At 31.3% G+C, this 241111-nt stretch overlaps 2 protein-coding genes across 3 annotated transcripts; both read left to right on the forward strand.

Annotated features, from left to right (window-relative positions):
- The first annotated feature begins 53077 nt into the window (after positions 1-53077).
- Positions 53078-174436, forward strand: LOC145321792 (putative receptor-type tyrosine-protein phosphatase mosPTP-1). Of its 2 annotated transcripts, XM_080163411.1 has the most exons (41): positions 53078-53287; positions 59071-59138; positions 80676-80803; positions 81405-81514; positions 85994-86073; positions 99135-99264; positions 99481-99610; positions 102245-102317; positions 102889-102995; positions 104574-104654; positions 104951-105065; positions 108169-108266; positions 110277-110370; positions 111789-111905; positions 112303-112369; positions 120562-120694; positions 123644-123823; positions 124013-124122; positions 124428-124602; positions 127202-127270; positions 130424-130478; positions 131477-131526; positions 132065-132137; positions 135109-135206; positions 135758-135910; positions 136327-136478; positions 147319-147423; positions 149827-149926; positions 152982-153074; positions 153388-153494; positions 154024-154088; positions 157407-157492; positions 158242-158338; positions 159715-159788; positions 163625-163720; positions 164106-164170; positions 167250-167385; positions 168026-168145; positions 171253-171300; positions 171712-171816; positions 172510-174436. In XM_080163411.1, exons 2-41 carry the CDS (start codon positions 59081-59083, stop codon positions 172510-172512), a joined length of 3936 nt encoding a protein of 1311 aa, XP_080019537.1. In that variant the 5' UTR covers positions 53078-53287; positions 59071-59080; the 3' UTR covers positions 172513-174436. The 2 variants fall into 2 exon arrangements, with proteins under 2 accessions (XP_080019537.1, XP_080019538.1); XM_080163412.1 differs by lacking the exons at positions 53078-53287; positions 59071-59138; positions 80676-80803; positions 81405-81514 and adding an exon at positions 81937-81978.
- Positions 174437-196695: 22259 nt separating this feature from the next.
- On the forward strand, positions 196696-201009 carry LOC145321793 (uncharacterized). The gene is made up of 7 exons (XM_080163413.1): positions 196696-196824; positions 197206-197309; positions 197623-197742; positions 198207-198322; positions 198674-198867; positions 198997-199795; positions 200186-201009. Exons 1-7 carry the CDS (start codon positions 196755-196757, stop codon positions 200268-200270), a joined length of 1488 nt encoding a protein of 495 aa, XP_080019539.1. The 5' UTR covers positions 196696-196754; the 3' UTR covers positions 200271-201009.
- The last annotated feature ends 40102 nt before the right edge of the window (positions 201010-241111 follow it).

The raw sequence follows: 241111 nt of genomic DNA on the forward strand, positions 1-241111 counted from the left end.
AACTTTATTTAGTTCTAGAAGCAATTGTAAAGATATCCCGAGACTATTGTGTACAGTGTCTTCAGGATAGCCCAAAGTTTTACTAGCCAAATATTCAAACTCAGGTGGTCCATCTTCAGACATACGCTTCGCATAATCCTTAATGTTTTCACCTTCATTCTGCAAAGGTAGGGGTAAAATTGGTAACCTATTATCATAAATAACATGGTGTACAGGGTCATCGAAGTTTAGCCCAGGGGGTAGGGTTTTAGCCTGTAATTCTGGTGTCACTATTTGCGCTAAGACTGCCGAATATGAGCCAGTTGAGGTGCCGGCTGCGTCTGACAAGATAATCTTAGGTGCGGATAGGTTAACTAATTTGCTAAAAATTGGTCCTGAAGCTAAAGCTTTCTTAATGTCTTCGAATGCTTGTCTTTGTTCTGGAGTTGGGACAAAAGTTTTACCTATTCTAGTAGAAGTAAGTGAAGTTAGAATATGTGTAGGAGCCATAATATCAAATCTTAAATGTTTATGCATACTTTGTAGTACTCCCATAAAAGATCTCATTATAGTAATATCAGTAGGCATGGGAATATTTAGAAGTTTTTGTACTCGCCTTTGATCTACACAGCAATAATTATGTGAAATGAAGAACCCAAAGAAATTTACCCTACTTTTAAAAAGTTGTGATTTCTTTAAACTAATCTTTCCTTTATGCGTGTGTATTCTCCCCATAACTTTCTTCAAAATCTTAAAATGTATATTCAATGATTCTGATCTAGTTTTAGCTAGTTCAGTTGAGACAATGAAATCATCGTAAATGTGTTGGACTTCTGGGATAGGTGAGTATACCATCTTAGCTAAATCACCATCCATTACAACATTACCATTATCATCATAAACCAATTCCCAGTGTAATATCTTTTCCATAAAGCGTGATAGACTTTCAGGTGAAGTCTTAATGCCGGTTGGTAAGGATGCATGTCTAAAAGCTCCTAAGGGGGTTGCAAACAATGTTAGGTCTCTGCAAGAAGGTTCTAGCGTTATACTATGAAAGGCGTTAGCCATATCACTACTACTATGCACAAATTTGTCCCTTAGTGACTGAATCAAATTTTCTGCTGTGGGTAGCAGTGCAGGTTCAGATTGCAGACAAGGATTCAATTGTTGAAAATTTACAATTAAACGAGGACAGCTCCCCTGATCCGACTTTGGAATCAGATAAGCTGGGCTTGCATAGTTGTTATAGGAATCCCCATCCAAATTAGCTCTTTCAATGGTGCCGTTCTTTAACAAAAACTCTAAGATAGATTGCATTTGCATTTTCTCTACAGGTGATAAATAATATAATTTCTTATGCTGGGGTAAAGTTTGACCAGGTTTTAGTCTAATTGTATAATTGCCTAGATATTTACTCATGTTACCTCTATCAGTAGAATGTGTAGATATGATCTCAGGGTAAGATTTTAGGAATATGTCTTCTATATAATGTCTTACCTCTGGTGGATAGTCTGACAGCACCACAAGATCCTCTGGTTTAACAAACTGATCCTTAGGCACACTGTAGCCAGTAGGTTCTGTTACGTAGTCCATGAGGTTATCAGATTCAGCTATATGTTTTAAGCCAAGTTCAATAACGTCATCACTATTTTCAAAAAGTTTATTCTTTTCAGGATCTGGTGTAGTTAGAATTTCATCAATATTAGATCGGTAATCAGATAAGGCTACTCCTGGTACTGGAGTGTCATTGTTTATAGCTGTAGGATTCGGTATATATCCATCAGCTAAAGGGAAAGATCGTTCTACCAGATTGATGGCGCTGTATTTTGGTAGCTATAAGAGTTGGACTGCATTGTTTGTGGTATCTAGTGAGATCTGATTGATGGCTGGAGCCGTATCTTTTTCTGCGTGTCGCTCCAGGGCTTGTACAATCTCATCTAGCTCAGTTGTCACAGATACATTGTGTAGGAATGATTGCGTAAAATCAAAGTCTGTGGTGATCTCCTTGACTACAAATTGGTTGCTTGGTTCCAAGTATCCGGTGATAACAGTGTTAGTGATTGCATGTTCAGTGACATTTGTTATCATTGCTCTTCCACTAAGTTGTCCTCGGTTGTTGACAGTCAGTTGCGTTTGGCCAGGTTGAATTTTGATTCCTCCATTTCTATCATTAGCAATGTGGTCATCGCTGAGAATGACTTTTGTTCCAGGCGCTAAGTTGAAGAAATGGTTGATGTTCATTTCTATAGTCTGAGTTTCATTTGGCTCAATTTTGTCTATTGTCCCTGTGCAGAGTTGTAACTCATAATCAGAACAGAACAGGCTATCTAGTACTCTCCCAGGATGGAACATAGAGTATAGATATGGTGCTGGCGGGTGATTATCCGCAACGAAAGTCAACCCTAATTGGAGATCTCTAATGCCATTCATTCCAATGATCATAGGTGTGACATTCTTGTGTTCCTCAGGTACAATCATAAATGGTACTGGTCTATAGATGCCTGAGAATTGTGTGAGACGAATCATGAGAGTTATCTCTCCAGCTACTGGGATTTTGTGTCCAGAATAGCTGACAAGAACCATGTCACTCTTTTCCAGATGGTTCTTAACCTCATTTTGTTGTACTCCAAATAACATACCAAAATAGCTGGTTGACATGATATTTCTGTCTGCTGCTGAGTCAAACAAAGCTGTCATGTATACATCGTAGTTTCCATTTGACATACAGCCGGAACAGTTCAGGTACATTTTCCTATTGTCATCCATGATAGCTGCAGAACTATCTACCGCTAAAATCTTGGGGTCGTTTGGATCCATTCGAACGGTGATAGCGTTAACTCTACCTGTTCTGCCACGCTCCTTGGATTGTCCATTGGCTTTGGCCTCAACCCATTCTTCATATGCCTGTCTAAACACACCACCAGGTCTTACTTTACCACTATGGTACAGTTCCATCATTGCTGGTCGTCCAGGGCATAGGTGTTGCGCGTGGTATAGGTCTTTGCCATACTTCTTGTGACAGCTTGGGCAGTATCCAGATGTTAGTGCTGTTTGATATTGTCGTCCTTGGTCATCGCACAGTAGTCTGCATCCATCGGATATTTTGTGGGAATTTTGACCACATGCACCGCAGTAGCGCTTATTGGATGTACCATAGGAGATATGATAATCTTGTTTGGTGTTCTTTTGTGGTTGTCTATCTCTATTATCCCTGTTTTCTCTGTTGTAGGTTTTAGGATAGGCTGGTTTAGCAGTAACTTCTCTAACTGTTGGCCTTTTATAATAGCTTGACGTAGCGGCAACTTTAGCAGGTTGTTTGTCTCTGTTCATTCTTGTATCCCTGTCATGTGAGTAGTTGGTGTTGTTCGTCTTTTTATGAAGCGATAAGTCTCCATTGTAACTGGCTGATACACCATTCTGCTGTAGGTCCAGATCTAGGTCTTCAGTTCTAGGATACATGGAAGCGGTCAACTCATGATATGTAGGGGATCTTCCAAGATCATGTGTGAGATTGTGATGGTTTTCAGATGCTATATTGCGGCTATTTGTTGGTAAGCTACGTTTGAGTGCCTCCACTGCAGTTATGTTGAATACATTCTGTCTTTCCTTCTTGTCTGTATAATGAACAGCGGCTCTGCTGGCAAGATTCTGAATTGTGCTGACAAGCTTAGGGAATGACATGGCTTTGGTTCCCTTAAAGGCTATCAGCTTAGCTTGAGCTTCCTGTGGGCTGATGAGTATATCATACTGTAGCAGTAAGCTATTGTAGACACTTTCAATAGATAGTCCAAGATTGAAACTCTGCTGGATAGTCGTATATGCTTCCCCAGTTGTGGTTCTAAGCATGAAGGTTTCAAATTCCGATCTTGAGAGGTTACATAACTCCTGAGCAGTGTTCATCTCTGATAGGTAATCAGTAATGTAGGGTGGTTTGCCGTCTCCTTTGAAGCAATGCTTGAGAGGGAAGGTTCCATTGGCTAACTTAAGCTTTTGATCGTTGCTTAGGGTGCTCTTACTTGCATAGCTGCTTGGTGGTTTAATTCCAGTTTGGTTGGTGAAGTTACTGAAGTGTCGTTGAGTGCGTTTGTCATTCTCCACTTGTACAATACGCTGGGCTTCTAACTCAACTTCACGTCTTTGTTCCTCTTTGTATTCCCTCATACTCTGTGTGTAGTTGGTACAGAAGTTCCTCATCATTTCTGAGTCCACACGTAGGTTGGGGTTACAAAGTCTTATTGTATCCAGGAATTGTGGGAACAGGAAATTTCCCAGAGGATCGGCTAGTGTTGCTCTAACATATCGATCTCTGATCAGTGCGTCTGGTGAGTCCTCTCGCATGGGTATGGATCTTACAGATTCCCTGTCTGGTTCTGGCGTCTTGGTTCTCTCACCATTCTGTTCTGGTTCCTCCTGGTTGGGCATTGGTTCCTCTCTTCGTGTATCATCTCCTGCAGAAGCTGCATCAGCTGACGGAGTTCTTCTTCCAGGCGTCGTCGAGCGTCCTCGACGTGGAGTGTTCGCCTTCTCAGCGTTGTCATCTTTCTTACTTTTATTAAATAATGGCATTACAGCTAGCTTAAAGCTTTTAAGCTTTCTATGAGTTCTTTAAAGAAGCTTATGAGATGTTGTACTATTTTAGGATTTAAATAGCAGAGGTACAAAAAGAAACCGACTAATGCGCTTAACGTTAAAACAATCAGGAATTGTTTACAATAACAAATTTTTTTTTAAAATTGTTAAATATAGATGAGTATGTATTGTCTACTTCACCTACAGTTGTTTCTACGTCGTGAATGCTTGCGTGTGAGCTTGGAATCTTATTCTGGAGTGTGCGCTAATGCACTCTTAACCTTAATTAAGCTCAACTGTAGAAACACCTTTACTTAGATTTATTCTATATTTGCTTACAAAGCTAATGTGGGTTAGTTGTCTATACAAATTAGCTATAAGGTTAGATAGAATGTTAAAGTTTGCAGCGAAGTTAATTTGGGTATGCTAATATACTATCACAAATTAACTGTTATTTGCTTAGGCGTCGACTTTTCCTAGCAAATGTTATTGTTGAGAAAAACAGCAATTTATAATCCTTGTTGAATTCTTACTTCACTCCAAGGATATGTGGCTTACAATCTGCTTATTCCTGTAAGGCTTTATGAATATAACTTACTAAGGTTCACTCCCAAAGGATCGTCTATATTCTAATAGTATTGCAACTGTTTTGCCTGAATATCAAAGATCTCGCACCCAATACTTATAGTTGTATTAGGGTATGCCTACCAATCCTACTAAGTATTATTCGCGAATTATTACGGGGCTTCACTTGTGATTTCAATCCTTATAACTATATTATTGAGACTCAATTTAGATTATCCTATATATATGAATATAATCAGTTTGTTTTCAAGGTTATTATAGACCGGATGTGCTCTACTTAATTAGTGAGAACACAATATTCTATGTGTCTTACTGAAGTGTGATATCCTACGCAAGGTGATCAATCTATACGCTGGAAGTTGTCAATCAAACTCTTTAAAGTAGACTACAAAGTTGGTGTTATTGCTTGGTCAAATATTATTGAAAATCAAATTTAGCTGAATTAGTGCACTTTTTTTTTCTAAAAAGGTAACAATTTTAGATTATAAAGACTATGAACTATATGTACACACTTTATCTTACTTGGTTATAGATTTTATACTAATAATCCTAAGTAAAATTAAATTTTCTCAATGGTATAAAAAGAAAATATTCTTTCTTTGTTTTAATCCGGATGTGTATAAAGACAGTAGAGTACTTCCAATATTACTTGCTACTTCTTTTAGAGACGTCCCAAGACTCCCAAGATAGGCTGCTGCAACCTTTTGCTGCGTTTGGTTACTAGAACTTTGTCTCTTATAAGTGTGTTTTTTAAATTACATATAGGGCTTAGGTTGTTGACTATACTTTTAAATCACTAATATTCACTATCACTAATGATTGATGGTTTATAACTCTTCTCAAGTTGTCTGTTGAATTCTGGCGGCACATGAAATAGAAATTTTAGCATTAGCAAAGCAAGTAAAAATTTAGTTTTCATGTCCTACTTATTGTTGAGTGAACTGTTTATTGTATTTATGTTTATGTTTGTAAGGAACATACAAACAAAAGAAAATTTTCTAAGTTAAGATTGAATTAAAAACTTTCTAAGTCAAAATAAAATAGAATCACTCTAAGTCCAAAGTTGGAAAATTTTGACTAAGTCCAAAAAGTTTCTAATGAAATTATTCTAAGTACAAAATCAATAAATTTTTGGCTTAGAAAAAAAATCAAAAATTATCTTAAGTACAAAAAGTTAGCAAAGTTTGACTAAGTCAAAAAAAAATTTTTTTTTTTTTGAAATTATACCAAGTACAAAATTAGTGAATTTTGACTAAGTCCAAAAATCTTTCAATGAAATCATGCTAAGTACAAAAAAAAATTGTGGAATTTTCTTGAGACAAAAGAAATAGAATTACTCTAAGTCCAGACGTGGAATATTTTGTCCGAGATGAAATTTCCTAACAGTTCATTCACAACGCTACTTTAGAGATTGCCTATAAGTCAAAAGAAATAGAATCACTCTAAGTCCACTATTGGAATATTTTGACTAAATGCAAATCTCGCTAAGTTAAGGATTTTTAAAATTATAAAGTATTAGAGTGTTAGAATTATCCTTCACCAAAAGAAATAGAATCTCTCTAAGTCCATGATTGGAATATTTTGGCTAAGACAAAAATACTCTAAGACAAAATTTTCTTTTAAGTGTGGAAAATGAAATTTGTTAATCTAGTTGAAAAAATCGTGATTATTACAAGTCCGAATTTTGGTAAATTTCCAACCAAGTTCACAATTTCATAGAAATTATTATAAGTCCAGAAATTCGAGATTCTCTCTGTAACAAAAGAAATAGAAACGGTGCTAAGTCCAAAAGTGGAATATTTTGCTCAGAGTCTCAGGAAGTCTCTGGAGTTATTTCTCTGATTGCATACAGCAATTTGTCTACACTTATATCATTCCAACCGATCGATGTTGAGAATATCTTTGAGACTTTGAAATATTTTGTTTAACTCAAAATTTTTGGAGGCTATGGTTATTTTGATACATCCGCGTATAAATCAGAATTGTATTAAGAATATAAGTCCTAGGCATGTATAAGTAAGTGCAAATCTCAGAAAATCGGTTCTAACGGCACCAAAGTATTAGTACAGTTTAACTTGAGTATAAATGCTACAAGTTTGTAATAATCTTTTGGCCCTTTACTACGACTCAAGAGTACTAACTGCTTTCGGCATATTGTTTCAGAAACATGGCTCTAAAGACAATATGTATCCCAACTAACAGCGTTTCCCGTGTTCTATAGGATTTGCTCCTAAGTTTTCATTTAATAAGGCAGTTCAAAATGGTCCTTTACAAATAGTATTTTGATAGCTTATAAATGAAAAGTTACTCCATGCTTGATTCTTAATAAGTTCTGGTTTAAGTATCAAAGATTCAAGTATTTCAACACTTAAAGAATTTCCGAATAAGTAAAAATCATACTAAGTCCGAAGATTTATATATATACTCCGCCACCTAGCACAACTCCTAAATTTCAAAATTCTGACTAAGTCCAGAAATCAAAATTTTGCACATAGCTCAATCATAGATTGTTCCAACCCAAGTGTTTTACTAAAGAGAGGCGGACATGGAGGTGCCGGTGTGCTGGTATTCTCTAGGGCCTCTAGAGTGTCAACCAGTGCGAGTGTCCTTATAGGGCGGCGACCAATGGCCACAAATATGCTAGCATTCTCTAGGGCCTCTAGAGTGTCAGCTAGTGCAACTGCTCGTACACGAGGCTCTCAATTGCATTTGTGTCGTGCCTTTCAGTCCCTATCTCTTCAAACGCCTCATAGTCCTAACCTTGCTCTCAAATAGTATCACAGGTTTTGGTAAATCCGATTTTGCCATAGCTACAATTATTCGATTTTGGTAAAAATACCTGCCTTAGGCGGTTCGGGTACGGTAAGGAAAAAAAGAAAAAAATTTATGAAGTAAAATTTTTCTAAGATACAACCGGTAAGTTGCACCATTGTGTGTGCGAATGGGGCGTTTGTCCATATTTAGGTATGGAGACCGCTCTTCTATGAGTACTACTAAAACCTAATTTTAATGCAATACACATAGACATTCTCATCGTCGGTTCGCTTATTTAGAATGCTTAACCCTCTATTCCCACAAGTATAATACGAATTTGGTTGAGCTGGTGGAAGCTCAACAAAAGACCCACGCGAAGTATTATGTTGCTTTAACCTAAGAATAAATGGTTGGTTTTGATATTCGATCAGAATCATATAAGTATATTAAGTATTAAGGAAGGAAAATGTTTTTATAAAGTGTATTTATATCACAAGTGCATAAGTTAAGTATGAAAATATTTACAGGATAAGTGTTAAAATTATAAGTAGAGTAGGACAGAAATGTGCCCTAAGTCCCAAGCAGTGAATTGTGCTAAGTGTTAGAGTTCTAACATAAGGCCTGAGCTCAATTCATGCTAAGTACTAAGGGGCCTAAATTTAAACTACAATGCATGCCAAACTACTAAGTCATTACCTTTTAAAGCCAGAAAGAGAAGTTGATGGTAGGAGAGTTAGTAAATAACTGAATAAATTCAAGAGGTACATGCTATAACATTAGCTCTGGACCAGGATTTTAGTGTTTGTCTGTGCAATTAAATATCTGTGTGTTAATATGTGACGTAAATCAGGCATAGTTGTAGGCATACATATATGTACTGGTTGTTTATATGATTACATTAACTATAAACATAATATCTTTAATAAACATATACTATTAGCAAATCACATACAGATTACCATGAATAGGCTTTCGTTACCCATATATGGTGTCATATAGGTAGAAACAGGCCTATGAATGCATAAATTGATACAAATAATGCCTTGGGCCTAGCTAAAGTAATTGTGTCTTGCCCCTGAGTGCTACTAGTTAATTGCAGGGCGCGTGTCAATCAAAGGTTCATAATATGATCTATATAGTGTTGATTTTATATCAAGCATAGATAGATAGTTGTGGATGCGAAGCATTTCTGTAAAAGTCTCATATGTACGTTCAAAGAATTTGAAAATTGAGGATCGCATCTCCAATAATTAAGTCGGTTTTAAGGTACTAAAACGCAACAAAAAAAAAGAAGAAAATGGCCAGTATGAACAAAAATAGTAAGATCTTTAATTTGACACCTTACTTTTAAAATTCTGTTGAGTAATTATTGAAAAAATCTATTTTTTTAACCTCGGTTTAATAAAAACTTTAGACCTAAATATTTTCTCAAACAGACATAAAAAACATGGGTTCATACATACCTTTAGAATCAGAAAAATATTACGAATCTATTCTAAGCAAAATCGAAGAAGTTTTATAAAACTATAATAAAAAAAAATAAGTTTATTTTAAGAATCATAATTTTCGGCTTTAAAGGGTTAGCTTGAACCAAACCTGAACCAAACCTAAACAAAAGACAATGCAATGTAGCAGATATTTTTTAAACACAAGAAACAATAATGTATTTTTAACTGCATTGTTTTGAAGTTTATAAACAGACTGATGCATATTTGTTCATAATTTTTCATTCTTTACATGTTCTTTAATATCACTATATATTTATTGTAGTATCTATTGTATATATTGTATGAACGTTCTCCTTTTTTTCTGGCAATTCTATAGGTTAATTTTATAGATTAAGCTTCCCGATTCGTCAATTTTTGCGATTTGTGATTGGCTAGTTTAGTAGTTACAATTCTTAAAATAACTTTTTTCTTTTTTCTTTTTTTTATTACAATTTTTTAAAACTTTTTCAATTTTGCTTACAATGGATTCATATTATTTTTCTCATTCTAATGGTATATATGAACCCATATTTTTTATGTCTGTATGAGAAAATATTTAGGTTTAATGTTTTGATTAAACCGAGGTTAAAAAAATAGATTTTTTCAACAATTACTCAACAGAATTTTAAAAGTAAGGTGTCAAATTAAAGATCTTACTATTTTTGTTTATACTGGCTATTTTCTTCTTTTATTTTGTTGCGTTTTAGTACCTTAAAACCGACTTAATTATTTTTTTTAAAAACTTAAATTACTTCAAAAATAAGAGGTCTACAAAAAAACCGATTGCATATCTGAATTCTATGAAAAATTTTACATCTAATACTTACTGAAAGGACCGGCTAGCTATCTTAAATAAAAAGCAAAAAAGTTGATACACCTTCTTTTAAAAATAGATTCTCTATTCTCTTAATCATTAAATAATTCATCATGGCTGTCTGAATTATTAAAAAAACATAACCGGTTTCTTGCAATGTAATTAAAAAAGTTCACTAAGTAAATATTAATATTCAAATCATTGTCCTTACTTTTTATTTTAAATGTTGTCATCCTTGTTTATTAATATTGTTTAATTATTCTGTAAATTACTTTTATCCCAATGGGAATTAATGTGCATAGTGCCAGGGAGGGAGAGGATAATAGCAGCTAAAATTTATCAACATCAAAATCTATCGCAAAAGCTACCATGTTCACAATTTTACCGAGAAGTATTTGGCGGAAGATTTATTTATCATCCATTGTCCTATACCTGTATCCCTGAGATAATATAAAACTGTATGAATACATTAGGACAATAGTTCTGATGCATATAGCTTTTAAAGGTAGGTTGTCCGCTTTTTAAGGTTGACTATCTGCAGATTTAATTGGCGGTTAAGTTTTACTTATCTCATTAAAACTATATCATCATATTTTTTGAAGATTTTTCAGCCGATAAAAAAAGTACAATCAGCTGTTTAGCTGCTAAGTCATATTAGCGGTTGATTTATTTAGTTTCTTATTAAAAACTCATTTACCTAATAAATTTGGTAATATAGATATCAACTTGTTTAAGCCGTTAAAACTTTTTATAAAAGCTGCAAAGCCGCTAGATTATATCGGCGGTTGACAATTTTTTATTCTCATTAAAAACACATCTCGAATACTATTACATACTATTATATATTTGGTATTAATGATATTAACTTGGCACTGTTCTATGTATATGTAGAATGAAAACAATTACCCCATAAAAAAAAATATTGTAATCTTGGAAACTGATAATTAATATAAAAATAAACTAAATGAAACTATTAGAATTATTTATGATATAACAGTTTAATTTTTCGGTTTAATGCAACTATGGAGGAGCTATGAATGTATTTGATTTAGTAGTTAGGATGAAGGAAAATATCCTAAAACTATTCCAATAAATAAAATAGCCTAAAACCATTCAAAAAATTAGAATAAAAAATTAAATAGCTTAATCCATTCCTCGAATTAAAAAAATAGCCTAAAACCATCCAGGAATGAGAAGATCCCCTAAAATAGAAAACTCAATCGGTACAGAGGTCATAAAGATCTTAACAAACAAACAAAAAATTATTTTATATAATTGTGTAAAAACTTTCTTTGCCTTCAAAGAGAAAACTATTGTAATTGCTTAATCTTCCGAGAATATACACAGACTGACCAAGTATAGTTCTACCAAATATTATTTTGAGTAGGAAAAAGTTAGTGGTCAGTCAGTCCGAAGGTTTTTCATCTGTAATATAATGTATAATTGTATTTTTCTGTCTGTTTGTACAGAATAGATACCGTTTTCAACTGTGGACTTTTGTAATTAATTTCATAGCGAACCCTATTGAGGCTAGGGGAGGAGACATTAGTGTAAAATAAAGAAGACAAACATGAACACAATTAATCTATTAGAATAAGGTTAATCAATAAATGTTTATTTTTTATTTTTTAAAGGCTTAACGGATATATTCTAATTTCATAGTTACTGCGCTACTTAAAAGAAGATGTAGCTAATTTGTTTTTTAAACATTTTAAAAACTGACTAACAGCATATATAGACAATGAAAACCTAATTTGGCAATGCTATTGATTTCTTTCTTTAATTTGCTACTGTAGATCAAGACATATAAAACTTCTTTTCATTTGGATAACATTGATTTTAAAATATTGGACTATGAATTATTTTTAGTAGCGCAACTGATATACAATTCAAAATGTTCACCTGTCCGCCATTATGCCCATCTTTCTTTTCTGTAAAGAGAGAAAGATATTTTCTCGCGAGCTAAAACTGGATTTTGTCATTATTTCTTAAAGATAAATTATCTGTTAAGTTTTAAAACTTCTTTTAACTATAAGACTTTTTTTGATTCTATATGAATTTTAGTAGATCACCTGCTTCAACCTTAGATTAGAGATAGAAAGGGGGGGGGGGATTCGATTTATTTCACAACACCGATACCAAGTCATTTTCGAGATCTTTAGCTTTAGTCTTGTAACCTTTCTACTTTATGTAGGATACACAGATGCAAATAGTTGTGTAAAAGTTTGTGAAGCTAATATTCTTCCTGTCTTGAATTTTTTACAACTTTTAAACATAATTTACTTGTTACATACAGACATAAGAAAACTTTATTCCCCAGGTAACTAGGCTTACAACAATCGGTGGCGGTTTCCATAGTATCGTAATTGGACCAAAAACAAATTTTTAAACCTTTGATCCTTATTATTGATTAGGTTAGGTTAAGTAAGGTTAGAAGTGTGCCAAAGGGATAGTATTTAAAATAGAGAGAGTAGAAGAAGTGAAAATTCTGTTTTGTAAAAAAAATTAATTGTAGGGGGGTAGAGTTAAGGTTTTGGGGTCAAGAAACAAGTTTAGATGAAAGCACCGACAATCTTACAAAATTTTATCGTGATCAGCATTCTTAAAATTTAATTAATTTGATACTGAATTAACCAATCACTCGTATATACGAGGTTATTAAGAGTTAATAGAAGATTTGACTGTGCCCAATGTGACAGCATGCCTAGTTGCCTAGATATTTGCGAAGCAGCATTGTAAAATCAACTTTACACGTCTTTAACAAACTTAGTTGTATCTTACTTTCATAGATTATGTAGTGTAGAATAGAATTCAAGCATTTATGTAAACATGCATAGTAAAATAAACTTTACACGTCTTTAACAAACTTTAGAGTATCTTATTTCCATAGAATATGTGATATAGAATAGCATTCAAGTATATAGGCGAAGCAACATAGTAAAGTAAACTTAATTTTACACGTTTTTAACGTTGTTTTTGTAGTATCTCATTTCCAGAGAATATCTAGTATAGAATAGCATTCAAGTATTTGTGTGACGCAACATAGTAAAATCAACTTTACACGTCTTTAACAAATTTTAGAATATCTTATTTCCAGAGAATATCTAGTAAAGAATAGCATTCAAGCATTTTTGTGAAGCAACATAGTAAAGTAAACTTAATTCTACAAGTTTTTAACGTTGTTTTTGTAGTATCTTATTTTTCATAGAATATATTTATAGACTAGCATTCAAGTATGTAGGCAAAGCAACATAGAAAAATCAACTTTACGCGTCTTTAACAAATTATATTATAGAATTTTTAGTATAGACTAGCATTTAGGTACTATATATGTGAAGCAACATATAGTAAAATCAACTGTACTCGTCTTTAACAAACTTTATAATATCTTATTTACATAGAATAAGTTGTACAGACAAGCATTCAAGTATATAGGCAAAGCAACATATTAAAATCAACTTCATAAGGTTTAACAAATTTTAGAATATCTTATTTCCAGAGAATATCTAGTATAGAATAGCATTCAAGTATTTATGTAAAGCAACATGGATAAATCAACTTTACACCTTTTTAACAAACTTTCCAGTATCGTATTTACATAGAATATGTTGTATAGAATAGCATTCTAGTATTTATGTGAATCAAACATGGAATAATCAAGTACTATTTATGTGTAGCGACATTCTAAAATCAACTTTACACGTCTTTAACAAACTTTAGATTATCTTATTTCCATAGAATATGTGATATAGATTAGCATTCAAGTATTTATGTGAAGCAACATAGTAAAATCAACTTTACACGTCTTTAACAAACTTTAGAGTATCTTATTATCCCATAGAATATCTAGTATAGACTAGCATTCAAGTATATAGGCGAAGCAACATAGTAAAATAAACTTTACACCTCTTTAGCATACTTGTAGTTTCTTATTTACATAGAATGTGTAGTATAGACTAGCATTCAAGTATATATGATAAATAACATAGTAACCTAATAAAATAATTAGTATATATTAGCAATTCAGTACAAATGATTGTAACAGTATTTTTTTTTTAATGATGGTCATAAATACATTATTTCTATAATAATCCATATATTATTACTAGGATGTTTTCCAGTTTTTACTCTTTACCCAATCCCCTCCCTTCTTATTGGATGAACGAACTGACCAATAAATGATGTCCCTATACGCAAGCAAAATTGACGACAGATTTCCCCTTGTCAATATATCCACGTATATCCTATATCAATTTCTATAATGTCTCAATAGTGAAAGATTTTCATGTAGAAAGGCCCCGTAGGCTCCCACAGAAATATTGCCAAAAGAAATTTGTTTTTATTTTTGTAAGAATTTATTTATTATTTATTAGTATGTTTAATCTTGATATTGAACTTGGATAAAATTTAGACCATAAGTAGCGGAAATGTGTCAAGATAACAACAAATTTAAGAGAAACGAACAATAAAATTTTATTAAGATAGAAAATGTACGAATTTTAAGCAGTCCCCGCCTATACAGTTACAATGAATGTACTTTTTTGAGTGTATAGTCTTAAATCTTTAAAAATTTGAATTTTTTTTTTCTAAAACACGTACTGCAGTATTATTTGATACAAGAGCATGGAAATACGGACATATACTAGATATAGAGTAGCTGTGCTATGTAATAAAATATTGGAATGGGATGACATATTAAGAATTATTTATCATAATACAGTGATGTATTATTTAATACAACAGTATGGACATACAGACATATACTAGGTATGGAGTAGCTCTGCTATGTAATAAAATATTGGAATGTGATGACATATTAAGAATTATTTATTAGAATACAGTGATGTATTATTTAATACAAAGGGAGCGGCAAATTAACAACCACCAATTTTTTTAAAGGTTGCACTTTTGACAATAATATAATATAACAAAAAGAAGTTAAAATATTTATTATGAAAAAAATACATGTAAAGGAATAAGAATTTAGTAGATTAGAATAATTTTTAAAAAAGACACTTTTTTGATATTTCTGTTTAAATAATAATATTTAAATCATTTGTTAAAGCTCAGAACTTTGTACAGACGCACACACGAACTTACTTTGATTTTCGAGTTGTTGCACTTCTTTATTTCCATTATTTTCTGATAAAATTTTAGTTATTTTAGAATTACTGTCAAATTATACCCGTATTAAATTTGTGTACGTTGTTAATTTGCCTGAGTCCTGCATATTTGTGGGGATTATCTTTTATTCATTAAATTCCTTGGCATATATCCCTCAAAGGGGTTTTCTCTACCACCTACAAGTTATCATGTTATGTATAACAACAAAATTATTAAACAAGAACAAACATCTTTCCGTTAGCGCAAAAATGTTAAGCTTTGACACAATTCATTCTATATGATCTTAGCATGATGTTTCCTATTATAGATAAGGAGCGAAGAAACTCTATGATCGTAGCCAAAATGACAATGTTCAATTTTATTCCTTCTTTACAAAAAAATATTAATATTATTTTATCCTGCAGTATAATTTTAGATTTTTGCTTTTTTGGATGTTGCCATCTTTGTTTTCAAAGCAATTTATGTCCAAGCAAGAAGGTGCAGTAATTTAAGCTCAAATACCTCGACTGACTGTCGTACGGTCGTATGGACGTAACATAGAGTTGATGCGCTCCTTACAACTTAATACATAGAATATGAATACAGTGCTTTTAGCATCTCAGAAACGTTCATATTTCAATAAATAATTTTTATACGATTAATACACACAAAATTTAAGGCTTGAAGCATCTCTGATATTGATTGATTTTTAATTAAATGAACTCATTACAAAACATATGCTATAAATTACTCTCAATTGGATTTTTTTAAATTTGCGTTTCTTATGGACATTAATGTTCTTGTTAAAAAAGGAATTTTATATTCCCAGATTAAGTCTATAAATACGTATAAAAACAGCTAAGAACATGTTTTTCCCACAAAAATTAAAAGGGAACGCAATGTTCCACAGTAGCGGGATTTATAGAAATATATATGAAATATTGAAACACTCTACCATCTCTTTGATTGAAAGACTTTTGTTTTTGTTAAACCTTGATTTACTTGATCATACTTCTATGGTCATTCATATAACAAAACAGCAATAAGAACTATCTTTAACATCTTTAGCTACTATAGCTACAACTAGCGGACGCTATTCTTATGTAGAAGTAATAGAATGTCTGTATGTTTGTCTTTTTTTTGTGTACTGTGGATCTCGCTTCACAAGAAAGCTTCTCATAGGTTTACGAAAGGTTTATAATTATTTTTTTGGGAGGACAACAATATACACCGCCTGCAGAAATACTTAAAGCCTAAGTTGCGTGAATTTTTATGATAAAAAACGGACATACATAACTGTTAAAAAGCTGTGCTGCTAACAACATCATATCACAAGCTAAATGCATATTGGCCATAAAGAGTTCTAAAACGGTGATAAACATCCATTCAATGTGTGTTCATAAAGATTATTTATCTCAAATTCTTGCAAGAATAAGGATGACAACATCAATAAAAAATACAGCTTAACAAATCGGACGGTCAAACATTCAACCAAAAACAAATTGAGTAATAAGGCATGAGTAATCAAGAAATGTTGAGAAATTTAATGAAAAAAGCTCATATCTTCATGTTAAAATGAATGTACGGACTTTCTGGTAATGATTATAGAGTTGCTATGCTTTCTAATTCTACCTTTACAGTTTATTAATGAATTAAAATGCAAAGTATAAAATTTCAAGAATAATTCCGGCATGCCTAAATTAAATGTAAAAGATATCTTTTATAGACGAACGGAAATACCCTAAATTTAGAAAATCTTCGCTTTAAAACATTATATTTTAAGTTCTTAATTATGTTTGTTTTTCTCATACTTCGTAAAAATAGTGTAAACGTGTGTCTGCGCTAGTTATCCAAATTATAGTTTTAAAAGTTTCTACTGCTGTTATGTCAGATGGAGGAGGATTTAGGAATCCACTATACAGGTTCTTATTAATTATATGCTTATTTTTAATTCTCGAATGATGCTGTCTGAACTTCTGAAGTTAGTAACTCTCGGTTGCTTTTTATATCTCTTGAAATATTTTTATTTTTTTTATTTTCGGATTGACAATTAATATCCACTTTTTTATAGATCTTGTTTTCATATATTTTAGCCCAAACATTCATGATTAAAAATTTTACACTTTTAAAAGTTAAATAATTGGGATGCTGTTAGTATTGGTGCAAAAAATGGGACGAAAATTCAAATTGATTTGACGGGGCTGTCTTTTTACGTCACAAGTAAAGGGAAAGAAAATGGAAGGGGGGAAGAAACCCCCTAGAAAAGAGATGGGGTTTTCCCTTCACTTGTGACGTAAAAAGACAGCCCCGTTAAATCAATTTTAAATTCGTCCCCATTTTTTGCACCAATACTTACAGCATCATAATTGGGCGGTTCCTTCATTTCGCATATGATTCCAAAACAACTTTTATAAAAATGCTTTGTTTAGGTTAAGTTAGATTAATTAAAGGCTAGAAGAGCGCCCTGATAGTGCGACGCAGGGATAGAACTCCTCAGAGTTAAAGCTCCACCCCCTAAATATATGTTTCATCAAAAAATTCACAAAGATAGATTTAAGTGAAAGCACCAAAATGTGTATTTGTATCTGTCTCCAATTGTGAATCAATGACTCATTCTCATTAAGAACAGAGATAAGAAATAACAAGAACGTTTAAATCAACATTTGCCAGGGGGTATCAGAAGTAATGGTGTAAATAAAGGGGAAATCCCGCACGCCCTTGATTTAAAGATAGCATTGCGTCATTATAATGAGTTATTTCCTTTTCAAAATAATGGGAATTCTTTTTTTCTACATGGGCTATGTCAATGGTTATAGAATATACGTAGATATTATGACAGATGAAATATTGTCGTCAATTTTGGTTGCTAACATGGACATAACTTTTTGGTCAGTTCGTTCATCCAGTAGGAGGGGAAGGGGTAAATGGGATTGGATCGGCAGTGCTACAAGTTTCTCTTTATTGGAGTATATGATAATCTAGTGTAAGGGCCATGCAATAACAAATCCACTGCTATATCCCTATCTCTGGTCTTCAGTATGGAGACAATCAAGTCTAGATAAATGGAATTAATGACCCAAACGTAAATTTTAGTAAAGCTTATCTAAACATAGTATTGTTGGGTTTCAGAGACATTTAAAGTAAGAAATCACATATTTATTAGAACAAATGTTCAAAATAAAATTGTGACAAAGCCCAAATTGTGTCAAAAATGATCCATGTGATGTAATAAAAATAAGGGATTATCCATCTCTTTTTTGGGGGTTTCTTTCCCACTTCTCCGTTCTTCTTCCTCATTTTATTACGTCACATGGTACATTTTTGACACAATTTTAATACAATTTGGGCTTTATCTAAAATTGTAAAATGATGTACAAACGGACGAACGGATATTTTAGTGGCCTTTTTGATTAGCTATGCTATTAACATGGTTAATTATTTCTTTAGGTAGCATGGAAAACACAGTCTTACAGTATTTTAATGAAAGAAGAGCATTAAGGTGTAATACAGTATATAGTAAGTAATATTTAGTAATGTTTAAACTATATATGCAAATTTTTGAACTGATAATGCCAAAAGAATTTGATTTACACATTATCTATAGATATTCTTTTCTGCAAGGATCGAAAAGAAATGTGGGGTTTGGGGTCATTTGCCACTTGAGTTAGCTGTCACATATTGGTATTATTCTGACTCTAGCACCATCATTGTGATTCTCTATTTTATTGTCGCATTAATAATAGAAGGGATATAGGTTTAGGTAAATAAACGAAGCAAAGCTTTCCTAAGAATAAAACTTGTCTGTGTACAATTTTTCTTTTTATAGATGCTGTGAGTATTGGTGCAAAAAATATGACGTAACAAAAAAAATTAGCCAATGAGAGGCCGTTATTGACCAATGGCGGCAATGGTAGTGGACTCTCATTGGCTATTTTTTTTTTGTTACGTCATATTTTTTGCACCAATACTCACAGCATCCTTTTTATATCTCTGGTGCTTCCCCTCAAAGTGCCGATTGATCGCTAAAAGTATTGTTGTTCTCCTTTACATAACAATTCATATATTTGAAAAACTTTTTGCTCCATTTTTCCCTGTAACCATGAAATGAAAATAGATTTTGGCTTTCTAGATTCTTCAATAAGTAAATCGTCCATAAACATTCGTTATTTATATGCATTATGTGTATGTTATTAATTAAATTATATGTTATACATACAGATTTTTCTTCATAAAATCATTCTTAGTATTGTGGTAAGTAGCCTGCAGATAGGAAAATGAAAAATAAGATTGATTCTTGTTTTTTTATTATAATTAAAGCATATATTAGTACCAGCGGCTTTGTCCCTAGAGGTTTAACGATGCACTTTAAAGTGTCATAACGGTCAGAGATATCCATAATCTAATTTTATATTTTAATCAAAAACATACCAAAAGTATTAAGTATGCCTAAATTAAGAGAAGGTTCAAAAGCATCTATTCTAATAATATAAATTAGATTAAAGTTAAAATTTATCAAACTTTTCCTAATTTTGATTATAATTGATCCCCAATCTATATCTAAATTAAATTAATTACTAGCACTGCGATCTATAAATCAGCTTCTTTTTGTAAAAATTTTTTATTTCAAGTCTATTAAGCAACTTTAATAAAAATTCACTAATAACATGTAACTCGTTTATTCTATGAAAAAGTTGCCATTACATAATTGGATGCAAAACTGTTTAATGTCTATTTTGAAATGATTTGAAGTATAAACCTCTTTGTTTCATAAAGTCTCCTATAATGTGTTCTAGACTCCCAACTTTGTAACCCTTCTTCTTTCAAATTAGGCCATAGAACTAGTTTAATAGACAATCTAGCAGGTAAATATTTTTCCAGAACAAAATTAAAACGTGTAGCAGCTCTGATGAAAATGTTTCAAGATTGGCATTGATTGCAAATTTTATGAAAATTAAATAAATAATTAAAATTATCATTAAAGAATCCCTTCCCCATTAAAAAATAAAAAATAAAATGAAAGTAAGAGATTTTTTCCGTTTTTTTTAAAAAACTTTAGGTCAGAATGGGTATTAAGTACGGGGTAGCCCCGCAGAGTTAGGGCACAGCAGGTATAGGCACCGCGGAAGTATGACCCCCGCAGGTTATTTAAAATCATGGTAACTTTCAGTACAATTAAAACCGTTCTTATGATTTTGTTTGTATTCTATATCTACTATTCTAAGTAACTATATTTTGAGATCAAGCAGTATAGATAGGGGAAACTTATGTACATAGATTAGATAGAGGTAAGTGGGTAAATTTTATGTATATTCTATATTTATTATTCTATGTAACTATATTCTGATATCAAGTAGTATAGATAGGGGAAACTTATGTAAATAGATTAGATAGAGGTGGGTGGGTAAATTTTATGTATATTCTATATCTATTATTCTATGTAACTATTTTCTGAGATCAAGTAGTATAGATAGGGGAAACTTATGTACATAGATTAGATAGAGGTAAGTGGGTAAATTTTATGTATATTCTATATTTATTATTCTATGTAACTATATTCTGATATCAAGTAGTATAGATAGGGGAAACTTATGTACATAGATTAGATAGAGGTGGGTGGGTAAATTTTATGTATATTCTATATCTATTATTCTATGTAACTATTTTCTGAGATCAAGTAGTATAGATAGGGGAAACTTATGTACATAGATTAGATAGAGGTGGGTGGGTAAATTCTATGTATATTCTATATTTATTATTCTATGTAACTATATTCTGAGATCAAGTAGTATAGATTGGGGAAACTTGTGTACATAGATTAGATAGAGGTGGGTGGGTAAATTTTATGTATATTCTATATCTATTATTCTATGTAACTATATTCTGAGATCAAGTAGTATAGATAGGGGAAACTTGTGTACATAGATTAGATAGAGGTGGGTGGGTAAATTTTATGTATATTCTATATTTATTATTCTATGTAACTATATTCTGAGATCAAGTAGGATAGATAGGGGAAACTTATGTACATAGATTAGATAGAGGTGGGTGGGTAAATGGCTAAACTTTAAAATCATAATTGACCTAACTTTTGACTTTATGTATAATGTCAAAGGACATAGTCATATGTCAATGGAAGAAATTATTGAAGGTATACAAACAAAAACATATAAATTAGCAAACAGAAAACATCTAATTTATTTTTACGTTTTTGGATTACCAATAAGGTAATAAAATCAATTAAGTCTTATTCTAACAATCATAATTTTAAAATGTGTGTTCAGAACTTCAGACTTTTAACAATATTGAAATAAATTGAAATATTATTAATTTTTTAATCAAACTCCTACTCACTTCTTGCTAAAACCATGACATATTGAACAGGAACAAGAAAAAACAAGGAGAAGGAAACTTTATGAAAAAAAATCCACGATTGAACAGGACATATGATTTCAAAAACAACAAAATGCTGGAATATTTTTATGTATTGGGAATTGGAAATGTGTAGCTACAATTTTATTTTGAAATCTCATTTTTTAGCTTTAATTTCTTGTCCTTTATAGTCCTAAAGCAAGGTAGAAGGGAAAAAATATCTGTTTATCTCTTTCCTAGAATCTCAATATCCGTTTTACTTATTGATTTCTTCTTTTCAGTGAAGCTGCATAAAAAAACCACACAGTTTTTAAAGATTATTTCAGGAAAAAATAAACCACCATTCTCTAAAATAAAATTTTAATTTATATAGGAAAACACTACGTCTTTTAGGTTACAAAATATAATGGTATAATTATTGTAATCGAATATTAGACTCCATGTTTTTATGATCCCTTTGTGATAAACTTTTCATATATCCAATATCATTGATAAAAACTTGTTCAGTTGGGGGATTACAAATATATCTATTCTCTTTAAAATCTATATAAAAAAAACAAATGTAACTTTCTGAAGAAAGCATTCTACTATTTTTGATTATTTCTCTTTTCTCAGTTTTGATCTGGATAATTATATCCTGTAACATAAAGTAGTAAGGTTTTTTGTCTGAAGCTGAAGACCTCAAAACTACTAATCCGTATTTGTTGTTCTTTTTCGGGAAGCTATAAAGATGTCTTGGGGTGAATTTAGGCTATTTCCATAGCCTAAACCGCTCCCCCTTGGGCTATGGAAGAAGCAACTAGAAGATGATTAAACTAGCATGTATGAAATACGCAATACTTTAAAAATTAACCTTTTCATAATTGCTAAATATGTCATATAAATCCTATATTATTACTAAATCACTGATTTTTGCATAAAAATTTCTATGCTGCGCTACTTATTGTCATAATTGTTCTTGTTTCTCTATCTTTGGCACTGTTGATGAAATTTTGAAGAACAAAATACACAAAAATATTAACACAAGAAACCTTATCTAAAAGGAAACTCTCACACACTAGCAATTAAAAAAATACATTTAAATAAAGAAAAAGATTATTTACAAAGATTAATTGTTAAATCCAAATATTTTAAAGTAATTAATCATCTTTGAGTCGCATTTTACCGCTGACTGCAATTATTTAGAAAAGTCTAAGCAAATCAGATGCTTAAAAAAATATTTGCCACCAGCCAACTGGGACAAGCCACAAACGCTATATTGCAGCTGGATGGGAAAAATTCAACTGACCCCAAAAATGTGTAATGTCCGGACAAGCACGAATAAAAAATATTTAAGGAAAATTTTTTAATAAAACACCTCAATACATGAAAGTAAAGTTTTCAACAAAAAAAAGATCCAAATAAAAATAACTACAAGACCGTCCCTTTCACACAAAGAAATATTTGATTATTATGGGAATAAGAAATTTTATATGGCTTGTTCAACAACTATGTAATACAGACAATGGGGGGGAGATAGATAGATAAAATGAGATAGGAATAAGCAGGATACTGTTAAAAGGACATACTTATATATTTAGGACTTGATTATAGTTATGCTTCGCTCATAATATTGTCAAAAAAAGTTAAAAAACCAACATGACTTAAATGGACGCACGGACATTCTGATAACGATTATAGAGTTACTACGATTTCTAAATCATACCTAACTTTTAAAGGGATCTTCGTGCAAAGTTTAAAATCCATTTTGGATTGACGGACCGACCCTAGTTATAGAAAAGATTCGATTTTAAAAATCTACAAAATCAGAATAATAAAAGAGTTGAATGTATTATAAACTTAAAATAAAAAAATCTTATACATATTAAATTACAAAATTCCTTTTCAAATAAAGTTAGAACAAGTATGAAAGGAAAAACAAGGATGACATCACCCATTAAAGGAAAACTAAACCAATCAGAAGATTGACAATCGATCGTAAACAATTAAAAACTGCTTTAAATGCTTCAGATAGGCGTGCTTACTTTTTACAACATCATGACTAATCACCCAAGTCATCGCCATTTCAAAAGTCAAATAAAAATACTTTGATTTATACGAATCTAAAGACTCGACTTGCAGACATTGCGTTACGTACAAACGAACACACAATAATTGTAGAAAACCCTCGCTAAATCTAAAATAAAATGTTAAATAAAAAGTTTTTTTCAGCCCCCCTGGACTTATAATGGCCCATTCCCGGGGTTTAGAACTGTAACTCATAAACTTCCCTTTCCTCACAACCTTATATTTTACATTTTACCCTTTGTAGTTCAAGATACTTTTTCCATTATTTTTTATACATCCTATTATATGAAATAGTTTTTTTTTTGTCTTTTGAGCCCTGTTAGTGAGGCCCACATCCCTTATTTTTAAATTAAATTGAAATAATGCTCAAGGTGTTTTTTTACCTATCCCAAACCCATATGGGTCCTTTACCTGCAGTGCCCTAACACTGCGGGGATACTCAGAACCCAACGAAACCTAAAAAAAACTGACCTAAAGTAAGAAAAAAAGGGGGGAGGTTATCAGCGCTCAACACAAGAAAATTTATGTTAAAGCACCTTTATACTTCTATTTTAGTTAATTTTAACATTGATCAGTAGAATTTACTTTTTTTTAAATTGAACTATAAAGGGTTAAGAACCTTTCTGAAGATGAACTGAAATTAGTTTCCGAATGTGAACACATTTTCCTAGGTGTTTCCCAATCCTATCTCAATATTTGCTACTAGCTAAAAAACCTTCAAACTTCAAAAAAAAATCAAAATTTGAATGTATTAACGATTTATACATTATACATTCAAAGTTTTAATTTTTCAAATTTTTTTTTTTTTTTGGAAGTTTGAAGGTTTTTTAGCTAGTAGCAAATATTGAGATAGGATTGGGAAACACCTAGGAAAATGTGTTCACATTCGGAAACTAATTTCAGTTCACCTTTCTGAATCCTTACTCATATTGTAGTTCATATTGTTCAAGGGTTTAAGAAAAAGAAAAATATTCTTTAAAAAATATATAAAGTAATAATTTCTAGTTTTCTAGACTCAACAAAACTTATTTTTTAGTAGCTTAGCATTTTTAGGGAAAACAGGACATAAAATAAATACTTTTGTTTTAAACTACTGAACCAGAATCAGAATAAACCTATCTCTACATATATCCCTGTAATAAGTATGTAATAATACTTGGTTAGAATATGTTTCAAATCTAAATAAACCTATCTCTATATCCCTGTAATAAGCATGTATAATACTTGGTTAGAATATGTTTCAAATCTGAATAAACATATCTCTATATCCCTGTAATGAGCATGTATAATACTTGGTTAGAATATGTTTCAAATCTGAATAAACCTATCTCTATATCCCTGTAATGAGCATGTATAATACTTGGTTAGAATATGTTTCAAATCTAAATAAACCTATCTCTATATCCCTGTAATAAGTATGTATAATACTTGGTTAGAATATGTTTTATATCAGATTAAACCTATCTCTATAATCCTGTAATGAGCATGTATAATACTTGGTTAGAATATGTTTCAAATCTAAATAAACCTATCTCTATATCCCTGTAATGAGCATGTATAATACTTGGTTAGAATATGTTTCAAATCTGAATAAACATATCTCTATATCCCTGTAATGAGCATGTATAATACTTGGTTAGAATATGTTTCAAATCTAAATAAACCTATCTCTATATCCCTGTAATGAGCATGTATAATACTTGGTTAGAATATGTTTCAAATCTGAATAAACCTATCTCTATATTCCTGTAATGAGCATGTATAATACTTGGTTAGAATATGTTTCAAATCTGAATAAACATATCTCTATATCCCTGTAATGAGCATGTATAATACTTGGTTAGAATATGTTTCAAATCTGAATAAACCTATCTCTATATCCCTGTAATGAGCATGTATAATACTTGGTTAGAATATGTTTCAAATCTAAATAAACCTATCTCTATATCCCTGTAATGAGCATGTATAATACTTGGTTAGAATATGTTTCAAATCTGAATAAACCTATCTCTATATTCCTGTAATGAGCATGTATAATACTTGGTTAGAATATGTTTCAAATCTGAATAAACATATCTCTATATCCCTGTAATGAGCATGTATAATACTTGGTTAGAATATGTTTCAAATCTGAATAAACCTATCTCTATATCCCTGTAATGAGCATGTATAATACTTGGTTAGAATATGTTTCAAATCTAAATAAACCTATCTCTATATCCCTGTAATAAGCATGTATAATACTTGGTTAGAATATGTTTCAAATCTAAATAAACCTATCTCTATATCCCTGTAATGAGCATGTATAATACTTGGTTAGAATATGTTTCAAATCAGAATAAACTTACCAGTATATCCCTGTAATGAGCATGTATAATACTTGGTTAGAATATGTTTCAAATCAGAATAAACCTATCTCTATATGCCTGTAATGAGCATGTATAATACTTGGTTAGAATATGTTTTATATCAGATTAAACCTATCTCTATAATCCTGTAATGAGCATGTATAATACTTGGTTAGAATATGTTTCAAATCTAAATAAACCTATCTCTATATCCCTGTAATGAGCATGTATAATACTTGGTTAGAATATGTTTCAAATCAGAATAAACCTATCTCTATATGCCTGTAATGAGCATGTATAATACTTGGTTAGAATATGTTTTATATCAGATTAAACCTATCTCTATAATCCTGTAATGAGCATGTATAATACTTGGTTAGAATATGTTTCAAATCTAAATAAACCTATCTCTATATCCCTGTAATGAGCATGTATAATACTTGGTTAGAATATGTTTCAAATCAGAATAAACTTACCAGTATATCCCTGTAATGAGCATGTATAATACTTGGTTAGAATATGGTTCAAATCTAAATAAACTTATCTCTGTACCCCTGTAATGAGCATGTATAATACTTGGTTAGAATATGTTTCGAATCAGAATAAACCTATCTCATTATTCCTGTAATGAGCATGTATAATACTTGGCTAGAATATATTTCAAATCTGAATAAACCTATCTTTATATTCCTGTAATGAGTATGTATAATACTTGGTTAGAATATGTTTCAAATCAGAATAAACCTATCTCTATATTCCTGTAATGAGTATGTATAATACTTGGTTAGAATATGTTTCAAATCAGAATAAACCTATCTCTATATTCCTGTAATGAGTATGTATAATACTTGGTTAGAATATGTTTCAAATCAGAATAAACGTACAGGCAAATATAAAAAATGTATGTTATGTGTATCGCACCAATAACAAGCTAACAAGAAAAAGAAAAAAGAACAACAATCAAACAAATCAGCCTGATATAAATTTCTTTTTAACTATTGGCTTTGCCTTTGCCCTTATGGGCAATGCATTTGAATGTAAAGGAAGGGTAAAGAAAACAGCAAAAAAACATCACTATAGCTATATGAAGCTTCCATATAATGGACAACAAACTCGGTTTAGTGATTAATGAGATCTTTATGGACAGAGAAAAAAACTTTTCTACATTATAAAAACACAAGAATTACCAACTCTTATATATATCCTTTTCACCGTGGTTGTAAAACCCTACTCCACACAGTTTTATGGAAAATCGATCCACCAAAAGGAAGGGAGAACTAAAAACACTTTAACCAACTTTTTAGTACTTTTATATTTGAACTTTAGTATCGTAGCTTCTCGTTGAGTAGAGCATGTATGCATGTACATCCGTTCGTTGTAACTGTTACACAGACAAAAAACACACATTTAAAGACTCTCGCACCAAGCTTTGTTCATATTGAAACAATTGTCGTTTAAGCCATGTATTTACTGTATTACACTGTAATGTTATTTTCTTCCAAAGATATCGATGTTGCTGTGCTACTTAAAAACTATGGATAAAATTGAACTCATTTTGTATGGTTTTTTGGATGTATAAAATAATAGTATAAGGTTGAAAATATTTTTAGTTTCAGTTTTGTTAGACCCGATGACCAAAGGCCCGGACTAACAATACAGATAATTAATTTTATGATTTTAGTTTTGATATTTGTGGAAAATTGTCTGTAATACTATGCAATACATGATTTTTCAGTTTGCTTAGAAACTTGTTCTAATCCAGCGGATATTGATTGATTTTGTAACAATACTAAAAAAAAATGGATCATGGAAAGAAAACAAAGTCATTCCTAAATTAGGACAGAAGTCACCTTCCTATAGCAAATTCTTACAAAACATAGCAAATTCTTGCAAAACATAGCAAATTCTTACAAAACATAGCAAATTCTTAGAAAACTTAGCTTTTCTGTCCTTCACATAGCAAATTCTTGCAAAACATAGCAAAATCTTACAAAACATAGCAAATTCTTAGAAAACTTAGCTTTTCTGTCCTTCACATAGCAAATTCTTGCAAAACATAGCAAATTCTTGCAAAACATAGCAAATTCTTGCAAAACATAGCAAATTCTTGCAAAACATAGCAAATTCTTGCAAAACATAGCAAATTCTTGGAAAACTTAGCTTTTTTGTCCTTCACATAGCAAATTCTTGCAAAACATAGCAAATTCTTGGAAAACTTAGCTTTTCTGTCCTTCACATAGCTAATTCTTGCAAAACATAGCAAATTCTTACAAAACATAGCAAATTCTTGCAAATCATAGCAAATTCTTACAAAACATAGCAAATTCTTGCAAAACATAGCAAATTCTTGGAAAACTTAGCTTTTTTGTCCTTCACATAGCAAAACATAGCAAATTCTTGCAAAACATAGCAAATTCTTGCAAAACATAGCAAATTCTTGGAAAACTTAGCTTTTTTGTCCTTCACATAGCAAATTCTTGCAAAACATAGCAAATTCTTGGAAAACTTAGCTTTTCTGTCCTTCACATAGCTAATTCTTGCAAAACATAGCAAATTCTTACAAAACATAGCAAATTCTTGCAAATCATAGCAAATTCTTACAAAACATAGCAAATTCTTGCAAAACATAGCAAATTCTTGCAAAACATAGCAAATTCTTGGAAAACTTAGCTTTTTTGTCCTTCACATAGCAAATTCTTGCAAAACATAGCAAATTCTTGGAAAACTTAGCTTTTCTGTCCTTCACATAGCTAATTCTTGCAAAACATAGCAAATTCTTACAAAACATAGCAAATTCTTGCAAAACATAGCAAATTCTTACAAAACATAGCAAATTCTTACAAAACAAAGCAAATTCTTAGAAAACTTAGCTTTTCTGTCCTTCACATAGCAAATTCTTGCAAAACATAGCAAATTCTTGCAAAACATAGCAAATTCTTGCAAAACATAGCAAATTCTTGCAAAACATAGCAAATTCTTGCAAAACATAGCAAATTCTTGCAAAACATAGCAAATTCTTGCAAAACATAGCAAATTCTTGCAAAACATAGCAAATTCTTGCAAAACATAGCAAATTCTTGGAAAACTTAGCTTTTTTGTCCTTCACATAGCAAATTCTTGCAAAACATAGCAAATTCTTGCAAAACATAGCAAATTCTTACAAAACATAGCAAACTCTTGGAAAACTTAGCTTTTCTGTCCTTCACATAGCTAATTCTTGCAAAACATAGCAAATTCTTACAAAACATAGCAAATTCTTGCAAAACATTGCAAATTCTTACAAAACATAGCAAATTCTTGCAAAACATAGCAAATTCTTGCAAAACATAGCAAATTCTTACAAAACATAGCAAATTCTTACAAAACTTAGCTTTTCTGTCCTTCACATAGCAAATTCTTGCAAAACATAGCAAATTCTTGCAAAAAATAGCAAATTCTTGCAAAACATAGCAAATTCTTGCAAAACATAGCAAATTCTTGCAAAACATAGCAAATTCTTGCAAAACATAGCAAATTCTTGCAAAACATAGCAAATTCTTACAAAACATAGCAAATTCTTAGAAAACTTAGCTTTTCTGTCCTTCACATAGCAAATTCTTGCAAAACATAGCAAATTCTTGCAAAAAATAGCAAATTCTTGCAAAACATAGCAAATTCTTGCAAAACATAGCAAATTCTTGCAAAACATAGCAAATTCTTACAAAACATAGCAAATTCTTGCAAAACATTGCAAATTCTTACAAAACATAGCAAATTCTTGGAAAACTTAGCTTTTCTGTCCTTCACATAGCTAATTCTTGCAAAACATAGCAAATTCTTACAAAAAATAGCAAATTCTTGCAAAACATAGCAAATTCTTGCAAAACATAGCAAATTCTTACAAAACATAGCAAACTCTTGGAAAACTTAGCTTTTCTGTCCTTCACATAGCTAATTCTTGCAAAACATAGCAAATTCTTACAAAACATAGCAAATTCTTGCAAAACATTGCAAATTCTTACAAAACATAGCAAATTCTTGCAAAACATAGCAAATTCTTGCAAAACATAGCAAATTCTTACAAAACATAGCAAATTCTTACAAAACTTAGCTTTTCTGTCCTTCACATAGCAAATTCTTGCAAAACATAGCAAATTCTTGCAAAAAATAGCAAATTCTTGCAAAACATAGCAAATTCTTGCAAAACATAGCAAATTCTTGCAAAACATAGCAAATTCTTGCAAAACATAGCAAATTCTTGCAAAACATAGCAAATTCTTGCAAAACATAGCAAATTCTTGGAAAACTTAGCTTTTTTGTCCTTCACATAGCAAATTCTTGCAAAACATAGCAAATTCTTGGAAAACTTAGCTTTTCTGTCCTTCACATAGCTAATTCTTGCAAAACATAGCAAATTCTTACAAAACATAGCAAATTCTTGCAAAACATAGCAAATTCTTACAAAACATAGCAAATTCTTGCAAAACATAGCAAATTCTTACAAAACATAGCAAATTCTTGCAAAACATAGCAAATTCTTGCAAAACATGGCAAATTCTTAGAAAACTTAGCTTTTCTGTCCTTCACATAGCTAATTCTTGCAAAACATAGCAAATTCTCACAAAACATAGCAAATTCTTGCAAAACATTGCAAATTCTTACAAAACATAGCAAATTCTTGCAAAACATAGCAAATTCTTGCAAAACATAGCAAATTCTTGCAAAACATAGCAAAATCTTACAAAAAATAGCAAATTCTTGCAAAACATAGCAAAGTCTTACAAAACATAGCAAATTCTTGCAAAACATAGCAAATTCTTACAAAACATAGCAATTTCTTGCAAAACATAGCAAAATCTTACAAAACATAGCAAATTCTTGCAAAACATAGCAAAGTCTTACAAAACATAGCAAATTCTTGCAAAACATAGCAAATTCTTGCAAAACATAGCAAATTCTTACAAAACATAGCAAATTCTTGCAAAACATAGCAAATTCTTGCAAAACATAGCAAATTCTTGGAAAACTTAGCTTTTCTGTCCTTCACATAGCTAATTCTTGCAAAACATAGCAAATTCTTGCAAAACATAGCAAATTCTTGCAAAACATAGCAAATTCTTACAAAACATAGCAAATTCTTGCAAAAAATTGCAAATTCTTGCAAAACATAGCAAATTCTTGCAAAACATAGCAAATTCTTGGAAAACTTAGCTTTTCTGTCCTTCACATAGCTTATTCTTGCAAAACATAGCAAATTCTTACCAAACATAGCAAATTCTTGCAAAACATAGCAAATTCTTACAAAACATAGCAAATTCTTACTAAACATACCAAATTCTTGCAATAGGGGTTCCAAACTCAAAAACAAATTTTCAGTGCGATCCGACCACCGGTTCTTGAGATACGGTGACCTGGTGTCCTTGGTACCGACTGTAAGACTTGGGAAATGGTTCGAATCCTTAGTAAATTTGGCTAAGTACAAAAATATTTTGACACTTAGTCAAATTTTTGAAGAAAAAATACCCAGGTGACACCAAGCGTACCTACTGAGAGGACACCAGGTCGAAAATATTCTAAGTGTAAAAAAATTTTTGGACTTAGCCAAATTTACTAAGGATTCGAACCATTTCCCAAATCTTACTGTCGGTACCAAGGACACCAGGTCACCATATCTCAAGAACCGGTGGTCGGATCGCGCTGAAAATTCGTTTTTGAGTTTGGGACCCTCCTTGTATAAATTCGCTATGTTTTGCAAGAATTTGCTATATTTTGTAAGAATTTGCTATGTTTTGTAAGAATTTGCTATGTTTTGCAAAAATTTGCTATTTTTTGTAAGAATTTGCTATGTTTTGCAAGAATTAGCTATGTGAAGGACAGAAAAGCTAAGTTTTCCAAGAATTTGCTATGTTTTGTAAGAATTTGCTATGTTTTGCAAGAATTTGCTATGTTTTGCAAGAATTTGCTATGTTTTGCAAGAATTTGCTATGTTTTGCAAGAATTTGCTATGTTTTGTAAGAATTTGCTATCTTTTGCAAGAATTTGCTATGTTTTGTAAGAATTTGCTATGTTTTGCAAGAATTTGCTATGTTTTGTAAGAATTTGCTATGTTTTGCAAGAATTAGCTATGTGAAGGACAGAAAAGCTAAGTTTTCCAAGAATTTGCTATGTTTTGCAAGAATTTGCTATGTGAAGGACAAAAAAGCTAAGTTTTCCAAGAATTAGCTATGTTTTGCAAGAATTAGCTATGTTTTGCAAGAATTTGCTATGTTTTGCAAGAATTTGCTATGTTTTGCAAGAATTTGCTATGTTTTGCAAGAATTTGCTATGTTTTGCAAGAATTTGCTATGTTTTGCAAGAATTTGCTATGTGAAGGACAGAAAAGCTAAGTTTTCTAAGAATTTGCTATGTTTTGTAAGAATTTGCTATGTTTTGCAAGAATTTGCTATTTTTTGTAAGAATTTGCTATGTTTTGCAAGAATTAGCTATGTGAAGGACAGAAAAGCTAAGTTTTCCAAGAATTTGCTATGTTTTGTAAGAATTTGCTATGTTTTGCAAGAATTTGCTATGTTTTGCAAGAATTTGCTATGTTTTGCAAGAATTTGCAATGTTTTGCAAGAATTTGCTATGTTTTGTGAGAATTTGCTATGTTTTGCAAGAATTAGCTATGTGAAGGACAGAAAAGCTAAGTTTTCTAAGAATTTGCCATGTTTTGCAAGAATTTGCTATGTTTTGCAAGAATTTGCTATGTTTTGTAAGAATTTGCTATGTTTTGCAAGAATTTGCTATGTTTTGTAAGAATTTGCTATGTTTTGCAAGAATTTGCTATGTTTTGTAAGAATTTGCTATGTTTTGCAAGAATTAGCTATGTGAAGGACAGAAAAGCTAAGTTTTCCAAGAATTTGCTATGTTTTGCAAGAATTTGCTATGTGAAGGACAAAAAAGCTAAGTTTTCCAAGAATTTGCTATGTTTTGCAAGAATTTGCTATGTTTTGCAAGAATTTGCTATGTTTTGTAAGAATTTGCTATGTTTTGCAAGAATTTGCTATGTTTTGTAAGAATTTGCTATGTTTTGCAAGAATTAGCTATGTGAAGGACAGAAAAGCTAAGTTTTCCAAGAATTTGCTATGTTTTGCAAGAATTTGCTATGTGAAGGACAAAAAAGCTAAGTTTTCCAAGAATTTGCTATGTTTTGCAAGAATTTGCTATGTTTTGCAAGAATTTGCTATGTTTTGCAAGAATTTGCTATGTTTTGCAAGAATTTGCTATGTTTTGCAAGAATTTGCTATGTTTTGCAAGAATTTGCTATGTGAAGGACAGAAAAGCTAAGTTTTCTAAGAATTTGCTATGTTTTGTAAGATTTTGCTATGTTTTGCAAGAATTAGCTATGTGAAGGACAGAAAAGCTAAGTTTTCCAAGAATTTGCTATGTTTTGCAAGAATTTGCTATGTGAAGGACAAAAAAGCTAAGTTTTCCAAGAATTTGCTATGTTTTGCAAGAATTTGCTATGTTTTGCAAGAATTTGCTATGTTTTGCAAGAATTTGCTATGTTTTGCAAGAATTTGCTATGTTTTGCAAGAATTTGCTATGTTTTGCAAGAATTTGCTATGTTTTGCAAGAATTTGCTATGTTTTGCAAGAATTTGCTATGTTTTGCAAGAATTTGCTATGTTTTGCAAGAATTTGCTATGTTTTGCAAGAATTTGCTATGTTTTACAAGAATTTGCTATGTTTTGCAAGAATTTGCTATGTTTTGCAAGAATTTGCTATGTTTTGCAAGAATTTGCTATGTGAAGGACAGAAAAGCTAAGTTTTCTAAGAATTTGCTATGTTTTGTAAGAATTTGCTATGTTTTGCAAGAATTTGCTATTTTTTTAAAGAATTTGCTATGTTTTGCAAGAATTAGCTATGTGAAGGACAGAAAAGCTAAGTTTTCCAAGAATTTGCTATGTTTTGTAAGAATTTGCTATGTTTTGCAAGAATTTGCTATGTTTTGCAAGAATTTGCTATGTTTTGCAAGAATTTGCTATGTTTTGTAAGAATTTGCTATGTTTTGCAAGAATTTGCTATGTTTTGCAAGAATTAGCTATGTGAAGGACAGAAAAGCTAAGTTTTCCAAGAATTTGCTATGTTTTGCAAGAATTTGCTATGTTTTGTAAGAATTTGCTATGTTTTGCAAGAATTTGCTATGTTTTGTAAGAATTTTCTATGTTTTGCAAGAATTAGCTATGTGAAGGACAGAAAAGCTAAGTTTTCCAAGAATTTGCTATGTTTTGCAAGAATTTGCTATGTTTTGTAAGAATTTGCTATGTTTTGCAAGAATTAGCTATGTGAAGGACAGAAAAGCTAAGTTTTCCAAGAATTTGCTATGTTTTGTAAGAATTTGCAAAGTTTTGCAAGAATTTGCTATGTTTTGTAAGAATTTGCTATGTTTTGCAAGAATTTGCTATGTTTTGCAAGAATTTGCTATGTTTTGCAAGAATTTGCTATTTTTTGCAAGAATTTGCTATGTTTTGCAAGAATTTGCTATGTGAAGGACAGAAAAGCTAAGTTTTCTAAGAATTTGCTATGTTTTGTAAGAATTTGCTATGTTTTGCAAGAATTTGCTATGTTTTGCAAGAATTTGCTATGTGAAGGACAGAAAAGCTAAGTTTTCTAAGAATTTGCTATGTTTTGTAAGAATTTGCTATGTTTTGCAAGAATTTGCTATGTTTTGTAAGATTTTGCTATGTTTTGCTAGAATTTGCTATGTTTTGCAAGAATTTGCTATGTTTTGCAAGAATTTGCTATGTTTTGCAAGAATTTGCTATGTTTTGTAAGAATTTGCAATGTTTTGCAAGAATTTGCTATGTTTTGTGAGAATTTGCTATGTTTTGCAAGAATTAGCTATGTGAAGGACAGAAAAGCTAAGTTTTCTAAGAATTTGCCATGTTTTGCAAGAATTTGCTATGTTTTGCAAGAATTTGCTATGTTTTGTAAGAATTTGCTTTGTTTTGCAAGAATTTGCTATGTTTTGTAAGAATTTGCTATGTTTTGCAAGAATTTGCTATGTTTTGTAAGAATTTGCTATGTTTTGCAAGAATTAGCTATGTGAAGGACAGAAAAGCTAAGTTTTCCAAGAATTTGCTATGTTTTGCAAGAATTTGCTATGTGAAGGACAAAAAAGCTAAGTTTTCCGAGAATTTGCTATGTTTTGCAAGAATTTGCTATGTTTTGCAAGAATTTGCTATGTTTTGCAAGAATTTGCTATGTTTTGCAAAAATTTTGCTATGTTTTGCAAGAATTTGCTATGTTTTGCAAGAATTTGCTATGTTTTGCAAGAATTTGCTATTTTTTGCAAGAATTTGCTATGTTTTGCAAGAATTTGCTATGTTTTGCAAGAATTTGCTATGTTTTGCAAGAATTTGCTATTTTTTGTAAGAATTTGCTATGTTTTGCAAGAATTAGCTATGTGAAGGACAGAAAAGCTAAGTTTTCCAAGAATTTGCTATGTTTTGTAAGAATTTGCAATGTTTTGCAAGAATTTGCTATGTTTTGTAAGAATTTGCTATGTTTTGCAAGAATTTGCTATGTTTTGCAAGAATTTGCTATTTTTTGCAAGAATTTGCTATTTTTTGCAAGAATTTGCTATGTTTTGCAAGAATTTGCTATGTGAAGGACAGAAAAGCTAAGTTTTCTAAGAATTTGCTATGTTTTGTAAGAATTTGCTATGTTTTGCAAGAATTTGCTATGTTTTGTAAGAATTTGCTATGTTTTGCAAGAATTTGCTATTTTTTGTAAGAATTTGCTATGTTTTGCAAGAATTAGCTATGTGAAGGACAGAAAAGCTAAGTTTTCCAAGAATTTGCTATGTTTTGTAAGAATTTGCAATGTTTTGCAAGAATTTGCTGTGTTTTGTAAGAATTTGCTATGTTTTGCAAGAATTAGCTATGTGAAGGACAGAAAAGCTAAGTTTTCCAAGAATTTGCTATGTTTTGTAAGAATTTGCTATGTTTTGCAAGAATTTGCTGTGTTTTGTAAGAATTTGCTATGTTTTGCAAGAATTAGCTATGTGAAGGACAGAAAAGCTAAGTTTTCCAAGAATTTGCTATGTTTTGTAAGAATTTGCTATGTTTTGCAAGAATTTGCTATGTTTTGTAAGAATTTGCTATGTTTTGCAAGAATTTGCTATGTTTTGTAAGAATTTGCAATGTTTTGCAAGAATTTGCTATGTTTTGTAAGAATTTGCTATGTTTTGCAAGAATTAGCTATGTGAAGGACAGAAAAGCTAAGTTTTCCAAGAATTTGCTATGTTTTGCAAGAATTTGCTATGTTTTGCAAGAATTTGCTATGTTTTGCAAGAATTTGCTATGTTTTGCAAGAATTTGCAATGTTTTGCAAGAATTTGCTATGTTTTGTAAGAATTTGCTATGTTTTGCAAGAATTAGCTATGTGAAGGACAGAAAAGCTAAGTTTTCCAAGAATTTGCTATGTTTTGCAAGAATTTGCTATGTTTTGCAAGATGAAGGACATAAGCAGCCTTCCTATTGTAAGAATTTGTCAGACAAAGGACATAAGTCACCTCCCTTAAGTTAGATTTTGTTAGATGAAGGACATAAGTAGCCTTCCTTAGATCAATTTCCAGTGACTTCTGTCCTAATTAGGAATGACTTTGTTTTCTTTCCATGATCCAAAAAAATTACTTTTTTCCTCTTCTCAAAACTTTTAAACTTAAAGCACTAAAATAAAAAATTAATTTCTACCTTAAATGTAAATTACCAATGAAAGTTTAGTTTCTTGCAGTTTGAAGCGTATTTCAAATGTATTTGCTATTCTTGACAAATAGCTCACATAACATAAGAATAATTTCGAAGCTGATTCTTTTAAATTCTAAGGGAAAACCTACAAAAAGCATTTATAAAATTCTTAATTTGAAGTTTAAACATCTAAAATTGAGAGATTTGAATGGAATAAAATAGGATTCTTTATAAACACAATATGCTATTTTTGCGGCTTCATTTTTAATAAGGACAATTAATTTCCATAAGTTTAGATAATTTTAAAAGTTAAAAACAATATATTGTTGAGTTGTAATATCAGTTTGTAAAAATTAATATGTTTAATCCCTGCCTATCCCTAATAGTTTTTTTTAAGATGAGAGACAAACCAATATATAACTTTCCTGAAAGGGGGAAATCGATCAGAACTTTTGTTAAATTTTTTTCTAAATATACCTAAAGAAACTATTTCTTTCGAACTAATGTTAACAACCAAATCTTATCAGATGTGTCTTGAAGATAAGTCTCAATTTGCCTATCCCTATGTCCCTTGATTTCTGACTCAATAAATATTCTTTTTTTCAATAGCAACTTAAAATATGATCACTGCTATACAATAAACTAAAATAAAAGACGTTCATTCGTTCACGTTCGCGAAAAGCATGATAGCAAATAATAAATAGGATAATGAGATAATGGTTGTAAAGTGTTCTTTGTTAGAACAATCGACATTTTGTCGACGCATAATTTAGATTGTTTATGTCGACTATAAAGCATTAAATAACAGAATAGCTGAATAATTTCGACTATTCATTATTAAATTTATTTCGACTATCTAGAATTAAATAAAAGTTGTTATCACTGACATATTTTGCCTGTGAATTTATCAATCGTCATTTGTATTGTATGACGTCATTTTGTATAGGCACTACAAAGATCTTCTTATCCTGTTCATCCAAGACTGTAGTTTTAAATTTTCTTTTTGAAAATCTCTGTGATAATTCGACCCAACTACAAATGTTTTTTTTTTTAAACAAGTCTTTTTGTGCGTATGACTAAACTCCTAATAAACTGTATTATATTCCATTTCTAAATATGCTTTATAGGGTCGTAAATTTTATTTTGAGTGGGGAAAACGGGTAGCCAATCACAAAGATGAATAGATAGATAGAAAAGGATTGGTAATCATTTGAGAGTGAATGCTAATTGATAGATAGATAAAAGAATACTGATATTTTTCTTTTTCTCCTCATAATATTTAAAATTTTACCCTGGTTATCTGAAAATTTTGTGAAACAATTTGTAGACACAAAAACAGTAATTTATAGTATTTGTTTTCCTACTACAGTTGGGTATTTGATTTGGTTTATGTGCTTCTGTGAGGATAGTCTAGTATTCTCGGGGATAACCTTAATTATGTTGAACAAAATAACCCTCTCTGTAGATTAAAGTGATGAATGAAAGCTATGAACTCTGCCAATCAATCAAGTTTTAATAATGTGCCTAAGTATATCAAGCCAACGAATGATAGTACAAGTGTATAGAACTTTGGGCTCAATATTAGCTGAGTATCCACGAATTCCCCAATAGTAGCTGAGTATCCACGCATATTTCCCAAGAGTAGTTGAATATCCACAATAGTTTTCTATTGGTATGTTCATAATATCTTTTAATAATGCTGATTCCCATGGCAATAAAGCACATCAATGCAAGCATTTTTTTCTATGTAATAACAAAATATAGATTGAAAGAACTAATATTGTATAAACTATTTTTCTAAAAGAGCTGTAAACAAAATATTATATCAAACTCACAATAAAACCATAATCCCCTTAAATTCACCACTTTACTAAACAACACCTAGAAATATACAAACATTGCAGGTATACAAGGATAGACAAACAAAGAAAAGCTTTATATTTTATTTCCCTTGTTTGAGCCTACAAATGAGAGATATCATGCAGGGGTGTCCAAGCTTTTTTATTTGGGGGGAGAGGTAAAATTTTTTAAAGAGGGGGTAATTTGTATTTAGGGGGGGGGGGGTAAAATGGCGTGCGAATCGCGCCACAAATTTTTTTTACCCCCCCCAAAAAAAAAAAAATTTACCCCAGGGGTAAAATTTGTTTGGGGGAGGGGGTAATTACCCCCCCTAAAATCTGTTAGCAGGGGTAATTTTTTTACCCCCCCCCCCCCTAAAATTTACTCCCAGGGTAAAATTTTTTTGGGGGGGTAATTCAATAATGTAACAAGGTACCTATCCAATAATGAAATACTATCAAATATTTAGCATTAAATCACCCCTTTACACCCCCCCCCCCTTGGATGTCCTTGATATCGTATATGTAAAACTTTGGGTACCAGTGTAATAAATTTGATACTTTTATCAAATTTTGAATGTTTGGTTTATTAACTACCGGTGTCCAAACGTTTCAACCAATAATTATAATCAACATGAGGGGTAATTTTGTTTATTATAATTCGTTTATGTCTTACCCCATAAAATAAACGAGTCCAATGTCAACTCCCTTTCTGCTATTTGTAGAGTAGAAAGGCTTATAAAAAGACTAAATCCACCCCTCTCTAGAGCCTAGATGTAATCCAAGAAAGCTCAATACAAGAGAATTTCTACTACACTTAACATGCGGACAGTGATGTGATAATAGCCGATAAAAAAGATAAACCTTCCCTAGCTGTTTTTTAGAAAAATCTAATACCATAAATAAATTTGGATTTTTTTTGTAAATGTTCTATAAATGCATAAAAAAACAAACAGTCAACAAGCTGAATCAATTACAAGACTTTCATAGTAGCAACGCTACTAAAATTAGATCCGAGTGATTATATGGAACGATTAATTGTTTCTGTCTATCAAGTCCTGAATGAGTTTCGGTGGATAGATAGATAAATTAGCAGTGTCTTTGAATCAAGAAATATACAAGGATATTAAGTGTCTGTCTTTGAAGAACGGATAATATATAAAACGGACACATCCAAAGATTTTAATTCGATATGTGTGCATGACGGTTTGATTAATCTAATGTTTGTATGTAAATGTACATAGTATTGGTATACTAGAGTTGGCTCGATATAATTATCTCCCTATTGGCTAGTTTTCTATATGCATATCTATTTCTCAATAAATCTATTTTCCTCACCCGGCATTACTATCTAAAAGAAAGTAAATATTTAATAATTTAAATGATTTTAAAAAAAATTTTTAAATTATATTTTTTTCTTTACATTACCATCACCAAAGGGTTAATGATGATGATTACAATTTTAGTTTAATATTTGAACACACAAAGTGTCGCCACAATCGAATTCTTTTAAAATAGAGTTTTCTTAAATTTATTATATTATAAATCTAAATTTTCTTTTTTATAATTAGAAATTAAATACATTGATATAAGGTAAATAGCAACATGAAATTAAAAAAAGGAATTTATTTTTAATAAAGTAAAATAATGGGTCTTATCGTTCTGGGCAATGAGAGTTTATTATGGATTATTGGAGCACTATGAGTTTTAAACAAATATTCCTTGGAAAACTTGAGCTCGTTTATAGACATTTATTTCCTATATAGATCTGACATGGATCTTGAAGCAATTAAGCAGGCCGTTTTGTACATGTTAAAAATTGGAAGATTTCATTAAATAAAAGTTATCGCAAATATACTTAGTAAATAAGATAAAGATACCCCCTTGCATTTATTAAAAGCAATGGTATTTTTGCAATTGCTTTGTTCTTCTGTCTGTTAGTAACAGTTTTTCACTGCCCGCGGATGCTGCTGAACAAAATCAAGACAGCTGCCTGTGTATCTTTGTTTTTCTGTCAGCCGCCATGTTTGTCGAGTATGGTGGCGGCTGCGACATGTAGATAAAGACAGCAAGCTATTAATGCAACTGAGAGAGGTGACATTGGGCTGTTTATTACACTAGTTTCCTTATTAGTTGACTTAACAGCCTTGGGGACTTTTAATGAACTTTGATTGGTTGGTTTATTTAGATGAGTGTCCAAACGTTTTAACCACTTGTTGTAATCTACAGAAGGTAATTTTGTGTTTCTTTATTGGGGATGTACATTAATTTATCAGCCATTGTCTTATCCCTTTAGATCCCTGTATTAATGCGGGTGACGAGCCCCGAATTTTTCTTCATCTATTTTTGTTCTGAGACAGGTATTCATTTATTATCCTGGGAAGATAAAATACACAAATTGAGTGCCAATATTTCCAGGGATCTGGAGGGATAAGACAATGGGCGATAAATTTAATAATCATCTCCAATGTTTTCTAAATTTTCTCTTTTTCTGAAATAAATTAATGATTGAAAAGTTTGGACAATCAAATACAATAAAGTACACAAAGTTTTTGAGCAAACGAGTAAGGAAAAGTAGTTGTTAAACTTTGAGTAATGTGTAATTTCCTCTCCTTCCCTGAAATATTGTGGGACACTCACAATCATTTCGCTCGCATACAAACACACACACACACACACAAACACACACACATACACACTTGTCCACAAATGAGATGGGGAGAGGGGTCGACTTTAGTTGCTTATTGTGGAATACCAAATCAGAAAATAGCTTAGAACCTAATCCGAGTTCTTCCTATAATAGAAAGTAGTAAAGTTTTTTTAGTCTGTCTTTAAGATCTCAGAAAATGTTGTTTCGAATTAGTTAAATTTTTAAAACTGTTTTGGAGTGGTTTTATGCTATTTTCTTGACCTCTTCGCCCTTTCCAAGGGGCTAGGGGTGAAGCAACTAGTATATAAGAAAGTAATAACAGACAGTCAAATTTCAACTAATATTAGCAGGGATCATAGGGGATAAGACAATAAAAGATAAATTGTAGTACAGATACACCCCTAATAGCAATTATCAAAATTACCCCTAATGTAGATTAAAACTATTTAGGACGCTGCTAGTTTATACAACCTAATCAGGATTTAATAAAAGTCCCCAAAGTTTAAAGCCAATCAATAATAAAACTTTTAGGACCAATATAACATCTTATCTCTCTCTAACAATATTTACAATTCAATTGATAAAATTCATCTACCATTGTCAACTCCCTCTCTAAATTAAGATAAACCCTAATGTAAATATAACCCTTGTTGAAAGTTTAAAACAATAAGACCTACTAAACTTCAAATGTTTATTCTACAAAACTTTCAAAATTAATAAATACTAAATTTCTTCTCAAGAAATGAAAACAGAATCAGGACGTATAAAAAAAATCTGTTGAATTATAGTTAGAAAAATCTAAATTATAGGTTTTTTTTAATTCTGAATTAAGACTAAAATATTTTCTCGTGAAAATGTAGCTATACAAACATGCAAATACTAGTCATAAGTCTTAATAAGAAAATATATGTTAATAAGTAGTCCAGCAATAAGAATCAAATTTTAAAATTTCAGTATATGACTAAAAAATAAAACAGATAGACGTACGGACGTGCTTTAGACGTAGAGTAGCTAAGCTGTTGGTATAGCGTCATAACTAAAACGATAAAAATGATACCTACTGATACTATGTCAGATGCGCGACATTAATTGTTAGAGATGTCGGAATTTCTTGGCCCAAAACAGGCGCAACTTATCATGCACAGTTAGTACATCCAGACAAAGGTCGTGCATTCAAAAAGTTGGTTGTCTTGTTGGTGTTACTAAAAATAATTTCCCAGTTGTTTGGATAGAAAAGGAGAGATATGGCTCCCCTTAGTTATCCTTGGTTGATTGAACTAAAGTTAAATGTCATTCATTGACTGCAGCATCGCCCGTATGAGGTAATATGCCTTTTTCAATTTTCAGAGGTATCCGTTGAATCGACCTTCTCTGTATAGAAAAGATTTGCTTTTAAAAACTAGGGAATATTTTATTTAATTTAGTTAAAAGGACCCAAAGCATTGAACAATGTTGTAAAAGTGTTATGGCCTATATTAGTTTTTCCTTATGACAGAACCAGAATATTTGATAGTGAATATATGCAGGGATCTAAAGGAATAAGACAATGGCCGACAAACTTATGTACATCCCGAATGATAATACACAAAAATTTTCCCTTCTGCAAATTTAAATTAGTGTTTAAAACGTTTGGACACTCAACTTAATGAAGCAACCAATTAAAATTCATTAAAAGTTCCCAAAGTTGTTATGCAAACGAATTAGAAAACGTTATTATTAAAGTTTGGGGACTAGTGTAATAAACAGCCCAATATCCCCTCCCTCCCTGGAATACATGTCTACATGTAAAGAATGTATGTCAATTTGTATGAAAGTAAATTTCATTTTCACCATCTTAAAAACTGTACAAAAAAATTCACTATATTTTTGGGGCATTTAATGAAATTAGTTTGAGCTTTTGTGTACTTACAGAAGTGCTGATACTGTTTAACTACGTTCTAACCGTTCGTCTGAGTCACATACTAAATATGGGATTTTCTTTACAAGCTTTTATAAAAGAATATCTTTTTTAGTGCAAATTCCTCTGCTTTATTTTTTTCTCGCTCTTATTTCCAAGCTTTAAATACTTTAATCCTTTTCTAAATATGTAAAGTCTATTTTCTATACTCATATCTAGCCCCATTTTTAAAGCATTATTATGTACGTTTTCTGCATGCTGCGCTTTATCTCTTGGCTGTAAGTTTGTCCTTGTTATATGACAAGATAAAGAAATGTTCCGAACATTAAAATATCCAGAATTCTGCCCAAGAAACAAAAAAGAAGCCAATATTTTTACTCCTTTCATAATTCTTACGACTAAAGGATGAATTTCAAAATTATCTGATTTTTATAACTTCCCTTTCATTATTTTCTTCTTTTTTGGGTGGGGGAGGGGGGAATTGTCTAATCATACTTAGACTCATCTTTGAAGACCATGCTCTCTTGGTTTTATAATCAAAATAACATAACATTTATTAAAATCCACAAAGAAAGATTGTGTAAAATTACAGATTAAAATCAGCTTTTTAGCCCCGAGATTGTACATTTTTATATTCGTAGATAACTGGATATGCGATACATGATTTTTCATTATCGCTCGGAACCGCTTCTAATCCAGAGGATTCTGATCAGTTTCGAAGCCATACGAGAAAAGAATATTTTGTTTATGTAAATAATGTACACAAGTATTTCTTTATTTTGTTGAAGATTCCAGCAGAGGTGGATTCTTAAAAAAGTCAGATCACAAAAATTGTCTTTGTAAAAAATCATCCAAGATCATATAAAAATATCTACAAAAATTAAATAAAATCTTATGTTAATAACCCTTCTATCATTTTAGAACACTTTTATTTAAATTTGTAGATAAATTTGTACAAAATAAAATATTGTGACCTAGCTACCATAGCCGATTCAGCGATGCTTGATTTTTTAAGAACCCATCTCAGGTATCCAGGCCAGCAAGATTATTTAGTTTACCTCCAGGCAAATATATCCTTTTTACCTCTGGAAGTCAGGTACAGTTCAGAATTACAGGGATATATCATCTGTAATAATATTTTCCCCAAAGTTTTTATATAATATTATCAAATATTGTTTCATATTTTGTTGATAAAGCGATAGCCTGATATCTAGTTGCCGAATGTGTACGCAGTTTCCTGAGTGTTTCCTCATCCTAGCTCAATATTTACTACTAGCTAAAAAAGCTTCAAACTTCAAAAAAAAAAAATCAAAATTTAAAAAATTCAAATTTATAATGTATATTGTATAAATCGTTTACACATTCAAATTTTGATTTTTTTAAGGGAAGTTTGAAGATTTGTAGCTAGTAGTAAATATTGAGCGAGGATGAGGAAACACCCAGGAAACTGCGTACACATTCGGCAACTAGATATCAGGCTATCGATAAAGCATGATACTTTAGGATAAATTGAAGAAAAATGTACTATTTGTTGTTAATGATTTTTCACCATTAATAATGTAAGGCAAAGAAGATTTTCTTGAAATGAAAAAATGCTCTAGAATTTCGCCTTCTCAAAACCTGAAGCAATTCCTGATTCTACCACCTAGAATATCAGACAACCAACCCTGATCTTAATTATGAATTGAGATGTGTTACGTCTGTGTAAGGGTCAAGACATTACGCAACAATATTAAACAGTAAATCCTATTTTGTTGTGACTATTGTTGAAATTGGTATAACCCTACTTCTGCTTTAGGTGTCTTCCTGAAATATGGTCATCCTTGTTTATCTTTCAAGCAGTGGACAAAAAATTATAGATTTCTTTTTATACATTTATACAGAGTATCTCTGGGTTTTATACATTTACATTATTTCTATAAGCGAAGCTACTTTACAATTCTTATGACTGGCTAGTCGTAAATATTGTACGAATTAACGATTATAACTGCGTGTTTACCATATGTCAGTCATAACTCGCGACCGTGGCTCGTCATCGGGAAGGTAATAGGTGATATGACGTTAACAATGGTTCCTAATGCAGCTATGTCAGATTCGCGACATAAATAGTTAGAGTAGGGGGAATGCCTTGGCTCAAAAGAGGCACAACTAATTACCATACACGGCTAGAACTTCTCAGACAAAAGTCGTGCACAGGGGCGTCCAAGCTTTTTCTTTTGGGGGGGTAACATTTTTTTAAGGGGGGTTTAATTCGTTTTTTTTTTGGGGGGGGGGGTGAAATTGATTGGAAAGGGGTTAGATCTCCACCCCCCCCCCCCATGAACCTTCTTAGTTCTTAGCACGCCCTTGTTTGTTGCCAGTGTAGATATATGTCCATTATAAATTGTTTTTGCTGGATTTTCTTCCATGTTAGGCTTTTTCTAGGAGGAATGCCTTGGCTCAAAACAGGCACAACTAATTACCATACACGGCTAGAACTTCTCAGACAAAGGTCGTGCACAGGGGCGTCCAAGCTTTTTCTTTTGGGGGGGTAACATTTTTTAAGGGGGGTTTAATTCGTTTTTTTTTTGGGGGGGGGTAAAATTGATTGGAAAGGGGTTAGATCTTCACCCTCCCCCCCCCCCCCCATGAACCTTCTTAGTTCTTAGCACGCCCTTGTTTGTTGCCAGTGTAGGTATATGTCCATTATAAATTGTTTTTGCTGGATTTTCTTCCATGTTAGGCTTTTTCTACAGTCAATAAAAAAATTAGATAAAACACAAACATGATGAAAATATGTAAAACAGGGCTTACAGATTTTTTTTTCAACTTGAGACTATTAATGAACCATAGAAATATGAAGATATTAATTAAAGACCTATTAATTGAACACCGACTACCCCCCCCCCCCCCCTATTAATCTATCTAGGGACATATCTCTGCGTAATATTAACGCTATAGTAAAACATTAATAAAATTCCTTAAAAATGATTAATACATTGGTATAATATAAAAAAAAGAGTGCCTAATTTTTGTATGATTCTATCTAATAATGTTATTAGATTGGCGTTAACATCTTTACAAATGTCTATAATATACCAAACAGCGTAGATAACTTTTATAAATTGAAATACATATACATATAAACCCTTAAATTTTTTTCTCTGTAATGCTTTTGGTACAACGATTTTTTACAAATGCAGGATGTCCTCCTTGATAAACTATGGGAGGCGAAAAAAAAACAATATTCTTTCCAGGATAATTTACTGAAAAGCAAAAAAAAGTAACTTAAACGAAAATAGCATTTAACATAACATAAATTTAGCTATAATAACATAGACGTATAGTTTCTCATTTACATTAGACCACAAATGCATTGGATGAAAATAAGTTTTTTTCAACGATTAAAATAAAGGGAGGGAGTTGTCTCTGAAATCAATAAGATTAAATATTATTAAGTAAAAGCCCCTAAAATTGCATGCAAAGATATATTTCACTGTAGTGATATCTAAAACTTGAATTCTAAGGATGTAAACTAAAATTAAATACAATATCAACAGAAAAAAAAATTTTAAACATTGTAAAAAAAAGTTCTCAATTCTTTTATATACTTACCAAAACTAACTATTGCATTAAAAATGTAAAAATAACTCTACTATAATGTAATTTAATATTGTTCTAAGAGACTATGGTTGTAGGACGTATGGACAAACCCTAGATTTATAGAAGCTGCACTTCATCCAAAATATACCTTTTTTTTCTAACCTTTAAGAAGAACATCTTTTGGCATTTTTTGACACAATTTTTGTATAACACAAAAAGAATAAAACAAGTGAATAGATTGTGTTTGGATAGCGAGGGGGTACATTCACTTCTGCACGAGAATCGCATATTATCAAATTATTAGGACTGAATATTGCCTCAGAACAGAGAAAATGAATGCTTTAAAGTTGAAAATAATTGTTAATTTGGAATAATACTGACTGAAGGGAGATATTTCAGGGCATCAATTTATACATTACATGTTTTGTACACACAGTTTTTTTTCTCGAGTTTTGCAAACATTTTATAAGGTTTATTTATTTAAATATGAAAAAAGTCTTAAACCCAATTATTATTTGAACTTTTAGAAGCTTAAGTAGTTTATTGGTTGATTGTCCCTACGTACGTATATAAAGTAGGTCTAATCTAATTATAAATGTTTACAAGCATCATGATGATAACATAATAACTAAAAAGTTTTATGAGGTATTTATTTTGTTTGTTTGCGTTTTAGGTTGAATAATGACATTTTGTTTGTTTGTTTATCATAGCTTCTAATAAATATATTTACAATGCATCGGTTTTGTTACGTATGTCAAACTATATTTTTGGATTTTTAATATGAATGAATAATCTAGGCATGCTGTCTATAATACTAAGTAAAGAGCAATGTATGTCTATCCGATTGTTTGTCTATCTGTCCGATACATCTCGCTGAATAATGGTCTATTTGAGCTATGCTTTTGAGGGAAAAAACCTGTTTACCATACCATTGTTTTAGGTTATGTTACTAAGGGGGTGGGAGGGGGGCTGAAAAAATTCCTCCCTTCCAGAAACATGATCAATGGGCTTCGACTTAGAAATTGTGTTATAGAATCAATCCGCAAATCAAATCAAATCTAAAAATAAAAGAAATAAATTAACGAAAAGTCATAGTTTTTCAATATCGTGAGAGTTATATGGAATAACATCTTATTTTGACAGTTAACAACTTATCCCCTCACTCTCCAATTCCATTACTATCCTGCATCTAACATCCTTCTGAGAGCTGTAATCTTTCTAGGTTATCATGAACCTTACATAACCTAAACTTTAAACGTAAAAAGAGTACAAACAGAAGGGGTTGGGGGTTATGAGGGTCTACTAGCATTTTGTAAGAATTTTTCAGGGCTAGTTGATTGCATTTTATGTTAACATAAATCTTTTCAGATTAGAATATTTCACACCCTACCTCAAATATTTTTAATAACGCAGCTACTCTATGATATTCTACATATACTTTATAAACAGTGTATGAATGTCGAAAATTAGAATAATTTATTACTGTAAGGCTTTGAAAACTCTTATATCCGCTGAATTAGAACCGGTCCTGAAAAACCATATATCGTATCGTATTATATACAATCTTCCATGAACATTAATATAAAAATCGAAGAATTGATACCAGTTTTGTTGGCCCGGGTCTTGTGTCCCTCGGGGCCCACATATTTTTTTTATTTTACTATCCACGGAGAGCTGTCTTTAATAAATAAAGATTCTCAACTTTAAATATTTCTGTTATTACGGCAACTCAATAGAATATTATGAGATATTTGCCTTTTCTATTTTCAATAAAATTTCATATTAAATCGTATATGCTCCGCAATGAAGATTGTTATCTTCCTTGTTTGTAATATGAGCAGAAATAAAATTAGTGTTTTCAATATTTTCTCTTTTATCAAACAACTTAAACATTTAAACAAAATTTTAGGCAATTGTGAAAACCAGTAACTTTATGGGATAAATTATTAGACGACAAATTAATGTATTTTTCCAATGATGATGATCAAAATCACCCCTCTTGTAGATTATTGTACTTATTGGTTAGTAAGTTTGGACACTGCTAGTTTTAAACAATCAATCAAGATTCAATAAAAGTACCCAAAGTTTTGAGCCAGCTAATAAGAGAGCGTAATTACGGTCCAATGTACACTTCCTCCTTTCTAAAATAAAAGCATTAAAAGTTTCTATCGATGGAAAAATTATAATATTTTTAAAAAATCAAATATTTAGATTCTACATTTTTTTTATTTAAAACTGAATTTTTTTTTAAATCCACCAAAAAAAGTTTTAAATTGAGTAAAAAATGAACGAAAGAATTATCGCAATTCCTATCTTTTCAAGATAATTTTAACCAATTCATTTTTTGTTGTTTCATTTTTGAAAAGGGACTTTTTAGGGACAATTTTCGACCTATTTTAGACAATCAAATTAATAAAAAAAAGTACTTTTATACCCTTGATTTGTTCATCAAAATCTCTTTAACGGCAAGCCTGATGCGTGTTAGATTTCTATTAAAGTTTTGTATTGGCCCTTGGAAGGTTTTTGGCTATTTTGCGAAATTGGAAGGAGTAGATAGATAGACGGAGAAAACAATATAGATAGATTGTGAGAGAGAGAGGGAGAGGGAAGTAAAAAATCAAACAAGTAAAATTACGTGGTTGGAAGTAAAAAAGAAAACTTATATACTACCCTCGCTACTAAAAATACCTAAGTTGACAAATTTTGTAAAGGGGTGAAAAACACAGCGGTGAATATAATGTGAAAAATATGTAAAGTATTAAAATAAAGGTGTGTTATCATTTCTGCATAATTATTCACTTTGCAACTTGATATCATCGTCAAAATCATAAATATATGCATCGCAGGTCATTCAGATTAAAAACTAAACAGAATCTGCTATAATTTAAGTGCTATTTGCATCGCCCCTATCTTCTAGGGGAGGTCAGGACAAAAACATAAAACCACCACAAGACATTTAAAGTTTCATAGAAAAATATAAAAAAAACGCAATACTTTATATAACACGATGGCATTTGATCATTTCCTTGCTGTAAAGGGAAATATTTCTATTCTGATTTTTGCGATTATGTTAAACTAGTTTTTAGGCGGATGTGAAAACACAGCAGAAATATTAAAATGAATATTTCACGATTAGTTTGGAATTTCAGTCGTAAATATTTAGCTCTACGTGTTAAGTGTTCCCGAGAGACGGCTAATTTTGTAAACAGCACAGGTTCTCAGATTTATGCCATTATTATAGTTGAATAGCTTATGTTAGGTTAGGTTAATAGGTTGCAAATAGTTTTTCCATATGAGCTAACAGCAAGTTTTAAATGGAAGATACGAAATTGAAATGTGAAATTGAAGAAAATACACAAAAAAACACTTTTTTTGCGTTTGTTAGGAAAGCATATTTTATTTTGTTGTGTTTCGCCTCTAGTGTCTAGGGGATGCAGGATAGGTCAGGAAAATAGCCTAAAAACAGTCAACGGCATTTTAAAGCCTCACTGAAAAGTACAACTTATTACGGAGATCTTTAGCTTCAGACAAAAAAAACCTACTACATTTTATATTAGAAGAGAGCCGTAAAATTTCAGAATTTGAACACATTATGCTCTATTAATTATGTTGTGCTATTGTTTAATTTGACGTTTTTATAGCAGCGCAAAGTTCAAAGTATTTAAAAATAGGAATGAATATTCAAAAAAATAAAATAAGCATAATTGCGTTCAAATTTTTGTTGTTTTTATTTTACAACTGTCGTGTTAAGCTAAATTATTGAAGATTTCTGCCAGCCCTTCCATCTTTTTTCGTGTCTTACCGCCTGAAGCAAGATGTCTTACTTAACAACCACTAGAATTTTAAAGATATTATTCTGCCACGGTTTTAAGCTGGAAAAAAATTGGTGAATAAATAATAAGAAAATATCTTATTTTAAAAAGTTTCTTATTGGTGGAACACATTAACATAGATTTTAAATTAACTTGTAGATATTTATCTCTTTCTTTAAATTTGTTATTATAAATAACCAGGCCAGGGCGTTTCTTTCCACGACTAAGCTATTGCGACAAATATCATACCCCCCCCCCCCCCACCCCTTTACTAAATCGTTTTTATCACCTCTGTTCTTTTGTGAAACCAAAACTATAAGAAGGAACAGAAAAGAAAATTTTTAAAGACAAGAATGATTATGTCTGAATTAGCGCCGCAATTAAATACATTTATCAGGATAAAAACTCTTGTAATCAGTAATATTTAAAATATTATCATCTTTTATAATCAGAACTAGTATACAATACGCAAACTATTTACTTAGTGACAGACAGACGTACAAACTACACAAAGACCATTCTTTTATAGTAGCTTTGATACTAGAATATACCATTAAACAATACTTTTTTAGACCATTTTGACATCTATATTCAGATAAAACATGTTTAGACTTTTTATGCATGCCTATATTTTAAGTAGCGAAGCTACTCTATATTTACAAATGTAAGTTTGCCAGCAGTGTTCTACATTTGACATACCAAAATATTAAAAATAACCAGACATCCCTTTTTTGACTTTTTGACATTATAAATGATAATAGAAAGATGATTAAAAAGGTCATGAAAAGTAAAACATATACATATATACGTGTGTGTTAGGAAACAGGGGATTTTCATTTACAGAAGCGAAGCTTCTCTTCTGTCTCTCTGTATGTATGTATGTTCATTAAGAACTTGACCGTTTGTTTTACAAATTTAATAAAAGTTTAGGCTTAATTCAGACCAAGTTTTAAGTAATTAGTTGATGGGGGAGGGGGGTAGTTAGGTTCCACCAAACTAAGAGAATTGACCCCGAGAAAAAAAAACTCGCAAATATTCTCCTTAAGAGGCCAGGAGTTATTATTACTTGAAATACAAGCAAATGTTTAGGCAGAAATGACTTAAATACGTTTAAAGCACTGTTGCTTAAAGGTTACGCTACTATCCATGAGTAATTTTCCTTATTTTGGCTCTGAAGTATCCAAGAGGTTTTGGAGTCGGAGAAGGAGGGTATCTCCCAGAGAATTACAAGGTGTCCCATGCATTCCGCCAATCATTCAATAAATGATAAATGTTTCTTTAAACTAGAGGACTCTATAACACAATAATTGGAGATGTTAATTATGAATGTAAATCTAAAGGGAAATGGACAGTTTTTATATTCGTAAACAAATCGCTGAACCATTGGCGTCCAAGTCTTTTAGCGGATGTAATGTTTTACCGAATTACGGAGGGTTGGTTCTAAGGAAATAATTTTGACTCATCCCTTGGATAATTTTACATCAGAAAAAGTAATTGGGGAGTGTTACGTGGGGTATAGTATGAGGGGGGGGGGGGTGTTGTGACACATCATTTCCTTATTTCCCTTTTAATCCGGGGGATTTGCCCCTCCATACATTCCCTTTTATCATCCATTGGAAAATACACATACTTCGATGTCAGGTAAGAATATTGCAAAATAAGTAGTTGGATGTATGTGTGACTGTTTAAGTGTGGCGTGTGATCTCCAAAACGGCAGCAGCCACTGGATTTGGATATTTACCCCCTCCCTCCCAAAAAATCCATTAATGCCCAACAAATAGAATAGTATTTTCCCTAAAAAAAAATAATTTTGCATTTAACTTTTGTGCCAGTCAGTATTAATCATTTTGGACAGTATGAATTGATTTTCTGCTTTTTTATTATACATTATTATGCTTGTATTGTTAAAAACATGATAGTTTTTTATGAAATTGGATGCAAAATATCTTTTCTTGAGATGTTCTATCCCTCCCTGTACCATTGATGCTTAAATCTTCCTTCTTTCTTTCTTCTTCATTGCGAGGAGAATAAAGTATTAGACTCGGAGTAAAATTGTACCTTACTACGCTCTCTCACCCTCTCTCTCTCTCTCTCTATCTCTCTCTCTCTCCCTCTCCCTCTCCCTATCCCTCTCTCTCTTTCATATTCTATCCTTAGTGTAGTATTTCCCCCCCTCCCCCATCCTTCTTTTGATTATAATAGTATACGTAATGGTTAACCCCATTCACCCCCAACCTCCCTCCCTATTAGGCCTAGGTATATTGTCCCTTTTTCCCCCTCTTCTCAGAATCATTATGAATCGGGGGGGGGGGGGGGACAGAGTGGGGGTGATAAAGGAGTATGGGAGAAAGCGGTCTCTTTCTCTCTTCACTCTCTTTCATTCTCTTTCAAAACATTAGTTAAACCAAAACCTCTGGAGTAAGAGGCCAATTTTTATCCCCAGAGGATCTTCATAAAAATTTCGCATGGTTAAAAATAAAGTGAAACAAAAAGTGATTTATTAAAACAAAACAACATATAAAATATAAAAATACATAGTTATACTAAGACTTGAATATGAAATAAATAAAATATGTAGATAAAGTTATAAAACATATGTATAAATAGTTAAATATATTCCTTTGGAAAGGAAATAAGAATAAAAGATGAAAGAGTAGTGAAGAATTTGTCTTAATTTAGTAGCAGACATTAGTCTAGTTTAAGACATAATCCAGTATTATAAAGGAAGAGTCAATTTTTTTTTTTTAGAAGGTTTTTAGAGGTGTAATCAATTAAGTGTTCACCTATCTAATTTTTTTGTTAACCCATGAGTAAGATAGCCCAACCTCCCAACCATTTGGTATACAAAAGTAATTATAGTTTTACCTATTAGAGTTAGTGCCTATAAGTTTACAGACATATTAAGACTAAATACAATGTTAAAAAGGATCTTGAATGGTTTATTTAATGTGAACCTCGTTAAAGTGTCTTTCTATGACGTCAGAAAAAATTTACAATTAACCAATGAGAGACCGCTATATATTTTACCATTGGTCAATTACAGTGAATACTAGCTTCTCATTGGTTAATTGTTAATTTTTTCTGACGTCATAGTTCGACACTTTTACGAGGTTCATTTAATGTACTTTTGAAAAAACTTAATCTTAAGGATATTAGGTTTGAAAGTAAGGTATTCATATCTTCCTAATCAGTGAACCCATGAGACTAACTTGTAAAGTTATATCTATGTGAAGATAGATTTACCTCTTCAATTAAAGGTATATAAGACATAAAGACATTTTAAAACAAAATCTAACATTATAATAAAGAATCAATCTTTGAATTCTTTTCTAAAACTACATTTTTAGGAATGTTGAGTATCACTATAGGTTAAAGTTAAAGTATGCCTATCTGTTTAATTACACATCTATCAGGAAGTTAGCCCAACCTATTTAAGTACTTCTATATGAAGATAGATTTACCTAAACAATTAAAGCTGTTAGGCATTAATCTTCAGATAATATAGGACATTTTCTAGCATGAACTGCTAAAAGAAACTAAAGTTGTTGGTTTATGTATTTTTTTTACAAATCCCTATGTTAGGGACAATTTGCATTTGGTTTGGACGCTTACAAGATTAGGTATAACTATCCACATGTTAAGTTAACCTTTGAGACTATGTTGCTTAGGTATTGCGATTTAGCTTTTCATGTAAACCTTTATATATGAATCATTTTTCCGTCTTTTACTTTTACTTAGACAAGAACAAATATGATTATTGTAGGCTTGTAGCATTTCAATAACAAACAAAAAGTAGATAAAGTAGTAAAAACGAAAGATCTTTAGATGGCCTATTTAATTTTAAGCAGTTATGTTTAAAATGATTTGATACACATCAATAAACAAGTAGTTTTTGACGGTAGGATAGACGATCATCCCTAATTAAAGAGAAGGTGTTAATCCAAAAATTATTATAAAAGACAAAAAAATAATTCTTAAAATATTGGAAAGACTGAATAGAAAAATATTCTATTATTCTTTGTTTAAGAATAATTTATTTTATTTTATGCTGGTACCAAATAAGAAATAAAATTATTTAAGCGAAGCTTTTAAAAATGTTTTCTCAAATAAGTCTGTTCGAATTCAAAATAATTTTTAAATCTTATATGCCACTTTTTTTAATATAATATTATGATACAAACTTTCTGAAATAACTTATGAAAGTTAGACATAGGTATTTTTTTAAACTAGTATGTAAAATTAGCTTAGTATTATAATGAAAGTATTTTAAGTTGAAAATAGTTTTTATTTGTCCATAATCTTCCAAACCAATTAGAGTGGTCTATTAGAAAACCTTTACCTTCAATACGAAGCCCCTGTAATTTAGGGTCTAACCCACTAAATGAACGTACAGACAGACTCTTATTAAAGAACAGATTTGCATTCAAATTTTATTTTAAAAATCTAAAATAAAAATGGTGTTGAAAAATATTTGCTTGACTCAATGAAAATTTTAACTTTTTTTGCTAAGGGTCATTTTTCCTTGTTAGCAATTCAGGGGTATATATTCTTTGTTTTATAATTTAAGAGAATTAGAATTATTGGGATCACTTTTTTGGAGAGTTAACCTATCCCCTCCTATTTATTAGTCCAAAAATCTGTCGCGCTCTCCTATTCCTGAAAGCTTCGTATGGGTTCGTGGCAATTGAAATCCCCGCCTTGTTTCTTAAATTCTATACGAAAACAGCAAATACATTACAAAATATTCAAATTTTAGACAGAGAGAAGTTATTTATGCTGTCATATTAAAGACAGAATTTGCGGATATTGAAATTAATAATTAAAAGATTTAAGCCAGCCATGAAGAAAAATTGTCTATAATATGGTGCTATACATAATTTTTCATTATGCGTGAGAACCTGTTCTAATACAGCGGATATCAATTGGTTTTGATACTATACTGGAAAAGCTATTTTTATTTTATTTTTGTGAATATCAACTCCATGTTAAAATTATTACAATACAAACTTTAAAATATTAACAAAAGTTAAACATAGAAAAAGTTTAAATACAAAATGTGTTTATATTTTTGTGGTAAAAATATTATTTTTCTGGTTTTGAGTGGACTACAGGCAGTTTTACTGTGATTTATTTCGTGATGATAGAATTGCTTTTACGAAAGCCCGATCATTAAATTATTTAAATAAACAACATTTAAAAAAATAATAATAATATTGTAGCATAAGTGAGGAAAAACACGTTATTTTGTCTTAATAATGATTATTTTGAAGAATTTTTTTTTACTTCTATTGAAACTTCCCATATAATTTGTAGAATTAAAAACAAACGCTGTCTCATATCATTTTTAGAATAGCGTTACATGTCAACATAAAACAAGAGGACATTAACATTAATATTTATACGTATTCTATATGCAAATACTAGAGGCTATGCCCCTATCAATTAGGGGTTCTGTGTTAGAAGGTGCAGGAAGTTATTTGAAAAATAGCCTAAAACATTCCCTGGATCTATGCATGCAAAGCTTCCTGAAAATGAATAAATCAAACGATTCAGAGTCCAATTTTATTTAAGGATTGGACCAAGGCCATTGGAGCTAATTTTCCTTTCTTTATATTACTCTTAATGAGTCCTGCCTGCCTGGTAATGAGTTTATCAAAATTAAGGGTTTATTTTTTCGCTAGCCACACTTTTAGTAGCGCAGCTACTCTAAAACCTCGGGTTTGTCCGTCAGTTCATTACTACACATCGCCACAAAATTTAATAGTGCTTTAATTTTCTCGTTAATTCTTTAAAAATAAAATTTCTCTTACAAATAATGTCATATTTTGTGATTTATTGTCAATGATTTTTGTTCTTAAATCCCCTGTCAAGCTTTTGTTAACTTCCAATGCTGCGTTATAAATGGGCACAATATCAGTGATCTTAAGGGATAAGATAATGGCCGATAAATTGATGTACATCCTTAACAATAATACACAAAATTACCCCTTCTAAAGATAGAAATTATTGCTTGAAACTTTGAACACTCAGCGTAATGAGCCAACCAACCAAAATTCACTCAAGTCCCCAAAGTTATAAAGCCAACGAACAAGAAAACAAAACGTTATTAAAAAACTTTTGGCGCTAGTGTAAAAAAACAGCCCATTGTCACCTTTCTCTCTTACACAGTTGCCATTTTTTTCTTTTAAATACGTTTAGCTTGTTATTGTTGCGCTACTTAGAAACAAATTGTCCTCGTTTTTTGCCTCTAATTTTGATGAATGGGTTACTGGACCTACTATTAATATACAAACAAGAGAATCACATTTGATTTATTGTTAATATGTATAATTAATTATTATACATAAAAAATATATCAAAACTCTGCAGCTGCAGCCTTAGCCACAGACAAAATCATCTGCAAGGCTTTCTTAGCCTCTCATTACGCCTTAGTCGTAGCCGTGTAACTGCAAGAAATAATAGGACACTCAAGCCTCAACAACCAAATTTTAAATTAAGTTGAATGCGCGGCTGAAGATCTCTGCAAAAATATATAAATTTAGTTACCCATACAGGACATTTCAGGTAAATTATAAAGTTGCTAAGCTTATATTGTCATTGAAATAGAAAATATGAATAATTATATCTAAAAACAATCATCTATGATTTATTTTTCTCATATGTTATTAAAGATAGATGAATTAATGTTGCTAAAAATATTTTACATACCAATATACACCTACTAGATACCTAAAGTTTTTTAATTTATGAGCTTCGCTACTTTTAGATGTTGTCATCCATGTATAAGATAAATATCTAAATATATATAGGAAGCTTAATTAAGAGACCTGGAATTAGAAAGAAATGCACCTAAACAAACACAGAAGTAGATCAAATTAAAGAAGGATATACAAATAACATTAATAAATTATACAGTGTGTCCTAATAATTATTTTAATTACATCAACCTTTCTTTATTTAAAACTTTGTTAGTAAAACATATTGAACAGTATCTTAGAATAATTTTAAGTATTAATTTAAGAATTTAAAAATCCGCAAAACAGAAGAGAAAAAATTTACAAGGAAGATTTTAACATTTCAATTGGAGATTTTAATTAGGACACCCTGTACATTTCTATGAATAGGAATAACAGCTTCCTTACTCATTAATTAAAAAACAAGGATGATAACATTAGGTAGTCAGGAACTCATGTTGATGTTAAGGACAAATCATCCTCAATTTTTGTCGTTTATATTTGTTTTATATTTACGACAAAATTAGGTCCAACATCCATTACCATTGCAGCATTAAACATACATCTTAACATACAACGCAATTTTAATAATGATATTTCCACTGTAGTGATTTATCTGTTCGTTGTCGGGGTTCCAATCTAGCTCGACATAGATTATTAGTGTAATGCCTATGCTGAAAACAACGAAACTCTTTACCATGACAATTTAGGACTTGTACATGTAAATGTAAATTTGAGAGTCATTTTAAAATATTACTGCAATTTTTATATAATTGATCCAAAGCTGAAGCCAAATAAGTTGTGTTTTTGCAAAAATAAAAACTTTTTTCATTCATATACACTTTACAGAGACTATTTACTATTTATGATAATAAATTATTAAAACAAGCTAATGGTTGTATTTTAATGTGTATTTCTTTTTACACATCAAGCACAATTATATCCATTTTGAAATTTGAATGAAAATAGAACATTAAACTATTATACTTGTATTATTGTTCATATCCCTCGGGGCCAACTAAACTGGGTTAAATCTTATAATTTTTCTATTAAAAATACACGAAAAGCTGTCTTTAATACGATCCGATATAATTTTTTTTACAGTTTATATACGAATGATATATTCATTAAAAGTTTTACATTTATTGACTGAAATAAAAAGGTCAATTGCCTAAAAAGAATAATTAAGGTTTGCCAAAAAGGATCATTTAAAATAAACTGTAAAAGTTTTTTGCTTAATGAGTTTTTTAATGATATTTTTCTATATTTATAAATGTACTAAACATAAGTACAAAATTAAGAAAAAGGTCGATTAAATTTTATGTATCAAATGACTATAAAATCTAACATCTTAAAGGAGTAAGGTATCTATTTCTGTAGCTAAAGATCTAGAAAGTTTGGTCTTAATGGGTTGTACTTTTGGGAATCTTTATAAATATTTTGGGGTGGTTTTAGGCCATTTTCTTAACTTTTCTGTTCTCCCCTAGATGCAAGTGAAAAACCAACTGGTATTATGTAAAGGAGTTTGATATTTTTTCTGTCTGTTAGGATTTAGGTGAGACCACAGGACTAATCTGACTCTCCTTTTTTGTGAAGTTTTTGTTAGGTTTTGGTAAGGATTTGTCTAGTTTTGGGAAGGATACCTCCATCTTCCCAAGAAAAATCTGCCTAGGATAAAAATCTATCTCTTCCCCTAACCCTAAAGTGCCACTAGAGGCCACTCATGCATAGCCCTCAGTTTAAATGAAATTGACTAAAATATGACGCCAACAGGATTAAAAATGCGACTGTGGATAACCAGCCTTATTCTTCTACTCTTCTCAAGTAATATTATTGCAGGTAAGAATTTTTTTTTTGATTTATTATTTTGATTTTAATAGTAGCTCAAATATTACTAAAATCTAGCTAAAATGCAGTAGGTATTATGAATGGATTTTTTAAAATTGGATATTACACGTGAACCTTGTAGCTTGATTAAATCACGATTTTCCCATACACCCCCTTTACCTCATTTTCTCCCCTCTTACTGGGTAAACAAACTGACCAATAAATGATGTCCATGTTAGCAACCTAAATTGACGACAATTTTTCACCTGTCGTAACATCCACGTATTGTATTGAGAAACTTTTTTTGAGTTCATTTTAAGTAGTAAGGAAATTAATTTAGTAGAGTTCGCCGTTCGACTATTTACCGAATATACCGTTTTTCTATGATTTATTATGTTACAGTTTAATGTGGCTTGTCGTAGCTTCACTTCATATGGACGTAATCATTCTTGTTTTTTTACGCTTTCTTGAAAATAAACATTTAAAGTAAATTACTTGAAAACATATTAGAATAATGAATTTAATGGCGTGTTTGTATAATTTAGTCTCAATGGGAGGAATTTTAATCACCGCATGAAACTAAATTTTATTTACATTCTAAATAACTTAAGGGCTTGCGCTCGAGGGGGGGGGGGGCGATGGGTGCAGAGTGTTTTAACCCCCTGTAGCGTGCCTTCTCTTTATTATCACACCCCACACATAGTATTTTAGATATCTGTGCACGCGCTTAACCAAAATCTTTAGTTTCCTTAACTTAATTATCGTATCTGGTGGATTAGAACCGGTACTCCTCAGCCATACTGAAAAATCATGTATAGCATCGTATTTTTCACAAATATTAAAATAAAAATCATAACTAAATACCAGTTTTGTCATACCGGTATTTCGGCCCCTTGGGACTATCAAAACTTGTTTTAATCTTGTTAATTTCATTTAAATATCCGCGGAAATCTGTCTATAAAATGATGTGTTAAATAAATATTACAGATAATCGAAGTACATACAGTCTCAGGCAATAATGTCTTACAGTTTATAAATAAAGATACATCTTGAATTTTAATAAAGTAATTGGAAAAAAAGAATTGCCCCAGTTATAGAATATATAAACCCTAATACAGTTAGGGAGTTGAATCCATTTTTATAGAAGCAGAAATATAATCTATGATTATGGTTTGGACCCTCTAAAACTGTAATCTACCTTTCCACTTTCCCCTCTCTTGGTGAAGATATCTTCAACGCCGATATGATTTTTGAAATTTAAGATTCCACTTTCCCCTCTCTTGGTGAAGATATCTTCACCAAGAGAGGGGAATGTGGAAGGGTAGATTACAGTTTTAGAGGGTCCAAACCATAATCATAGATTATATTTCTGCTTCTATAAAAATGGATTCAACTCCCTAACTGTAATATGTAATAAGAATTGCGTTTTCTTTTCTTTTGTCTACATCAGTTAGGGAGTTGAATCCATTTTTATAGAAGCAAAAATATAATCTATGATTATGGTTTGGACCCTCTAAAACTGTAATCTACCCTTCCACTTTCCCCTCTCTTGGTAAAGATATCTTCAACGCCGATACGATTTTTGAAATATAAGATTCCACTTTTGTCTCTCTTGTTGAAGATATCTTCACCAAGAGAGGCAAAAGTGGAATCTTATATTTCAAAAATCGTATCGGCGTTGAAGATATCTTCACCAAGAGAGGAGAAAGTGGAATCTTACATTTCAAAAATCGTATCGGCGTTGAAGATATCTTCACCAAGAGAAGGGAAAGTAGAATCTTACATTTCAAAAATCGTATCGGCGTTGAAGATATCTTCACCAAGAGAGGGGAAAGTGGAAAGGTAGATTACAGTTTTAGAGGGTCCAAACCATAATCATAGATTATATTACTGCTTCTATAAAAATGGATTCAACTCCCTAACTGTACATAAAATAAATAAAATACTGGTGAAGAATCTTGGAATTATAAAAACACAACACATACTCATAATATTATTAGATAAACATAAACATATATATAGTGTTTCATCGTTTCCCCATAAATAAGGTGGCATACCTGCAAAATGTTTTTTTTTTGTTAAAGACACAATAGCAAAAAATCCGTGAGCGTATGTTGAATTGTGTAAATAAAAAGCGGCATTTTGTGCTATATTATTGATATTTGGGATTTTATTAGATTTTGATAATTTTGTCAACAAGGATATTATATCTAAAGAAAGCGGAGCACACAAACAAATGGTGGACAAAAGAAATTAAAGAGTAGAATATTACTTATCAAAATAATATTTTTAAGATTTTCAGCTTCTTATATCTAATAGCAGCCAAATTAAATTTTGTGTCCATAGATACTTCACACCCCCTACTGCACCAGATTTAGGTTTGGAATTGAAATACTTTGTTCCTTAGAGTAATACCGACAAACCAACGGAACGAATTGGTGATGTAAATCTTCACACATTAAAGCCGCCGTCTATCTGTAATAATTTTATCCTTTCCTACCTTTAGTATAACGGACTAACTGACAGACGGACAGACAAGTGTGTTATAGAATAGCTTTGCTACAAAAAATACTTTCACGGAATTTATTAAACACCTCTAAACAGATGAACAACAACAACATAATCTCTTTGTCTGCTATTCTCTTTACAATATTCAGGGATATTAAGGGATAGGACAATGCATGATTAATCAATGTACCCCACCCAATTATGATAAACAATATTACCCCATTTGAAATTTGGACACTGACACTTATGTCATGTAAAACCAAATAAATATTGAATCCTACCCCCAAAAGTAAACGAACGGCAAAACGTTTATGAATTTCTTTTTCATCTATAGTCAATTGAACCATACCTCCCTGACATATGTATATATGTATTGTTTTGTAGTAAGGAGTAATGCTACTCTATAACTTTCTTCTTCCGTCTGTTTGCTATTTATTTCATACTATAAGAATGAATGTATTTTAATGATTTATTTTACAACTTTAAGATTTATAGAATATATTCTTACATCTTATAACAAGAAATGTTTTTGTGATAATTTCAAAAGTCTTACTTTTTTTTGGTGATTATATCAAATATGTAGGATATATTACTAGTAGACTTATTCATACAAGATTTTTGGGGGGCTTTTAATGGATTTTGATAGATTGGTTCATTTAGTTGAGTGTCCAAACGTTTCAATAACTAATTGTAATCTACAGAAGAAATAATTTTGTGTTACATCATTGGGAATGTACATCAATTTATCGGTTATTGTCTTATCCCTGTAGATCCCTGTATTTTTGCCTGTATTGAATTGCAAATAAATACAGCACGCCGCGTATAAATTAGCAATGAGCATTACTAACCTATATCTTAAAATTATGAAATTTTAAACCTAACCCATATCAACTCAAATATACAAAAGGGCTTTTTTTATCTAACGAAAAAGGCTTATTTGGTGGTTTATTGGCAGTACCTGCCAAAAAACACAAACATCATTGCTGCATAATTCTTCACCAGTTCATGCTATGCTCATCCTTGTTGTTAAAAAAGACTTTTAAGATTAATATTTTATGTAAAATTTAATAATATTTTTGAGTAAATTATGTATAACATAGTAAATTTGATATGACTAAATTAAGAAGAGAAATGTTGAAGTATTTGATGAAATTTCCCAAACTTTATAAATGCACCCCCCCCCCCGGGCCCCCCCTCATTACAAATTACATAAAGTATTCCTGTTGTTTAAATCCACGATTTTATAACAAAGTGCAATGCATATACGAGATGTGGGTTCGAGTGTTGTCTCAAACCGCGTCATTACCGAGAACGTTAAGAAGATTTATATTGCCGCCATAAAAAATGCGTACAAAACATTATTCATTTGGGGGATTGTTTTGGCAAAAAAAACAGGATTAAAAATGATTAATATGTACATGTAGACAATATAATATTAATAGTCTTCAGTGTGCCGTGTAATCTTTCAAAATTATTCAGGTTATTTGAGGGGTTTAAAAAAGGCCAATTTGATTTTAATGGGATAGTACAAATATGTAATATGATGTTACCTATAGCTTTAAGGCATAACTCACATGTATATGAAGTAAAGATATAGGGGTAGGTAAATTTATGTGAAAATACAAATATTAAATATTCATTTGATATTACTTGTAATGTACATATTTAACCATTTAATTCTATTGAAATAATCATATTCAAAAAGTGTCTAAAATAAAAATAATGACAGCAAATACCTATACTTAATACACTTACACTGGTACCCAAAGTTTTATAATTAAATTTTCTTAGTCGTTGGCTTAAAAACTTTGGGTACACTTTATTAAATTTTCTATTATTTGGTTCTATACTAGTATTGCTCAAACTTTTCAACAAACTTATAATCTATGGCTTTTAATGAACTTAATCATCTTTTCTGAGATTATTTGTTGATACACTTTTCTCTGACTTTTATATTTGACAAATGGTATTCAGTTTCCTTAACATAATTCTACATCAAGCAACATTAATCAAACAACATCAAAATATTCTACTTTTCATAATAATTTTACCATCGAAGCTTCTATATAATTAGGATAAATGTCTGTACGTCCACAGTCTAAATTCGCCTTGCAATAACTCCTTATCATAATTCTTACACCAAGTAACATTAATCAAACAACATCAAAATATTCTACTTTTCATAATAATTTTAGAAGCATTGCTTCTCTATAGCAAGGGTATATGTCCATACGTCCAAATTCTCCTTGCCAAACTTCCTTATCATAATTTTTACACCAAGTAATATTAATCAAATAACATCAAAATATTCTACTGATCATAATAATTTTAGTATCGAACCTTCGTTATAAGTAGATATATGATGTATGTACGTCCACAGTTAAATTTTTCCTTTTCTTAACATATTTCAACATACATTAATCAAACAAAATCAAAATAATTCTAGTTTTCATAATAATTTTAGTTGCGTAGCTTCACTGTAAGTTGAATATATTTCTGTACGTCCACAGGACATATTCTCTTCCTGTTTTCATTAATTGTAAGGGTGTGGATACTATAAATTCTAAAGCAAAGAGAAATTTACATAGCTGCCCATCTGACTAAAGTGAGCAAAATTATTATTCTTAACTCTTCTTAAGTGATTTGTTATACAGCACTGAATCACATTTACACATAAATGTAATAATATTTTACATAAATCAGAGGGATAACTATTCTTTTAGAAAATTAGCAAATTTAAATTCGCTTTATTGAGAAAACAAAATTTTCTTATTTGTAGCTTTAGATTTCGAAAGCTGATGAACTGATTATTTTTTTTTTAGTGAATCTTCACATAGGTCCCAGGATGATTTTTAATTAAAAATTATACGTAGGCTGGTTCAAGGCTATTTTACTGTCCTCCTTACCTTAGATGCCATGATTTTTTTAATTTCGCTTTCTAATTTCGCTATTGCCAAAATTTTACATTACTACTGAAAACCTATATCCACCATGAAACCCTTTTAATTAGAATCATAATGTTAAGTATGCTTGAATCAAAGTGCATTATCTTTCCTATTATAGTTTTATTTATGGAATACTTTTCCATGTCAAAGAAAATGAACTGAATCATATATAAACCTTCTACTTAAATCTCAGGATGCAAGTTCTTAAACTATTATATTTTATAATATCACTAATAGATTTAGCTTATTGTAGGTTAGGAGTAGGTGCTACACAAATTTAATATAACAACATTAGAATCAGCTTTAACTCAATTACTTACAAGAACAATATGTCCATGAGTAGCTCAGCACTAACAAGCTAACAACATTATAACTAGCTATTACGTGTTGTTTAGAGTATATGATGTAAATTTTAACACACTAATGATATGAAAAAATGAAATCTTAAAGCAATAATATGACAAGTAATTAAATCACTTAAAATTATATCCTATAATTTTAACAGATCATTCATTTTAATTTTCAAAAAAATAAGAAGAATAGGTTATTTTTTGACGGACTGACTGACTTACATATCCTATTTATAATGTAGCAACGCTTAATTTTAAGGTGTATAATATTTCATTATACATAATTTTACCATGAAATTATGAATTTTAAAACATTTGATAATGAATTATCAGCGTAACTTATGGAGATAATTGACCTTGTTAAATCTGAATCATTAAATGTAAACATTTAAAACTTAAAAATATGCACAAGTACTCTAAATTTGTATGTCCGTTCGTCATTTGTCGGCGTTAACAAAAGATAAACTTTTCGATAATTTACATATTGAAGAATGCTTCACCTCTGCGGGGCCTATACCAGAGTGCCCAAACCCTGCGGGGCTACCATGTGCCTAATACAAACTAACCTAATCTGACCTAAGGGGGGGAAGTATCAGTGTTCAAGAGGATTCTTTGTGTAATATCTACAAAAAAAGGTATTGAAAAAAAAAGATTGTTATTACTGCGCTATATAGGGACATTTTTCTTTGATTTTTCTTATATCAGGACAGACTGTAACTTAAACAATTCTAATTAGATTAACAAAACAATAACAACTAAACTTTTTTTATTAAGTTAGGAAAATAGGAACAATTTTCTTTACTTTAAAAATGAACCCATATACAAGCCTACAAAGACAGAATCCTGTATTTTTTATTTCTATATTTCATTACAAACCTTCATTAAAAATTTAGTTTGTACATATTTACAAAATGCTTTTACTCTTTTTTCTTTATAGGAACATTAAAAACTTCAGCTTAAAATTTAAATCGCCTAAAATGTAGATGAATTTTACCAAACAATTTAATATCTTTTCGATTAAATTTGGTAGATCAATTGTTTAGAATTGAAGTATGTTAACTATTTAGATATAGATACTGTTATGTATTGTTATGTTACAAAGTTTCGTTTTCTTGTTATTACTGCGCTACTTATAGACTTAATTATCCTTGTTCAATGGTTTTTGGAACTTAGAAATAATTCCACCACCCTCCTACCTGCAACTGTTATATAATGATTGTTTGAGTTTTGTAGAGTTTTTCTTGGTCCATCTATTAATCTAATTATTGCTGAAATAAACTTTCAGTGGTGTTTGATCACTTCTACAATAAAACAAGTTGAATAAAATAGCTAAAAGCATAAAAATGATTTAATAAAACAAAAGAATGGTTTAGAATAGCCAAACATCAAAGTTATATTTTAGCTTTTTTTATAAGACTTAAAAATGTTGACTTTTGGAATATTAATCGAGAAAATTTGATATTCTGATACTTTCATTTTATTATAATTAGGATTTAAATCAGTGCAGTGGCGTGCACAGGCATTTGAAAGCTTTAACGGAGTGAAAAAAAAGGGAATGGTGGTGGCCCTTGTCCATTTCGTAATTTATGGGAGGGTTGACAGCTACCGGGTTTTTATTAAAATGCGGATTTTGCAATATTTAGTATACCGATTTTGGCGGCAATTTGTGATATTTTGGCAGAAAAGATTGCGCACTAAAAACTTACTTATTGGCAAAATAAGTTTGACAAAACAAGCCAATTTCTTTTCTTCTTCTTTCTTTCTTTCTTTGGTTAGGGAAACGAATGAAAACCTGCGTATTGTTGATTTTAAAATCAAAATATTTTTAAATTGAGATCTTTAGTTTATTTCCATTTAAATCAATAGAAAAATAGAACCTTATTAAAACATCTTTTCATGAGTCTATTTCATTGGACTAAAATAAACCATTAACTTTTTTTTAACTTTTTCTACAGGTGAACAACTAATTATATTTATATGCTTAAAGTTCACTTTTTAATTATGAATTATTTTTGTAATTATATTTTTCTTTAATAGTAATTCATCTTTTTATCCAATCATTCTAATTTCTATGTTTTTCCCTCAATTTCTATTTTTCTCTTTTCTCACTTTTCTCCATTTACTATGCTGTATTATATTTGTATTTATCTATCTTTCACTCCCTCTCTTTCTCTACTTCTCTCTTTTTGATGTTAAGCCAAAACTTAATTGTTTTTATCGGATGGGGTTACTTGGATTATGCAGTGTTCAAACGAACCAACAAATATCCTTAAAATAGATAGAATTCAGAAAAATATTTCCATTAAGTAGCACAGCTGCTGTTCATGAAGAATGTATGTATAGATTTGCATAAACGTCTGACGCTTGGGTTTTGTTTATTACAATCTCAACGTCAAATGTATCTTTACTCTCTAAGTAGTTTCTCTCTATCCCCGTATTTTATATTTAAAATCTAATATTCATCATGGTTTGCTATGGTGATTATTTCTTAATTTTATTACTTTATTGTATAGCTGTTATTTGGCATTATTTAATAATGTAAAAACAACCCTGAAAGGGATCTACAAGTATGGTATACAAGAAAGTAAAAATACTTCCCATAAGAACTAAATATTCAGTCTTTAAAATGTATAAAAATTTACTGGTTTTTTTATTTACATAGTTTCAATGACTTGATTACATTTTAGTATCAACTAGCGACTTCGCCCCAAGACGGGTTGATTATACACTTAACAAAAAAACACTTAAACTTTAGCCCCAGCACCAGAAAAATAGCTTACAACCATCATAGGACCAATGTTTTTAATTCCCAGAAAAGCATAGCATGCTTGGTTAAGTGGGTGCCGAGATTTTAAGCTTAAGTCGGAAAGACAGACGGACCGACATCATTCTACTTTGTACTATACCTTAGATTCCTGATAATATAGTTTTGTTTCCAAGAAAAATGTTGAAAAGTAAGGCGAATGATAAATGTTTATTTGGAACATGTTCACAATAGTACTTCAAAGAGGTATATTTCATCGGAGGAGAATTATTTTCCCTCCAGCTTTCTCACAAATCAAAAATAATTGTTATTGTAGTAATACAGTTTTTTAAGATGCCATTGAGAATTTAATACCGTTGCCATAAAAAAACCTTATAAAGTAGGTATGTAAGTAGTTTAGCTTATAAAACAAAAATAATATAAATTTTATGCTAAAATTCCTGCTTTAGATTGATTTTTTTGCTTACCCTTATGTAAATGAATTTACTAGTAGATCCACGATTTTTAACTTATTCGGTTAGAAAAACCAGACTATATATAATGATATATGCCAAATCAAAAGGAAGATTGGAAAACCATTGTGCGTGTTCTACGTTCTAATGAGCACTAAAAGCAATGATGATCATGATATAATATAAAATGATCCAGAAATCTAAATTCCTTATATGTATAGCTTCCTAAAACATGTAGCAATAAAGCAATATCATTATTTAGATAATTATTTTAAATTAGTATGGTTTGTTCCTGTTCTGAATGATAGCAGAATCCATGGTATCCCTAATGTGTACATAATACATTGCTTTCTATAATATGCTTAATTGACATTAATATAATATAAAAAAAAGCACCATAAAAGATTAACACTGTTTGTATACCTTATAATTAATTTTTAGTACCGAAGTTGCCCAAAATAGTCAAGTTTCGTATAAAGTATAAAGTAGTAAGATTTTTTGTTTTTACTTTAAAATCTTACTAACTACTGAACCGTTTCAGTTTCCATGTTAGTAAAGCTTCATAAAGGTCCTAGTGTGGTTTTAGGCTTTTTCCTTTTACATCTCTTCCCATTGATATTAGTGGCGCAGCCTCTAATTTATGTAAAATATAATTAGCTTTTTTATTGTAGCCCTGCACCACCTTAGGACATTGCTATACATGTTGATTTTTTAATAAAAAAACTATTGCTTGTACTTTCCTTATTAATTTAGTTTTTTTTCATGAAATTTCTCCCTGTTAAGCTTTGTGCTGTTATTATATCAATAAAAGACTAGAATTATATATCATTATTATAACTTCTCAGAGAACCTCTTAAAGTATTGTTTGATATATTCAAATAAATCAGCTTTTAAAATCGAATCTCGAAATCAAGTCAATTATGACCACCTATATTAAAAGTTATATTGTCGACAGAATTTGGTTGCCAAGAAGTTCAACTGGGACTCCCTTCCCCAATTATGTAAAATTGAATATTGAATTATTTTTTTCATTGATTATATATGTATGTTAGGCAAAAAAAATGGGGTAAAGAAAAGTGTGTATCGATTTATAAAGTAAATATACATAAATGATCGTAACTCACATTCTTAAATATCCAATAAATTATTAATTTAGCAAAAAATATATTATGAAATATATGTTTTTACGCAACTTTTCCACACTTCTGATTGGAAACATTTTGTTAACATATAATTCAGGGGTATAAAGGGATACGACAATGGACGATTAATTGTTGTACAATGTACATCCCTAGTGATGTTACACTAAATTCTGTAGATTGAAATTAGTAGTTGAAACGTTTGAACACTCAACTTAAAAAATCAACCAATCAAAATTTAAAAGTCCCCAAAGTTGTTAGGCCAACGAATAAGAAAACGTTTTTATAAAAAATTGGGGACTAGTGTAATAAACAGCCCATTGTCCCCTCTCTCTCTCTTCTTATAATTGCAATAATTTATTCATTTATGTTGATATATTAATAACAAAACTAAAGTATAACCGGGTGTATTAAAAAAAGTAAATTTTAATGGGCAAATCCGCCTACCCTTTTTTCTACCTGTCATATTCCATTAATTTCCTTTTAAGTAGCGAAGCTACTAATACTATATCATTGGTCTTATAGACGTCCTTTAAACTGCCTACTCAATTTGAATTCAAATGTGAGGTTTTATCAAATTTTGACTGTTTTTATTTCAAAAGAGGGGGAGAGTTATGACCCCCATATGACCCCCATTTGTTTCTATGGTAGTGTCAACTTATCTTTACTAACCCCTACTACCCGCCTATCATTAAATCAGAATCAAATAATGATGTAAAACTAAACTTTTACTTTTAACTAGGGTTGGGCCGGATATCCGGTGTGGCCGGATATCCTGCCGGATATCCGGCTCTATAATTTTGTATATTTTACACCAAAAATCTCTGCTTTTTAAAATCTTAAATGGCTATAATTTTCTTATTATTGAAGCTAGAAGAACATTTTTTCTGAATAAGTTTAACTTTATGTAAATTTATATAAGATTTCTGAAGAAATTTTTTTTTTACTACTTTAATATCTGGTAATTTGGCCGGTTATCCAGTAATTTGGCCGGATAACCGGATATTTGCCGGATATCCGGCGTTGGCCGGATATCCGGCATTTGAAATCAGCCGGATATCCGGTATCCGGTATCCGGCCAAAAAAGTATCCGGCCCAACCCTACTTTTAACAGTTATAAATCCATCTCAACCATAACGTTTGAATTAGTAGCTACTGCTGCTTCATAACGAAATATATTTCAAAAAAAATCTTAATTATTAATTGCATATCTTGTAGAAGTGAATCAAACAACATTATCTTGGTCGTTTTAATTTCAACTTTAATTGCTGAACAACTTTAGGTACTTGATCTTTCATACATATAAGTCTATGTTTTGAAGTGAAAACATATAAGGCATGATAGAATTATAAAGTTATTCAAATTTATGTTTCTACAGAAATACATAAGTATATTTCAAAAGTATTTTGTTTGACTTATTACTTCTCAAAAGAATTGTGGTTAAAATATTAAAGTAAAACAAAACAGAGGGGGAGGGGTTAAATAACTGTTTCTCTTCATTTCAAAGACCTTGTGCTGGCTCTCAATTGGGTCATCTAAAATCAACCATTGGTGTCGATAATATTAACACTGCCAAGAAGCAGAAAACAATTTGCTCGCAGACGAAAAAGGTTATTGGAAAAGGAGGGAGGTAGTTATCTGTATATACATGTATACTGTACTATACTGTAGTTATCTGTATATACATCTATAATTGTAATAAAACAATCATGGACAAATTACTAAATAAAAGAGCAACTTAAAAGTTTAAAATAGTTAGGACAACTCTTTCGATCAAGAAAATTACTTTATGTGTAAAAAAATCAAATCATATGTAGAATCTACCAAAAAAATTGTTCATTTGTAGAAATACCAAAATTTTTAAGATATGAATAATTCATATATTTAATTGTATCTCTCTGTTACAAATGTGAAAAGGTTAAATAGAAAAATATTTAAATATTCCTGTAGTGTAGTTGATCTATAATAAAGGTATGTTAGAGTGTCTGTCACTAATTCTACAATTTTTGTGCAGTTTTTAAATGCATGATTGCTACAGATATACTGTTTAATTTAGTTTAAAGATAAAGAATTTGAAAACATTGTAAACCAAGTATGGAAACTTTTTTTTGAGAAATCAAATTATGAAAGATAAAAAATAGTTTAACAAATTTTATATATTGATAAATTGTAAATCGATTATAACCTAAATGTTTTGCAATTAAAGTTAAATAATTTATATTTATTTCTAGAAATATTTTGTAACAATTAATTCTAAATAAAAAGTTAGCTTTCTTTCTTAAATATCTATCATTTTTCATTGCTGCAAAAACTGTTTTTATTTTTGACAAAACCCTTTAATTTGTGGTTTAAAATAGCATGTCTACTCTATAACTTGTTATAACGTTCGTTGACTTTAACTGCCTATATTTAAAATAAACACAGGCATAAACTTTCAAAATTGTCTTTTATGTCTTCTATGAGGTATGAATAGAAAGTGTTCATGGCTGAAATAAAATCGACATGCCAATTTTATATCGAAAGGAAAAAGGCCAATTTAATGTAAAGTGGTATCATATATTACCTTTAGATAGATGGCCTGCAAATAGAGTGATTAAACTAGAGTATCATTGTTTGTCATATGCCCTCTCTCTTTACCTAAAGGCCTTGCAGAGGAAATTGCCCAATTTAATGTAAATTGGTTTATACATTTCCTGTAGATAAATCAGTATTTGTCATATGTCCTGCTTCTTGTTCTAAGAGCATAACTAATTAAATAACTTCTTGTAGACATAATTTTCCTGTTATTGTAGTAACTAGCCTCTATTAAACTATACCTAGCTATTGATTTATTGTAACCGTCTATTAGCTGGACATATGCTCTATGCCATGCCAACTAGAAAAAAAAATTAGGTAAGATAAATGCACAAGATTCTTCAGGAACGAAATAAATGGGGTGTATGTAATATGTATACATACTCCCCCCCCCCCCCCTAACCATAAGTTACAAAGGTTTATGGTCATTAGACCCAGTCCTAATTGTATAATCATCGACAAGCTTATGAAACAAATGATTAATTAAAAGAAGAAAAAAACTTTGACCACCCTAAAATAAAAATACTTGCCATACCTTTGGTAGGTTGATGGATTAAGTGTCAATACAGAATACTTTTTTTTATTCAACCACATCTCTTCTAAGACAGAATGTTTTAGCACATATAGGTATGTATCTTAAGATCTCTGAATGTCATATTCGAACATTTACTACTGCAGAAAGTCAAATTTTGACATGTATTGACAGTAAAACAACCAAATTTGACAATCTCTCGTAATCTCTTTTTATCTTGTCAAATTTTTTTTATAAACAAGGAAGCTCCATCCTTTTTTTAATGTGACCGCCAGCCATTTGGACGGCTTGACGTTCTTGTATTTAGAGTAGCTGCACTTCTAAATCTTAAGCCACTTCTGTTAAAAAGTAAATTAAACCTAAAAATGAATGATAAAGTAGCTTTAAACACTTCTATTAAAACAGGATAAGCCATACTTAGCATAATATTAAGAACCATTTTTATAGCGAAGCTACTATAATACTCTCTTGTCTGTACGTACAAACGGAATATATGGCTTTTAGAGGGCTTTAAATTGTTTGTGACCAAAGGTATCTACTCTATAAATCTCTTACTCTGTGGGCCTTTCTGTATTTTTTAAATCTTATATCAATAATTCTGAGTTTCTCTACATAAGGTTGTAGTCATCCTTGTTTATTTAAATTTTGAACTATGTCACGTATCATTCATAATCACCTTCTATTCATCTTTGTAAAGCAGGTTCTTATATTCATATTATTTATAAGACACTGGAATGCTAATTTAAGTAGCTTAGCTTTTTTTTAAAGTAAATCTTTTATATAATTTACGTTTTTTCATCCACTTTTAACAGCATCTATAGCATCTAGTGCACCTTTGATTTCCTTTTTGGGATTATATAAGTCATTATAAAGGTATAGTATGTCCATTCTTAACTTTTTGGGTGCTATAGGATGAAGAGGTATAACATTTAATGTGCAGATTCCTCCATTTGTCCTTGTTGTTCTAGTACTAAACTACAGGTATCTAAAGGGATAAGTCAATGGCCGATAAATCGATGTACATCAACAATGATAATACACAAAATTCGACTTCTGTAGATTACAATTAGTGGATAAAACCTTTGGACACTCACCTTAATGAACCAACCAAACTAAATTCAATCATAATTCACAATAAGTATTAAGTAAGCCAACGAATAAGCAAACGCTATTATAAAAGTTTGGGGACCAGTGCAATATACAGCCTAATATCCTATTCTTCCTTGACTAAACTATCAAATAAATTTGCCAACATGTATACCCCTTTATCTATGTTTAATTATGACTCTATTTAAAACAAGATAAAGATCAGTTTTGAATAAATTTTAAAAGACTGTAATTCATTTGTCTCGTATTCATTCGAATCCGGTGGATAGGAACCGGTTCTCATCCATACGAAAAAACTATGTCTAGCATCGTATTATATCCAGTTTTCTACGAATATAGAAATGTACAATCATAAGATTAAAACTAGTTTTAATCTTATAATTGTACATTCTATATCCGCGGAAAGCCGTTTATAATACGATACGAGAAATAACTATTCTAACTTTAACAAGTATAATAAATCCACAAGAAGCGATGTACTAACATGTTAAAATACGGGGGGGGGATATTCTCTAGAAATTATGGATGGAGGGGACATTGTACTGTAAATCACACTGGAACCCAAAGTGTTTATATCCACATTATCTAATTCGTTGGCTCAAAAACCTTTGATTGGTTGGTCCAAAACTGATCAACCAATGTTTTTTTTTATAAGAATGGGTAATTGTCTTTATCGTCATTCGGGATTCGTATCAAATTAAAGACCATTTTCTTATACCTTTAGCCTAGATCCCTGCTAGAAATAGGTATAAAAAAGCTGAAAAATCATTTATAGAGTAGTTTCGCTAATTAGACCTATTTTAACATTAAAACAATGTCTCTGTGTGCAAAATGAATTAAAAATATCCTCCCATTCCGTTTTTAAACTTTCGGACTTCAAACAGGTTTGATAACATTCAAAAGAGCGAAATCCTCATACATCAAACTACATGAAATATTAGTATTACAAGGGCTTCAAAGTCTTTCTGATCCATTAACTTCTATGCTTTTATTATTAAATCAATAAAGGGTTTTCAGTACGTTAATATATCATTTTTTATCTCTTTAGAATATATGAGTTAAAGTGGAACATTACAATAGGTTTAACATAAGGATAAAAACGTATTCACAACATGTTTTTTGTAGAGTCGATTCGGTACTTAAAACATTTCATGATGAAAAGTGACATTTGTAAGAGCGAAGCTACACTGTAACTTACTTTTGACATTTAGTTCGTCAATTATATAATTCTTTATATACCCATTTTGTCTTTTTTACTATTTATCACGCGCCTGACATAACAAAAATTTAACGCTTCTTGTTGAACGCGAAACCAAAACATTTTCAAATATAGCGTTGGATTTAAGACATTATTGCAAAAAATACTTAAGACCAAAACAAATAATCCCATCTTTAAAAAATTGTAATTGTAAAACAATTAAACATTTTGTATATTCAACAAACTTACATATTATGTGAATTACAGAGTAGTTTTGCTAGCTGGAAGAATTTGACAGACATGATAATGAACTTAAATACACTTCACAAAACTTAAAAATAAACTTGAAGCATTTTTCTTGCCACTTGCTCAAGCATTTTTATGTCTACTTAAATAAATTAAATTCAAAGATGTCAAGAATAAATTCAGCTTTTTTATTATTGAGATATATAAATAAAATATGCTATAGAAACCTAGGTATACCTATGAAAAACATATGCTTATACCTATTCACGAAAAATATGTATCGTTTAACTTTAAAATTTTAAAATATTGTAAAAAATGTACTTTACCAACTTTTTTGGTGCTTTTTCAACCAAAAATGTTAAAAAAAGGGATCAATACTTTTTTTATTAAGTTTTGTATTGGTGGCAGGTGTTGAAGTAATAAAAATGTCCAGCCAGCCCAACAAATAACACAGCCTAAAGATAAGGGGCAAATTCACAAATATGATAAAACCAACATAAATCAACATGGATGATAGCGTCCATCGGTAGCGAAGAAGTTTTTATTTAAAATAACAAAAACATGTCAAGCAAGCCCAACAAATTACACAGCCTAGAGATAAGGGGCAGATTCATAAAATAGGATAATACCAACATAAACCAACATGGATGATTACGTTCAATGCAATAGTAGAAAAGACCTATGTTAAAGTAATGAAATGCCCAGCAAATAACACAGCCTTAAGATAAGGGGCAGATTCCTAAAGAATATAAAATTAAAAAAGGATATTTTGTTAAATATGAGTAAATCTTAATGCAGCAGTAAATAATGATTAAGCCAAAACATACAACATTATAGAAGAAGAGATAATTCACTAAAAAAAGGATAATGAAGCTTTTTGAATGAATAAGTCAAATACAAGTTTGTACATTGAACAAAAGTAGAAAATAATTTAGAATTCTTATATATTATTTCAAAAGGAGATAAATGAGAGGAAAAAAAGCTTATCGAGTAGCTAAAACACTAAATTACTTAACTTTTAAATATCTAAGCTTTTACTTAAAGAGAAAACGTAGCTTAAATTTTTAACCAAAAACTTTATTCATGAATTCGGCCTGTATATAAGTCGAGCACAGAGACTAACATAAAAGTCGAGATAAGATTTTAAGATAAAAATTTACTTTTTTTATGTTAAACTTTTCACAGTTAATTTAGTTTTTATGAAAAAATGTGGGGGCTATTGTTTACATTTCTTTGTTTTAAAGTAGCATAGCAATTTTATGATTAAGGCCTGTCCGTCTGTAGCTTACCAAACAATACATATTTAATTATTATTAGCAGCGAAGCTAAGTTTAACTTGGGTATTTCTGTCCCACTGACAAACTTATCATCGGAAACTTTATAAATATTTTCCGTAGTCTTAGCGCATTTATAATTCACGTCGTTTCAGGGATGACAACGCTATGAATTTTGAATTTGCCGCTAAAATTGACCAATCATGTGTCTCCTTTGTCAATTAAGACGTCCAATAAAACGCTAGTATTTTGACAGGAGAACTGTTATTAAATTATTTTAGCAACAAATTCTACTTTTTATAGATACGATTATCCTGGTTTAATTAAAGTACATGTAAGTTTTCAACATATTATTAAACTTTCATTGAAAATATTTCTTTTTATGTATCAGAAAAATTCGTCTTAAATTAGATTTTTCTTCAAATCTTTGAAAGTTAAAAAGTAATTAACTTTAGATTGTGTGTTATCATTTTATCACAATTTAAATTACAGCATATAAAAGCTTAAATCTTGATGTGATAACTTTATAAAATAATTCTAGGAACAATTTGCTGACTTGTAGCTACTCTATAAGTTGTAAATGTCGACAGTACGTCTGTCACAAATGAAAATACTAAACATTATAGACATTCTTTGAATTAGAGTTGCACTATATTTCATGTAAATATTTAAATAAAGATTTTTGTCATTTATCGTTTAAGCTGAATTTACTGAACATTGACCTATATTTTCAATCATGTAGGGAGGGGACATTAGATTGTAAATTATACTGGTCCCCAAGTTCTCTCTTTCTTATGCTTAAGAACTTTGGGGACTTTTATTTAATCTTTATTGTTTGGTTCATGCTAGCAGAAGCCAAACCTTGTTAATCATTATTGGGGTTGAACATCAAGTTACATTCAATGTCTTAGCCCTTAAAATACTTGAACCCTGATTTAGTTTGTTGCTGCGATACTTTTGTACAATATTATCCCTGTTTATCTGTGAGATAACCTGCTAAGATTAAAGAAAAGAGTTTTTGTTAGGAAATCAATTAGTCGAGAAGCAACGAATATATTTATGTATAAAATCAGAGTGAACATGTTAAACAAAATAGCTTTGAGCTGACATACAATACAATAGTTTGTGTCTACTAAAACATATTTGATGTATATTTAATTCGAATGTATGCCAATTGATATTTCTTTATTCTTTAAGAATCGTATTAAAACAATTCTATGTCGATTAAACAACAGCAACTCTATTCAACAGAGCTAGAGCAAGAAAGAAAGAGAGAGAGATAAAAAAAAGTTTTTCTTATAATTTAATTTGTCTCATTTTTAGCTCTTCAAAGGAAAAAAATAGAAAAATGAGATAGATAAAATAATCAACAAAGTATAAACAAGGGTAAATTATAGAAGTAAATAGAACAATTAAATCCATATGAAGCTGAGCATTACTATGAATAAAAATAATGGACCAAAAACTTAATTTACAGTAAATGTGTCAAAAAATGAATAATTCGTGACTTTAAAAAACAGAATAACGTCCCGTAAAATGCTTTGATTGAACGCATGTAATAAAGTTATTATATGTATAACTTACATACCTAATTATATAGTAACTACGCTTCTAAAAAGAACATTATACAAGTACTATAATGCTCAAATATTATCTTTTAAATGGCTATAAAATTGATTATTGTTTAAAATCATTCAAAGAAAAGACAAGATGAATAAAATATAAAAAAAAACTTGAAACATTTGAAAATAAAAGTCCCCCTAATATTAACATTTACTTACAAATGTCATATATAACACAATAGGAACTTGTAAGGCATAACCGAAAATCGACAAAGACTAAATTGTTTTAAAAATGATCCATATGACGTCATAAAAATTAGGGAGATGAGAAGCGAAGTGGGAAAGAAAACCCATAAAAAAGAGATGGATAATTTTTGTTTTGAAATAGAAAATAAGAAAAAAAAAATTTTTATAAAAGGTTCAGAACACTTTATATGGAAGATAACATGAAAAACAAAAAAACGTCCACCTTTTAATTTTGTTTCTAGAATAAGATAATTTTCAAATCTTAACTTTTTTAGAATTTTAAGATTCTATATTGTAAATGTTTAATTTTATTTTGTCAAAATTTGCCACATACATAATTAAAAAAAGATTTTATTGTTATCCTCAATTCTTCAGTATTGTACTTAATGTTGAGTTAAGATTTTTATATAAGTAGCATCTCTATAATTGTCTTATTTTCATCTTTCTAATTCTGCTGGTTAATGACAACACTATTTAACTAAAATATCATGTTCAGTGATTTATTTACATGCTAGCGGAGCTATTTATTCGAAAGAGTAAGGAAAGTAGAAAAATAGCCTGAAACAAAACTTAGATATAAGAATTATATAGCCTAAAACCATCCAGGTACCTATAAGAAGCTTCCATAAAATGAAATCGAAATCTTAAGCTACAAACAAAAAACCTTACTACTATATGTAATAGGACATATTTTAGTATGTTACTTTTGTTCAAAAATATTTATGGGCTGATGTTGCCACGCTACTTGTTTACATAACTGTCCTTGGTTTATCAATATTTCTTATTCCCTTTCTTTTACTTTGGATTGTCTCGTTTTTGTTTTCTAGAGACACAATTCAATAGAAATCTGTTTTTTACACAATTCAAAATTTAACATTGTTAAATTTTTTATCAAGCAAAAAAAGGGAAAATAAACAAGAATGGTATTGTCCAAAGAAAAAGACGTTTAATCCACTGCAAATTAAAAAAAAAAACATGGATGACAACATCCTTAAGTAGCGATGCATAAAAAAACATGAAAAAATAGACAACGTGATTTATAAAGTAGATGTTTAGTTGTTATTACAAAGAAAAAGAAAGAAAAAACTCATGATTCATTTATAACTAAGGTTTATGTCTGAAGCATGTCTGACAGACAGCCGGATAAATCAATTTATAGACTAGATGCGCACATTTCATAGAAATATCTTCACTGTAAATTTCAGCTGTCTATCTTCAATAGCAGCCGAGCAAATCACATCTACCCCATAGTGTAATAGACTTACAGACAGACAAAATTAATTGTAGAGTAGCTTCGCTACTAAAAACCTTTTACATTAAAGATAATTCTATTTAGTTAAATCTTTGCTTTAAATAAGAGCTCTAATCTATATGATGCGACAAAACACTTTTTATTACATTAACTTAAAAGTGTTTTATTTGATTGTAATACTTTTTACAATGTTTTTACTTAAAATTTACTCTTTTTACAAATATCTAGCTCTGTAACTGTTTATTTTTACATTTTCTAGGCTAACATTGTCAATCTAAATATACAAAAAATAACTATATGATATGCAAAGATTTTTATAAATATGTATATCCGTCTATCCAACCCTCACTCATTCCATTGTCTTATCTACGCTGTCTATATACGTCGTACAGTCTCCAAATAAACATATTAAAGTACACATATAACAAGGATGACAACATCCATAAAAGCGAAGCACTGAAACGGTAGGACAAACGGACATTAACACTTGTATAGTGTCAGAACTGAATAATCAGAATATAAATGTATAAGAGTCGATGCAAAATTGTAAGTAAATTTGTTGAAAAACTGCTTGATACAGAATGATGTTTATGGACATACTTACATTTTTAGGACTTAATTATAGAGTTGCTTCGCTTATAATATTGTACTTTGTTGTCCCAGGAATCAGTATACAAAAAATCATATCAATCGGATAATTAGATCATATAAAAATTTGTTGTTAAAAAAGTAAAAAAATCAAAATGGACGTACGGACATTTTGGTAATGATTATAGAGTTGCTACGCTTTCTAAATCGTATTTAACTACTGCAGGAATCACCATGCAAAGTTTGAAATCGATAGGACAATTCTAACATGCCTAAATTAACGAAAAAAGCTATCCGTGACGGACGGACGTACGGAGTGACGGACGGACGCACGGACGGACGCACGGACGGACGGACGGACGGACCGACCCTAATTATAGAAAAGCTTCGCTTTTAAAAAGTAGAAGAAATACTCTATGATTGACAATTAATGGTTAAATTTTCGATGTATTACATTTACAGATTTTTAGCTAATATGTTATGCATATTGATTTTCTGGTCTTTGGAAAACTTTTTATAGAAGTTTATTCGTTATTCAAAAAAATCTCCAAACTACTTTTTGTAAAATCCACGAAATTCGAATTCTAAACAATTAGTCATCTTTATACATAGTAACATATATAGGTGAGTTAGGTTAGGTTACATGGCTGGGGGGGGGGGGGGGGGCTGAGCTATAGTATTTTAGTATAGTGGTATGTATGTGTGTCCGTTCATATGAAGCTTTTGTATCTTTTCCATTTTTCTTCGGATTATAATATTTTAATTAGCAAGTTTCAAAAAATAATTTCTGACTAATCTTGTTTTTTGTTTAGGTTCTGAGGTAACCAGCAACATAGAGGCAGCCAAGGACAGTTCCATAAAGCTTTCTTGTTCTGATGTCACACCAAATACTTATGTCCTGCTCCTAGAATGGAAATGTGTTGGATTGTGCACATCTCAGGTAGATTGCTAGTTAGATAGTACCTACGGACAGACACTTATTTATAATAAACGAACAAATAAAAAACACCCTTTTGTAAATGTTTAGGGGGGCATTACAAAAATATTTAAAAATTAGTTCAAAATTTCTTTCTCTGATATAAATATTTGGCCTTTCCTAGTCGGGTTTCATGTCATTAAGAAAAATGTTGGTCTTAAAGGAACATATAGGTTTTCCTCTATTCAAAGAGTGTTAAATTCCAATATTTTTTTCGGATGTTTGAAAATTTTACCAATTTAAATTGTAGCAAAAACATGCACCTAATGATTAAAAAATCTCTTTTGTTTTATTCGAAATCACTTTAAGACATAATAGTTGCATCGTACTATAAACATCTTTCAGCGGATATTGAAATGAAATGTTTATTTCAATATTCGTGGACAATTGTCTGTAATACGATACATTATTTTTCAGTATGGCTGAGAACTGGTAATGTTCCAGCGGATAATAATCGGTTTCAAAGCCATACTGGAATAATGATTTAAGCTTTTTGCACAGTCATGAAATGTTTTAGTAGCCCTGAGATTAATATTAAGCTTTTACAAACAATATTGATATTTAGGGAGACTCGACATTGATAAAATTCACCCGAGGTCGGAACATCACAGAACAACGAGATCCAAGATTCACCCTTGACACACAATCCTTTGATCTACATATTTCATCCGTCAGGTAGGATTTGTCCAGGGATAGAAAGATAGGACAATGGCAGGAGTATTTACTCTTGACAAACAATCCTTTGATCTATATATTTCATCCGTCAGGTAGGATTTATCCAGGGATAGAGAGATAGGACAATGGCAGGAGTATTTACTCTTGACACACAATCCTTTGATCTATATATTTCATCCGTCAGGTAGGATTTATCCAGGGATAGAGAGATAGGACAATGGCAGGAGTATTTACTCTTGACAAACAATCCTTTGATCTATATATTTCATCCGTCAGGTAGGATTTGTCCAGGGATAGAGAGATAGGACAATGGCTGGCAGGAGTATTCACCCTTGACACACAATCCTTTGATCTATATATTTCATCCGTCAGGTAGGATTTGTTCAGGGATAGAGAGATAGGACAATGGCAGGAGTATTTACTCTTGACACACAATCCTTTGATCTACATATTTCATCCGTCAGGTAGGATTTGTCCAGGGATAGAGAGATAGGACACTGGCACGAGTATTTACTCTTGATACAGGATTTGTCCAGAGATAGAGAGAGAGGACATTGACAAGGAGTATTTAACCAGATTCCAAAGGAATAAAGAGAAAGCATAAAGATGTTGTATTGATTTTTCTTTGTTAGTTTAGGTTAAGTACTGTTGTTGGAAGCCCTGCAAGGGTTAATTGTTAGGACTCTACAAATGGAATAGAAAATACTAGGCCTATGCAGCTGCGCGTAAAACAAAAGTAAAATTAAGCCACTAAATTAAACCTATTTGGGTACTAAACATTCTGCTTGTAAGATGAGGAAAAGGTTTAGACATTCAGCTGTTTTTCATAGTTAACAACGTTGATATCTCTGCGGCTTACAGGTTGCTGAACTCTGTTGTCGAGCTCTTTTAGGGACAAAATTTTAAGAGAAAAAATGAACAGGGGGATACTGGAGTTCCACTGGTTTCTTTTAGAATTTTTGTGCAGAATTTGCATAAAAGGAATTTAGATACTTGAAACATAGTTTCATGCAGGGACACAGATAGTAAACCTGAAAAAACTGTACCTCTGACTTTTCTGCCTTTCAAAACAATAATCTTTAAATCTATCTTACGTAATTTACAAAGAAAAGTTATGTATATATGTTTGGTAATAAATTATGTTCGGTTCTAAAATTTTTTTCTTTAATTGATACTAATATTTTTTAATGTAAAGACCTTTTAAAGGATAGATTCATATTTTTAAAACTTTCCAAAGTATTTAATTTTCAAGCTATAAGTATAGTTTTAATATTTTTATAATTACATTCAAAATAATAAGCTTAGAGGACGAATTGATATATTCTAGCAAAAATATAAAAAGTACCAATTTTTGAAAGTGCTTAAAAAATATAATATAAACACATGATAATGTAAGTCTATTTATTAATTTTTAAGACACAGAATAAAAATATTGATAAAATGTCTACTGATAGTAATGAAGGCTTACTGATGTAATAATATTTTACTACTTATTTATAACTACTGTCCTACAGATTAATTTCAATTTAAATATATTACTGGACTATTTTTCTATTAAGTTTTGATAAAGCATAACAGAAATTGTTTATTGTTTCTGTGAAGTAAAATCCAAGTTAATTGATTAAATACAAGTTGTCAAGAGAATAAATTTGGATGTTATTGCAAAATAGTGATTAATAGTTAAATAGCAAAATATTTGAAAAGGATATGAATATTTTTTTTATAAGTAGTCTTGTTTACTGGAGTATACCATTCTGATAATTTTTACTTCTTCATCAAATCTGGAAACTTTAAACTTTTATGTTATGGGAGGGGGGGGGGGGTGACCAATTTGAAAGTGTCAATCAAATTGTCTTTTTCACTTTCTATTGATTCAAACCAATTTGAATATGTCGAAAAATATTTATATTATGATAGTTTTGCCTTCTGACTGATCAAAGTTTAATTTGCTGTGTTGAATGAGGATTAAAATTTTGAAGCTAGCCACAAAACTTAAACAAACAACAAGTCTGTTTAACAAACTATTAAATTAGGTCAAAATCAAGGGCCTACCCAGTCTAAGGATTTGTATTAAAAGATTTCAAAACATAAATTAGATTTATAAAGACAAACTCATCTTTTTTCAAAGTGCAGAAAATTCTTGTTCACATTCACTAATTTGTTTATTTACTAAGTATATTTGCGATAACTTTTATTTAATGAAATCTTCCAATTTTTAACCTGTACAAAACGGCCTGCTTAATTGCTTCAAGATCCATGTCAGATCTATATAGGAAATAAATGTCTATAAACGAGCTCAAGTTTTCCAAGGACTATTCGTTGAAAACTCATAGTGCTTCAATAATCCATAATAAACTCTCATTGCCCAGAACGATAAGACCCATTATTTTACTTTATTAAAAACAAATTCATTTTTTTCATTTCATTTTGCTATTTACATTATAATGAAGTATTTAATTTCTAATCATAAAAAAGAAAATTTAAATTTATGATATAATAAATTTAAGAAAACTCCGTTTTAAAAGAATTCGATTGTGGCAACACTTTGTGTGTTCAAATATTGAACTAAAATCGTAATCATATAATAAACCCTTTGGTGATGGTAATGTAAAGAAAAAAATATAATTTAAAAGATCTTTTTAAGATCATTTAAATTATTAAATATTTACTTCCGTTTAAATAGTAATGCCGGGTGAGGAAAATAGATTTATTGAGAAATATATATGCATATAGAAAACTAGCCAATAGGGAGATAGTTATATCGAGCCAACTCTAGTATTCTTATATCAGACAATTCAGGTTTCAATTAAAATTGTACAAAAAACTAAAGGGTTTATTTTTCTACCAGTATATTAAACTTTTAAACAAGACAAAAGTTTTGCTGGCTAATTTACATTTTATCATAATTAACAAATAAAATTGTTTAGCACAGACTTGGATTTTTTAGAAGTAGATTTAGTTTGTTTGGTATATTGTTAAGATATAATGCAGTATAATTAAATTTTTATTTAACGAACCAAAACAGAAGTAAGAATTGGATTCAATAATTTAATAATGGATTAAATAGTAATGAATAGTATATTTTTTTTGGAAAAGGCATTTCCCGTTTTCCTTCCAATTTTGTCATTCAAAAAAATTCAAACATATTTTTCATAATCAAAGGGTTCTATTATTGTTTGATGAACAATATTGAGAACTGTTAAGACATAAGATACAAATATTATTGTACCTCTACACATACTATTAACTCTATTATTATTCAGGATTAAAGACACTGGTTCCTTTTATTGTTTGGTGAACAATAAGGAGAACTGTATAGACATGAGACACTATACCATGGTACCTCTAGACATGCTATTATCTCTATTATTATTCAGGATTGAAGACACTGGTTCTTATTATTGTTTTGTGAACAATGAGATGGAAATACAATGGTATCTCTAGACATGCTTTTAACTCTATTATTATTCAGGATTGAAGACACTGGTTTCTATTATTATTTTCTGAACAATATTTAGACCTTTATAGAAATGAGATAAAAAAAATGATACTTCTAGACATATTATTATCTCTATTATTATTCAGGATTGAAGACATTTGTTTCTATTATTGTTTGGCAAACAATATTGAATTGGATACAAATATAATGGTACCTCCAAATATACTACTAACTCTATTATTATTCAGGATTGAAGACACTGGTTCCTAATATTGTTTGGTGAACAATAAGGAGAACTGTAAAGACATGAGATACAAATATAATGATAACTCTAGACATACTATTAACTCTATTATCATTCAGGATTGTAGACAATGGGTCTTGTTATTTTTGAACAATATTGAGAACTGTATAGACATGAGACACTATACCATGGTACCTCTAGACATGCTATTATCTCTATTATTATTCAGGATTGAAGACAATGGTTCCTATTATTGTTTGGTGAACAATATTTAGACCTTTATATACATGAGATACAAATATTTCTAGATATATTATTAACTCTATTATTATTCAGGATTGAAGACACTGGTTCCTATTATTGTTTGGTGAACAATATTGAGAACTGTATAGACATGAAAAACAAATATTATGATACCTCTAGGTATACTATTAACTCTAATATTATTCAGGATTGAAGACACTGGTTCCTATCATTGTTTGGTGAACAATATTAAGAACTGTATAGACATGAAATACAAATATTATGATACCTCTAGGTATACTATTAACTCTAATATTATTCAGGATTGAAGACACTGGTTCATATTATTGTTTGGTGAACAATATTAAGAATTGTATAGACATGAGATAGAAATATAATGATACCTCTAGACATACTATGAACTCTATTATTATTCAGGATTGAAGATACTGGCTCTTATTATTGTTTGGTGAACAATATTAAGAATTGTATAGACATGAGATAGAAATATAATGATACCTCTAGACATACTATGAACTCTATTATTATTCAGGATTGAAGACACTGGCTCTTATTATTGTTTGGTGAACAACAAGGAGAACTCTCAAGACAAGATCAAACTTAAAGTATTAGGTAAATTTATTTATATTTTAACAAATTTATTTTTTATCATGAAATCTTCAGATTGATAAGGTGTTGTTTTAAATTTCTTTCCAGCTAGCATTAAATCAATTGTAAAATATAACAACAAGTGGAATGGCGTTTGTTTGAGATAGATTGCAGAACTTGAAAAAAAAACTCCAAAATACATAAAGTACAGTTTGAAATACAAGAATATTCAATATTTTTAATGCTCCTTTACTCAGGGATATAAGAAAGAATTATGAAAATTGATCTTATGATACTTTTCGAGTTCCCCCTTTTCTAATTCTTTCTAGCGTGTCTATTCTATACAATTATTCATCTGCAGGTTATTTAAAAGCATATTAGCTTCACAATATGTTGAAAATGCCAATTTTTAAGTTTCTTAGATTAAAATACGCAAATGAACCTAAAGTTGCCACAATGGATAGGTTTATAAAAAATTTCTAAATATACATGTATTTATCTTAATCTACTTTTGATGCCCTATCCTTGTTGGTTATTTTTTCTCTGACTCGAATTACATAAGTAAGGAGGCGAATGGAAGATTAATCCTTGTCCTTTCGCTGTATCCCTATTGATTTCCTAATCCCTTACGTATCTAGTTACCTATTACATATTCCATCCCACTCGAAAAAGCAATTTATTTTTCCAATCTGGTACTGTTCATGTTTCTAGGTTTTTATCTTCAAATGCCATATCAATATCCTTACAAGATAAAAACCACCCCCTCCCCCTAAAACACGGCAAATAAATCTATATTATTTAGAGTTCTGGGAGGGGACATAGAAAATATTTATAAAGTTATCTCTTTCGTTGGCTTAAAAACTTTACGTACCAATATTAAATATTGATTTGATTTTACAAACTAGCAGTTTCCAAAATTTATTTTTCTAGTCTACAAAAGCGAAGCTTTTCTATAATTAGGGTCGGTCCGTCCGTACGTCCGTCCGAGATAGTTAGCTTTTATTCGTTAATATAGGCATGTTAGAATTGTCCTATCGATTTAAATTTTTGTATGGTGATTCCTGTAGTAGTTAGGTACGATTTAGAAAGCGCAGCAACTCTATAATCGTTTCCAGAATGTTCTTCGCTTTTATGGATGTTGTCATCCTTGTTTTATAGTAATTGGTGGTTTCATCACTTATGGTACTTGATAGTTTTACATGATTTTAAAGATTTCTGTTTTAACAGGAACAATAATGGCCCTAAATGGAGCAGCATTAATATGTTAATACAGTCTTAGCTAGACGGAAGGACGGATCTTTAGAGTAGCTTCGTAACAAATAAATAACCTTAATGATGAACAAAACGCCAATACGGTAGAGGGAGGGGGTGTTTAAAGGGCCAAAAAGATTAAGAATAGGAAACTACAATCCCCAGGAATATTACATCTGTCACGCCTGTTTTTCCCCTAAACTTTTTTACACTTTTTTACCTCTGCATTTTAAGTTATAATATTTACCAAAAAAAATTTTAGTTACATAAATAAAATTAATTTTAGCGGCTACGATCCTAATGACCAAAAACAAGGTATTTCTGTGCACACAGACAGACAAACAGACACAGATCCTGTTACTTTTATTTAAGGATATAAAAACGGCTTTAAAAGGCAGACAAACAGCCGAATGATACGACTAACATATAAAACCTAAGCATATAGTAGCTTCGCTACTAAAAGAAATCTACCAAATGTAAATTGACAGATATGAATATAAAATTAGTAGTTATCGCTGTAGGTCCCCTATCCCCCATCACCTCCCAGGGGACATATTTGTGAATGGATGACCCAATGATATTTTTTGGGGGGAGGGGGGAGGGGTTGTGTATCGTATATGATATACAGTATTTTTTACTCATTATTGGCATATTTCCTAATTTCGCATATGGACCTTATAATCATAAAAATATTTTTTTTTGTTTTGACACAAAAAAAATAAGGTTAACTTTTCCTTCAGTAGAAAGAAGTGTATTTGTCTTTTAGAAGTTTCTAATAAATATCAGGGGTCTTGATGGATAAGACAATGGACAACAAACTGATATACTTACCAAAGATAAGGAAATTTACCATTTTCTGTACAAGATTAAAATTATTTGTTGAAAAGTTTGGACACTGATGGTTTGAACTAAAAAATCTAAATTTAGCTAAGGTTTTAAAGCCAACACGAATGTGATAATGTGATTATAAAACAATGGGTACCAACGAGATGTCCAATGGTTCATCTCTCCCTGAAATTTTCTGATCAATATCCAATAAATAGAAAGGGATAGATATCCTACACACTACAGCATTGGGATGTTCATGTGTGCAGTGTTTGTGTGTCTTATAGTTAGGCTTCGTTCCTACCACTGATATTTCATTCAGATCTATATAATTTTTCCTTGGCATTTTCCGCCATTCAAAAACATTCAAAATAGAGATTTTTTCTAACTATTGTATTCTGTAGTTTTAAAAACAAAGAAAACAATATTATTGAAATATATGTTTTTTGAGTGGCCAAAATATTTGAGATTAACACTTTTTTCAGATAAACTATTCCTTCTTTTTATCTAAATATATATTTGTAAAAGTAAAAGATGAAAATTGTAAGATAAAAAAGTTTTCCTGGAGGGAGAGTCATCGAGGTGGGGGGGGGGGGGGGCATGACCGTGTAAATACGTCCCTTAAAAGGACACTACTAAAGCTAGATTAAATTGAATTTAGATTTCTTGTATTTTAGTAGCGTAGCAATATTTTGTTGTGAATTAAACTGTATTTAAGTAAGAATTTATAATAATTAAAGGATATATTGTATCCTTTAAAGAGTCAAGACATTATTCGTAAGGGATTGTTCATTTTATAACTCAATTTCACGGTTATACTTTGTTCATAAAACAAATCTAACAATTAGTACTTAAATACATCAAAACCTATTAATTTTAAAAGGTTAGGTTTTTCATTTGATTTATTTATGGCAAGTGTCTCTTTAGGGGGATGGTTTAAGGGAAAAAAGGGTAGTGGGGTATAGAGGACTTGGGACATGATAAAGGACAAGAAAAAATGTTCGGGGGGGGGGAAGAAAATAAGAAGAATATAGGAATAAGGGAATATTGGCATGGTCTTCGATCACTTCTGCGAAAGTACAATAAAGGCTATTAAATAATTCCTTAAACTTAACATTACCCAGCATTTACTAAAGTGGTTTTGTTTCTTTAGAAAGGTCGCATTGACATGTCGTTAATTTTCAATACGTCTTTTTTGTGACGTATTTAAAGAAAATGACTTATTAATATGGCCTTAACTGTTTTTTATTTGCCATTATTTTTCTAAAAAAAAGAAATTACAAATTAATGCCTGATTAAATATAAAAATTAAGGTTGTTTCAATGCGTCATTTTTAATTTTTTCCACATATTAATATATGTTATAGAATTACACATTAATTCCGCAGTAAATAAAATAAATAATGTGAAATTAAAACGTCCTTGCTTTGTAATAAGTCATCTTTATTAATTAAATAATTTATTAATATATGTTATACAGGGTGTCCCTCGTAAACTGTTTTTTTTGAAACACTTATTACTCCCTTAATATTTGAGCTATCTTCGTAAAATAAAAAGTATTTGACAGCCTGCTACTGACCATTTTATGGGGTAATGATGAAAAATCCACAAAATAAACAGGAAAAAATCTACGAGGTATTACATAAGAGGCTAATTTTATTGAATTTAGACTAACCCACGAGAAAATATTTGCTTTGTGAACTTTAAGATTAGCTAGGGTTCAAACGGCTGGTCGCTCAGACTTTCTAAGCACAAAAATGGAATAGGCTTGACATGGCATACCAGAAATTCTCAATATTCAAGAATCTGAAGTGTAATATAAGTGAACAATACGTAAAAATAGGCATAATATTGATCTTTTTTGTTAATTTTTCATGTGAGCTCGCTTCAAATGCACAAAAGAACCTGAAATATACCAGACTTTTTAATTATACTACAATGCCAGTTCTTATAATGTCTGGAGTAAGTCTTTGTGATCCACCGTTTGACCACCAGCTGCTTTAAAGTTAACTAAGGCATATTTTTCTTGTGGATTAGTCTTATATTCACTAAAATCAGCCTGTTATGTATTACCTTGTAGATTTTTTTCTGTTAACTTTGCGGATTTTTCATCACTATATCATTAAATGGTCAGTAGTAGGCTGTCAAATACTTTTTATTTTACTAAGATAGCTCAAATAGTAAGGGAGTAATAAGCTTTTTAAAAAAAACCAGTTTACGAGGGACACCCTGTAGAAATACATATTAATTCTGCAGTAAATGAAATAAATAATGCGGGATCAAAACGTCTTTTATTAGGAAAAAATCATCTTAATCTGAGAGTTAACAACTTTTTTTATTAATTTTTTTATTTATGCAATGTTTCAGATTAATAAAGGTTAGAACAAAATGTTTAAAAGTTTTTTTTTAAATGCATATGTAACAAAATATAAAAACATAAACAAAAGTGAAAACTGAAAAACAACAGTGAAATAAATTTTTAAAAGCGAAGCTTTTCTATAATTAGGGTCGGTCCGTCCTTCCGTACGTCTGTCCGTCCGTCCGTCCGTCCGTCCTTACGTCCGTCCTTACGTCCGTCATTACGTCCGTACGTAAAGGATAACTTTTTTCATTAATTTAGGCATGTTAGAATTGTCCTATCGATTTCAAATTTTGCATGGTGATTCCTTTAGTAGTTAGGTACAATTTAGAAAGCGTAGCAACTCTGTAATCATTACCAAAATGTCTGTACGTCCATTTTAAATGTGTTGATTTTTTACTTTTTTAACAACAAATTTTTATGTGAACTAATCATCTGATTGATCTGATTTTTGGTACATTGATTCCTGGAACAACAAAGTATAATGTAATAAGCAAAGCAACTCTATAATCAAGTCCTAAAAATGTAAGTATGTCCATAAACATTATCCTGAATCAAGCAGTTTTTTTTTCAACAAATTTACTTACAATTTTGCTTTGACCCTTATACATTTATATTATGATAATTCAGTTCTGACACTATACAAGTGTTAATGTCCGTTTGTCCTACCGTTTCAGTGCTTCGCTTTTATGGATGTTGTCATCCTTGTTCTACTTTAAATACTTTCTATGTCTAGCATCGTATTATATACAGTTTTCTACGAATATAAAAATGTACAATTATAAGATTAATCCCAGGTTTTTTTAGCCCCGAGGGGGCGGAGGCGGGAAGCTGTTTATAATACGATACAAAAAATAATTCTTATACCATGTAAAATTGTAAATTTCAGGTTTTAATCCTGTATTTTTCTTGTTGAGCACTCAAACTCCCGCTACCCTTTTTAATTTTGTTCGTTATTTTTAGTCTTTTAAAGTTGGTATGTTTTTCAACCTATTTTTTAAAAAATACACTATTCTAAATAATGAAGATATATTTCGATTTTAGCAATCATTTTCAATTCATTTTGTCTAAAAAAATATAGGTATGAGACATTAGATAACAGCAAATATGATCAAAGATATTAAACATACATTTATATAGAACAATGTCACAAATTATTTTGAATCTTAGGTTTCATCATAAAATACAGATGACAACTGAAAAAGTTTGAAAAAAAAAGATTAAAACATTAGTTTTTTGAAAAGGAGGAGTAGGGAATAATTCTTGGCCTTGTGGCAAAGCTGGTTTTAATTAAAAGAAATATGTAAGAACTACAGAAAATTGATATGGGGGGCGAGAACATTGCATCTCCATGTTTTTATATTTCTGCCTTTTGTAGCCTGACCAACGGACAAAATATTTACGGAACAAATGCTCATTTATGTGAGGAAAGTGAACAAAAAAATTTGAACTCTATCTCAATTAGGGGCTGAGAAAAACACTGTTCACCCTAAATCTGACAGACGGACGGACATGTAATTATAGAGTAGCTTCGCTACTAAAAAGCAGGGGGTTAGGAGGGTTTTTCTGTAGGGATAGGCTCTCGCATGTTAAACCGCAGGATATTTCACAATAATTTCCTCTCCCCGCCCCATGCTTACTAGTAGCAAAGCTTTAATGCTACTAATAAGCTACTAATTCTCATTAGTAGCAAAGCTACATTATAGCTTACTGATGTCTGTATGTTCACATGTCAGGTTTAGGTGGAAACGCGATTTCCTCATCCTCTAATTAAGATAGAGGTCCATTTTTTTTCTATGCAGATTCCTCTAACCAATCTGTTCCATGATATTTTGTCAGTTGGTCGGTTGGTTAGGCAATAAAAGGCAGAAATTTAGAAATATATAAAAAAAAGATTTTCTCGTTTCCTGATTAAGAGTGAGGTCTTATTTTTTTCCTGTGTACATTTCTCATATTCAAGCATCTAGATTAATTGCAATTTTTATTAAAATAATTCATTTTTATTTAACTCAAATCAATTTCTAATTATTAATTAATTCTAATGATTTAATTCAAAAAATATTTAATTAATTCAATATAATAATTGTTTAATATTAAATCTAATATTTTATTGATACACATTAAATACCAATTTTGGCAGCCATATTGTTTTTTTTGACGTTTTACAGTAAAAAAATGATGTTTTGATATGTCTTTATTTAAAATAATATGTCATTTAATATTTTTGTTATTTATATTTTTTAGTGACGTTTTTTCAGAGTTAAGACCGCATTTTTAGGATTTAATAAAATATTATTATTTTTTAATTAATATTTAAATTATATTGTTAGATTGGCGGCCATCTTGTTTTTCTGGACGTTTCAAAGGAAGAATTGACGTTTTGATGAGCCGTTATTTAAGATAAATTGTCATTAAATTCAAAATATTGTTATTATTTATATTTTTTTAAAGATAACAACGTATTTTTGGTACACAATACATCCTTTAAAAAAATTTAAAAAATATGAAACGTCATTTGTATAGTAATAAAAAAGTTACGTCATTAAGGACGTATTAATGCGTCTTGTTTCTTAAAATAATGCGATAAAAGTATAGGCTGGGTACCAAGTGTTTCATAATCGCAAATACATATTAGATTAGAGATTTTAAAAGGGATTTGAATTGAGTAGTAAACTTATAGTTCTGATATATGTTTTAATTCTTTCTCTGCGGATTTGATGTTGCACCTATTGGCACTAGGTTCATACAAATACTGTCTCACATATAAAATCCTCTCTTTTACGCAATTTAACGCAAAAAGAAGGAAGTCAGGATTTTTTTAAAATCAAATGGTTACCAACATTTTCTTTAAAAAATAACCTTAAGCCTGTCTAGAGCCATTACAGGCCACTCTGTATAAATAGTAAATAGTTGATCCTATATTTTTTTTATATAATATTAGATCGATAACAGGCAAATTTAAGGATCTTTAGTGATTTGCCTTCGTACTATTTAAACGTGTGTACACTCTTCTAATATTTGATATCTGTCATCAAAAGATCTAGATAAAGATTCACAACATTTACAGGCTACACTGAAAAGCATAGAAAATACAAGACACTTATAATATGACGTTCAAGCTTTCTTTTTTCTGGGGGGAGGGGTTAAAAGGAGAGTTTTCAAAGGTGATTCCAAAAAATCCTAAAATTTATTTTTAGGAGTAGGTAGGTACAATCTCCATTTAACACCCCCTCCCTTTGGACGTCCTTGCAAGTGTATCCAAAAGCAAGGGATTGTTTTCATGTACAATAAAATTTACTACTAGATGTAGTACAAGATAAGATGATATAAACTGCACAGAGGTTTTTACACTATTTATAAGCTTCCCTGAAAATTATATCTAGATTTGAATCTTTAGTGGTAATAGAATGGAATAAAATCTAAAAAAGCTCATATAGTATTGGGATAACATAAATGCATACTTAGGCCATCCTGAAAAATAAAGCTACATTGATTAATTCGTTGGATTAAAAATATGGTTACAGATATATGCAATAATTGTGAATACTTATTCATATTGATAGACATGCCTAGAGATCTATGTATACCTTAATAGTTGCATTTTTAATTAAAAAAAATAGGTCATAGTTAAAATTTAAGGCCTATATTTTAATTCATGTTATTATTTTAAATAAAAAAAAAGTATATAAAAAAATTATTTTAAGTACTATTTTGAAATAAATGGGGGAAAAGTGGGGTTTTGTAGTTTATTGTTTGTTTGTTTATTACTTAAGGTTAGGTAATGTTAAGTATTTATTTTTTACAAATCAATGGAAGAAAAGGCAAATATTTTAAATAAAATAAACTTACAACAATACGATAACTAAGATATTGAGTAAAAGGTATTCACTATTGAGAAATACAAAAGCAAAAAATTTGGTTATTGTTTCTTTTTTCTTCTATACCAGAAAGTAGAGTTACTTAGAGTTCTTCAAAGGTGGTTGACTATGTACCAATTCAATGCTACAGCTTACAATATTTTTTTTTATTAAAAACATGTATTAACTGTTATACAGATAAAAATTTCAAAACTTATAACATTGGGTATTAGGTAGAAGGGGAGATTTAAAGCTTCCAGATTTCTATGGGAACAATTTCTATTGTCAAAGAGGGGAAGTCATAAATAACTTTTAGTGTTAAGATACTTTTCTCCTATATAATACAGTATATACAATACATATGTTTTGTTTGTGTTTGTTGAGACTTACTTTTATAGTAATGTATATGAATACCGTATTGTGTTTTAGAAAGGGTATTTTATGTTATTTTCATATGGCTAGGTAATGACCCTGTGACAATACTTACTTTAAATACAATTTTTATCGTCCATTTTCACATCACTGAATCTTTACTTAAATTAGGAATATTGTTTTAGAAGAGATTTTTATCATTAGATAGTTGAAAAGACTTAAAGTTACCCTTTTAAGTGTTATCCCGCTATACAGTAGTTTATTCGTGCATCTTACTCCTTCATATACAAAGTAACTATGTAAGATTTTTCGCTAATAATTTTTGTTTAAATCTAGACATTTTAGAGATATTGAACGTAACCCTAATGTTAGAGGAGGGTAGTAAGTTTACCTATTAATCGTATTGGTATCCTTATAGGTAAACTAATTCTGATAGATATATTTTCCTAACAACTTAAAGTTTCAAGAAAATAATAAACTCTTTTGAAAAATTTCACGTATCGTGTATTTATGCTAATCAAAATAATTTTAAACGTCATTATATTTTCTTCACTTTGTTGATAACAAAAATAGCATGGAAAACAGTTTTCTTCATATAAATCACCATTTCTCTTTATTCCTGAGATCTTAGTGGGGAATATTGTTTCTCTCAGATGAACCGGCATATTCCCAAGGGGGAGGGGGATTATTAGGTGAGAAGTAAGAAGGAAGTGAGGGGGGATGTATGTCCTTAGGGGGTTATTGTAGATATATTGGGGAGGGGGGTAAGGTAACCATTTTTAGAGGGTAAATAAATCTACCATACTCAGGGTTAAAGGGATAGAACACTAAATGATAATCGTTACTGTGAAATCTTGCTTTTGGTATGTTATAACTATTAGGAAAGAAAGTGTTTAAGTTTAACTGCCTTTGACCCCTTCTCCCCCTCCCTGACTTACTTACTATTCTAAAGGAAAGTAACAATGGTTAAGGTGGCATAATAATTACAATGCATTGTATTTGTATAGATATTACATGTGTAGCAACTATTTTATTTTCTTCATTTGAAGTGTTAAAATTTAAATACATGATAATAATAATTTTATCTAATTTTTATTTAGTAAAATTTTTTATTTAAAAAAAAATATTTTTTTAAATCAAATTTGTAAATGTTATATTATGTCATGATTATTTCCGACAAAAAATGATAAAATACTACAGGGGGTACTCATTTTAAACTTGTAATTGAAAAATTTACTGAATTTCGAATATAAATTCTATAAGATTTTTGCATATTCGTGACACCCTAATTTGGTTAACGAGGGGGAATTTACGGGTAGCAGGGAAGGGAAGGGGAGTCTCTAGGGCGTGGTGCATGATAAACGGCTCTAAACCGGTTTCTAAACACATAATTAATAGCGTTATCACATAACAAAAACCAACTGAATAAACACTAATTTTTGACTATAAAAAAAACCTTAGAACCCGCCTTAGCAAGATGGTACATTCAAATATACGGGAAATATACATGATTTATTTGAATAAAAAACATTTTTGCACCAAACTTTTCCACAAGTAATACCTGTTATTCTTTTTCTTTGTTGCTGACAATTACTGCATGATATTAGAGACTAACGTATGCAGGAAAGGTTTATTTGGTGATAAATGATGTCGAAGGAAAATTATTTTTTCAGTTGAAATATCCCCACCTGACCAATATATCTTAGATACAAGAAATTACGGAAAAGGGAAATGGGACCCTTGAAATCTATGTCGGAGGTTGGAGGGGGGGGGGAGAGAGATGCCCCCAAATGGGGGAGGGGGCACTGATCTTCTTGGATATAATGAGGATTTGGACAATATATATATTAACAAAAATATACATAAAGTTAGAAAATACCTCACATTGAAATTTATTCACTCGTTTTATGATAATCTTACCAGATTTTGTTATCTGCAGAATTAATATAAAACCAGCAGATAACAATATAAACTTTCATAACAACTTTTATTATTAGCGCTACTACTCTATTAATGTTGTATGTTTGTAAGTCCTTTCATCAAATCATCCATACAATCGAGAATGTTAAAAATATTTAGAAAAGTCATGCCAAAACCAGAAAAAGTCGTTATTGCTGCGCTGATATATTGATTGTGTTTTAGTATAATATCCTTGATGTATATAATAGGGAGGATAATTAGCAATATTGGACTCCCCCAAGGGATAAGGGGATAGGACAATGGAAAAGAAATTAGTCTCTCCGCCAAAAAAATTAAACCAGTCTAAAGACAATAGTGAAAATTGTAGACATGAAGACTTACCGCTTACGAGATCTTGAGAAAATTACATACATCCAAATACTGTAGAAAACTGGTTATTCAAAAATGAAACTAAAATATTTTTCCTTTCCAGTGCCAAATCCCTGTATGAAGTGTTACTTATATTGTGTAACTAACCACTTAAAATAAACAAAAACACAAATAGTAAATTTTAGTACATTATTACCCCAAGGAGGGATATTGTATCTGAAGATAATCCAAGTTTTCCACCTGATAACTATAATAGCCTATTTTCTTCAATGATAACTATAACTGCAAAATGTTGTAACAGACAGTAATTTCTCAATAATAGCAAGTTTTGACTGGCATAAAATATGAAGTACATAGTTTTTCTTCAGATAAAGTAAACAAATTCTGATTAATATTATTTTTATATCTAAATCCCCAGTCCTAAAAAAAATAATCTATGATTACTATTTACCTTCCTTCTTTTTGAAAATTAAAGGAAAATACGTTTTTTTCATTCTTCATATAAAAAATACATTCTTCTTATATCGACTATTAACACCAAATAACAGACAAAATAAAATGTCTAAAGACGTGCTTTTCAAGATATATAGTAAGTATTACCATCCAAAATATTATGGGATAAGTTTCGTTGGGGAGGAATTCAGGAATCGGCAACCGCTAAAAAAAACCGACGAATACGTTTAAATTCTAAACCACCGTATCTATAAATATAACGAATTTAAATAAGTATGATGTCATTTTTAGACTAGCGTTATATGTCTTAAAGGATCCATTTATTAATGCTGAAATGTTAAAATTAATAAAGGGCAAATAAGTCCCCTTTAACAGAATGATAAAATGATGTTTTTTGCCTCAATAAAACAGCAAATAAACATAAAGTTCCTAGGCTCAACAAGGTAAAATAAAATCGGCTGGCAACCCCCCGGGGGGAATCTTTCCAAAATTCTCTTATTATTGCTATTAACACTAAGCTGGATATTAAAAGAAAATAATACTTTTATTATTAATACACCATCTGGGGCTATCAGAAGTTTTATCTTTACTTTATTTATATAATAATGGCTCTGTCCCTAGAGGAGGTGCTTTAACCAGCCACTATTGAATTATACAGTGTGTTTTTTTATGAGAACTTTTTTGAAAGCAATTTTACCCTACTTATAGTTATCAGAATTTAATGATTAATGGCTTATTTTCTTCGTTTTTTATAACCATTTATAGAACATTAAAAAAATATTTCAGTTTTTTATTAAAAAAGTAGAGTAAAATAAAAAATTCAAAACCTAGGTGTCAACATCTAAAAATGGTTTTAGCGCATTTTTCTCATGTTCAAATCTTCTACCCTTTGCAAGAATGGCTGCAAAACGCTTCAAAGTTGAGATACAGAGTTAAAAATTAATACAGATACTTTTGGGGACATGCACTAGGACATATTAAAGCTTGAAGGTCATATCTCAACCAGGGAGGGAGTACTGTCCCCCCAAAGTTGACTACTGAAAATCCAATTTTTTTTATTGTAAAGGGTAGAAGATTTGAGCTTAAGAAAAATGCGCTAAAACCTTTTTTAGATGTTGACACCTAGGTTTTGAATTTTTGATTTTACTGTACTTTTTAAATAAAAACTCATATATTTTTTTGATGTTCAATAAATGGTTATAAAAAACGAAGAAAATAAGCCGTTAATCATTAAATTCTGATAACTATAAGTGGGGTAAAATTGCTTTCAAAAAAGTTCTCATAAAAAAAACACACTGTATTTTAAATATTAGGCATATATTTTTGGGTTGAGGTAGATCAAAAGGGTGGTGTCCCAAAAATTTAAACAAATGAATGGCTAGTAGGTTCCAGGCTTGTGGTATCCAGCGTTGAGGCATTTTAAGATTTAGATTGACTGACAGAATGTTAAGAAATTTATATCTTCTCCTTGTCTTATAACTTTACTTGATATTATATAACTAGGTAAATTGACATTTGTCTTGATTACAGAAAAAAAATAAGTTTACTTTCTTCTACAATAGGTGTATCTTTCTCACAAATAAGTATATTTATTTATTACGCGTTTTAACTTATTTTTGCAGGTTTATATTCTTTTTACTTCCTAGTTTTATCTTTTTTAAATATTTTTTTTTATTTCAGCTCCGACAGAGGCGCCCTCCCGACCCATGGTGCTTGGATTCACCTCTCGAACGGTCAGTTTATCCTGGGCTAAACCCTCACCCTCCCCGTATGCCCCAGATGATATATCTCAGTATATTATCACGCTAAAGTAAGTAATTATTTTTAGTAGCGTAGCTACTCTAAAATAGAGTCTGTTCATTCGTCTGGCTTTCTTCAGGAAGGAGAGCTAATTCAAAATGGGGGTTTTAATGTGTTCTTCTATTATAGATATCTATTTCTTAAATTTCACAATCTATAAAATTGTACTTAAAAGCGTAACAACTCTATAGATAATACAATTATTATGATTATTTTTGTTATTTAGTTGGAAGCGAGTGAATGAGGACGATGCAACCGAGTTTAAGAAATCCTTGAGTCCGCCTGTTTATACAAATAGCAGCCAAACTAACTACACCCTTACGGGGCTACAACCATATACAGTATATAATTTTCAGGTATTATATTTAGTTGCGCAACTCCTGTATAACTTGTGTGTTGCGGGTTGTCCGTAAAGTTAGTCCAATCCCAAGGTAGTTGAAGGGATGGGACAATAGACGATGAAATAATTTACCTAAAATTATAATAAACAAAATGACCCTTATGTAGAAAACTATAGGTGGAAACTCTTTGTACTTCCCAACTAAGATTCAAAGTAAACAAAGTTGTTTTCAAGCCAACGAAAGGCGTTCTAGACTTTATAACAAAAGTTCAATATCCCCTCCCTACCCACTACCATAAGCAGCAAATTATATTGTTTATAGTTAAAACTTAAAGCCAAAGGTTTTGTTTCCAAACGCATACAGTTTAAGATAAAGTATAGTAAATAATGAATGATAAATTAAGCATTGAATCAATACTTCATGGAATTTCAGTATTAACATATCTTAAACTAGCAGCTTCGCTCCTAGCCTCTAGGGGCTTTGCCCCAAGAGGTAATTTTAAAAAATTTTAAAAATATGAAAAATTAAGTACTATTGGTGCTGCCATTTTATGTGAACTAACTTCCCCATAAACAAAAAAAGGGGGGATTTTTATTTTGGGGGGGGTTGGGGATGTCCCACGCCCCAAGAAAATAGTCTAAAACCACCACAGGACCAGTAGATATATTCCCTGAAGAGTAGAATCCGTTCGGTACAGTGGTTACCGAGATCTTAAGGGACAGACGGACTGACGGACAGACAGACATTCAGACATCATTCTACTTTCAATTATAGATAAAGGGATAGATTAATATATAGCTCCCATAGATAGTATCCCTATAGATATAAGACTATAATCTAGCATGTAAACGTGCAATCTGTTTTTACTGTTTCATTTGCATTACAAACATATTTATCAATATATCAATACAAAATAACTAAAAAATCAATAGCAAAACATAGCAAGAAACCAGTAATCTAAAGGGATAAAAAATGGCCTATAAATTGATCCACCTCCCCAATGATGATACATAAAATTACCCCTTCTGTAGATTACAGTAAATAGTTGAAACGTTTTGACACTTAACTTAATGATCCAACCAATCAGAATTCACAAAAAGTCCCCAATCTTGTTAAGCCAACGAATATGAATCGCTATTCTAAAACCTTGGGGACAAGTTAATAAACAGCTCATTGACCCCCCCCCCCCCCTCTCTCTCTCTCTCTGGCAAGAAACAGTCTTTATGAATTTGTGTTCTTTTGACTTTTGAGAAGCATTTGACAATTTATTTTAATAAAATCAAAACAAGTGCATTTATGTACATATGTTATTTAATACCAAAAGAGTAGTAGTTTTTTTGTAAAATAACTATAACTTTAGAATTAGACAAACTCGACTAAACAATGTCCTTTAATAAAAGATTGTAATTTATTTTTGCTTATTCCATTATTTAGCTGTTTTTAAAGATAGTGTTATTAAGACATATTTGAGGATAGATCCATCATGCCATAACTCTATCAGATATAAATGGGTGAGATTATCAATGGTTTTATATGCATATCTGATGCTGAAAATATTATTTTTTCTTTCATGTTCCAAATAAGTTAAAAAATACGTAAGGTTAGTTTAGGCTATTTTGATTACTGAATATCTGCACAAAGTTAGGGCACCTCAGGGGTCAGGCATAGGAAAAACAACCTCCATCATTCTATTTTCATAGTATTAAAAAAATGGGGAAGGGGTGCTATCTGTGCTCGACAGCTACTTTGAGAGAAAGCACCTACGTCATATTGAGACTTTTGTTATTTCTGCGCTACTTATGATACACATTGTTCTTGCATATCAAGTAAATTATACATTTATAAAACTAATAATTCGTCCCATTTGGTAAAGATATGTTTACTATCTTTAATATAAATATTTATGCCAAAATGATTAATTTTTCTTGGTAATTAGGACGTCTCGAAATATTTCTTGTACGATTTTTATAGACAGTTGCTTAGTGTTAAATTATTTTATCTTTACTTAGATTTAGTTTGTTTACAGTATATAAATTATGTGATATACCCTAACTATGATTATTTGAACTACTCTAACATTTGCTCCGTAAATAGTATAGGAAATATTTTATACACCCTAATCATAATTATTTGAACTACCCTAATCTTTGATGATAATCTCTATTTAGATTCAGTCCATAAACAGTATAGGAAATATTTGATGCACCCTAACCATGATTATTTGAACTACCCTAATAACTGATCTTCATATAGATTCAGTCCATGAACAGTATGGGAAATATTTGATACACCCTAACCATAATTATTTGAACTACCCTAATCCTTCCTTTTTATTTAGATTCAGTCTATGAACAGTATATGAAATATTTGATACACCCTAACTGATAATTATTAGACATAATTATTTAAGAGAGGGCACAATGGGCTGGTTATTACACTAGTCCTATAATAACGTTTTCGTATTCGTTTGCTTAACAACTTTGGGGAATTTTGATAGGTCGGTTTACTAAGTTGATTGTTTAAACAATTCAACCATTAACTTTGATCAACAGAAGGGGTTATTTTATGTATCCTCATTTGGGATGTACAACAATTTTACAACATTGTCTTATCCCTTTATATCCCTGCTAATCTTTTTTCTCTATTTAGATTCAGTCCATGAACAGTATAGGAAAATCTCTGCCAAGTCGGCCCAGCTATCCAACAATTACCTTGAGAGAAAGTAAGTTCCTTCAAATATTGGGAGGGATATTTCACCAGAAGAAAGAATATTTTGCTTACACTTTTTCTGTCAGTCAAAATGCATTGGTTAGTGCTATGAAGAATTAGTTGCAATATTTTTTCTGCAAGTTTCCATATAAATAGGATGTCTATACGTAATTTATACCTTTTTTGTTTGTCTGATGTTGTCTAAAATCTCCTAAACGGTGGAACCAATAGCGAAATATGGTATTATCCTCTTAGGAAATTTTTCTCAAAATTTGACAATTTTTATACAATTATGTCTTACCCATGCACATGTATAAGGATATATCCTGAGATCTAAAGGGATAAGATAATGGCCGATAAATTGATGTGCATCCTCAATGATGATAATTAAAACCACCCATTCCTTAGATTACAATCAGTGGTTGAAACGTTTGGACACTTAAGTTAATAAACAAACAAATCAAAATTCCGTACAAATCTCAAAAGTTCTTAATCCAATGAATAAGAAAACGTTATTATAAAAATTTTGGGGACTAATGTGGTAATGTCCCCTCCATCCTTGGATATAATCTATTTATTTTTAGAGCCAACTGGACGGCCGCAGGTTACAGTGGCCCACAATACCTCCAGTACCTCCATTTACCTGGAGTGGACACCTCCGCCTACTGGTTCCATTCATGGAGAATTCCAGGTATAGTTGGATGGATGGATAACTTGTTAGATAGATAAAGGGTGTGCAAAAAAATGCGGACATTTTTAAAATTGAAATTGCGCGGCTTATGTTAATAGTAGAAAAATGTTACGCATATCGTTAGAATTGTTAGGAAGTCTATTTTTTGGAAATATAAAAACGATTCCTGTGCTACGTATAGTTTAGGAGCGATGTGGTAAAATGTCCCAACTGCCTTAAAACTTGACTTGCGAGTAAATCATTAAAGATTAAAGTATATAAAAAAAATATGTACCTTTTTAAAATTCAAATTGCGCGGCTTGTGTTAATAGTTGAAAAATTTTACGCATATCGTTAGAACCGTTAGAAAGTCATTTTTTGGAAATATAAGAACGATTCCTCTGCTATGTATAGTTACGGAGTGATGTGGTAAAATGTCCCAACTGACTTAAAATTTGACTTACGAGTAAATTATTAAAGATAAAAAAAAGGGTGTGCAAAAATGCAGACATTTTTAAAATTCAAACTGCTCGGCTTGTGTGAGTAGTAGAAAAATGCTATGTATATTGTTAGAACCGTCATAAGCTCTATTTTTTGGAAATATAAGTATGATTTTTGTGCTATTTTTAGTTTAGGAGCTGTATTGATAAATGTAAGAAAAGAGGAAATTTTTTTTTTGTTTTAAGTCAGTTGGGACATTCTACCACATAGCTCATAAATTATAAGTAGCACATGAATGGTTTTTATATTTCCAAAAAAAAATAGAGTTTATAGCGATTCCATAGGTATGCAAAACATTTTTCTACCATGAACACAAGCCAAACAATTAGAATTTTAAAAATGTACGTATTTTTATTTGCATACCCTTTAATTTAATCTTTAATTATTTACTCGCAAGTCAAGTTTTACATCAGTTAGGACATTTTAACACGTAGCTCCGTAACTATACGTAGCAGAGGAATTGTTCTTATATTTCCAACAAAAAAAAACTTCCTAGCGGTTCTAACGATATGCGTAACATTTTTCTACTATTAACACAGGCCGGGCTATTTTAATTTTAAAAATGTCTGCATTTTTTTGCACACCCTTTAGATGAATAAATTAAGAAGGAGCTTATGAAATTTATGTCATTTCTGTACATTGTAATTGGCCAATGGTAATATGTATACTGTCCTATCATTGTATTGTATGACATCATTTTTAATTAGGCACTATAAGCTGCTTTATAAATTTATAGTTAGATAGATCAATTGATAGATAAATAAATGAATTGGTGGATGAATGCATGAGAAGATAAATAAATGGGTGATTGATGGATAGAAAAATAGATAGATAGATAGAATATAAACAATTCTTGAATTACAAAATATTTTCAAAGGAATGAGAACTAGATAGTTCTCTGAATTAATTTGTATGTCCTAGTAGGGTTGAGTGAAAGAAATTTTGACAGAGAAAAAGTAATAATTTAGAGTTGAAGATGAATTATTGTATACCCATATCAAAGAGTCTCTTATAAAAAGTTTTAAAACATTAAAGATTACTGCAATGGTGTTTGGCCTATTTTAGATCAATTTTTATATAACTTTTATTTAATTTTAGGGATACATAATCACATACAGACCCAGAGACTCTAGCCCTGCAGAAGCCAAAGAAATCAATTTACCTAACTCTAAACTGAATGTAAGTAAATAGTTATCTGCTTGTTTTATAATAATTTACTATAATTTTCTGCACTGTAACTAATATCTAAATTGGAGTATCCGTTAGTTCGTTCGTACGTAAATATGTCACTTCGACAAAGTTGTAATATAAAATAACTGTATTATTCTTGTTTATTGGTCATTTTTTAAATTCAATGCTTTAAATAGAACTAAATAAGTTCTAAATATATTGACTTTACTGTTTATTTAAAATATTAGCGCTGCGTTGTTATGAAAAAAATGTTTTTGCTTAATTGACCTGTTTCTAATATTTAGAGTTATACCATCTCTGACCTGGCGGTGTACACGCAGTACCTGGTGTCCATAAAGGTGTTCAATCCCGCGGGCACAGGACCAGAGACCATCGTAGTAGTCATGACCGATGAAGGAGGTAAACTGTATATTTTTATTTGGACTATTCAATTCAAACCCAGATACTTGGGTTCTATTATTATATTAACATAAGACCCTAACAATATCTTAAATAATTATTAGAATAGTAAAAAATAATATCATAGAATATCACAAAACTTTCATTTACACATATACAGATATCTGTTTTGGTATGAATGATAGACTGACTGACCAATATATATTGGATGTTTATTGTTACAGGGAATCTTCGCCAAAAAAATTCAGTTGTCTATCTTGAATAGAAACCGAGAAAATATTATCCCTACTGGTTCTTATGGGAATACGGACGGACATTTTTAGTTGCAGAGAAGTTTTGCAGAAATAAATTGCACAAATTTATTTTTCTTATTCTTTAAAAGTAAAACAGACAAATAGGCGAATAATTGCATTTTTTCCAACCATTTCTCAGAGTTTTACTTTCCCAATTGTGCAAATAGCTTTTAGAACAATCAAACATTTTCTCTGAAAATGTAGAGAGGAAATTGTTTTCTAACAAAAAGACGAAAAATACCTTTTACTTATAGCCTAAAGTTGTAAGCTGTGTGATTCATTAAGATCTCGAAAACAGCAGGACCGATTGTAGAAAAATATTACATCCTTGAAGAGAAATGTGAGAAATATTATAGATTTTGGGAATGTTTATCACTTTTCTTGAAAGAAGCTTGAAGGTTACAAGTGCATTTGCTTAGTTTTGACATAAATCCATCTGTATTAGCCAGGGCAACAGGTATAGGCCATTGGACAATCAACTTTAAACTAGGTTTTTTTTTAAATATTAAGGTGTTTTGTCTTGTTCAAACAATATTAAATTTGCCAGCCAAAGTCAGTTGTGGTGCTGGTTATTTTAATGCCATAAGGGGTTTGGATTTTAAAAGAATTTACATAATTTTGAAATAGGGAATACGTATTTTATTGGTATTAGGCAGCCTTGAAGGCTTTTTAGGGAAGTTCTACTGATAAAATGATCTACTTTTACCTCTAGTGTTTCTAGAATAGGTATATCTGAAAAGTAATTCTTGATCTAAATTGTAAATAGCCTTGAAATTATAAATTTTCAAGGAAAGTTTGAAGAATTACTCAACTTTTATTTCATCAATTAATTAGATAGACAAAGATAATCAAATAATGAGGAAGAACTAAGAGATAAGACAATGGACATGTATTGATATAACACCAATGAAGATTAACAAAATTACCCTATCAGTAGATTTAAATTATTAGTTGACAAGTTTGGACAATACTAATTTGATGCTAAACCAATTAAATTTTATAGCGTACGAATAAGATAAAATGGTTATAAATCTTTGGGTACTAGGGTAATTTAACGTCCAATGTCCCCTCCCTCCTTGAAGAAAGAAAGTGCGAGTGATACACAAAAAATGATTTTTGGAAATTGAATAAAAGAACTAGCAATATAATGAAATAATATAGCTAAAACATAACAGTAAGCTGTAATACAGAAATAATTTTTAAACATCATAATAATATATGCAACATGATGGAATTGTATTCTGATAAACATACTATACTCAATTTAAAGAGTATATCTACGCTTAAAATGAATAAAAGGAAAACTATTATATTTTGGTAGTACAACAGTATAGCATAAAAAAATTATACAGTTGATTTAGTATTCATAGAGTGGTTTTCAGTATAATATAAACAAAAATACAACAAGATAATAATACATTTTTATTTGCAAAAAAAAAACATTTAATTCAAAACATGAAGAACAAATATTCATTTGCTAAATTTTGAAAGTTATCGAACCTTAAATGAAAGGTTTATAGTTATAGTTAATAGGTAAGGAACTTAAGGAATAAGACAATAGAAGATAAATTGATCTCCAATGATGATAAACAAAATTACCCCATATGTAAATAAAAATTTTTGTTGAAAAGTTTGAGTACTAACAGATTGTAATCAACCAATAAAAGTCCAGGGTATAGTCCCTTTCGTGACAACGCCTCTTAAGGGGCATTTCTTCTTATTATCTCAGTGGCTTTTAAGAGCCAACGATTAAGTTTTCTGGCTTATAAAACTTTGAGTACCATCGTAATTCACAGTCCAGTGTCCCCTTCCTCCCTGCTTAGAAGCTAATTATAAGGGATAAACTTAATTTTATAAAACTCTAAATAAACAGAAAGAGAGTGAGGGATGCTAATCATTATTTAAACATTTTGTACTTACATTTGAAAACAGAGTTACTAAATTATTGCTTTAAAGAACAAGTATTGCATGTTAATAAAAAATCTTGATGAATACTAATAAGATAGCGAGGGCTATAGATGAATTTTGGTTTACTTAAGTGAAGTTTCTACTATAAATTTCTGTATGTATCATGCAGAGGGGGAAAAACTAGGGTGTTAAAATTAATTTACAACCATTCTTTCCCTCAAAGAATTATTAGTCTTCAATATAGCATAGACTACTAGAAATGGTGGGGACATTGGGCTGTTACAACTACTAATTTTGTTCTACAGAAAGGTAATTTTGTGTATTATCATTGGGGATGCATTATGCATTAATTTATCGGCCATTGTATTTTCCCTTTCGATAACTGATAGACTCCTATAAGCATTTGGGAGAAGATTTTAATGTAACTACGAATATTTTAAGTTATTTGCTTAATTAAACAGTGGTACTATCAAATTTTATCCTAAATATATTGTACATATGTATGTAATGAATAATATATATTGCCAAATAATCAGAAATAACACTAGGTTTTGGGTCATTATATAGGCCAAAATATTAGTATATATCAATATGTGTGTGTAAGAGAAGAAAGAAAATTGTTGCTTAAACACAAATTGTCTATCGAGCACTGAATCATTCTCCCCTGATTTTAAAAAATAGTGGGAGTAACTTTTTTCTATGTCTAACCCCTCTGGGGAGCCCAAACCCTTCGGAGATAACCTAAAAAAAACAATACCTTCCCTTTATTTAAATTTTTGTTAAAATAAGGGGGGGGATTTAGTGCTAAACATGGTATTTTGAGTGAAAGTGCAATAAGATTGTTTATTGTAAACCTAAAATTGTCTTGTAAAAGATAGCATTAATTTATTTACTTTTTTCAGCACCTTCAATACCACGAGATTTGAAGATACTGAAAGTTGGAGACAGAATTCTGGAGCTCACCTGGACTGAACCCAGCAGGACCAATGGAATCCTACAGGTACTGGTTTATTTCTATTTATGCGCGAAGAAAATGGATATAGAATATGCGTGGATATTATGACATGATGTTGCAAATATTTCTGCAACATTGCAAAAATGTATTGCGCTCCACGCCGCACCGACCAAGCAAAGTGTGCAAAAAGACCAATGGAAGGATAGCGAGGCAGTGTATTTTTGGTTGTCTAAATATCTACATAAAATTGTTAACAAATAATAAACTTATGAATTGTAAAGTGTTATATTGGTTAAATAAGTGTTTAAATAGATCAAACAATGAGAAATCATTTATTCTTCAGTTCTTTTATCCTGTAGGAGGTGAGGGGTTGGTGTCAAAGAGTTGGATGTGGGGATCCTAATTTTAGCCAGCTAGAAGTTTCACTTTATTAGATTACTTGATAATCTGGTGTAGATCCAAGTCATAATAAATCAATTGCGAAGTTACTCTACAAGTGAATTGTATTGGTATGTTAGTCTGTCCGTCAGTCTCTTACTTACCCTTTTTATTAAACCTGGACATAATTGTTTCGTTACTTATTCTTTATAGCTTTATATTTGTCAGTCATTATGTAACTTAATAGACTATAAAAATAGAAAAATGAAATTATCATATTCATTAGAGTAACTAAATAATAACGAAATTATTATTTTTTATTTGCTTGTCCTACTCCATTTGTGTAATGATATCTATAATTCTGTTCAAGGATAGTCATAAGTATTCTCAACAATACATGTAATCTACAATCCTTTCTTTTGTTCTAGCAAAAAGCATAATATCCAAAGAAGATAATATCACATTCAGTGGGAAAAGTTATGGGTGGGAGGTGGATATTCTTTTCCTCCTGGTTTTAAATGTAGGGTAAAAAGGGGTAAAATAGCAAATGTTTATTTAATTGAGGTGGACGCTTGGACGATTAGTCGGTTGGATACACCAGAGTTATAGAGTAGCTGCGCTATTATAGATGCAATCTCCATATTTTGATTATTAGAAATAAAGGCTTTTGTTGAATACTTTTTCTGTTAATGGTATTTTAGATAATTATAGAAAGGAAATGTTTTACACAATGTTAACCATTATAAATTATTATTACATAATAAAAAAAAGATTAATATTTTAAAAATGCATTATGTTAAAGGGGACTTAAAGTTCAAAAAAGGATATTTTCGTGCATTAGTAGCGCAGCAATAACAAGCTAACATAAAAACCTCCTTTGTATTATAACTCTCGGCTACTCCCCTAGAGTTTTAAAAAGAAACGCCAGAATTACCCTCCGTCAAAATAATTACAAACCTTCAATGGACCCACGAGAAGCTTCAATGTAAAGGAGAACCATAACATAACGGTTTAACAGTTTTTGAGACCCTACGCTACTCACACACAAACAGACATCCTTTTAGTTTTTTTTATGAAAAATTAAATTTTAAGACAATTTGTCTACTTCTTGATGCCTGACTCTACTGCACATGATTGCTATCATATTACAAAATTGAGCTCAATCTTATTAATTCTACAAGGCATTATGAATTATTCTAAACTTAATGTAGCAAACCTTCTCTATAATTAATTAATTGTCGTCTGCATGTCTTGTAGCGCAGCTACTCTATAACTAAGGCATTTCCCCGTCAGAATATCATTTAGTGTGTCACTCTGTCACAACGTGAAAGTACTCTAGCTCACAAGGTTTTTTTTGATTTTTTCAAACATTTTTTTTGACACTTATTAAATTCTGCTTGTTTAATATGTTTCCTTTATTTTTAATTTGTTTTTTAAAAAACCTTACTGTTATTTCTTTCACCATCCTTTAAGATCCTGAGCTTCCATAAAATTTTATGAATCTTTCAAATATGGAAGGTAGTATAAATAAAAATTAGTAGCAAAAATACTTTTAGCTACTTAAAGTACATAATTTACTCACACTAACATCTTTCTCTCCCTCTTTCATTTAACTCATTTTCTTCCTTGTGTACCCATACTGTTCATCATAATATTAATTAATTTTTCTAATTTCAGGGTTACCGAGTTTACTTTAAAAGTGGCAACCTGACCTCTGTGCAAAGTGTGGCTGATAATAAAACACAAGTTTCGGAAACTCTGACCAATCTAGGTAAACTACTATCTTTTTATTTCGGATCGTGGCAATATAAAGCATTATAGGCCTTAAAAGTAAATTTGATCATTAACAAATGTTAAATATTACTTTTGATGAAATAGAATAATTCCCGCAAGCAAAATCTTACCGTAAAAATTTGCAATTTTTCCTTAATTACCTACTTTGTATATGTAAATTGTCGTTTATTGCTATAGACTTTTGGTATTTATAAAAATAGATACAGGCAGAAATAACATAGAAAGATGAAAACGTGGGGTATGAAAAATCCTTATCCTTCTAACTTGATTTAAAGAGAGGGTAAAAATTATCAGTGTAGTTATTTATCGCATCGTATTATAGACAGCATTAAAATGAAAAAAAATATTTTGATTTTATTAATCGTGGAAAATTGTTTGTAGTTCAATGCTATACTGTTATACATGATTATCAATATGGCTGAGGACCGGTTATAATCCAGTGGATATCAATCAGTTTCTAAGTTATCATAGAAATCTGGAAAAATGGGGGGGTGGGTCTCCTTGGCTCCAATCACTCTAAACTATGAAGCTCTGTTATTAACCACAATAAAATTGGTAGGTTGTGACCACCATATAACGATTAAAATACAATTAATTCATCAATATTTTGTTGTTCATGCATTTTCTCTAAATTTAGCATTGAATTACATATGAAGAATTTCAATTAAAAATAAGAGTATGGAAGTTGTTTGGTATCATTAGAACGTTTTCATATTCGTTGGCTTAACAACTTTGGGGGCCTTCTTGTAATCTGATTGGTTGGTTTATAAAGTTGAGTGTCCAAACGTTTTAAAACTAATTGAAATCTACGGAAGGGACAATTTTGTGTATCATCATTGGGGATGTACATCTATTTATCGGCAATTGTCTTATCCTTTAATATCCCAATGTATTCATAAATATGCGTTTCTTTTTTAGCATTTTATATTTAGCGGAAATAAAGAAGCCCTCAATATGAATTTGATAAAAACTAAAATCATATACAATTAACAAACCATAATTATAACATATATAAAACATAAATTATACATACACGTGAAAAACTTTTGTTGTAGAAAATCTTCGAATTTTATTTTGAAAAAATTATTAAAATTTAATTTTCTCAATAAATAATTTTTGTTTTGTAAATTTATAATTATTAATAAATTAAATTTAAAACTGTAAATATAAGTTAAACTATCGTAAACTAACAGAAGATATATATATTACCTGGTAAAAATGACTTCATATAAAACAAATGACCAATGATATGCCGATACTAGAATTAAATCACCAATGGCAGGCAGTATACATTTTAATAGACCAATGGTAGGCCAGTATGACGTCAGTTTTTTAGATAATATAAAAAGCTTTTTTTCTACATACTCAGTGTTTCATAAAATACTATAATTTTAGAGCCTTACACTCGGTATGAGGTGTGGGTGAAAGCCTTTACCGCCAAGCACGAGGGTAAACCAACGAACAGGATCCAAGTCTGGACAGATGTCAGGCCTCCAGGACAACCAGATATAGGTAGATTTTGTAGTTTCGTAGATTTTAATTGACTTTAATTTCATTACATAAATTTAATTGAAATTAAATCTGTTTTCGAATTCTTAGCAATTTTAGATGTACAATTAACTCCTTATTTGTTGGGTAATTTCTCAATAAGAAGGGACATTGGTTTGTTATACTAGTACCATAAGTATTATAAACATTTAAACTTTGGATACTATACTTTTTCATTTTTAATTTTTATTTCAAGCTGGCTGTATCCAAATTGCACAACTTATAGTTTAAATGCATAGAAAGGGTAATTTTGTTTATTATCATTTATTATGTATATAAATTTATCGTCCATTGTATTCTCCCCTAAAATACATTGGTAATTTTAAATTTGCAAAACTGATAATAACTTTTACCTTTTTAGTTTCTTTGACATGTCAGTCTGGCAACACAATGTTTGTAAAATGGACAAGACCAAAGTTATTTTACAGGTAAACTAATTAGATTCATACTATACACTTGTGATCATATTATTGATTTTAAGTATGGGACAATGGTGGGCTCTCAAGAAAATGTTAAAACGTTCCTCTGAATCAAGCAACCAACTTTTTTATAGTACAACCTTTATTGTTTAAATATAACTTTTAAGTTTACGTTGTAAAAAGTCGTGCTTCTTTAGTCCATTAAATTTAAGATGCGCACCTGACAAAGCAGTGTTCTTCAAGCCTTGAACATTGAATATAACTTAGTGTTTTTGCCTGAATAAATGGTCTGATTGATTTAAAACGTATACTTTTTGTACTTAAATAATCTACTTTAAAAATCTATACATATTTTTCATATTTAGAACCATTTTGATATAAATATTCAATTCAATTTGAAACCAAATGCCTTTTATCTCACTTTCTCTCTCTCTCTCTCTCTCTCTCTCTCTCTCTCTCTCTCTATCTCTCTCGCTCTCTCTCTTTTCATATTTTTCTCCCCTTTCTCTCCCTCTATCTATCTATCTTTTTCTCTGTCCACATTTTCTCTCTCTAATCTTATCCATCTTTCTCCCACATAATGCATTACTTTTGATTCCATTTGTGAAAATTAAATTTTCAAGTTTGCCCATATGTATGTATTTGTGGTATGCGGCAGCTCTGGACCATGCAGAAACCAAGACATTATAGTGATGCTACGCACCTAGCTAAATCCTGTTATTCTACAATTATAAAGCCACCTGAAAATATGTTAGATAACGGTACTGATTTCATCTCTCAGTTGTCCTGCAAATGGAGGGAGGGGTGTTACCCCTCCCTCTCCCATCTTAAGCACCGGAACCTTCCCCTTCAACCACCAAGTTATCAGCACCACCTCAACCCTGAGGATAAAGGATCTAAACCTGCCCTCACCTGATAGAATCACCCCCACACAGACTGTTGTTGTCACAAGTAATCATCAAACCTTCCCTCTTTAGTACCCAGACCTACCACTCAACCCCTCTATGCTTATCTACCTATTGTGCTGCTCCATGGGCTATCCTGCCTGCCCCAGACAGGGATAGCCATCTACCTAACCATTGCAATTATCTATGTTTTACTGTATGATTTATCTTTAACTATCTTTATTCCTAATCCATATGTATTTATATTATGGTTAACTGTATTCTTAATTCCCCCCACCCTTTCCAGGGATGGGGAATCATGATTGCCCAAACTGACTATTGTATATGTATTATAATGCTTTTATGTTATGACCATTTATTCCTATCCATGTAGTTATTGTTTGTTGTATATAGCTTTAGTATCCTTTAACCCTTCAATAAAGTGACAACTGAAATAGATGTTGATTCTTGTCTAGTGAATGCTAGAGAAGCGTAGCTTCTCTATAGTAAGGTGTCCACGTCTGTTCACACTGCCGTAGTCTTTATTCGAACTCTGGTGTCTGCCATTTACCCTAGGCGGATACCACAATTTTGGTGACAGCTGTGTGAGATTACGGCGAACCACAAGTGTAGAGCAGACGCGCATCTGAGGCTAAGGTACTCCCAGCAGTGAATCTGGCAAAACTGACGCAAGCAACCTGAATTACCCACCCTGGACAGCAAAGTTTAACTCTGCATCCGGCAGTTGTGGAAGCGAGACAGCGAAATTTGATGAATAACCGCGAGCAGCGCTGATATCTAACGGAGAATTGAGCGCCAAAAGGGCTGAAACAGGCCTGCGGACCGGCTGAAACAAGCCAAATAAGTGTAAACGGCTGAAAATAGGCCAATTTTACTGCAAGAGATAGCAGGATCCGAACCAGTGGCGCTAGCAGGACGGGACATTCCCTGCCGCCATCAGCTGGATTTGGATAAGCGGCGCCAGCAGGACGGGACATTCCCTGCCGCCGATAGGCTGAAACACGCCACATAGCTGCAAGCGGCGCTAGCAGGACGGGACATTCCCTGCCGCCGATAGGCTGAAACACGCCACATAGCTGCAAGCTGCGAGCCAACATACGAGTGTAGTGCACCAGAACAGAGAAAAACTACGTCAACTCCAAGTATCCTGAGAGGCTACAACGCAGCCACCCATCTAGAAAAAACAGATATTATGTTACATTGCAGGGATTACCACCCTGGTGTTATGGCCAAACAATAGATTTATGAGCAAAGCTTGGCAAACAAATTGTTGTGTTGTGATAAATCTAAGAATAGAACAGGCTTGGATTATTGTGTATTGTGATAACAGCTAAAAATAGAACAGAGTTGGTAAACAAATCTGTTATGCAATTGTGATAAGGACAAAAATAGAAGCTAGATGTAATATAATAAAGACCCTGATATACAATCAAATCACCTCAAGCCTATAGCACAACAACAATACACCCCTTATTCCAAGGGAAAGGGAGGAGCCCCTCTCCATTGAAGGCAAATACAATCAGGGTGATATAATAGATAAGCCTAGGATTAAGAAGAAAAGGCACTATTATACCAGCACACAGTTACCTCCCTCCCTCACAGGGGAAACGGACGGAGTTACCCCCGTCCCCTCACGCGCTTCCCCCTTCCTACCCACACTAGACTAAGTCCGTCTGTAGTGTGGGGCTAGCGATCGGACACACAGAGCGCCATTCACGGGTAGCGCAACAGAGTGCGGAAAATATCATAAATCCAACGGACGATGCGGACCAATGAGAGAGCGAGTTGAGGGGTGAGAGCGCGTTTTATCTGTGTGCGCGGATTGACGGTGCGTAAGCGCGCTGCACGGAAAGGAGATTTCACGCACACACACACACACACACCCACACAGGAGAGGGGCCACTCTGTAGCATACATCAGAGATATTTTTTTAGGAGAAAAACTTGCAAGCTCCTCCCTCCCTGTCTACAGTGTGATAAGGAAAACTAAACCAGTTCCTTGAACCCGCTCAGACCCTCAACATCTCCTAGCCCTGCCAACCCTACTTCAAAGCTGAGTGGTTAGTGAAACAAATATATGTATATATAAATACCCAAGTGATAAATAATGTTGTTTTTTTTGTATCATGGGTACAAGCAAGTGAATACTAACCTCACCAAACAACACTGGAAACTGATATGGTAACTGAACGAAAGTACGCCCACCCTGTGGACATAGCCTGACTTGCTGCCCCACACTGGGCAGTGGTGGTGTGTACCTGGACCATCGACCCTCATAGTTGTGAACTATATACAGAGGAAGCGTGATTTTTTTGGAGCAAGGAGGAAAAGCTAGCTAGCTCTGGGGATATTCCTATACACGTATATATATATATATATGGGCGTGTAGCCATGTATATATATAGATAGCCTACCTATCCATATATCTACTAGCGGATACGCTCCTAGAGACATCTGTGGATGCCTAACATATTCCCTGTTACCTTTAAGCTAAAGATCCGCTGGTTACCACAGAAATCAAGAGCTATACTGGAAAGGAGAACAACTCAGGCTCAACAGTTAAACAAGACGCTGGCACCAACAGACCAACACCCTGCTACTTATCATGGGGGCGCGCCAGCCACAGAAACTCTTGAGCCAGGAGGACCGAGCCTACGGCTACGTGGACTACCACCCTAATTACACAGCTATAGTATTTATACTAGGGGTGAGCCGGCTCGAACCTCCTTGCGGCGCGGCTACTCTACTCTGCTTCTATATCTACAAGATACTACTTCTGTTATTACTTTGGCCTACTGTGTTGAGTACAGTGAACATCAAACACATGCCAGGTCACAGACCCCTGGTCCCTGAGATGCCCTTGTCTGGAAGGGTGACTGAATGTCCGCTGCACAGCTCCTGTTCAGTGGGTGCTCAACGCACGAGAAATAGCAATACTGGACTGGGGATTGCTGAACCTGTAGGTGTCCTCCTGGGAGTGTTGAACGATGCAACTGAGCCTAATGAGAAGGTGACAAGCTTCAGAGACTTAGTGGCCAGCCCCAAGATGGACACTACCACCAGAACTGAGACTCCAACGGGGCCCAGCCCTAGGGCCAGTACCACCTGTTTCTGGGGTGGAAAGGTCCTCCCTGGCGCTGGCCTCACCAAGCTGGAGGATGGGGAGCTGTCCCAGGGGAATAGGCTCTTCACCCAGATGCCCGACGCGTACCTGGGGGTGGGGGAGCCGCCACCCAAGCCTCCCTGGGAGCCCCCAGGCATGGAACGACTGGGGACCGGCCTAAGGATGGGGACTGGTGACCTGCTGCAGTGGAAGACTTTACCCAGCACGGAGGGAGCAGGGTTGACCCGCAGCAGTGAGGCTGTTCCCCCACACTCCAAGACCAGATGCCGCTACTCTGTTGAACCACTGCACCTGTCCCAGCCAAGTTCCCCCATGCTGCTGAAGATGGAGGCCCACCAGGATGCAGAGCTCCAACCAGGGAAGTCAATAAGAAGGCCACCCCTTGCCAAAACCAGAACCACCGCAGGGGCTCCCCACCAGCAGCTGACGGAGCCTGGCAGGGACGCAATACCAGCTGGCAACTCTGGCCCAACTCAGGTGGCTACCAACAGTCTGCTGACAGTCCGGAATACAGTTCAGGCTACCATCAGTATGGCATCTTCTGGGCCTTGCTGGTCCACCTGTGGGTACCTGTCCACACACTGGCCACAGGTACCCCCCAGAGATCATAGCCCCCTTTCCGACTGGCACCATCAACGGCCTTTGCTACCAACCACCTGGCATACCCAGAGGCAGGATCCCTCATGTGGAGAAGCACCTGCAGAAGCTAAGGCCGAGGCTGGCCTCGCCACCCAGGGGAGGAGAGCCGCTGTTGGATGGAAGGAACCTGTGTGTATGGGGAGGAGGCTGAATGTAACCAAGGAGCCACCACAAGCAGCCCAGCACCGCCTGACCCCTAGTAGGGGAGACCCTGTTTGTCAGCTGGTGCCCCAACTGGAGGAGGAGAGACCTGGCAGGTTGATACACCCTGGGGAAGCCGGCCTGATGGGACCCAGCTGGACGAAGGGGCGCTGCCGCTTCAACGGCCACACAGCCGCCAAGTGTAGAACCGGTTGGGACCGGGCAATGAAGAAACACCAGGCCGCCCAACAACCTGCATGCAACCAGTCTGCCACCCAGGTCCACCTGGAGGGAGATGCCCAGCCGTCACCCCAACTAGCTGCCGCCGCTGGGGCCGCGGCTACCCAGGAGTCTGTGTCTCAGATTGGGACCATGGTGGCCAGGATCAACGTGCTGGGAGGAGCGGCTGAACCCAACCGGGTTGGCCTGGACCTCAGCCGCAACCACAGGGGACCGGTGTCCGTAACCCCTGTCACCCCCAGCAAGAGCCGAGGGGCGCTACCCAGCGCCACCGGGACGGTGTACGAGGAGGCCCTGGCGGCTGCCGAGTGGGAGAGGCAAGAGGCGCTAGCCAGCGAGTCTGAGTCGATGTATGGGACGCCAACCGGCGTCGCCACCTGGAAGGAACGAGAGGTGCTTCCCTGCACCACCAAGCTGATGTCTGGGGCGACAACCGTCGCCGCCACCTGTGAAGACTGGGGGGTGCTATCCAGCGCCCCACGCTGGTGCCTGGGGCGACAACCGTCGCCGCCACCGAGAGACCTGGACCCCTGTGAAGACTGGGGGGTGCTATCCAGCGCCCCCACACTGGTGCCTGGGGCGACAACCGTCGCCGCCACCGAGATACCTGGACCCCGGAATGAGCCCGCAGCCCCAGAGGAAGGGGTGACACCCGTCACCCCCAGCCAGCCAGAGCCCCCAGCCAGCAGGGAGAGTCCAGCTGTCCCTCACCCTCAACTGCATCCAGCTGTCTACCTCCCTCAACCAAGCCAGGGTAATTGTATTGCACTGGTGTACCAGGAAGTTTGGGCTGGGCCAAACTTGCCTGCGCCCCCTGCATCTGCCCCAGGAGCCAGGGTATCAGCCATTACCAGCCAAACTGAAGAAGCTTTGACCGCTGCCTGGGGAGTACTAGATGCGCCAAGTGCTGAGCCTAACCATAGAAGTAGAGGATCCCCAACAATTATGTCTACCCAAGATGGAGACAATGTGCCTGGACCCCTTCAGGCTAGGGGAGGAAATCCGGAGCCTTGTGCCTCCAGTCCACCAGCAGCAGTGTCCGTGGATGGGCCTGTCTCCCAGCCAACTAGAGCGGAGCCACCCTTGCAGATCCAAGACAACCTCCGGCATAAAGGATGGACTGTTACCTTTCCCTACCCTGCAGGTCGGACTGCCATGCACCACCCTGCCAATGTCCAGAATGAGCCTGAAGGAGGCAACGCTACTACAGTATGGCAACCACCACCTGCCCGCGTTGACAGAGACCCTGGAAGCCGAATGAACCTGACCAGCCCCGAGGGCGAAGAAACTGCGCCTACATCCAGTAGCCAGCCTGCCAGCAGCAAGGTGACCAACACGATGGAGACCACCAGCCCAGTGGAGAAACCTGAAGAGGTGTATACCAGGCGGCTGTTGGTCCAAGCCCCCTCATGTGCTGTGCCACCCCTGGAGGTTGCCAGGGTGGCCTCAGAGGTACACATCCAACGGCCAGAATATCCAACAGGACCAGCTACTAACCATGTTTTACTGTATGATTTATCTTTAACTATCTTTATTCCTAATCCATATGTATTTATATTATGGTTAACTGTATTCTTAATTCCCCCCACCCTTTCCAGGGATGGGGAATCATGATTGCCCAAACTGACTATTGTATATGTATTATAATGCTTTTATGTTATGACCATTTATTCCTATCCATGTAGTTATTGTTTGTTGTATATAGCTTTAGTATCCTTTAACCCTTCAATAAAGTGACAACTGAAATAGATGTTGATTCTTGTCTAGTGAATGCTAGAGAAGCGTAGCTTCTCTATAGTAAGGTGTCCACGTCTGTTCACACTGCCGTAGTCTTTATTCGAACTCTGGTGTCTGCCATTTACCCTAGGCGGATACCACATATTCATAGAATGGTGGATTAGGGTGGCTCAAATGCAAGTTATTTATATATTTATAGAATGGAGGATTAGGGTGGCTCAAATATAATTATTAGTATTACTCAATGCACATGCAAAAACCTAAAATTAATGCAAACAGAGACAACAAAACCCAAAATGATGTAATCAGAAACTTTTGAAGAAAGATTCTCTTGTATATCTTAACAATTTTATTTTACTCCAGTAAATTTAAAAATCTTCCAAAAAATTCAAGATCTTTTTTTACCAATTGAGCAAAAAAATGTAGGACGTAAGTTGGAGGGGTGTTGTTAAATCTTGCTGCCTGATCTTTTAGGGTTAAGCAAACTTTGAATTAACACACACATTTATGCAATATGCATGTTTTCAGAAATAAAAGAAAATCAAAAGTTGGTTTAGGTTTTAAAATTGTAATTCAAATAATTTTGAATATTTATTTCAATGTGAATATAATGTCATAAAGGCATCTTAATTAATATCATTGTGAAAAAAATAGTCATAAATAATAAAAAAAGATTTGATTTTAAAGATGGCAAAAATATAATATTTCAGCCAAAACTACATTTTTATTCGACAACGTTAACTTTGAAATATAATGTAGACAGAATGCCTTAAATTTTGACAAGTTATTTAAGTTTAATTACTTTTATATAATTTTGTTTGCTCTTTGGAATGTGGTTGAATCTCTGTTATCTAATCTAGGTCAAATAATTTCACTGCTGATGAGAAATGCCGCGCACAGATTCTACACAAATTCATTTTCTAATCATTTAATCCTGTAATGAGCATTTCTATTTTTTTGAAGTTTTGCTGGATCAATTGAAATGAGTATTTCAGAAATGAGGTCTCATATACATATGTAATATATAATAATATATAAAATGCAATTTAAAATAAATTTTTATAATGTATATGAAAACTTTCTGTTCTCTATTACCTTTAGCAAGCTTAAAATAAGGGATAAAAATTTCCGTATTTCAAAATTGGAGCGAATAAAGAACTAGTAGAGTTGTGTTATTGAGTATTTGTTTGACTACTTGTAGAATTTGTTTGGTATAATAAGTAGCGTAGCTACTATTTAAATAGAAGTAAGTCCGTTCATCAGAAGAGTATAAATTGACAATCATTGTTACTTTTTTTTCTTAAATGTAGACCGCTTTTATAACGATTTGAAAAATTATGCTACATTGATTTTTATTCCTAAAATAACGTTAGCCCTTTTTTTGCAATAGTTATTACCATAATTGTTCTTGTTTAGAACTGTGGATGTGTACTATGTGATGTACCGTGGGCGAAGCTTGCCAGAGGTTGTGGAGGCCACGCCAGAGGAGGAGGAGGACAGCTGGGAGGAACAGGTCGTAGAGACGGTCAACAATACCATAAATCATATGGTAAGTAATATATATAGAAGATATAGATGCCTCATGAGTCAAATGAACCAATAAGACCACAGTGTAGGAACAATTTGGCCATAATTTTGGTTAGAGCGTGTAAATATTTTAGTACGAAAGGGCAGCTACTTTTTTATCTAAAATTAAACAAATATGTTTTTCTAGAAAATCCTTACGAAGTTTTTGCGGATTTACATGTGTAACGGCCTAGGGGTTATAGATTTTTTTGGTAAACTATATTGTATCAAATTTCTGCAAGATGGTTTAACAAAATCATTAAATTGGGATCTTGACGGAAGGTATATGAAAAATTATCTAATTGACGTTGAATAAATGTTGATTTTTAAAATAATGCCTTTGCATTAAATCACTAGAATGGTGCCTTTTTGATTCATACATTTTAAATGGGTAAAAAAGGGAATGATTTACATTTTACCCCCCATAACAAAATGCTGAATTTAAATTTTTAGATTCAAACATATTTTCAAATATTTTTTCGATATTTGACTTTATATCAAGTAAAATTTAAATATTGTTATATCTAAAAAGTAAAAAAGTTTAAAATAAAGTTTAAATATTGTAAGAGAGGGAGATATCTTCGGCCAATAAACCCTTCTTAAAGGTCTCAAAATAAGATATAAACAAGGATGACAACATTTAGATAACAGAATCTTAATATTTCAGATAATCAGACATGCGAGTTTTTACTTTTCAATATTAAAGAAGCAGAATATTTATGGAAATATGAAATTCTTTATTGATCTAGTGTAAAATTGCTCAAATACAATATATGCTGTAATGCCACGCCCTTAACATTAACATTTTCGTCCTGGGAATCAACCTATACAAAGATAGTGTTAGGGTAAAAATGAACGTTAGAGTTTCTTTGTTGATATAGAGTTCTTGGGCTGTCAAAATTATTCCTTATTATTTCATGAATCTTTATGCAAAATTTTAAAAGATTCTAATATGAATGACCCGAGGTACCCGTGAAGGTTTGACCTTTAATATAGAAAAGATTCGCTACCAAAAGTTGAATTTCCGTAGACAAAACTTTTAACCATCATCAAGTCTTTTCAATGTTTCTAGGAATAGAGATAAAAAGAATGATATAAGGAACGTAAATTGAATCCTCCCCCTCCCCCTTTAAAAAAATCATTGATTTATTTTATTACATAAAGTAGTAGAATTTTTTGTAGCTTAGGATTTCCAAAACTATTGAACTGATTAAGTTCTACATTTTAGACCCCGGGATGGTTTTAGGCCATTTATTTTTTAGATTTAAGTCTTGGAACGGTTTTAAGCCATTTTTCTGCTTCCTCTATTCTTCGAATACAGAACTCCTAGATCCTAAGGAGGCAGCTGCTAGTTTCTATAAAAGTGATAATGACTGACTTAGTGTCGCCGTAATGAAATAAAAACTAGTACCCTTTAAATTAAAATCTAACAAATATTAAGCATCATAGAAACCTATATCGACCATGTACTATACACTACTATTAGACATAAAATAATAAGAATCTTTTGTAGATTTATTATCAGCATAAACGTTATATAGGGTCACCCTGATAGTATTTTAATCAAATTTACATTATGAATAAAAATAATCTAAATCTTAATGTTCTTTTGACTTTTGAAAGGCGTTTGACAAAATATTTTATTCAAATATAAAAAGAAAAAATGTGGGACAGAAAAAAAATGTCAAAAACTAAATCAAACTTGAACCAAAAAGAAAAAAGAATTCTATAACAAGAAAACTTTTCTAGCACAGAGTAAAAAATGAGAAAATGAAATGAAAAGATTTTTGTTAAAAAAAGTAAATATATCCTCTTTTACCTCAAATAAATTGGTTGATCAATTCAATTTGTATTTTTCCAAGGATAAAAGATCAGTAAAAATGTTCTTACTTTTTTCAATATAAAATTTATATATTTATGTTCGTCCTGAATGATCTTTCAACATGCTAAACTGATAGGGTTCTTCTTTTTACGGGAGTTTCATTTTAATGTTAGAGGGTTTTAGGTAGAATTAAACTGGGTCGAAATTAGGGCGAAACTGTTTTATTAGAGTTAAGAGACTTTAGAAAGCCTAAAATCAAAGAATACTTAGCTTACTAAAAAAGTTATTTTTATCCTAAATTAATTAGTTCAGTTGTTTGCAAAATTTAAATGGACATTGGCGTTCATAATCTACTTGTGTAGTTCAGGAAATAAGGGGGGTCTCCACTACTTTCAATGTTTTTTAATAGTTGTGGAAACAATAAAATTTTATAAGAACTAGAAATTTTTAACAAATACCATGATAATTAGTTTTTTTAATGAGTTTTCAATGTTTTTATTGTTTTTGAAAACATTAAGAGAAAAAAACTTTTGGAACTAAAAAACATTGATAATAAAAATCTTAACCCTGCTTACCTACCTAAATAAACCATCAAAAGCTACTATGAAAATACGACTAAACCCGCTTCTTCGTTTTCTTTACATGGTCCAAATGTTTTTTTAGACCTATCATTTTATCCCTGACACTGTGGAAATTTTGGCAAGGTGGCTGTCTAGGTCTAAAATTTTGTTGTATCTGTCGGTAATCTTTCAATTTAGATGATTTCTTGACAGAGATAGAATTATATCATTTTAACCAATTTTACCAAATTAGATCATTTTGTCTGCTTCCACATATTGGGTCTAAATTGTTTCCTATATTTTGGCTATTTTTCTTTTTTTATAAAATATTATCTCCGAAAGAATTTTCTTTTTTTTTAATCAAGAAGTAAAATAGGCCCATATTGAGTTTTTCTAAATCCCATCAAAGACAATAGGTTTTCAAAGGCAAACTATATTTATACTTTATAACTATACGATAACTGCATGAGATATACTAAAAAAATCGGATCATGGAAAGAAAACGAAGTAGAATTTAATATTTTTACTAATGAAAATTTATTACTTTCAGATGTATTTGAACAACCTAACCACAAGCCAGGCGTACGAGGTGAAGGTGCGGGCCGGAACTCGGTCCCACCTGGGCGCAGGGAAGATGCATCTTGGTCCCTGGTCCCCCGTTTCAGCCGTGTACCTGCAGCCCGGCTGTGAGAATATGAACTATGCCCCACGGATGCCAACTTCAGATGACAGGGACCATCCAAAATATTTTACCTAACCTAACCTATCAAAAACTTTTTTTGTATTTTTGCACACTTTTCTGGTGTTAAAACTAAAATTAGACATTAAATATAATCTTTATAAGCAATCTATTCAATATTAATAAGTAGAAGAATTGGCTTTTCCTAAAAATGAAATAAATAATTTAAGGATGAACATTAGGTTTATAATCTTGAATTTGAACCTGGAGGAGCATATTGGGCTAATAGCTGGAGTCGTTAGTGGAACACTGGCCTTGCTACTCGTAATTTTTGCAGTTCTCATTTGCAGGTACCCGATGCTTTAAAAATACTTTTTTTTGTCTGGAGCATACCAGTATTTTACGTACGTCCATACTTAGTACATATATTGTCTTTAAAACTACAGTTTTATCTGGCTGAAAGGCTTATATAGATAGTAAACTTAATTTTTTGTGGAATATGTCTAAATTAATTAAAGTGGTCAATTGAGCAAAAAAACCCTTCTCCTCCCAACACCCCTCACTTAAAAAAGGTAGAGGGGGGGGGGGGGGAGTTACTTTTTTCAGGGCCTACACTAGTGACTATTAAATTAAACTACTGTGAATTTTAATTTAGAAGATACAAAGATGATTCCGTGTATTACGACAATGAGAAGCTGTATAACCCCCCGCTGCACGGCAACCATGGCCTCGAAGGTTTTGGCGGGTGGGATGTTGTGAGCCCCGAGATGAATCATTCCATACCTGTACAACTCTTTCCTAAACATGTCATGGATCTACATATGAATCAGGTATATCAAATATAAAGTAAAAGGATGTCTGTCTGTTTATTTGAATAAAAATTAATATCTAGCAAACAGCTGGACCGATTGGGCTCTACTTTTCAGAGAATTTGCATACTGGTGATAAAAAGGTTTTAGGCTATTTTCTTTGGGGATTTGACCACCCCCACCACTAAAGAAATAACAAAAAAGGCAAAAAGCACTATATCAAATAAGACAATGATAGTTTACAGGCTGGATGTATTATTTTCTTAATTTTAAAAAACTTTTTTTACGATTATGTTAATAACAAGACATTCATTAACTGTATAATATGTATTTATTTTAACAAATAATAATTGATGTTAACCAAACATTCTAGTGAACTAATGATTAATTTAATCTCTTTATTCTAAAGGCTTACATTTGTTCTTGTTACAGAGTAGCTTGGGTACAAATAATGAATCTTATATAAACATTATTTTATAATAATTAGTAGCGCAGCTACTTTTTGTAAGATTATGTTTTTTTTTATAATTACAAGTTGCTTTAGTGGTGATTTATTTTTGAAGAAAAACATTTTTTTGGGGGGGGGAGTGTTTTTTCAATAATGGTCTAAAAAAAACCTTGGACCGATGTGAAGCTACCCAGTCGTTTACGAGTACTTAGTGGACATACAAAAAGACAGACACGCATCCTGTTACTTTAGTATAAAGGATTTAAAGGTATCGCATTGCTTTCAGTTTTTACTTTCATGTTTTCTACCCACTGCACTGTTAAAATGTGTTCAACGATTATCTATAATACAAAGTAGAACGATGTCTGTCCGTCTGTCTGTCCGTCTGTCCGTCTGAAGCTTAAGATCTCAGAAACCACTGAACCGATTGGGCTCTACTCTTCAGGGAATATACCTACTGGTCCTGTGATTGTTTTAAGCTGTTTTCTTGGGGGGTGGGACACCGCCAACCCCCCCAAAAAATGAAAAATACCCCCCCCAAAATTTTTTTTTACTTTTTCTTTTTAAATCTAAAATACGAAAAATTAGGTCGATCAAACCTCTTGGGGCAAAGCCCCTAGAGGCTAGGGGCGAAGCCGCTAGTGTTATAATAATTCAATTATGGCTGCGTTACTTATAAACATTATTATCCTTGTTCTACACTAATTATTAATTTAATCCCTTCATACAGCTGGATTATAGTCATTATGAAGAATAATAAATACAAGAATTAAACAAATAATTGTAATATTAACCTTCTTAATTGTCGGGGTGTTCCATCATACCAGAAAATTTATTAATACAGCGGCAAAATTCAATTAAACAATAACTTAAGAATCTTAACATTATACATAGAACAACATAGTAATTCAAATTTCCTAACATACCTTTCCAAAAAAAAAATATTATTTGTTTAGAAATTTAACGAATTTGCTTAAACACCATGCAAGGGGGATTTAGGATTAGAAAATCTGGACCAACTTTTATTTCTTATTTGAAAGTTTTAATTGTTAAATCTACTTTTTAATGAACAGATAAAGAAAGCAGACAATGGGCCGTTTATTACACCAGTCCCCAAAATTTTTTAATTACGATTTTAAATTCGTCAGATTAAAAACTTTGGGAACTTTAGTGAATTTTGATTGGTTCGTGAATTAAGTTGAGTGTTCAAACGTATCAACTACTAATTTTAATGTACAGAAGGGGTGATTTTTTGTGTTATCATTGGGGATGTATTGTCTTATACTTTTAAATCCCTGTGTAATAAAGCTACTCTATAGGCTAAAGTCTAATATTAATGACGATTGGATGCCCTCTCCCCTAAATTAAAGTAAATAAGATCAATTAGAATAGTTATTTCTCGCATCGTATTATAAACGGCTTTCCGCGGATATAGAATGTACAATTATAAGATTAAAACCAGTTTTTTAGCCCCTAGGTGCTAAATACGATGCTAGACATAGTTTTTTCGTATGGATGAGAACCGAACCCAGTAAAAGTGTCTGACTATGACGTCAGAAAAAATTAATAATTAACCAATGAGAGACCGCTATATATTTTACCATTGGTCAATTACAGTGAATACTGGCTTCTTATTGGTTAATTGTTATTTTTTTCTGACGTCATAGTTCGACACTTTTACGAGGTTCATGAGAACCGGTTCCTATCCACCGGATTCGAATGAATACGAGAAACAAAATTATCAAAGAAAAAAATAATGAAAATAATTCATTACCCTTTTCATTAATTGTTCATTGAATTACTTTTCTTAATTAACTGCAAGATTTATTGATGTAATATATAAGAAAAGAAAATTAATTTATTAATTGTCGAAATTTATTAACACAAACATACTTTTTTGTCCTAGGATGGATTGTCTCTTTAGGGAAAGGTTATGATATCCAGTTAACTTTAAAGTTAGATTTTTGAGAAGTAGCTTTTATTGCCTATAAAAAAAATTACGTCATACATTACAAATGATCAATGATAGGCCAGTATACATTTTAACATTGGTCAATATAAAATGTATACTAGCCTATCATTGGTCATTTGTATTGTATGATGTATTTTTTTCTTCTTACACGCGACTGACGCGCGGCTGCCGAGCCCTGATAACAATCATGAATATTTCAGGAGGTTGGATTTTGCAAGGAGTATGAAGAGATTCGAGCCGCCAGCTGCCTGGATGAGTTTGCCGCTCAGGTAGGCATATAAAAAAATATATTTTTATCATCAAAATTTTATTTGTTGTACATACTGTCGGCTAAAAGAATTTCAAGTTTAAAAAGTAACATTTTTTTGGATGGTGTTCATTTTCTCATAGGGCGATTTCTCTTGGAAGGGTGGTGGTAACATCCCTCACAATAGGTATAAACCTTCAAAGGAACCATGAGAAGCTTCACTGTAACGGAGGAGCATATCGGTTCAGCAGTAAGCGAGATTATCAGTACACGGATACAGACACACATGCTGTTACTTTTATATAAGGATATGAACTAAACAGATGAATTAAATGAATAAATTTACTTTGCAATTCTACTCTTGTGACCTTGTCACTTCAGATAAAGATAGAAACATGCTTTAAACTTAAACCACAGGGCAAATCTTATAATAGTTATTTATCGCAACGTATTATAGACAGATTTCCGCGGAAAAATCATAAGAATAAAATCATATTTGTTAGCCCGGGCCTGGTATAATTTTTATGTTTTTATTATTAGTAGAAAATTGTCTGATATACGATTCTATACATGGTTTTTAGTATGGCTGACAACCGATTATAATCCAGTGGATATTAATCGGTTAAGAAGCCATACTGGAAAATATCTTATGATATTATAGGAGGTAGGATTGCCCGTCCAAGTCTTACACATATCTTTGTTAGGCTAAGGAAACCGTGACTCCTAACATAGAAAATTTTATAGGATTTTGCCAAATATTGCTTGATTTACTAATTCATATCTTTACCTAAAAAGAACATTCTCATTTATTGTAAGAATTTTTTTAATAGAAAAACTAACCCTGTTTGTGCTTGTGTGAATGTTAAATTAATTTGATTGCTTTGCAGCATTTGATTTGGATTTGCTTTAGCCTCCAAACTCTATGCATATTTCTAGAAGATTATATTTAGATAAAGGCAAAAATGAAACTAACGTTATATATTATACAAGCGGCTTCGCGACAAGCCTCTATGGGCTCTGTATTAAAAAAGGTAGAGAGGGGCTAGATATAGCTTAAAACCATCCCAAAACTTAAATTTGAAAAGCATAGGCGTAAAACCATTACTGGAGCTACGTGAAGCTTACCTCTTTTAAAAATAAGCTATCACATGACTAATACACCTTTACTTCTATATATTATTATTTAGTATTAGTTTAAATTATACTATTTATCCTAAATTTAACCTGAAGGTCTACAAATAAAGCCTTAGTGTTGACATCCATTAAGTTTTAAAATTGTCTCTTTAAATCCAGGGACCTTAAGGTATAAGACAATGGCGGACAAAGTGAAGTACATTCCTAATGATGATATACTAAATTACCCCTTCTGTATATCACAATTAGTGGTTAAAACCTTTAAATACTCAAATAAACATGCAATAAACCAAAGTTGTTGAGACTATGTGTAAGAAAACGTTATATTAAAACTTTTGGGACCAGTGGAATAAACAGCCATTGTTCTCTCCCTCCCTGCTTTAAATCTCTGTTAAATACTTGGTTACTGCAATAAATTATTGTGTTGTAGTATCTCTAAAAGGTTATCTGAACCTTATTATAAATCAGTATAAAACATTTCCAGTATAACCGTTTGAATATCTTATTTTGGACTGTATTCACTACAATATCTTCTTTATTTTTACTGGTCATTGAACAGACCAGAATACTGTTTTTATTTCATTAAAAACTTGCTGTTGCTGCGCCATCTAAAATCACTACATAATTGCTGGGAGAAATGGGACATTGGGTAGTATATTACACTAGTCCCCAAAGATTTATAATAGCGTTTTCTTATAAGTGTTCAAACATTTCAACCACTAATTGTAATCTACAGAAAGGGGTAATTTGTTGATGTACATCTATTCATTGTCCATTGGCTTATCCCTTTAGATTTCTGACAAAATTGCCCTAAAAATAACAGGTGGCTCAAATGAAATATAGAAGATATTTTTTTAAAGGTTTAAATCAACCTCGAAAGATAAAAGTAAACAATTCATTGTGTTGTACCTTAGCCTTACAAGGATATGTATTTGGAGGATAAATTAACCCCCCAGTTTCAAATATTTTAATATTAACTTATAGCACGTGTTATGTAAGAGATTTTTATAGTAGCTATGCTCCATAATGATAGGAGAAATGACAGGAAAAATCAAAGGTCTAGCTTTAATAGCAGCAGAGTCTTATTTACCCCGTAACGTTACGGACTGACTGACAAACGGACAGGAAAAGTTAATTATAAAGTAGCTTCGCTACTAAAAATAGTAGCAGAAGTACATACACTTCATACTCTAGTTATAAAGTAGCTGCGCTACTAAAGATAGTACGCTATCTATTATCTATATAGCTACAATCTATTAAAGTGTGCTTATATACATATATTCTTTTTCCTGATAAATTGAACCTATTTTCAGAGATTTCTTTAAGTAAAAGTTTATAGCTGTAATCTATTTGATATATTTAAGTAAATCAATCCGTAAGAGGAATATCAAGAGTATCAAAAAAAAAAAAAAAACATAAAAAAATCAATGATCTATTAAACAAATTCAGTGTCATCTTATGATGGTAGATTCAGGTTTCTATTAGTAATACATAGTAATAGTAATATCAACTTTATGCTTCCCTACTGAGTAATATAAATTAATTATTTTTAAGAATAAACTTCCTTCTGTAAAAAAAGAAGCATAATTTTTTCAAAATTATCTTTATCTTGTAAGGCACACTTTTATCTTAAGTATTTAGAAACAGAGAATTCAAGGATAATGCACAAATAAACAAACGAATATTATTACATAATATGTTTTTTTTTCTTGTTCCTTAAAACACAAAAGTATGTACTACAAATATTTGAGAAAAAACTGTTAAATTGAATATATTTATTCTTTAAGTAAAAAAGTTAAACTTAATAGCAAATAATATTGCTTATGAGCCATTTATTATTAAACAATTTCTTCGCCACTAGCTATTAGGGAATTTGTGGATCTCTAACTCCATACAGATTTTTTCTCATCGGGCAAACCATTCAGGAGATTTTTTAGCTCATACATTCCACAAAAATAAACACACACACACATACAGCAATTTACTTCATTGAATGGGATGAATCTTAGCTTTTCTTTAATTAATTGTTTCTCTTGTTTAGGACGCTCAGAAGCCTGGAAATCTAGAGAAGAACAGATATCCCAACATTGTCGCATGTAAGTATTCTTAATTTTAACAAGGATGGGATCCTTTATAAAAAGCAAAAGAAATACCAAAATATCGTAATACATTGTTTTATTATAACTTACTAAATATTTTTTAAAAGGAATTTACCCTCATGGACATCATGGAAAGTAAAATTAAAGATATTAATAGAAATTTTTGTAGGACTAGTAGAAAACAATTTTTAAAGTTAAAGTTAATCAGCTGTTGAAGGGATGTTCTGTTTGAGATAGACAAATGGACTTTGTTTACAAGACAAAGACTGAGTTGAGAGTTCATATCTGCGCTACCTATCAACATAATTATTCTTGTTATGTTTAGTTTAACCAAAGTTGTTATTCCTTGGTATTATAAGAGTTTAGAAAGATTATAGCTGCTCTACTTATCAACATAATTATTCTTGTTATGTTTAGTTTAACCAAAGTTGTTATTCCTTGGTATTATAAGAGTTTAGAAAGATTATAGCTGCTCTACTTATCAACATAATTATTCTTGTTATGTTTAGTTTAACCAAAGTTGTTATACCTTGGTATTATAAGAGTTTAGAAAGGGATTAATAGCTTTAGGGATCTTCCTTTAGGGGTTCATTTATTGTAACCAATAAAGCTATAAATTAAAAAATCTCCAAAAATCTTCCAAAAACTAAAAATCTCCCAACCTAGAAACTTTCTCTTTAAAGGATATTAATTATGTTACCAAAGGCTAAGGTATCAGTTTTGGGGACTGTTTTCGCTATAACTTATATCTTTTAAGTCTTGTGTTTTATAGGAACATATTTTCTTTAATGCATTTAATGCAGTTTACACTATCTATGTTTTACAGGGTCTCAGGAATAGGACAATGAGCGGTCGTGCCACAAATTAACAAAATTACAAATAATTAGGAGAATACTAGTTACCATTTATCTCCCTTCCTGATGTTCTTGTTATATTGTTTTGTAGCACAAGAACTCTATAGCTAAATTAATTTTTATGATTATTTTTTTTTTCAGTTGATCATACAAGAGTTCGTCTGAAGGGAACTGGCGGTAAAGATCAAAAGGTTAGTTTTGAATTCTTAATCTTTAGACTACGAGATCGTAGGGGATATACAAACAGACATCCTATTATTTTAATAGAAATAAAACTATAAGCCTAGTCTATTTTTTAACCTTTTTTCTACTGATATATAGTTTTATAAATTCTTAGGTTAAAAAATATCCCTTTAAAGGATATTTAATTGAAGTTATAAAGGAGAAAAAAAAGTTTAGAAAGACTAATCATATAAAAATCCGGACACAATAAAAACTGTCCCGAATTTGTATTAATTTTGAGGAACACGACTCCAGTGACGTCATATTTTTCTTTCCCGAAAAAGGGAAGGGGGGAAGAATATCTCTTCAAAAGAGATGGGGAAAACCCCCTTTTCTCCCTTTTTCGGGAAAGAAAAATATGACGTAACTGGAGTCGTGTTCCTCAAAATTAATACAAATTCGGGACAGTTTTTATTGTGTCAAAAATCCGTAGGACAATTCTAGAAGCCAAGACAAACCATAACTGTAAACCATCAATATAGCCGTTTTAAAGATCTAATTTTGCAGGATATGGATGATTATTTGAATGCTAACTACGTGGATGGATTCAGAAAGCCCAAAGCCTACATTGCAACTCAAGGTAATTAATTACTCAGCCGCAAATACAGATAGGCATCTCAAATATTAAATTGATGTATTTTTGAAAAGCGAGGGACAGCTCTTTTCTTTAATTTGAACAGGTTAGAATTGTCCTATCGATTTCAAATTTTGCATTACGATTCCTATTATAATCAGGTACGATTTAGGAAACATAGCAACTCTAAAATCGTTACCAGAAAGTCCGTCCGTCCATTTAAAACATGCTGATTGTTTACTTTTTCCCAACAAACTTTTGTATGCTATAATTATCCTATTTATCTGATTTTTGGAATGCTGATTCCTATAACCACAAGGTACAATGTTATAAGTGAAGCATCTTTATAATCAAGTCCTAAAAATGTAAATATGTTCTTAAACAATATCTTGTATTTAAAAAGTTTTGCAACAAATTTGTTTAGACTTATGCTTAATATTCTGCTTATTCAATTCTGACACTCTTCGTTTGTCCTACCTTTTTGCTTCTATGGATGTTGTCATCCATGTTGTATAATATTATTGGAAACCCTTAGTAATAGATGAGATACTATCATAAGAAACTATATGTCTCTTGGTGAAGTATACAAAAAAAACAAGAAAAATGCAATCCATGCACTAATGGTAGCGCAGCATTTTAAATTAACATTATTGGGGTAATATGCAGGGATCTTAAGGGATAAGACAATAAATCGATCCACATTGATGATAATTATTACACCATGTAGATTGGAACCAACCAATCACAATTTAAGATATCTAACGACTAAATTATGTGGTTAATTATAAATGGTGGTATAGAAAAGGTTAAGGCAATATATTTTTAGGATATAAAAATCGCCAGTCTTCTAATAAATGTGAAGTGTCTAGAGGTTTAATAAATTTAACAGACAAGCGAACACGATATACTTTATGGTTGCTACTCCATAACTGAATATGTACAAAAAGTGTAGTGTTTAGCTAGAGGACAGTAAAAACATATACTCTGTGGTCTCAAGTAGTAATATATACACATTCAATATACAGCATGGCCGATAAAAAACTGTTATTAGCCTAACTGTAACACCTTTTTAGGGGACAATTTTTCAATACTTTTTATTATAAATATCCAAAGATGTATATAAAAAACCTTTGTTGTAAAATGTATTATTCTTATTGAGGCTAAAAAGATGCAATTGTTTAATTTTTACCTTTAAAAAAATATTTGTTTTTGTAAGTACAATTTTGAAATCTCCAACTTTTAGATGTGCAAGAAACTTTCTTTTTTGGTTAAATATGCAGTTGGGTCATACTGTAAGGTTTTTTTATTTTATTTTTTTATTTGGTACATGAGCTTAAAGCAATAAACATAAGGTTATTTTTAATATATTATTAAATGATCTCTTAGAAAGGTTATAGACCATATAAGTGGATGTTATCACCTCTTGTGTAAATGCAATAACCTGACTTAAATAAACAATAGGTTATCGTGGTTAATGGGTAAATGGTTACATGTTTGTACTATAAAGCACAATTATAATCTGGAAGCACTATGTTAAAGTCATAGCCAGGGAGGAAGAAGACTTCAAATTGTAAATTATACTAGTACCCATAGTTTTTCTAAACATGTTCTCTCATTTATTAGCTTTCAAACTTTTGATATTTTGATTAAATTGAGAAAATTAGAAATTTGTAATTTTAGACAAAAACATTGATGGAATTTGTACTCTAAAATATAACCATTTGATAAACATCTTATTTGGTCAAACACATTGTAAGAAATAAAAGTTGTTATTAGTTTTCTTCTTCTTAGTATATACAGGGAGGGAGTAGAGAATGTTGGACGTTGGTATAGTTAATTTACAGCCCCTTACCGCTAATCTATTGTAGCTACCCTTGTTATAATAAAGCGCATAATACATTTGAAGGAACATCAATTTTCGTCTATTGTTCCATCCTTTCGAGAAGAAATATATAGAAACTTATATAATTGTAGATTGTTGGTTAACAAGTTTTTATTAGAAACGCAAAGTTAATACTTTAGAACTTACGTTATCTAAGTGTAATGAAAATAGTAGAAATTTAGTTTTGTTTACAGCTTAAGAAAGATGTTTTTTGTAGGTGGAAGGGGGGGGGGGGTGTCGTCAAATGCCTTCCATGAGCCTCTTTTTCCACTGAACTGAAAAGTTTATACTTACGTCTCCGTAGACATTTATAATGACTGCAATGGAAATTATCTATTTATATTCCAGTACCAAAGCAACATAAAGCACTTTTAAAGTTATATTTCCAGCATTCTTGATATCTTAGTTGATATTTACAGCATACATATTATACATTATACTTACGTATTTACATGATTTATTTTTTTATACCTCTTTTGGTAATAGATCTTTGTATGATTTATTATCTTTATCTCAATTTGTTTTATTTACATTATTGATATTGAAAATAAAAAGTATCTGTAACAAGGAAGACAACTTCCATATAAGCGAAGCTTTTAAACGGAAGGACAAACGAAAATTAACACTTGTAGAGTGTCAGAACTGAATTAGCAGAATATAAATGTATAAGTATAAATAAAATTGTAAGTAAATTTGTTGGAAACCTCCTTAAAGCAGAATACTATTGAGGACATACTTGCATTTAGGACTTGGTTATAGAGATGCTTCACTTATAATATTGTACCTTATTGTTCTAGAAAGCATTATTCCAAAAATTAGATGAATAGGATTAGCAATCATACAAAGTTTTGTTGTCAAAAAGTTAAAAATCATTACGTTTCAAATGGATTTTCCAGTAACGATTTTAGAGTTGCTACGCTTCCTAAATTGTACATAACTGGCATAGGAATGCATAATGTCAAGTTTGAAACCGATAGAATAATTCTAAAGAACTATCCAGACGTACGGATAGACTGACCTTAATTGTAGAAAAGTTTCACTTTTAAAAATGGTACTAGAAATAAGATAAAAATACGTAATTAAGATATTTTTTAGGTCCCTTGAAGAGTACAACCGAGCTGTTTTGGAGAATGGTCTTGGAACAAAATGTTTCCATAATAGTTATGATTACTCATTTATATGAGGGAGGAAAGGTAAGCTTAGATATAGTCTTGGATAAGACCGTCCTTGTTGCAAGTGCAGCTACTCTTTTAGTCAAGTATTTTGTCTGTTTTTCCGTCATTGTGAATTTGTGAATAATGACTGAAATGCGGTTTTATATATTTGTTGTATTTTTATTAACTAAAAAAATCAAGATACTGGAATTTCACTTGAAACGGATTAAGTGATTGAAAGACATTAACCTGCGAATAAAAATATTATATACTTATTATATTTGCAAAATAAGCCCTTGGATTTACTGCTTTTGTTATCAACAATTTTGTTAGCATTACAGTAATTTAAAATTGGTTTGTCTGTCAGTAGAAAATCATATTTTACTCAGCTTCTATGTTAGATAAGTGTCTGCTTTATTTTGAAGATTTTCATAATAATTTTGCATAGTTTTTTTGTTTCAAGTTATACAATAATATTTAATAAGTTACTGTAAAACAATTTACAATTATTTTCTAAAACATTTTTGATAGTCATAACTCAAAGTCTATTATTTCTATCTAATTGGTTTCATTAATATCAATACTTTTAGTCTAAATGTGACCAGTACTGGCCTAGTGAGGGAACCGAAGAGTTTGGAGATATAGAGCTGAGACTCGAACGCGAGGACACACTGGCTTTTTATACACTTAGAACTTTCTCCTTGAGAAGCAAAATTACAGTCACACATGGAAAGAAAACTAAGGTAGATTTGTTTAAAGTGAAACTACTCTATTTTTACAATAGGTCTGTACGTTCTTCCTGTAATCTTTAAAATTTCTCTGTGAGAACCAAAAATTACATTAACACTTGATGAGGAAATTAAAGTAGGTTGAATAAAAAAAATCTGCCTTGAATTTTTCTCCAGTTAAAGTCAATTATTTTTGCATTTTTTTACAAACGTTAAAGAAAAAGAAGTTTTTAATGAGAAAACCTTAATTGAAAAAAAACTTGGCTTTTCAATTTGCATGACTTTTCAATCACATATAATAGAATCTCATCTTAAATATAAAAATGTTATCTATCTTATATTTATTTTTCCTACTAGAAAAGCTTACGTTATCTTTATTTAATTTCTAATGTTTTTAAGATTTAATTTAATCATCTTTTTTGTTTGTCTAGGTTGAGCGTGTATGCCGCACTGTGTACCAGTATCACTACACCGCGTGGCCTGACCATGGGGTGCCGTTGCACGCCCTTCCGCTGATCACCTTTGTCCGCAACTCAGCCGCAGCCAACCCAGAAAATGGCGGACCTATTGTTGTTCATTGCAGGTTGGTGTCATTTTCAGCTGTAAACAAAATTGTTAATTTTGGATGTAGAACACTTTCGTTTGATAAAAAAAAGAGAGGTAACCTAAGTTTTAAGGAACACACTGTAATGATAGAAGAAAGATTGCACATTCAATATTTAATTTTCAATGGTCCAAGCCGTTTGCTGGATCTTAAGAAACACACACATAAAAAAATTTTCTGTTTGAGTTATTATAAAGAAAAAAGCCTAATATTGTCCTTCAAATACCTTGTTTAAAACAAAAATATAGAAACAGTCTGTTTATTTTTTGGTCTAAATTCTGGTGTAGTAATTTAAGTTTGTGTTAGCAAGGTAGGGTGTGTATTCACTACCGTGCATTATCTCATAAACATACAACTTGACACTTTCTTCAGGGAGGGAGGGGACAATGAGGTGTTTGTTACACTAGTCAATAAAGTTTTAACATAATGTCTTTTTATTCGTTGGCTCAACAACGTTTGGGACTTTCATTGAATATTATTTGGTTGGTTAATAAAGTTTAGTGTCCAAGCGTTTTCACCTCTAATTTTAATCTACAGAAGGGGTAATTTTGTTTATCATCATTGGAGATGTACATCAATTTATTGTCTTATTCCTTTAGATCCCTGACTTTCTCTCATACGTTGGCTTATAAATAAAAGTGCTACACGTTTCAACAATATAAAAGGGATAATTTATTGGGGATCTATATCAGTTCATCGTTCATTGACTTTTCTATGATTAATTATTGTGCAGAATTGACGGAACACCCCAAAGTGTTTCTCATTCCTTTATGTTTCTTAAACAATATCAAACTCAATTAAATTTTTCTGTCTGGGATTTTCAGGGAAAAATATAAAGCGCCCTGATAAACTTTGGTGTTGTTATTTTATCAACATAAGACGTCGAACTAATATTAGCATACGCGTGTAGAAGTGGGGTTTAGAGGGGTGTCAACACCTCCCTGAATTGCTTTCCCTTTCTCTTTACCCCATCAAGAGTTACACCCCCCCCCCCCCTACCCACCCTCATGACAAAACCATATACACGCCACTAAATATTAGAATATCAGTAACTAGAAGAAATAGGGCTGAAATGTTAGGAAAAATGTATTATTTAAGGCCTTCCTTTAATAAAGTATATTTATTTTCCAAAGTTGAAGAAAACGTGGTATATTTGCTTTTTATTTTTTGTATGTTGTTAAAATATCCCATTCCAAAACAATTTGTTTTCCCTTAAAAATTCAAACCAGGGACGTGTAAAGATAATTCCTTTCTTAGAATAAAAATATTCATGGTAATAGCTTATATCTAAATGATTTATGTCGACTCTCTGGCCAAACTAAAAGGGTTGATAACTGACATATAATCGAAAAGTTGTTGAAAGGTCGAATTTGTATAATAATTGCGTCGACATTATGTGTAACAGCATTCAACTTTTATGTTTTGACGCTAGTTTAATAAGCAAAGTTTGATAGGGGGGAAAAGTGGTGATTAACTCCCCCCCCCCCACAAACTTAAATTACCCCCTTATGTACACCCCCACCAAAAAAAGCATGGACGTCCTTGTGTCGCCTACTCTATCCATTACAGCCCTGGAGGACGTGATGTCGACACCCCCTGGAATTATTATTCCCTAATTTTAAATTCACATCCATAACTTCATCATGAAGAGGGTGTTCCTTCATGTCCGCGATAATGTCATATAGTAATGATTCTGCAACTATCACATTAGCACAGTTTTTCTTATTCGGAAAAGAACAATTGCACATAAACAATAATGCAAGGAGGAAGGATTGCCACGGCTACTAAATTTGCGGTTCTTATGGATCATAAGGGATAAAACAATGGATGAAAAATTTAAGTACATCCCAAACTACAAAATACCCCTCTGGAGACTAAAATAAAAGGTGTAAAAGTTTGAACACTTTACATCCCAATTAAGATTTTAAAAAGTCCCAAAAGATTTTAAGTCAACGAATGAGATATCTTTTTTTTAAACTTTGGGGACCAGTTTAATTTACATTCTAATGTCCCCTCCCTTTCTGGTGGTCTAATGATAAAAAAGTCGGGTATAGTCCCTTTCGTGGCAACGCACCTTAAGGGGCGATTCTTCGTATTTTTCACAGTAGCTTTTCTCCTATTGCTAGCCCCTGCGGTGGGCTCTAACCCTGCGGGGCCAATTGCCTAAACCTGTGAAGCAATCACCTAACCCAATATAACCTAACCTAACCTATAAAAAGCCATTTTAAAAATACGACGAATCGCCCCTTAAGGGGCGTTGCCACGAAAGGGACTATTCCCAAAAAGTCTTCTTGCTTATGCGAAAAAACACTTCATCATACACAAATGTGTTTGAGTACTAGTCTAAGATACACGGATATACCAATGGGGGATAATATTATGCTTTCCCCAATAATTATGATTAACACTCATTATTTGATAAAATTATGGTGATTAATTAACAAAGAAATCTTTCCTTTTAATGTATAAATTCTTCTTCCTGAGCAATATCCCACTCTGTTTTCTTAAAAACGTTTTGTGTTTACAAAAGCTTATAATTTAATTTATGTCTTAATCATAAGAAAATTATTTAAAACAAACTAAATTGTGTTAACAATTATGAATCCTTTTATTGAAGTGATAATTAAGGGACATATTGATTTATTAGCAAATTAATCTTTACGGACCTATAATCTTTAAGTTTTGTAGAATGGTTTCTTTTTAAATTTTAAAATGTTTTTTATCTAGGTTTTGTATTTTTATTATTCTTGCCTAATTTCTTTAATCAAACGTTATACTAAAGTCAAGGTGTCTTTGAATTAGTCAAATTTTTATTATCAAACAACGCGATCAATTATGTCTAAATGTTATTTATAAGTGTTTTAAATTATAATCTAACAGTCCATTCTGGGAAGGGGCAATGAATCATTCTCTCTACAAAAAAGTGAAGTGAAGTGGTTGATAACAATATAGAAAAAAAATCACCAAACCTCATTCCCTATAAAAATTAAGCTTCAAAAGTCAGACTTACGTTTTCTATCAATGAGCGAAGCTTAATTTATATTGCATTGTCCTATCACTTTATTACTCCTAAAATGTCAATATTTTATATTATTATGTTGTAATTTCGTGTATGGTTTAGCTTTGTTATTGTCGTGTTTTATCAGTCTAACCTTTTTTCTTATGTTTCAAAACAAAACACAAACCTTTTATTTATAAAAAGCGAAGAATCTCTATTACCAGGACAAAGTATATAGTTATATCATCTATTTCTAGAAGTGTAGATGCTTAGTAATTAGGATTTGTTCGTTTGTCCGTAAGCAGGATATTCTCTTTAGACTATCACAAAAAGTATATTTGTTTGATGGTTGTAAACAAAAACACAAACCAGTTTAAAAGAAAAAATCTACACTACTTCATCACTGTATATATTGGGAAAATTCAACTAAATCCTATTTTATAAAGTCGTAAGATTTTTTGTAAGGTTTTCTAAAATCTCAATAACAACTGAACTTCTCTAATTTATTTAAGCTTCACATAGATCCTGTAATGATATTTGTCTGTTTTGTTTTCAGATTTAGGTCTTAGGGTGGGTTTATGCTATTTTTATAGCCTCTATGTTGTAGGGGAGTAGCATAAAATACGTCCTTTTAGTTTTCAAATATTTGTCTCTGGCTTGCATACTTCAAGGATCTAAAGGGATAAGACAATGGCTTATAAATTGATGTACATCCCCGATACTGATACACAAAATTACCCCGTCTGTAGATTCAAATTAGTGGTTGAAACGCTTATCACTCAACAAAATGAATAAACCAATCAAAATTCACTAAATTCCCCAAAGTTGTGAAGCCAACGAATAAGAAAACGTTATTATAAAACTTTAGGGACTAGTGTAATAAAGCCATTTGTCCCCTCTCTCTCTGGCATCCTTCACATGTTTACTAAAATATATTTTCTAAGCTTTTTCAAATGAAAACAAGAACAATTATTATAATAGCTGCAACACCCACAAAAACAAAATTTGATGGTAATAATTTCATTAAATTTGACGTTAGATAACTCTTTTATTTTGAAGTTTTTTTGTCTAAAGAAATGTGGGATCATGGAAAGAAAACGACGTAGCAGCTTTCATCGTATTTTCACAGTAGCTTTTATAAGTTATTTTAGGTTAGGTTAAGTAAATGTTAATGATTGATCCTTATGGTTAGAAAATTGGCCCCAAAAGGACTAAAAACAGGAGATAAGCTACTGTGAAAATACGACGAAATCCGTTACTTAGTTTTCTTTCCATGATCCTAAACAAGAAATATGCAGTCAATTTCTTTCTTACGTTTCGACACACCCTACTTATAAAGTAGAAGCTCTACTAAAATGTGCATTTTTTGCAAACTATCTTTAAAGTAGAGTGCAGAAAAATATCTTAAAATAAATATTTGTAAGATTTTCTTCAGAAAAAAAATTAAATTGAAATTATATGCAGAGCCAAACATTATATATGTTGTTAGGGTAATAGGGCAATAATTTAAAGGTCTTCCTAACTGCCTTGGATTAAGAGCTGCTATATCTGTTCTAAGTGGTAAATACGAGAATACATTAAGCAAAAAAAGAACAATTTACTATGTAGAGTTTTAACCTTGAGACAAAGGAATAGAATGATGGTACAAAATCATTCTAAAATCTTAGTTCTATTGTAATGATCAGTTTATTATCTATAGTATACGTGGTTTCTAAATAGTTAATAGATTAATCACTTTGATATTACAGGTGGAGATTAGGATAGTTATCTAGTGTTAAGGTTTTCTAAAAATCTTCAAGTTACTCAATTTCTGTTTACCCTCGTTTATTTCTTGCATTCCAAGCATGAAAAGGGGATGTAAAATGCAATAATATTACACCAATTACAATTTAACGTAGATTCTATTATATTATGTAATATTTACATGGCCCAATGGCTTTACTTTTACGATCGTTTGATTGGGATCTTTCCACCAAAGCCTCTGAAGCACTTACCCACCACCCCCCCCCCCCTCTCACACTTTAAAAAAAATAAATTGAAAATAAGAGGGAGGGTGATAGTTTACCTAACCAAACCTTACCTATGTTAGTAAATAAACAACTAAAAAACAAACCCCCATCCTTCTTTTTTTTTTAAAGGGAGTTGTTTCTATGCTCATCAAGGCCCCTTGAGAGAAAACACCTTTAATTGTTTTCATATTTTTTCTACAAAAAAATAATCCCTTTTGCCTGGTGTGTGTTGAAGTGTTTGTGTGCGTGAGTGGAGTTAAGAAACGAAACAAAAACTGATATTGCCAATCAGAGAGATGAATCAACTTCATATATGTATATACATATCTACCAATCAGTGGCGTTCACAGAGTTTATTGTTAGGGGATGTGGACCCTTGAAAGAGGGAAAAGGCTAACGCAGTCCAACTAATTTTCAATATTAATGAGGGTGGTGACTCCCTTTTACCGCACACCTATGCTACCAATCTAAGAAATATAAATCCATAGTAAAAAAAAAAAAATATTGATGGATAAGTTTGGACACTCCTATTTTTTACCAGTCAAACAAAATTTAGTAATTGTCAACAATTTTTTTAAGCCAACGAATGCGGGAACCTGTTTACAGTTCCTTGGATACCGGTTTGGGACAATCAGAGAAATATGCTAAATGTACTTTGTACATATTACCAAACGACTTTATATTTTCCACACAAGGCTTTATATAAAAGACTGACATAAAATAGATATAAAAGTGCTCTTGAATGACATACTATCGACAAACGATAGTATAATGGAAATATTGAATTAAATCAGCATGATATACAGACTAACATTAATGCAAGCATACTAAGTTAGAGCCGAAAATTTTATAGATCACGCTTTGCTTGTCAAAATAATGTAAAAGTACTTAATACTTTGATTAAATTTGTCATATGTCATATTGTAGGAAAATTTAGTAAAATCCCTCGAAATGATAAGTGCATCATTAATCCCCCCCCACCCCATTCTCCACTAGTTTAAACATTAAAAATAAATGTGTATATAGCCCCTCGCCTCCAGATAGCTCTTACCTATTATAAATTACTTATTTTAACAAAATGGTTGTACTTTGTTCACTTTCGGGTAAAAGGAAACAATCAAAATTTTGATCATCATAAAGTTTAATTGAATCTATCTTCAAGAAATTTCAAAAATGTTTGTAGATTCCAAGATTAAAGGATTCTGCAAATCAACTTTTTAATGTTTTTTTTTATATTTTAGACTGGGTGTTTCACTGCCATTTTTATTATAATCTAATCGTAGTTTATTTTAAAGGTTGCTTTCACTCACACCAAATTTTGAACCACCAAAACTAATCCCCCCCCCCCCCCTATTTTATGAATATTTAGAACATATTTTTAGCCGCTGCGGGAGGCTTTAACACTGCTGAATCTATCCCTACGGGGTTCTATCCATTTGAAGCTCTTCTTACCTACTTGATTTAGGTTCATAATAGTTATTTTTTGCTCAATGCGGAGCATAATGTCGACGTAATTGAAGAAAAAACTGTATGAAAATTTTTTGATAATATGTCAGTATTAAACATTTTTATTTATCTAAATAGTCGTCATAATATTGAAATTGTATGATCAAACAATTCTTCTAAGTTTATTAATGCTGGGTATTACGTAGACTTAAAAATATAAGTCCTTCTACCGGAAATTGTCGATTTTAAGTCAGTATTGAACACTTTAATTAAACCAAATAGGCGTTGTAAATCATTATATTAAAATTGGTTGATCATATAATTCTTTTAAGTCCACAAATGTATCCATTAAATCTCTGAATAAAATTGATTTGTCAACTAACCATCTCAGAAAAACAAACTTTTTTCCACAGAATTTCAATTTTTTCTTTATCTGCCTTTCTAGATATTTCAATTTTAACATAGATACCTAAAATCAAAATAGCAAGATCACATAATATATTATCTATGAAAGTATCTTCTAGTGCCTATTAAAAAAAATTACGTCATACAATACAAATGACCAATGATAGACTAGTATACATTTCATTTTAGCATCGGTCAATTAAAATGTATACTGGCATATCATGGGTCATTTGTATTGTATGGCGTCATTTTTTATTAGGCACTGTGAGCTGCTTCTAATCTATGGGTAGGATAACCTATTTGTAGGACATATCTATATCAAGATATGTAAAGTTACAAAATAATTTTGTGATTTCAGCTTATCCTTAAAAATCTATCTTCCTAATTAGCCAATCAATTTCTTACTCTCTCAAAGTTTTCTCTTTCTTTATTTCCATCTCCTTCACCAAGGGATCTTAAGGGATAAGACAATGGACAATAAATTGATATACAACCCCAATGATGGTAATTAAAATACCCCTTCTGTAGATAAAAATTACTAGTTAAAAAGTTTAGACATTGCCAACCAATCAATATCCAATAAAAATACCCAAAATCTTTAAATTAGGGTGGAAATAAAACTTTGGTTACTAATTTAAAGTCACATGTCCTCTCCCTCCCTGTTCCCTCACTCCCTCTCTCCCCCCTCTCCCCCCCCCCCCTCTCTCTCTCAATGAATTTATCTATTTCTGAAAGTTTGTGTTGTTTTTCCTCTCATGAGAATTTGTTTTTTCCCGTCGTCTCTAACTAATGTCTGTTTTGATATTCCAGGGACCAACTTTATAGAAAAATACCTTAAAGCGCTAGTTAACTACCCATGACCCCCTTTTTAAAGTTTTAAATTCTTTTAAAATGTGTAAATGTTGTTCTTACATAGAAAAAAAGGCCAATATATACCATAAACAGCAAAACTAGCTTTTAAATTTGAGCAGGTATAGGTAACAAATCGTTAAACTTGACAAATTTGTTAGACAGCCTATTAAATTTAAAGCTATTTTAGTTTTTAACTTAAAATCTATTTATTTACAAACAATACGTTTCGCTAATGAACGGACAAACAGAAGCTACGTTTGTCAAGGCATTTCTTTTCAGGGGGAGAAGGGGGGGAGGTTCTACTTTTACAACTTTTGTGATTCAACCAACTTTCTCCAAGTTTTAGTCATCATTTCTGTTTTAGATAAGTCAGGAAATCCAAATTAGTTTCCTCGAAAATTGATAAACATTCATTATTCAATCATGTTTTCCAGAGGGATGGAAGAGTAGCTGGACAAAGTGTCTCAAAATATTTACCCTGTGACGTCATAAAAATGAGGGAATATCCATCTCTTATTAAGGGGTTTTCTTTCTCACTTGTCCTTTCATCTCCCTAATTTTTATGAATTAACATGGCTGATTTTTGAGACACTTTGTCCAGCTACCAAATGCAAAATTTCACATCCTTAAATTTGGCAGAATGTTAAAGTAGCAAATAATATTTTTGTTGGAGTCAAATTTAATTAAAATTAATATATAGTTTTTACCCCTTTTCTTTTAAAAGGAATGAAAAATCTTTTTTTTTCTTATTTTTGCCATTGTAGACAATATTTACATAAAGAACAAAATTGGAGGCAAATTAGTTTTTCTTTTAGAAACAATGTGAAAATAAAAGAATAACTATATATATGTATAGTTACAAGAAAAAGACTATGATAAAATATATGAATAGTAAAATATTGTAATATTCCTAATATAAGCTTTCACAATTCATTTATTCCCATATATCATTCACAGTAATCCATTATTGAAAAACTTTTTATATTCCCTTGCCTCCCTCCCCCCCCCCCTTTATTTTACTATTTTGGTATCCATTGGACGTGTCAATTGTTTTAAAGAACTTTTCTTGATTTCGCAACTTCTAAGCAATTGTACATTAGACGTCTGTCTTTCGGTTGCTTTCCCACAAAGTTTCGGTTTAGCACTGAGCCCCTTACTTCTTATTTGTGTAACAAATTGAAAATATAAGAGATCATAGTTTACTTTTTCTATGCCTAACATTGAGGGGGGGGGAATAACCCTGCGGGGCCTATACCTGCGGTGCCTAACCATTCAAAGACAAAAAACGAAACACTACGCACCATCCCTTCAATTTTAAAAAGACAGACACACGTTTCAAACTTTCAACCGAACTCTTGGCAGAAGGTTTATAGAACCTTCGCTTTCTAGCTTTCTAGATTGTGTCTTGTTGTTTCAGGGATCTGTGACAATGTTTATTAAATATAGGATGACATTGAGAAGCTAAAGTAAATAAAATCAAAGGTCTAGCTAGCTGATTTGTATAATCATATTCTATGATGATGTATGATGCATCATAAACATATCCGATTTTTTTTATATATTTGTTCTGAAATGTTTGGCTACTATTGTGTAGGATCATTCTTGTTAAAGAAACATTAGGCTAATAGTGTATGAAGGGTAAAAGGGATCCTACAAATTTATTAATTGTATAACGTTACAGACATATCCATAAAATACAGCCAGGTTACAAAATTTAGACGCGTAGTTACTCTACATTACACACTGTACAGTGTGCACATACCTACATGTGAAAGGGATCCTATGCTTTATTACTTGTGCAATGTTACAGACACATCCATAAACTACAGCAACCTTACAAAATTTAGACGCGTAGTTACTCTATAATACCCGTAGTACACATACATACACTAACACTTAATTATTCTACAATTTATTAATGTTTGACTTACTGTCGTTTAAAAATCAGATTTAAAAAAAATAATTCTTCTAATTGATGTATAACATTTTGTTGTTCTTAGCTTGTTATTTTTGCGCTACTAATGAATAAAATTTGTCTTGTTATCTATATAGACCATTTAAAAAATAGCCTAAAACCTTTCATATAAAGATCCACTGGAATGAAAAAACACTATTGGTTTAGTAGCTATTGAGTTTTTAACGGACAAAAAGATCTTACCACTTTATGTAATAGAAATATATTAAGAACAAGTAAACAAAATGGGTTAAAATTGACATTTGAAGGATTGTATCAAACGTTATACCGAAGTCAAACTGCCTAAAATAGGCACAGAATAAAAAAAAATGACGTAATCACTTTTCTCGTATTCATTCGAATCCGGTGGATAGGAACCGGTTCTCATCCATACGAAAAAACTATGTCTAGCATCGTATTATATCCAGCTTTTTTTAGCCGGTGCCTTCGGCACCTCGGGGCTAAAAAACTAGTTTTAATCTCATAATTGTACATTCTATAGCCGCGGAAAGCCGTTTATAATACGATGCGAGAAATAACTATTCTCGTATTCATTCGAAACCGGCAAATTAGAACCGGTTCTCATCAATACGAAAAAACTATGTCTAGCATCGTATTACATCCAGTTTTCTACGAATATAGAAATGTACAATCATAAGATTAAAACCAGTTTTAATCCCGTGCCTTCGGCATCTCGGGGCTAAAAAACTGGTTTTAATCTTATAATTGTACATTCTATATCCGCGGAAAGCTGTTTATAATACGATGCGGGAAATAACTATTAAATACTTCTTTTCCTTTAAGATCTAAAAAACAGCTAGACGGCTTAACCTAAATTTGACCCAGTAATGCATTTAATTATTACATTATAGAATTGCATTATCCATTAATTTGTCTGGACTTTTCACCACAAAAACTTTATTAAAATTAAACAAAGCATTTAAACAATAAATCAATAGATAAAAAAGTAAATGATTATAACTAACGCAGTTACTCTTTAACTTATTATTACGTCACAAATGACACTTTCCGTTTCTCCAACCTTAATGCCAAGTTTAAACATAGTTTCCTTTCTATGTATACCTTATTATTTAATGAATCTCTGCTTAGGATTTATAACGAATAGGACAATTATAACGAGAGTTTCTATTTCAGTGCTGGAGTAGGACGGACAGGATGCTACATAGTGATCCATTCCATGCTCCAAATGATTGTGGCCAGAGGAGAACTAGATATATTCTCATATCTACAACATATTAGGTAAGATTATCACCGCGGCATTTTTAGTCAATATTGCGCTTTACTTTTCAGATTTTTTATTTGGTGCAACTAGTTTTTCTTTACTTTTGAACCTACTATTTCAAGCTGTCTTATATTCATGGATATTGTTAAAGAGGATCAACAATTTTAAAGTTAATGTCCTTGTTTAATGCTTTACAACTCTAAAAGTTCTAAAATGATAATTTAAAATTAAATAAAATGTTGATTTTGCTACACAATCTATGGCCTTACTTGTACTTATTTCTACCCTATTCTAAATTCCAGTAATGTAAATGTATTCATTTAAAGTCCTTGTGTGTGGCTCCCAATATCTTTTGTTCCAAATCCTTTGCAAAGTCCAATCTCAAATATTTTCCGTTTGATATGCGATATTGGTGGTGGCCAGGAATACTGGGATAGGAAAATGTAAGATAAATTTTTATTCGTATTTTCTATATTTCACAAGGGGGTTTTTAGCAACTTTTCCGCTTGTCTAAAATAATCATTATATGTGGATTTCTGTCCAATAGGATAAAATTTGGAAAGAGTTTTCTTATTTTCATTAACATATCTCAACATCCCTACATGGGACTTAAGGAAAAGGGTTACACTTTATTTTTAAAAGAATTTAAAGGTTATTTCTAAACTGGTTAACATGACCAATTTTCAATCTTTTTATAGTTAATACTGTTTTGAAAACAATCAAAATTTATAAGCACTATTTTTAGGTATTTTACTTATCATTATATTTTCTAAAGTGGCCGATCTATGGCCTGTCTTAAGCACAAATACACACAATGTAACAAAACACAAAAAAAATACAGACTTATTTGGAAGGATATTTTATTTCTTAAAAAGGCCCTTTAAATGTTGTTAGCTTCGAACATTTAGCTAAAAGATACACAATTAGACAGACTAAAAAGTAATTTTTAGCATTAATTTAGGTTTGTGTTTCAGTGTTTTCTTAAGGTTTTAAATGTAACTAGCGCTTGCTAAGATATGAGAAGGGGACTCTAAACGGCTTAAACCTAAAATTGAAATAGCGAAACACCATCCCTATAAGAGATCACCTAAAAGGGAGAAGTTATGTAGAGATCGAAATCACAAGCTTCAGACAAAAACCTTACTACTTTATATAATAGGAGATATAGAAGAGATACAACCGTAGGCAAAGAATGTTTTGGTACAAGGTACTTGTACTAAATTTAGTGGGAAATCGTGTATCAGACCAAGAGGCGTGCAGAATGGAGGTGTACGGTTCAACACCTCTTTTATATACCATTCTTAAACTTAAGGGGTCTTGAAATAAAAACGCCACCTTGGCAAAAACCCTGTGCACGCCAATTCACGAAACAATTGAAAGTACCATTTAGACAATTGGCTAAAAGTTTTGCACCACATTGAATAATATCTGTGGGGCCACACAGTAATATTTGATGTGGTACACATGCCTAGAATTCAATATCATACCACACATAAAGGGTCCATTGCACCATTAAAAGCCCAAGAATCACAACAAGTTTCCTTCTATATCTAGCTTGTAAGTTTAATGTTATTTCTCTGTAAATGAAGGAAAAAGGAACTGGCCTTTGTCTCCTTTTGGCCATTAAACAATAGATTTTACTGCAATAGAAACTTTTCCATTCCTTAGAGAGAATTTTATTTTTAAAACCCTTATACATCTGAAATCACTTGGATTTACAGGATTTTTTTTCCAAAGACCTTTACCTAAATTTGTCTTCATTTACAATGGTTATTAAAATGGGACACTTAAGTTGTCATATTTGTAGTCTAATTTATAATGAGATTTTAGCCTTCAGAAAAGCGGAAATTTAGCATATACTAAAACATTCAAATACTTTCCATGTTAGCATATGATCACTAAGATCAGACTAACAACAATGTGATCTATTCTTCTATATTCTGATATATCTATTTTTATGGTCACATTTATAGATTCAATTCTCAACATTCATAGAAAACTTGAGAATTCTATTATTGATTTTATCGCGGCTATATTTCAATACTATTGGAATAAAAAAAATATTCGAGAAAAAAAGGACAATACTTTCAGAAAAAAATGGAAGAAGCTCTTCAGAGTACCCATATAAAAAGAGGATAAATTTTAAAACTTTTGGCTGAAAAATTCCGAATGACCTCATTTTAGAGTAATAGACTATTCTAATATGACGTCATTCGGGATACTTCGGCCAAAAGTTTTAAACTCATCCCCTTTTTTATAGGCACTATGCCCAGTACCCAATAAAACCTAACCTGATATAAAGTAATAAACTTAATGACTACCCTTTCCTTGTTTTTAATTTTCTTTAAGGCACAGAAAGGGGGTTGCTGAGCTCGACTAGGCATTTTGATGGAAACCGCCATTATTTTTTAATATTTTAGGGGAGAAAGAAATGGTCTTGTACAGACAGAAGAACAATATATTTTTATCCATGATGCTTTAGTTGAGGCTATTGAGGCAGGAGAAACTCATATTACAAAGGTAATATTTCAATGTTATGCTGGTACCCAAAGTATTCTCTAATTCGTCAGATTTTTGAGGACATTTATCAAATTTTGATTAGTTGTTACAAACTAAAAATATTCATATTCAATAATATTAATCTACAGAAGGGGTAGTTTTGTTTACCATTATTGGGGATGTAAATCATTTTATTGTCCATTTAGCTTGCAAATGTTAAAAAAGAGATTGGTCGACAATATTTCATTAACATATTTGTATTTCAGAGTTATGGATGGTCGACAATATTTCATTACAATATTTATATTTCAGAGTTGTTTACCAAAGTATATCCACAGTTTAGAGTGTATAGACGTTACTGATGGTCGACAATATTACATTACAATATTTATATTTCAGAGTTGTCTATCAAAGTATATCCACAGTTTAGAGTGTATAGACGTCACTAATGGTCGAAAATACTTCATTATTATATTTATATTTCAGCGTTGTTTACCAAAGTATATCCACTTATGGTCGACCATATTTCATTACAATATTTATATTTCAGAGTTGTATACCAAAGTATATCCACAGTTTAGAGTGTATAGACGTCACTGATGGTCGACAATACTTCATTACTATATTTATATTTCAGAGTTGTCTACCAAAGTATATCCACAGTTTAGAGTGTATAGACGTCACTGATGGTCGACAATATTTCATTACTATATTTATATTTCAGAGTTGTTTACCAAAGTATATCCACAGTTTAGAGTGTATAGACGTCACTGATGGTCGACAATACTTCATTACTATATTTATATTTCAGAGTTGTCTACCAAAGTATATCCACAGTTTAGAGTGTATAGACATCACTTATGGTCGACAATATTTCATTACAATATTTATATTTCAGAGTTGTCTACCAAAGTATATCCACAGTTTAGAGTGTATAGACGTCACTGATGGTCGACAATATTTTATTACTATATTTATATTTCAGAGTTGTCTACCAAAGTATATCCACAGTTTAGAGTGTATAGACGTTACTGATGGTCGACAATATTTTATTACTATATTTATATTTCAGAGTTGTCTACCAAAGTATATCCACAGTTTAGAGTGTATAGACGTCACTGATGGTCGACAATATTTCATTACTATATTTATATTTCAGAGTTGTTTACCAAAGTATATCCACAGTTTAGAGTGTATAGACGTCACTGATGGTCGACAATACTTCATTACTATATTTATATTTCAGAGTTGTCTACCAAAGTATATCCACAGTTTAGAGTGTATAGACATCACTTATGGTCGACAATATTTCATTACAATATTTATATTTCAGAGTTGTCTACCAAAGTATATCCACAGTTTAGAGTGTATAGACGTCACTGATGGTCGACAATATTTCATTACAATATTTGTATTTCAGAGTTGTTTACCAAAGTATATCCACAGTTTAGAGTGTATAGACGTCACTGATGGTCGACAATATTTCATTACTATATTTATATTTCAGAGTTGTTTACCAAAGTATATCCACAGTTTAGAGTGTATAGACGTCACTGATGGTCGACAGTATTTCATTACAATATTTATATTTCAGAGTTGTTTACCAAAGTATATCCACAGTTTAGAGTGTATAGACGTCACTGATGGTCGACAATATTTCATTATGATATTTATATTTCAGAGTTGTCTACCAAAGTATATCCACAGTTTAGAGTGTATAGACGTTACTGATGGTCGACAATATTTCATTACTATATTTATATTTCAGAGTTGTCTACCAAAGTATGTATATCCACAGTTTAGAGTGTATAGACGTCACTGATGGTCGACAATATTTCATTACAATATTTGTATTTCAGAGTTGTTTACCAAAGTATATCCACAGTTTAGAGTGTATGGACGTCACTAATGGTCGACCATATTTCATTACCATATTTATATTTCAGAGTTGTCTACCAAAGTATATCCACAGTTTAGAGTGTATAGACATCACTTATGGTCGACAATATTTCATTACAATATTTATATTTCAGATTTGTCTACCAAAGTATATCCACAGTTTAGAGTGTATAGACGTTACTGATGGTCGACAATATTTCATTACTATATTTATATTTCAGAGTTGTCTACCAAAGAATATCCACAGTTTAGAGTGTATAGACGTCACTTATGGTCGACAATATTTCATTACCATATTTGTATTTCAGAGTTGTCTACCAAAGTATATCCACAGTTTACAGTGTATAGACGTCACTGATGGTCGACAATATTTCATTACAATATTTTTATTTCAGAGTTGTTTACCAAAGTATATCAACAGTTTAGAGTGTATAGACGTCACTGATGGTCGACAATATTTCATTACAATATTTATATTTCAGAGTTGTCTACCACTGTATATCCACAGTTTAGAGTATATAGACGTCACTTATGGTCAACAATATTCATTACTATATTTATATTTCAGAGTTGTTTACCAAAGTATATCCACAGTTTAGAGTGTATAGACGTCACTGATGGTCGACAATATTTCATTACTATATTTATATTTCAGAGTTGTTTACCAAAGTATATCCACAGTTTAGAGTGTATTGACGTCACTGATGGTCGACAATATTTCATTACTATATTTATATTTCAGAGTTGTTTACCAAAGTATATCCACAGTTTAGAGTGTATTGACGTTACTGATGGTCGACAATATTTCATTACCATATTTGTATTTCAGAGTTGTCTACCAAAGTATATCCACAGTTTAGAGTGTATAGACGTCACTGATGGTCGACAATATTTCATTACAATATTTATATTTCAGATTTGTCTACCAAAGTATATCCACAGTTTAGAGTGTATAGACGTCACTGATGGTCGACAATATTTCATTACTATATTTATATTTCAGAGTTGTCTACCAAAGTATATCCACAGTTTAGAGTGTATAGACGTCACTGATGGTCGACAATATTTCATTACCATATCTATATTTCAGAGTTGTTTACCAAAGTATATCCACAGTTTAGAGTGTATAGACGTCACTGATGGTCGACAATATTTCATTATGATATTTATATTTCAGAGTTGTTTACCAAAGTATATCCACAGTTTAGAGTGTATAGACGTCACTGATGGTCGACAACAACCATTCAAAGTCATTGAGCGACAATTTAAGGTCAGTTTATCACATCTTTAAAGATAAACCAAAAAAAATATTTAAAACTCAAAGGAATTTTTCATTACTGTGAATTTTAGATAATTAAACTTAACTTAGACATGAAACTTAATCTTATTCAACATATTTTAATTGAAAAGATGAAATTTGAAAAAATTATAGTAAAATTTGTTACGATACTATTTACTTTGTTGATAACAATTCAAACATAATCCGTACATTGAATTACATTTAATAACTCAATAAACAATGCGACAAATTATTTTGAAGTAAAGACTTGCAACCATAGAAATTAATAAACAATTTTATTTAGTCTGTTTGTGCCTATCACGCGGGGAAGAGTCAGTATTCGACAGCCCTCAAAATTTGCAACCAATCCAAGAACCGAGATCCCGACATCCTACCTACAGACAGCCATAGGTATGGTAAAGTTGCGCTGCTATTATATAGTTGTCGTATGTCCGTTTGTCTCTACGTTAGAAATTAGAAATAAAGATTTTTTTCCAGTATGGCTCCGAATCTGATTAATATCCGCTGGATTAGAACCGGTTCTTAGCCATACTTAAAAATCATGTGTAGCATTATATCACAGACAATTATCCACGAATAATAGAATCAAAATCATAAAATTAAAACCAGTTTTGTTAGTCCGGGCCTTTGGACCTGAGGGTCTAACAAAGCTAGTTTAATCTTATATTTTTTTTAAATACGCGTAAAGCTGTTTATGATAGGATGCGATGAATAACTATAAAAATACAAATGGCCAATGATAGGCCAGTATAAATTTTATCATTGATTAATTAAAATGTATACTAGCCTTTTATGTCATTTTTTTAATAGGCACATTAGTAAGCTGCTTTCGATACCTGCTCCAAATTTAGGATTGTGATATCTCTTTTATAAAATCAGTTAATTATTTATTAAGTTTTATTTAATCTTAATATTTTAGGGTTTTCCTTAGTCCTGCGTCGCCAAATGAAGGCTCTGATTATATCAATGCTTCGTGGTTAACAGGTCAGTAATAACACATAGTTTAGCAGGGTAGGTAGACATATAAATAGCCCAAAACCTTTCTTTTGAAAATTTTGGAACGATTGGTCCATTCGTTTACGAGATCTAAGCGGACAATAGTACACATTAACAGAAATATATCCTGTTACTTATGTACATATTACTAGTAACGGCACTAGAAGCCTCTAGGGGCAAATAAGGTGATGGGGGGTTGAATTAGACACCCTTTGTTTTATTTTATTTTTTAAGTAAAATAAAATTTGGGGGGGGGGCTATAATTTTTTCTCTGTTAGGATTGCGGTACCATTCTCAAAAAATAGCTATTAACCTTCCCAGGACCTATGAAAAGTTACAATCTAAAGGAAAATTATATCGGTTTAGCGTTTAGCGCGAGCCTTTAGCAGACACAGACACAGATCCTGTTACTTTTTTATAAAGATGACATGCTGCTTTACTGTAACACTATTCTGATTACTAATTTGAAATATTGGAATGCATATTTTCAAATTGAAATTTCAATATTTACTACTACTACAAGCTAGGCCCTACCAACCAGGGAGGAAGTGGACATTGGGTTGTTAATTTCACTAAGTTTTATAACGTTTTCTTACTGGTTTGCTTAACAACTTTGGAGACTTTTGATTGAGTTAAGTGTCCAAACATTTCAATCACTAATTTTAATCTACAGAATAGGTAAATTTGTGTATCATTATTGGGGATGTACATCAATTTATTGGCCATTGTCTTATCCCTTTAGACCCCTGCCTACCAACAATGTTGTAAAATTTGTTGAAAATATTTGCATAATTCTCAAACTGCATTTGTAAAAATTCAAAATTGATAATGGCATTCTTGGAGAAATGTAGGAAACTGTAAAAATACAGAAAAATGCGTTTAATTTAGTAATTTGAAGTTGTTCTGCATTCCATAGATAGGATATATCTCTAAATTAAACACCTAGGGCAATAAGTGAAGTTATTCAAATCAGGCAGCCAGTCATTTAATTGCCCGACATTTCACTGAAAGTCTCAACTATTCAAGTAAATTTTTGACCAATTGCAGTCAATTAATTTTACCAACCTTAGTATGACTCAAATCGACGCATTCCCAATATAACTAACACATTACTGTTAAAGGGTGGATTCCAACGGACAATCGAACATTTTAATCGAACATCTTAATTTTAGAGCAGCTATGCCAATAAAAATTATCCTTTTATCCTAAAATTTTACCATTTGGAAGTGCAAACATGAAATTTATTGGATTTAAAACAAAGTTTATTATTCTTCTTTCATAATGCAATCGCCAAATACCTTTGGAAATCTCACTGTCAGAATGTCTTTTTGTTGCTCTGTGGTTCTGTAATTAGAATTACAATGTTATTAAAATTGTCGAACATTGGCAATAACATTCTAATGACAGATTACGTTATAAAGTTGTGGCGTTATGCTTCTAAAAATTATGACATTTACTAAAATACTAAAAGTTGTTGACAATTAGAATTACAATGTTATTAAAATTGTCGAACATTGGCAATAACATTCTAATGACAGATTACGTTATAAAGTTGTGGCGTTATGCTTCTAAAAATTATGACATTTACTAAAATACTAAAAGTTGTTGACAATTAACTTTTACTTTATATCGGCATTTTTGTTACATCTAGTATTACTATCAAAAACCTTAAAATCTTGGAGGCAAGAAACAAAGCACTTAAAATTATATGGATTCCCAAATTTTATAAATACGTTTCAATATTTAAAAACTGTAGGTACTCTCGATAAATTTGATTTGGTGGTACAAATAATTTTAATGTACAATAGAGTCAATTTTGTTTGTCGTCTTTTTGTGTATACATCAATTTATCTTCCAATGTCTTATCCCCTAAGATCCATGCTTAACCAGAAATAAAGATATTCTAATGATGATTTTTTTACTATAGTTTTATGTTGATATAATAACAAAAACAAAGATTAAGTGAGGGTCCATTGAGAAGAAAACATGTAGTTCTATGAAATCAATTTTAAATTTCCCTGAAAGTTTTCTATATCTACTTCTCTCTTTCTTGTATGAAAGTGTTTCTGAGAATATCATTCTAATATTTGACACCCATGACCCTATCTCCCCCCCCCCCCCCCCTCCATGTATTTTTATTTATAAGTATAGCAGCAATAGTAAGATAGTACTTATTTTAGACAGCTTTACGCGGATATTAAAATGAAAAATTATGATTATGATTTTATTTTCATATTCGTGGAAAATTGTCTGTAATGCGATGCTTTATATGATATTTCAGTATGTCTGATAACCGGTTCTTATCCAGCTGATATAAATCAGTTTGGAAGCATACTGTTAGTGTTCGCATAAAGAAAAGTTATTGTGTATATTAGGAAATATCAAGTAAGAGCCATGGGGTTTAGTACAGGCCACGCAGGGTTAGTGCCCCTCAATAAGGAATAAAACACCCCATTCCAGTCCTCATTTACAATTTATTTACGGGGCAGAGGAATAGCATTACATTTGTTTAAACTCAGTTCAACAAAGTAAAGAATTTATAAGAGGTTAACAACTTTAAATTTCTGTTTTTCTCAATATTTTCATTTAAGTTTTGATATCTAATTTTATCATTTATAAGTGGAGAAACTTTGAACAAAATATTTTGACTGTTCAGAAACTTTAGCTAAATATTTAAAATATTCAAACCTTTCATAAACTTTTAGCCAAAACAAATATTATATTTTACCATTTGAAAACTTTGCCGTTTGTAATTTAAATTTGACATTATTTAATAGGCACAATTATAATTTTCTTTTTTTCTACTGAGAAACTTTTTAACAATTAGTGTCTGTTTGTACTATTATGCATTATTCTTGACGGTTGGCTTTTATAACAAAAATGGTATTAACATGAAAGAAATTATGTAGTTTCTATATCAACATAGTCATTATGCCATTCGTAATAATAGATATATTATACGTGGATACTGTGAGATATTCTCACATACCCTGAAAAAAAATGTTTCTCCCAGCTGGCAAGTAAAACGAGACCCCCCCCCCCATCTCTTTCCATTTTGACTTTACCCCATCCCCTCTCCTGATCATGGAGAAGCGAATTGACCAATATCTGAGGACTACATTAATATTAACCTAAATTGACGTCAAAAATACTTCTGTCATGTATTCTATATCCATTATTAGAATAGTTTGTGTCAATTATACTTCAGTAATGACCACTTTTATTTAATGAAATATATAGGTTTCTAGAATAAAAAATGTCAGCTCATATATTGTTAACTTTTTTTATAATAATGCTTTATTCTAGGATTCTATAACCGGAAAGGCTTCATAATTAGTCAGCATCCGCTGGACAATACTGTGTCAGCCCTATGGCAGCTCGTCACTGAACAGGTAATAATTAGTCAGCATCCGCTGGGCAATACTGTGTCCGCCCTATGGCAGCTGGTCACTGAACAGGTAATAATTAGTCAGCATCCGCTGGACAATACTGTGTCAGCCCTATGGCAGCTCGTCACGGAACAGGTAATAATTAGTCAGCATCCTCTGGACAATACTGTATCAGCTTTATGGCAGCTCGTCACGGAACAGGTAATAATAAGTCAGCATCCGCTGTACAATAGTGTGTCAGCCCTTTGGCAGCTGGTCACTGAACAGATAATAATTAGTCAGCATCCGCTGGGCAATACTGTGTCGGCCCTATAGCAGCTGGTCACGGAACAGGTAATAATTAGTCAGCATCCGCTGGATAATACTGTGTCAGCCCTATGGCAGCTGGTCACTGAACAGGAAAACAATTTAAATCATATTCAACTGCTTTGTCTGGCGTCATTTATCGCTTTGTTTATCTAAACTATTAAACAGACAACAACAGAAACGAAAATAGATCAATTGTATATAAATTGTTCTAAGAGTTAAAAGACATATCTTGAAAATTTTTAATTCAAAGGAAATTCAAATTTATTTTATCCCCATCGACCTATCCTAATATTAAAATCTAAAAAAGAAATAACCTAAAACCATACAAAAAAAAACTATGTGAAGTTTCCCTTAAATAAAGAACTCAATTTTTCAGTAGTTATCAAACTCATAAGATTCAGACAAAAAACTCTTCTTCTTTATATAATTGAATATAATTTTAGGATGTGGAGGTGATGGTAGTTCTTACCTCTCTAGACAATGACGACTACCGACCATTCTGGCCGACCTCATATGGCAGTGAGATGATGTGGGATGCGGGTAAGTCAATATCAGGGTACTTTCCTTTAAAGTGCCTTTGAACCTCTCCTCCCCTTATTTTTTTTAAATAAGATAATAGGATGATATTTTTCCCCTACGTTTCAACCCGGCGTGGTCTATGTCTGCCGTGCCCTAACCCTGTAGTACCTTAGCCTAACTTAACTTAAAGTAGTAACCCCCCTTATTTTCAATCTATTTCAAAGCAGGGGGGGGGTTCTGTGCTGAAGACAAAGCACTTTGAGGAAAATTGTGAATCTTAGTTGCGCAGCTACTCTATGATAAAGATATTTTCATATGTATGTCTTATTTTCTACATCCGTTAAAAATTGGTCATCTCTTGTTATTAACAGATTTTAAACATTTTAAAGTTCTCAAAAAACTCTCAACAGCAATATGAAATTCCGTGTTAGATATATACGTTTAGTTTAAATAGCAAATCCAAAGATTTTTAACTTTGTATATTTGGATAATAAAAACTATATGTTACCATATTATGCTATATTATATCGTTCATAAAACTGCAAATATTATAAATTTTGCAGATTAAGTTTTGTCTTTATATCCCCATTAAATGTTGTGTTTAAGTCAGACATAAATTGTATGTATAGAGCAGTAAAGAATAAAATATTACGGGAAACGAGAATATTAACAAAGCTACTCTATAGCTAACAATGTTTTGTTAACCCGCGACTGTTGCTAAAAGTGTAGGACACGTGAAGGTGATAAGTTTGAATCTCGGCCCACTACACGTAATGACTAAGATATTAAAAATGTTTCCTACTGATGCTATGTCAGATGAGTGACCATAATAATAGAGCAATAAGAATGCTTTGGCCTAAACAGGCGTAACTAATTATCGTTGACCGTTAAGACTTTAGAAATTTCTCATGCAATCAATAATTATGCTTTTCATTAAAAATATTCGGCTTATAAACCTCAATAATTTTTTTTTAATTAAAAAATTTAATTTTGGAATTCTATTATTTTTCCATCTATTTTATATGGTAAGCATTAATATTTTGTGTGAACAATGAACAAGTCTTTACATTTACATAATATTCAAAATAAGGAATATCTTTTCTATATATTTGAGATTTAACATATTTTAAAAACTTAGTATCTAAAACTAAAGGGGTAAGGATGTTTGTAAGTTTGTCTGTCTGGCCATTAAGATCTTCCAAATTACTTGATCGATTTAGTTTATTGCTTATGGAAGCTTAATGTTTTGTAATGGAATCTGCTAATTTAAAGAAAAGGGGCTAAATTCGAGAAAAAAAATATCTTCTCCCATTTGCATTAAAATTGTTAGTGAAAATTATTAGTGAAGACAACCTGCCAACATTTTGTAATGCTAAAATTTAAATGTTTCTGTTTAGGTTACAGCCAGTTTACTGTTAGTTTATTAGCGATGGACGAATATTATCCAAGAAATATCAGATTAAGACTGGAGGTAAGTAAGATATATTCGTTAAGGAGCGAACATTTTCTATTACTTTACTTTTTAGGTACGCAGTGTGTCATTAAAAATGCACACTTTTTATCCTTCTTTCTTTTTCATAATAATAATACACATAAAAATTTCATAGCACACTTATTAAAATTTGTTCTGCATTAAAAGGGTACCCACAACTGTACTTTCCATTTGCATAGCCTTGTATGTTAATAGCTTTAAGGATATGCAGAAAGTGTCATGTGTGACGTCATAAAAATACGTCTATTGTACATCTCTTTTTTAAGGGTTTCATTTCCCACATCTTATCTCATCCCTCCTTTTTATGTGCATTTTTATGACGTCACACACGCTTTTAAACGAAAATTAACATATACCCAAATTGAAATCTTTGTATGTTTAATCCTGTGTTTTTTTAGGGAAGCCTTCCCTCTTCTTTACTTATCAGATGAATAAAAATATTAATTATATTTATAACTAATAGTATTCATATATGACAAACACATACTTACATATTTGGGTAATATGTTATATGGAAAGATTAAGTGTTTGTTTATATGTATAGACTTGCTGTATTTTTGGCACCTCATTAAACTTATGTAGTTGTTATTAGTATATCAACATCAAGCTAGAGTCATTATTAGAATGGCTTGCACGGTGGTTAGTGGAGCGGGGGGGTGGGGGGGGGGGGGGAGTAGAAGTCCCGCACCTATTCTAATTCTAGTTTTAAAAAGAAAAAGAAAAAAATTGGGGAAGAGGTAATTTCTTCCAGATGCGATTTCTCTCTCAAAATAGCTAAACACCTTGCCAGGATCTAATAGAAGATACATTGTATAGGTACAATATCGGCCCAACGGTTAGCGATTTCCTTTGGTACAGACAGATAGACATCCTGTTACTTTTATTTAAAGATTTCATGCTGTATATAAACCAAATGATAAGTCAGCAACATAGATATAGGTCTAACAGGGTATAATGTTGCCTTAAAGCTAGGTTAATGAGTCTGACCTTCCACCAGGAATATAAGAATAGGACAATGGAATGTAAAGTAACCTTTCCACCATGTTATTAGCTTTAAAATTTCATGAAAAAGTATGCTTCTAAATCAGGGATCTAAAGGGATGAGAGACCGGCCGATAAATGATTATACATCAAATTATCCCTTCTGTAGATTACAAGTATAATAATAATAATAATAATAATGTATTTCGAAATTCTGATTTGGTACAATATTGCATGTTTAATAAATATAGTCCAACGACTATTAAGAGAGTGACACTCAAATTTATGAGTGTCACTCCCTTATTAAGGTTACAATATGATATACTATAATACGTTACAAAATAACAAGATAATAATAATGAAAAAATGAGTATATTTGAGAGGTCAGTTTTAATGTATGCAATATTTGTTCCCCAGAATTCCTACAGTGGACGTCGTAAGGGAGGACAAGAATTTGTCTGCCCTCAATCACGCTCAGTGATTGTGACCCCGTAGGGGCCGACGGCTGTATTTCTTAGTTCACTCGTATGTCTGTCCTTATCCTGAGAAAGCCCCAATGAGGCTGACCCAAGCACCAAAGAGAGATACGAGATCCTTGGTGTGGGGGGGATTATCCCGGGGGGATCGAGGGAACCCCGAGGGCGATAGGGGTGGAGTCGCGGCATGCCAAAGAAGTAAAATAAAAAGATAAAAGATTAAAGATTATAAGTAAGTAATCCATTAGGACACTCAACTTAAGTAACCAACCAATAGAAATTCAATAAAAGTCTCCAAAGTTGTTATGCCAACGAATAAGAAAACGTTAAAATAAAACTTTGGGTACTAGTGTAACAAAAAGTCCAATGTCCCCTTCCTATCTGCTTGCAAATGTTTTTTTCTTTATTTTTCAATCTCCGCTTCTTTCATTACTTTTACATTAGAGAAGAAAATGTCTAGAACCATTAACAGATATATCTAAAGAATAGTAAAACCCAAAATTGATACAGACTTAAACCTATTTTAGGTAGAGGGAAATAGGTAAATATATCTGAGATTATACTACGTTCAAATCAGAGATAACCTAAATATGAAAGTAGCAAGCTTTTTTACTGTGTATCTGTATTTTACATATTTCATTGGATAGATTTTGACATTCTCAATTTTCAAGAAAAGTTATTGTCGGTCTAAGATACTCTATTGCATATATATCACATATGTCTAGTATTAATCCTTTATTTATTTAGTCTACAGCTCTAATAATACTTGCCTAATAAATAAACAAAAATATGTAATTACTATGCATATGGTTCAATATGCCCATAACACGCCAAAGAAGGAAACAAAAATTTGGAAAGTTAAAAGAAGTAAATTGTTGTGTTAGAGATGAGAAAGTTAAATTACCAGCAGTCAGAAGGACAGACAGAAAGATATAGAAACTAGAGTAGCTTTGCTTCTAAATACTTAAAGATGTAAATCATACGTTCCTCTATAAATTTGATGATTTTATTAAACCAATATAAAACTTATTTATTAACACAAACATTTAGAATTGGTATTGTTTTACGTCAAGATTATTGAGATAAACAAACCTTTACAAAGCTTGCCACTAGCAGCGCAACTACTCTATGTATGCATATCCTGTACTTTAGACTGGTTGAGTTTCAAGCAGACGGTTATTTATATACAAACTTGTAAAGCTTGCAACTAGTAGAGCAACTTCTCTATATCCATATCGGTTCCATTGGAATTCAGCCCACACGGGATTCAACCCACGGAATTCAGCCCAGCGGGATTCAACCCAACGGTATTCAGCCCAAACGGGATTCAACCCACGGTATTCAATCCACACGGGATTCAACCCACGGTATTCAGTCCATACGGGATTCAACCCACGGAATTCAGTCCATACGGTACTCAACCCATGGAATTCAGTCCATACGGGACTCAACCCACGGAATTCAGTCCATACGGGACTCAACCCACAGAATTCAGTCCACACGGGATTCAACCCATTATATATATGTACAATTACCAGTTTGAAAAAAAAAATTTTTTTTTAAATATTAGAAAAAAATTTTTTAAAAAGTTTATGTAAATTTTTTTATTTTAGAAATTATTTTATAAAATATGCTTTATAAAAAAAATTGAGAAAAAAGAATTATTTTCTAAAAATTTGTTTCTCAAATTTAAAAAAAAATATTGGTTTTTAAAACTGAGAATTTTATATATATATTGGGTTGAATTGGACTGAAACAAATATATTTTGTTTTCAAATTTGAGAAACAAATTTTTAGAAAATAATTCTTTTTTTCTCAAATTTTTTTATAAAGCATATTTTATAAAATAATTCCTACAATAAAAAAATTTACATAAATTTTTTCAAAACTTTTTTTTAAAATTTTCTAAAAATTTAGTTCTCAAATTTAAAAAAAAAATATATTTTTGAAAACTGGTAATTTTAGATATATAATGGGTTGAATCCCGTGTGGACTGAATTCCATGGGTTGAGTCCCGTATGGACTGAATTCCGTGGGTTGAGTCCCATATGGACTAAATTCTGTGGGTTGAGTCCCGTATGGACTGAATTCCATGGGTTGAGTCCCTTGTGGGCTGAATTCCGTGTGGGCTGAATCCCGTGGGTTGAATCTTGTGTGGGCTGAATACCGTTGGGTTGAATCCCGCTGGGCTGAATTCCGTGGGTTGAATCCCGTGTGGACTGAATTCCAATGGAACCATCCATATCATATACTCTAGACTGGAGGTGTAAGCAAGGAGGTGACGGCTATAGAGACAACAAACTATTAAAGCTTGCAACTAGTATAGCAACTTCTCTATATCCATATCTTATACTCTAGACTGGTGGTGTAAGCAAGGAGGTGACGGTTATTGAGACAACAAACTGGCCGGCACAGTGCTCCCCTCTCTCCACAGTTTTTGATCTGGTTAAACAGGTGAATAGATATTATAAGCCATAGTAGAAATAAAGTTTGAACAGAAATGACATTTATATAGATATGAAATAGCTTTACAAAGTGTCTCAAAAGCTCAGCCGTGTGACGTCATAAAAATCCATCACTTTTTTAGGGGTTTCCTCCTCTCATCCCTCATTTTTCTAACGTCACACGGCTGATCTTTTGAGACACTTTGTAAATCTTCAATATGAATTGAAATTTTAAAAGCAGATTAGTATAAAAAGAAATAACTGCAATATAAGATCAAAAATATTTTATGAAGCTATTTTTAAGTAATCCATTTTCATTGTCTATAGTGCAAAAAAAGTTGCCTTCTTTCATTTTGTTTATATGTAGATATTTAAACAACAAATTATATTCATAGGTTGAAGAGGAGACCATCGACCCAACTAGTAGACGCAGTTCCAAGCCAATCCTTGCCATTGACAGGTATAATATCTTTTTTTATTCCTGAAGTATTTATTTAGGTTCTTCCATTAATTTTGGGCTTAGAGGCGTTCTAGACAGTTCATTGTTATATAATTGTATTGGAGACGTTTTTTTAAACAGAGTAAAATTTTCTTACTTTTTAAAACGGTAAGATAAGAATACTTTTGCATGCAGTTTTCCAGGTAGTAATAAGAGCTGTCCAAAATCCAGGTATAATTTGTGTACACCTAATAATTAACGCAATTTTTAAGTTATATAAAAGATGTTCAGAAATGCCCCAAGAAACTTAACATATATAACATGAAAAAACTAAATATTTAGAGTTGCAAATTTCATTTTGTAATTGTTAAATATTAGAATGTAAAATTCTGGCAAGGTTTATCAAGAGAAGCCATACACTATGTCATTAATTTTAAAATCTTTTGCATTAAATATTGTATTTCATAATTGTTTGCAGTAGCGAAGCTGCAAAAAGAATACTTGTATGTTGTTTAAATTTTTGTTCAATTTTGTTTTGTCTGAACCAGTGAGGCGTTTGAGTTTCCTCATTTAGGTAAGCTTAATGGAGGTCCTAAGATGGTTCTAGGCCTTTTTATTTTTAGTTTAAGTCTTGGAATGATTTTGAAATAGCCTCTCTCCCTGCACTTTAAATAAAGCCTCTAGTTTCTAGGTGAACAGACAATTTAAACAAATTAGAAAAAGTAACTGTATGTCAATAACATGTTACCTAGTTATCTATAATACAAGGTAGCTTGATGTCTGTCTGTCTGTCTGTCCGTCCGTCTGTCTGAAGCTTAAGATCTCGGTAACCAATGAACCGATCGGATTCTACTCTTCAGGGAATATACCTACTGGTCCTGTGGTGGTTTTAGGCTATTTACCCCAAAAAAAAAAACCTCCCCCCCCCATTTTTTCCTTGGTCCTTTTTTTCTGAAGATTTCCTTGGTCCTTTTTTTTGCTGAAGATTTCCTTGGTCCTTTTACGAATTTGGCCTTAAGACTAGGGGCGAAGCCGCTAGTTTTTTATAATGTGTCACTACATGCACATTCGATATTATCATCCTTGTTCTATTTTGCAAAGTTTGCAATATTACTTATCAATAATTCAAAAAATTAATAAACAAGAATAAGATATATTTAAAACAATACAACTATAGATTTATCATAATTTAATATATCTTTTTAACCAGGGATCTCCAGGGATAAGATAATTGCCATTTAATTGATTTACATCTTAAGTGATGATACACAAAATTACCTCTTCTGTAGATTACAGTTAGTAGAGGAAAAGTTTTTACACTCAAATTAATGAACCAACCATTATTAAACTTTGGAGAGTAGTGTAATAAACAACCCATTGTCCCCTCTCTCTTTGGTTTTGACTGTGTTATAAATAGACTTTTAAACCCCCACTACCACTTCAAAATATCTAACACCAAGAACCTTTTATATTATTACTGATTCTTTACACTCTTAAGTAATTAACTATTTTCAAAGATTACTCGGAAATTTAATGGTTGTTTTTATCCTGTGTCTTTTACTTAAATTACTAGAAGGTACGTCAGCTGCATAAATAACACAAACGAGTATAGGGATGTCGTTTAATCTGTAAAGGTAGCTGAATGAGAAACCCACCCGGGGGAAGGTGATCGGTTGAAGTCTTAAATCAAATGCCTTGGCTAATTAAAAGGCGAAATTCATTAGCATTTAGAGAAAGAATTTACATGAAAAAAGGTCGTGCAATCAAAGGATTATCCAGTTATCCCTGGGCATTACACCGCAGTAAATCAATATTCTTGTTGCCTTAATCTGTGAGATTTATTAGCGTTTTTTTTTGCGGTTGCCGAATCCTGTTTCTTTCCTGAACAATTAAAGCTCGCAATAGAGAGTTAGAGTCCATTAATCTAATTAATTTTAATTTCATTAGCAAGATACAATGTAACATGACATATATATACAGGGTGTTCCAACTAATGAGTAAGATACAATTTACAATGTAACATGACACAAACATAAGTATATACAGGGTGTCCTAAATTATTAGTAATATACAATGTAATAACAAACATATATATGTGTATATATAAAATACATATATACAGGGTGTCTTTAAAAAATTATTGATGAGATAATTAAAAAGGATGAGAACATTTTTAAGTAGATAAGCACAAACAATGTCATGGATGGACAAACGGACAGTAATTTACAAAGCAGATGTTCAGTGGTCATAAATAAGAGAAAATAAATAAAAAAAGAGAAGAAAAAAAGATTTAGCTGTCTTAAAGAGGGTCTGAGAAGACCACGTTTTCCACACTAACGATGTTTCAGTCAGTCATACAGACGGACATTCTAAATATAGAGGTGTTCTTTCCTTATATGAACACTATATATTTATATGGGGCTATAAAATCATTTTAATTGTATTATGTTGTTAAGGGAATAATGAAATAACAGATTAATTAGACACCCTGTAGAATACTTTATACATTAATAAAAGGGGGAGTATAACATTATGAGATTTACTTAATTAATTATAAATTTTCCGTGTATCTTTCATCTTAATAAAAAGGAACTACTTTAGTATATGTTTCATTTTCTTCTAACATCATTTTATTTAAACACAAAAAGTAATTCTTAAGACTTATTCTTAAGTTTTTTTGGGGTGAAATATAACAAAACAAATTAAATTTATAGATAAATATAAACGGTTACGCTCCTATTATCTAGGGACTTTGTTTTCGAAGGGTTAGGTATTAACAAAAATGACCATGACCATCCTAAGACTATCTAAAAATAGAATAAACTGAAGATAGCCTCTCTAAAATATAGAACTCAATCGATTGAGAAATCTGCAAGCCACAGACAGCACAACCTTTCTTTATTTAATAGGATAAACAATATGAAATAGGTGTTTAAGTAGCTTTACTGATTGTGATTTTGATACAATTCACACAAAATGCCTGTTGGTCACTGATAACACCTAATATGCACCTAATAAGCAACAAATTATCTGTCAAATCTATGTTGATTTATTTCCACGTACTCTTAACTGTTGGTCTGTAATGCTTCCTTTTCTTTAGAAACGGAGGTCGTCAGGCGGGAACTTTCTGTGCCCTGATGTCATTGTGGCAGCAAATAGAGTTTGAGGGATGTGTGGACGTGTATCAGCTGGCCAAATTGTTCCATTACAGCCGGCCTGGCATCTGGAGGTCACAGGTACGCACAAATAATCATTAGTGACACTAAATCTATTGTTCTTCTCCGAAAGTAAAAAATGTACCTAATGCTACTATGTCATTTTAAAAAGCTCTTTATGGTGGCTATAAAAATGGCGTCATACAATACAAACTACCAGTCATAAGCCATAACATGGACATTTGAATTGACCAATGGTAGGCCAGTATGACATCATTTTTTTACAGGCACTATAAATAGCTTCTCGTTAGCATAACGGTAATTGTAATTGTACCTCAATTGTAAAAATTTAAAAAAATTTATCCGTACTATGTTAGATATTACTTTAATTTTAAAAGGAAGGCGATTGCCTTCGTTAAACATTCATATTCTGGGTTTCCATTTAGATTTGGTTGTCTGTAATTATAAAAGAATGGACCAAAATATACAATTACAGTCGCTGTCTTGATCGAGATGAAAAAAGTCTTGTAACACGAAACCTAATAATGTTAATATCTAGGAGGACTACCTATTCATGTACTGCGCACTGGAGGCCTACATCACCAACAACGGAACTACCACTTATAATTTTAATATCTAGGAGGACTACCTATTTATGTACTGCGCACTGGAGGCCTACATCACCAACAGCAGAACTACTACTAATAATTCTAATATCTAGGAGGACTACCTATTCATGTACTGCGCACTGGAGGCCTACATCACTAACAACGGAACCACCATCCCTAGTCCTGTGGATATTGATGATTGGAGAAACCAATATCAACTCAACGGCTGTGTTAGGAATGAACATTGATTACATGATTATTTTATAAAAGCATTGCTACTTTTAGTTTTAAATTTCAACAAAACCATTGTCAAAAAATAATGCTTCTTAGAAAACAAAAAAAAAGTTGTTGATCAAACGCTTTTCTTAAGTCTAAGCTACATTAATTAAAACAATTTATAAGAGATCCAAATGAATGCTGGATCAGAATCGGTTTTCATCCATATTGAAAATCATGTATAGCATAGTATGAACGACATTTTTTCAATGAATATTAAAATGAAAATCATAAATTTATAACCAGTTTTGTTTTATTGAAAATACTCTATATTCAAAATAAGACATTCCAGATGATATATTATGTAAATTATATGTATAATTATATACATATACTTTAATTAAGTATATCTAATTGAATCCTAATTACCCAACTACCTACATTGCTTAAACCTTTGTTATCCTTTAAAAGTAGGGATTTAAGATTATGCAAAATAATTAGTTTTAACTAATGGTTTTTGAGTCGTTAAAGCAAAATATTACAAAAACAGAAAAAAAAGATTAAACGTCTAGTTATAAAAGCTTATTTGATATTAAAAAAAGGGATTTTCCTTTTATAGATTAACTTCAATTTTCTTGTTTATGGGAGGCTTTTAAAAAACTTAATTTAAAATCTATGAAATTGTTGAAAAAGTCAAAACAGATTGACATTGCTACGCTTATTATAAACCTAATAGTCCTTGTTTATTACATGATTTTATAATTTTTACTATTTACATATCTCTTTTTTCTTGGACTTATTCCGATATTAAAGATTCATGACGGTTAAGATAAATTAAACTTTATATTACATTTAGATAAGGATTTGATCATGCTAGATTTATTTAAGTTAGGTCATACAACGAGCAAGTATAAAAGAGCCCCTTTTAGTTCGTAGATTCATATGTATCCTATTAAATGAAGCTTTACATAGGTTTTAAAATGGATTTAGGCTACTTTTCTGCCACTTTTCCCACCCATAATCACATGGGTACATCACTCTTATAATATTGAAAATAAACGAAAAGTAAAAATTTAAGATATTTTTCAAACTCAAATTTTATGAAATATCATTAAAATAGCTTCACGTATGTCTAATGTAATACTGTAATAATTCTGTTGTACACTGTTAAAAAAAAAAATTAGCATTAGATAATACTATATGTTCATTTCATTTCTGTATAGCATCATCCCATACGTTCTAGCAAAAAAACCTCATTATGATATAAGGAAGATTCCAATACTGTATTGAGTATTACTTAGTGTATTATGGAGTAATATGTATTACTAAATAAAGAATGTGCATCTTATAGTATTATCTAATACTCTCTATGGAATAAAATTCAATACGTTAGAAGGAAGTTTTTAATACTCTGGTTCGTAATGTTTGTTACTCTGTAGGGTAAGAATTGATACTAAAAACGTAATATCTCTGTATAGTAATAGTTATTACGTTATATAGTACTTCATGATGTTATATATTCATTTTGTAAATACAGCACACTTACGGGTTTGGGTCTAATACAACCCCAGTGTATCAATTGATACTAAATGAAAAAATATTTTTTACAGTGTGTAAGAAGTTACTTGAATAAATTATAGGATAATAGTAGCGCAGATACTCTTCAATTTGGGTATTAACTCATTAAGATTAACTTAAACATAGTATTTAATAAGTATGTCACAAGGTCATTCTAATTAATGTATTATAGTTTATTTTTGTGATAAAATGATCCTTGTTATAGAATATCTGTATTAACCAACTCTAAGTTAAACATGTTATGTATAATATCTATCTAAATTCCCAAAGTTTATGACTTTATCTAAAGTTCAGATATACAACCATATTAGTATGCTAAAGTTGGTAGTATAAACTAAAAACAGTGAATAAATATGTATCTACCAGTGGATACGCCCCTAGTGGACTCTAGGGTCTCTTCAGGATTTGTATTTTCAGGATAGCAAAAAAATTGGGGGCGATTTCTCTTGGGCGGTTGGAAATGCCCTTTCCAAAATAGTTATAAACTTTCCATGGACGGACATACACAATGAAAGACAAACATCATGTTACTTCTATATATAGATTTTTAGTACAACCATTTTTATAACTTATAAAGTTATAAAGAAGAACTATTATACATTGATGATATCATTGTTTCTTAAACAATTTTTATTTACAACATCTGAGATACAGTTTACATGAACAAGTTTACTCTAATTTAATTTATTGCAGTGCTATTTAAAAAAAGATACCAGTTTAAACTATTCCAGGGTTTTTTGCCACCTATAACTCGCCAACTTTGATACTATACATATGTTTGAAATGTAGGATTAAAAGTTGTAGATAGATATAGTTTCATAATTAATGCAAGTTTGTATATAAATATGTATATTTGTAGTATAAAATTAACAACTTTTTCCTTACTCATGCAAAATAAAGTAAGATATAATAGTATAGAATATAGGAGAACCATCCCTTAGTTATACTAATAATAACAGGTGGTAGGAACAATCCGACAATATTATTATTTTAAATTGTACACATTTTTTATGAAGTGCTATTTTTTCTTTCATTGCGGATTTTGCAAAGATTAAACATTTCATCACTCGTATTACGGGATTGAATCATAAGTGACTAATCATAAACAATGGTCTTGTGCCGTAGAAATTTCTTTTTAAGTTTGACGGATTATTTTACCTAATTTACCCCATCTAAGGCAATGGTAAGCTTTTTTGTCTGTAGTGAAGGATCTCGCTAACCGCTGAACCGATATAGTTCTTCTTTAAAGTGAAGCTTCTTATAGTCTAGGGAAGGTTTTCATAAATTTTGTGGGAGGAAATCTACAGCCTTTCAATATAAATAAAAATAATTTTTCTTTTTCTTTTTAAACCTCAAATTACAATTAAAAGAGGGATCAACTTTCTCCTCTTCCACTTTAAGTGCTCCTAGAGTCTTCTAGGGACGTATACGCTAGTTATATTATATATTGTTAGCATAGCTACTCAAAATTATACTTTGTCTTGTAAGTCAATCATCCATTTAAATAAATCATTAAAATTTGTACGTTGAATGTTCATATTTTGACAGAGTTAGCAAAGTGTACACTGACTGCGTGGATCAGACTGTTGACAAGGTAACAGTTTTCAAAATTATGCGCAGCATTTTAATCTTTTCGCGCTATTTTATGGCATTTGAGTCAATTCCAACAATTTAAATTTCTTACTATTTTAATTGCTATTGATATTTTATTTTATCACAATTAGTGAAACAGTTAGTAGATGTAATCCAGTCGTTTTGTGGTATTTTTTCAGTAATTCTATTAAAAAAAGTAATAAGCTTTTTTGTCCGAACCAATATGGTTTTCTTTTACAGTGAAGCTTTTTATAGGTTACGGGATGGTTTTAGGCTATTTATTTTTTTAAGGCTGAATATAGTTTAGGATATTTTTCCGCCTTCCATATTCCTTCTAATATAGAGCCTCTAGATGCTAGGGGCGCATTTTCTAGTTTACTATAAAACGAGTAGTTAACTTTATATATTGTAGGTGTGGGACCCTATGTCTGACTCTCTCCGAATACCTCCAGATGGGCAGGAATCTGCCTCACTGCTGAGACACCAGGAGGAACTCGTTATCACAGATACTATTCAGGTTTAAATTTATTAATCCTTAAAGAAGTAATTAGATGTTTCTCTGTGTGTCAGTACTTTAAGATCTCGCCATCCGCCGTACCATTATTGTTTTTCAGCCAAGGAAGATTTATGGCTATTAAAGGGGAGAATGCCTCCACCCAAAAGAAATCACTCTTAAGAAAAAAAATCATTTTAAAATTTAAAAGAAAAGGGGTGGTTCGACTTTACCTCCCACCCTTTACTTCAAATGCTCCTAGAGGTTTCTTTCCAAGTTTCAAGCTCACAGAAGGATTATGAATTTCGATGTCTCAATATCTTTAAGTATCTAATTTAAATGGGCATACTGATAAATTAAAAAACTATTTTTTATTTTAATAAAAATCTTTATGTAATATCATAGTTTTAAAGTATTAAAGATAAATCTTTTAATTCTTACTAATGGTTTATACATATTTAGATTACTTTTGCTTTTGAAGTTTATTCATAATCTAAAAATTAGATAAATGAATGGACCTCTATGTTTTAGGATTGCCATTTTTATTATTATTATTTAGGCTTTGTAATTTCAATAAGGTGTAGAAACTGATCTCATTTTTTAGAAACTAAGAACTATTTATTAGAATGGTAAATTAACTTTTCTAATACACAGATATCCATTAGTGCTTTTATATGTTGAATTGAATAAAAAAATTTATATTTATTTCAATTTCAGTGAAAACTGCAGAAGAAAACTATCCAAATATGACAAGAAGAGCTTTGAAAAATTAAGAAATGATATTTTTGCTATTTGAACAATTTAGTTAAACGCCAATCAAACGCCATTGCTATATCAAAAAAGTGCATTTATGAGTAATGATTTTTGGAGGTGTTCAATCACATCCGTGAAAGTGTTTAATCCCCAAAATAGCAAAAAAAAACTACAAATCCAATTCCAAAACGAGAGTGAAGGAATAAAACAGGACTTTTGTTGCTGTGGTAATAAAATCGCAGTACCAAAGGATATTGTAAAACTTTATTTTTGTTTTCAAGAAGTATTTTTGTGGACGCGATTGAACACCGACTATCGGACAGTAAAAATGATTTTCAATGTTACCAGGGATATTCCGGCAAATGAGTGGCACGCCATGTTAAGGGGAGGGGGTGCATCAATTTTAGAATAACCGTTTGGGACATTTTTGATAAGTTCGAATTAAAATTTTGTAAATGCCCTAATATACCTCAATATTTTATTCTTTTTTTCACAAAATCTTCATGAAAGTTCCTCAATTTATGTTTTATTTTTTTAAGTTTTACATTTGTTTGATGAAATATATCCGAATTTATTGAAACTGTCCTGAAAGATGATCTCCAATCTAATAGTAAAGCCATTATTAGAATGCAAAAAAATAGCATTTTCTGATGAATATATTTTTACCAAACTTTCATTCTACAAAATAGAAATTTGCAAATAATGTGTTTAGTAGCGCAGCTACTCTATAATAAGGAAATTTTGATACGTCCGTCTGTCTGTAAAAACATTTTAATAGATCTTGAGCCTAGAGTGCATTTTCTTCCACATTTTTTTGTAATTCGAGCTGCGCTACATAAGAACATTATTGTATTTGTTTTCTTTTGTTATACTTTGTAGTTTTATAAAGAATGTAAATCAGTATTTAATAAACATTAAATCAAAAGAATATTTTATTTTGAATAATCAAACTCAAAAGTTCCTTAATTTGAAGTCTCCAATGCCCAAAGGGTATTAAAAAAGTTTTTTTTTATTAAAAAGAATAAGTCATAAAAAATATGAAATTTAGTTATACAGTGTGTTTTTATTTAAAGGAACGATATTTATTTCATTTAACCCACTTACCATAGACAGAAATTAAAAAATAAGAAATAAATAAATAAAAAGAGGATAACGCCAAACTTCCCAAGCCAATAAAGAATTATGATATTAATTTCTGTCAATGGTAAGTGGGTTAAATAAAGCAATACTTTTGTTCCTCTAAATAAAAACACAATATAAAAGTGTCAAATATCTAGTCCTTACAAATTTTAAATTACATTAATTTAATTTCATTAACAAATAGAAAATTGAATGCAAATTTTTGTAAAATGGACTAAAAGTAAATTTTTGCATACTCTTGTTTAGAATTATATTATTATTATATATATTTACTGTAAGCTTGCCATTTTATATGTTTGTCATTGTTTTTTTATTTTAAAAAAATTATTTATTTATATTTTTGAATATACAGCTACATTCATGTCATAAACTTTCATTATGATACTAAAAAAAAATTTGAAGAAATATAGAAAAAATCCGTTAATGACATTATTTAATTCAATATATTTAACAGTAACTGTTCAGAACTTAAAATGCACAATGAAAGCGTGGTGAATGAAAACGAGCGTGAAAACAAGTTTTTTACAGAGGCTGCGCTCTTTGTGCATTTTAAGTTTTGTTTTTAGGCCATGTCAAGCCGATTCTAATGTTTTTTTTTCGGTCAACTGAAATAAATTAATTAATTTAAACTGAAGCTGTATTTTTTAGTCTGCATTTTTAATTAAATATTATTGTGATACCATGTTTATTGTTATTATAATCATATCTTAACATTTGAATTTCTACCAAAGAAAATAAATTCTTTACAAAATTGTTGGTGTTTTTTTATATACTTTATAACAAACATTTTCCTGTATATCCGTTTGCATGTATTAGTATTACATCTTAATATCTTCATTTGAACCCAAAAAATATTATTAAAGATCATGAATACTGCTTTTGCGTAGGATATCTAACCCGGCAGGGATCTACCTTTACAGAGGGCTTTATCCTAAGGATTCTTACCCAGCGGGGCTCTTCTAACCCTGACTTAATCTAATCGATCCTTTAAAGCTTCAAGATACCTTTTTGCTAATGACTCTACGATCATAAAAAGTTAGTTATCATATAAACTTGTTATTAATCTACTCAAGATTTTTTTAAAGTACAAAATCCCAAAAAAAAATAAGAACATGTTTACCAATTTGCTTTTAGAAATAGAGAAGTTAAAAATTCAAATTAACAAGATTTTCCCCGCGAAGAAAATGAGAGTTGCTTTATAGCAGGGCAATAAAAATTAGCATTAAAGGTCCATTTAAACTTGGTGCAAGTGTTAGAAACCAGATTTACTAGCTGTATATGCAGAATACTATTACAATTAATGGGTATTTTGGTTCCATTTCAATTGCACCCAAGCATACTTGCCAAAAATGTGTAGTTATCCTTGTATAAAAGTAACAGGATGTCTGTCTGTACTTAAGGATCTCCCCTTTACAGTGTAGGTCCTGAAAAAAGGGTTATAATTATTGTGGGTTGGCTTAACAACTTTGGGGACTTAAGTTTATTTTGATTGGTCGGTTCATTAATTTAGGTGTTTAAACATTTCAACCACTTATTATAATCTACAGAAAGGGAAATTTTGTATATCATAATGAGAATGTACATCAATTTATCGGCCATTGTTTTATCCCTTTAGATCTGTCCTGAATGCCATTAATCATCTACATGTACAATATCACAAAAGTGTGTAGTCTTAATGTCATTAGACCATCAATATGTCAATAATATGTTAGTCATGGCCACTTTTTATGTAATCTCTAAAGTCGATTTTATTACCTTATATGTAAAAGATTTCGGTGTACTTTGCGGTGCAACCACCAGCAAAACTCTGTGCACGATCCTTCTGTTATTAATGATTGAGAGCTGACGTTGTAATCCCATATTTTTCTATATGTGATAGATATGACAAGGAAGATAAAAGTTTGTGTGCAAAAAAAAAATTCCAGATTTTTTGCAAATTTGATTTGCCATAAGAGTTAGGGAAATAAGGATATGGAAAGTTTAATCATTTCTAAAATAAGCATACTTCCTTCTAAAATTAAATACCTTGTTGGGGAGGTGTTATCTTTTTGATTTAAAGATATCATCTAGAGAACCCAAAAGTATCATCCACTTGTAATGGGATGTAATAATCTAAGGCACAACACCCTGCAAACAACCAACCCTTTCATTGCACGACCTTGCCTGGAAGTCCTATTAACTGTGCATGTTCATAAGTTGCGCCTGTTTACGGTCCAGGGCATTCCCATACTCTCACTATTAATGTCAAGCGCCAGACAAAGTAGCAGCTGTAGACCATTTTTAACGTCTCTTTTGTGACGCCGTGTGGACCAGCCTCGAACCTGACACTTCCCTGTCAACAAGCATTCAGGCTAGCATTTACTGAACCGCAGGTTGAATACTGAATGTAATTTTTCATGTCTTTAATGTATCATTTTGTTTCCATTTACGCCTGAACATGGTAAAAAGTTTTCTGTATGATATTTTTGAATGGCTGTCATATTCATATTTAAGATCATACGCATACCAAGGGCGTTCCATGGTGCAATATAATCTTGTTTTGTAGCAAAGCTTCTCTAAAACCACAAAATGTCCATAAAATTAAATCTTAGTATGTAAGTATCCTGCATACAGCTAAGTCATTTTTAGACAAATTTACAATGATTTTATGTTCAGACTTCAAAAATTTTTACTGTTCGTTTGTCGGTCTGACTTATTTTTTCAACACAAAGCATTAATGTTTGAAATATATCTTATACGGTAAATTACACATTAGACATAATTCAATTTTTGCATTATTGAACATTTGTTTAATGGATATAAAAAGAAAAAGTTTAACCATATGTAAAAACGAAGTATTCAATTTAAGAAACAATGTGCCTAAAACGTTGCAAGCAAATTTTTCAACATTTTTTCACACACTAGTCTATTTTTACTTAGAAATATATATTCTCTTAAACAAGGACAATGACGTTTGATTTGAGCAAAGCTTCAAAGACAAGTATTACAACAACATTCATAATAAAAACCTTCAGGAGTCAACTAAAAATAAGTAAATTTTATCAAGTTTATAATAGCAAGGGTTTTCTACATTTTTTATAAAGGCTGAAAACATTTTGCTAAATGAAGTTTCTGATCATTTTACTAAATATCCACCCTTTTCTTGCATAACTTTTTTTAAGCAGTCATTTCAGAAAAAAAATGTAATAATTATCCCTTTCTGCATTTACTTGTCTGGAACAAAAGCTTTTAGCAATTCTTTAAACAAAAGGATTTTATATTTCTTTCCATTCATTATAGAAGTGAAGCTCCTGTACAATTGAGTAACTTGTGTCAGTATGTAAGTCTTTCATTAATATTGTTTTACAAATATTTATCGCATAGATTCAATATATTTTTTTTGCTATTAAACTGTTTTTTAAAATTTAAGCTTTTCTATAATTAGGGTCTGTACGTCCGTCCGTACTTCCGTCCGAAACGGATATCTTTTTTCATTAGTTTAGGCATGTTAGAATTGTCCTATCGATTTCAAACTTTGCATAGTGATTCTTGTAGTAGTTAGTACGATTTAAAAAGCGTAGCAACTCTTTAATCATTACCAGAATGTCCGTACATGTTGATTTTTTTACAACAAATTTTTATGTAATCTAATTATCCGATTGATCTGATTTTTGTTAAATTGATTCCTGAGACAACAAAGTACAATATTATAAGCGAAGAAACTCTCTAATCAAGTCCTGAAAATGTAAGTATGTTCATAAACATTATCCTATATTAAGCAGTTTTTCAACTAATTTACTTTCAATTTTGCTTCGACTCTCATTTGTCCTACCGTTTCTGTGCTTCGATTTTATGATGTTGTCATACTTGTTTTTATTAAACAGTCAGTTTAAATTACAAACGTTTTTCTAATGAAGTTTGATAATATCGAGAGCATTACAGACTGACCCACTAACTAATAAAGCTGTAGAGTAGGTACTCGTAGATCAACGAAATTTTTACAAAGTAATTTTCGTCTATCTCCAAAAACAGCTGATTAAATCACATTTTTTCCTGAATTTCAATGACTAAATAGCTCGCTATACTTGTTGACGGTTATAAAGCATCATATGTAGAATATCGTCGCTACTAAAAATAATATAGCGATGCAATGAAGTATACACTTTATTGATCTAAATTAAATCAATGAAAAAAAACTTTTTTTATATCCCAATAAAATGAAGCAATAAAAGTGCAGTAAAATAATCCGTGGGAACTTTTTATATATATTGAAAATATTTTGTTTGCTGTGTGTTTAGTAAGATCTGTTCAATTGGCCTGTTTATTACACTAGTCCCCAAAGTTTTATAATAACGTTTTCTTATTTATTCATTGTCTCTACAACTTTCGGGACTTTAATTACATTTTGATTTGTTGGTTCATTAAGTTGAGTTCCAAACGTCTCAACTTTTAACTGAGATTTACAAAAAAAAGTTAATTTTGTGTATCATAAGTGGGAAAGTACATCAATCTTTCAGTCTTAATCTTTTGAATCCCTGAATTTTAATAACCTAACATTTAAGTTAAATTATCTAGGTCAGAAGCCTTTTTGTAAAGGGGAGACATTATGGTCCAGTTGTTGGTGAGATCTTTAATTACACACACATACACAAAAACATCCAGTTGCTTTTATATAAGAATAAATGGTTCGTATTTATATTGTATCTTACGAGATAAATGTAAATTGTATGTATTTGTCAGAATATAATTTATTTACAGATCTGTTCTTTACAATTTAAATAAACTTTTTTATCAGCGAGGCTACTCTAGAGCTCTATTTGTCAGTTGGTCTGTACTTATCCTATTATATAAAGTAGTAAACGTTTTTTGTCTGTCCCAAAGGATCTCGCTAACCGCTGAACCGATATTGTTCTCCTTTACAGTGAAGCTTCTTATAGGTTCTGGGAAGGTTTTAAACTATTTTTGGGAGGGTTCTAACCCCCCCCCAAAAAAAAAATGTTTTTTTGACTCTTTTGAAACTCAAATTTAAAATGGGATAAGGTCAACTTTTCCCCCTCTTACCAGTGCCCCTAGAGGCTTCTAGGGGCGTAGCCGCTAGTATTATATAAAGTAGTAAGCTTTTTTGTTGTAACAAAGGATCTCGCTAACCACTAAACCGATAAGCTTCTCCTTTACTGTGAGGCTTCTTATAGGTCCTGAGATGGTTTTAGGCTATTTTTTAAAATAAGTTTTAGGCTATTTTTATGCCCTTCCATTTTCCTTAGAATATAGAGCCTCTTGATGCTAGGGGCGCAAACGCTAGTATATCTATAAGGGATATGTGATTAGACAATTTGAGTTATTTCAGTCTTAAACTTTGTCTGCCTGTCAGTCCGTATTGGTGCAATCAAATGTAATTTTCTCAGTTTCTATTCAAGATAGACGGCTGAAAGTTTTGGTGAAGATTTCTTATAACAATAAGTATGTATAATATGCAGGGTTCGGAAGCCGCGCCTAAGCCGCGCATAAGCCTCAGTTTTAAACCTGCTTGTGAGCAGAAAAAGAAATTTCAGAAAGAAGGATTGTCTGCTAAAGAGACAGTTTTATACATCCAGCTGAATTTCATAAAATAGATAAAATGACGATTTCACTGAGGCTTACACGCGGCTGAGGCGCGGCTTCCGATCCCTGATAATATGATTTAATTGGTCCTTTGGTCTATCAGTCATGCTAATATAATATAAATTTTTTGTACATATAAAAGTACATGTGAAGTGCTTCGTTATTTCTCTTGATATATGAACACTGAAATCTGAGCTGGATCTTTAAATCATTTCAATGGTGTGCAATGTGATTGGCTGAAATTCGGCGCATTCCATTGAAATGATTTAAAGATCCAGATCTGCTCTACAAACTAATAATTCCCTATTGTCTACTATTATTTTTTTGTGCTTCGCTAATTACGGATGTTGGAATCCTTATATGTTTGTTTATGTTTATTCGATGACTTTAATTAGATTCCTGCGTTTTGCGACCTATGGATGTTGTCATCCTATTTATACATGTAAATGAATTTAAGGAAATTACAAATAACATGGACAATAGGAGTAATAAATTACGAAACATAATGCTGCAAGTAAAATTTTTATAATACATTTTTATCTTATACAAGGATTACAACATTACAAAATGTAAGCTCATTAAATAAGGCGGTCAGACACACGAACATTGGCAAATGTACAGTAACAACGCATTTAATATTCAACATTGTTTGGACGCTAAAATGTAAATTCTGTAAAAAAAATATTTCCCACCTTATGTCTTTCATCTATCTTTTTAGTAGCGAAGCTACTCTATAATTTGAAATGTCCGTCTGTCCGTCTGTCTTAGTTTGGGGGAAACGTGATTTTCTCGGCTCCTATGAAAGATAAAAGGCTGAAATTTTTTGACAACATTCCCATTATTAAGGAGCCCAATTAACTATAAAACATCAACGGCGTTCGGACCGCTTTTTAGCAGGTTTTAGGCTATTTTTGTATTTTTTACATTTTTCTCCATATCTTTGGTGTTTATGGTCCAATTTCCAAAATTTTTTCAGTATTAGATATCAAAATAAAATTTCCTGTCATTTCAAGAAACAACTATGACGGTCAGACTGCCTTTAAGCAGGTTTTAGGCTATTTTTGTATTTTTCACATTTTTATCCATACCTTTGGTGTTTATGGTCCGATTTCCAAAATTTTTTCAATTATAGATATCAGAATTTAATTTCCTGTCTTTTCAAGAAAAAAATCAATGGCGGTCAGGCTTCTTTTTTGCAGGTTTTTTGCTATTTTTATATTTTTCACACTTTTCCTCATATCTTTGTTTATGGTCCGATTTCAAAAATTTTTTTGTTAAAAATATCATAATTTTATTTCTCGTATTCATTTGAATCCGGTGGATAGGAACCAGTTCTTATGAATACGAAAAAACTATGTCTAGCATCGTATTATATCCAGTTTTCTACGAATATAGAAATGTACAATCATAAGATTAAAACTATTTTTTTTAGCCGGTGCCTTCGGCACCACGGGGCTAAAAAAACTAGTTTTAATCTTATAATTGTACATTCTATATCCGCGGAAAGCCGTTTATAATACGATACGAGAAATAACTATTCTCGTTATTTTGAGCATTCAGTATGTAATTTACTTTGACCGTCAGTCTGTTAGTCTTAGTACTGATAAATAAGTATTAAATAATTAAAAACAAATGTTGAAAAGGTTTCATGATTTTTTCCCCAATATACATGTTTTTGACAACTAATCTTTAAATTCTTATACATAATTTTTGTGCTTCGCTACTTATGGATGTTGTCGTCCTTGTTATTTACATATATTGTTACAATGCATGGTACAATTTTTTAACAAATACATATATGCAAAAGAATGTATATTTTCATCTTGGCTACGAATTCCATTCATTTCTGCTGGATATAGACCCGTCCCTAGCCGTGATCAATATAAAGATATAGTAAGAAATTATTCTCGAAAATTACTCTTTTGTTATTGGTTACTTGGGGTCAACAAAAAAGGATTTTAATTTTGCTATCCGCGGATAAACAGACATAAACCATAATATTTATGTTGGGTTTAAATCTTGGCCATAAAAAATGAAATTAACATTAAGTAGTTGGTAAAAAAGGTAAAGGAAACGGGCTGAGAAAAAAACCTTCAATCTAAATAGTCTAAATAGCAGGGAACTAAAGGGATAAGACAATGGCCGATAAATTGATATACATACCCAATGATGATACACAAAATTACCTCTTCTGTAGATCAAAATTAGCGTTTGAAACGTTTGAACACTAAGCTTAATGACCCAACCAATAAAGAATCAATAAATTCCCCAAAGTTGTTCAGCAAACGAATAAGAAAACGTTATCATAAAACTTTGGGGACTAGTATAATAAACAGCCCATTGTCGCTTTCATTAATTCTAAATAGTTAACAACCCTCTTCATACATCAAAGAAAAAAAACGACTGTTTGATGACAAGACAACACTATAGCTACAAGGATAAAACAAGCTCAATATTTGCTCATCAAAATTCCCCCCTCCCCCACCACACAACCGACACACCCTCCCTCTGCAAGTTAAGTGCAGGTCTTAGACCTTTGAACTTTTTTTTCATTATGGTAATGTGGTGAGCAAATACGTTTATGCATACATTTTTTTGTAGAGTTGTATCTACACTACTTTATAACTAATGTATATTCGTCTGTCTGTCACTCAACAAATTGACACCCGCTATGAAGATATAAAATAGTTTGATTTTAAAAAGGTTTAGCCAGCTTTTGATTTTATAATAATTTTCCTCTTGTACATTCTAAAAAGCAGTAAAATTGTAAATTAAAATATTTCTATGACAAGTTTTATATCAATATTTTACTTTTAAAATCAAATTATTTTTTTTAAGATAGAAGCCTAGAAGGATCAACATTTTATCAATTTTATCACAAAGGTAGGAGTAGTTTATGCTTGTACTACGTAAAATCCGTGAGTTAGCTTCATCGAAGTTTAAGTGTTATTGAATGCGTTTAATTATACTATGCATTTTGTCAAAATTAAGAACACTTAGACTTAATAATCGAATTCAATGAAGCTAACTTACGGATTTTACGCAATACAAGCACAAACTACTCCTCCCTTTGTAATGTATTTGTTTGTTCCTGTTTTACTTTGTAAGATGATATTACTTAATTAATTCATCATATTCCCTTTTTTAGTAACGAAGCTACTCTATAAGTGTTTATGCCTGTGTTTAGGGTGGTCTGTAATGATAGCCTGGCCCGATCCTTATCATGAGGGTAGATAATTCACTTTTCTTCACTTCCACATCACTTTACTTTCCTTAACTTCCCCATAGCCTTACATTTCCTATCTGTTTTCCTTCTATTCCACCTATCCTAATCCTAAAATTTCAAAAGGCTTCGCTACTATTGGACATAATCGTCATTGTTTAAACATAAAAAGGGTAAATTAAACAAAAATGTAACATTTTGGATTATTAAAACTTATCAGAGTTTAGTCTGGTAGGTTTCAGATTTCTATTCATCTACAAACTGATCAAATTTTAAAAGTTTAAATAATTCCTACCTCTGCTATGTTAAATATAATAAAGGAAATACCTGACAAACGGACTGACTGATGGACAGGATAGACAAAGTGAATAATAGAGTAGCTTCGCTACTAAAAAGGGATGTAAAATGGTAAGCATAAGAGGATTTTTAAGTACTAACGTTAATAACCTGTAGAATGCTGAAATCCTGAAAATGACATATCTGTAAAGTTTTTTCTCGTATTCATTCAAATCCGGTAGATAGGAACCGGTTCTCATCCTTACGAAAAACCCATGTCTAGCATCGTATTATATTAAGCCTTCTACGAATATAAAAATGCATAATCATAAGATTAAAACCAGTTTTTTTAGCCGGTGACTTCGGCACCTCGGGGCTAAAAAACTAGTTTAAATCTCATAATAGTACATTCTATATCCGCGGAAAGCCGTTTATAATACGATGCGAGAAATAACTATTATCTTATCTAAAAATAATTTTATCAGACATACCGACACAACGGTCCTAAAAAGAAACTTTGTTGCTTTAAAATTAGAGCAATTTACCCTATTATTGAGGGTAAGAATAAGCATTCTATAAAATATCTTTTGTGTCCTATTTTACAGGGAAGGGTAGGTCAATAGAGAATAGATTAATCGTCACACTTATTTATCACCAATATTTTAGGTAACAAAGACAGATTTCACAACAATAATATAGCTGTAGATTAATTTTTCGTTAACCCTCAGATACCTTATATCCATTTATAAACATTTTTAACTAAACTTTTTCAAAATATCCATGTAATTTTTCACCTGATTGTTTTTTTCAGAAAACTTGTCTTTGAACCCGCCAGGTTGGCGTTTCCCTAAGGAAAGGCAGAGGCCCTGCAGGGGTAATTTGTATTAATTTCAACTTGTTTGCTCAACATCAACAAATACAAAGTCTGTGAGATGTTTATTAAAACAGTGCCATGTCAGAAAAAAAGATATATATTTTACAACAACAAATGTTGGATGTTTGTTTAACGCCAATTTTTTGTGTAGTTCCTTGCAGCTAAGCAACATTTTCTTTATGGCAGCCAAAAAAATCAAACTGCAGCAGTGCTTTGTAATAATCTTGGCGGCTGCAGTTGAATGTTCGACATGCAGCAGCCTTATTTTTTACAACTAAAAATATTGCAGCTGGACTGCAACTATGATTTAATATACCTTTGCGGTCGGTTTGTATGATTGGTGGCAAGCAGCAATTGCATGTTAAAAAAATAAGACAATTGGCTGCTGCAGCTTAATTTCCTAGTATAATTTCGTCTAAATACTACTGCTGATTCCTGTAGATGTGTATCATCTTGGTGCAATGTACAGCATGACCCTCGAAAAAGTATTTTTAAGCATCTGCAGCCTATATTTCTCAATAAAATATTAAAAGATTCATATGTACTTGTTCTCTATAATTTTCTACATCAAAGGATATCAAAATATTTTTTTTACATCAATTAACAACCGAGATTTTTAAAGCCAAAGTTTGGAAAAAGTGCTTGAGAAACTGGATATTGCTAAATATTTCTTAGTTTTTTATTAGTATATTACTTTTTATCAACCAGTTAAAAAAACAAATAAGAAAGAAGAGCAAGTTTACAATTGATACATTTTTTATTGCATTAAAAAACGTTAATTTTACATATAAAAAACTACTTTTCAAATTTTACTGAATACATTTTTCTTATAACCATTTTCCCTCAAATCTTATAATATCTCCCACTTATTAATATGACCTTAAATAAACCCCTCCCCAATTTATGCTCATTACCGGAAGGATTATCGCCACCTTTACCAATAAATTCACGCCCACTCATCAAATTAATCTAAGACACATAAAAATCATTTAAATTGTTAAATGTTTAATAAAAGTTTGTAGCTGTAACTTTTTGGTTTTTTAACTTATTTTGATAAAATAAAAAGTGTTTGATTTCTGTTTATGTAAACTTTCAATTTGCTACTATTTTTTATAGGATTTCTTTCTGTTAGGGTGTTTTTAAAATTTACACTAATCTAAAAATGCCTTTTAGAGCAAGTGAAAAAAGTGCTTTCAGCATGAAATAAATTTCTTGGAAACATCTTTATATAAGTTTTATAAAAAGTATTAAAATTATGAGGAAAACACGTCATTTCACTTTAAAAAAACATTTTTCTTGAAAAGTTACTTTTTCCTCAGCCACTTTTACAAAACTTTGGCTCTAAAAATCTCAGCTGTTAATTGATGTAAAAAAAATATTTTTATATCTACTTATGTGGAAATCTACAGAGAACAAGGACATATACATTTTTTGATAATTTATTGAGAAATATGGGCTGCAGATGCTTAAAAATACTTTTTCGAGGGTCATGCTGTATAAACACATTTATATCTCTAAAAAAAACATCTAGTACCTCAAGTGTACAACTGAGTTTACAAAATAATTGAAATTCAACAACAAAAATAACATCTGTAACAGAAATCATTTTAGAAATGAAATGAAATAAATCCTGAAATTCGAAACACAGACAGAAAATTTATCAAATGCAATTTAATTTGCACTGAATTTGAAAGCTTACAACAGTGAAGGTCTAGAATTGACTCTTTTGTTATAGAGTTGCAAAGCTGCGTTTTTAAAACATTTCATACAAAAGCTAATGTATTAAAAATTGGGACAGGCAAAAAACGTAGTTATTATTATTATAAATTTAATTCTTATTTCTTAAAAGCGTGGAATCCTGTGCACTTATATAACTTTATAGGAAACCAACCCTTTAATTACAAGATCTTTATCTAAAATAATAATTATGCATAGTATTAGATGTTCCTTAGTAAAGTCAATTATCTTTCATATTTAAGTTTTTCTATTTAAGGGTTTCCTGGTTTGATCCAAGATTCGAACCATTACTTCACCTACATCAATCAGTTTATTTATACATTAGCTACAGTCGCAGATTAGGTTTTAGTTAAGCCACTCAATTACGCTGCAGACAACCTAAATTCCCAACTTTAGAATCCATTGAAAATATGTTTTCAGTATTCAATTAAGAATTCAGATTGTAATCCTTAATCCTTAATATTATGTACTCCAAATCAAAGGTAAATTGCTAGTAATACAGATGCTCTATAATTAGTTATTGTTCGCACGTACATCTGTATCCATGTGTTCAAGAAATTTATTGAAACTGAATACAATTCTCATTATATTTTTGGTATGTTTTGTCTATCAAATTACTAAATATGACATTTCAAACAGATATTTCATTTTGAATATTTTATAGCTTACCTCATAACGCCAACAAATGATTTTTTTTAGAAAGAAAAACTATCTTTTATGCTTATTTCAGGTTAGGTTACTTTAAATATAGTGCTTTACTTCGCATAGAAAGAGCAACGTAGGCTTATAGAACCCCCTCCCCTGCAAAGCCGGAGAAACTAATAATTGGTTGGTTGGTTTTTTAAATTGTTTATCAAACATGTAAAGTGAGTTTGTTATGACTATTAGTATTCATTCTGAAGTTGAAATTCTGTTAGAATTTGTTTGAAGTCAGCTCTGCTAGAATATCCATGCATATCAGTCAGTAGGGGAGGGAAGATTGGGAGATTGTACTTGTTTGCTCTTGGCTTCCCCGCAGCTGCTGATGTTGTTGCTGTTGCAGTAGAAGGTGGATCCGCTACGTAGACACGGCAAACATAGGCCACAGGCTGTCATATCATGTCTAAACCAGATCATCTACATCAGGAAACGAAAGTTATGACCGTCCAAGACCATTGTGAAATGTTCAGCAAGCAGTTTCTGTTGCAAACGCAGCTTCCTAACCACCCCAATCGTGTCGATTTGAATGCCCCACCCCTCATCGCCAGATAAATGAAACTTTAAGGTCCAAGTTTGGCGACGAGATCAAACAGATGTCTCAACCTGATATGCCTCAAGACTTCTACAAGCAGAGATTAAAGGCCTTACATACCAACTCTGTACGCAAGAATATTGCAAAACTGGAGCACAACAAAGTCCTAGGTGCCCCACCCCCGAAGATAAATGACTCTGAAAAGGCCCTACCCAGAGTTACCAGAACCACCCTCTCACAGCTAAGATCAGGTTACAGTACTTACCTGAAAAGCTATATGTCAAGAATAAGCAAGGAAATACCTGTCCCAGATATTTGTCCCCTTTGCCAACAACCAGGACACACTACAGAACATCTATTTAGCTGCCCGGAGAACCCAACAACACTAACGCCACGAGACCTATGGTTAAAGCCCCTGGAATGTGCCAGATTCCTGAATCTGGCAACAGATGATGATACAGACTGAGAAGAATCGGGCTACAAGAAGAAGAAGAAGTTGGGGAGGGGACATTGGACTGTAAATTACAATGATACCCAAAGTTTATAACTACGGTATCTTATACGTTGACTAAAATTTACGTACTCTTGTCAAATATTCATAAGTTTCATCAGAACTAGAATTGTGTCAAAACTTTTCAACCAATAATTTTAATCTACTTATTGGGTAATTTGTTTATAATCATTGGGGTTTTATATCAATTTATCGTCCATTAGCTCATACCTTAATATACCTGATAACAGCACTGTAGAAGAATAGAAAAATCAGTCTTACACAGCGTAATAGAATTCTATTATAAAGAAGCCAAATCATAATTTGATAATTTTTGCAAGGTTTAGAACCTTTAACCTCATGCCAAACAAATATATGATAACTAGCTCTAGTTATTGTAGAATATTTTTCTTATCTTTTGTTAACATTTACATATTCTTTATTTTACTCACAAAAATATATAATTTAGAATCATTTCAATTTAAAACATAAAATAGTTTAGATTTTATATTTTTTTTAAATACACGATATTTACTACGTTATATTATGTTGATAAGATAACAGCACCAAAGTTAACAGGGTAGGGTATGTTTAAAGTTCTGACAAAGTTTGGAATAGTTTGTTTAGTTTGACAAGGTCATGCTGATGCCTAGCCAAGAAGCCAAGTATCTTGTCTTATAACAGGTGCCAGCTTAAACAAAGATTCATACAAGAAAACAATTTTTCTAAAACAAAAAAATCGAGGAAAATCATCAACTATTCTTCACAATAAAATGTTCCTTGGGTCGATAATCTACAAACATCTTTTAACTTTTGCTGGATGCCAAACAGCTGAACGTATATGTTATGCCCGTACATCGTTATAAGCGACAAAATAAGTCCTATATTTAATATAAATAGCCAAGATCCAATCATGCCAGGGAAATCTTAACTTAAGAACAAACTCGTAATCAAGTCTTTTTTTCATTATTGAGTAATGACCATTCTAGATTATTAGTGGGCCTTCTTTTGACGGATATAATATTGTGGGAATATGATATTTACGTTCAGCTATTTGTCTACAAGCAGCCTTAAAAGTTCATCTATTTTCCCTCAATTACTAAATTTTTATTTAAAAATGAAATACTAGCAAATTTGGGGGAGAAAGTAAGTGCTTTTATTGGACCATATGTCTCTCAGGAAGTTAGACCTAACCCCATGCAAATAATCCAAAACTTGCGATGGATATGTTTTAAGATCCTTGAAATTGAAGACAAAAAATAGCTTTTCTACTCGTTTATGAGATCTCTCAATGCATACATACTCAAAGCAATTACTTTTAAGAATTATTCAATTGAATTTTGGATTAAAATGTGTTACTTCTGGTGAGAGCGGTGAACCTTAAACTAATATAGACCAATAGATGTTTTTAATAGATCAATAATTAATAAAAACTTTTACTATATCTTAAGGTCCTTAAAAACGACCTTAAAAAAGACCTAACTTTGCCTGAGATATCATACAATATGTATTATAATTGATATGATCCTTACATAGCAGCATTAAAAGTTAAAATGACTTTTAGATTAAATAAAAATCTATATTCCAATCTAATAAATTTAATACCTTTACATATAGAACAAACTATTGAATACTCTTTTCTAATAACTCTAATAATTAAGGGAAGCCTAGACTTATAGAATAAATTATTGAATCTCTATATAATTTCAAGCCGGAATTTAAATGCTAAGAATATATGATTATAGAATAACATTGAGGTACAATTTGTAATGGACAAAACAAAAGTAGAATTTAAATGCTAAGAATATATGATTATAGAATAACATTGAGATACAATTTGTAATGGACAAAACAAAAGTAGAATATATAGAGAAACAAAAATCAGGCTCATTTTTTCAACAAATCACAGTTCTATTATATGATTTTAAGCAATCTATGTTTTTTTAAAATTATATTAAACAATAAAAATAATATTATTCAGACAAACAAAGTTAATCTAATATAAAGTAGCCTTGTCATTAATACGCTTACCTGAAAAATTATAAATATTCATTAAGTGATGAATGTATGTTCTATATTAATAATCTTTGATTTTCAATAGACTTGCACATATTCAAAAGGATTTCAATACCAGATAATCCTTTACTTTTTTGTGCCTTTTTTGCATAAAATAACATTTCAGATATTTGAAGGTAACTCAATTAATTAATTTGCAAAATAATTTTTTGGAACGAGTCTTAGAAATTAAGGTATAGTTTATCAGAAAGGATAGGGACTTTTTTTTCTTTAAACTATGCTATTCCTCAAAATTTTGGATATATCATTATCCAGCTATACGTAATATTTTTTTTTTAATTTTTACACTTTTCAACGTAGCTCCTGAACTAAAAATAGCTTAAATATAGTACTTACACTTCTAAAATGTAGAGCTCAAAACAGGGAATGAGATTTATTGTCAGTGTTCCCATCACTCAAAATTCTAAAGATAATTAAATTTGTATCGTAAAACACCATTTTAATGATTTATTTTTAGTAAAAGATAATTCTTAGGTAAATTAAAAACGAAACTTGCGCGTTTCCAGACAAAAAGAAAATACATAGAATGAATATATTTTCTTCTTACAAAGTAAATAAACCTTTTGTTACAGAATAGAGATAGTAAATAATTAAAATATTATGAAAATAAAACTTATGTTCTTGTTTAAAAATCTTATTCTACAATTATAAATTTGTATTGCATTGATTTTTATTTACATTTTTCGGTGCTTTCCCCTAAAGTTCCAGTTGAATACATCACCCCCACCCCTCTTTTTTAATTGAATTTTAATTAAAAGCGGTTTCTCCCATAACTAACCCCTGCGTTGATGCCAAACCCTGCGGGGATTCCTAGTACCCAAGAAACTTTTGGCCGAAGTATCCCGATTGACGTCATTTGGAACATTTGTCAACTTTTTACATCGCACTTTTACTATCTTCCAAGACATCTAAATTAATAGTTTAGTTTTCTATAACTTATTTTATACCTCATTATTTGAAGAATAGAATTTTTCTCTTAGAATGTAGAAAGTATGTTTCCATTTTCAATCTTTTTGTTTACTAAAATACCAAGAATAGATAAGTTCTTCTATGGCGGAAACTTTCAAAAGAATAAAAATTAAATAATTTACTCAAAACCTTATTTTCTTACTTATAATATGATTCTAAAAGACAGAAAAATTCATATTAATGAAAAGATTTTTAAAGAGAAGAGTTGAAATTGGAATTTTCTTCCATATCAGCAAAATTTTATATTTTCATTAGTTTAATGCTATTGGAAAAAACCTAGAATACTATCATTTATGTATATTCAATTCTCTAAGATAAAGATAAATAACTAATCAAATTGCCCGGACTTTAGAGGGTTAGTATTGGTCTTTGGCAAGTTATAGGATATTTAATAATCTCTAACAGTTAGGGAGTTGAATCCATTTTTATAGAAGCAGAAATATAATCTATGATTATGGTTTGGACCCTCTAAAACTGTAATCTACCCTTCCACTTTCCCCTCTCTTGGTGAAGATATCTTCAACGCCGATACGATTTTTGAAATATAAGATTCCACTTTTGTCTCTCTTGTTGAAGATATCTTCACCAAGAGAGGCAAAAGTGGAATCTTAAATTTCAAAAATCGTATCGGCGTTGAAGATATCTTCACCAAGAGAGGGGAAAGTGGAATCTTACATTTCAAAAATCGTATCGGCGTTGAAGATATCTTCACCAAGAGAAGGGAAAGTAGAATCTTACATTTCAAAAATCGTATCGGCGTTGAAGATATCTTCACCAAGAGAGGGGAAAGTGGAAAGGTAGATTACAGTTTTAAAGGGTCCAAACCATAATCATAGTTTATATTTCTGCTTCTATAAAAATGAATTCAACTCCCTAACTGTCTAAAAGCATGGGCTCTAATACCAACATCCCCTCCCCCAACACCACCAAAAAATATTCAAGTTTTTATTAATTGGGGCAACAAACCTTCCCCATTGAAATCAAATTCCTAGATGGTAGGAGTGAAAAAACTAATAATTAGTGTCAACTTTATCACTACTTAAAATAAGATATTAAAAAGATCTGTCTTCCCATTCTTACCCCCACAAGGATCCACACCCTATGGTGAATCGCTGTGCACGCCACTAAAAGTAATCATAAAATGTAACAATAGATAAGCCTTATTGTTAAACTTTAAACTTAATGTGTGACGTACATTCAGAATCAAATATTAGAGTAGCTTTGCTACCAAAAAAGACAGAATAAATTGTACGTGAAGGTGACTATTGTTAAATATTTTTCCAAATTCTATTCGTGTTACCTTAACTCAATATCATTTATTCAGGTGGATATCATACTAGAGCTGGCCTCTAGGGGCACTTGAGGTGGAGGGGGTTATAATCGACACCCCTACCCCGCAATAGTTTTTAAATGAAAATTTAAAAACAATTTGCGGTCAGTCAATTTTTTAAAAGGAGTATTTCTCTAGAATAGGTGGTGATACCCTTTCTTTCCCCCATAGATAGTTATAAACCTTTCCAGGATCTATTAGAATATACAGTGTAAATGAACACCATATCGGTTCAGCGGTTAGCAATATTATTAGGTACAGACATACAGACAAGCATCCTGTTACTTTCATATAGTCATAGTCACTTTATCATTAAACTCATGCTTAAGAGTGATCTAAAATAATACAATATATCTTTATAAAATAAACTTTATCTATAACCTTGATTACATTTGTGCTAGTTCTATCAATATCTTCCTTTCACATGTAAATTTTTCCTCCATTCTTTCTACTAAATCCCCGAGCAACGGTTTTTCCTTAATAGCATATTATCTTAAAAGCAGTTTGTTTAAAGCAAAAATTCTACTGTAATATCATGATTCGATGTACTTTAAGAATATAATTTTTATTGCAGTGTGGTAAATAAACTCCTCAATAACAGAAAAAGTCGAACAGACAGACAAAGTAAGTTATAAAGGAGGGAAATTTCAGGGGCCAAACTTATCGAGCAAGTAAAGAAAATGATATTTTTTACCCTCTTTAATCGAATCGCCTCCATAGCATTATTGAAGAATTACAGACAATGAAATTAATAGAGTAGATGGTCAGAAGAATCTTCATAATAAAAATATTAGATGTATATCTTAGAATAGATGCAAAGTAAATTTTATTTCTGACACATCTACATATAAATATTTATAAACTTTGCTAATTAAAATTAAACACAAAAATTTATAAAAAGAATTTTTTGAAAAACGGAAACAACCCAGATTTCTAACTCAAAAGAAAATCCAGTTTCATATGCTAAACTACTTTAAATTCAACCATCTTGCAAATGTATGTTGTATGAAAATGTATGTGTGTATCTTTTTGTTGGAGTATGTGAATGGTGTATGTATGTATGTGTTCCCTTTAGGACAATTTAACTTTATCTCTTTCTGCTTCAATATTCCGTAAATACAGTAAGGTACGTCTTAAGTTGTAACTTAAAAGTTCCATCTAAAGTTGTACCTTAAAAATATTCTTTACATACATTATTTTTCATCAGAGATATTCCAAACATACAGTATGTACCATCTTATGTTGTACCTAAGAAATATTCCATTCTTACAGTACGTTCCATCTTAAGTTGTACCTAAGAATTATTCCATACACACAATATGTTCCATCTTAAGTTGTACCTAGGAAATATTCCATACATACAGCATGTTCTACCTTAAGTTGTACCTAAGAATTATTCCATACATACAGTATGTTCCATCTTAAGTTGTACCTACGAAATATTCCATTCTTACAGTATGTTCCTTCTTAAGTTGTACCTAAGAATTATTCCATATATACAGTATGTTCCATCTTAAGTTGTACCTAAGAATTATTCCATACATACAGTATGTTCTATCTTAAGTTGTACCTAAGAATTATTCCATACATCCAGTATGTACCATCTTAAGTTGTACCTAAGAATTATTCAATACATACAGTATGTTCCATCTTATGTTGTACCTAAGAATTATTCCATACATACAGTATGTACCATCTTATGTTGTACCTAAGAAATATTCCATTCTTAAAGTACGTTCCATCTTAAGTTGTACCTAATAAATATTTTATCATACGGTATGTTCCATCTTAAGTTGTACCCCAGGAATATTCAATACATACAGTATGTTCCAACTTAAGTTAACCTAAAATAGATATTTCATCTTCTATCTTTAGTTGTACCAAAGAAATATTTCATACATACAGTATCTACCGTCCTAAGTTGTACCTAAAAAAATATTCCATACATACAGTATGTTCCAACTTAAGTTGAACCTAAAATATAAATTTCATAAACATAGTATGTTCCATCTTAAGTTGTACCTAGATAATGAATATTCCATACATATAGTATGTTCCTTCTTAAATCAATCCTTAAAAATATCATGTAATAAAGTATGTTCTATCTTAAGTTGTACATTAAAAAAATCATACATACAGTATGTTCCATCTTAAGTTGTACATAAAAAAATTCATAAATACAGTATGTTCCATCTTAAGTTTTACCTAAGAAATATTCCATACATACAGTATTTTCCATATTGAGCTGTACCTAAGAAACATTCCATACCTACAATATGTTCCATCTTAAAGTTGTACCTAAGAAATATTCCATACCTACAGTAAATTCCATCTTAAAGTTGTACCTAAGAAATATTCCATACCTACAGTAAATTCCATTTTAAAGTTGTACCTAAGAAATATTCCATACATACAGTAAATTTCATCTTAAAGTTGTACATAAGAAATATTCCTTACATACAGTAAATTCCATCTTATGTTGTACCTAAGAAATTTTACATGTATACAGTATGTTCCATCTTAAGTTGTACCTACGAAATATTCCATAATTGTTTTACATGGAAAATAATTCTTTCATATGGTTCATTTTAAGTCGAACATGGAATATATTAAGTTGTATCTAGACTATTTTCTCTATTAGCAGAATTTGTAGAATAGCTCTTTTACAAAAAAAAATCTTGGATTTTGTACATTTATAAATTCTGGATAGGGGAATTATCATTTGTTCATATTATTCATGTATTATAGCTCAACATTTTTTTAACAAATGGAGTTTGATCCATAAGCATGAGAGAGAAAAACAAATAATTGGGTTGACCTTCAATGGCAGTTAAATTCAAAGAAAATTAATTTGAGGAAAATATAGCCAGTGGCGTGAACAGGGGCGGTGTTAGATTATTCTAGTGCTAAGGTGTTCTTGTGTAATTAATTTTACGCCTTTAGGAACACAGTAATAGTTATCATTATAGAGCAGCTTTACTTTTTAAAAATTCTTTACCTCACAGAGAGACAATTGAACAAAAGAACTAAAGAGAAAACACAAAAAATAATTTAACTTCATTTTTTGATTATTGAGTTAAAACTGACCAAAAACTATTTAATATTTTATTATTTATAAAAGATAAGAATTGTTTTTGTTTATTGTATTTAAATTTGATTTGTTGTTTGTTTAATAATAATACACGTCATAATATAATCAGGGGCGTGCAAAGGGTTTTTATACAAGGATGCACAAATTATAAGCCTCAGGACATTAGACCAGGACAAACAATTCAAAGGTAAAATTTCCCCACAACCTAATTCTTTCTCTCCCCCCCCCCCCCTTCTTATCATATGCCCTTTGTAACAGCACAAAACAATTTGTACGCCAACATTACACCATAATAATATCCAAATTTTCAGCAATTTCAAATGGAATTGATTTACTGAAAGCCTAATACTAAAGGCGGAACACAGTAATAGTGTCTGACTGATTATGACATAACAAAAAAAAATTAGCCAATGAGAAGCCACTATAAATTTTACCATTGGTCAATAACGGCCTCTCATTGGCTAATTTTTTTTTGTTACATCATAATCAGTCAGACACTATTACTGTGTTCCGCCTTTAGTATTAGGCTTTCAGTAAATCAATTCCATTTGAAATTGCTGAAAATTTGGATATTATTATGGTGTAATGTTGGCGTACAAATTGTTTTGTGCTGTTACAAAGGGCATATGATAAGAAGGGGGGGGGGGAGAGAAAGAATTAGGTTGTGGGGAAATTTTACCTTAGAATTGTTTGTCCTGGTCTAATGTCCTGAGGCTTATAATTTGTGCATCCTTGTATAAAAACCCTTTGCACGCCCCTGATCATGACGTGTGTATTATTATTAAACAAACAACAAATCAAACTTAAATACAATAAACAAAAACAATTCTTATCTTTTATAAATAATAAAATATTAAATAGTTTTTGGTCAGTTTTAACTCAATAATCAAAAAATGACGTTAAATTATTTTTTGTGTTTTCTCTTTAGTTCTTTTGTTCAATTGTCTTTTTGTGAGGTAAAGAATTTTTCAAAAGTAAAGCTGCTCTATAATGATAACTATTAAAAGCTTGTCTGTGCAGACTGCCTTCTTTGTTGATGGATTTAAAAATTTATAAACTTAAATTTCTATGGAATAAATGAGTCGATTCTGTGCTTTACGAGGCATTTGAGTAAACCCGTAAAATTATTTCAAGAATTGCTTCGACGCTGATTAATATCCGCATTATTAGAACCGGTTCTCAGACATACTGATAACTCATGTGTAGCATCGTTTTACAGACAATTTACTACAAATATAAAAAAAAGACATCATAAATTAATACCAGTTTTGTTAGCCTATGCCTTTGGCCCCTTCAGGGTAACAAAAGTTAGTTAGTTTATCCGTGGAAAGCTGTCTATAAAACGATGCGATAAATACCTATTTTGTTTTCAAAATTTTCCAATATTTCATTCAAATCTTTGAAAATTAATGTGTAATCAAATCTTACGTGAGCAACCCTTTCATTTTAAATTAATGCCAGTTTTTTTAAAATTAAATGATTCTGTTTAGATAAGTCCAGAGTTTTACCTGAAATCAATATACCACCTTGGAGTTGAAAATCCTGATCCTGCCAGGAAATATGACACTTTATTAATAAGCTAGTTAATTCTCAACTGACATAAAGGGGAGGATGGGGTCAGAAAAATAGCCTAAAACAAACCCAGAACATTTATCCTGTATATTAAAAACATTTCGAACTAGTATTTTCTAAGATATTTAGCTTCAGAGAATGAAAACTTTATACCGAAAGAAGATATAATTATCAAAAAAAGGATAACTCAAATCATTAGTAGCATAGGAGAGACTCACCTTAATTAACAGGTTTTAGAGATCAATCAACTTTTGTCACTTGTAATCTTTAGAGTAGAATCATGTTTGACATAAACGCATGAAAGAAAAAATGTAAATAGCCATTGATTAAATTGTTTAATAATATCGACTGTTGCTCCTGTATGTTTTGTCTGATTTTTTTGATAATTCTGTTCAATGCCAGTAATAATAATAATAAGAACTTTTATTCAATAACTCTTTCAATCCTGTACGGATTTTAATGAAAGGAAACACTAAAGCATTTTCAAATTTCATTAGACACCTCAATCATTCACACACAAATTTTCTAAACTATTTTTTTATAGAAAAGTGTTGAATTTTTTAAGGCTTGAATCAGCTCTCGATGGATATATTAGAGAGTTTAAGTTGAGGAAAGATCACATGCAAAGAAGCGAATATGAACTGCCCTATTACAAAATATTCCCTAAATATCTGGCCGCAGTCCCTCCAGGTTTTATTATTGGCAACGTAGCTTTACTATAACTAGGATTTTATCATTGGCAACGTAGCTTTACTATAACTAGGGTTTATTTGTCAATCTGACCGGGAAGTTGTTATTTTTACAATTAGCAAAAATACAGGTTGAGGGTTTTTTTTCAAAATAAATAAAACTATACCAAAATTAAAGTCATTCCTAGCTTCCAATACAAACGTTTGTAACTTCTAGAAATTCAGCTGAAACAGCAGTGATCAAACTCTAATTAAATTACATTTTCTTAACAGTACTTATACTCAACAGTGAAATAGTTGATGAGATCAATTGAGACCATTTTAGAAACATATATCCAACTTTGATCTATTTTTCAGGTTTTTAATACTCGTTTTCTTATAGGGACTGTTTTGGAATTTGATAACCTGACCTGCTGGCATAACCTCAAACTTTCTACCTCCAGAATACATACTAATCAAATTGAACTTACCATTGAACATAAACAGGTAGAAAATTTATGGAGGATGGGGACATTGCACTGTTATTACACTGGTCTCCAAAGTTTTATAATAGCGTTTTTTTTATTTGTTGCCTTCGCAACTTTGAGGACTTTTATTAGGGAATGGTTAATGAATAGGTTTTAGTGAAAACACTGCACTTATATTTCCCCTTAAAGGCTTTCAAATATTGATCTTTTTTAAAAACCAAGGAGGCAATACAAATTCATAACAAAATATTCTTCAATTCAATTGTGTTTTCAACTCTTCCTCCAATCAAAATATGGTTTCTAATATACTAATTCTATTTATTTTTTTACAGGGTGAAAGTCTGTTGTGTCACCGTAGCTTTGTAATCTCAACTGGGGCCCACACACAAGTGGTGGAACTTATTGGCAATGGAGTCAAAACTATCTCCCTCACAAGTGATGGCTCTCCTGAACAGGAATTCATGCATACAAAAATTTTAAATTAATAAATATTTCATCCTAAATTTGACAAAGAAAAACTTGTAATTTTTAATAAGCTTAATTTATCTAATGATTTCTATAATCAAAGTGTAAAATATCCATCTAAAGGTTAGGCCAAATGACATTGACAAATATAGAGAAACAATGCATTTAATATTCAACATAATATAGATGTTGGAACAAACATTTCTTAAAAATCTGTCATAAAATTACTTAAATACATGATAATTATATCTTTATAATTTATCTCAGGACTTTAAGTAGATGATATAAAAGCTGCTGCACTTTATAAATTGTTAAAGGAAACATCATACAAAGTTTTAAAAAGATAAGACAATTCTAACATGTCTGAATTTACAATAAGAGATAAGTGTTACATATGAACCGATCATAGATAAGATTTGCTTCTATAATGACATGCTTGAATGAATAATGTCAGGACTGGGACCTGCTGGAGAGGGGACCAAGGGTGTTTGTTCACCTCATGACTCCAGAACAACTCACATACAATATTGGAGCTACTCTTGCTCTTTTCCAGGCTGAACTAAATCCAGGAATATAATGTAGTTTTTAGAAGTAGAGAAAGTATAATCAATTTGAGCAAGACTACTCTACGATTCTATTATCTGTCTTCCTAAAAGAAATGTGAATTTGTTAGTAGAGATTTAAAAGAGACAGCTGATTTTTTTATGAAGATACCCTGTAACAATCAGCATCCAATTTACAATCTTTCAATCTTTTTATGGCTGCTGAACATCTACTCTATATCTCACATTGTCTGTTTGTCATTCAATGATTCTTTTTTGCTTTGCTAAATATGAATATTTCTCAATCTTGTTTCTGCAAATTTGCATTGTCACTAATGTTTAAAATAGACAGTATGTAAAACTACATATTAAAAATAGGTTCAACAACATCTGACGATATGAACAGAGAGTTTCTGAAGAGTTTTGTTGGTATAGACATGCCTCTACGTAATAATGCTCCTGATGTTCTAGACTTACCTGAAGAGGTTTTTAAGAATGGAGATACTATTGATATTCTTAGACTGAATGGACTGTCACCATGCATTGCATGGGCTATGGGCGCTGCCACAGGTAAAAGGATGAGACATCCATACAGATGATATTTCAAAAATGTGTAGAAGAAATGTCAGCTGAATTTAATGAAAAATGTTTTGTTACTTATATGTTAGTGTACAAAATTAATGCTATACTTCTTTCTAGGACACACAGCTGTGGCATTATGGCGGGCTGACAGATTGTACATCTGTGAATCTACATCAAAATCCTCTGATTGGTCCATCAATGGCATCCAGTGTAACCCATATCCCGCATGGATAGAAATGGCGCGAAACGCCATCAGCTATCATGCAGTATTTGCTCCACTAGATCGTACCAATGGTGAAGAACTATTGGATATGGATAAAGTCTGGCAGTTTGTGGATAAACATGTTGGACTTGATTATGGCTTTGAGGTGGTTTTGATGGGTTGGCTTGATACTGTCAGAGATAATCTTCCATGTCCCAAAGACAGAGACCAAGACTATTGTTTGGAGCCTGAACATTTTGAAATGTTATTTCATTTTGTTGAAAAGGTCAGTCCGGAAGCTGCCAGGGTATTTGTGCCAGCTGTTCAAATACGTGCTGAAGTACCTTTTGACACAACCCTACTCTATGCTTATTATACTGCTGCATTAAAGGGTATTGACCCTATTGAAATTTATAGCATTCCTGAGCAAGAAGGATGGCTGTATCAGACTACAAGAGATGGTAATCCTGTCATTGCTGAATCCATGGTCTGTAATGATTTTGTCTGTAATGTGTGGGAAGAGGGAGGACTCTTTAATGGAACAAATGTAAACTGTGCAGAGACATCTGTTAATGATAATTATAAGCTCAATATTTATCAAGATCCAGAGCTAAGGCACCAGCTGTGTAAGGATCAGGATCCTGAAAATCCCAACTGCCAGCTGTTGGGCAAATACAGCCTCAGACTGGATTCACAGCCTGGTGTTCTTCCCAGGTATAGTAGCTAGAAATCCTTATAATAAAGTAACAGGATGTTTGTTTGTACCAAAGGATCTCGCTAACCGATGAACTGATATGTTTCTCTTTTACAGAGTAGCTCTTTGCTTGTCCTGAAAAGGATTATAACTATTTTTTGGTGTGTAACCCCCCCCCCCCCCTCCCCACCACCAAAAAAAGGGGGAACTGTACCTTTTCTTTTTACTCTTTTTCACAATAAAAATAAAAGGGATGGGTCAAATTCAATTCACCACCCTCTAAAGTGCCCATAGAATCCCTTACTAAAATACAGTAATATGAATTATTCTTGAAATTCAATAAATGTTCAAAAGTTGCCTTAGTCAACTAAATATTAGATTAATAATTTTATAAAGATTCTTTATTTCAGGTATAATTATGTTCCTCCAACAGATGAGATGTTTGGTTCTTGTCCAAGCATGGCTCCTGACTACCTGGCCCCTCAAGACTGTTAATCTATTCAAGTATGGCTCCTGACTATCTGACCCCTCAAGACTGTAAATCTGTCCAGTCCAAGTATGGCTCCTGACTACCTGACCACTCAAGACTGTTAATCTGTCTAGGTATGGCTCCTGACTACCTGGCCCCTCAAGACTGTTAATCTATTCAAGTATGGCTCCTGACTATCTGACCCCTCAAGACTGTAAATCTGTCCAGTCCAAGTATGGCTCCTGACTACCTGACCACTCAAGACTGTTAATCTGTCTAGGTATGGCTCCTGACTACCTGGCCTCTCAAGACTGTTAATCTGTCCAAGTATAGCTCCTGACTACCTGGCTTCTCAAGACTGTTAATCTGTCCAAGTATGGCTCCTTACTACCTGACCCCTCAAGACTGTTAATCTGTCCAGTCCAAGTATGGCTCCTGACTACCTGACCCCTCAAGACTGTTAATCTGTCTAGGTATGGCTCCTGACTACCTGGCCTCTCAAGACTGTTAATCTGTCCAAGTTCGTCTCCTGACTATCTGGGCTAGATCCTAATTTTGCCTTAAATCAGACATTACCCCTATTCTAAGATTTTCAAAAAACTTTTAAATATCTTTGTATTAAAATAAAAATATTTATGTAGTGTCCTTTTAACAAGTAATCTGTAAATTAAAATGTTGTATCTAATGTATCTAATTATGTAAATAAAGCAAAATTGCAGTTTTCTATGCAAAATTGTTTGAAATGCATGCAATTAATTAAAGGTTCAATCTGCTTTGGTATATCTATCTATCTATTTAGGGAATCGGATTTGGCACTTTAAGAATTTTGTCGCCATTTTGACTAAAACCACATGTATTAATTTTCGGTGGTTATATTTTTTAATAGAAATTATCGAAAAAATGCATTCTATATTTCAAATATGGCACATTATTTTTCTCCTGGTGAAATATCCTTCTCAATTTTATACATTACAAAGTTTAGGTATAGACATTCAGCCCTTTGATTGCACGACCTTTGTCTATAAATTCTAACTATGCCTGACAATTAGTTTTTTTTATGGTCCAAAAAATTAATTTTCTTTATATCAGCATCTTTTAGTATCCCTAGTATGACATGTGTAAAGCAGCTAATATTGCCAAAAAATGACGTCATACAATACAAATGACCTATGGTAGAACAATGGCCTCTCTTTGGTCACTTGTATTGTATGACGTCATTTTTTATAGGCAATATAAGCTGCTTCGACATGTTTGGTTCAGACTGGAACCTGACACCTTCATGACACCATCCTGGCACACTGCAATGTGGTGCTCTATACCTGATACTTGTTACTATTAATGGATATATTATTTCATGGATCTTACAACAGATATTCATGTTCTCTAATAAACAGAAATTTTCAGCAAGCTAAAATTAGAATTCCCCCATTCAAACCCCTTAACACCATCTCCTCCCCTCTTACTGGATGAAAGAACTGACCAATAAACAAGTTCCAAGCAAGCTAAATTGACAACAATTTTTCGCCTGACAAATTATCCACGTATATTCTACATCCATGTTACTATTAGTTTATAATCTTAATTAGAATACAACTTAATCTTTGATGCACAAAGGAGAAATGCAAATTTAACAGTTGGGATTGTGAGTAGGTTACTTTTTACTAAAGATGGTTTCAAACATTCATAAGTTGTATATCCTTAGTAATGATAAACAAAATTAACCATTGTATAGAAATTGGTTGACACCGCTTGTTTGAACAACCAATCAAAATTTCAATAATACTATAAACCAATTAATGAGAGAACGTGACTATAAAACTTTTTGGATGCCAAAATTTACAATCCAATATTCCCTCTCTTCCGATTAAAACCACATAAAAACTAAATTGTTTAATAGTAATAGTAAGGTGAAAAGCCTTGGCCACTTAACAGGCGCAGCTGATTACTATGCACGACATAGAATCAAAGAGAAAGGCCATGATTCTCTTAGTCAAAAGGAAAAATATAATTAATTTTATTCGCTTAAATAAACAAAAGTTCACTCTAAGGCCACACTTTGTTTGTTATTTACTATTGGTACTATTTAAATAATGCAGTTCAAACATTTTTACATATTCATCTATTTAATAATAAAAAAAAATTAAATGGTATTTGCCTTTGAGAAAAATAAGATTACATATTTTACTAAAAAAAATACTTTTCTTTCAAAATTGATGGGAAAAAAACATAAGATTTTATATTTATTATTATTTTGACAAAAAAAAAACCTGATGTTATGCATTCGTATATTTTGATTCGATGTATTTTTGACTATGATAAAGCATTTAATCACTAAATCTAAATCTTTTTATTTGAACAATCCTCATCTTGAATTCCTAACTCTACCTTGTATAATGAGTAACACCTAATTATGGGAATAGGCGTTACCCTTGCTCTTACTACTAATGTAATCTGCCAGACAAAGCAGCAGTAGGCGTATTTGTTAATGTCATTTATATAAACCCATGGGATTCGAACGAAGCTTTCTAAAGTGTCTATAAAAATGACGTCGTACTGGCTTGCCTTTGGTCAATGAAAATGTTTACAGGCCTTCCATTGGTAATTTAGTTTGTGAATTTTCCTACTATTGGACATTTCTATATGACGTCATTTATTTATAGGCACTACAAAGAACTTCAATTTGAACTCAAAACGTTCTCGACAAAGAGACTGCACTGCACCATTTTTACTTTCCATATGTCATACTTTGTATTCCTGAAATAAAACTGTTTATAAAGTTGGTATCCTTTGAGTAACTAAATAGATTAAAATTTTAATATCAACCCTTTCTTTCTTTCCCAGGGATCTAAAGGGATAAGACAATGGCCGTTAAATTGATGTGCATTGTACATCCCCAATGTTAATACACAAAATTACCTATTCTGTAGATTACAATTAGTTTAAACGATTGGACACTAAACTTAATGAACCAACAAATCAAAATCCATTACATGTCCCCAAAGTTGTTAGGCCAACAATTAAGAAAACGTTATTATATACTTTGGGGACTAGTGTAATAAACTATTGTCCCCTCTCTGTTTCCTTCCGCTATTTAAATTTTAAATAAACTGTTGATATTAATTTTATAGTTGACATATTAAGAAGACCTAAACTGCTAAAATTTTAAATAATTGTTTATGATCTTTTTACAAAGCAGAAAACGTCAAACTAAAAACTATATTATAAAATTCCTACCTTAGTACAAAAAGCCCCTTCCCTGCTTTTATAAACACGTTCTCTCATTAGTTGGCTTAAAAACTTTGGATAATTTTAATATATCTAGATTAGTTTGTATAAACTTTTAAATCAATATTCTTAATCTACAGAAGGGGTTATTTGGTTTATCATAAATAGAAGTATACACACAGAGAGAGGGGAAAATAGGCTGTTTATTACACTAGTTCCCAGAGTTTCTTTATACCGTTTTCTTATTTGTTGTCCTAACAACTTTGGGGACTTTATTGATTTTTGATTGGTTGGTTAATTAAGTTCAGTGTTCAACGTTTCAACCACTAATTGTAATCTACAGAAGGGGTAATTTTAATTATCATTGTTGAGAATATATATCAATTTATCGTCCATTGTCTTATCCCTGAAGTTCCATTTGAATATCTACTATTTATTATGTCTATTAAGCAACCCCTGTAAGTCTATAACCATGTCTCCCATAGACGTCCAAGGGTTGATTACCCCTCCCCCCCAAAAAAATTTTGGTTTTTCCCCCCCCCCCAAATAAAAAAAATGCCTCTATGAAATAAAGATTACCCCCCCCCCCCAAATGAGTTTGGAGGTGCCGTAGGCACCCTTAAAATTTTTATTTCAAAATTTTACCCCCCCCCCCCAAATAAAAAAGCTTGGACGCCCCTGCTGTCTCCCTTTCTCTTTACAACAAATATTGAACTTCTATAATTTATTCAAGTTGAAAAATTTTTGGTTGACCAACTTTGGACACAACTTTGAGCCCAGACTTTACTAAAAGTTGTTCAAAACCACACTGCCCTACAAGATTAAATAAGTTGAAGGTAAAAAAAAGAATTACTATTTGAGTTTTAGTTCATTACAGTCTATTAATGAAATTAAAGCAAAACTAAATTGTTTTAACATTTTAAATCCTTTTATCATTTAATGAATGCGGAAGAGGGGTTGGGGTGTGGGGAGGGTATCAACAATCCCTTAAAATAATATATTAGGATAAACAGTATTTAATCTTTAAAATTTCACATCCCCGAGTTTCTGTGCACGCCACTGATTGTATTATATTTAAATCTTTTAATGTAACGACCGATATAACAACTTTTGCAATCTAATTAAAAAAGTAAAAGAAACTATTAAATATTCAAGTTGATTTTCAAATAATAATATTTATGTATGCAAATCATTTGAGATTATGAAGGTTTAATATCTTTGAATACTTTGAATTTCATTGACAACGGCTAATGAAATTACATTTTACATAAATATTTCCGTCAACTTTTCTTGAATTGTAGCACAGTGTGTAGGGTTAATTCATACTTTGATATCACAGCAGCATTCCAACCTAAGCCTGAAAGTACACCATAAAGTTGTCAAACATTAGCAAAGGACCTTAGGAATTCCAGTTTAAGTTGAATTTGTTTTACCAATGCCGTGGGGGGAATTTTGATGAAACATGCTTTTAGTATTGATGCTGAAAAGTGGTTTTCAGAGATGTTGAAAGACGGGATATCATTTTTGTAGCGCGGCAACTCTATCAGTCAGGTGGGTACGAACTTCCGTATGAACTTTTTAAAACAGAAAACTAAATTATCAGAAATATTCTATGCAGAAAGATACATTGTTTGCCAAATAAAGAGCAAATGTTCTACGCCAAGAGTTACAGGTAGCGCTAAACAAAGAGCCAAGGATCTAGACAGTAAAATACAGATTCTATGTGGATTTTTCTAATTATACTGAAAAACCATCTATTGTTCTGTGTTAAATTGATGGAGCTCTATTTTTTTGATGTAATAAATCATTGTTTAATTTTGACAAATGAGAACATGCTAAAGTGATATGGTACACTTGTAGAGTATTAACTTTAGATCCCATCTTACAGACTTTAGGAGTCTTTTACATGATTTTTTACCAGACAGGGATTTAGTACAACTAACATTTATGTGTAAAGATACTCCAATGATCTGTCCATCTGTCTGTCTGTCTGTCTGTGGTGTTACGTTTACAATCATATATGTAATATGTATGTGATCAGGGAGATGCTGTAAAATAATACTTTTTCAAAAATGTTCGCATTCTATCGATAAGCAATATTAAGAGCTTATCGCGACAATATAAGTAATCAATTAATTAGCAATGTTTACGTCGACTATGGCTGATTTAATATCGACAGTAGTGTGGCCCAAATGAAGGTCTAAATCGCTTTTCAATGTGCGCAATGTAAAAATAGGTTATGTATTGTTTATAGATTTTAGCCCTATAATTGATTTTAAGAAAAAATCTATCGCTATCTCGTCAAATGCATTTTTATTTTCATTCTCTCTTCCCCAATTAATATAGCCTTACACCAGATATAAAGCAAAACATCAAATTTTCTGTCTGTTTGTTTACAAACATTGAAATAAAATATTAAAATCACCAAAAATAAACATATGAAGAAAGAAAGTATAAAAATTTATTTATGTACAATTACAATAATTTGGGAAAGCTAATTCATACTGCAAAATCATGCAAGAAAAATAATTAACGATAAGCCTTACTCTTTATTCCTGGTTTAATAAAAAACAATCAAATTATTTTTTGCAATATTAATTTTTTTATTAGTATGCTTTTTTTTAAAGTTGAATATGAGAATACCTATATTACATGTTTTTTACCTTCATTTAATTTTTTATTTAAATAAATTGTCTCTTTATTGGCGACAATGTCTGTTGAGCCACGAAATTTATTAAAAACACTTTTTCCTATTTTGTGTCTTTAAAATGTATTTTTTTAGAGTTTTCATAATTTCTCTTCTCATAAGACTAATAGCTACTGTTTTAGTTCAATTTCTTACACAAATTATCAATTTAAATAAAACAATGTTTTTAGACGTTTTTCGGAATTATTCGGCAGGAATGGCGGTTCTGCCTACTTTTTATAATTGCTTCATATTTAAACTCTTGTTACATTATTTTAGGTTGGCAGTTCTTTAATTATTTCTTGTTAAAATCATGAAAATATTCCGTTTTTTGATAAAAAGCTTAAGATTGAAATTTCGAGATCAATTTTCATTGTAGAGAGGTCTAGTTTTCACTAAAAGGTCTACATTTGAGCCGGTAACAACTTCAAGGTATGCGCAAATTGATATGGTAAAGATTTAAAAATTCATGTTTTTTTGGGCCAGTCTAATCGACATTCTAGTACCATAGTAACTATATACTTTCTACAATCTATAATCATTTAGTCATTTTAGGTAACTTTTTTGACTGAGTGACGTAGCTATGGAGGAAATAAATTCCCTCGTTGAAGAGTAGTTACGCTACTAATATAATAATTTTCTTAAGAAACTTTGTTCATAAAATTTGTCCGGGAGAATCCAATATTTTCATATATTTACTATAACCGCCCTGATATCCTTCATATAGAAATAATTTCTTGCTCAGTCATTCCATCCCCCCTCCCTTGACCCTGGAGTAACATAATACCAAAATCTGAGGACTATATTAGCATTCTAAATTAACGACAATAAATACCCTGCCTCAATATCCATTTATTTTAGTATATTCATTTGCCTAACATGATTGGGTCTTGATCACTTGTAAAAAAGGGTAAGTTTCCATTAGTTGCATCTGACTGCTTCCTTAATTTCTTATCAAAGCCTTCTGTCTCGAGGGATTTCAATCAGAACCAATTTTTAAAATAATTTTCTTTCATTTCTTTTTAGTCATTCAAAATTGTGACTTTAGTTCCGCCTTGTCAGCTTGATGTCGGAAAACATTAGATTTGAACCATAATCATGAGTAGAAGATTAAAATGGTTGGATCTACTGCAGTTCACGGTAAAATATTGCTGGTAACGAATATTGCCAAAAATTTATGAATTTTAAAGGCTGCTAGTTGCCAAACGGCTGAACGTACAGATCATACCCGCACACCATTTTAAGCGGTATAAGAAGGCCTACAAATAATCTGGAATAGCCAAGATCCAATGATGCACAGATAAAGCTTCACTGAAGAAAAAATGCGTAAAATAGGCCTTTTTCGCGCATTTCTCTGCACTGCGAGATAATTATGCAATATTGATTTATGGCTATTCCAGATTATTTGTAGGCCTTCTTATGCTGCTTAAAACAGTGTGCGGGCATGATCTGTACGTTCAGCCGTTTGGCATCTAGCAGCCTTTAAAATTCATAGATTTTTGGCAATATTAGTTACCAGCAATATTTTACCGTGAACTGCAGTAGATCCAAATGGTTTATACAGGTGCTAAATTAGGCTTATGATTATACTGGTAATAATGAGCAGAGCTCGTCAGCCGCGCCTCGGCCGCTCATAAGCCTCAAATTTAAACAGCTTGTGTTCTAATTTTTTTAAAGGTATACTGTCTGTTCAGGAATAAGTTTAGACATCCAGCTTCATTTAAAAGTTATAATATGACGATTCCACTGAGGCTGATGCGCGGCCGCCGAGCCCTGTTAACAAGTTAGAACATTCAGACAACGTTGAAACAATTAATGGACTTAAAATGACTCAATAAATGATAATGCAGTAACGATTTATATAAAATAAGATGAAAAAATATATGTTTTAAAACCCGATAAAATAGGGCAAATAGTAATGAACTCTTTGGCAATAAGTTGTTATTTCTATTTCTATTCAAAATTGTGATACCAAAATAAAATTAGTGAATGTGAGTGTATGTATGTGTATTTTTCAATATGGCCTCTATAACGGTGTGAATTAGAAGTGAATTAGATCTTTATTCGTGGGAAACATTTTTGTATTGTCAAATAATTTCCTACATAAAAAGCTTAAGAGCAAATAAAGGTTTATTATGATATAAGATACGAAAAGTGACATGCATATAAAGGCTTTCATGAAAAATGCTCAGTATTTTGGGCAGTGTTTTTGCAACGACAAATTAACATAAATAATGTCTTAAGCATGTGTCAGAACTGAATATAAATCGGAATCAGAGCTGTGTTTGAACAAGCACTTTTTCAAAGTTTCGATTTCAATTAATTAATGCTAGTTTGACTTTAACAAAGCAGTTAAACATGTTAGCCTGAAGAAGAGGACGGAATACACCACAAGAATTTATTTTGGTGCATCTCAGAACAAAATCTTGCTTACTTGATGTGCAAGTCACATGCCCTTTAGAAAACCAACCCTTTTATTGCACACCCTTTATCTGGAGTTCCTGACTGTGCTAGTTAATTTTGGGCCATGGTGTTGGGCAGAGATTCGAACCTATCACCTTCCGGACAACGAGCGGATGCGCTACGTGCTAAGCCACAGTCGCGGGTCCAGGTAAAATGTTAAAACATTAATTGTTAAATGTTAAAAAGAAATTTAAAAGTTTAAAATAAATAGCTCTTCTACATTCGTTTTATTTTAATTAAGATATGGATCAATGGTCCAATTAGGTTCTGCTTTTCAGAGAAGTTTACTCTTTCAATGATGTTTTTTTAAAGATTTATCTTATCAAATATTTTATTAGATATTAACCCTCGTACTTTTTTACGGTAGAAAATAATTTTTGTATTTTTTCATTTGAATACTTTCTCTTAAAAGTTAAATGTAGAGTTATAATTTTAGTTTGTATTAATATTTGGTTATGTTGCATGTATTGTATATTTTCTATGTAAACGTGAGCTCTGACTAAAAATGAAGATTTATGGTCGCATAAAAACATGGATACATTTTAGATATATAGGGATTGATATTCTTAAATATAATCTCAAATCTATCAACGTTCTATTAATAAACACTTTTAAAATTTAAAGGGTAAGAAATAAAAATGGTCATGACTGTTTTATCCCAGAGAGAGAGGGGACAATAAGCTGTTTATTACACTAGTCACCAAAGTTTTATTATAGTGGCTTTTTTTCTTAACAACTTTGGGGACATTAGTAAATTTTAAGTCTTTAAACGTTTCAACCACTAATTTTAGAATACAGGAAAAGTAATTTTGTTTATTATCATCAACGTTAGTAAAGGCGTACACCTAAATGTAGTTATGCCATAGATACCCCCAATTATTTGGGGGCATTTTTCCTAGAAGTGCTCGAATTTCACAAGAAAAAAAATTGTGTCAGTAGTCAAAGACCTTATTTCTGACAAGTTATGTATATCAAGCAATTTTCATACTAAGAATTAAGTTTTAAAGTCCCCAAAATGTTTTGTTCTAAGATGGTCTTAGAGTGGTTCTAACCCTTTTTAATCATTTTTTACCCTCCATCTTTTACACAAAAAAATATGTCAGTTTACAATTCTTATGCTTAGTCCTTTATATACTTACTAGCGGCTACGCGTCCTAGAAGCCTCTAGGGGCACACAAGGTAGGAGGGGGAAAATTCGACCTCATCTCATTTTAAATTTGTGTTCAAAAGAAAAGAGTAAAAAATGTTATTTTTTTGAGGGGGTGGGGTTGAAGACACCCTCCCAAAAAATAGTTTGAAACCTTCCCAGGACCTATAAGAAGCTTCACCGTAAAGGAGTAAAATATCGGTTCAGCGGTTAGCGAGTTCCTTTGGGACAGACAAAACACGCTTACTACTTTATACAATAGGATAATCTTAGGATAATATATTATTCAAATTTTCAGAATGTAACCTCCTATCCATGAAAGATTTTGCCTAGAGTAAATATCAACATTTTTATATATTTTTCTCTCTGCGCAAAAATGAAAATTTAGTTCAATTTTGTTGCAGATATACTTTTATTGTGTGGAAAGAAATATTTTATTTATTATACTTATAATTCTTCTATTCTAATTGAGGATAAAGATACATGGAAAATGTAGATTTATTCTTAATTAAATAAACAGTATTTCTAAAGTCATGCAGTTTAGTTTCATTGGCATTGTATTGTAAAAAGCTTTCCGTGGATATTAAAATGAAAAGTTATAAGAAGGCCTTCGGGGCTAACTAAACTGGTATTAGATTTATGATTTTTATCTAAAGATTTGTGGAAAATTGTCTGTAAGACGATGATATACATGATTTTTCAGTATGGGTGAGAACTGGTTCTAATCCAGCGGATATTAATCGATTTCGAAGCCATGCTGGAAAAAAATCACTCTTTTCAATAAAGTATTGCTTAAAAGCTTGCTAAACTATGATTTTTAAAATCTATTAGAGGATCAATACACAGTAATGAAGTCATATTTTGACAAAATGTCTTTGACTGCAGCAAGCTGCCAAACGGCTGTTAGCACAATCTCAGTCTGCTAATGAATTAAAGCAGGATTTAAAGGTCTAAAAATATGAAATAGACAAAATTAAAAAGTAATGTACATGTTTTTTACATCACACAAAAATTCGTGAAAAAATATGAATTTTGAAAAAATAAGAAAAATAAACTTTAATAAAATATCTTTATGATATATCAAATATTGAATTATAAGCGTAAATGATACATAGTCAAGCAATAGCAATTTACCTAGAATAAGAAACGGCGCTAATATTAAAAGAGAAAAATCAGCTTAATTTTGAAGTTTTCTATGGGTTAAACCTTGTCGACCCATTTAATTTGGTCGGACAGACAAACGAACTTATATAGCAACATAACTATAGAGTAGTTGCTACAAGAAATCGTAGTAAGAACATTTAAGTAAGTTTATATTTTCAATTTTGTGTAACAAAGTAAAATGTATAAAAGTATATTAGTACACTTTATTAGGACATTTATGGGGTGTAGTATTTCTAAGGATACAAGGATATGTAATAGAAGTATTGTGTTTAATAGTAGCGCTGCAATAACAAGTTAAATATAAAATCAATGTAAGTTATGGCAGGCATTGTCAACAAATAAAGAAGCCAGACATCTTATTCTGAGTATTCTTAATCTATTAGTATTAAAGTTTATGTATTTTTTTATTTTCAATAAACATATCGTATTTATTCAAAATAGTGATGAATAACAATATTTCTATTAGCAAAGACAGGGGCGTCAAAGCTTTTTATTTTGGGGGGTGTAAAATTTTTTTAAGGGGGGGGTAATTTTTTTTTACCTCCCCCAAAATTTTCACCCCGGGGGTAAAATTTGCTTGGGGGGGGGGGTAATTACCCCCCTGAAATCTGTTGGCAGGGGTAAAATTTGTTTACCCCCCCCAAAATTTACTCCCGGGGTAAAAATTTTTGGGGGGGTAATTTAAATTTTATCAAAAATTTAGTATTAAAAATGCGCGCGAAGCGCGCAAAAATATTTTTTGTTAGAGATTTTTTATTTTGGGGGGGGTAATCGCCCCATTACCCCCCCCCCCCCTTGGACGTCTATGAGCAAAGACATCATAATAATGAATAAAGTTGAGAACTCTTCACATAAACACACATGAAAAGGAAGTCTTTGATTGCATGACCTTTGTGAGCAAGTCCTCTTATGCATTGTATTGAGTTACGAGTTTTAAACCAAGCTGTTCCCTCTATATCAATGTTACGAATCTGACATATCAGCAGTTGAAACTATTTTTAACGCCTTTAGTTAAAACGCTGTACTGGGCTGAGATTCAAACCTACCGGACAACGAGTAGAGGCTAATATACCAAGAAAAAACTAAATTTACTTTTCCTATTTCCCTGGTATTAAGACGGATATTACATTGTTTCAGTATTTAGTAATATGGTTCACATATAATATGTAGAAAATGTTATAATGAAGATATATTTTTTTTCAAAATAAAACAAGATTATTGAATCGATCTCGTATTCCAAGTGTATGGCTCACGTTTAGAAATATTATAGAAAAATAAAAATTCATATATTACTTCTTTTAATAGAGTATTGGAAAAAAACAATTAAAAGAAAATAAATCTTTGATTTTGCCACTATTGATAATAATCCTGTGTCCAGTATGACTTTAAGACAGATTTTTATCCCGTGGATTAGATCCGGTTCTAAGCCATACTGAAAATCATGTATCCTATCATAGACAATTTTAACGATAAAAAAAAATTATAAAATCAATACCAGTTTTGTTAGTTCGGGCCTTTAACCTCTCAAGACTACAAATTAATTATTCTAATATTTTTTTATTTTCTCTCCGCTGAAAGCTGTTCATAATAAATAAATTGTTCATTAATTATTGAAGAATTTGTGTTAGCTTGACTTTGGAAAAGCATTTGATAATATTTTTGATATATGATACTGTCAAGTAAAATTGAAAATAAGATATGCGACAATAATAACATACGTAAGGGGTTGTCTTGGCTCAAAACAAGCGCAAAAATGCGTCTAAAAAGGAAGGATGAGAGGAGAAGTGGGGAAGGAAACCCCTAAAAAAGATATGGATTTACACGTATTTTTATAACGTCACACATGACACTTTCCGTATATCCGAAAATCTAAAATAAAATATTTTATACTATTCCTAACCAACCCCATTTTTTAATAAAAATCCAAATGTAAAAGTTATTTGAAAGCAAATTTATGAAATATAACAATATCCGATATCTACATAAAGTTCCTTTTCCCCTTCTTTGAAGATAATTGAAAATAAAACTCTGGTATTTTGTATTTTTATTTCTTCAAAGTCAAGGGTTCATCTCTCCCTTTATATTCTTTATCTTATCTTATCAAGGGCTGCTGTCAGAGATAAAGTTGTAGGTAAATAAACAAAAACATCCGCAAATAAAAAAAATTACGGACCAAAAAAGTTGTTCTTTTATAAGGACGTATATTTTTCTTTTATTTATTCCCGCAGTCAAAACTAATCATCATGAAAAGGAACGTATAGGTAGAAGGCTGGAATAAGGTATAGCCAACTACAAATGATATAAATCTAAAATGATATTTGAGAACAGATAAAAAAGGTCGTCTTTACTACGATGTCTTGCCCCAAAGATCAGCTAAAATTATTAAATATTTTTTCGAATTAATTCAGTTGTTGGTTACAGTTGAGTAGAAGGAGACTCGATATTTGAGTTATCTTTTTATTTAATTTTAAGAGTTATTTTTGTCATATCAAAAGTTTTTGATCTCAATGACCATATCTTTATTCCAAAAGTTTGGAGAAGGAATACAATTTGGAGGGTAAAATGGAAATAAAGAAAAGATATTATAGGAATAAGAGGTGGGTTTATGTTCCAAAATATTAAACTTCATATTTGACTTGAGATAATAACATCTAGAGCTGACATTAGAATTATTAAAAATTAAGCGCTGGAAAGTGTCATGTGTGATGTCATAAAAATACTTCTTAACTGGAAGGATGAGAGGAGACGTGGGAAATGAAACCCCTAAAAAGAGATGGATTTAAATATATTTTTATGACGTCACACATGACACTCTCCAGCGCTTCTGAAAATGCAATTTTACGGTTGGGCCCATGAATTTTATTATAGATACTCTCTTTCTATCAACATTCATCCAGTTCATGCTTATCTAATGTTGCGTAGTTTATGGAGGGAAAATGTAAAATGATTGGCTGGTTAAATAAACCGCCCCTGATTTTTTTTTGTGTTATGTTCGCTATTTATTATCTCAAAAATAATATAATTTGAAACTTTACAATAATTTTGTACTATTGTAATTTTGTAAACATTTATAATGAATAATTAGGTCCTTCAGATAAATGTTATTTAATACTTATATTTGCGGGAACTTTTATTTAATGAAATCTTCCAATTTTTAACATGAACAAAACGGCCTGCTTTATTGCATCAAGATCCATGACAGATCTATATAGGAAATAAATGTCTATAAATGAGCTCAAGTTTTTCAAATATTAAGTTTCTAAAACCCATAGTGCTCCAATAATCCATAATAAACTCTCATTGACCAGAACGATATGACCCATTATTTTACTGTATGAAGAATAAATTCTTTTTTTTTTATTTCATGTTGCTATTTGAATTATATTGAAGTATTAAATTTCTATTCATAAAACAGAAAATTTAAATTTATAATATAGTAAATAAAAGAAAACTTAGAAAGAGAGGCAAAAATATAAATACTTTAATACTTTAAACAGGGATAGGACAATGGAAGAAAAAGATTAATATTCAATCTAGCTAATAGCGGGATAAATTTAGAACCCCGCCTCTATTAATTTATATAGATTATCTTTGTTTATCAACGGATGGGTGTCAATGTTACCCTAAAAATAAAAATGGGAGGTTATGTTTTGAACTTTTTTCACCCCTTCATTGTTTACACCTCCTGAAAAAAATCTTGTGCACGCTATTTAGATTAGCTTAAAACTAATTCAGAACCCATTCTGTATTTAGTTACCCTTAGATTATATATGGATGATACTTTCTTTCTCTCAGTCTCAGGTCAAAATACACAAAATATGGAATATTAAATTTTCTTCGTCTCTAGCTCTGTGTCCAAACATTAGACGAGATGATGAAATTTTAGAGTTTGCATACAAGTCTAATAGATTATGTTGATTTTGTGGTCTTTGCAAAAAGCGTGCTCACAATTATAACTGGTGTTGGAGGATAAAATTTATACCGTCCTGGATTGTTTTAAATATCAATTAAAAATATTTACATCAGATGGATGATATAGCCCCCTCTAAATGATATGGAGTTGGGTTCTACATTCTAAAGTGAGGGGGGGCTGAACTCCCCCCCCCCCATCCCCCAGGCGATAAAAGATGTGTGTGGATATGGCTATATTATGGACATGTTTTTAATGCAATTTATCTAAAGCATTGTCAGTTTTAATAAATCTATTACGTAGAACTATATCTTTGTTTTATTTTACTTTCAATTTTAGATAAATTTGTATTTGAACAATATCATATCTAGTATGAAAACAAAAATGAAAGTTGTTTTTAAAAGTTCAGGATTAATTTATATTTTTCTTCCATTTTTATTCTACATTAAAAGCATTGAAATAAATATATCATTCAATACCATTAACAAGAATGCGCGCAAAGCAAAGTAATAAAATACAATTTCAATGGTTATATCTCCACATCCACTATTAAATAGAGGTACCATAACATTTATATAGTGATATAAGATCTTATGTACCTACTAATTACGTATATATTGGTCCATCCAGAATTACAAATAGAAACATATATATCGACCATGTAGCAACATTATATTATAACATTACGAGTTGTCTCGACCCAAGCCTCTAGGTAAGGTCCTGGAAAATAGCCTAAAACCATTACAAGACATTTCAGCCAGTTGGGATCCATTTTTTTTCAGATATTTTTAGCTTCAGACAAAAATTACCTTACTACTGTATAGAATAGGAAATTAATGTTAATAAGTTTACAGCGCCTATAAAAAAAACACAAATAAAAGTAGTAAGGTTTTTGCTTGTCCATTAATATCTCTCTAAATACCGAACCGATTGAGTTGAATGATGGTTTTAAGCTATTTAATTTGCATGAAAGTCTAGAGATGGTTTTAGTCTATTTTAGGATATCAAATACAGATCCTATTGGTGTTATGTAGCAGCTACTACATAGTATACAATTATAGAGTATCTTCGCTTTCGGTAATAAACTGTTCTAGCCCATAAAATGTTTATATTTTCCCCCATATCATATGTAGATTAGAATTATGATATCAATTTAGTGTATTTTAGTATATTCCTTGTTAGTGGTGATTCTATTTTATATTTAAGGTCGGTACGTCTGTATGTCCATAGTGGGTAGCTCTTATCGTAAAGTTAGGCATTTTGAAATTTTCCTACAATTTAAAACATTGTATTTTGATTCCCATACCGTTTAGGTACAATTTCAATCATTACCACAAAATCCGTGCTTATTTGTACCTATTTTGCATAAAAAATTTAAAAGATACGATCATCCTGGTTTCTTGGTTTTAGTAATGGCGATTACTAGGACAATCATCCACAATATTAAAAGTTAAGTACATCTATAATCAAACCTTCAATATGTAAGTTAGTCCTAAAATCAAGAAATCTTAAAACAGATCTATATCTATTGCAGCTTTTCTTGTATGGATGTTGCCATTTTTGTTGGGTTTTTTTTTCTACATAATGCTACTATTAAATCTAGATATTTGTTACGAATATAGATATATTACAAAATGTTAGCTATTATGAGTTTTTGAAGCGTAGCATTTCTATATAAACAAATAATCTTCCCTAAATCTATCATCGTTTTTTTTATTGGCAGTCAAGCGAACACAGATTTAACATTTAGGTTAAGGTGGTTTTCTTTGCTTGTAACTTTGCCTACCTTTTAATAAAAAGGGGTTGCTTTAAGGTGAAATGAGTGTATATGATAAATAGGTTATAAAAGGTACTCTTAACCTTGGTGCAAGGTCTAGTTTTAGTCTATTCTCATAAGAATTTGAGGTTTGTAAGAGAAATTGATGAAAATAATTCAGCATTTAGATGAGAAAAGATTCTATTTTGCAGCTTGCTGAAACAAAACAGATATCTAACATCGGTGAGGTGTAAGATATTATTTTAAACAATTTTCCCAGATTAATTTAGCATACATTGTTATCCCCACCAAAAAAAGTCTTTACTTGCGAAGCACAAAAAATCAAGTTTAGACAAACGGTTTGTATATTCTTATTAGCTAACGTTAAACAAAAACAAATGAAGAAAAAAAGAGAGAAAGAAGGAATAAAAAATAATTTGAAAAATTACCAAACCTTTCATGGCCTATCCTTGCGACAGACCAGAAACCATCTGTTTAAACTGGTGAGGAAATCTTCACAATAAAGTCAGCCATCTATCTTCATATTTTCTCCAAAACGATTTTAACTGACAGACAGGCATTTCAATTTATAGAGAAGCTTTAATACTTACATATATAAATAGGGAGGGGGGGGGGTCTACCTGTACTAAAACACCCCAAAAGAATAATGTAAAACTTTTGAACCATAAAAAAAAACAGTTTCTATCTGTTCTTTCATCTCAAATATCAAAGTGTTTACTAAGAAACCAACACAAAATTTTTACATTATCCTATCTACTTAAAATATTCTCGGAAATTAACCCCCCTACAGTGGACAGTCAAGTACAATTTTCCTGAAACTAATCCAGTGTAGGTTTTAGGCTATTTCCACCAAATATAAAAACAAAGTCCTTGGTATTCAAAATGCCCAAATAATATTGGAAGTAAAATGTACTTGGATACTATGACAGGGGGAAAATTGTCATAAATATAGCTTGCCAACATGGACCTCGTTTATTGGTCAGTTCGTGCATCCAGTAGAAGGGAAGGGGATTGAAAGGGCGGATCGTATTTTAGTCTGCTGCAAGCTTCACTTTATAAGAGAACATGAAAATCTATATTAATATCCAAGTAATAATATGACTATTCAAAAATTTTCAAGTAAAAAAGAGGTTATTTTTTATCAAAACGAAATTTAATAGATAATATTTGAAATGCTACAAACTAAACTACAAAGAACAAAGGGGAAGAAACAAAAATATATTTTTTAAAACATGTTTGAAATATATGTTTTAATAAATGTAGAATTCTAGAGCTTTTCAAAATCTTTAGATATTCGTATATCTTTAATTGCGATGACGAAAAGCTAAGCTCACTTTATTGCTGTTTATATCGTCCTAGTTTAGTTATCATAATAATTTCATATTTTCTTAGAGTCATTTTGGGAATAGCGTTATAACAGTTAACAATAAATTGATGTTGTATCACAATCATGAAAAACAAAAATAACCCATGAGTAGTTTAAGATTATTTACTAGTTTAGACACTACTGGTTTTTACAATCTGTTTAAGATTTAATTAGAGTCTCCCTTAGATTTTTTTCCATTTTGAACTTAACTAATATAAAATTTAATAAAATGAATATTCCTAAATAAGCCTTTCTAAAACAAATTGGCCAATATTTCATAGAGGTCTGGTCATACATATAAAGCATTCAATCTAGTAGCGTGCACAGGGATTTGCCAGGGTGGTATCGGCTTTCAGGGTGTGATTCAGGGCTTTAATATTGGCGTCATGCATCCACTTGTTGTTTGGATTTGAGTCTGTATCAATTGCGTCATATTAAAGACATTAAATTATACCTTCTACTGCTACGTCATAGTATTAAAGGAAGAGTTATATGTACCATTACAGGCAAAATTTATTGCTTTGCTTATAGAAAAGAGACGTGAAATTAAAGGGATAGTTGTCAGTAATGCTAAACTTTTGGAGGTCATATTGAATTGATACTCATTTTTAAGTAAAGCCTAGACAAACAAAGGCTTTAATGAATTGGAAATAGCATAAAATTTTCTTCAAAATGTTGAATCAGCCAACAAAGTTTCTGAGTACGCCATAATCAGTATTCATGCCTCTCCATTGTAAGTATAAGGTCCAGATAAGGTAAGGTTTAGTTTTCTCAGGATTTGTACAAATGGATTCGTGTACATTAAGATATATAAGTTGGAATAAATTTAAATGTTATAGGGAAATTTGAAATCTGCATCAAATTGTAAGGATTTTTTATAAAATTCGTTTTTTGTATAATTCTTTATCTAAAAGCGGAAATACAATTTAAGTTAATTAATTTTGACATTTGTGATTGGTGGATGGAAAACTATCTGCGCTCTGATTGGAGAAGCTTAAGTGTCGTACATCATTCAACCAATTAGAGCGCATGTAGTTTCCAATCCACCTATCCTATTGGTCAAAATTATTTAACTTAAATTGTATTTCCGCTTTTAGATAAAGAATCATACAAAAAAACGAATTTTTTTTTTTTAAATCCTTAAAATTTTATGCAGATTTTAAAAATCCCTCTAACATTAAAATTCCTTCCAACTTATATATCTTAATGTACATTTACCTTCTACATTACTTGAGGATGCGCCCCTCGTTTCTATTTGGGCCTCAAACAGCCTAAGTTTGGGCACAGAAACCATACTCTCTATATTTTTATATTGATTGAAAATAGAGAAAGGGCTAGTCTTTATTATATGTGTTTAAGGTTTGGTAAGGTTATATTGGATACAGGGTAACTCTATAGGGTTAGAACACCGCAAACATGAAACCTGCCCGGAACCTATATAAATCTTTTCTAAATTAAAAAAAAATGTTATTTATACAAAAAGGTTAATCTATGCTTCTTATTGTTTAATATTAAGATATCAGGAAACCCTTTTGACAACAGACAACCAATGACATAGGTTATTTGTTTATTGTTAAATGACTTTAATTATGACACGATTATGACATCATACCCCCACCTCCCCACATAAGGTGGACATAAAACTCACAACAATCTGTACAAATCCTTACCAATTTTATAGTAGATCTATATAAATGACCGCAGAAGATAAAATTTTGAACTTGAGTTTGATAAATGGTAAAATTATGGACGGATTATTCTGAACAAAATTGGACACTGCACTGTAAAAAAATCCTGATTTTAAAGTTTACCTCTTACAGTAAATATGGGTTTTGATGTTAAACCTATAAATATCATACTTATCATCGTATTATAGACTGTCGTTCTGCGAATGGTCAAATCACAAATTTTAGGATTTATACTAGTTTTGTTTGACCCGAGGATCCGAAGACCTGAGCAAAAAATGGAATATGATATATATATTTTTTCTTTATGGGTAAGAACCTGTTTTAATGCTAAATTTGATTTGGAATAATCAAAGATGTTAAAAAGGGCAATTCAGTCCATATTATATTAGGAAAACACTAACAATTGTATGGTAGCTTTGATATAAAATATCCAGGCAAAATCAACTTTCCAGACATTACTTTTGTAGAATGGACTTCATAATATAAATGTAGAAAAACATCCATAAGTAGCGAAGCACAGAAATGAAAACAATTTTACCTACATGTCAGACTAACGGAAAAAGTATATTTTGCAATAAGGAACCTAGTAATAGTGCCTAACTTTTTATTTTTGTGACGTAATAAAAATCGAAGGATGAGAGGGAAGGTGGGAAAGGAAACCCCTAAAAAAAGAGATGGATTTTTGTTACGTCACAAAGACAAAAATTTAGACACTATTACTAGGTTCGCAAAAAGAATTGAACCTTTTCATAGTTTTGTGACGGATAAACGGCAGGAATAAAGGAAAAAGACAATGGCCAATATATTGATGTACATCCCAATGTTAATAAACAAAATTACCCCTTCTATTACAGAAAAGTGGTTGAAACGTTTGGACACTCAACTTAATAAACCAACCAATCAAAATTTATTAAAAGTCCCCAAAGTTGTTAAGTGAACGAATAAGAAAACGTTATTATGAAACTTTGGGAACTAGTTTAATAAACAACCCATTGTCCCCTCTATGTCTGGGCAAACGGACACACGGAGTTATAGAGTAGTTGCTCAATAGTCATAGCAATCTTCCCATAAAAAAAGCAACAATTAATCCCATTTGCTATAGCATTATATACTGACAGAAATTGTAAATTATAGAGTAAGATTGGTATTGTTAGTGCATGAAAAGAATAAATTATTTGGATGGTCAGAACTCAACTAACCTTAAACCCATTATTATCAAACATTTTTACAAGATGATAGATTTTTATATGATAGAGACTGAATCCGCTAACCATTAGACTTTTTCTGTTCTCCTTTTTAAGATAGCTTCTTATAGGTCTTAGTCAGGTTTAATGCTATTTGTGAGGTGGTAGCTGGTCAGCCAAAAGAGAACAGTTTTATAAAAAAAAAATAGATTCTATTATCCACCAACAGAAGTTTTTTTTATTTTAAAATTAAATACGAGTTAAACCATGGTAAATCAAAGTTTTCTTTTAAGCATAAACAACAAAGATGTACATTTTTCAAAGAAACTTTATATACGTCCTGGTCAAATCTTAATGGGTGTTAAGTAAACATTCCTTCTCTAATCAATAGCCTTATCCTTAAATGCTGTATTGTTTGACCGTCCGTTCGTAAAAGATAACAATGGTATTTATGCATTTAAGAATCGATAACAAAAATCAATGAAAAAGTATATATCTTAACAAAAAAAATTTAAGTATATAATGAAGACTTTTTCACCCGTTTTTTAATCAAGACAGAAATATAAAAATAGTAAAAGTAAAAAAGAAAAGAAAAACAAACATGTCCAAATCAGTATTTTCTAATTAGAGAGATAGTATAGTTGGGTTGGCAAATAAGAATTGTATTCCCGAAAAAAATTAGTTTTAGATAAAACAAGGACAATGTTGTACGTAGGAAAAACAACAAGCAAGCAATTTTCCATCCTATTTTCCTAAAATATAAAATTAAAGTAGTAAAGTTTTTTTTGTCTGAGGCCTAATTTTTTTTACTTGTTCTTCTCAAAAGTTAAAAGGGAGGCAGGGTTCATCTTCTTCCCCCTCTCCTCACTTCTAAGTGACCCGTAAGACCTTTAGGGACGTGGCTGCAATTCCATAAAATAGAAAACAAATACAAACTAATAGTTATGTCTATGTGCATTAGTTATATACTGTTTGTCTGTCTAGCGTTTGTCGCATCTACTGTTTGCGGTATCTAGGGTTTGACGTAGTACATAATATAAAAATAAAACTGTTTTAAATATCCTACGTAATAAAAAAAAACTTGATATTAAATTATTAAGAATATTTATACGTATTCCTTGTTATATGTATGTACATTAATTGTATAATGTAACAAAAGCAGGGATAAAGAAATAAATAAGTAGTATGATGTCTTTTTTTTGTAAGTGTGTGTGTTTGTCTGTGTAAGGATATATCTCAGAAACAACTAAACCAACGTTAATTATGCAATGTAACAAAAAGAAATAATTTTAAATACAACAAAATACAAGACCGATGTTTTTAGTACAGATATTATTTAAGGGTTTAAGTGTAATTCTCTTGTATTAAAGCACAAAAAAAACTTAAGGGCCTGGAACCAATAAAATTAAGATAAAGCCGCGGGTTAATGGATTTGACAATCATAAACATAATTAACTGTTTTACAAATTCTTTCATCCCTGTATGGGGGAAAATAAGTATGAAGGGGAAAGGTGGGGGAAAACAGGAAGGGAGATCATTAGTGTGATCCCTTGGTTAATTCCCCCCCCCCCCCGACATCTTAATTTTTCCCTTTGAATAAAAAGAGAAATCTTGTACTCATCTGACCCCTTGTAAGATAATCCCCCCACCCCTACCCTAAAAACCACCTTCCTTCTCTGTTGAATATTGTGTTTAGTGTGACATATAATTTCAAGGGTTATGTCGACCTAAAAGGACCTACAAAGCAAAAGGACCAGCAGTTTTAGGCAACGCCCCTAAAGGCCTCTGTATGAGCTTCACTGAGGGATGACATAATACTTTTAGTTTTTAAAATGTTTAGTTATTCCTTTCTTTTGTGAGATTAGAGGTTTCACCCCTTAAATTATATCAAGCTTTACCAGAGCTGAATCTTTAAATCATTTTGGTGGTACGCCAAATCGGGGTGCGCCGAATTTTAGCCAATCACAGCGCGGTATATCATAAAATGTTGTGCTGTGATTGGCTGAAATTCGGCGCACCCCGATTTGGCGCACCACCAATTATTTAAAGATTCAGTTCAGAATCATCAATTTTAAAAGAGCCATAAAAGGTCCAGTGGTTTGCAAAACCTTTCGTACAAAAATAGATAGACATACATACAATAATCTTTCTTCTGTCATATAAGGACTATATAAAAAAATAACAGCTTAAAAGTTTAGCAGGGAAGACTTCATTAAATTAATTATACACACTATCCCTCTCTCGGAGTCACCCCTCCAACACCCTACCCCACCCCCTCAGGCTGATTAATACAACACTCGAGATAATAAAATTATCTGTAAAAGCAAAAACAAGAAAAATCCTTGTTTTCTTTTTGCAAGATTTTTTAGGTTAACAAAAAAAATTGGTGTTTATTTTTATGTAATGTAAGATTTATTAAAGATTTAATATATAGATACTAATCTTTTTTGTGTAGATTCCAAAAAAATATTTGCCTTGGGTCTTCTCCTTAAAACCTTATCAGGGACTTTATTAATTCATTTTTAAAAGCGAAGCGTCCGTCCGTCACAAACGGATAGCTTTTTTAGTTAATTTAGGCATGTTAGAATTGTCCTATCGATTTCAAACTTTGCATGATGATTTCTGTAGTAGTTAGGTACGATTTAGAAAGCATAGCAACTCTATAATCATTAAAAGAATGTCCGTACGTCCATTTTAAACATGTTGATTTTTTTACTTTTTTTAACAACTATTTTTTTGTGATCTAATCATCCGATTGACCTGATTTTTCGTATGTTTATTCCTGGGACAACAAAGTATAATGTTTTAAGCGAAGCAACTCTATAATCAAGTCCTAAAAATGTAAGTATGTCCATAAACATTATCCTGTATCAAGCAGTTTTTCAACAAATTTACACTTACAATTTTCCTTCAACTGTTATACATTCATATTCTGATTATTCAGTTTTGACACTATATAAGTGTTAATGTTTGTTTGTCCTACAGTTTAAGTGCTTCGCTTTTATGGGTGTTGTCATCCTTGTTTGAGATGAAAATTATATTTGCAATGATTCTATAATACACTTCACACATATTGCAGTGCATAATAATATTACAGCATAAAAAAGATATTTAAAGAAATTACTCGCAGTAAAGCATCAAAATATGCAGAAATCAGAGCTCTACGAACAAGCAAAAAAAAGACTAGATTAGTAGAAAACCTCTAGGTCTTTTATAGTGTAAAACGAATCATACCTACTAAATTGCATGTATCTGAACGTCTTAAAAGTGTTAGGAAGATTTACAATAAAATACCTTTTAGGCAAAGACTTGAACCTTTTACCTCCACGGCATATAGCGGACGCTTTTGAATTTTATCAACAGTCTAAAGTAACACTATAGGCCTCAGTTCATTTTGTTATCTGTATACACATGAGTGGAAGTATAATGTTTTATTCTAACATAAATCTAAATAATTGAATGTCGTAGGAAAGGTGAAAGGGACAATCCCAGAGTTTTGTTTATGGATCACAAAACATATAAATTTAATTTCTTTTAAAATATCTCATTAAAGTTTAACTCGCTCTTTGAGTCTCTAGTTTAAAATTATTTATTATTTCCAAACCCTGTGGGGCAATCATTAACATTTACCAAACATAAAATAGCCTATCAAAAGCTACCCGCTACTTCGTTTTCTGTCCATGATTCTTTTTTACTACAAAAAACATCTAAACTATTAAGGCTAGGTTTGCAATTCCTTGTTCAACCAAACTGCTGAAGTTTCCTTTAAAGAAGTAAAGATGGTAACACCTGTTAAAAATGGTCCCATAAAACTTATTCCATATTTCTTTAGTACCAGTTAAAAGTGGAAAATATACTTATAGGTTGAAAAACAAAAATAGATTATTGGTTGAAAAAGATCCATGTAGTTTATTTATTACTTTTCAAGTGAGCTAAAATGAGAAATCTCGCATTCTTATAATAAATGTTATACTTTGTTAATACCTCTCTGGGGACAGTTGATAACAATTTTGGTCTACACTAGAGTTGGTCCCTTGGCACTAATATCACAACAATTGGAGACAGCCAACCATTTGATTGAACAACCATTGTCTGGAAGTCATAGGTGTGCATGGTAATAAGTTATGTCTGATTTTAGGCAAAGACATTCCGCCTACCCTTACTTCAAGCAAAGTTCACATCATTTATGATAATCTGTTAAGATAGTTAAGGTTAGGTCCATAAGTCCACTTATTGGATTAGAGTTGCAGGTCCTTTTATTGGCTCCGTTAAATCACATTTCAATAAAATACAGCATGAAGAATTATTATTTTACTAAAAATTATATTAATATTTTGATTTGGCTATATTTCAGTAAATGTACCAGGTAACTTGAGACATTAGCTGCAGGAATCTAAAGGGATAAGACAATGGTTAGTAAATTGATGTAACATCCCCAATGTTGACGCACAAAATTACCCCTTCTGTAGATTAAAATCAGTGGTTAACGTTTGAACGCTCAACTTAATACACCAACTAATCAAAAATCAGTTAAAGTCCCTTAGTTGTTAAGCCAGCGAATAAGAAAACGTTATGGTAAAACTTTGGGGACTTGTGTAATAAACAGCTCATTGTCCTCTCTCTCTCTTTGTGTAATTTGTCTGAAATAAACTTTTTCCCAACTCTTTTTATATTTTCTAAAAAAAAGTTTAAGAGTTTGAATCTAATGAGTAGACTAATTTATTCACTAATTCTCAATTTATTCAAAAAACTTTTCTTAAGCATCGAGAATATTTACTTTTTAACAAAGTTAGGTTCTTAGACTTGCTCAACATATTGACATATAACAGTATAGCACATATAAAGTTGGCTAAGGAATAGTTATTTATAGCATTGTATAATAGACAGATTTCGCGGATATTGAAATGAAAAATTATAAGATTAAAAGTAAAACCCTTTGGCTCCTGGAACTAACAAAACTGGTATCAATTTTATGATTTTTATATTGATATTTGTGAAAAATTGTTTGCACTACATTGCTATGCATGATTTTTCAGTATGGCTGAAAACTGGTTCTAATCCAGTGGATATTAATCATCTTCGAAGTCAGACTGGAAAAATTAAGAAATTATTGGTACATAAAAGTCTTCTAAACAATCGTAAAGTGGTTTCTGATATCTATTACTTCAAGCAGACAGAGAGACATAACTCTACTTTCAAGTATATATTATGCTATGGAGATTTGTGAAAATTTTGTAAGTAGGCTTCAAAACTCTTCACATGTTAATATTATACTGAAGACAAGTGAGAATTTCAGTTTTTTTCCAATTGTGGTCAAAATCTTTATACTGATATCAATTGCACTATGGCAAAATTTATTCTAAAAGGTCTTTTAAGTCAATATTTACTTTAAATTTACAATTATTAAAATCCTTTTAATTACCTAGTTAACACAAAGATGTCCTTTTTTAAATAATTCAGCTTAAGTTTAGATTACTGTAGGAATATCATATTAAAAACATTCTTAATGATTTTGATAATATCTTAAACCTCAAAAAAAATTCATTTTGCATAAATAAAACCAAGTATATCTTGTTTAATTGGATAAGGTATGGACAGACTTCAGTTTTAGAGTAGCTTAAATGCTTGTAAAATTCCCTGTACATAATAGAATAGTATGAAATGCATATTATTAGATATTTATTACAAAAATTTCATGTATGTTTTTAAATAAAGAAGGAAATTGAATTAGGTTCACCATTTCCTTTCCAATGGTGTTCTCAAATTTTACAGAAAAAAATAAAATTAGGACGTTACTTTTAAATAAATTTGGAAACTCTTTAATGGCTGACAAATTATTTACATTATTCGGTGCTTACCCTCAAAATGACTATCAAGCACTGAATCCTTCCCCCTTATTTATAAAATAAATGGAGCATAAGGATGACTAGTTTTTTATTATGTCTATTGTCTAACCCATAAGGTAGCCCTAACCCTGCGTCCCAAAACCTGCAGTGCCTAACCCTGGACCAAATATAACCTAACCTAACTTGTCCTAAAGTAATAAGCAAACAAACGAAAAACTACCCCCCAACCCCATTATTCTATTTTTTCAAAATAAAGGGGCTCTCTAAGTGCCCGACTAAGCACGTTGAGGGAATTCTCCTGTTATTAACCAGATTTTACGACTAGATACTCATGTTACTATAGTATTTACACCAAATTATTCAAGGATAGGTGCACTGGCTGTTTTGTAAACCAACCTCCAGACTTTATACTTAGAATAGCTACACACACACATTCAATATTTCCGTTACACATAAACAAACAAACTTTTAGGAAATAAGAAAAAAGAACATTTACAAATTACAAAAATTTTAGAATTTTATATTTTTGTGAGAAAAATACATAGTCAATCAGGTATAAGGATGGCAAATAACCGCTAAATTATTGCAACTAATTCATGTTTTTTTAAATCTCTGTTTTGTACATCAATGTCAATAAACCTTCTTAAAACAAGGATGACAACATCCATCAAAGCGAAGCACTGAAACAGTAGGACAAACGGACATTAACGCTTGTATAGTGTCTGAACTGAATAATCAGAATATAAAAGAATCGAAACAGTCGAAGCAAAATTGTAAGTAAATTTGTTCAAAAACTGCTTGATACGGGATAATGTTTCTGGACATACATTTTTAGGACTTGATTATAGAGTTGCTTCGCTTATACTATTGTTCTTTGTTGTCCCATGAATCAATATACAAAAAATCAGATCAAACGGATAACTAGATCACATAAAAATTTGTTGTTAAAAAAGTAGAAAAATCAACATGTTTAAAATGGACGTACGGACATTCTGGTAATGATTATAGAGTTGCTACGCTTTCTAAATCGTACCTAACTACTACTACAGGAATCATCATGCAAAATTTGAAATCGATAGGACAATTCTAACCTGCCTAAATTAACGAATAAAAGCTATCTATCTCGGACGGACGGACGGACGAACGGACCGACCCTAATTATAGAAAAGCTTCGCTTTTAAAAATATTTCAAGAAAAATACTTTTTAAAATCAGACCCTCATTCTGTCCAACGTATGTATGTAACGGTTAGAATTTTCCTAGCGATTTCAAACATGCAACGAGGATTCTTGTTACATTTAAGTAATAATTTAGGAAGTGTTGCAATCCTATTTACATTTCAAAACTTAACTTTTGAAATAGGAATTCCTAAGACAATTCTAACGTGAAACATCTTAATAATAAAGTGCTTATAAAAGTAATGCTAACTAAGAAATGTCCAATTACTAAAGAATTTTAAGAAGAACGATTCATTTATATGTAGCATTTAAAAGCGAACTGTAACTTACAGACATTCTTGTTTAATAGAAAAGCTTCAGTTAAAAATTAGCATATTTCAAGGGGGATCTTCTACATCCATCTTACATAGCCAAACATTTTGAATCCATCATAAAACCAAACAGATTTAGTTTTGAAAAAGATTGAACAATTTGTACGAGCAAACTACACTCAGTGTCCAATAAATATATTAGATTAAAGAGGAGTAACATATGTGCCTCAATCTTATAGGAGACTTTGTCTTCTAGATGTAATAACACCTATAATCCTTATTTTTTCTAAATGCATGACATGATATCTTATAGGAAGATGACCTAAAACCCGTAAATAAGAATCCTGCTTCTTGACTAAAAGCTTCCAGGATTTAGTATTTACTGGATCAGTAGTGCTTCAGAAAATATTTCTTGTGATAACTTCCATTTGTTAATCAATACGTCAATAAAAAATATCTATTCTAATACAAGTGCTTTTCTGTTAGTTCATATAGTACTAGATAGTAGGTTGAATTTTCATTATAAAACCTGCCTCTATTCGTTTTAAATACCGTAAAACCCATTAATCATAGAAGAGAGTTTTAACTACCCCCATAATATTGAGATTAGGAAGGCTAACCGCCCTATCTTTTTCACCAAGGTTTACACCCTTCTAGAAAAAAAAACTGTGCACGCCTATGGCCCCATTCCGGGTTTTTGTGACCAAACTTAATACATATTCTGGGGTGCGGTAATAAAAAAGCAGCAAACAAAAATTCCTCTATATCAGCCATCTGAATTGTATTGTCTTATGCTGTGTCAGAATTTCAGGGGATTTAGGGGATTACAATTTCTTCAAAATATAAAACTATGTACACATAATATGTTGGAGGAGAATATGGTGTATCATCACTGCTGCAAAAAGTTTCACCGCAACTCCATAATTCGCGTATGTCCGTCAGCTAGTCCTATAATACTATAAGGGGAAGTGTGATATTCTTGGCTGCTATAAAAAAAGACAGCTGACATTTTCAGTTAAGATTTCTATGACATTACCGCCATATACATTGTTTTCATTAAAAAACTTTCAATTTTACATTGCTATTGTTTCTTTTTGTTAATATAAACCACTTACAGTTTTGAGACCCTAGGGGAAACTATAATACACTCAATATACAAAGACACCCTCTCAAAACAAACATCCATGAATATAATTTCAAAATTGAAATTTTTTTATCAAACCTTGTTTTAATTTCTCACTGTTCAAAGTATAAATTTGTCTATTGGAGTTTTGATATCTTTTAATTTGGGAGATAAAGAGATATATATGATGCTAGTTATTTCTCTTCTGATGCAAACTCTCAAAAACAGCTGATTTCAAACCCTATTTCCATCTGACCACCATATTTTTTTTCATGAATTTGGGATATTCTTGAAATTTGTTATTATAACAACATGAAACTATAAATAATATTTATTAAATATAAACGGAATCATAGGCATAATAATTAGTTTAAAAAATAGAACAACTCATGTTTATCGAATGCCTACTTAATTATTAGGCAGCTCACAAAAAGTTGATATAATTTATGAATTATCCTAAATGATCCTTGGCTAGTTTTATGCTATTTGAGATGGAGGAAGTAGCTAAACCCCAGTTAAGAGCTTTTAGCGGGTGCGGTTGGCTATACATTATATATTTGGTAAAATAACCAAAATAGTATTATATATTCAAAGTTGGTACAATATTAGGTATAAAAAGTAATTTTCTTCCTTTGTAAAATTACATTCTAATATAAAAATAAATGTATGTTATATGTCCTTTAAGATCTCGCGATTTTCTGGACAGATTTAATCCTTCATTTTGGGGAAGTTTTTATAAATATTTGATTTTTAAACAATAGATATATGGATTGCCCCTAAAAAATACGTTTAACATCTTTTTTTTGAAGAGGGGGTAAATGGTTTACTGGTAATGGCAAAATACTGCTTTTCTTTTTCTTATTATTTATACAGACAAACTCTGTTTGATATACAAGAATACATTTGTTTTTAAAATTTAAAATGAGATAGAGAGATACTTATGTTTCAAAAAAACCCTTCTCAAGCCAATTTAAAAAAAAAACTGAAAGAAACCCAAATAGTTTTATAAGTGATATGGTGTTATTTTACATTTCATATACCAACAAGTATTCATCCAACTATTAAAAGTTTCAATAAAAATTTAATATAATATTCTATTACATAAGAATACTCATGTTTTTTAGTTTAAATTTTGAGATAGTTGTATTTTAAAACAGCCGTTTCTGAGATGACACAGAGATACTTCTCTAAATAATAGCAAATGCCTGCCTATCTACTTGTATTTTTTCGAAAAATTTCTGCCATATTTAATATTTATCACTTTTTATTTTAAAAATACTTGTCCTGTATCCTTTTGTAGCTAGTGAATTATTATAAATTCAAGTCCATCTCCCTATAGGGATATTTCATATAATCGCAATGTTTCAAATTGACAAACTCCCCCCCCCCCCAAACTATTTGTTGACATTTTTCAAAAGTGTTCATGAGTAGTAAAGATAATTTGACCGATAACGACTTAAAAATTGTATCCAACTTTTAAGAAATTACAATTTAAAACAATTAAGGAATTTTATTATTTGGAGTCAGGCAGGGGTCGTGATTTAGCAAATTAATTCCATTACAATTAATTGCTGAAACTTTAGATAGTTTTATGGCGTAATGTTGGCGTAAAACTTGTTTTGTGGTTTAACTAATGGGAAGTGGGCAAGAAGGGGGGGGGGGGGAGATGGAATTAGGTTGTGGGGAAATTTTACTTAGAATTGTTTGTCAGTATCCAGGTTCTTGTCCCTGATTTTGGGTAAAACATTTGGGGATGGTAAACTTTTTTAACACGAAGATGAAGGTTTGAAACCTAGCAAAACTAGGATTTATATGAGTTTCCTTCTCCGCGCAATATGATCGAATGTAGGTTTGTTTGTTTTTTATAAAAAAGAGGTGAGGGGCAATATTTCTCCAATGACAGAAAAAGGGATTCCACTTGTTATTTTGTATTTAAAATTCTGTGCACAGGTTAAGCGCAAAATAAATATTCTTTTTGTATTTTACTCTCCTATTATATCATTCTTATCTTTTTTTCAATCATATTACTTTTTCTTTTTTTTATCCCCTTTTCCAATTCTCTTTCTTTTTCTTTTTATTCATCTACCTATTTATCTATCTCTCTATCACATTATCTACTTAGGCTAAGCACAATTCTCTCTCTTTCTCTTTCTATCTATCTTTCTCTATTTTTTATTTCCTTGTTCCCTATTCCATAAAGTGAAAGTTTTAGATATAATAAATTGGAATTAGTAGGGAAATTTTGAAACTATCTTATAATATTAAAATGTTCTAGTTTTCATCCCACCTACTGTCCTAAAAACCTAAACCCATAGACTAGCCTAGAGTTGGAGTTTGGAGTTGGCCCACAATGTTTTTGTGATATAATGTCAGTAAAAAAGGTTGTAATTAAAGGAGAACAAAAAAGTTACAGGACAAATTAGGATATTTTTACATTTTACATTACAGGCAAGCATAAAATTGTAACTGACAGTTGCCTGTCTTTTATATGGTTCATTTCGTTCTGTTTGGAAAGTTGTTTAAACTTGGCTAGGCTGCAGGATTGGAAAATTTGTTCATCTTTTCTCAACATCAAACATCTTTTTTTCTTTCCTTTATATACCTAATAGGCAGCGTAGCTTCTCTCTAAGATTGCCCTTATGCATTTTTTAAAGTCCGTGATATAAAGGGTAAAAAGCTGTATCTATTAATGTCATTATGTCATTAGGATAATGCCAGGTTAATAATATGTCAGCCATTAAACCTCTCATCTTACATCTTACAGTCGGTAATAATATCAGTAAAATAACGATTTGTCGATAATGTCATTATTGCTACTTTAATGCCATACCTATAGTCAATACAAACTATTAAAATTATATTCCAGATTTTAGAGGGGATACTCCTGGTTTTATCACGCACCTAACCAAGCATGATAACCATTTTAATGTAAGTAGATGCCGTGCAGTTTTTTTAAACCTATCAACTTCTCAACTGGTTGATTCATTATCAAATTCCTTTTAACTTTGTATAAATTCACCTTTGTCATATACAAGATGGGAATAGTGGTTTCCGGATAAGTATGGGAGGGTGAGGGTAACTTTTTTTATGAGGGGACAAAGGGCTAACTTACTCAAAGAAAATATGTAACACAAGAAAAGCCAGGGATTGGCAGCCGAATGAAAATCAGCAACTTGGCAATAGTCGCTATCACAGTCCGCAGCCATGCAGTTGAAAAGACGGTCTGGCTAAGGAGAAAACTAAAAAAATCAATTATCAAATACCAAATACTTTTTAGTTTTTTAGCAAAGTAAAATTAAAAGTTAAACACAAGACATACATCTTAAAGTTTACGTGGTTTTAGATTTTAGAGATCTTAAATGCAAAAAAAGATAATAACACACGTAAATATAAAGATATTCAACTTCTTTAGATTGAATAGAAAGATTAAATAGAAAAATTATATTTTCATATTATTAGTCTGAATAAAAGGCAAACTTTAATGAAAAGTCACTGAAAATTGTATCAGGGTTCTAAAGGGATAAGACAATGTTCGATAAATTGATGTAATGAACTGTACATCCCCATTGATAATACACACAATTACCTCTTCTGTAGATTACAATTATTGGTTGAAACGTTTGGACATTAAACTTAATGAATCAGCCAACCAAAATTCTTTAAAAGTTTCCAAAGTTGTTAGACCAATGAAATAGAAAATGTTATTATAAAACGTTGGGGACTAGTGTAATAAACCTTAAGTTGTCCGCTTCCTTCCTGAAAATGTATGCTACAGTGACATTGTTAAAATGTATAAAAAGAATTTGTTTAAATTAATTATATTTTCAAGCAGGGATACAGGGATAAGATAATGGACAGGAAAATGATTTTCCCCCGATTGTTTTATGTAAAATACTGTGTTTGTTGGCTTTCAAGGTTAGGGGGAAGAAATAGGGTTTGGATAAATTTAGCCACCAATGTCCCCTTCCTCCCTGGATAAAATGAAAACATTAGGCAGAAAAGTTTTTAATGGAAGCCATTTTCCAAGTTTTACATTGTGTAAATATTAAACAATGTCCGACTATAGTATGCTTCCACTGTGGAATATTAATGGAACTTGGTAATATTTAATTTTTATCCGCGACCGTAGATTAACACGTAGCACATCTGCTTTTCGACAGGGAGGTGATAGGTTCGACTCTCGGCACGGAAACAGTGTAAAGTGAATGCAAAATAATGACATCATACAGTTAAATGACAAATGATAGGCCAATATACATTGTAATTGACCAATATGGTAAAATTCATACTGGCCTAAGCTCATTAGCCATTTTATTGTTTGGCGTCATTTTTTTGGTGGCACTTTACGCTGTTGCTCGGCCTGACACTGCGTCATAACTAAAGACGTAAAAAATGTTAGGATTTCCCAGACAAAAGACGTGCAATCAAAGGGTTGGTTGTCTGTTACTTAACCTAATATCCACCAGTGTGCGTTAGAGTATTGCATCCCATTACAAACGGATCGAAGGAGAATGCCGCCCGAATTAGGTAATAAAATTGTAAATTTCTTAAACTAGATAAGCAAAATATTTATTTTAATTAGTCTTTTTTGAAATACTGATATTTGGGTTTATTTGAACTTCCATATCGTTTCACTGTTTGGAAGGAAGGGAAAATAATTTTATCCAACAAAAGACAAAACAGGGATAAAATTGCTTAGAATTACTAAATATAATGAACAAATTATAAGTTTAAAAAATATCTGGAGATAATTTGCAGGTCAGATTTTATAAAAACTGACGAACAAACTCAGTCTACTTGTTATTGTTATTGTCCAATCTCCTTCTAATGACTTGGATACAACTAAAGAAAAGTTTTAAAAATTTAGAACTACTACAGGCGGACCCTTAATTGGATAATTTTGTCACTTTGACTTTAGAAAAACGTTTTATAATACTTACCCAAAAAATACAGGACTGTTTTTTTATCTTATTCATTCAAAATGTAATGTATAAATTTCTATATTTATAAAAATTTCAGCATTTTATTTTTCACTTTAAGTCTATAATCAGTAACGTGCCTTAGAGGGTGACAACACTCTCCTCAAATTTAAAATTAAAAAGACCTGCCTACTCCTATCTTCATCCCCCTTACACCACCCTGGTGAATTACGGAGCACGTTACTGTGTATAATAAAGGTTCTAGGGTATTATAGGAAGTTTTCTTATTTATAAGAAATACAATATTTTTTTTTCAATAATCTCTAAAAATGACTTAGATTTCAAATTTGAAAAGTAATTTAGAATTGTGGCAAATCCAAACATCAGATTGAATTTCAAATATTCAACAGAATTACATAGACTAACCGAGACCCTTTCATTTCTTTCTTCTCATATAATTTAATTAAAAATTATAAACCCAGATATGTAAAGCTCATATATGTGATTGCTCCAGATTAAAAATTCTCTAAACTCTTTCAATGTCCCTATGCCACGTGATTCCGGTTACAATAAGGTTCAATTTCCCTATTTACTTGGACGTTTAGGCATAAGCAGAGCATCTCTATAAATAAGTCTTAAATGTAAGTTTGTCCATATAAAGCACTCTGTCATGAAATAGTTTTTTTTCTGAATGAATTAATGAAAATTATATGTATTGTTACTCCATATTTATTAATGTACGTTTGTCTGAGCATTTGAATTCTTGACCTTTTTTGTTATTAATGTTCCTAACGTTATCTTATATAAGAATATGGATATTTGAATTTTAGCTTCTCATAATTCTAAGTTTATAAACTTATAGTGTATCAGTTGGAAAATGTGTTATTTCAGTTCCGCACAGGTTTAAAATAGATTATATCTAATTATCACTATAGAAAAACAAAATTTTAACTTCATTAAAAAAAACCCATAATTTATAAAAGGATTAAACTCTAACTTTTAAAGTAGGAGTCGAGAAGCTGCGTCGAAAATGCATTATAGTGGTGGATGGTCTGACAAAAACTAGTTACATAGAAACTTTTTTTCGGACGTGATCTGACACCATCTGAAAAATGATTGAATTCTTATGAATCAAAGTAAAATATTCATAGAAAATATTCAGATTCTGGCTCAGCAAGGAAGTTGTTTTCTTCTTTATATTTATTCATCACCTGGTTTCATAGTAAGTGTGCAACTACTAACTTTCTTGACCTGATATAGGCTAATTTACTATAAAAAAAAACTAGTCTCTTTGCTATCTAAACAACATAATTTTACATTAATCGTGAATATCATTATTATGAAAAATGGTGGAATTTCAAGAAAAAAATATTATTTGTTTTTTTAATTATTTTGTGATAAGAATAGCAGAAAATGGATCTAACTGAATTAAATCAAAAGTTTAAAATTATAGAAGGAATAGAATACTTTATGTTTATTGATTCTTTTCATGGAATATCTATTCCTGTAGATGTTTAGAAAGGTGTTAAAGCTAGGCAAATATTTAGTTTCATTATGGATAATTTTATGTCTATTTTTTTCAGAGATGATGAGCATTGTGACGGTCGAATTAATATAAACCCTTTTTTTCATTCCAACTTATATCAGTTTTCAAAGGCAGAATTTAATTCCTAAAAAACAGATATTAAAAAACAAATATTTTAGTTAAATTGTAATATATTTTTATATTTAGTAAATCTTTTATTTCTATATTCGGAGAATGCTATCTTACTTTCTTCCTCTATCCCAAGGAAAATATTTAGTCTGATAATTAATTCAATTATATATTAATAGGATTTTAAAGAATTTTCCTTATCTACCAACATAGCGGAATAGTAAGACAAGCAGACTATTTAAGTTCAATTTATGCTTTGCTCATTTACGAGGAGATTCGTCATGAAAAATACAAGCCAACCTACAAAATAAATTTGGTATAACCGAGTAGCTCCGCTACTAAAAGTATAAATATGCAGACACAATATTTGAGGGTAAAAATATGAATATTAACCAGAATCTTATTTCAGCTTCCCAAAACATTATCTATGTTATACATACAAATTTCTAGTAAAATATAAGCTAGACTATGGGGGGCTTTGTCGATATGAGAAGCTCATTGTTAAACTTAGAAGTATGGCGTTGACATACAATTTTCATTCTCTCAGTCGACTCGACATAGACATTAAAAGAATAACTCCTAATCAATAGATTAGATATTCAATTGAAATAACCTATACTAGTGCGAATTTGCTTTTGAGTGCAACATTAACGTTCTTATTATAATGATCTGATTAAAGCACCTTTATTTTATTAAATTCTCTTTCATTGTCGTATCCTTCTAGCTCTTAAAATGTAGACTTTTCCTGGCGTAATTATTCTTCTAATCCTATTTTGATTGTATTTTCTCTACAGAATATAAGTTGGGTATAATATTTCTACGAGGAAAAGGTAAATTATCCTATTTGTTTGTTTAACTGTGTAGTGGAGCCGTTTGATTTTGTTACGGCTCCGGCCCCTAGACAAAATCAAGAAAAACAAAAAAAAATTCCAAGTCTAGTTTAAAATTTTGAAGATTTATAAGTTTTGAGAAAAATGGACTTGAAACACTTAAAAGCGTTTAAAAATTTTTAAATTTAAACATTAAGTTTAATCAATTTATTAAAAATCGTTTTTTCCAGATGTTTTTTAGCTACCCCCGTAGCCGCTCTGAAAATATCGGCTCCAGTTCCGGAAAAATTTGGCTACGCCGGCTCCACAACGCTGGTTTTTAATGTATGAATAACTCCACTTTCAAAAAATATCTAAATGTAGAAAATATTTGCTATTAAAACTTATAAAATTAATGTAAAACTAAATTATCTTGCAACCTCTAACGAGATTTTAAAAGTGTTAAGAGGCTAAGTTTGTTACAAGGGATAAAGAGAAAGGCAAAAATTGTTGAAATTACGTGAAATTTTCCAATAGCATTATTTAGAATTTGGGGTATAGTACCTTTTATGGCAACGCCCCTTAAGGGACGATTCGTGGTATTTTGAAAATGACTTTCGATAGGTTAGGTTGTATTGAGTAAGGTGATTGCCCCGCAGGATTAGGCAATTGGCCCCGCAGGGGCTAGAATAGGAGAAAAGCTACTGTGAAAATACGAAGAATCGCCCCTTAAGGAGCGTTGCCACGAAAAGGACTATACCCAGAATTTTTACTTGAAATGAACTTCTTTCATTGATTTTATATATCTGTAATACAGAGTAATATGATGTCTTTCTGTCTATCATTTTCTTTTGTCCATTTTTTAAATGGTAGATGCGCTATTTATTACTTTTATGTCTTTTCAATTTTATAGAGTTTCTTACATATATTATATTATGTATAATTGTAACACAACAGCCAACATCCTTGGAGAGAAATTGTTTTAAAATAGATCTTTTTGGCTCACAATTAGTAAAGTGCCTTTAAATCACGGTTCAATATATTTAGAACCTTCAAAATAAATATAACCATTAGGCAATACATTTTATCCTTTCTATTGAGATGGAAAATACTAATATTCAGGGGTAGCCAGTCTAACCAACAATTCTAAAAAAAATCACGAAACCTTATTGAGTATCTGGACATTTATTATGTTTTTGTCATGTAAGTGGAGAGGGGTGGGAAAGAAGGGGAGGAAAAGGGGGTTGTGGGGAAATTTTCCTTTAGAGTTGTTTGTCAGAATATGATTCCCTTGTAACTGACTAATATTGCCTATCCGTGTATCCCCAGCTCTCCATCTCCCTTCATCAAAATCTCTTCTTGATGACACTTGAAAATTTTCCCTTCCCATACAAATTATCAAAATAAACAAACACATAAAATCTTCAAGTTTTTTCTCTCAAGGAAATTGAATATTTGTGAGGATGTTATCTAATTTTCGACGGAAAACTGTTTGTCCACCTATTGAGATAAAATACGACGTTCGGGATTCCTGGGTTTGTCCCAGGGCCATTAATGATGTTATCTTTGTACTGAACTCTAAAAACTTTTAAAATATGTGCAATGATAAAAAAACGTGCATTTCACTGCATCAAAAAAAAAAACTTTTTGTGCGATAGAGAACTATGACTATTTCTTAGTACTAGTGGATACGCCCCTAGCCTAATCTAAAGCCCCCTTTCTGCATTTTCAATTTTATGTCAAGAAAAAACAATTATTTAAGGGAAGGGGATCAGTGACTAATTTTTTTTTGATTGTGCAAAAAATGTCAAAATTTCACCTGAAATTTTCTGTTATTTTATCAGCTGGCCTTTTGCTGTCTAACAGTCTGTCACAGCTTATCAGTACGAGTACTATTTTATGGTTTTCGTCCATAAACATCGTTTAGCAAACATGAGAAACGTAGATAATCTTACAAAAGGACGTGAAAGCCTTTTTTAAGGATGTAAAATAAAGGGTTTCAAATGTTTGGGGAGGCTTAGCACACCATTGAACGACTATGCTCTTAATAGCTTACACGTTACTTAAATAGATTAAACCTACATTTGAATTTACTTAAATTTATTTTGAATGATACATTAAAATTTACAATAAGATACAGTAAAGACAACAGTAATAATAAATAGGGAATAACACAATCAAATAGAACATAACAAATTTCATTTTTTGGTTTTTGATTTTTTACGACACATTAAATTTTTTTAGATTTAAAGCCAATTATTACAACAACAAAAAAATATACATTAATATAGCTAGTATATAATAAAAAAATACTTTGTTTAGTGAATATAAATACCATTAAATAATATTTATACTATAGAACTGGATTATTTGATTAATAGAATTAGTAAATTTTACGTATTAAAGTAAATATAATACAGTTTTAATAAAAATTATTAGTTTGAGGTAACTTTAAAGAGCAAACTATTTTACTATGAGAAAAATATTCTATTTTTAACAACAAGAAAAAACACTTAAAACTATTTTGACAATAGAATACAAAAGAAGCGCAGCAACAGCAAAAAAAACATTGTTTGATATATCAATGTTTACTATAAGCAAGTCTGTGTTTACGTTGGTCTGTTGAAAATGCGCGTAAAGAGAAGCTACACGAGACTTTACCATAGACTAATGACCGTCGGATAGATATACAGACAATACTCAAGTTAAAGAGTAGCTGTGCTACTACAAAATATACTTTGACAAGGGGGGGGGGAAGTTCTGACACATTTGCGTAAACGGTGATTATTGGCTTTATCTTTGGACTGAGAGGATAGGTTATTAGGGATAAAATCATTCTTATATGATGAATTTCCCCCAGATTTAAGATTTTTTGGATAGGCCTCCAGGTTCCGGAGCTCCAGGCCTCCAGGTGGTCTCTGTACAGGTAAAATTGAAAAAAAATTTTTTTTTTTTTAAAGTTACAGGTCAACTTATAAAACAAAATATGCATCTTTTTTAATATTATTCACATATTTGAAGAAAAAATATGCATATTTTGTTTTATAAGTTGATTTTTAACTTTAAAAAAAAATTTTTTTTTTCATTTTTACCTGTACAGAGACCACCTGGAGGCCTGGAGCTCCGGAACCTGGAGGCCTATCCAAAAAATCTTAAATCTGGGGGAAATTCATCATATAAGAGTGATTTTATCCCTAATAACCTATCCTCTCAGTCCAAAGATAAAGCCAATAATCACCGTTTACGCAAATGTGTCAGAACTTCCCCCCCCCCCCCTTAGTAAACATATCTAAAATACAAAGTAGAACGATGTCTGTCTGTCTCTTTGTTTGTCTGTCTGTTTGTTTATAGCGAAGGATCTCGCTAACCACTGAACCGATCGGGTTCTCCTTTACAGGGTAGCTTCTCATAGGTCCCGGGAAGGTTTATAACTATTTTATGGGGGGTGGGACACCCCCAACCCCCCTAAAAATGAAAAATCCCCCCCCCCAAAAAAATACTTTCTTCTTTTTAAAACTAAATATAAAATAGTGGGGTGGACTACCCCCACCACCCAAATAAAAAATTCCCCCCCCCCAAAGAAATTTTTTTTACCATCTTATTTTAAATCTAAAATACGAAAATTTGGTTTGACCAAACCTCTTAAGGCCCAAGCCCCTAGAGGCTAGGGGCGAAGCGGCTAGTTACATATACAGGAATATTAGCAAAAATATTTATGCTTTACAATACAGTAAATATTTAATACCAGTATCTTTTTTTTTGGAATATCTTAACTGATACAAAGCAGGGATCTAAAGGGATAAGACAATGGGCGATTAATTGATTTACATCTCCAATGATGATACACAAAATAACCCTTTCTGTAGATAACAATTAGTGGTTGAAACGTTTGAACAATCAAACGTTTGATAAACCAACCAATTAAAATTCAATATAGTCCCCAAAGTTATGAAGTCAAAGAATAAATAACAATATAAAACTTTGGGGACAAGTGTAATAAACAGCCCAATGTTCCATCCCTCCCTGGATACAAAGGGTTAGGGCATTTCAAACAAAATATGCTTAAATTACTAAAGTGAAGTGAAAGTGAATTTAATGATGTTTAGAATAGAACCATTTAAGTCTAGTTAGTGTAAGGAAAAATACTATTTGTAAGGGAAAAATACCCCTGGTCATTAAAACACATTAGTAATTTTAGCAAACGGTGTCAAAAATACCCTCCCCCTTTCCTAAGATAGATATAAAAAAAGGCAAATAAATAAGGCTTATGGGTTAGTTAAAAAATATTTAAAAACATCTTTTTTTTAATAATTGTTAATTTAAAATTTTTGCAAATTTATTAATATTGCTTCAAGTTCATTATTATAAAAATAAGGGGTATAGTCCCTTTCGTTACATCGCACCTTCGTATTTTTAAA

The sequence above is a fragment of the Acartia tonsa genome, chromosome 6 (assembly GCF_053477335.1).
Source record: "Acartia tonsa isolate MP-2025a chromosome 6, ASM5347733v1, whole genome shotgun sequence".
NCBI classification, from domain to species: domain Eukaryota; kingdom Metazoa; phylum Arthropoda; class Copepoda; order Calanoida; family Acartiidae; genus Acartia; species Acartia tonsa.

Coding starts and splice junctions, on each gene's coding strand:
- LOC145321792 (XM_080163411.1), top strand. CDS start 59,081: ATGCGACTGTGGATAACCAGCCTTATTCTTCTACTCTTCTCAAGTAAT. Junction 99,611..102,244: donor ATACAGTATATAATTTTCAG/GTATTATATTTA, acceptor TTCTCTATTTAG/ATTCAGTCCATGAACAGTAT. Junction 163,721..164,105: donor TTTTTGATCTGGTTAAACAG/GTGAATAGATAT, acceptor TTATATTCATAG/GTTGAAGAGGAGACCATCGA.
- LOC145321793 (XM_080163413.1), top strand. CDS start 196,755: ATGCAAAGAAGCGAATATGAACTGCCCTATTACAAAATATTCCCTAAA. Junction 196,825..197,205: donor TCTGGCCGCAGTCCCTCCAG/GTTTTATTATTG, acceptor GTTTTCTTATAG/GGACTGTTTTGGAATTTGAT. Junction 199,796..200,185: donor CAGCCTGGTGTTCTTCCCAG/GTATAGTAGCTA, acceptor TCTTTATTTCAG/GTATAATTATGTTCCTCCAA.